Consider the following 288,358-nt stretch of genomic DNA (forward strand, 5'->3'; position numbering starts at 1 on the left):
TACACCTAAATCCTTTGAATGTGGAACTGATTCCCAATTCACACGCAGTTGTGCATGAACCTCCAAGTTATAGTAATTTCCATCATACTATAGAAAGGGAGTGGGGTGAAGATCTTTATGGTTCTCCCCGTCAACAGACCTCTACTGAGGTTATGACAACTGGTACAGAAGATAAAGGGTTGACCCTTCTTTCTTGGAACATTGCTGGTATAACCAATAAGTTGACATCTCCAGAATGGTGCTCATTCATCGATCAATTCGATATTCTATTGTTCCAAGAAACATGGTCAGTGTCCCCCAAACTGCGCCATGGGTATCTTAATTTTTATGTTCCAGCGATAAAAAACCCTAAGGGACGCCCATCAGGAGGACTAATAATCTGGGTCCGCCAAAACTTATGCTGCAGTATTTATCAAATGAGCTCCCCACTAGCAGATTTACTGCCAATCCATCTTACCTGGACTGATGGCCATGGAATGGTCATATTTAATATCTATGCCAGGGGAATTGCGGGTGGTAAAGCATCGGAAGTAATAACTGCCTTGGATTGTGAGCTTGAAGCTCTTCCAACACACTTACCCTATATCATAGGTGGCGATGTTAACACCACATTTGAACCCCTTGGTCAAGAAGACCAAACTTTATCCGATGAGGAAGACAGTAAATGGGGTATTTCACAGCTAGAACTCCCTGCAGTTAACAGATGGACAGAGGCAGCTATCCAATTGAAGGCCCTTTGCTTAGCAAGAGGAATTAGAGCAGCAAATGGAAGAACTCCGTCAGACCGGCAGGGTAAGAAAACATTTAACAATGGTAGGTCCTCCAGTCGAATAGACTACATTCTAGTGGATGTTAGATTATGGAACAGAATGATTGACATGGCGGTTAAAGATCGAATAGAAAGTGACCATAATCCCCTTTGTGTGGTTTTTAAAACAGACACAGGATTGAGGAAATTTATCCCAGGAGAAGGTAAAATTACCCTAGATGTAGTATCAACGAATAATCAGCGCCATATTAAATGGGGTAAACTCATCGAAAGTTCGGAGAGATTAGAGAACCTAAAAAAAGCTGTGCAGGAAGAAGTTGTTGAGATAAGTACACATGTTAGCAAGTTAAATTTCCCAGATTTTATGCTTAATGCCCATCTGATCTTTTTTTAAGAAGGAGTGCAAAGCAGGGTATGTTCAGAACAAAAAACCAGCAGCGGGATGGTATGATAAGACCTGCAGAGAAGCTCGTGAGAATCTCACTGTGGAACTCAAGAAGAAAAATATATTAGGGGTGAGAAAAGCAAGGGACACTTATAGGAAGGTGCAGAAAGAGGCTAAGAAAAAATGGGACGAGGACCATTGGCGTGAATTGAAATCAGCCTGTGGTGCAAGGAACCAGAGCCAATTTTGGGCTCTGGTTAAATGGGACAGAGGAGGGGTGGCTGAACCCCCTCAAAATAATGTAGCCCAAAACCAATGGGTAGAATTTTTTAAACCCCAATATGCCTCTGTACAAGCTAACAAGGAACAGGTCTTACCCCCCACAATTTTCTATCAAGATCAGCTATTTACTTTAAAAGAGGTTAGTGCAGCGTTAGATTGTGTGACCAGGGGTTGTGCCCCAGGAATGGATGCTATACCAGCGGATGTGTTTCTAAGTGATCGTCCATCCTGGTGCCAGTATTTTGCATGGCTAGCAAACTCTGTGGCTAGAGGTGCCCCCATACCTGCCTCTTGGAGGGGCGCGGAAATAATTCCAGTTTTTAAAAAGGGAAATAAATCATTACCCAGCAACTACAGACCCATCAGTCTCATAGACTCAGCACAAAAAATAATAGGTCGGCTAATACAAAATAAACTTCAAACCTGGATTGATGAAAACGATATTTTATCACCATATCAAGCTGGGTTTCGCCCATGCACAAGCTCGATTGACCAGGTGTTCTTTTTCATAGCCCTGTATTGGAGGAATGTGTTGCTTACCAATGGTACCCTGTATGCTGTGTTTGTAGACCTTAAATCAGCCTTTGATTTAGTACCCCGTTCCAAACTATGGGGAGTCCTTGCTGAAGCTGGCATGACACTGTAGCTATTGACGCTACTTGTCCGCTTGCATGAGAGCAACTACGCGAGAATCAGATGGGGTGCTCAGGGCGAGGTGACAGACACATTCCCTGTCGAGCGAGGGGTACGACAGGGTTGTGTGTTGGCACTAACATTGTTTTCCATCTACATTAATGGGATAGTAAAACATCTAAGCCGTTCCCCTACTGATGCACCGATATTGGCTGGGACTCGCGTGCCCGTTCTCATGTTTGCGGACGACACGCTCATAGTTTCCCGTACACCCAGTGGCCTCCAGAAGACAGTAAATGCCTTCTGTAAAGACCACGGACTCTAGATAAATACATCTAAGACGAAGTTCATGTGCCTAAATCAGAGAAACACCTTCAGGGGGTCTATAAACTTTGATGGTATCCCTTTAGAGCAGGTTGAAGCCTTCACATACCTGGGTATAAACCTCCAAAGTGATCTGGGTTGGAAAAAACACGTTGATATGGCTGTGTTAAAGCACCATCAAATGGCAGGCGTAGTCGGGCTTAAACATAAAACATCATTGACTAAGCCCATTAGCCCAGCACTAGAAATCTATAATATGAAGGCTGTTAGTGCTTCTCTATATGGGGCAGAGCTTTGGGGCTTCTCCAATCTGAGGCAACTAACATTGGCAGAAAATAGTTTTTTCCGTCGCCTGATTGGTGTCCCCCAAAGTACCCCCACTGTAGCAGTGGCTTATGACTTGGGCAGGAAAAGTATTAGGGATCTAACGCGACTCCGACCGTTGTTATACTGGAGGCGTCTAATGACTACTCCAGAACTTGTGCATTTCGCAGATGCCCTAAAGGATATTATACGGGCAGATCGTTTTCATTCGATCTTATGGTTAAAAGAGATAAGAGGTTTACTTAGCAAGCTGGAACTTAATCACTTGTGGAATTCTCCCAATATTGAAAGCTTCCCACCAAAGGCTACGTTAAAGAACATGTATTGGGAAATGGTATGGATGTCTATTCAAAGTTCAAGTATGAATGCAAATTTAACAGCACAATATCTGAACATCAAATCGATACCGTTGTGTGAGCTATTCTGGGACCTTATCGAAAAACCATTGGATAGAAAACTATACTTCCAATTTAGGATTGGAACGCTCCCTATAAAGGCGTTTACCAGTAAATGGTCGAAAAAAGTGTAGACGACAAATGTCCCCATTGTAAAGATTTGATAGAGGATGTAGCTCATATACTGTTTGTTTGCCCTTTGTATGCTAATCCACGGCGTAGCTGGATAAAACCAGTGTGCCTGAGTATAGGAACGCGTAGGTGCATAGAGGCACTAAGAATATTAGAGTCAGACTGTACACCTCATTTGGCAATTGCTATTGCAAAATTCCTAGGCTGGTCATGGATTATACGCACCCGCACTTTACAGCTGCTTGGCACAGTTTAATGTTTTTTTGTAGTAATGAGGATTTTTAAAGATTTGGTGTAGCTAATTTCGTAACAACAGTATCATGTTTAATCAGTTTTTTAAATGAAGTTTTTTAACCTTGTTCTAGTATTTATGATTATGTAAGTTAGGTTGTATAAATGCTTTTATGACTGTTGTCGAATAAAGCTTTGAAATTTGAATTTGTTGGTTCCAAGATGCGGCTGTTCTGAAGATGATGTGCCATTTTTCTCCATGCAGTAGAGGTGATGCATCAATTTTCTCCACACAGCAACGGCAAGGCGTTGGTTCCGAGATGTGGTAGTTCCAAATGTGAAGCAAGGTTTCCAAAGGTGATACGCTGGTTCTGTTCCCACAACAGCTGCGATGCGCCAATTCTGCTGCCGCAGCAGAGGATGCATTGGTTCAGGTGAAGCAAACTCCTTAGGTACACTTCCATGGGTCCAGGACTGGCGTGGCACCACTTGCAGAGCAGACTCACAGATTGCAGAATCCAGGTGCAGGGGCAGGGTGGTTGGAAGTCGTTTATGTCCCTGAGACTTCCGATCAGTAGGCCAGCCAGCTAGCAATTGGAGTCCCTTTGGGTTCAAGTGATGCAGGTCCAGTCTTCCTCCCTCAGGCAAAAGAGATCAGCAGATAGCAGGGCAACATAGCAAGGCAGGAGTCCAGCAAACAGAAGTCCAGCAGAGTGGCAGTCCTTTAAGCAGCACAGCAGTTATTTTTCCTGGCGATGTGATCACATGTCTAGAAGTGCACTGATGGCATGGTGTTAGAGGCCCAGTACTTATACCCGGTTTGGCCTTTGAACGTTGGGGAGACTTCAAAGGCAGGGCTTTGATGTGCACAGAGGTCCTCCCTTCCTGCCCTAGCTCCAGACTCACTACTGGGTGGTATGTAGCTCTTTGTGTGGGGACAGGACACAGCCTATTCAGGTGAAAGTGAGGTTGGGTCCAGATACTCCCTCCCATACTCCCAGGATGGCCCATCAAGTCACACCAAAGCTCCCAGTGTGTGTGGCTGTCTATTGTAAATACACAAAGCCCAACTGTCACCCACCCCAGACTGATCAGAGAAAGAGTCAGCAGGCACCAAATGGCTAAAGCAAAAAAAAAATAAACTTTCCGAAAGCTGCATTTTGAGAAGGGCAATTTAAAATCTGACTTCACCTGTGATTCCAGGTACACCAGACTTGGAGGTCTGATCACTTCCTAGTAGGAAATTATGCTTATAAAATGTAATGAGGGAATCCCAATGTTATCCTGTGGGCGAAATAGGCCTTGCAATAGTGAAAAAAGTAACAAAAAGTACATTTTCTTCCTTTTAAATACATTTTACCCTGCCCTCTGGGTTATACAGGGCCTACCTTAGGGGTGACTTTTATGTAAATAAATGGAAGGTTTGGGCCTCACAAAAGGCTTATTTTGCTAGGTTGACAGGACAGTGTAAACTGCACAGACAGACTCTACAATGGCAGGCCTGAGACATGGTTAAAGGGCTACTTAAAGTGGGTGGTACAATCGGGGCTGCAGATCCACTAGTAGTATTTAATTTACAGCCCCTGGGTACAGGAATTACCACTTTACTGGGGACTATAAGTAAATTAAATATGCCAATTTGGGATGAACCCATATTACCATGTTTAGGGGAGAGAGCACAAGCACTTTAGCACAGGTTAGCAGGGGTAAAGTACACAGAGTCTTAATACCAGGAAAAACTAGATCAGAGAAACGGAGGGAGACAGGCAAAACGTTTGAGGATATACCATCCTAAAGCTGTCAGGTCTAACAGCCAGTATTATGCTAGGGGTGAACATCATCATGCCACGCATGCTCACAATATGCCAGGAATTCTCAAGGTAATGTCCGGAGCAACAATAAACCTAGGGCAGGCATTACCATACCATTGACACTTACAATTTGTTAAGAACTAGCATCATTAAAAAAGGCCCAGTGTTAGAGCAAGGTTGGTTATTATAGTAGGATAACAACACGAGGAACAAGTAGCTGCATACCATGGAAGATCACATTTTGGCAATTAGTGCAATGAATATGACAAGGGTTGAAGCTTCATGGCATAATTGTGACAATGTGCATAGATTTGCCTTCATTATGCCAAGATCATAATTTTGCCTGTGCTTAGCTGTCAGATTCCACACAATTTTCAACACCAGCGGGGCCACTTTCCAGGTGGAGTAGGGTCCTATTCTTCTGACAGTGCTGTCGGCTTACCTGATGGGGCTGCCATGAAGAGTGTGTGTGGTTATTGTTCCAGGCTGCGGTAGGGCAGAACGGCCCTATATGGTCATTGTGGCTGTAAATAGTTCAAAGGAATCCCCTGAGAGGCAAGTGGCAGGTTGCAACCATGACAGAGATGTGAGAGTTCTTTAAAGAAAATGACATAAATGTCTTGCCCAGGGCTGTCTTAACATTGTGTCATGGCAGAAGCTCCTTAATATTACCTAACTTAGGGTGGCTCCTGTTGCTATGCCTTCAATTACCTCCTTACATGCTGTTCCATGTACTTCTTGTTTCTTTTTTACTATAAAAGGGGCCTTCTGACACAGTTCTCTGTGTTGCAAGAGTGTTTCCTCCTTAGTGGACCATTTCCCCCCCTGTAATTTCTGCATCTTTATGCATAGTTTTCTAATCGACTTAGACTCCATTCATATTCCTTTTACTTCTGTCTGTCAATCCAGTAGGGTATTGGTGTGATTAGTTGTTCTCCCGTCTACTGCTTTTATTTACTTGCATGTCATATTGGAGGGTTTTTTATGATGTTGGCTTTTTCCTCCACTCTAGTGGTTCCTTTCACTGGACACTCCTCAGTTCAGTGTTTAATTATCATTAACTAGGAAAGTAGCTACTGAAAGGGGTCACCCTAATCTCAGGACACAAGAAAATCTAGACTGAGAAGTGGATATTCCATCTACTCGTCAGCGGTCGCTCCCCCTCGCTCCCCCTCGCTCCCTGCCTGTCCTGAGACGCTTTGCTACTGAAGAAGTACCAACTCGAGCGCTTCGGCGATATCATAGCGCCTGGTATCGTTTATATATATTTATTTATTTATCGTTGCTCATTGGTCCTGCATTGCGGTAAATCAATTAGCGCTTTGTGCTGATTATTTGTATTTTTGATCAGCGACTGTGCCCCTGCTTTGTTTTGCGCTACCCTACTGCCATTTTGTTGTTGTGTTTACCTGGGACCCGTGTCTCCTCCCCGCTCCCGCCTCCCAGCTGCCCCTCCCACACACTAGTATCGTTCTGTAGCCCCGTCCTCCACTGCCTCTGTGACCGTCTGGATCTACTCATCAGCGGTCGCTCCCCCTCGCTCCCCCTCGCTCCCTGCCTGTCCCGAGACGCTTTGCTACTGAAGAAGTACCAACTTGAGCGCTTCAGCGATATCATAGCGCCTGATATCGTTTATATATATTTATCTATTTATCGTTGCTCATTGGTCCTGCATTGCGGTAAATCAATTAGCGCTTTATGCTGATTATTTGTATTTTTGATCGGCGACTGTGCCCCTGCTTTGTTTTGCGCTACCCTACTGCCATTTTGTTGTTGTGTTTACCTGGGACCCGTGTCTCCTCCCCGCTCCCGCCTCCCAGCTGCCCCTCCCACACACTAGTATCGTTCTGTAGCCCCGTCCTCCACTGCCTCTGTGACCGTCTGGATCTACTCGTCAGCTGTCGCTCCCCCTCGCTCCCTGCCTGTCCCGAGACACTTTGCTACTGAAGAAGTACCAACTCGAGCGCTTCGGCGATATCATAGCGCCTGGTATCGTTTATATATATTTATTTATTTATCGTTGCTCATTGGTCCTGCCTTGCGGTAAATCAATTAGCTCTTTGTGCTGATTATTTGTATTTTTGATCGGCGACTGTGCCCCTGCTTTGTTTTGCGCTACCCTACTGCCATTTTGTTGTTGTGTTTACCTGGGACCCGTGTCTCCTCCCCGCTCCCGCCTCCCAGCTGCCCCTCCCACACACTAGTATCGTTCTGTAGCCCCGTCCTCCACTGCCTCTGTGACCGTCTGGATCTACTCGTCAGCGGTCGCTCCCCCTCGCTCCCTGCCTGTCCCGAGACGCTTTGCTAATGAAGAAGTACCAACTCGAGCACTTCGGCGATATCATAGCGCTTGGTATCGTTTATATATATATATTTATTTATCATTGCTCATTGGTCCTGCATTGCGGTAAATCAATTAGCGCTTTGTGCTGATTATTTGTATTTTTGATCGGCGACTGTGCCCCTGCTTTGTTTTGCGCTACCCTACTGCCATTTTGTTGTTGTGTTTACCTGGGACCCGTGTCTCCTCCCCGCTCCCGCCTCCCAGCTGCCCCTCCCACGCTCCGCCCCCCTCCACTATCCATTTAAGGACAGATGGACCTACGCGCAGCGTCCACGTGTAGCGGCCGCGCCGAAGGTGCGCCAAAGGTAAGCCCGTCTACGCCCGTCCGCGCCTGGACCGCTCCAGACCCCCTGGCCCCCGCCGTACCCAGCCCACTAGATTCACATATGATGCCGCAACTCTCCTCGCCTTCAACCCCGGACGCACACCACAATGCTGCGAAGCCACCCCAGGACGTACCCACGGCCCATTTGCCTGTCACACCTGCAAGTTCACCTGCTTCAAGACCCTCACCAAATCCACTTCCTCCAAACATAGCTCAGACTCTAACCACCTGAGGTGCATCCTGCTGAACACCCGCTCGGTCCATAGACATGCAACTGAACTCTGGGACCTACTCGACACTGCGTCACCGGACATCGCCTTCCTTACAGAAACATGGATGAACACATCATCAGCACCCGACATCGCTATAGCCATACCGGACGCTTACAAGATCATCCGAAAAGACTGCACCAACCAAACAGGAGGAGGCATCGCCATCATCCACAGGAACACCATCAAAATCACGACTAGCTTCGACGATAATCTTGCAACCGCCGAACATCTCCACTTCCAAATCCACACCGACCCTAGGACCACACTTAGAACACCCTCATCTACAGGCCTCCAGGAACCCGCACTCAATTCAGTGATGACATCACTGACTTCGTCAGCCCACCTGCCCTCGCCTCAGAGAACTACATTCTATTAGGAGACCTCAACTTCCACCTTGAAAACAAACACGACAGCAACACCAACTCCCTTCTGGACAACCTGGCCAATCTCGGACTCAAACAACTTGTTGACACCCCCACCCATGTAGCCGGGCACACGCTCGACCCTATCTTCACCTCCAGCAAGCACATTTCCTTCGACCGCACCACAGCTCTCCATTGGACGGACCACAGCTGTGTTCACTTCAGCTACAAAACCACTTTGACCCATAACCACCCACAACCTATTCCTCGGAGAAACTGGAACAAAATCACCTCCGATCAACTCCTCACATCACTCAACCAAAACCCTCCCACCCTCTCATTGGACCCTAACCAAGCGGCCACCAAACTCAAGCAATGGATCACCCACAGCGCTGACGAATTAGCACCCCTGAAAAAGCACCAGATCATTTCAGGCAGCAAAAAGGCTCCCTGGTTCAATGATGACCTTAAAAAATCCAAGAAGCTATGCCGCACCCTAGAGAAAACATGGAGAAAAAACCCAACCACCGACAACATGGCCACCCTCAAGGCAGCCACCCGCAAACACCACCAACTGATTCGATCCACCAAGAAATCAGCATTCAAGGATCGTCTCGACAGCAAGGAACTTTTCAACATCGTTAAAGAATTCACCAACCCCGCCGCAGCATCTAACGATATCACTCCCTCCCAAGACCTCTGCGATGCGTTATCCTCCTTCTTCTACAACAAAATTGCCGACATTCACAACAGCTTTGAGAACACTCCCTGCGAACAACCCTCCCCACCCCCCTCAGATCCTACACCGCCAACTAACAACCTCAGCGCCTGGAACCCTATCACCACCGAAGACACCATCCGCCTAATGAACTCAATCCACTCTGGCTTGCCAACCGACCCCTGCCCCCACCACATCTTCAACAAAGCTGACTCCATCATCGCACCCCATCTCCGTGATGTCATCAACTGCTCGTTCAACTCTGCCACCTTCCCAGAAAGCTGGAAACACGCCGAACTCAGCGCCCTCTTGAAGAAACCCACAGCAGACCCCTCTGAACTTAAAAACTACCGACCCATATCCCTCCTCCCCTTCCCCGCCAAAGTCCTTGAGAAAGCCGTCAACAGCCAGCTCGCCGCCTTCCTTGAATCCAACAACTCCCTCGATCCCTCTCAGTCCGGATTTCGAGCCAAACACAGCACCGAAACCGCCCTCATAGCAGCGACAGACGACATCCGAACACTACTGGATAACGGAGAAACAGCGGCCCTCATTCTACTCGACCTCTCCGCCGCTTTCGACACAGTCTGCCACAGCACCCTTATACAACGCCTCAGCAATATCTGCATACAAGTAAAAGCCTCTGACTGGATCATCTCATTCCTCGCTGGGAGAACTCAAAGAGTCCGACTTCCCCCATTCAACTCAGAGGCCACTGAAGTCATCTGTGGAGTACCACAAGGATCATCACTCAGTCCCACCCTCTTCAACGTTTACATGAGTCCACTCGCCTCCATCGCGCATCAACACAACCTTAACATCATCTCTAACGCCGACGACACCCAGTTAATCCTTTCCCTCGCCAAAGACCCTAACACCGCCAACACCAATCTTCACGAAGGCATGAAAGAAGTAGCCGAATGGATGAAACATAGCCGCCTAAAACTCAACTCAGACAAAACGGAGGTGCTCATCCTAGGATCTTCCCCCTCTGCCTGGGACGACTCTTGGTGGCCTTCCGCTCTGGGCACAGTACCCACACCCACAGACCACGCACGCAACCTGGGCTTCATCCTAGACTCCTCTCTCTCGATGTCCAGACAAGTCAACGCAGTCTCATCCTCCTGCTTCAACGTACTTCGTATTCTCAAAAAGATCTTCCGCTGGATCCCCCTCGAAACAAGAAAGAATGTCACCCACGCACTGGTCACGAGTCGACTGGATTATGGTAACACACTATACGCCGGAATCACAGCAAAATTACAGAAAAAAACTCCAACGCATCCAAAACGCATCAGCGAGACTCATATTGGACATCCCTTGCCAAGATCACATCACTGGACACCAAAAAGACCTCCACCTGGAACTCACTCCCCACTCACCTCCGCCTTACTCAAAACCACATCTCCTTCAGAAAAGAACTTAAAACCTGGCTATTCGACAAAAATTGAAACCCCCTTCCCCAAGCACCTTGAGACCCTCTGGGTGAGTAGTGCGCTATATAAATCCCTGAACTTGAACTTGACATTAGTCCCATAATGATATGAGGGCTCACAATATGTCAATACTTGACACTATTAAATCAAGGCCAGCACTTTCTCAGGAGTGGGCACCCTCATGGCTCAGATGCCCAAAGCATGCAAAGAATGAATACCATTTTAGCAAGGTATCATAGGTGGCCATTCTTGCTAATGATGCTCACAATTTATCAGCCGCGACCCGTCCTAATGGGCTGAGGGGCCACTTGATTCACCTTTTATCCACTAAAATGAATGTCTGTTAGGCTGAGCAAAGATCAGCTTGACAGACACTCTTTATTTTCAGGTCAAGCAGCCAGAAGCTTGACATGCTCTAAATGAGCAGGCGCCAGGCTGCCTGGGGTAAACTGCTACCGGGCTAAAGAAGTCACAGCTCCTGTGGGCGTGACATTTTCAGTCTGGCAAAGCACCTCGAGGCCCTCACTCTCGTGATGAGGGGGAGCGTCACTGATTGCCTCAGATCTGGGCACTTCAGCTCTAAGCCCTGAAGTGCCCAGGGTCGAGTGTCAGTCACTGACCTCATCACAGAGTGGGATGTGGTCAGCAGTCTCACTGACAAGTGAGGGACTGCTGACTTCCCACATTGGCTGATTTAAGGTCAGCCAATGAGGGAAGGCAGCAGTCCCAACCCTCATAGGATCTCCGAGGCAGCGCTGCGCAGGTAAGTATGATTTTATTTTCAATGTTTGGTGCATGCGTGCATGAATGAATATATGAGAGTGGGTGCTGTGAATGGATATGGGTGTGTGTGTGCATGTGTGAATTCATGAGTGTGAGAGAGTGTTTATGTGTGCGTTTGTGCTCCAACCGCCCCCTCCCTGCTAATAGAACAGGCCAGAACTGCAATTTACCGACAAGTTATCATCATTAAAACAGAACCAGCATTATGCCAAGGATGGACAATGGACACTGTCTTGCCAGGAAGGGACACATATGTTAAGAAGTAACACCATTATACCAGGGACAGCAGCACTTAGGAGAGGCACCACCATCATGCCAGGACCAGCATTATCCAAACCTTGTTTCTAAGCTACCTAGCTGTTTTCTTTAATTATTGTTTGCTGGGTTATCATTTTTATAGTGTGCCCTCGTGTAGCCCCTCTTATTACAAGACCCACAAATACAATTATACAATTATTCCACGCCACACTAGCCTGTCAATGTTATTCTAAAGAAAAACTTTATTTTTTCAATTTCAATGTCATTCAAAAATCAATTCTTAGTGCTTGCACACAAACATGCACACACAAACTCACACACACACACACAGCACCTTTGGGCCTCTTTTATAATGTTTACTATCCACGAGCAGTATGCCTTGTCTATCTGAGGCTACTTCACCTTTCCTTGAACCTCCTCATTTCCATTGTACCCTGATTGCATTTCCTGCAGCTTGGCAGGCTCTGTGCCACACAGGAAGAGTTATGTACACCACATAACCTCAACTGTAAGAGAGATGCACATCGAACTACAATGTGGGCCTCGTTTACAGTTCTCACTTCTCATGCAGAGCACTGTGCAGCAGCTTTCTAAACTCACAAACTACGGTGGTGTGACAAACTATGTATTTTAAAGAAAGAATGGAGGCAGCACCAAGTATGAAGTAAAACAGGACCACGTTGTATCAAAAAAATATATTTTCTTTTATTTTCTCATTTTTAGGACAGCCAACGCGTTTCGCTCCCCAACCATGGGAGCTTCGTCAGGGCTGAAAACAACATGAAAATAATACACAAATATAAATGACATATACTCACGAAACGCGTTGGCTGTCCTAAAAATGAGAAAATAAAAGAAAATATATTTTTTTGATACAACGTGATCCTGTTTTACTTCATACTTGGTGCTGCCTCCATTCTTTCTTTAAAGTCTTCATCTGGATTTCCAGTGGGACCAAACCGCAGCAGGTCCTGGAGGTTGTCAGCACAACAAAGACTGAACATTTTGAGGGACGTTGGAAAATAGAGGTGCTGGTTGTTTGATCCGCTGTGGAAAATTCTTTTTTGACAAACTATGTATGTTTGATCAGCCAAGAATGAATGGCCGGCATATCAGAAGTGCAGTTTTTGTGTTTTTTTCCTCTAGGCATGGAGGTGTGCTGCAAAGGCAAAGTTACATATTTGTAAACCCTCAGATTTAGTGGGGGGGAAAGAGGTAGAGAAAAAAACTGAGGGGAAAAAAGAGGTAGTAAACAAACAAATGATGGGTGAAATGTCTGAAATAATCTCAGTCAGGGGTACTTACTTGGGCCGCCCTCCAGTCCTTAGTTTTGTTCCTACTATAAGAAAATGCCTCTTTTTGCATGGTTGTTTTGGACTGGTGCTGCTGTGCTGACTTTTTGACTCTGTGCACTGAGAACCTGCTAACTAAGGTCGCAGTGCACTTGCTCTGACCCCTAAAATATGTTGAAAATGGCTATACTCCAAATTGGCATATTTAACTTACCTAAATGTCTCCATGGTATATAGTACAAAGTGTACCCAGGGCCTGTAGGTTAAATGTAATTAGTAGACAGCAGCGCATATTGTGCCACCATTAAAGTGACATGGCAAAACATGACTGCAGGCCTGCCACAGGTAACCTGGCACTGCAGATGTATACTCTAAATTTGACCTGTCTAAATAAGCCCTTTTGACAGACTGAAAACCTCCTTGAAAATATTAATAAATCGCTTCTAAGTAGGTCTTAAATGCCGATAACGCAGGTTGCATCATATCTCGAAATAAGACATAGATGTTTAGTATTAAACTTCTCCTTAGAGTTACAATGTTCTAAAAACTATTTTTGCTGTAGCAGGGTAAACTGTTCCATAGGAAGCATACATTTTTAAAGTTAATATAGTTATCTCTGCTTAGGAACAATTAAAAAACGTAATTCTTGGATATTTAAAAATATTTATTACAAATCCAATTCATTGCTAAACTCGGATTTGAAACAACTATTTTACAAAAGGTACTTTTGAAAAGTCACCTTCAACCTGCCTAAAGCCTCTAGAAGCCCATTTGCATGCGCTTTCAGCTAGCACCCAGGAGCTGAATAGCTCCATAATGAGGAATGTGAACTGGCTCTCAGAGCTGAGAAAAAGGCAATGGGTGTGTGGGGACGTGTTTTGTTCTTCTGACAGGGCGACCATTCGGGCTGTGCCCAGGAACTTAAATATCTTCAAATGATTCCTACCCTGTTAGTGACAGGTGTATCTCACACCTGTCTTCCTAGCCAGTCAGCCACCGAGTGGGTGAGGATCAGTCCCCAAATCACATTCCAGTGACCATAAAGGAGGGTTGCTTGTTTCCCTGACCACAACTGTACAGTGGGCACAGCAGTTCTGCACATGGGCAGAAAGTTTCTGTCATTTTGGATTTAGGTAGAGAGGTGCCCTCTTGGATTGTTTGCAGTAGGGCGCACAAGAATTGCAACAAATATGGGCAGGGTTACCCCCGGCAACATTTCCCCTATTCGTTAGGGAGAGGCCAGGAATCACCCCTACCAACAGGCTAGTGCCAGGCATAAATATGGCACCCGGAGGTACCATCCTCAGAACAGTACTTGACCTATGGAAGTTCAGACGATGGACTGGACCTGTTGTTGAGCTCATTGATGAGAACCCTAACGGTGGAACCTTCTTTCACTTCTACCCTCGACAAACAAGTACACTCTAAGGGTCAGTTGGCTGACCTCCTCCTAAACTACAGGGACACAAAAGTGACAAGAAATTCATTTTCTTGGAAGACCACAGCTGACCAGTTTTAACTGGACCTGACCCGGACCCTGTTGGTGGCTTCTGTTTGAGGGAATCCTCACCCCAAAGTGCTCTTCCCAAGGTCCTGGAACCCTTGGTTGGTGTCAGCTTGCACTCTTTGTGAAATATTTACTGACCCTAACAAGAATAGTGTCATTATTAGTCTTAGTGGACTTCCATCCACCCCAACCAATAATCCACTTTCTCACACCCACCATGCAACCTCAGATTAGATCCCACCGTTTATAAATCAGCCTTGATCCAGCTCCAATAGGAACAGTCCAGCTTGAACTACCAAGCCAGGTCTTCTCCAAATCAGAACACAAGCAACCCAAGACGAGGTTCTCTCTAGTTGCGGTTCTTCTTTCGGGTACATCTTGGTTCCAGTGGTGCGGTGAGCACGGGATGCAGGTCTGGGCATACCCATCTCATTTAGGGTGTGCAGTGGTGCACCTAATAACCCTGATGAGTTATCTTTGAATACACTGCCCCTAAGGAGCCCAACAAAAGCCGCTTTCCACAATGCGTGGCCCTGCCTAGGAAGCTACGAACCTCCAAGGCATATGCGGGTGTGGGAGCCTGTTTGATGGCCTGTGACTTCCTGGGGTCGACATGCACCATGTCCTGGGTGAAAACATACCCAAAGAATTCTATGGATGTTTGAAAGATAGAACACTTCTCCTTGTGGAGGGTGATGCTGTGTTCCCACAGTCATGTCAGCATGGCTCTCAAGCACTTGTGGTGCTCCTCCACCGCTGCTGAATGAATCAGAATATTGTCGCTCACAATCATGATGCCTTGTACTTCTGACAGTGTCTCACTTATGACTTCCTGGAACACTTCAGCCACAGATGAAATGCCAAAGTTCAAACATTTGTACTTGTGCAGGCCTAGGTGGGTTGAAAATTAGTTATGGTTCTGCTTTCTTCTGACAGCTGAAGTGGGTGGTATCCTGCATTTACACCCAACTTCAAGAACCACCTGGCTCCATTTAGTCAGCTATATTATCATCCATTGTGGGTGTTATGTGTCTTTCTTGTTTAATGGCCTTGTTCGATAGGCGCATATCGATGCGTAAACGCACATTGCCAGGTTGTTTTGGCTTCTCGGCTATTACCATGGGAATAACCAGGGAGTTTAGCCCTGACACCTTTTTGATTACACCTAGGCTCTCGACCTTGTCCTACTCCTGTTCAACTAATGGCCTTTGATGGAATGGCATCCCCCGTTCACGAAGGGCTACTGGCTTGACGTATTTGTCAATGTGCAGCTTGATTGGTGGGGCTCGTAGACATCCCAAGCCAGTGAAAAGTTCTGGGAACTGGCTCAGTAACTTGTCTACCTGATTGCCTTGCATGTTCCGGGTGAACAACACTAAACCTAGGTCCTCCACAATGTGCTTCCTAGTAGGGTTTGACTTCCTTGTCAACCAAATGGATTGCTGCTTAGAGTTCTTGGCCATTTGAACGCACATGCACTTTCATGAGTCCTTGGGTCTTGCCCCCGAATGTGTGGATCTTGGTGTGTGTCAGGGATTACACGAGCCTCGGACAGAGGTGTCAATACTGTGGTATGTCCATCATGTTTACTGATGGCCTTGTATTGAAAAAGGCTTTGACGGGGCGTGGCTAGCAGCCGATCATGGCGGCAGCATAGAGGACGGGCTCCGTAGTTAGAGCGGCCTCTCCACAAATCCGTTCATTAATCCGAGCAACCCAAGATCTCTAGCGGAGGGGCCCGACGCCCAGGACCAGGTAGAAAGGACGGCAGCAATCCCAGAGAAAATCTGACACCGGGTGGGGAAATTATTGCTGAACGCCCCTGTGGCCTGCGTAGCGACAGAGATCCGGGGTCTGCCCTCTCCGAAGAGCCCGACCGGAAGTGGCATTGACATGGGCGAGACTCGCGGGAAGCGCTCGGCAATTACTGAGTGAGACTGCGGCGACCCTAAGGACGGCTGAGAAAGTAGACCGGAGCAGTTTGGAGGAGCGGAGCCGATTGTAAAGGGGAAGCGAAGGTACCGCCGCAGTACAGAACAGCCGGACTGCGGGCTGCAGTGCACGGGAGTGCAGCTACGGGGAAAAACAAGCCGCCATCTTAGTGCAACGCGGCCGACTCAGAGGACGAGCAGCACCTCGCAATAGTAGTGGATGGTGACGAGATAAGAGCGGACAGTGGGCCATGTGGCCGAGAAGGATGCCACCGGCTTAAAAAGTGCCCCCGGAGCCGGCTCTGGCCGCGAGACCGCGTCCCATAAATTCTCTGGCGCCGTGACCAACGAGTGCGAAGAGGGGCGCCGGCGGGTTGCTACCCGGCCGGGGTCCACGTGCATTGAACTGCTCTGGCCCATCCGGGCATCGTGGATACTTGACAGCGCTGGTGAGCGGCGGAGAAAGGTGCCGGTGAACAAGGGGTGGTACCGAGGCGCTCCAGAGACCTAACGCCCATCGGGATCCGCTGGCATTACAGCGCGTCGGCCCGACGCACAGCTCCGGAGAAGGCGCGGAGGAGTAACGGCCGCCTCAGGGACACACATGGCCATACCAGAAGTGCAAGCGGCTATGCCTCCATGAGTTACCCCTGGGACTGGTTCAAACTGGAAAGCTACCTGCATGCTGGGTTCCAGTCTGTCCCCTACGTAAATCGACAGGGGACTGCCTGCAGCGACCGGCTCGAATGAGTGGTACTGGTCTGGTGATCAAGCAGGTGCTGTGCGGGCGCCTGGGCAGCAGCGGATCCAGTTAGTCAGTAACATACACCGGCCTCACTCCTATGGGGCCAGCAGAGGTACAAGGCGCACTTAGAAGCCTCTATTAAGAGTGGTACGGAGAGGGAGGTCAGCGAGTAAGGTGGCGGAGCATACGGATCTGGGGGTATAGACTGCCAGTTGCAGATTGCCCTTGCGCCGGAGACCGCAGCAGCGGGACTCCCCGCAGGCCTGGACATAAGGCATAGAAGCACCACAGGGCCCCGAGTGAGACGCTACATCGCCTGCCTAACGACAGCTGAGTGCGCAGTGTGTACGATTTGATTGCAAGTGGCATAGGGGAGTGGTAGGCTACATCCCTGATAACGCAAAAGATTGATTGTGGTGCTTCCCATACCCTCTTCCACATTGCTACAAAGTGGGCCAAACACGAAGACGGGAAGAATAAGACACTGAGGCGGCAGCATGGCGGGCAAGGGCTCAAAAGGTGGCACTACGCAGACCTTCATTGATAAATATGCCTGTGACAAAGGCACCTCTTCCCAATGGAAGGGAGAACACCCGCCGATAAATCCACGGACGGAGCAGGTGGGAAAAAGGCGACACTGAATGACGTCATGCAGGCTTTGACACAAGTGCAAGCAACAGTGGGCTCGATTTCTACTGAAATCACTCTGATTAGAGCGGACTTCCACAAAATGTCCGAGAAAGTGAGCTCCATGGAGGTGGTTACAAAGTCGCTGGTGGAGGATGTGTCGGAGCTGCAGACGGCAATGGAGCAGATGTCGGCGGAGAACAAGACGCTGCGGGAGAAACTGGATGATCTGGAAGGGCGCTCCAGGAGAAACAACATCAGGAACCTTGGGGTTCCGGAGTCTGAAGGCACTAGAGCAACGTACCTTTACGTAGAAGAGCTGATCAAAACGGGGCTCCAGCCTAAGGGCCTTTCCACCTTCTTTTTGGTTGAGAGAGCACACCGAGTCCCGGGGGGCCGGCCGAAACCGGGCGCAGCACCACGACCTATCCTGGCCCGACTGTTCAATTTTTAGGACAGAGACGCAATTCTGCAGGCGGCTCGGGTGTCCCCCCCCTGTTAAGGTCCAAAACTCCACACTGGCCTTTTTTCCGGACTATACGGCGGAGGTCGCTCGCCGTAGAAGGACGTTCTTAGATGTGAAGAAGGAACTGAGGGCAAGGGAGATTCTGTAATCGATGCTGTTCCCGGCCAGATTACGAATAGAGGCTGACAACAGGACCTGGTTCTTTGACACTCCTGAGATAGCCCAGGACTGGCTAGAAGGGTGGAGACCGGCCACTCAGCCTCGCCGTTCGAATAGGACACACAGGGATCAAGAAACAGAGAATCATCTGAACTCTCAAGCTTCAGTGCGTGTGATGGAGGAATGCTCACCAGTGAGAGAAAGTGTGGACGACGATGTCGAAATGGAGCAGTAGCCGCCCAGTGAATGCACGACATTAAAATGACTATGTTATCTGCCTAACGAACTGCAGCTGGACACTGGGCTGAGGGCATCCGAGGAGGGTAAGAGAGGCCGCCGACTCCGGAGAGTCCTTCACCCCAAGGTGCAAGTATTCTGTGTGGGGGATGGGTTAAGCACTCTGTAAGTTGGGGGGGCGGGCGGATCCATGTCCGTATAGCAGGGGGGGCAGGGAGGGGGAGAGTTCAGGGAGGGGTTGTTTTCAGTTTTTCTAATTGATTGACTCGTAGTGGTTTGGTATGGCACGATGGCAATGGCACATTGGTCAGCACACGGCAGACACGAAGGTTCCAGTCCGTAACGCAAACATATATTCCACTCCAAGAAAGAAATGGCACACAACACACAGGCTGATACCCTAGATGGGGGACCTCGCACAGGGCCGGTGGCACCACTGCAGTTACTGTCCTGGAATGTAAGGGGGCTGGGGGACAAGATTAAGCGGGGCTGGTTCTGCAGGGTATTAGAAGATTGAGTCCTGCTTTAGTTCTTCTTCAGGAGACACACTTGGTGGGTACGGCTAGTCAGGCGCTAGACAGACGGGGATATTACATGATAGTGCATTCAGACTTCACCTCAGGATCACGCGGGATGGGCATACTGATACGAAAGTCATCTCCGTTTATACTACAGACCACTAAAACGGATGACCAAGGCCGCTTCGCGGCGGCGCATGGAAAATGGGAAGGCAAACCACTAACTATAGTGTCCGTCTACATTCCACCAGCACTTCATGCAATCGCCCTTCCTGACCTAGGGAAATTCCTCCTGGAACTCCCGGAGGGCGACCTTATTATAGGTGGAGACTTCAATGCAGTAGCACACAACACGCAGGATAGATTCCCGGTTCGGACGCAGACCCCTGGTCCCTCCCGATTCAGTGAATTCCTGGAAGCGCAGGGGCTGGTGGACATCTGGCGGCATATGCACCCTGAGGACCAGCAGTACACCTACTACTCCACTGCTCATAATAGTCTGTCCCGTATCGACTATTTTCTCACCCTTGGCGATGACCTCCTCACCATAGATGACATACAGATTAGACCTAGGGTCATATCAGACCACTCTCCGCTAACACTGACTTTGTCATGCCCAGAGAGAGACCGCAAAAGAATATACCCGATTTTTCCGGGATATCTTAACATACCGTCCATACGTAAGGAACTGAAAAAGGTGACCCGGTATTATTTCGCAGAAAACGCAGCCTCTGTAGAGTCTCCCATGATCTTATGGAAAGCCTATAAAACGGTTCTGAGAGGGCAGGCCATCACGACCATAGCAGGGCACAAGCGCACACAGAAAAGGGAACTACTAGAACTAGAATTAGAACTTAACACGGCGAATACAGCCCACATGGCGGACCCGATGGCGGACACACTGCACTCGCTTCAACTCTGCCAGCAGCTCCATGACGACCACCTTAGGCGACGAACAATTGAAAACATCGCGGCGACCGCGCATAGAGTCTACGACATTGGAGATAAAGCGAGGAAACTCCTGTCCTGGTTGGACAAAAAGAAGGGAGGTAGTAGAAATATACTGCAGCTGCGGGATCCCAACATGCGCCCATCATTGATTATAGAAGCCTTGGCCGACCACTTTCAGAAGGTATACGCCCCGGATGTCGAAATAACAGCGGGGGAGGCGATGGCGGCTCTCCACGATGTACCGACTCCGAACCTATCACAAGAAGCAGTAAATGAGCTAGAAGCTGAATTAACGCCGGAGGAGATACAGTTGGCGATCAACGCAATCCATTCCGGCAAAGCACTGGGCCCTTACGGGATCCCTATTGAATGGTATAAGGCAATGTCAGAAACACTAAGCAAACCCTTACTAGCCATGTACACGGAAAGCCTTGAGCGGGAGAACCTGCCTCTCGATCAACGTATGGCGACCATTGTGGCGATCCCGAAACCGGGCAAGCCGCCCACTGAGTGTGCGTCATATCGCCCGATATCTCTCCTCAATGCCGAGGCCAAAATTCTAGCGAAATTACTGGCCACCAGACTGATGCCTCACCTCGCACACCTGATCCACCCGGATCAATCGGGCTTTATGCCGCACAGAAGCATGGCGTTAAACCTCCGGAGAGTACACGGAGGAGTGGCGCGAGCCCCATTGTTGACGGAACCGGCGGCCATCCTGTTGTTGGATGCCAGGATGGCGTTCGACATGGTGGAATGGCAGTATCTCTTTGCGGTGATGGCCCACATGGGCTTCGGCCCCAAATTTATTTCCTGGATACGGCTCCTATAAGCGAGTCCGGTGGCGCACGTGGCGGCGAACGGCCACATCTCCCGCGAGATACCATTGGCTAGGGGGACGAGGCAGGGATGCCCGCTCTCACCTCTACTATTCGCCTTAGTCCTGGAACCACTGGCCACAGTTATTAGAACTTTCCCATTATAGAGAGGAATACGCTGGGGAGACAATTGGGAGGACAGAATCTCCCTTTATGCTGATGACATGATTATCTATTTATCGGACCCAGAGAGGGGTATTCCGGTGCTTCTGGCACTATGTGATACTCACGGACAGACCTCTGGATATACGATTGACTGGACGAAATCGGTTATCTACGAGCTGAGGGGTCCTCCTAGCGACTGCCCGTTGGCGGTGGCAAACACCTCCTTTAAATACCTAGGGATTCACATCACCCGCGACGACACAACCTTTTATGAGCTGAATCTGCTACCACCGCTCACTCGATTGAAGACTGACGTGAGACACTGGAAGGCCCTTCCTCTGACACTGCAGGGGCTGGCAGCGCTGTTTAAAATAATGGCGCTGCCACGTTTTCTTTATGCATTGGAAAATACACCGACCCTGGTGCCACCGTCTTACTTCCAAAAAGTCACCACTGTGGTAACTGGCTTGCTATGGGGAGACCGCCCAGCTCGTATAGCACATCTGAAGCTCATTCAAGGCTGGAACGACGGTGGGATAGCCCTGCCAAATGTACAGTTGTACTACTGGGCAGCGCACCTTAAAGTTCTTCACCAATGGCTACACGCCCCACAGGACGACCCGGCTTATCTCGTGGACAGAGCGCAGTTGGGTACGCACAGTCTGCTGGCCCCACTGTATCACAAGGGACTTGCAGCAAGACTAAAGGGCCCGACTAAACACACAGTGACACTGTGGCACAAAGCACAGGCGAGGCTCAGGTGGGGGGGTGTCATGACAAAACTTACACCTATGTGGGACACTAAGGCATTGGGTTACTTGAGACACAGCAAGGGATTCACTCTGTGGTACAACATAGGAATCTCCACGGTAGGAGACATGTGGACAAAAGACGGGGTGGTCCCTTTCTCACACTTACAACAACAGTACAACCTAGGACCTAACGAAACCTACCGTTATATCCAAATACGGCATGCACTGATGACGGCAATTGAGGCAGGTACAGAGGTTCCGGAGTCCTCTCCGCTGGAGGATCGCCTTCTCACTGACTACATACAGACTAGCGCCACTTCCCTCACATACTGAAAACTACTGAATAACCTGCCAGATCCCTTACATAAGCTGAGAGAGAAGTGGGAGGGTGAGTTAGGCGATATGGATGAGACGGACTGGAATGCTGCAATGGCATCCCCGAAGGAAGTGGGCATCTCGGCACGATTCCGGCTAGTGCAGTTTAAGAGGCAGTTTATTGGCGCATGAGGGACGCAGTAGACGAATCCCTGGCCCACCTTTGCTGGTCAGAAGTTGAAAAACAGGCCGGACTACCAGACTCAACATACAAGACCTTGAGGCAAGCTTTGGAGGCATTAAAACTGGAAGAATCTTGGCTTTTGCCCATGACTTATTCCGCTTTCAAGCTGATAACCAAGAAAGCAGTCAAACAAGCATCATTACTCATGGATACAGCAGCAGTGGCTGGCAAAGGCCATGCCTGGATCGTTTTGCCGTCATATACCTACCTAAAACCTCAGGAATATTTGAAACAATGCTTCAGGGACCACTACAAAAGGAAATTAAGCCTTTTAAGGCTGGGCTGCTTCTCGTCCAAAGACCTCACTCCTAAACGGCTACGGTTGTGGGCAACTCCCGACTGCCGCCTCTGTGGTAGCGGTGCAGAGTCTTTACTGCACCTTATATGCATATACCCGGCACTTCATAATCTAAGAAAAACGCTTCTTCAATCACTTTTAAGAGAAGCCCAGGTGAGAACTTGCAGGGCGGCGGTGATAAGATGCCTAAGTGGATCTTGGATAGAACTCTCATGTAAAACTATAAAAAAATGTAATCTTGCCGCCTTAGAGCTGGAAAAAAAGGGCAGCAACCAAAGAGGTCTCTGGACAATAGGCCAGGCTTTGGCCGGCCATGGACTTTTCCACTCTCTTCCCCTCGTCTTCAAACTGTCGTCTTTTTGTATCACGAGTTAAAAATAACGTGCCCCCTGTTTGAACCACCATTATTCTTCCACACCTTTTACTTCTTTCCCTTTTACCATGTGTCAAAAATAACGTGCACCCAGAACGAACTCACACCATTCCTTTCATTCTTTTTCTCTTAGACCTTTCCCCGCTAATTTTGTATATTTTATGATATTAATTTTTAACTTGACTTAAAGTTGATTTCGTGTTGTTTTTATGATGTAAATGTCGCTTGCATGGTGGTAAGTCCACCCTTTTATGATTTTTTTTTAATCAAATAAAGTATCTTGAAACAGTGCAGTTTAAGATACTACACCGGGTTTACTTCACGAGGACCACCTTACACAAATTGCACAGGGCTGAACACCCGTATTGTCTTAGGGGCTGTGGGGAGGAGGGTACATTATTGCATACACTCTGGGAGTGCCCGACCATTGATGACTATTGGCGGCAAGTATTACGCACAATTTCCCAGACTCTAGAGGTGTCCCTTACACCTGACCTGCGTGTGTGCCTGCTGAATGTATGGGGACCGAATGACCTGACACGCCAGGGACAGCAGTGGGCCATTGTGGGTATCATGGTCGCTAAACGAGATATAGCGCAGAGATGGGGGCGGCAGATGAACCGACTTTGGCGCAGTGGTGCAGGAACATGGATATGCTTCTGGTGACTGAGCGAGCAGTGTATAAAATGAGAGCTAACCCTCGCAAGTGGAACAAGATCTGGCTGCCCTGGAATAGCTACCGGGGAGACCTGTGCGAACCCCTACTAGAGGAAGACATTGACAGTTCAGAGGACGAGGAAGACGTAGACTGAATAACCCAGTCAATGAATATCAATACTGGCAATGAGGTGAATCGGGGGTTGACAGGTTGATCAGCCACTTACTTTAGGGAGCCCCAGGGATCGGGAGGGATACGGCGAGCGCTTGAGCTGACCTACCGATGTGAGAGACTAGATAAATGATTGCTAAAATGTATGTTGCACACCAAACCTGTTGAGTCACAAGTTGAGTTATGGTTATAAAACATAAAAGTAAGACGGACTCTGATTTTTAATTATTGTCATATTTTCTGCAGGAATGTCACTAACTGCTGCCGGACTGAAGGTTGTCGGCTGAATAGCTGTGTATTTATTGTTTCGAATTATCGATGTGTATGGCAGCCGGCCTCAGGGTTGTAGGCATAATGCTGTGTATAATTGGCAAATGTTAATAAAAGTCTTACGACCCAAAAAAAAAAAAGAAAAAGGGTTTGACTTCAGACCCAGTGATCTTAACATGTGGGCTGCAGTCTTCTGTGTCGCTTCAGGTCTCCTTCAAATGAGATGAGGACGACTTCTTCTTCTTCCTGCAATGGCGACACTTCTTCTTGCCATTGTTCGCCCAACCGTGAGTGTTTGACTGTATCATGATGCTCCCAGTTGTTCAGGGACAGCTGCTGCAAAGCCTTCGGTGTAGTCTGCCTCCCGCGGCTTCCCCATCCTCTCAGACTTCTGCAACACACTTTCACGAGTGGTTGATCTTTCCACAGTACGAGCTGGTACGCCCTTGTGCCAGGCAGTTATCCAGGGAGTGTTCCTACTGGCCACAATATTTACAGTGAGCCCCAGCCCTCAAGGATATTGGTCAAGGATATTGGTCTCTTGGGTTTGAACGCTTGTTTTCTTGCACACGGCATGTGCACGTTCTAGTCTTACGTATGGGGGGGTTTACTGGTGTTTGGGTGATCACAATGTCCATCTTTGTAGATCTTGCAGTGGACAAATCACGAGATCTGGCCATGATTAGGATATCATCCAAGCTAATGTTCAGTTGCTGTAACATGAGGCATCTGAGAGTCTTGTTCCAGTACACTTGAATGATCTGTGCACTTATTTATTTATGCTGATCATCTGCCCTGCATGTGCTGGCTAGCTCGTGGAGGTGTACACAGAAGGTGTCAATGGACTCACCCTCAACCTGGCAAGCCTGGCAGAGTTTGAATCTTTCAAAATCTGGACTTAGCTGTGTCATGCCCACTTGCGTGTTCTGTTGTGGGGTCCGTCTTTGCTGGGGCTCCTGCAGGGGTGCCGCATTTTGATATTTGATATTTGATATTTGATATTTATGAGTATTTATAGAGCGCAAACATTCGCTCCAAAGGAGCATCTTGGCGCTGAGCTGACGTGCAGGGGGTGGTTGAGTGAAACGTAATGAAAAAAGACTGAGACTAGATGGCTGCCAATACAGAGGTGTCTGGTTGTTGATACACCCATGTCTTTAGGAGTTTCCTAAAGAGGCTCTCTTGTCAGTTAGCCTAAGATTAATTGGAAGGTTGTTCCATGCCCTTGCTGCCAGTACGGTGAATGTTTTTCCACCCCGGGTTTTGTACTTGAATCGTGGAATGGTAATAAGATTTGTACCGGAGGATCTCAGGCAACGTGAGGGGTTGTAACGTGTAAAACGCTTTGCAAAATAATGAGGTCCTGTATTTTTCAGGGATTTAAAGACAGTAAGGAGAAGTTTAAAAAGAATCCTTTTATGTAGAGGTAACCAGTGGAGGGTATTCAGCGCCGCTGAAGCTGATGACCTTCTAGGAAGTCCCAGCACCAGTCTGGCAGCTGCATGTTGTATGCTTTGAAGTTTTTTTAGGGTGGATTTTTTCACTCCCGCCATTAGTCCGTTGCAGTAGTCAAGGCGGGAGAGTATCACAGCTACCGTGACTGATTTTCGAGCTGCGGTGGGGAGAAGAGTAAAGAATTTTTTTAGGGATTTTATAATTGCGAAACAACGTCCCGCAGTGATCCTGACGTGGTCATCGAAAGAAAGAGATGAGTCGAATTGCACGCCCAGGTTCCGTGCTGAAGGTACCGCACTGGGGGGGGGGGCCTCAGATCCTACGGGCCACCACTCTTTTGGATAGAAAGATAGGTTTCTACTCAGCGGGATGATTTCAGTCTTGGCACTGTTACATTTTAGGTGATTTTTGTTAAGCCACTGGAAAACGTCCGAGAGACAGTTTTGGAAACGCAACTCTGCGCCCGCATACTCTTTGTCAATTGTGACGACAAGTTGTGTGTCGTCAGCGTATGACGTGACAAGGATCCCATGAGATTCTATCACAGCGAGAAGGGGAGCCATATAGATGTTAAAGAAGAGAGGACTTAATATGGACCCCTGAGGAACACCTGATGTTATTGGTTTCTCGCTGGACAGAAAGGGACCCAAGGACACAGTTTGGCACCTGTTAGATAGGAAAGATTTAACCCATCCTAAAGCTGTGTCTGTCACACCGATCTCTCGCAGTCTATTGATCAAGATGACATGTGAGATAGTGTTGAATGCTGCTGTTAGGTCAAGCAGGATGAGGACGACCTGCTTGCCCCCATCCTGCAGGAACTTGATGGAGTCAGCTAGTTCAACTAAAGCTGTTTCGGTCGAATGACCGGAGCGAAATCCCGACTGTTGAGGATGCAAAATGTTACTTGCCTCTACAAAAGTTTTTAGCTCTTCGTGTACTAACTGTTCCGTGATCTTACCCAGAACAGGTAGTAACGAGGTGGGGCGCATGTTGGTAAGATCAGTGGGGGATTTGTTTTGCTTCTTCATCAGAGGCTTCACAATGGCCTTCTTCCAGTCATTGGGCACTATCCCAGATTCAAGAGATTCATTAATGATGGTGTTGATGAGGGGATTGACAGTATCAATCAAGTGATGGAGGATACTGGGAGGGGAAGAGTCAGTGGGGGCTCCTGATTTGCAGGCCAGAATTGCCTTACGTGTTTGTTGAAGGGAAACGGGTTTAAAACTAGAGAGCGGAGGATTTTCCATCATTTGCCGTGGTACCTAGCCACACTGCATGTCTTCTCGAGAACGTCCGGGCACTTCGTGGCCTACACGGCGTACTGTATAAACTATGCCAATAGTATCCCCAATGTCATTTGTCAAGTTCACAGTAGTAGTGTGGTCTACATAACTCACTGTTCCCCCTTGGGCCAATCCTGGTGCTTGTCGATCAAGTGGGGCAGTCACACATACCACTCAGGTCCAGTGGGACTCACCTCGTCAATCAGGGTGTGGTCAATGCTGTCGCAGGCCGCTTCACACCAGCCCTGCCTTTTGCGTGTCGCTTTTGTCAGCGGAGCGTGGCCGTCCCCACTGCAGGTCGCATGGATTGGCTGATAACCTCCTCCGCAGAGCGCTGCCTTCTGCTCCAACAAGTGCACTGCCAATCCCCCATCAGAGCACAGGTAAGCTTTGGGCTTTCCACATGGCACGAAACAACAGGTGCCTTACAAAGCGGTGCAGTAATCACGCTGTCTATGCACCTTGCTCCTGGGTGGAGCTGAGGGATCAGCGGTGTTTGACCGCGCAGTCAGCCACCATTATAGGAGCACCTCCTCCGCTCCTCGAGGCAGCCTCCGAGCTCTGGGCTGTGTGGGTAATTCCTCGTCGCCAATGTGGTGGAGGCCTAGTTAGTACTGTGCATTTGCCTTCCTGCAGACACTACCTCTGACACAGTGAACCATGCCTTGCATTTGCAGTCAGTCAAAGACCCCTTGCGGTCTAAGACCCATTTATTTATAACCTCTGGTCGCCCCCGCCCAGAGGATGCGGTGCGATGACATCCGGGCCGGGGGTCACCTATGAAGAGTCCAGGTGGCTCATTAAAGCAACTATGACCTCCAATTTGCTCTCTAATCTGGTGACAGACAACTCAATTTCAGTGGCCCTCTATACATGCAGGGCGAACGGGAAGCAGCATTAGGACTACAATTCAGCATAAGTGTGCATGTTACAAACTGTTTTTTTTAATGTAACCAAATACGAAATAAAATATATTCATATGCTTATGAAGACTCATTTTGTTTCTTCAGTTTCTACCCTCTGTTTCTACAATGTACATTACTCGTACTATGTGTGATTCATTGCTCCTGAATGTCATCTATTTGGAATGTTGGCTCAGACTTTACTTGAACAACTGGAATTGCATTTACAGTTACAGCACTATTGTATTTAAATTGACATCTGCAAAAAGCATCTGAAAACTGGCCAAATGCTGCTTGCAGTCATCAACGTAGTCATATTAGTTTAAATGATTTTTTGTCATTAGTTCAGAAATTATATACACTATCTTGCGTTGGAAAGGAATCTCAGTCAAAGGAAGGCACAAACATATGGTAAGCATTCACCAGGAGTTACTGCCGTCCTTCGCCAGATGTCGCTGTTCTTTGCATATGTTTTTCTGGGAAACCTTGCTCTGACAGATTCCCATCCTTGGTATTGCAGAGTCGGAATTCCCCACCCTTCAGGGTTTGTGAAAACCTGGGATGGATCCTCCTTCTCATGGCCCCGCCCTTTTAGGCTTCACATGCTTCCAACTCATAAGAGGGGTCTGCCAGGAGAAGGGCAACTTCCGCTGAGATCACCAGGCAATATGTCCCCGCCCTACGGTGCTTCTAACCGGCTCTGCTGAAGGGGGCGCTGCCCGGAGAAGGGCAACTTCCGCTCAGAGCTGCTTCCTGCAGGATTGGCATTTAAAAGCAACAGCTGGGGGTTGAGGTTCACCTCCACCGGGGCATCGTGCAGACAGTCAGCGGGAACAGTCGCATCCGTTCTATCAGGGCGCTCCAGACAGCCTCGCACGCCTGGAAAGAACAGACACTACTGTACGTTTATTTTGCGCATTGCATTTCGGAGGATTTAATTTTCTCAGCGGGCGCGGACTGGCCACATCGCATCCTAGATCCTGCAGAAGGGAGATCAGTAAATATTCCAACGCCTCTCTAGGTAAATAACGGATTCGTCTGGGACGTTTTCGAATACTTTCGATATACACAATATTTGTGCATTATTGTTAATGCCCGTTGCGTACCCAGCCTTGCCTAATTAACGGACAAACCTATTTCTGTTTGTAGTAATTAAACAAAATAGCCTCCCTTTGCATCCTGCAAGGAAATTACAGGCTGTCTACAGGACCGGAGCACTAACTCGAGATTCCTGCCAGATAATAACCCTTCGTCACCCTGCCGGCACACACCCGAGGCTCCGACATGTTCAGCTGGCTGGGAACAGATGACAAACGAAGGAAAGACCCCGAGGTCTTTCAGACTGTCAGCGATGGGCTCAAGAAACTCTACAAAACCAAGCTGCTCCCTCTGGAAGAGTATTACAAATTCCACGAGTTTCACTCTCCGGCGCTGGAAGATGCCGACTTTGATAACAAGCCAATGATTTTGCTAGTGGGACAGTACTCGACCGGAAAGACCACCTTCATAAGGTAATAAGCAGGTTCGCAGTTATGTTTTTATTTTCTGAATAAAGTCCCTTGATTTTAGCATAGGCCAACCCTTCTGAAGAAATCCAGTTTGGTCTCCTCTGACTTCATGTGCATTCATTCATTGCTAAAACTTAAGTTAGAAAAGCATCGTTGTTTGTGGGATAAAAGTACGCATTTTATTGTTTACGAAAACCCCTCTTTCACTTTTGTCAAGGTTCTGTCTATTTTTTTATGCATATATCTAGCTTAAAACGTATTTACTTCTTTCATTCCTGTTCTAGCTATCGGTACTTCTACACAGAGCAAATCAGTAGATGCTAAAATACCTGATTTTTGGTCCTAAACTACCACTAGTGCGCTGCTTTTGAATGTTAGTGTGAGTGTTTCTCCAGTCGTCTCTCAGTATTGAAATCTTTATATTGAGTTTGTACTTGTGTTTTTTAAATTATGGAAGGCTGAGTGGATAGTGGAGTAAATACTAATAGAATAAATGACGGAATATTATTAATTCTTAAAGTTTTATACAGGACCAACTAGTCCCAATTGGCATACTCGTACTGTACATGCTGTTGGGAGCGTTCTGACATAGTTTACAAGAGTACAAAATAAGCTGTGTTTATTTGTGCGGATTTGAGATAATAATGACCTACCATTATGTCTACAAGACAGCCACATGGTTTATACAGTTCCAGGTTTGCTCTTTCGTAGGTTGAATATTGTGCTGTAGATCCATGGACCGAAATTAATGAAATAGTAATTGAATATTGAGACACTTTCTTGCAAGTTTGACAGTTTTGGTCCATGTTTTTCGATGAGGTATGAAGTGAGGTGCTTTCTGCCTGAATATTTTCTGCTTGAAGTTCTTCTGCTCAGTGATAATTAGTTTAGTTGACCTCTAAATACCATACGAACAAATAGTTGTTTGCCCAATTATTTTGCCAGATTAGTTCGTTTGCAACAGTTTTGTACTGTCTTCAACATCCTTTCTTGGCACCAAGTGTCTCACCCCCTGTTTGAAGGCCGATGCACGAGACACTGGATTAGGGACGGATGGGCGAGGCTGGGCGACTATGAGCAGGGCCTGTGTTGGCACATTCATCGCTAGCCATGCTTGCAAAGGGAGGTATTCATATTTGAGGGTGCGGTACGGAGGTTTTAATTGTTCAGAGTGACAACTGAGTAGTGTTGAGGATCTCAGATACCGAAATAGGGTATATCCAGGCTTATCATTGGGGACTGTTTGTCTGTGACATATGGTTGCTACCAAGCCACTGTTTGTCTAACGTCACTGGTATTTCTATGACGAGGCTAGGCAATATTCCCACTTCGAAATATAAATCTCATACGCAAAATAAAAGAAATCAGTTCAGGACTATTTCAGAGCTGTCGAAACTATTCCTAAATTATCCTTAAACACGCTGTCAGAATTGCCATTTATGAGGCAGCATAGGTGTTTTTACACTTTTATTATTTTTTATTCAACAACTATCTCCTGAACCTTCCAGAACCTAAAACCTTGAACAGATCAGTATTCTTCCCTGAGAAAGGTTGTAACACTGCCTTGTTTGAATACTCTAAAGCCATTGCCCTGGAAGCCTGTTAGCCATGATGTAGTTCATGTAATGTGAAGGTGTTGGTTGGGTTAGTGAGGAAATAATAGTGTGACATGTCTCTGCAGGAGTCGGTTCAGACCAGACGATAGGCTCCAGATATTGCTTGCATCCATCCTTCAGGGAAGAGGAGGATGTGGTCTTGGTTGTGTTCATAGCCTGAAGTAACAAAACTCTGGTTTTTATGGCTTTTCATAGGCGTACATTCACTCATGGCCTTATGCTTATGCTCTGGAAGATTCCTTTGGAAAAACCTTACATAAGGGTGAAACTGCACCAAAAGGTGCCATGGACCACTTTTTGGGAGCATGTCTTGACAGTAGTACGTTTACAATGGTACAGTAATTGGGTGCAGGTTGTGTAAGGGAGATTCACAGACCTCTCCCTGTCAGTCAACCATCATCTCTACAGCTCTGTCCAGTGTTCACCGTCGACTGACCATAGTTTTGTGCAGACCACCCAAAATGATCAGGTTTAACTTTACCGCCACTATTTGTGGGGAAGGAATCCATGGCCAATGGTTAGGAAACCCACCAACTGCAGCATATTGTTTTTTAGGCCCAGGACTACATTGGGTGGGCAGAGAGAAGCAATGTAAGTTCTCCTTGTTAATAATGTGCCATCAAATCCATAAACTACAATGATTCAAATGTAATCTGATTCAAGCATTTCTGTATGTTTCCAAACCTCCACCCATAGGATCCAGCAGAAACCATTTGCTACTAGAATTGTTACCAGGGCCTATACCTCTGCCCTGAGGATTGCCACTTCTCTTCGTTTGACGTGAACAGTTCGTGTGTCTGCTGCTCTGCTAAGGTCAGGGGGCATGTGTGTACCAAAGGAGCCTTTGCTGTGCTCAAGGAGCAGGACTAAACTAGTCGGCCCAGCTTTCTGCTCTTCCAGCTTTCAAAGAAGGATGGGCTTCCTATGCCAAACTGCCCATGCAAGCCTCAGCTATTGGCCATGCTGATTAGCACTAAAAGTTAACATATTAAAGGAGTTCCCATAGGTGTGTTCTCCGCCCAGACCTCCCAACTTTGTGATTTAGGGAATTACGCTGTTGCCATGGCGATAAGGTCTGGACCGCCCCTTTACTGGGAAGGAATTTATTTGGAAGGTTTTCTACAGCGCGAACAAGACCCTTGCGGGTATCGGAGCGCTTTACAACTATAAGCAATCGATATATACCTACAAAATACTAATAGACATTTTAGTCCGACAGTGACTATTACAGCATAACAAATATTTACATGACTGCATCCAATAGTTCAAGTGAATTTGTCCAAGAGAATCAATTTCACTTCTTTTTTTGAAGCTGTGTTAGGGTTCTGTCTTGTTTTTTTGGGGCAAAGCATTCCAAATCTTAGGGGCCATTCCTGAGCAGGTGCGGTTATAAGTTTTCTTCTTGGAAAATCGTTGTGGTTTCAGTAGCCGGTTACAGGAACTCCTGGTGGTTCTGTTAATCAATGAATCAATAAATCGATCAAGGCACTTATAGAGTGCACTACATAACCGTTAGGGTCTCAAGGCGCTGGGGGCGGGGGAAGGGGGGGTTGTTGCTACTGTTCGAAGAGCCAGGTCTTGAGGAGTCTTCTAAAAGCAGATGCGTCTTGGGTCTGCCGTAGGTTGGCGGGGAGGGTGTTCCAGGTCTTGGCGGCGAGGTGGGAGAAGGATCTGCCGCCGGCGGTCGTTCTTCTGATGCGGGGGACTGTGGCAAGGCCGGTGGATCGGAGCTGGCGGGTGGGGGTGTAGAAGCTGAGTCGTCTGTTGAGATATGCTGGGCCGGTGTAATAATTTCTCCTTAAGGTATTGGGTTTTGTGATGAAGTGCCTTGTATGTCATACAGGCGATTTTCAAGTAGATTCTGGCATCAAAGGGTAGCCAGTTATGGGCACGCAGGTCCGGGGAGATGTGACACTTTCTTGTGAAGCCTGTGATTAATCTGGCAGCTGCGTTGCTTGTCGCTCTTAGAGGGGCTGTCGTTGATCTGGGAGTGCCACAGAGAGCGGCACTCCCATGTTCCACTCTGGGGATTACTAGAGCTTGGACTGCCTGTTTAAAGTCATTTGCGGGTATGAGGGTTTTAGTCTTCTTAAGGTGTTCAATTGGAAATGTGCTCCTTTAGTTGCTACGCTGATGTGCTTCTGCATATTTAGCTTATTATCCACATAATAGAACAACTTTCCTCACTCCTTCAAGTAAAAGCAAAGGTCCCTCAGTTCAGCAGCATCGAACCATTCGGCTAAACTTACCAGGGCACCCAAGATCTAGAAAACAGCAGGAATCCAGGCTTTACTCATATGTGCGAACACAAAAAAAATCATCTGTACTATGTCAGCCACATTATCAATGATCCTATCCTTTCCCTGAAAACTTTGTGAGTACTGCCAGAGCCAGGGTGGAGAACATTTTTCATGTGAGAAAGGGTCGAAACTAAATCCTGCCCGTAGATCACTTCTATCTTTCAACAGAAAGAAGAGCAGTGTGAATCCTTCATACATCCCTTCATCCACTGGCCTTTTGCCCTGAATATTTTAAACTACGAAGAAAAATGTAACCTTTTGAGGCAAGAATGTTTTCATGTAGACGGGCTTTGGGTGCAGCTCAGAATGCACTCAAATCCAGCTTTAGAAGCTCAGTTGCTTGATGATTAAAAAAATAAATAAAATTACAATATGTGACAATGAATTACAATCAAAGTAGGAACTGCCCACAAAGTATTTCATACACTCCTTCACTTCCTTCCTATGACCACTTAACTTGTAATGCTGCCCTGTAAAATGTGTTTGTGCTGAGGAAAGTCCAGAGCAGAAAGCTGGAGTGATGAACAGTGGTCAGATGTTCGGAACAGAGCAGGTTTATTCCAGGGCTGACTGAGACACACCTGTAAACGGAGACTTGTAGACACACTGCAGGCGGTGAGGCCAGGCACGAATGTACAGACAGCAGCATATGCTGAGTGGTGCAGATTACACACTGGGTTTCACAGACAGGTGTAGGAAAACAAGTGCTTGGCAGGTGCGGGTCAGTGCTGGTAGGCCGGTACAGACTGCTCAGCCCCCTGAGTTTGACAAGTACAAACTGGTAGAAGTTAGCAGGTACTAAAATAGATGAGCGGATACAGAGGTATGTTAACAAACAGCTATGTGAAGACACATGGTGGGAGGTGGGTACAGTTGGACATCTGCTGATTGGCCGAGCGGAGTCTAGACACACTGCGCAGGGTTTGTGTAAAAAAACAAGCAAGTACCGTGTAGCAGGTGCCGGCAAAGCGACACAGATGATACATGCACAAAGTAGGTGGTGATCAGCACTTATAGTCTAGTACATTTTATACATGCAGGTGCAAACAGGTACAGGCGGATACACGCCCTGACGCGCAGATACAGAAAGGTGCTTATGGCAGAATGCAGACCAGTCCGGGCGGTGGCAGCTAGTTGCTGATAGTGCAATATAGATGGGTACAGGCAGCCAGGAGTATGTAGTTAAGCAGTATGGGAGGGTACAGTCAGGTGCTGATGGTCGTGTGTAGATGGGTCCTGGCTGTCACTGAAGGTTGCTGATAGTAGGCAGGTATAGTATTGTACAGGCAAATCTAGGTAGGCGAGGACGGGTACTGCTAAGAAGGTACAGAACGAGGCAGTGCTGATAGGAAGATGCTACCATGCACAGACTGGGCTGGGTTTATGCACGAGCCTCTAGGCATGTGGATGGGCCCCGGGAAGGCAGAGGCAACCGGGGGCCCCAATGTTCTTCATCTCCAGCCTTCTTTCTGAGCAGTGGCTGCTGACAGGGGTACTGCATTCCCTGCTGAATACCCTTGAACTGCAGAGTGCAGACCCACTTTGTTCTAGCTAAATCCGCCTGCTGGCAATGGAAATATGGGCATTTTTGTCCCGTTTGTGCACGCTGAATCCGATAGACGCTGCTGCTCCTGTTGCACAGATGTTTGCTGTGAATGTTTACTGGTCACACATACGGTTAGCTACTGGTCATAAATATTGTTCCTGTGGACCGGGCCAAGTTTTCAGAACTGCTTGTACAGTCTGCGGTCATTAATCCATTCTACTTTTTCTATTTGAAAAATACCGCTTAAAATGCTCCAATTAACCTCGCCGCCTACCTCCTTTTTTTGGGGGGGGGGGGGGGGGGGGGATGAGCTCCCCCATACTGCTGAACTAACCCGCCTTTGGTGTCTTCCACCTGCTCACCCAGCCTGCCCATCGATATTTCTACAGCAAGTTGATTGTGAGTTTACATTTGGGAGAGCAGGGTGACGCACAACAGAGCCCATGAGTAAAATCAACACTGTTTAATAGGCCACGCACTTTAATCTGTGTTTATCCAGCGCGGTTGAAACAGATTGAAAGAGAGCGCTGCCTCGTAAGATACTGGTATACTTTTATTTATTTATTTATTTTTTAAACAAGACCTGGAAGTCTTCTGCTAAAATTGAGTCACACCCGCCAAGCAGCTACCAAAGTTTGAGAGGTATGAGCCACATCGGCGGCAGCTGAGTGAGATCCTTATCACGTAGTGGTCAGGAAACCCCACCACTGACCGAGTATATTCCCAGTTTGGTGTGGGAGGGACCGCACTGTTAATGCATTGCAGACTCCATGAGACTGCAGCAGTGTACTCGCTCTGAGAGCTGGCTCCGAATCCCAGCCCCCTTATGAAGGAGCCGCCACCCATCCCTCCCCACCCCACCCCGGGCCGGACACACTGTGGAAATGACGCCCTGGCTGGCCAGGTCCACAGTTCCAGCCTGGCTCGAAGGAGCGCCCACGTCAGGCTGACGAGGCGGAATGCCTGGTCACGTGGTCCACGCTGCTTCCCGGGACGGTCCAGACACGTTCTCTTTCCAGTGCTAAATGGCCCAGCAGGCACCTGTTGGATTTAGAGCCGTCCTTTCGAATGAACATGAACTATGTTTATAAAAAAAAAGCAGAAATATTCCGTGGTAAAAATGTCAGCCTTTAAACTGTCCCTAATATTCAACCACGTAGTCTCGAAATATTTTTGGGAAGGAATATTGGTTTTATTGGAAAAACAAGAGTTTAGCGGCTAAACATATCGTGCTCACTGTTGCACTTGGGCGTGGTGTGCATTCTGCCTTAGTGTGTCTTTGCAGTGCCTATTGCACATACCGATGGAAAAGGAGCGAAACTGCACGTGGAGTTATTTCTGCAGCAGCTGCATGCCACCCTGCACGAGTCTTCGTGTGAGTCCAGGAATGACCCGAATGATTGTTACACGATATTTTGGGCTGGAGAAGAAGAATGCTGGCCTGACACCACACTTTTAAACTCTGATTATCTCCATGATCTGTGCAGTGATTCGTTTACATCAGAACGCTGAAGGCACATTGGCTCTAACCACAACTTGTTTATTAAAAAACTTTTGTGTTTGTTGTAGGAATTTTTATGTGTAATAACTTTTTTTCCATGTGTTAAAAATTGAAAAGCATTATGCCAAAGAGGAGATTTTATTTAAACCAGTGCTGTCGCTTCAGATGTTTAAACCCCAAACAATGGCGCTGACCGCTTTATTGGCCGGAATAATCGGAACCGTGAAAGGATATTTAAAATTCGACCATTTTGCTTCCCAGGGTGGTCCTTATGCAATGACAAATGCCGGTTTTCAGGATCTTTTGTAGTCATTTGGTGGTACCGCAAGGTGGAGCTCTCCTTTCTTACCATGCCTAGTGGAGGTTCCAGGCCCAGGTATGCCCTCTGTGGTGACCCTGTGCCTTCGAAGGCTGTTCAGTCCACCCTCTCATGGTCCACGTGGTCATAGGAGGTTGTATGATCCAGTTGCACTCCAACCACCAAAGCCATGCTGGAAGTCTCAGTTAACATGGCGTCACTGTTGGACTTTCATAGTAAATGCCTTTTTTGTTGATGTGTTTATTGAAATCTATTTCGAGCTCTATAAAGAAATTAAAATAATATCCTCTAAGACAACTTAATGCTGATGAGGACTGGGAATAATATTGATCGTTTACCAGAATCTTGAAGATATCTGGTTTGGATACATTAGCTGATTGATGATGAGGTTACAGTGAACGACCTCTTAATTGCTTGGATGAGCCTGAATGGTAATCTCCTTGATGGACCACTGTTGATGCATTTCATAGAATGCACAGAGCGTGCCAGGGTGCCCTACTCCGCAGTTGGTGGCTTTAGAAGAGAGCTCGATTTTTACATATTTTGTTGGCTGCATCCCTGCGAATAGCAAAGAGGGCACCAGAGATACTACACCTTTTTATACACTATTGTGCATGTAGTAATTTCTCCCATGTGCTTAATCTGGTCGACAGTGGTTTAAATTAGCAGTATAGTCGACTCTAAAAGCCTTAATTCAAACTTTATGTACAGCTACCTGGTTGGTTTGGACGTTCGGGAGAGCCGCATGTTGGAAAAGTTGGGGCAATTATTGGGACAAACCAGGATCCCCCCTTTTTTTTTTTTTTTTTTTTTTTTTCTGACTTTGCCTCGACCTTTGTAGGCTGTGCCCTAAATTGAAAATGGAACCATTGTCAGGCTTGTCCTATGAAGATACTATTGTAACTAAGCGTGGCTGCAAAGCGCATAGATCAGTTGACTCGCTATTGTGAGCATTTGAAAATTCAGCTAAGCAATAGTTGGTTAAAGCCGCACTTCCCAACACCGAAGTGCGGTGGGAATTAATTGGATGGCAACTTAAGAGTTTGGTGACATGTTAGATTTAATTCAGGAACAGCTAATGTGATGGCTAAATATGGCGGACTACAGCCAATCCGTCCAATTGGAGACAATAGTATGGAAGTTATTTTGATTTTGCAATAAATTGCTTGTGTGGCTTTATAGCACAAGATGGAACCCAGTCGTCTTTAAGTAGCATCACTTAAAGATTCCCGTGAGTCGATTGTGGTTTAACTTGTTGGCCCAGCTTCTGCAATGTATAAAGCATTGCCACTTCTCTGGGCTGTGATTTGATGGTGCAAAGACCACTTCTGGTGCCTAGTAACTGTGCATTGGAAGATGACCTAGAGCATTACAGATGAAAACCAGGGCTCGTTCTCTCTGACCTCCATTAGAGAGGTCACGAACACTTGTTTGCCATCTAGTATTACTTGGTTTATAGCAAAACCAGTTCAAAAAGGAAATGAAAGTAGGTGCAATGACAGATTCTTTATGGCTGTGGATGTGAAAGTAAGTATGTGGTTGTACAGTGGTTAGCATGGTATTTTTATTTATAAAAAGGATTCGTGGTAATTCCAGTATGATTAGTTCAATGTATGAGAAAATATCTAGTGGGGGTTGAGCTGTTGTGCCTAAAGGGATGTTCATTAACAGTTTGGGTAACTGGGATACAATTACAGCTATTCTTTTTGTCCTGAGCCTCTATGTTGTAATCCTGAATGAGATACAGAGAGCGGATTTGATTTAAAATTGAAGTGATGGGAAAAAAGGCTGCATTTACTTGTATGTATGGCTGAAGGCGGAATTCTTTGAAGGGGTGCTTTATGCTTTGTTTCGACTCGCAGAATTCAAAGGTCGCTTCATACGTTATTGAGAGGGGAGCTTATTCAAGACTATATTTGCACTCATTTTTAAGACATTTAGCTCAATTATTCGGTATTAAATTGTTGTGTACAATGAATCTTAGGATTGAGCTTCTAGTATGCAGCATCTTCCCCTTGTATTTGTTTAACTTTTGAAGTGTGCAAAGTGAGTTTGGTTGAAATATTATAACCTGAATAAAAAAAAAAATGGCTGACTGACTTTCCCCCTGAGAGATCCTACAGTCGGGCGTTTTCGTTTGGAAGACCATTGCATTTTATATGTATTTCCTCCCTAGAAATAGTGCTTTACAAAAATGCTGTCCATGACCTCAAACTTGAAAAATTGCAATAACTCGTAGGGTCAATGTATATTTACTCTATAATTGTCTGTCTATGAATCTGACTATTCAAGAATGGTTACGTTTGTAAGCACTGTTACATTTTGTTTGGTTGTTCTATACTAGTGGGGGTTTTAGACTGACGTTAAAAATGAACACTATCTACTACTACCCCTAAGACTTTGAGCCCAGTTCTAAAGATTCATTGTGAAAAACGATCGAATTTATTGGGACATTCTATGCATACATTTGTGTGCATTGTCAAGAGTTTTAAAGGGACTTTGACGCGTGAAGTGTTTGTACAAGCTGTGACTGCCCTATACTGTGGCGTCAGCAATGCATTTGTCAGCGACAGTGGGTTTGGGAGGGTACAGAAGGTGTTGCTGGTGTCTGGCATGAATCCGCATGTGTGATGGTAGCTGGATGGTTTTCATCAAGGAATGGTTGCATTTTCCTAATCTAGGTGTCTGGTTCTCATAATTCAGCTGACTAGGCTTTTTACAGGCATTCAGTAGTCCAATGAGAGGTTTCCAACTTTTCTTTTATCTTGAAAGTGATGGGTGGAAATGATCAGACGGGTTGGGGGAACATTGGTTGCCTCTTTGTGTGACACTAATCTGCAGCAGCTCAGCCATTTGATTCTTCTGTCTTTGCCAGTTGTGTTATATCTGCCTCTGTTTCCTCATAGATGATGGTTGATTTCACCTGCAGCGTCTTTGTGTTCAGAAAGTTGTAAAGGAGTTGAGAATGAAATCCCCCCACCCCCACACAGTTGTACGAGTGTGCAACAAGTAGTTTTGTTTAAATGTTAACCCTTTCCATGCGGCTGCGATTCCCCTGGAGTGCTGTAAACAGCACGAACAGGGGCGGGCCGTGACGAACCCCAGCCGTCATCAGCACACTAGCACCGTAGTGCATGACGGCTGGGGTTCGTCATCAGCATGGAAGGGGTTAAACAGGTGATGAACCATAGACAAAAGATAATATGCAGCCATGGAGGGATGTTTTCAGGGTTCACCTGCACAGCACTTGTTCTGTGTTTGCACATCTCTGGTAAGTTAAAAAACAAACAATAGCTTTTAAAAGGCGTTTAGACCCCGCCTATTACTTACCATTGGTTGGCTCCGACATCAGTTGCGTTTCCTTGCTTCTTATGGTCAGTGTCTCCGGCTTCTCCCTGGGCCTTCCTGTGTGTCCCTGCCATGGAGCATGGACTAAGTACAGCTTCCTGCCAGTGTCCTTCCACTGACCAGGGACTTGCAAAGGTACTTTTTTTTTTTCTATTTTTACAGTAGCACTCCATATGAGTGCATGTGTGTGCAGCCCTCTCTACTCCTCTTTGCCCCTCCCACTGCCTCCCCATCCTTGTTGCTTTTTTCCTCTCTCTCCCACTTCTTTCTCGCTTGCCCCCCCCCTCCCACTCCTCCCATTTGCCACAAATAAAGGGAGTAGTACAAAACACTGCATTTGAAATAGGGCGTGGACTTGCCATTAACTTCACTGTGTGATGACTGTTTGAACGCCTGCATTAAATACCTTTTACACATGTGCCGTTCACTCACTCTGCCCCTGCCTTTGAACTAACATTACCCCCCTCACCCCCTTCTTTCAGTCGTACTTTCCCCTTGATTTCCCCCAGTAAGCAGACCGCTAACCACGAAGGGCACTGCTGCCTCGTTCCAGGTTCTTGCGACGGTGCAGTGTGCACTTAAGTCCAGTTACAGATTAAGACATTTGCAGTGCACTCTTCAGTTCATTTACAGAATTTGGATATATGCCCCCTCCCACCTTTGCAGTGTGGACTACAATCTGACAAAATGTATATATGTGTCCCCACTGTGGTCTGTGCAGTGCGCACGTGCTACCCCTGAAGTTGCAGCCAATGCTCTTGGAACTGAAATCAACCCGAAATGGTCTTGTTTTCTCCTCCTAAAATTTGAAGAAGTGTGTGCTCTGCTGCCAAAAACAGTCACTGCACACCTACGGAATGTCGCCCACCCACTGTCCTAGTAGTGCACACCGCAATCGACAGAACGATTGTAAAGGGGCATGTGCTGCCTCCCTCCTGTGACTGTAGAGCGCTTTGAAAACAAACTAGGGCTGCGTTGTGCCCCAGGGCAGTTGGTGCTGTCACACGCTAAAGCCTCATGAACCAGGATGCGGTATGTGCTCAATCCTGCCCTAGGGCTGTTAGTGCAGTGCACACCCTGCAGCCATGAACGAGCACGTTGTATATAAATACAAACCTTCTTCCCTCTTCTATCCCTCCACTATCCTTCTGAATCCAAAAAACTGACTAACATATATGCCACTCAAATTGCTTTCATATTACACTATACTAATTCACCACTAATCCTTTATGGGTTCCGGATTATAATTTCCAATTTCCAATTTAAAACATTTATAGAGCGCAACGTGCACCGTACGGTTTCTTGGCGCTAGTGGAGGGTTCGGCAACAGAGGCAAAATAAAACATGACGTAGAGAAGAAGGGGAAGTTACACGGAGAAGGCCTGTTTGAAAAGGAACGTTTTTAGGTCTTTGCGGAAAGAAACATAATGAGTGGCAGAACGAAGGTGGTCGGGGAGGGAGTTCCAAAAAGTGGGAGCTAGGGTGGAAAAATTGGTCCCACCCCACTTTTTACGTTTAAAACGTGGGATTTGAAGGAGAGGCTTGGAAGAAGAGCGAAGCTCTCTGGTGGGGACGTATTATTTTACTAGAGAAGAAATGAAGGCGGGGGCAGTGCCTTGGCGGGCCTGGAAAACCATGCAGCCGGTCTTAAAAAGGGAACGTTCCTTTACAGGAAGCCAGTGAAGCTCCCTGAGAAGGGGTGTGGAGTGGTGATAACGTGGGAGACCATAGACCAACCGGGCCGCCTGGTTCTGGACCATCTGGAGCCTCCGCAGGCTGTATGCTGGGATGCCGTTGTAAAGGGCATTGGCATAGTCCAGCCGCGATATCACCAGTGCGGCCATGATCAACTTAAGTGCCTGGGGGGAAAAGAAGCGGGAGACAGTGCGGATGGTTCGGAGGGTGAGGAAACAGGAGGAGACTACAGAGCTGATTTGTGAATGGAGGGTGAGCTGGTTGTTCATTTTAACACCGAGTGTTTTGACCGTGGTTGAAGGAGTGGGGGCGGAACCAAGGGAGGAGGGCCAGAAGAGAGAGTTCCAGGGACTGGAAGAACCACCGGTGAGAACCAACTCTGTTTTATCCGGGTTCAACTTGAGATGGTTGTGGTTCATCCAGTCCCTGATGAATATCATAGTGGACTGGAAGTTAGAGACAGAGAGGGGAGAGGAGGAAAGGTCAAAGATGAGCTGGAGGTCATCCGCGTAATTGAACACGGTGACCTCCAGCTGCTGAAGTGCGAAAATTAGAGGAAAGATATACAGGTTGAATAGTAAGGGGGAAAGAGAGGACCCCTGGGGAACACCACAAGTGATGGGGAGTGAGGTGGTCGTGAAGTCTCCTAGCCGGACTGCTTGGGTGCGGTCCCTCAGGCAGGAGGAAAGCCAGACCAGGGCTGATCCCTCAATTCCAGCCGCCTTGACACGGGACAGTAAGATGGTGTGGTCCACCGTGTCAAAGGCGGCGGAGAGATCGAGGAGTACCAGCGCCTGGTGTTTGTTATAATCCATACCCTTCCTGAGGTTGTCCAGGACCGAGACCACAACTAATTCCGTCGAGTGCCTAGGGCGGAAGCCGGCCTGGCGGGAAGCCAGTCCCCCATTAGCCTCTACGTGGGCGCTGAGTGCCGCGGTGACATGGCGCTCCAGCACCTTGCCCAAAAAGGGCAGCAGGGAAATGGGGCGGTAGTTGGCTGAGATGGACGGGTCAGCGCCAGGCTTTTTTAAAATGGGCACTATGGTGGCTGATTTAAGCGCAGGGGTCACTACACCCTGCGCTAGGGAGCTATTGAGGAAAGTAATGGGTGGTTCAGGACAAGAGGAGTAGATTTGTTGCAGGATTCGTGCCGGACAGATGTCTGCCGGAGAACCCGACTTTACTTTGGGAAGTATCTCCAGAAATATTTCTTCAGTGAGGAGGGGAATGGAGGTAAGATGACATTGAACGGTGGGGGGGGAGGGATCAACCAAGGCAGACGAGGGAGGGGGGATGTTGGCCTTGATGGTTGCGATCTTATCCAAAAAGTAGGTGTTAAGTTGGTCGCATAGAGGCTGGGATGGAGGGATTTGGGGTGAAGCTCTGTCGGAATAGGCCAGGCCATTCACTATACCGAAGATTTCCCTGGGTTTATTTTCAGCTGACCGTATTTTTGTTGAAAAATAGGTGGTTTTGGCGGCGAGGATTGCAGTTTTGTATTCGGCAAGTGATGTGAGATAAAGGGTTTTTAGTGAGGGGCAGTAATTTTTTCTCCACTGCCTCTCTCTGCCTGTCGAACGGTCAGTTTTAGCTCTTTTAGGTGGTCATTGAACCACCTGTTGGAGTCCTTGGGTCGCCGGATGGAAATGCGACGCAAGGGAGCCACCGAGTCACAACCTCCAGCCAGCCAGCCAGGTATTAATAGCGTTGGCTTGAGAGTCGGATGAAAGATCAGAGAGGGTCGGAGTGGAGTTCCGAAGCAGGGAGGTCAAGGAGGGAAGATCAACTCTGTTCCAATTCCGCGCCCAGGTATTTTTGGCGTGTGGGACTTTGGATACCGGGTTGAGAGAGATGGAGAAAGAGATAAGGGCATGGTCGGACCAGGGACAGGGAGATGCAGTCACCGGGGAAACTGGAAGGTTGAGGGACCAAACCTGGTCAAGTATGTGACCGTGAGAGTGAGTGGGGACAGTTATGTGCGGAACAAAGTTCAGCGAGAGAAAGGAATCTGAATTCTTTCGAAGCAGTACACTCAGAAGGGTCCGAGGGCCAGTAGTTAAAATCCCCTAGCACCAAGACCGAAGCGTAGTTGACCACCAAGTTGGCCAGCAGGTCTTGAAATGCCGGTAAGAACTGAGACGAAGACTGGGGTGGGCGATACATAAGGAGACAAGTAATAGGGGGGGAGAAGAAGAGGGAACGAACTACGAGGAACTCAGTGGGGGGGACGGGGGAAGAGGGAAGGGTTTGAAAGTTCAATTCAGACCGGGCGATTAGCGCCACACCACCGCCAACCCTGCCCGCCGGGCGATCGGCACGTAAGGCAACGTAGGAAGGGGGGAGGGTAGCCAAAAGAACGGGGAGTGAGGAATCGCAGAACCAGGTTTCGGTCAAGAGCAGTAAGTCAGGCTTCTCAGAATCGAGCAGGACAAACAGCTCGTGATGGTGCTTGACCGCTGACCTGGTGTTCCGGATTAGCGTGCTCTGCATCGAAAAAGTGTTTCGCCGCTTTGTCAGTGGTAGGAAGCGCTATGTAAATGCAATTACAATACAATATGCTCCCCATCCTGCCCCATGACTGTTAGTGCAGTGCACACGCTGCAGCCCATGAACAGGACCTGGTGTATGCTCCCCATCCATCCTATCCTAAGGGTGTCTGGGTAGAGCAGGTGGGGAAGTGTGGCTCGATGGTTAGAGCGGCAGACCCTGATGCAGAGGTCTAGCCCGGGACCAGGGTTCAATTCCCCGCCTCGGCGGGTCTTGGGATCAAAAATTCCATGGACCTGATAATTCTCGCCTCTGTGCCTATTCCAATCATGGAGTCCCACTCTGAAACTCTGGGCAATAGCTTGCTTAATCTCCACAACGGCCCCCACAACGCTAAGGATGCCTGGCTTCACCTTGGGGGTGCCCAGGAGTCGATGCCTCACAGGGAAAGCCAGGATGGGTTCCACAGCGGTATTTGTACAAGCGCCTTGAGACCCTTGCAGGTGAGTAGTACGCTATACAAGTATCAATTTACATATGCCTGTGTAATAAATGTGTACAATGATGTTTGCGTCACAATGTATGCCGTTGGTGCTTCTGTGCAAGTTTGTGTTGCCTGTGCATGAGCGTCTGTATTTGTTTATACCTGTGTGTTTGTGAAAGTAAATGGGTTTTTGCGAATGCTAGTGAGAGTGAAATGTGTGTGACTTCAATGTGCATGAATACAAAAGTTTGTTTTGCCTTTGTATAGTGTACTGCTTCAATGTAGGAATGATTGTATAATGCTATTTTCTTTACTTTAAGCCATGTTACACAGCAGCCCGCATAGCTGTTCGACCTCTTTAAAAAAACATTGACAATGCCAATCGGCTTTGCTTACGTGAAACTTATTGGCTTTGCCAAGGCTTGTTATATATTTGCCTAACCACACTTGCGGGTTATCTTGTACTTTGGTAATTTCTGTGAGTCTGTTAGACAACTATGGTTAAGAGTGGAGCAGAGAGGTCCGGCAACGCCCTACAGACTGGTTTTTATTCATTGGTTAGTTGTAGGGTGGCTTTGGCATCCATCATGGCGATGCGGTTTTGTGTTTTTTTTTTTTTGTCCGACTGCATAACCTACAAAAGGAGATTGGATTCCAAATATGTTGATCTTAGATGGGGACTATATTTCCCGGAGGTTTGTTCAGAGAATACTTTGTGTAGGAAGTGGGTACTGATGGTCCTTTTTTGGGGGTACTGAGTTTTATTTTCATCATCAGATTTAGAACCAGAGAGAGCAATGCAGAGAAGGAAGCAGGAGGAAGAGCGAGATGGGGAACACAGTAATGAAAAAAAGCTTGCAGTAGTGACAAAAAAAGGCAGGAAGTGTAGAATGTTGGAAGAAAGGGGCCTGGGACCCATTCCCCTTTGAGAATCTGGGTGGCAGCCTCTGGAAAGTAGACAGTAGTTCAGTGATTGGTCCAGGGCATATGTCAGTTTGCAAATTTCCAATTCCATTTGCAAAATGTCTGTGTGCAATTTGGGACTACTATTGGTGAATGGAATCTTTGCACATCTGAACTACAGTCTCTTCCAAGAGATTGATTAAAAGCGGGATCGGGATCTTCGTTGAGGGGCAGACCTGTGCTCACTAAGGGTCCTCATTTAAGTCCTGCGCTCTGGTTTTATCTGAGCTTGATGGCAACTCACTTGACTACTGATGTACAACTGTTTACTTACTGTTCTGAATGAAGATTTGTATTTACAATAAGTATTTCTACTGCTTTGCACTCTGTACTTTTGTGGTTGCGTTGAGCCGAAATAGTCGATTGAATGACGTCCTGCACATTGTAGTGACCTTCTAGGATCAACTTATGTTTGTGCTAGAGACCGTAAATGTAATAGAGTAGAAATGCTGTCCTTGAGTGTAATCTAATGGAGATTATCAAGGTAATCTATGTGTATTTATAAGAAATTTACACTCTACGTAATTTTGGCATCGAGAGCTCTAAGGGAAAGTGGCTGCAGTCTTAAAAAATCTAAACCCTCACAAGCGCACTCGCCAAAGGCCTCCAAAGGAAAACCTATTAAGGCTCTCAACATGGCGTGGTTTGAGTGACTTCTTCAGGTTGTCCATAAAAAACTGGGCTGGCTTGTCTCTGAAGCTGCTAGCGGAGAAGCCTCCCAAAGCGCAATCAAGCAGCTTTGCCTTTGTGTATGGCCCATATTATGACTCTTTAACTGGAAAAATATTTGAAGTTAATAGTAATAATCGTCTTTTGTGAGTTGGTTGTTACAAAGAATACTTATTTTCCCAAAAGGCTTCTGGTTAAACTGTGGACATTGACCGATTGGGGAGGGTACTCCCTTAAGGTCACTGTAGACAGCTGCCTTATGTGGAGAAGTGTGGCTCACTGGTTAGAGGAGGCAGACGTGGAAGCAGAGGTCAGCCCGGGACCAGGGTTCAATTCCCGGCTCTGCGGGGTCTTGAGTCCTAAAAAATGTCCATGGACTCGACAATTCTCGCTCCGGTGCCTACTCGATTCACGGGTTCACACTCTGCGACTCTGGGCAATAGCTTGCTTAATCTCCACAACGGCCCCTCGCAGCGGGATGCCTGGCTTTCACCTTGCGGATACCCTGCCGGGGTTATCTCACATGGGAATACCAGGACGGGTTCCCTAAGCAAGCGCTTAGAAACCGCTCGGTGATTTGCGCTATATAAATTCCTGTACATTTACATGTCACCACCACAAATGAAATTACAATACAAAATGTTACCAAGGAGAGGGGTCACACAAACATCAAACCCCAATTTTACATCGGACCCCGGAAGTTCTTCCACCAAAGCGGTCGTGGAAGGTGCTCTGACTGACCAGTGTCCATAAGTGCATGGGACCCCTGAAGTGCATGGGCACCACCTTAGGAAAGCCCGTTGTATAATCTGTTGCTGTAGTGCGTCTTGGCAAACCACACCATAGTAATAGCTTAAACACTTAAAGTTTGTCCTCTCCCTCCGCCTCCCTGGGTACCATTGATTTATGTGCTGGGATTCCTGGCTCTGCTGTGGGGCTGCCCCTGTTCCACCGCGCCCCCACTGGGCTCTGCAAGGGAATGTTACACCCGCTCCCTCGTGGCAGGCCGTTCCTTGCCTCCACTCCCAAGTTTTCCTACAGAAATTCCGACCCCAGTTGCATCCGTATCGGTGCTTTGAATGGGAGGTGAGTCATGCTTTTTCAGACCTCCCAGCCTGCTCCAGAAATCCATTCTGTTTAGTCCGTGTTTTAGACTTGGCACACTTGGGATTTCTCTTTTCACGGATTCATTCTGGAAGTAAAAGCAGATGTACAGAAACTCTAGTGTGGAAGGAAGTGAGTGAATATGCTGCGGGTGAGTAGTTACTCCACACCCCATCACCCCCACCCTTGCTATGGCGCCAGAAGGGGTTTAGTCATTCCTCTATAGCTTGGAATGGTTGTTCTGCATTAACAAAAATAGTTAACAAAACATTAAATATGGCACGAAAACTAAATAAAGTTACGTGTTTGGGACTTTTATATCATGATAGAGATAAAAAAATGTTTTTGGCATTGTATATAATTTTAAAAGCTGGCCCCATGCTTCCTAAGAGTTCACCGTGACCTAAAGTACTTGCCTGATAGGGGGTGAGTGATTATTTGTGTTGGAAGTTGAACAGTTAAGGTCGTCTGAAGTTCAGCTTCACTCCGAGCTCGGGCTGTGTTTCAGCATGTTATGAAATGCTTCCCCGGTGCAGCCAGCATCTTGTCTGAATCAACCAGTCAAACATCTTGAATCTGCTGTTGAATTAAAGATGCGTTTCTCCAATAGCAAATCAGAACGGCAGGGTTGGATTGGGATTAAAAATCAGCCCGGGAACGCAAAAAAACAGTGGTCCACATTTGCATATTGCCTTTAAGCAAACCACTGCTTCTGCGAAATTTTATTTTAAAAATTGGTAGGAGGGTGGGGGGCAATGGGGGGTGAGAGGGGTTAAAAAAAACTTCAGATTAGTTTACACTGGTGAAACACACCTGAAAAAGTCAGGCCACTTTTGCTCAGGCCCCCTGCCCCCGCTCAATATGCATATAATAACTTCTGCTAGGGGGAAAGCGCTGCGGTGCTCATGACGGAACCACGCCATCATGAGTCACGGGCGGCGTGTGCTCATTACGGCGTGGTTCGGTCATGGCCCCACCCGCTCGTTAATTCGCCCGCACCGGCGGGGAATTAATGCCGCGTGGGTGGAGCGGCAGCCGCATGACGGAACCACGCCGTCATGAGCATACGCTGCCTGTGTCATAAGCACGGAACAGGTTAATTGGTCGGCCCAGCCAGAGCAAGGGAGTGACACCTCTGCCATCGCTAAAAGGGAAGTAATATACGACCATCTTCCTCCAGACAGGCCACTCAGGCACCCACTGGGCCACTGGCGCTATCGAACCATGTGGAAACCGCCCAAAGCGGCCCTCCAGGCTGCTGAAAAAAGCAGGCCACAGCTAGAACTAGGACACCGGCCCCTCTGGCATTGCCAGAGTGCCCGCTTTTACCAATCCAACGCTGCAGAACGGTTCCTTCCGATCCTATTCCGAACCAATTAAAACCGCCACTTTGGATTCCACTCCTGATCGGACCTATGAACCAGCGGTCTTGCTCTCTACCACACCTGACCTTTATACCAGGATATTCATTCTTGTAATGTCACAGCAGCGAAAAAAAGTTACATTTTTCAGTGCTCCAACATCAGATCGGTGAAGCGCTGGAAATGAACCCCGTTCTGTGACTAAAAGCGATCCGCTTTCCCGTCTCCTGAGCTAGGAAAATGCAAGTGGCATTCCTACACCTCAGGCCACCCTCTCCCCTGTAATTGGAAGGTCTCCCCTGACCGCCACTTGTTGGGGCCCTCCTTAAGCTGGTGTCAGTGTGACAATATCTTTCCGGTCTCAGCGTGACAACAGAGAGCTACTTATAGGACGGCGGGATGGACGAGATGAAATAGGTGAATGTGGGTGTGGCAACACAAAGGGCCCCTTTTGTGTGTGTGGGGTGGGGGTGACAGGACATTAGTCTTATTCAAAAGACACTGAGGTGGGGAAGGTCAAAATGTGCATGGCTCCTCTAGACACTTCACCCATGCACTGCTGTTCTGAGCAGTGAAGCAAATTTGAGGGGCTTAAGCAACATAAAATTGTACATGAGTAGATGTCCACAATGGGGAGTCTGCCTCTGTTTGTTGTGGCATTGTGGAAGAGTATAGCCGAGAAATCTGAATACGATGTGGGGGTGGCAGTTCGGTCTGAAGACTAAAAATCTTGAGATTTTTTTTTCCAGGGAAGCACAGGAGATCATCAGGGTAGTTTTAGGCATCTGTAGAACAATATCAGATTTTTCGCTTCTCAAATTTCAAAACGATCAAGTGGCTCTCTTTTTGCTATTTTCCTGTGATGTGTATGCAAGTAAACTGTCTTCATCACATACATGCAAGCACCATAATGTTGTTAAGATGTTGTTCATTTTGAATTTTGGCAAGCTCACATATTCATTAATGAACGATTTTTTTAAATTTTTTTTTTGTTCAGTTCTGATTTTAAGTTTAACAAGCATTTACAATGCAATGGTCTCGGCATTATCCAAGGTAGAGCTATTGGCATTGCTCATGACATTTTTTTTTTTTTAAAAACATAAATAAATGGTATTGTCATTTACAATGGCAATAGGTGAGCATTAGAGAGTATTCGCAGACACAGAACCACACACACACACACACACAGAGCCGTGCACACACACACACACACACACAGACAGAGCCGCACACAGAGACAGAGCCGCACACGCACCACACCCACAGACACACACAGAGCTACACACACACAGAGCTACACACACACAGACAGAGCCACACACACACACACACACACACACAGACAGACAGAGCCACGCACACAGACAGAGCCACGCACACACACAGACAGAGCCACGCACACACACAGACAGAGCCACGCGCACACACAGACAGAGCCACGCGCACACACAGACAGAGCCACGCGCACACACAGACAGAGCCACGCGCACACACAGACAGAGCCACGCGCACACACAGACAGAGCCACGCGCACAGACAGAGCCACGCGCACACAGAGCCACCCATACAGTCATTCACATAGAGCCCTTTGTCTTACATGCCCTCGTGATGTATTACAATTACCAGATTCATACATCAGATCACGTCTCAAACTGTCTACCACTTTATTAAGTATGTACAGTACTTACAGGTGAAGGAAATAACAGGTTATACATAAAAATACAAAGACAATGTTCCGACCTACAACATCCTGAGCAAGTGCCAGATGTGACAATAGTAAGGTGCTCTTGAATCAAAGACTTCAGCTTATTTCACCTGTTTCACGAGTCACAGGAATACCTTGCACATGGTACATATTGTGTGTGTTTGTACCAAGCACATTTGTGAATGGGTCACTATTGAAAACCATGAAAGTAAGTTCATTATTCAAGGAATGATTTTGCAGCGTTGGTTCTTGTTGAAACATAACATTTTGGAAGAGAATACAGAATGTGGCACTGAAAATGCAGTTTTGAAACTGAATGTAGAGAAGTGTTGCTCAGCAGAGCATGCAGTATCTACTGGGGGCCAGGCCAGAAAAGAGTGAATCAATGATACACGCAAGTGCGAGTCTGCTGTGGAATATAAATTGGTTTCTACAAAGATCGAAGGCAGAAAAGGCTGATTTAGTGGCTGAAATCTCATATTTTACATTGCTCCAGTCAAAGATAAATGCCCTGGGGCCATTGCTGCCTGTCCCTGGTAACTACAATGATTCCAACTATTAATGCCCCATCAACAGAGCAGAAGAATGGGCGGGGACTTAAGGAAGCTGCCTCACACCAAGCACAGGGCAGGCGGCATTGAGGGGCAGATATTGAGGGCAGACTGGAGTGCAGTGTGCAGATATTGAGGGCAGGCAAATATAGCTTCTTCGTGGTTTGAGAATCCAGAATTCAAAACATTTTGGGTGCTATACGGTTTTACTGTGCAAATACTGTTAAGATGATAAATGAGTTATGTGAAATGGGAAGATTACATTTTTTAAAAAGTCGTTTTTATGTAGCTTTCAAACAATTTGTTTTGGTTATGAAGTGCAAAAGAACAACAGCAATATGGCCTTTTTTCATTATCATACACTGTTATATTTTGGCAACACCTGCTTATGCAGCTTTTACCACTGCAAGGTGTAGTTCAGAAGTGTTTCTTTTGCACAACACAATGATGCTTAATTTGTCCACATCAGAAGGAGGAAGGACACTGCCAGCACATCTGAGCCTCAAATGTGTATGTTGCAGAGGACTCAATATCTTGAGACTAGGCACTATGTTGCTGGTATTTTACCGGTCACATTAAGCATTATAGCACCCAACAACACCCTCTCCCCTCACCCAATTTCATCCCCCAACTTTGTTGGTGCATGAGTGTTCTTTCCGAATCACAGTTTCTTCACCAATCCACCCTATTCTGACTCGGGTTATAAGGTCATATAGTTCTTGCCTGGTTTGCATTGCACCTGGTTTGTCACTCTTTTGTTGTTTAAAAAAGTTTACTTAAGGGGTATATGAGTGACTGTCTGACCCTTTCTCTCTTGTTGTTTGACTATCCCCCAAAAGTAGACAGTATGTTGCGTTAAAGAAAAATATTTTACTGGAAAAAAACAAACAAACACAGATGTTCACTTGTGAGTGATTCGTGGCAGAAATTCTGCATTAGACAACCGATTCCTCCAAACATCCAGAGTGGGATCAGCCAAAACTGAAGATAGTGGCACTTTTTTCCAAAGTTGTGCATTTTTAATATATTTTGGGTGAAGGTTGTTTTTTTTCTTTCAGTTTATAATTTTCCGTAGACTGTAGTCCTTTATATGAAAAGGTTTTTCCTTACAAAGCACGCAGTTGACGTTATTATTGGGACTTTCAGTTACAATACAATTGCCCCTTTTTCACACCACAGACTATGAGAGAGTTACTGGAGTCTGTAAAAAAAATTGGTATCACATTTTTCCTAAAAAAAAATCCAAATAAGGAGTGAATTTTGGAGGGAAAGTGAAATACTGAGATGTGCAGGGACTGCTGTCAGCTCTGCTGCTGTTTTGGGGTTACAATAAGTCCAGTGTCACAGGGATGCGCCTTATCCAGCCTCAAGCATTCCTACACCATGTCACTGGGTCCAGCATTGTGTGATCTTGGTTGAGCACAACCCCCTGAGCTATCAGACACTAAAGGATGGTTTATAAAAAAGAACATCCAGGGATGGAAACTTAGTTAGACCTCGTGAGATGGGGTCGTACACTAGCATTACTTTAAGGGGCGCCTACCTCGGGGTGACAGGGTAGCGCGAGGAGCCTGTTAAAGCATGCATCCTACCAGCCTCGTGGGCTCCCGGGCTCCTGCAGTGACAGAGAGGGCGGAAACCCACTGGAGCCTGCAAGTGACCCTGGGGGGCTCTCTGGTGCCTGTGGTGCGAGGGCATGAACACATGTAGCCCATTCAATACACATTCCACTAAGAGCTCTGTCTGAGGGCTTGGGGTACCCCTGGGGAGAGAGCTCTACAGCCCCTGCTTATTAGAGGTTGTTCAACATTAATCCCGGACACAGACAAAGGCGATGAACAATGCTCACTTTATGTTAAAGTAAAGGTTACAGTCACTCTAAATCACTTCTATATTTAAAGTGCTCAGAGGCAAATCTGGCTGTGGTGTGCGCTACGTAAAAGGCCAATTCTACTACAGCCTTTATTAAAGGGTCGGTGCGGTGCCACTGAATGGCTGTGGTAAAGCAGTGTGAAGCCGCGATTAGTGTTAAACAGGGCACTATTTGGACTCCACAAATTTAAAATAATGGCTTGCGGGGGCGCACAGCTGAGGTAAATTAAGCACACCTCTGCTGACCGGAAAAGGAACATTGTAATTGCAGTGAAACTCTAAGGCTGTTTGGGGCCCTTCTGTTCGTGGCCTCTCTGTTGAGCAGGTAGAACTGGGTGGGGCTGAAAGGAGGGTACTCTGACTGCATACACAGAGGGCGAGGGAGGTTTTCTAGACTCCTCTACCCCAGAGGCTGTACCTGGACTTTTTTTTCATCTCTCGGAGTTTCCAAGCTTCACATAGTTACTCCATGTTTGCTTTTTCTCCAGTTATATTTCCTTCTGCACATTACCTGCATCTTTTCCGACAAAATGTACTCTGGTTTCACATGATCTTAATTACTTCCTTCCCCTGGGCTGAGGTTTGTCTTCCACCCTGTATAGCGCTCCGACACTCTTTTTCCTCTGCCCTGTCGGCGCTTTACAAAACTTAAACTAGTTAGCAGGACAGGAAGGAGTCAGAGACCTTGTGCAGACTTCATTTGGCTGCACCACCACAGCAAGGCTGCCGTGGGATAGTGTGAGCAGAGGGTCATGGCTCAGTCAAACAGAGTGCATTTGAAATGTGGATTACAGTGCTGTGGCACTAACAACGCACTGAGTACCGGGCTTAACTCTGTTATGTATGTCGGCAAGCCAGTGGGCCCATTGAGAAAGAGCCCGAGAAATTAGGTGCAGCGGCACTGATGCCCAGGAACCGGGGGGGGGGCAGAGGAAGAACTGATTAATGCTGTATATTATCCCCCTTCCAGGAGTTAGTAGGCTCCGTTTCTTTATTTGCTCTAGGGCCCTTATTTTTACACACTATGGTAAAGTAATTTAAAGAGGCACAGTACTTGTTAAAACTCGGAACGTATGTCCCATTAAACCAAACCCACCACACAGTATCCTGTCAGGCATACTGCTTGCTTATGCCCTGCTCCAGCCGGTGGTTGTATCTTATTTGAGAATAAATAATATTCGAAAGCCTAATTTGCTGTAGCATACTTCTTAACAATCAGGTTTACCCAAATGTAATGGGAGGCGCCAATCTCACATTCACCGTTTAATTTCTCTAAGACAACGTCCCAGAGGTAAAAGTTAATTGCTGCTCCCGATACGCAGACCGCTGGTTGGGAGCGGACAGCGTCCGACTGTAATTGTACATAGTGTTTAGAAAGTATGAAAAGGAATGGTGAGGGAGAGGCGGAAAGAATAAGAAGTTACTTACCTGAAACCGGTCCCCCGTCGGCTGCCTCTCATTGCCCGAAGCTCAAAGTCGAAAGAAGAGAGGGCCACAAACATTACAGAGAATGGATTTTTGTTTTTTAATAAAAGCAGGGTGGAGGAGAGTGAAAAGGCGGATGAGAGTGATTGACCTGACCAAGGAGTCAAAGGATAAATGCAAACTGTAGCGGGGACTCCTCTGCGGCGGCTCCCTTCACTGGCTGTGGGACCTCGTGGTTCTTGTGGCCGGACTCCTCTCTCTGGATGCGGAGTTCACGGGATCACGGAGGCGATGCAGCCTCTCAGTGCGCCTCCAGCGAACTCGGCGTCATCGAGGCACTTTGGAGACCCGGAGTGCGAGGTGAACTGGGCAGGCGATTGCAAGGGGGAACAAGTACACGACGGTCCCAGTCTCGAAAGGGATCGGACGCTTTAACAACAGAGCACGTTAGACAGAGCAGGTCACACCCACCATTCACAGCTCAGATACGCCACAGACTCAGCTGTCAGTCGTGGACATTTTAAATTCCAAGCTCATACTGTTCCTCCTCATCGGGCACTGGGCACATTACACACTGCACACGTCATGACAGCAATTTCAAACTCTGCTCTGCGAAGGAAACAACGTTATGGGGTGGTTGGCACCGAGTCAGCGCTACGAGGCATTAGCGAAGGCAGATTGGGCGCTATACAAACACTCAAAACATAAGATAACAAAATATGAAACAAGTAGGTCAGTGTGCTAACTGAAGCCCTTCACAAAAAATGATCTGAACAGGTATATGTGCTGTTTTTTGTTGTTTTTTTGTAGGGAAGATCAGCATATTGACTTTTATTAGTGAGCTCGAATTTGATGTAAAGTGGAATGGGAGCACAACAACGTCTCGTAGGGTGTACCGAGGCAAGTGCGGAACTCCTGCCCGATCCTTGACACCATGATACGGGTGTCATATCCAAACTATGAAAGCAAGAGCAGACTACCGGAGGGCTGCGGTCGGAGGGAGGGAGGGAGGGGGGGCGGGACTGAGAGCTGCGGGCGGGCGGAGGGAGGGGGGAGCGGGACTGAGAGCTGCGGAGGGAGGGGGGAGCGGGACTGAGAGCCGCGGGCAGCCGGAGTGAGAGCTGCGGGCGGGCGGAGGGAGGGGGGAGCGGGACTGAGAGCTGCGGAGGGAGGGGGGAGCGGGACTGAGAGCCGCGGGCGGCCGGAGTGAGAGCTGCGGGCGGGCGGAGGGAGGGGGGAGCAGGACTGAGAGCTGCGGGCGGGCGGAGGGAGGGGGGAGCGGGACTGAGAGCTGCGGGCGGGCGGAGGGAGGGGGAGCGGGACTGAGAGCTGCAGGCGGGCGGAGCGGGACTACACCTCCTGCGCACATCCATGAGGAGATTAATACCAAGCGGAGAGCAAGCTAAATCTGCTGGTGCTCCTGCAATTTCTCTGTAGCGGGCTCGCTCTTTACAGAACACCCTACCTCCGCGTTGTGTCCTTTCTTTTTGTCTATGCTCTGCTCCAGACTCAGCAAAGGCGGGCGAAACCATAACAGTCTGCGTGCCTCAAGCCAGCCTATGGTAAACAGAGCGCAAAGTGGGAGTCCAGGAGGGAGAGAGCAACGTGGGAACACGGGTACAAGGCCAGCACAGGCGAGGAGGAAGGGAGTCCTGCAGCTCGTCAAAGGAAAAAAAAAATGGCGCCCGCCTGCTTCAGTCTTTCTCGGATTTGGGGCGTGGTTTTGCTGTTCTGAGTGACGGATGACATCACTGTCTAAAGAACAGCAAAAATGACGCCCCCAAATCCGAGAAAGACGGGGCTAAATCGGAGTGACGGCTCTCCTCCAATGGCTGGCCTCCTTTTAGGAAGCCAGCCAATGGGGAGAGCCGAAATTAGAGGCGGGATCAAGAGCCCTTCTAAGAAACATAAGATCTCTCTACTTCCGGTTCTCACGAACCGGATAGTACCGAGACCTAAAAATGTGCTATGGGGTTTCCAGCATTTTACAATTGGGAACACAAATGATTTAAGTGCCAGCGTTTAGAATTGAAAACATGGGAGATATTTTTGTTTTCAAATTTTTTTTTTTTGTATTTTTTGCTTTTAAATTGCACATAGGTGTTTTTTTTTTCAGGGCTACAATGTGTTATGGCGTTGTCTGGTATGTGAACATGGGCTGTAGACTGGTGGAGGAGGATCTAGGAGATTCTACATTGAGCAAAGAGGCACAGCTTGAATGTCTTTCAGAAATAGAAGGTAGTGAGTAAAGACGAAAAAACATTTGTTCTTAGGTGGAAGGATATTGCTACATAGGTCTGTCTGCTCTTCCTGGATCTGTGCTTGCAGTAGTCTGCATCAGAACAACCTTAGTAGACAACTTGGAAACTTATGAGACACTGAGGTGTTTTTGGCCAGTACAATAATTAAATGCCTGGGTTATGGACTGTAAGTACCTTGAATATGTTTGCTTTTTCTGTCATAGAGAGGGACAGAAGAGAGGCAAATGGTGGCCTGATGTACTTCATGGTGGGATCTGCAGCAGTTGTGCTGTGACATTTGCTGCTGGTTAGTGCTATTCTCTAGGGCTCTGTGGCCACTGTCAAATTTAATGGCATAATATATACTTACTTGGATGGTTGGGGGAAGGTTCCCACACCCACCAATATGTTATATAAAATATATATTCAAGTCCACACTTTGTCCACACAAAAGCGCACTCATCACCAGGTCAAAAAATAAAGCACAGCATATCAAAGTCTGCATGTTCCCTCCATAAAACTCAATGTGCCCAACGCGTTTCAGAATCCTTTTCCTTGTTCACGAGCTAGCAGCATAGTTGGAAATCTCACGAGACTGCCACACACTGCTTATATATCTCTTTAATAATACTCAGGTGAGTGTCACATCCATAGCAGTGCATGATGGTAGACTATTTTTTGATATTTTAGCAGCATTGAAAAGTTATCTTGACTGATTCTCCCATCATGCACTGCTATGGATGTGACACTCACCTGAGTATTATTAAAGAGATATATAAGCAGTGTGTGGCAGTCTCGTGAGATTTCTAACTAAGCTGCTAGCCCGTGAACAAGGAAAAGGATTCTGAAGCGCGTTGGGCACATTGAGTTTTATGGAGGGAACATGCCGACTTTGATATGCTGTGCTGAGACAATGCGATAATGCGCAACTAAACATGATGAACAGCTGAACAGTGGCCCTCTGTCCAACACCTGTGAAGTCACTTTTTATGTAGCTGTCATTCTCACAAAAGGCTAAAGTCATTATGACTGCTATCTCGTCACATCTAGAAACATGTTATAATTTTAATATTTTATTACTTACCTAATTGCTTTACAATGCATCCATTACCTATTACATTGTAAATGCATGCATTGAAAATAAAAATGCGCTGGAAAAATGGTTTGTAACTGAATTTCATTGTTAAAGACGCGTCGCACTGGTAACATACTGCACTCTACAAGATAGTGGATTGATTCTTCCTCCCAGCACTCCTCACTGGTAAATTTGTTCAGCTTGCCCATAATTAATCTCGGAGTATGACTTGTATCTATCGTTGGTGATTTGATGCCTTGCGCTTTGCAAGCATGTGATTTCTGTTGTGTTATTAGATTAGCGTTCTCTGAGCAGTGCTTTGTCGCATTACGGCTCTTACAGCCTACGGCCTTGAGCCGTGGAGTTCACTGTTCATCAGGCTTCCTACAGGCGCAAGTCTTTCAGCTCTTGCCCGATTAATGTGATCTTCCCTTCTCCAAGCTCCAGTCCTGCATGGCGTCGTCCTGTCGCTTACACTGTAGTAACTTTAGTTTGACTAATGCAAGTTTTGTAATAGGGACTTTGCACCCAGAATATTCATTACTATATCACTGCCGTTGGCAGTATTTTCCCTATTACTAACCCGAGAAAGTGAGGCTTCTGAGTTCCTGATGCCTCGGATCCTTTTGGAAATATGTGGTGAATTGACCAATGCTTCCAGCCCATAGCAGCTTGTGGCGTTCAGCAGCTCTTGGTCTCCTGCAGCAGCTTCAGGCATTGAACATCATCCATGTTCTCAGAAACAAGGGGCCTGAATGATCATGGTGCTCAGACGGACAGTAACTGCTTTATCCGTCCGGATCCATCTTTGGTTCATCATGGACGCCTTGGAGTGATTGGGTGCCTCTTAACGTAAAGAGGGCTGAGGCTTATTGGCAAAGCAATTAGCTGCACAACTCAAAGGAAATTGTGTATCCGAATAGAATGAGTGAGCAATAGACCTTGAATACAGTGTCCTGGGGACAATGGGAAGACCAAGGGGACACAGCACACCGATGCAACAGCGAACTGCTGTATCCATAAGGGACGAGAGAATGGCAAAATGTTCATAGAAACTGCCTTTTATGTGAAAACATCAAAGCAATTATAAATTTAGTAATGAATAGGGCTCCCTGAACCCCAGGCCAAGCATTCATGTGGAGTCTTTTTTAAACTTGTACAGTAGGAGAAACACTAGACCTAACCAACTAAAGTTTAAACTGAAGAATGGAACAAAGCAAATGTGCAGGAGCGAGTCTTGTCATTGCGAAGGATGGCGAAAGAGCATCCCTAGAACACAACCAGCCTTCATGTTACCGTTGGGCCCCAACCCGGAAGTGTTTGTAACACACTTTTAATTATTCCAAAAACAGCCCTTCATATCATGGTGAGTCTGAATCGGTGGTGCTGTGCTGTGCCATCTCCAGGAGCCCATTCTTCAGAGATGCCTTGCCCCCTCAGTGCCTAGTGGAGCCACTGTTATGAAAGAGGAGCCACGCACGGTTGTGCTGATCTATTGCTTTATTCTTGACTTGAACCTGGTACACAGCGCAAGAGAAGAGAAATGCATTCACCTCCTCCTGTATTCTTGTGGTCAAGTGACCTCGTAGCATTCCAAGCTTGGAAGGGACACGAGCCATAGAAGCCTACCAGCTGACTTGCATCCACTCTCACACAACATAACAGTGCACCGGTCAAGCACTGCTGATGCCACCCCTGCCAGGAGTCTTCACAAAGAATTGCTGAATGCCTTCTACCAGTCATGCCACAGAGGCCTACCTCCTAATTAGCGTGCCTTGTCCTATACTACACAGCTCTTGTCTGTCAAATATTGGAGTCTGAATCCCAACATTGCTTTTTAGACTTCTTTTAAACTGAAGTTTGATAAACCTCTTGCTGAAACGTAGCAGAAGAGTTATGTGATGTCCAGCAAGGATCAAAGTATCAGTGGACTTTGTGCCAGCCCGTTGGTTCCCATTGGTCAGTTTCATTTGCGTTCTTGCCTATTCCATGGCCTTACTTCCTCTTTTAGTGTTTGTCCTTCCTCTGGAGAATAGATTCTTTACCATCCTTTTGACTGAATGACTTTACCCTTCCACTGCTCATTCAGAGAACTGCCTTTTTAGGTCTCTCCTGAGCCAGTGTGCATACGCTGCTATGCAAGACATTTAGTAGGGCTTTAAAGTTTGGAACACGCGCTCGTGCGTGTGCTTTTGTTTTCTTCACCCACTATTCGCCTTTGTATGCGTCTTTCAAAGAAAGACCGCACGCAATTGGCCAAAGGAGGGTGCATGTCCCGCCTTCTCTCTGCCCTGGCATACGGTCTGCGGGAGTGAGTGCGGCTTTCCTCCCTCGTCATGGCTCATTAAGCACAGCGGGCACTTTCAGCTCCAAACGCGGTTGCTTTCACATTCGTGTACCACGCTTGTTTTATTTTATTTATTTATTTATTTACTAGAGCATTAAAATGCCTTTCTGCCCAGAACACCCCTCCCACCTCCCAACCACCAACCAGAGCGAGGCCATGGCTTGTCTAGTGCTTGTGCCCTGTTCGTGAGATTCTGGTTATCCACATTATCCAGGAACTGTCTAAAGGGGAATACACGACGTAGAACTCCCTAGCGCCTTCAGCTTAACCCTTTTATAATACTAACAGCAATTTACTGCTGTGTGACATTGAAAGTAACTTTTCAGCCAACAGGAAAATTAAAGGTTCCGATCATAGAACAGTCGCGAAACACTTTGTGCACTGCTGATCGCAATCAAGCGTCCGATCTTTATAGAATTGCCATGAAAGAGTTATGGTCAAATAACTCTTTAAACAGAAAGCGGTGCCAACGCAAGGCCCTCATGCTTTGCAACTGCACAGAGACCTTAGTAACAGGGTGAAGAGGCCATGACAACGGGGCTTTGCCAGCTCAAGATAAGAGGAGCCAAGGCAGCTTGCACTGTCACAGGGCACAGCTGAAGATGTTGGCGCGACCATGCGGATTGGAACTGTGCACAGCCATGGCAACAGGACTTTGGCAGCGCAAGGTGTGAGGAGCCATGGCAGTGCGCATTGTCCACGTGTGCAGCTGAAGAAATCTGGATAGACACTCCTAAGGAGATGTACAAGAAGAAGCAGTGCACACATGCGGTTCCCTGCTGTGCATGGACGAAGGAGGAGAAACAAAACTAATTACAGTGTACATGTACCAGTTTTCAATGCTCGTCTTCTGCCAGTGGTAACCGGCATCCCTCTTAATGTAATTCTGTTACTGTTGGTTCCAGTGGTGTCTCCTGCCATTGGTTGGCTACTTCCTCTTCTGCCATTTGTTCGGTATTTACTCTTGCAGCAAGGCATCACATTACAGAACTGTGAAAGTGGCAGCTGTATTGCAGTGCACTAATCCTAATCTTTCTTGTAGATGTTCCCGGGTATCTGGGTCGAATACCAGCATTTTTGTAGTTGCAAAGTGTTATTTTCTTTATATTTTGTTTTTGTCTCCTCCATGGCAAATGAATTTTCTGAGTACTCAGGGGAATTTGAGTACTAGTAAGGAACAAGCATTGGCATAGCCAATAGGTCTCGCCTTTGGGACCTTATAAGTGTTTAATTATGCAGCACAATATCCTTGGGGCAACATCAACTGTTGCATGGCTAAACACTTATAATGTCCCAATGGCGAGACCTATTGGCTATGTCAATGCTTGTTCTTTTTCTGTCAGCACTCTGTGGGGAGGGCATGTACATCCTTGGTCTCTCGCTAGTGTGCTGCTTCCCACCATGCACTTCATGTTGCCTCTACTTTCCCCAATGCAGTTTGTCCAGTGTTTCCCCAGCAGTCCCCTTCATTTTTTTTTCTCATTTCCTCTAATATCTCAAACTCCTCGGTTGTCCTTGTTAATTTATGCAAATTCACCTATGTGTTTTTTTGTTTTTTTTTAATTGTTCCGCTTTTATTTATTTTCTTGTATCTCTAAGACAAGCTAAAGTTCTCAAAGCCAGGTTTAGCCGCAAGAAACGATGTATAAAAAACACGTTCAAAGTATTGCTCTAATTAATCTTTAACACTGTAGAGAAAACGTGCCTCTAGGCATGTTTAAAATGTACTTGCCACAGTTGTCCTGTTAATGTTTCAGTGTGACCCCAATAGAGTCAGGTTACAATGTGTTGTCATGAAAAAAATAAGCTAACGCTTTTAGGTGGCAGACTGTTCACAGGTTGTGCTTGTCGGCACAGGTTCACCCAGCCAAGCCAGTGTTTAGTGGACTGCGTTTGTCGGACTCCTTCGGAGAGCTCGCTCCCTTAGAAATCCCCAAGTGGGGGCAGCCTGTATTCTAGCCTCAGTTGGGATTAGTGGATAAAAGGAACAATTTACAGATATGCTCCTCCCTTCAGACACCTCCATTATTTGGGCGAACTCCAAAGCGATGCTAGATTCATTCATAAAGTGCAGGTGTCCATGGGATTTATTTCCAGGACCGGGCAGACCATGACTGGCATTAGCAATCTCTTTTCCCAGAAGGACATGTTTTGTCTGACATTCTAGATAATCTGGGTAATCCTTCTGGCATTTGCGTTCCCTGCCTCGCTGTGAAAGTAGTAGGGAGGGTCGTTTCAGGGGAAAAATCCAACAAATTAGGATTAGTAATTAGATGAGTTAATATCAGCCAACTGCTGCCTGCTTTGAACACTCTTTTCGGCCCACCCCCTCCCCCGGCGGTTGGGTGTCTCGTTGGCCAAATTTGGCTGCCTCCAGAATAAAAAAGAAATTGCAGCTCAAAAAAACAAATTTTACGTTTTTTTTTTTGTGACCGGCACTAAACGTGCCTGTCAGTAATTACTGTGGCTCTGATGTGGGGGCAGCAAATCAGCAGATCAGGGAAGCAAATGTTTGGTGAGAGACAGATTGCAGATTAAACTTTTTAAGCTGTGCTCTCTGTCACCACCTCACAGTCATGCTTCCCAGTATCAAATGCATGATGCTGGAGGGAGCGGTTTCTTTAACCTCCTCTGCTCCCCCCCCCCCCCCCACCTCCAAATTAAGGTGTGAGTAGGCTAAAGTAACTACCAGTCCACCCCCTCCCCCCCCCTATCCCCCCCCGGCTGCACAATGTATTTCACGCTAATTGTGGGTGCTGGGGAGGGAAGAGTTGAGGTATCAGGCTGGGGAAAATTAATTTCATATTCCCTTAAACTTATTTCCACATTGATTCTGCTTGGGTTCTGGAGTAGCGTGCTACTCGCTGAAAAGGGCTCCGACACCCCATCAGAACCAAAAAACATTAGCATTAGTATAAGGAAATAAGAAATTAATGTGTCTGGTATTTGGATTGAAAAGGATAGTGGAGATATATTTCCTTATACTAATTCACCGCTAATGCTTTTTGGGTTCTAGAGTAGCATGCTCCTTGCCAAAAAAGCGCTTCAACTCATCAGGGGATAGTAAGCGCTATATAAATGCAAATACAGTTATAAGTATGGAGCTTCAAGTTTGCTCCATCACGGATTGTTCTACGAACGCTTCAGGCAGAAACCTGAGCATATTCCTAAAATTGGTCCTAAGACGATCCATCAAAATATAACTTTGAGATGGCCAGAAAAATCATCCCCAATAAAGAAAGAGCAGTGATTGGGAAAACCCATTCGGTCCAATGTACAAAAGCGGGGGTACGCAGCAGAAATTAACTTCACATTTGTTTCAAACATATTAGGAGTGCTGGGTTTGTTTAAACCTAACCCAAAAAGCTGTGCATGAGTGTAGCTCCTGGGAACATGTCCCCCAATAGTTAAATTATTGTGAGGGCCAGCAACTTCTTTGTTCTTCCCCAATAGTTAAATGGCACTCTTTCATCTGGGGTATATTATTAATGAGTGTCTTGAAATGTTAAGTGACAGCCGATTGATCATTGTTAAGTCTGACATCAGGCAGAGGGTTTTGTTTGTCGACACCTTAAGTTTTTTTTTTTTTTTTGTTTTTTTTTATTAAATAGATTGAAAGAATCTTTGCCTGGGTTAGTCTCTGGAGAGTTTCCCGTGTTTTGCAATACTGCGGTGCCAGTTCTAAACTAGTCTATGTATTTTGAGGAAGTATGTTCCTAAATTTTGCACGTCCTCTTCAAAGAGATTCACAATGATTTGTAGAACTTTTGTCCAGATAATAGTTGGAAAGAATAATAAGATGTTAGCAGTTCAGTTGCCTGCCTCTGATTTAATAACCCACCATGGCTCTTTTCTTATGATCTTATAATACCTGTTGGAACATTCCTTAAGCCAACATACACAAGGCCCTAATGGTATACATTTTTTTTTCTTGCAGCTGGTCATATTTTTCAAACCACTTACAGAGAGCATGGGTTTTAGGTTTGGCTTTCATCCTTTTATATTCAGTGAAAGGTCTCATCTTGTTATCACTAGAATTGGTTTTATTTTACAAATTTCACCCCCTCCCCCAGATGGTTGGCAATTGTTTCAAGATGAAACCATTTTCAGAGGGGACTTAAGTTTTCTAAGTTGTGGTTGAGGTGTTCCAAATTCGAGATTGGTAAGAATAAGCACAACCCAGATCCTAGAACTTGTTGACCATTTCTTTACCCACAAACCACTTCTGGAATTAATTATACCTATAAGATAAATACTGTAAAATCTGAGGCGAGTAAAAAGATAAGTAGAATATTGTGAACGTAATGATCCTAGGAGGGTGCATGAGCTAAGTGGTTGGCTTTGGTCGGGGTGGGGGGGGAGGGGGTGGTGGCGGGTCTATAGTGACCTAATATTCAAGAAGGGGTACAGGAATTTAATGTGAAAACTGTTTTGTGGACCACAAGTATGATAGTTTCATTTATCTGAATTGATCACAGTGCGCAGTACTTTCTAGTCACTACAGACTAGATTTCACAAGGGTGCTTCAGGATTGAACAGTGCGCCATGTGGTGGTGTTAGCCCATAGGAGAGGGTTTCGGTGAACACCATTCTACCTCGACTTAATGATATTAATTAATATTATTTATGCACAGTTATGGGCTACGTTGGTGCCCTGGAGGTTACTAAACCTTTATTCAAATTCCTGCAAGCGTTGTCTTCAGACACTATAGTCACTAAAAGGTATGGAATGAAGTGTTAAGTTTCAAATCGTATAGCTACCGGTAGCTGCATAATGCAAGGCTCTGTGTTCGCAGGCCACTGTTTCAGTTGTATGCATCGAGTATGCCCAAATAGCTCTCTCTCGAGTATTTTGTTTTCTGTCAAAATTGGTTCTAATCCAGTCCATTGCCTAGTGACTTGTTGGGTGGATGGACAGGCGGTCACAATGTCTGCTTGCATATGTCCCTCCCAATGTCTCTTCCTACTGATCTGAGAGAGTGAAAGTAACATGACATTTAGAATGTGGCATAAGTGTGAGGCTGTGGTGGATGGCTACTGCTGATCTCAACATTGTGGTGTTCTGTGGTTCTTTGGGTTCTGGTGCCGGCTGCCCTGTTTATCTATCTGCTGGAGTACACTGTGTGTGGTGCCTGCAGACCCACTAGAATTGCTCTAGTTACGTGGCCAACTTGACACGATTTGACTGATCGGGGGTCTCCCAACCCTAGGCTCTTCTATCATTGAAGGTGTTGTTGGATGAAGGAGCCATGTGTCCCTTCCTGTTGCCCCCGCCCCCATTAATTAGTTACATCATATGTAGGTGGGGTGTTTAGAGGTGGTAGCAGCTTATGCTTCTTTTTCATTACACTTTGGGACCCACAAATGGCCTCTTTAGCCGCTGCCATTTGTGTTCCCTTACTGAGACACCAAGTGTACATGGACTGTGATAACAGGAAATGGATCCAACAGGCCTTAAGTTATTTGCTGCTACTAGCTGCCATCCACATTGACTTTTTACCCCTCTGATGTAGTATTTAGTAACCTTATCCTTCCCATCAAAGAAGATTTGAGAACTGTGGACTACTGTCTTCTTTTTTTAAAATATTATAGTGCAAGACCGTTCCATGTTTAAGGCTAAAAACATTTAACGTTTTTTTCTGATCTTTCCACCTGTGCTCTTCTCCTGGCCATAGTTTCTTATTTATTTTCTTCTGTGCTTTTATGTGCTAATGTGCACGCATTTATTGCAGAATTGTGTTCGTTTATTGTGAAGAACTTTCTTGAAAGCTTACATGAAATATCGAAAAATAATTAATATACCTACTTATTACTGATACCCTAATAGGCCTCCATTTGAGGTGCTGGTTTCCTACTGCAATTTGACTATTGATAAAATATGAAAACACATCTTGTTGGTTCTTTTTGGGGGAGGGCTCTTCTGTTTGTGTTTTTTGAAACTCTGTTGGTTTAACTAGTAAATTGGGGAGGTTTTGAATTGAGTCTGCCCCAAATTGAAATATTTCTGTATTCTGGGTGGAGAATTGATGTCGAGGTAAGCCTCAATATCTCCTTAAGATACATTAATTGAAGCTTAGTTTGTTCCAGGCTTAGTCTCCCCATCCGGGTCAATTTCAAATGGTGTTATTGGCCCTGCTTTATGGTGGGTCTTTGTTTCCCTCTAAAGCGATTTTTAAGGATTTGTAGTGGTAGAAGGCACTCGTTGGCGCGGATCACTGGTTTCAACCAATCTGCTGTGCTTTGCTCCAATGGAGCTAACTCTGAAGCTGAAATGGCGGGGGTCTAGGTCGGTCTTGTTCTAAGAGTACACTTTTCAGAGATACTGTGCAAGAGTTGTGAACTTTGATTTAAGTGTTTCAGGGAGGTGCAGAAGAAGCCTAATAAAATTCAGCATCATAGTGGAAGTAGGGGTGTTGTGCCTCATCAGATCCTGGAGAGCAGATTCTGTTGCCTTGTACTGCACTGTCAATTTCTAGAACCGTTCCCTTAATCCTGCCTTGGCTGGAAGAGGTCTATGGAGTTATTTCAACTAGATGAAACTTGAAGAGGATTTGTTTTAAATATGTGTGAATGTGGAAATACTTAGTGTGGTTTTACTTATGGAAACCATGTCTAAACCTGCACATTCTTGCACTTTGCACCTCCATGCCAGCAGTGCATGTTTTTTGCAGAAGGAGCCAAGAAGGACAGCTAAAGGTTTTGTAGAGACGGTGGCCGCAAGTAATCTGGTTCTGTTAACTTACGTGCTGCCTTGGTAAAGACCTAGTAAAGCTCCAATGAGGTCCTCGTTCTGCGCCATCTTTCCTTCTCTTTGTGTTCTGTTCTGTTCTAGGCTCTTATGAGTCTCTTGCCATTTTCAGACTAAATTATTCATGCTATGTGGATTACTAATTAGCCGGCCGTCCAGGCTGCGATGTTCTGCCCATACTCTGAGGTCCTGGATTGGCCAATCTGATGCCATGTCACCTCCGGCACACCGCGAACGGCCAGTCTTTCTGGGAGTAAGGAGGCTAAACACATCTCACGGCAATTAACAAATGATCTTGCACCATACCAGTCTCGCGCCTTCCAGGACAGTCGAAGGCAAACCGCAGCCACCATGTAGTTCTGCTTTGTGTTAGGAGAGCCAGGGTTTCACACCAGTCACCAGCCCCTTAAACTGTTTTTCCACCCCTTGCTTCCATGCTTGGCAAAAATGCATAAAGCTACTGTCCGTGATGAAGACACAATAATGGCACTCTCCAAAGTGGAAAAAAATAAAGTATTTGTTCGCTTTCACTAGCTCGTGATAATGGCACACCGTAGAAACTGCTCTACCCTAATTTGCTAAACAGAAGCCCCGGGTTTGAAGCGCATGGTCCTTGTGTCTGGTTCACTGCGAACAGGAGCTTTGGAAGGTAAATAAATTTCAGTGTTATGTTAACCCATGAACTATATTAACACTTCTAAAATTCTTGGTTTCTAGGATGCAAATTGCTGGTTGCGGGATTACTGTAATGCTACTTAAGCGCTACAACGTTTTTATATCAGTAGGCCCTTCCGGTGCAAAGTGAAACATGGTTGGGGGTTCTCTTCCGGTTTGGAATCAGGGGAGCAGTTATTAAAGGTTCCTTATGAAGTTCCAGTTCAATAGTTTTAAATAGTCCAGCAAATTGGGATCTCTATTACCCTGCTGGCTATGCATAGCATGCTACTGGTTTCTTGCTGCTACAAATGCTTTGAGTAGCAAAATAAAATGCCTGGTGTTGTCTTGCTTAACGTAAAAAAAACGTAACTCTCCATTAGCCTGCGTCACCTGATAATCGGGCATGAACTCACTTGGCCCTTCTCTACGTTTTGTAGCATCTCTAGATTTTCCCTGAGACAGACTGGGAGGGGGGGGCGGGAGAGGAGGGTGGTTGTGGTGGTTGTGGTTGTGGTGCTGGTTGTGGTGCTGGTTGTGGTGCTGGTTGTGGTGCTGGTTGTGGTGCTGGTTGTGGTGCTGGTTGTGGTGCTGGTTGTGGTGCTGGTTGTGGTGCTGGTTGTGGTTGTGCTGCTTGTGGTTGTGGTGCTGGTGCTGGTGCTGGTGCTGGTGCTGGTTGTGGTTGTGGTTGTGGTGCTGGTTGTGGTGCTGGTTGTGGTGCTGGTGCTGGTGCTGGTTGTGGTGCTGGTGCTGGTGCTGGTTGTGGTGCTGGTTGTGGTGCTGGTGCTGGTTGTGGTGCTGGTGCTGGTTGTGGTGCTGGTTGTGGTGCTGGTTGTGGTGCTGGTTGTGGTGCTGGTTGTGGTGCTGGTGCTGGTTGTGGTGCTGGTGCTGGTTGTGGTGCTGGTGCTGGTTGTGGTGCTGGTGCTGGTTGTGGTGCTGGTTGTGGTGCTGGTTGTGGTGCTGGTGCTGGTGCTGGTTGTGGTGGTGCTGGTGCTGGTTGTGGTGGTGCTGGTGCTGGTGCTGGCGCTGGTGCTGGCGCTGGTGCTGGTGGTGGTGGTGGTGGTGGTGGTGGTTGTGGTGGTGGTGGTTGTGGTTGTGGTTGTGGTTGTGGTGGTGGGCATAGATGTGTGTATTTTAATGTGAGGAGAGCCAATTCACACAAGGATTTAGGGCTAGTACTAAGGTAGTACTGTTTTATGTACTCTTTGACAAAGGAGTGTATTGGCGCCGAAACATTCAACACCCTTATCGGGGCGAAGCCTACCTGCTGTGCTGTCTGGTTTGCTAAGGACATCTTTGGAACATTCCGAAAGCTTCCCTGGGAACGCATTACACCTGTTGCTTGCCATTGGGTTTGTGATGTGTACATCAGTTTGTCTTTTTATTTGCTGGATTTTTTTGTTTTTGGCTGTCGAAAGAATTTTGTCCATCCCTAGGATTAAAGCCTTTTCACTGTTGCTACCTTTCCTTGTATTCTTCCAGGAGTGCTCCTTTCTGTAAACAGGCCTGTAAATCTTGCTCTTATATTATCACGTGCAAAGACAGGGGTCAAATGTCAGGCTCAGTCTTCCAAGAAGCTTGGTGTTTACCTTCTTTTTCTGACTTCAAAGTTAGAGGAACTATATGACAATCTTGCTGGAATCTGGAGGTAGGAAAGGATTTTTTTCCTAGCACACAACAACATTTAAATAAACTGCAATTATTTTAGAATATATTTGTATTAAAGCACAAATGAAACACGTTTTTTGTAAATTCTGAAGTTAAGTGGAAACTAATATTTTAATGTGGTCAAAACAAATCTATACACTAGGTGATGCCATTTCCATACTTTATCGTTTGTGTGTTGTACTGTTTTATCTGTAAAACTGTGTGTCTTTGTCTACTGGAATTTTGCAATGTGTTGCCTGTAATGGCAGTGTGCTACCACACCAGACATACTCTAAACTACTCCACTGTGCTCCACTCTGCACGACTCCACTCCGTCACTCTGCAATCTATGCTTCTACACTATACACCACTTCACTCTATGCCATTATTTTCGACACCACTTTACTCTGCCATTACATTATACACCACTTTACTCTGCCATTACATTCTACACCACTCTTCTCTAAGGCACTCCAATCTACTCGTAGAAAATCAAATCTTTGCCACTGCACTCTACGCCACTCTGCACCACTTTAAGCCAGTGCACTCTGCTTTTCACCACTCCTCTACCCCACTGCATTCTGTGACGCTGCATGTATGCTGCTGCACTCTGCTCAACTATACTCTGCAACACTCTACACCAATGCACTCTGAACCAGTCGACTCTACTCTGCGCCACTCCACACCACTGTACTGCTTTCTACTTTCCACCACTTTACTCTTAATCTATTATCCTCTGTGCCACTCTACTCTATGCCACTGTAGACATCACCACCCCATTCTACACCACTTCACTCTACTCTGAAACTATGTACTCTACCCTGCTGCACTTTATGATACTCTACTCCACTCCACCCTGTGCTCTACTCCACTGCACTCTGTGACACTCTACACGTCAATACCCGGCACTGAACTCTACTCTGCAGTACTGCGCTCTATGCTAATGCATTCACCCCACTGCATTCTGTCACTCTCACGAATGCACTCTACGCCACTGCAATCTATGCCAATCCACTCTGCATCACTCCACCCTACGCCACTACACTCTAATGTGCACCACTCTCGTCTACGCTAGTGTACTATACACCTGCCCACTGCGCTCTACTCTGCACCACTTTATGCCACTACACTTCACACCACTGTACACAACACCACTACACTCAACGCCACTCTACTTCACACCACTATACTCCACTGTACACCAATGCACTCTACAACGCTTTACAGTGCAACACTGAACTCTACTCCACGATGCACTGCTTCTTTCTACACCAATGCCCTCTGTCACTGCATTCTACGCTACCATACTCTGCACCACTGCACTGTTCGCTGCTCCACTCTGCAGGACTCAACTCTACATCACTGCACTCTATGGCACTATACTCTACTATGCACTCTATGCCACTATTCTCTAGTCTTAGCCACTGTAATCTAAGCATCTCTACTATGCAACACTCTAATCTATGCCACTGAATTCTATGCCGCTGCACTCTACACCACTGCAGTCTACACCACTGTTGTTGGAAAACGAGGCAGCATCTGTGAGGCCTGCACAAATAACATGACTACATTTGTCCTTCACAGGGAACCAAACACCCAATTGTAGCGCTTGACTCTCAGAGGGTCGCGTTGCAGAGCTGTCTGAGTCTTACTCAAGGGAGGTGGTGTGGGCTAGTAATCGCCATTTGCAGGTGCGCAAAAATAACACTCAATAATTGATTGTCCAGACTGTACTTTGCTTTATAAAAGTAAGAGTACGTTTATTAAACACACACACTAATCAAAACTATGCACCAATTTACAAATATACGTAAGCTGTTGGAATTACTTTGTGACATTGCATAACATCTCCACTAGACCCCACGCTCCCGCAAGGGGGAGTGGGGTTTGGTACCACTACTCCCATGTATACACATCTTGCCCCCAATGCAGTTAGTGGTTCATAAACTGGAGCAAGGGCCCTGCGCACTGGCACCATCCCAGTGGCGACCCACCCCAGTACTTCAACCAGCATTTAAAATGGGTAACCCTACCTTGGTGACACACAACCCTGACCGAGCTTTCCTACTGACCATAAGGTATGCACCTCTATATGTTAAGGGCTAACAGTCTGGGTTCTTCACCTAAGCGCAGCAGCAAGAATACATGTTTAAGCATCACTTTAGAGTGACAGTACTCATAGCATTTGGATATCATTAGAATGCATTGCAATTACAGCCCCTAAAGGCATCACAGATAAAATCACAGGTTTAAGTAAATGCAGTCGGACACCTTAGCAGGAATGTCTAGCCACTGAAATCCACTTTGCTTATGACTCCACCTTAATCGTTTAGTTCACATTAACCACATGAACTTCAGTCCCTCTATAAAGAATAACATTAGTAAAAGCATTTGTGGTGCAATTACACCTCTTCACCTCCAGGGATGCCTTCTTCCAGGCATCCACCACCTCCGCCCTTCACTTCAATTATACCTCTTCACCTCCAGGGATGCCTTCTTCCAGACATCCACCACCTCCGCCCTTCACTTCATGAAGCACTTTTCAATCACCCTCAGATGAAGAACAAAAGTTCCAGCCCAAAAGGTTTAAAATACATGCTGAGCTCTTGAGGGGTTATTCTCTCCAATCCCAAAGACACTTGGGGTGGGACTTTCCTCTTCGTGCAGGGGGGAGACTGCACTTCTCTAGCAGCTCCCCCAGCCCCTTTTCACCTCTGGAGGACAACCAAGCACAAAAACAGCATACTTCCAAATGCCTGGCAAGGTATTATGGGGCGATTGTGCTCCTCTTCATTAATATCAGATTAGCGACTTCCCTTCTGTGCTGGGGAGAGCCGCAATGCGGCCTCCTGCCACTTCTGCTGACCTCGGTGGGGGGGGCCCCCAGGGTAAGGGGAGACCATCCCCGGCCGTTCTGCTGGTGTTCGGGGGCCCGGTCCCATCCGGGCAGCACTTCGGCTTATTCTGATGGGGATCCCGGTCCCACCCGGGACCCCCGCATGCTCATACTTTGGAGGGCAACCCGTGAAGCTCACCCCTGGCTGCCCCCGCCGGCTCCCCGCCCGGCCAGCACCCTTACGTGCTGCCGCGGGAGCCAGCCACTCAGTTCTGGTATGACTGCTTCAGCGGGCAGACGCGCGAGACTTCGCTGCACCTTGGGGGGGGAGGGCGGCTGCACTCCCCCGGCCTTTTGTTTCGGGGCCTAGGGATGGGGTCCCAGGCCCCTGGACATCTTGGTGGGTGTGGGGGGGGGGGGGGGTGACTCCCATCCTGGTGACTTCAGGGCCTGGAGATGGGGTCCCGTGCCCCTCCTCCTTTCTTCTTCGTGGGGGGGCACGACGGTGCCTCCCGTCCCCGCCTCCTCACACTGGTACCGGAGTTGGGCTCCCAGGACCCTCCTCCCGCACCTCTTCACAAGGAGCGCAACAGCGCTCCCTGGCGCAGGTTTCAGCTGGCCAGGGTGGGCTCCTGGCACCCCACAGGGTCAGCTTCACTGGGTGCGTGGCGGTGCACCCCGGCTCTACTTCTCCTTGGGGGCAGACCCCAGGACCTGACCAACCCGGGGGCATCTCCGAGACCGGCGGCCGAGCCCCACACGTTTCGTCGTCTGTCTTCTTTGGGTCAAAGGTCCCTAACCTTCCGGGGGCCATATCTCAGCCCCTGGGGGTCTGATCTGCCCCATTTTCGCGTCTTCTTGCTCCGGGTGGCGTCCCCCAGCAACTGGTTGCACTCCTTCATTCTCTGGGTCTCCAAGAGGGTGCATTCTGCAGGGAGCGGTCTTCACTGGCTCCCTGTGCCTCTCTTCTCCCTGCGCAGGGACCTCTTCGTCTGCGCACCGGTCCTGGGCTCTTCTTCTGGCACTGTTAGGGTCCGCAGGGGCAGTCAGGTGGTCTCCCCTTCCTATTGCCCATTGCCAGGCTTCAGCACCTTTCCCCTCAGCAGACCACACCCCAGAGAGAGCTTCTCTTCTGTGCAAGTACTTTTTCAAAGTTGAGTAGGGGGCTGGCAGGAAGTCTCTGTGTGTCCTATCAAACAGCGACACATCACTTCCCTGCCCCTGCTCCCTCCTTCTTGTCCAGCCTCTGGGTTACCCAAAATGGAGTCGTCCAGTGTCTCTGACCACATGGCCCCCCTTCCCCCAGTGCTGCCTTCACTGTGGTTCAGCTTGGTGCCTGTCACCCAGCGACAGCAGTTGATGGATTGACTTGTAGCTCCACCTATTTTTTTTTTTTTTTCTCCTTGGAGGGAAGATCTTCACTCTGGGAAGAAAGGTCGTTCATCTAACCTGCCAGGGCCAGACCCCAGCCAGAGACTCTGAGAAATGACATTTCTGGACGACCCAAAAGCAGTAAAAATATGACTTTGGACTCAGCAGAATACTTATTTTCACCTCCACTGCAATGGACTTTAGTGTGTGTCTAGAATCTGTAGGCCTTGTAGAAGTCATTTTAGCCATGGGCCCCATATCCCCATAGGGGAATAATGAAGTGAAAACACAGTAAAACACACTGACTTTCCCTGGCATGTTTCTTTCCAGTGTATAAAGCCTATTCCATGTCACCACCCAATTCTGCATAAGTCCTGCCACACCATTCAATTTGTACCCGCTCCTGGACTGCACGTGCTAGGAATCTCCCCTGCGCAGCCCCTACATGTGTGCACACGCATGTACCCATGTGTCTGCATGTAACCAGCCCGTTGCCCCCATACTCCAGCTGCTGCGCAGCGTCCTAGTCAAGCCAGGGGGACACCAGTAAAATCTCCATGCAGTCGCCTTCATTAGGAGTTAACTGTGGATGAGTCCCAGATTATGAGGCTCCCCCACAGTAAAAGCTCAACACTTAGGTGCTCAAAAAGCGAAAAATCTGGGCGGCCCCTAGTGTCAGAACCACCTTCTAACAACTGTACTCTGCAACATTCTACGCCAGTTCACTCTAACCTACACCATTCCACTGTATGCCACTCTGCGTGACTCAACTCTAATGCACGACAGTCTACGCTGGTGTACAACATGGCTTAAACACATTGCCAAAGTCAATAGTTATTGTATAGGTGAGACCTATCGGCTTTGCCGATGCCTATTGTATAAGTGCCAAGAGGGTACGATCTTTCTTACTTATTTTAATCGTATATATGAATATTCCCACTGTAGATGTTTTACTGCCAATTCACAAAGGCTTTTTGCCACAGCTATTCCACTCTGGGGCTTGGTCTCTTTTTACCTTCCCTGGTAGAGGTGTAAAGATTCAAGCATTCCAAATGGTGGTGGCTCAAAACTCAGAGCTGACTCATGAAATGAGGCTTCTTACAGCTATTTTAGTGTGCACGTGTGCTTTTGTGTAACCTGTGCATAATGGTATGTGCACCAGTTGTGTGTGTGTGTGTGTGTTTTTGGCGCATGTTTTCCTGTAACTAAGCTATTATAAATCTGTTTTTTAGCTAAAAATAGGCACTGGCCGTCATTAAATTCTTGTAATGAATTGGAAGGAATACTTTAAAAGGCCATTTTATGACTCTTGGCACACGGGTGCTTCATAGCACTCGGAAATAAACTCTAAATTGCAGTAGCTTATTCTAATACACAGTCGTATCCTGAGGAGTGTTAAAAAAATAATTGACCGCATTTATCGGAGCACTAAAACTTGAGTACATAACATGAACCCCTGAGACATGATTAACATCATAAACAGTAGAGGAGCAGTTCTTTGCTTTGTAGCAGATCATGGAATTTACACACTAACTAAAACTACTGGTAGAGCTGCTCTAGATCACAAACTAGCAAATGAAGGAAGACACACAAGGTCATGGCCTCCTGTAGATCATCAATAACCCAAGGCAGCCCCAAACTCCTACCAAGGGTACTTTTACATGCATTTAAATACCCCCTAAGACTTCATATGGCTGCCATCTGGCTTAATTTCCAGAATTTCACAACTATTCATTCTTGGACTGCTAACTTGTAGAACCGGTGGCGGGAAAAGACTGCTCTATGCAGTGGTGGGAAGATGTGGAGGAGGGGGGGGGGAGCACTCCGTCTTATAAACCAGTGGCCTGCCTACAACCCTTCACATTAGTGTGTCCTCCCCCAGGCTCAAAACGGAGTCCTTTGCATAGGGGAGCAGTGTCTTTCCAGCAGTATGCTCGAGAGGGGGCACCACTGAGCCTTTGTGCATGCAGATTTCACTCCTGATGCTGTGATGGGATATCTTCAAAATGGTTGGGTCTGAGCAGTTTGTGCACTCCCAGTCTTTCCTAGTTTTCTAGTACTTGTAGCCGTGGCTTTATAATGGGGAGGGAGAGGCGGATGCTGCAGTTTGTAAAACGCAAAGTGAAAACAGGACTGGGAGAGCTGATGGCCACTGGCTGCCACAAATAGAAATGTCACTGCCATGACTCCCATACCCTTAAGGTTCCACACCAATATCCACCCTGTATTGGACTTCAGCATGGGCCCATATGATACACACAACCCAATGCTCATGAACTCTACATCCCCAGTGCTCCCCTCCTGTGCATCTCCTTGTGCCAACCTTTTGCGCATTAGCTTGTGCCTCTTGCTGCACATCCATCATACTGTGCCCCGGCGCACATCCCGCTAGCCTGGCTGTGATACAGAGCATCTCCTTAGGCCTCCTGCTGCGCTGCGTTGCGCTGCGCTGCGCTCTGAATCGTCGTCTCCTCCTCCTGCTGCACAGAGCCCAATAGCTCCTTCGGCCTCTTACTGCAGAGAGCTCTGTATGGCCCTAGGCCTCCAGCTACAAAGAGATCCGTACCAAGGCCTGCTGCACCGAGTTCTGTGTCACCTTAGGCCTCCGCTGCTCAGTGCTGTATCTAGCCCTCTTTACCATCCTTTTGATTCGCGGACTTGTATCCTTCCACTGCTCACATTTAGGAAACTACTTTTGTCTTTTTGATTCAGCACGCCATGATAACGCATGTCTTTTCCAGCTCTTTCCATCCTGTAGGGCACAAGTCGTAAAAAAAAAAAGAAGTGGGGGGTGTAGAGAGCCACTCGGGCTCTCCACTACAATGTTTCTTTTCCCCCATGCACGCACGCACGCACAACCCCGGGGCGGGCTCGCGCCGGGGTATAAATAAACTGGCGGAAGACCGCTCGTGGTCTTTCCGGCTAACTCTCACCTTGTGTCCGTGTGTCCTTATTGTCAGCATTATAGCAGCACGTGGTAGGCCTCACCTACCACATTACACTGGCGACGAGGCGGTCGTTTGCCACGCGTGCCCACCGCCTCCTGCACGTCCTGCTGTGAGTGCTCCAGCCGCTCCTGCACGCTGTGCCCGAGACCCGCCCACGCGTCACCCGTGAGGGTGCGCCTTCAGCTGGCGGGACTCGCGGTACCGGAGCTCGACCTTAGCTTCCTACGGGTGAGTGTTCACTCTGCCCCGCCTGCGCGCACTCACCGCGCCCCCTCATATCGCCGGCCGGCGAGAAGACGAGGCACCAGCAGGACCACGTGACTATGGCCTGGAGCAGGCCCGCCTCTCCTTCGCCCCAAGCAGCCTTCGAGAGACGCCTCTGCTGCGTGTGTGCGCGAGGCTCCGCGCTGCTCTTTCCTCTCGTCCCTCTGGCCCACGCCGCGCAATCAGCGCAAACAAGCATTGGCAGCTGCAATTCGGGCCACGCTCCTGCCTGTGTTACTTCTGGTAGTTCAGCGGCCAACAAGCATTGGCTAATGCAATTCGAGCCCCACTCCTACCTATATAGAGTAACACTTGAGAGGCCTGAAGCCCTGTGGACTCGGCGAAGCTTGAGGCAAGGGGAACACACAAAAGACAGTCGCTGCAGCAAGGGGTACCAGCAGGCAACAGACCCCTGGCGCCCTACTTTGAGCACAGCTACGACCCCGGAAAGCACCAATCCTCCTCACACAGTGCCTCACCATGAGTCTCGACGCCGGTGCGGCTCAAGACGGCGTTGTCCAGCCACCGCCACCTGCAGTCCTCCCACAGGCCAACGCCCAGGCAGGAAACCAGGCCCCTGCTGGGCCCACTACTCCTGCACAGCCTGCCCACCTGCATGCCGGCGCAGCGCCCATCCCGCCGTTCAGCGAAACGTCGGATCCAGCAACGGCCGCGCTCCGATGGAGGGCGTGGGTCGGACGCCTCAATCTGTACTTCAAGGGAACCAGAGAAACTGATGGAACGGTGAAGAGATCGCTGCTCATCCTCTACGGGGGACAAGAAATCTACGACCTGTTCGAATCGCTCCCAAACACCGGATCCGATGATGACTACGACGCCGCGGTCGCGGCCCTGAACGCCCACTTTGACCCACAGCTAAACAACGACTTCGAGAAATTCAAGTTCAAGGGCGCCTGGCAAACTGAATCTGAGTCCGTCGACATGTACTATGCTCGACTCCGTCGACTTGCGAGCACGTGCCCGTTCACAGACCCCAGGGAAGAAATCAGGGATCAAATAATTGTCAGATGCAAGTCGCAGCTGCTAAGAAAGTTAATCCTCAGGCAGCCAGGGATATCGCTCGACGAGATACTCGTCCTGGCCAGATCACATGAACTGTCGGATGCCAGGGCGGAAGAGATGGAGGTGGCGTTGCGCACTCCAGTCATCGCTCCAACGACGGCGCGAACCCCGACCATCAAGGAAGAGCGGGTGGACGCCATTCACAGGAGATTCCCGCCGGTAAGGCAGCGACAAGGCCCTCCACAGACCAACCGCTGTGGGTACTGCGGAGAAGATCACCCGGCTGCCGCCACGTGCAGCACCAGAGGCAAGACATGCCTCAAGTGTGGGCGCCTCAACCATTTTGCCGCCGTCTGCAGGGGAGGCAAATTAAAATCAGCAGGCCCACGTGCCCGCGCGGTGACGCAGCGGATCCACCAGCTATCACTCGATCAAGAACGACCCCCGCCGGACACTGAAGCACAAGACCGACGGCCCAGGTACGAGGACGATGAAGATGACGAGGTATACATCGTCTCCTATGTCAGCCGAGCATCTACGAAACGACGGCCGCCGCCCATGTGCTCCATCACCGTCGACGGGACGAACGTCAACGCGCTGATAGACACCGGAGCATCCGTCAACGTCATGGACTCGGAGCAGTACGACAGCATGTCCCCGAAGCCGATGCTGGCACCGTCCACGGCAAGAATATACACTTATGGAAGTACGGAACCGCTCCCACTCCGAGGGGTAATCCAAACCACAGTTGTCAACGGAGACTACTCCACAGAGACCAAGTTCCACTTCACAGAAGGCAAGAAAGGCACCCTCCTGAGCTGCCATACCGCGGAAGATCTTGGCCTGGTATTCTTTGCCAACCAGGTGCACCAGGCACATGCGGACTTTATGCTAAAAGACTTCCCCGAGTTGTTCAAAGGCCTCGGCAAACTCAAGGGGCGGAAGTTCAAACTTCACATAGACCCTACCGTGAGGCCCGTCGCACTCAGGCATAGGCGGGTACCTTTCAATCTCCGGCCACAAGTAGAAGAGGAGCTACTGAAGCTCGAGGAGCTGGGGGTAATTGAGAAGGTGTCGGGACCGACGCCCTGGGTCTCCCCGTTGGTCGTCGCCCCCAAACCGAAGCAGCCAGGAGCTATTCGCCTATGTGTGGATATGAGACTCCCAAACACCGCCGTCAAGCGCGAGAGGCATATCACCCCCACCATGGAGGACATCATAGCGGACCTCAACGGGGCGAAGTGGTTTTCGAAGCTGGACCTTAACTCAGGATACCACCAGCTAGAGTTAGAGCCAGCCAGCAGATACATTACCACCTTTTCGACGCACGTAGGGCTGCGTCGCTACACCCGGCTCAGCTTCGGCGTGTCATCGGCAGCCGAGGTTTTCCAAAACGCCATTCGTGAGGTGCTGTCAGGACTGACGGGTGTCATCAATCTGAGCGATGACATCCTTGTCTATTCTTCAACCCTAGAGGAGCATCACACCAACCTGAGAGCGACCCTACAGAGGCTTGCCGACAGCGGGCTGACCTTGCATCGGGCCAAATGTGCCTTCTACCAGGAAGCAGTGGACTTCTTCGGATACACATTCACCAGGGAAGGCCTCAAAGTGGACCCAAAGAAAGCGGAGGCGATCAAAGCGGCCAGCACGCCTCGGAACCCAACGGAAGTGCGCAGTTTCTTGGGCATGGCCACGTACTGCGGCCGGTTCATCCCGAACCTGGCTGCCATCGCGGAACCCCTCCGAGCTCTCACCCGCACAGATCAGAAGTGGGACTGGACCGCGGCCGCAAACAAAGCGTTCCAAAACGTCAAAGCCGGTCTTCTGGATAATACCACCATGGCCTACTTTCAGCCAAGAAGGAAAACCGAACTGATTGTGGATGCCAGTCCCGTGGGACTAGGAGCCGTTCTTTTGCAAGAGTATGGTCTGGAAGAATGGAGACCAGTCGCCTATGCCAGCAAGGCACTGACAGACACGGAAACCAGATACGCACAGATAGAGAGGGAGGCCCTGGCAATCAAATGGGCCTGCCAGCATTTTCATCTCTACCTCTGTGGACAGGAATTCACCGCGGTCACGGACCACAAGCCTCTCCTACCCCTCTTCGCTGGAACCTCAAGACTAGCTCCTCCACGGATCGAGCGGTGGGCCGTCCAGCTACAGGGCTATCGCTTCAAAGTGGTGTTCCGGCCTGGCGCTCATAATCCCGCCGACTACCTGTCACGGCACCCGGACGTCGCCTCACAACTGCCACCCACCGAGGACGGAGAGGAAGTGGAGGAGATCGTGCACATGGTCACGCAAGCCGCGTGTCCCGACAACATGACCCTCAAGGAGATTGGGGAAGCCACGGCGGAAGATGAAACCCTCACGAAAGTCCGCCGAGCCCTCGAGGAAAATCAATGGGCCCGCTTCCTCGATGGCGCCGCTAGTCTCCATCCAGAAGTCAGCCATGCGAGACAGCAGCTCTGGCACATTCGCAGTGAACTCAGTGTGTGAGAAGGAGTGATCCTGCGAGGACACCTCCTCGTCATGCCAGAAAGCCTTCAACAACGCGCGTTAAGCCTAGCACACGTGGGACACCAAGGCATGGCGAAGACGAAGGCGCGTCTACGAAGCAAGGTGTGGTTCCCAGCGATGGACAGCCAGGTGGAGGCAATGATACGGTCCTGCCATGCATGCACGATCACCGGGGGCAAACCCCTTCCAGCACCAGTGATCACGGAAGATGTGCCCCGGGCTCCCTGGACCCAACTCAGTATTGACTTTGGCAGCTTCCCGGACGGAAGGCAGATGTTGGTGCTGGTGGATTCCTTCTCGAAGTTCCCCATCGTGGAAGTCATTGCGTCCACCGCTTTCCCACACGTCAGAAAGGTGCTAAACCGAGTGTTCGCAACCATGGGACTTCCCGAGGAAATTAAGTCAGACAACGGACCTCCCTTTCAAGGGCGAGAGTTCCAATCATACCTGGAATCTCTCCGACTCAATCATAGAAAGATCACTCCGCTGTGGCCTCAAGCCAACGGAGAAGTGGAGAGGCTGATGCGGACAATAAACAGAGCCCTTCGGTTAGCGGTGGACAATAGGGAGGATCTGGAGGTAGCTCTGGATCAGTTTCTAGGAGCCTATCGGCAAACGCCGCACTCGACGACAAAGTGCGCCCCGGCTCACGTACTGTTCAAGCGGGCCCCCAGAGACGGCATACCCACGGTGAGCGCGTGGATGCCGGCAGAGAGAGATGCAGAGGCCACGCAGGCAAGGAGACTGGCCACCAATGCCAAAGCAAGCCTGCATCGCCACGCCAAAGAGCCGGGCATCCAAGAAGGGGACGCGGTGGTCGTCAAGGATCGCTACCCAGGATGGAAGTTTCGAACACCGTTTGAGCCAGAGGTGTGGAGAGTTGAAAGGGTTCAAGGGACAATGATCACGGCCAGGAGAAACGGGCAGACCGTCACACGAAACGTATCATGCTTCAGAAAGGCAACCGAAGCAGCCGTTGGACACCAGCGAGCGGAGGAAGCGGAAGAGGAAGAGCTGGTGCTGGAAGAGGCAAGCTGCCCCAGGTCCCCGAGTCCTCTGCCAGGACCGACACGCGGAGAGAGTCAACCGAGGCCAATGCCACCCGGCCTCGGCGCCGAGCGGAGTCAGCCAAGGGCCTCTGAATCGAGCGAAGATCCGAGAGCAACCCCGGCCGGGGCGGCCGAACCATCAGGGATCCGGAGTCGTCGCTACAGCCTGAGGCCCAATCCGGTGCCCAGCCAACGGCTGAGGGACTTTGCATGGACATCTCCGTGAACTGCCGTTCGAATGTCCGGGGGGCAGAAAGAACTAAAACAAAGGAGGGATGTAGAGAGCCACTCGGGCTCTCCACTACAATGTTTCTTTTCCCCCATGCACGCACGCACGCACAACCCCGGGGCGGGCTCGCGCCGGGGTATAAATAAACTGGCGGAAGACCGCTCGTGGTCTTTCCGGCTAACTCTCACCTTGTGTCCGTGTGTCCTTATTGTCAGCATTATAGCAGCACGTGGTAGGCCTCACCTACCACATTACAGGGGGGACGCTGACACCGGAAGTGACGTCACGACGGGAAGTGACGTCACGAAAGGTGCCGAGCTCCTTGTCCCAGAGAGGCCAAAGAGTGAAGTCCAGCTGTTTCGCAGGGGGATGGTGTCCCCCTGGTAAAATAAGTGGGGGAACGCCGTCAACCCGCGTGGTACCCCGACTCAGCCCTTCCCTCCTGTGATTATCCCCACACAGCCAAATACCCACTTCACGTTCTGTATTTCTCTCTTTCTCCCCCGCCTCATCCCCCAACCCCCCCCCACCGCGCCGCCACCCGGCAGATGTTTGAAGACTGCAACAGGAACACATGTGAAGTGTATTCCTTTAAGGTTGTGGCAGACCTGCCTTTGGCATCTAGGGGTGCAGTGGGTAGTCAACCAGCCAGTGGCAAAAGGTAAACCATACGAAGGCTTTAGGAAGCTGCCTAGCAAAGCTCCTTGTCTAACGGTTCATCTGCTTGTTGATGGTTCACCGCTTCTCGTCCTCCTGTATTTTCTTTTCCCTCTCAATGGTTCCTCTGTTATCTGACCTCATTGCCTGTGTCGCTGACCTTGCTCTGTGTTTTCATTGTCATATTGCTGTGTTTCCCCTTTCCCTTCCCAGAAGGCTCTGGTCCATTCCCGGATTCCCAGTCTTACTGGCTTTGTTCCCAGTTGAGTAGGTTCACTGTGGCCCTTTCTGAAGCTGGTGAGTGCAACCGTTTAGTCGTCAGTGGTAAAACACCTCTTTATGCCTGTGCTGCAGCCAGCGACTTCACTCCAGAGAGAGCCCTGCCTGGGTACGGGGGTGATTGGGGGGGGGGGGGGAGGGGTGTTTGGGGGGAGGAGGTGATTCTCAATGTCATTCCTCTAACCCTTCCCAGACGTGCGAGCACCCATCGTTCCCTCCCTGTTATCCACATGCACCCTCTCACCTTTTAGTGAACAGACAAGGGGGCCATTGTTGGGGCAAAACGACTGCAATTTATTCAAACATAAACACATGGGACATCACCCCTCTAAATGGTATTCGCATTCCATGGATTCCAATACTTCATCACATCTGTCATGTTTACTACACCAGTTCTGGATGTGCTGGTCCATATTAATCCCTGGCAGCACTTCTGGCTCATCCCTGCACGACTGCCCCTTTGCAGGTGTCTAGAGTTAGCAGCTTATAGGCTTCCTTTGCTACCAAGACATTTGTCGGCGGCCGTCCGGCCTATTCTGGGCTGCAAGTGCCGTGTCCGCCTGCAGTTGATCCTTGCTGTCCCATCTCCTGCTCCCAGTGCCCCTGCTGTAAGGCATCCCAAGGACCCTGTTTGAGCAGCTCTTCTTCCTGGGCTATTGTCAGGGCCACTGGAATTATGTGGCAGAAGAGGGCCAAATTAGGCGGCAAGGTAAATTGTGTGGTACGAACAAAAGCCCAATTATGCGGCATAATGCGGCACATTTCATAACCATATTACTTCATTATTTCATCATTTTTAAATTTGGTAACACTTTCTGGGCGCATTGGCTGCACCTCATTATTACCCGTTTAACAACCAAATATGGTAATGAGCAAACATGTGAGCAGTCCAGCTTTGCAAAGGGGCCTTCCCCCGCACTGCAACACATGCCGCTGCATTTTTAGTAAGTTTGAAACCGTTTGAGTTGGATACAAAACCTTTTTTGGGTTAAAATCTGCTGATTATGCATCAGATGATGGATTATGTGGCAAATGTGACAAATCTATAGTTGTGCGAAAATTGCAGTGACCTCATAATTCTAGTGGCTCTGGCTATTGTGCGTGCCTTCTCTACCACACTGTCTCTGGTTCCCCGACCGCCGGCAGCTCTCCCTTTCCTGCCTATGAGAAACCTAGTTGTTCTAGTACCCCATCTGTGCTTTGAAGGAACATATCCAGAACCCCCGTCGCCGGTTAAGTGGACTTCGTCCAGCATTATCCCGGGGTTTTGAGATTGAGCCAGTGCCTCACACACCCCCAGCCGTTCGCCCTGCACACTTTTGCTATGGAGATGTTTCACTTGCGCCTGGCGCGCTCTATTGCCCCATGGTATATGCCCCCTCCACTCTCAACGAGCTATGACCATTGACCATATCAGATCTGCTAGGTGAACCAGCCTCACTATCTGTGAGCCCTGACATCCTTGCACCCCAAAAAGTCTTTCCTCCCGAGACATGCCAGATCATTCCCCCCAGGTGTACTAGGAAGTCATCAGGCCTTTCTTCCTGCTGCAATGCGTCATGAACGGTGTGTAGCAATTGTGCCCATCTCATGCCTAGTTTTCCCAGCCAAGAGACTGCTGTGTTGCGCAGCCAGATTCCCTTGTAGTCTATATGCACCGACGCCCACTGATGTACAAGTGGCCCAGGGTCCACACTTTGCGCCAGCCTGCGGGATTTCTTTCTGCAAGAAAAACACAACTCCGATACCCGTGGGTCTAAGGTAAACTTTGAAGACCCAACCCTCTCAGTGCCGCGGTTGTGGCTGTGCCTATGCGAAAGGAGTGAGATGCTAACTTTTTGGAAGGCAGCCCAGCCTTATAGATGGCCATCCGAAGAATGGCGGTGAACTGGAAGCATCTTGGGCACAAGCCATCTTCATGCAGCCCTTGTGACCCCACTCCCACTACATGCACTCTAACAAGACTTCCAAAAACTTCCCAGCACTGACTATATTTTTCTGCCATCTTGGGTGTCGGCGCATTGGCTACCAACATCACTAGGATTGGTCCACCAGGGTCCACAGGCGCTCGGGAACTGGCGTCATGGTCTGCTCTGCATGTGGAGCCAGCTCTTTGAATCTCTGCTGCTAAAAACGTGAACGAATCCGCTATTGTGTTATCACAGCCTGAAATGTGTGTGGCTCTAATCGCTGTTGGCAGTCAGCTGGCACCTGGCTAGGTGGCAAAGTAAGCGCACCACTGCTGGGCACCGTGCCGTTCCTAAATTCAACGCTAGTACCTCTGCGTGATTGTCAGCCCATAGCGTGATCTGGTTATTGGTGAGCCGTTCTTCCCAAATGGTGAAGGCCACAACGATGGGGAAGAGCTCCAGCAGCATCATGGTTTTGCTGATCCCTTTTGCGTGCCAGTGAGAGGCCGTCCACGCTGTGAAACAAGAGAACTGGGTCCGGTCATTCACGTTGGTGTGTAAGACCTGCAACAATTGGGTATGGTGCTAACTGGGAAGGGGAGACCCTACAAACCCCTTAATTGGTGGAGGAAAATTCTACCACCTACACAAGTAGCAACAGTCCAGTGCACACATACAATATAAAGTCAACAATGTGGAAGTCATTTGGAAACCATTGGAACAAGATTCCACGTTGGTATCCTGGTTTCTTTAATAAGTTGTGATACAAAAACAGCCAGCCGACACGCGTTTCCCCAGAGAAACAATGGTCTCCGAATTTTCAGGGCTGGTTTGGTATGTTCCAAGGTCAGTCTTGTCCCTGTACCGGTGATCATTTCAAACCGGTAGTGCGCAAGTCCAATGCAAATTGCTGCCAGCCTCTCCACCTCAGCAAAAAAAGGTGCTTTTGATCTATTCCAACTTAATTTTATTCTTATTGGGTCAGCAAGATTTAAAAAGAAAAAAGACTTGCATTATTTTGTAGGCTTGCACACTCATGGCGATGCATATGTGCACGTCCACCATGACCCAGAAGGGCGCATATCTCATCACGCATGCACATGCATATATTTGGCTCTTCTCTGTCAAAAAATGCCCCCCCCCACGGACAATCACCCTGCTGGCATCAATTTGGACCTCGGTCACATCACAGACCTTACTTTGTGGCTCTTGGGAAAGTGTTTGCGAGTACCCATGCATTCAGGTGAGACCAATTGGCTTTTCCGTTGCTTGTTTGATTTCTGTACATGGCTGCCTGCCGTATGTATAGTAGTGTGAGATTTAGATTCCTTCGTCTGTGTGTGCACTACAGGCCAAAAGCATTGACTTTGAAAATGCTTGTTTGCTGGGAAGCCATTAGCTCTTATGGCGAAAATGTAGTCTGGAGTTGCAATTTATAAGTTAAAGATGTCATTCTGAACATTTTTTTTTCTATTCACATATTTTTGTGCAAGAAAAGAGCAACCTGAAGAGTATTTTCTTCCACAAGCAGCAGCACATAAATAACTGCTAACTACTCCTTACCGGAGATGGAGTAAGGCGACCTGCCAGGAACCTGTTTTGTTGCGTTTTTCTTTAAAAAAAAAAAGTTGCTTAAAATAGCTTCTTTGTACAACCCAAGGTCAGGCGGCTGATAATCTAGCCACTGGGCATTTCTTAAATTATACATTATGTAGCGTTGCTGCTGAAGAAATGTGTACCTCCTTTAAATACCTCATGATCTATTATTACTCGACACTACTTTGATCAGCCTTGGAAGAATGAACAGCTGAACGGCCCAGGCTGGATTAGAACCTGCTTGTTGTGTACTGAACACTGCAGCGGGCACTCTAACACGCTGAGCTATAACCAGTGCAGGACTCGTTTGTTTCTCGCAGCAAAGGAATTCATTGGTTATTTCCTTTGACCGAAAATAATAGTTCTGAAGACTTGCTTTGTGATGGTACTCTTAAGAAAATCAATCAACCAGACGGATTTGTGAAATGCGCTACTCGCCCATGAGGGGCTCAAGGCGCAGATTGAGCCATCTCCATTCTTCTTTCTTATCAACAAATAAGCCTGGAACAATGTTTGTTTAACAATTGTATACAACATATGAGTGCTATAAAGCTTGACCACAAAATACATATTTGAAACGCAAGTTGTGAGTTTTTTTTGTCACAGATTTGCAAAACTATATATATATATATATATATATATATATATGGGTCTCTGAAAAGCGCCCCTGGGTGGCGCTGAATTGATGCACACCAACCTTCTTCACAAGAAAAGAAGAGACAGATTCCCCAGGAGGACCAGGTAGGAGACGCCTGTTTATTGGTAACATAGCGAATGCATTTCGGCAGCTGTGCTGCCTTCCTCAGCGCCCAAAGCGTCCCGTAAATGAAGCACCACGCTGTGTGTAAGTTCCTCTCAAATAAGCTTGTTGGTGCATGTCAGCTCCGCCCTTCCGCTGAAGTCCCCGCACCTGTGAGCAGTTCCAAGTGTGGCGCGGAACTGCAGGTCCCAGAATGCAGCAGGATAGATGTTTGGAACCACGGTGCAGGGGAATGACTGGAATAATGAAAGTCATTGCGGGCTGGCAGGAGAGGAGCGCAATGTCTTTAGGAAAACAAATAGTCCGTCTTGCTTTGGAGTTTCCAACTCGTGGGTGCCTCCTCCGGTCCCCCTTGACCACCGCAAGGAGGAGGCACCCACGAGTTGGAAACTCCAAAAAAAATTGGAAACAACACAACTGGCAATTCCACACAGCATGCAAGAAAGCGTGCGTAATTCCTGACCTGCTCGTCTTTCCATACAAAAACTTGGTTTACACACCCAGGCCTAGAAGGGCGAGCCCACGTCTGTAGGAGAAGGGCGAATCTGTTTCGGGTGTTTTGACATCCAGAAGTTCCAGTCACTGTACAAAATGTTCCTGTTCAAATGAAGTGTCTCTTGTAAATATGCCACTTTTTGCCAGCTCCTTGCAGTGGCAGCCGGCATTCGCAAGTGTGAGGGTTGAGGCTGCGACCATTGAATGCATCCCCTCACGACGCTGGTGGTGCAAAAAGCCTGCCTGTTGCTGCTTTTGTGACCCCAATAGAGCAGAGTACTGAGTATTGGTGCCAGCGGTGGGGCCGAGTGCGCTCTTGCATGGTTTCCAGACACCCCCACTCCCACCTTCATTACTTTAAGCTGCCCCCTAGTCCAGAGCAGCACTGGACTCTATTGAGAACGAACATTCAGAAGATATAAATAAACAAGCATGCATTTATTTAAAGGTTAATTTTAAGTTTAAGAAATAAAATGACAAGGTTGTCCTTCACAGCTTAACTTTAGAAACGCCTTGATTTTGAAAGACGTCTTGCAGCAGAAGTTTAGAAATACGATCATGTCTGTTTAATATTCAAAAAGTTGATATCATTAACATGCAGAAGCGTTTCACATTAGTACATCAGATTATGTGTGTTTGTGCCCATCACCCTTATATAACTGTTCTTTCACATCTGTGACATTGCAGAGAGCTTTCTCTCTCTTTAGTTTCTCCATGCCATTCACTTCAAAACATCCATGAGCTCCCTTCTCAGTGTAAGAAGGTTGTTCTGGTTACACTAGTGTGTGACCAGGAGGAGACCCAGATGATGAAGCATGTCACCCCGGTGAGTGATGGGAATCTGTCCTTTTTAAAGGATTTACCTCTTTAAGGGCTCCATTATTTAGGTTGGTCCTTCCTCTGTCTCTAGCACCACTGAGTTGTAGGTCTTCAGCCATAGTATTAGTCTTCTTTGACTCAGTAGACACTCATGGTTTTGCATAGTTACATATATAACACAAACATACAATCATCTTTTTAAGTGGGAGAAGTTTAAAGTGCAGAAATATGTTCTGCAAAAAACGTTCATAATATGTAAAATTTTTCTGTTCTTTAAATTTCTCTCATTCTAAAAAATGGCTGTATTTTTTCTGTTCTGTGGCACAGAGCCTTCTAGCCCCTGCAAAGGGCTGGCAGTTTGTAAAGCGACACTTTGAAATGGGAGAAAATTAAAATGAAGAGTTGGCTTAATCATTGAGGCAATTAGGTTGACTTTTAATTTCACATTTTCTCCCATTTTAAAAGCATCATTTAGAAAACATTTTGTTCTCAGCTCCAAGATTGAGTTGACAAGGTCTTTTATGTACGAGTTAAATACCTCCCTGCTTAAATCATTCGTCTTGTGCCATGCCCAGCCTGGGTCATCCATCTGACTGAGCACTGTTGATTATCAGGCCCTGCTATCTGCACCCTGGTGATATGATGTACAATAAACACAGCCTTCCCTTAACTTTAAAAGAAAAATATGACCTTGTGCTTATTTAAAATAAATCCAATGCTGAAGCTACTCGGAAGAGGTTTGTACACGATCCACTGGTTGGAGACACCTGCTCTAGCATCAGCCTTTTCTTGCCTTACTGTGCCAGTCCTCGGATCCTCTCTGCCATCCTCTTTTATGATGTAGTATTAGGTTTGGTATCTGTTTTCTATTTATTGCCTAATTTGTGACTTTGTTTATATTCTAATCCGTGACCAGGTGACTCTAGTATGTCATTATCCTTCCCATTGCATCATCTTTTACCTCCACCAGGTCTGTGCAGTCACCCGAGGTGGAGACTTTGTTGTGGGCTTGCTTTGTGACGTGTTGGTCTTCATGTCCCTGCTCGGCCATCTGATTGTCCTCTGGAAAAGCTTAGAAACTGTGGCCAGACTCGTCCAAGGTGCGCCCCTGTAGACCTATCTGTTTAGTCCGCATTTTTAGGATACTATTGCATGTGTGGTCATTCAGAAGTTTGTGAGTGAGTCATTGTCCAAAAACCGAGGTTATGCACACATTGAATGCCCCGGTGACCTTCTTAAGCCACGTTTGTGTTTGTCCAAACTTCAGGAGACTTGGAATATACATGAACTGCTGTGGGGCAGGAGGGCAGCCAGTCAGCAGAAGGCCAGATTCAAGAGTAGGCTTAGTTGTGTGGCCCCTAAATGTAGTACTTAAGACTTCAATAAAGGAGACCGATTCCTTGAACATAGAGAATTGGTTAAAGTCCCATATTTTGCCATTCAATTAGCACTTCCTCCTCTTTAGAAGTTGATCTTAACAGGTCATAAACAGGGAGCACGTCATGCGATCTTCCCCTAGAGACTGTGCCACTGGAATCAAGCTATCCTGGCTGAAGAGGGGTGAAACTCTGAAACCGGTCCTAGGATGATTGTTTCCGGTCCAGAGGACCTGGCTTGGCAGTTCAGGCTGGACTGTTCCCATGAGGCACAATGTCAGGACTGATTTGCATATGGCCAGGTCTAAAATGGGGTGGCATGGTGAGCAAAAGAATGAGGGATTTATCCCAGATCTCTTGACTGGGGGTGAATGTTTTGATGTGTTTCACATTCCGTCCATCAATTGTGTTCCTTTTGCTTCCCTTGGAGACAACAGATTTTGTTCAGTTTGTGAAGAACTGCAGACCACCTTGGTCATCTGCAGATATTCCCTCAACTGAATTACTTAGATCTCTCCTGCATGTGCAGAAGATTTTTATCTTGGAAGCTTTCCCTGTTTCTGGAGTGCTTTCTAGAGATTTCAGGTCAGCCCCCATGATTCAGCTATTGAAACTCTTCTTTGGATCTAGACAATTTGTCCAACTGTTGTCCAGCCACACACTTTCCCTTTCTGAAAATGTAATCCTGTTGTGAACTATGATCTCCTGTGCAGGCAGGTTTGCTTTCCTGGGTGAATCGCAGAATTGGTTGTGGTAGCTGCCCTTCACGAAGTACATTGGTGGTTCAATGAGCATGTCTCCTCCTCTTTGATCTTATTGGATCTGTCAGCGGCTTTTGACACTGTAGACCACCAGGTTCCATTAGTCAGAATTCAGTTCCTCTATAACAAGGACTCTGCTCTTGCCTGATCTGGAGATTTCTTGGCCGTTAGATTCCAACAAGTGTTACTCTCTCCTTGTTTATCTATGGTCTAATCACTGAATGCTGCGTTCCCCAGTGATGCTTTTTGTCAACGCTACTTTTCAGTTTATTCCTGATTCCTCTAGCACATCTTGTCCAGTATTTTGGTTTCACTGTGTTTGTGGATGATGCACCAACCATCCTTAAAATCACCTGGTGATGAGTGTTTCTATAATGCCCGCCTAGAAAGGTTGAAAACTGAATTGATCTTTATCTGCTTAAGCAGTAGGCTGATAAGATACTGTTCCCTTTAGCCCACCCCCCCCATTCCAGGGAACAATTCCGGTGTGACAAACACTAAGCTGTCTGTGTAAAAAAATACTTTTTAAATTTGATTTATCTCCTTCTTAGATGAAATCCGTAGTTGGCTCCTGCATTTATAAACTCCGTGTTCCAAACTGAGGCACTCATAGCTTTTCCCTGGTAAGGTTAAAACACTGAATGCTTTTCTTGCATCTCACATTGATTACTATAATGTGCTTTACTTGTTTCTTCCTCACTTTTTTGCAAAAACTATAGTTGGTGCAGAACTCTGCGCCAGATTAGTGCTAGGGCTTTAGAGGTGATCGTGTTTTGCTGGCCTTAGTTCCCTTGCGCTGGATCCTTGTCCATTTGCGCCGCTGCTTCCTTTTCCAGAATAGGGCACTTTGTAGGTTTCGACTTTGACGGCGCAAGTGCTGTCGCTTGCAAGACATTTTGTTAGCTTAAAGAGGGGCTTGGAGCCAGCACATTGCTTACTATGGGTTGAATTATTCATCACTCTTGTATCTATGATTTTGTTTGGTTGGCACATGCTGGTTTTATTTCCTCTTCGTGTGTTTGTCCCTCCTGTGCAGTGTGGTCAAAGTACTACTTTTGTTCCCACTGAGTGACCTTCTGCTAATCTCGCTTTGACTGCTGCCCTATTTTTTTTTCTTTTGAAGGAAGCACCCCATAAAACAATCTTTTTGCAGGCCTATTTCTGTACTGCTCCCTCTCCTGCTTTAAACACACTTTACCATCGCAGAGAGATTATTTTCAGACTGCACAGGTTCATTATATTTTTCTGAATGTTTTATGATGGACATGGCCTTTCGTATTGCTTTTGTAATATTTCTGTCCGTGATGCCTTTGGCCTCCCCCTTCCCACCCCCCCAACCTCCGCCCCTGTGACGGTGACCCCGTCCTCTGTATTGGTCTTTGTTACTGCTTCAAACATTTTCCACAATAGTTGAGAAGTTCATTTTTGTTGTATTGCAGACCGCATATTCCTTCGTGTTGCCCTCTCTCTGTTGGTCCATGTTGCCTTTACCTGCTATCCATCTATGTCCCCTTTGCCCTGCTCCCGCTTACCTTCATACCCTGCGGCTTTTTAGTCCTCTCTGTTGCCATACAATGACATGCTTTACCACACAACATAATGGCAGACCATACCAATACCGTAGAAGAGGCCATACCATACTTTACAATGACCAGGTACACCATTCTTCATTATACACTGACCTACCATATATACGATGAAAGGCCATGCAATACTATACTATACAATGACTTGTTAGGCCATACCATACAGTGGCAGGCCGTACCATATTTTAGAATGCATAGCAGCTGCGCGGTTGTACAGTATGGCTAAAAACATTGACCATGCCAGTAGGTCTGACATAGGCGAGACTCTTGACTTTGCCAGTGTCTGATATTCAATCTCTCGCTTGGTACTCAAAGTTCAGTTTAACAACAGACAAAACTTCTCCATCACATCGTCATACCTGGTACGAATCAGACAAAGGACAGATTTCTTCTTCAGATCTCCAAAGTCAGATGATCCATAATCGGCAGTAGTGACTTTTTATATGGCGTCTTCCGCCATGTGGGCGCTGCATCCCTTGGCTATTCACTGTGAACTGTGTTTCCTGACGGTTAGGAAAGTTCTAAAAACCTTGTTGTTTCCCCCATCATTTGGACTGATAAAGTAGTATTGCTTCCTGTGATTTTTTTTTTTTAAATAAATGGCCACTTTTTGCGTGCTTTTGCTTTTATTTTTTAAAGTCTTTATTTTAACCCCGTCAAAGTTTTTCACACACCTTTGAGTTAGCATGATGGGTGTTCCTCCAATGCCCTTAGCCAAATTAGGGTTCCTTCCTGGTGAACTCTATTCTAATAGATTATTATCTGGTTCTTTGGTGTAATCCTTCCTTGTTCTTGGCCACTAGCACTGTAGTGTAGGGGGCACCTTGCTCATAGAAACAAGGACTTCATGGTTTTCATGTTTACATTGGATTGTTCTGTTGGGAAAGTAAGTTAGGAACCATCGTTGGAGAGCGGGGTTCCTACATTCACTATGATATTTCTAGGCTCGCTGTAACTTTGTTTCCTGAAAGTAGATGAGTCCTGCAGCTACCAGCCAGCAGTGTAGGCCTCTCGTCTTGAAAGCAGACTTCCTAGAAGGGTAGAGTTTGAAGGCCCAGTATGTGGAGCATAATAGTATCATGTGGGTAGAGTCTTAGGCTGTGTTGACACTTAACCCCTTCCCTGCGGGGCATATTCCCCCGCTGTGCTGGAGGGAGGGGGGGCGTGCACAGCGCCCCATGCTCATGACGAGGTCAGCTCGTCATGAGGCACAGTGCTCGTGTGCTCATGATGAGCTGAGCTCGTCATGACCACACCCGTTTGTGTGGAACGCTCGCACAGCAGGGGAATTAGCCCAGCATGCGAGCGTTCCAACCGTCATGATGAGCTCTGCTCGTCATGGGTACACGAGCTCCGTGGCTCATGACGAGCTGACCTTGTCATGAGCATGCAAGGTGTTAAACAAAACCACAAATAAGCAGCCTTCCCTTTTCAAGAGTGTTGTAACCTAGCAATGTATAGTGACATTGTAAACGTTATACTATTGAGACCTTAGTTTCCAAAGAAGTTAACATAAATAATTTAAAAATGTAAATTTCTTCCTCTTGTGCTTAGACTCCAACCACATATTTAGTGTCAAAATATTTCTTCCTTTGTGTCCTGCAAACTCGTAAAGTAATAAAGAAGTCAGGAATGAGATGATCAGTGAATGTATCGTTTACTGGACCCCTTTTGTTGAGCACATAAATTGTGAAGACCTGTATGTTAGATCTTTCATGCCCATGTTACTTGGATGCTTTGCAGTCTCTACCAGACGCTAGGGTGTGGTAACCTTGTGGTAATGTGTTTTTACCGTGGTTGTTTTGTATGGATTAGCTATGCTAAGGGTAAGGGTTGAGTTTGCATCAAGCAGGAAGTTTAGAGCATTTGGTGTTAGAAGTGAGTATTTCTATGCACCAGTATGTGATTTATTGTGTGCAGGCTCTGTGGTTTGTGGAGCACCCAAGTTTAAGTCTGAAGTTTGGAGGTTTGCACTTTTTATTGAGTCTGTTCTTGTATGTAGGTATGTATGTATGTTTTACTACATCCTGAAGACTATAGAAAAGCGTTGAATTTGTCTTCTAGGCACTAGCAGTAAAACTAAATAGGCACACGTGCTATGAACTCTTGTGTTAAACAGCATTGTGCAGAGCTGGTTGTCAGCTAACTCTCCTGTCCTGAAGTGGCGGCAAGCATGCAGGCTTTGTTCAAGATGGTCTCCCGTGGAAAATGTAAGAAATGTTCAAAACTGTACTTGCTTTATAATAATGTATATTTATCCTATTATGGTCTAGTCTAATATTTTTATTTTATTGTTAAAACATCATGGACAGCATTGTGTAAACTGGCATAGTGCACAGCCCTGCGGTAGGCAGCGCGGTCACTGAGTAGGGAAACACGGTCCAGTTAAGCAAAAATAGGGAGAGGCGGCTTGTGGGAATCCCTTGTAGTGGGAGTTAATTATTAACATTCACAGAAAGACCTGCAGGGCTTGAGTGGCAAGGAACTGTCAAATGGGTGAAGTCCCATGCCAATGAGGTTAGTATTCTCACAACTCCTAATACTGTATGGGTAGCAGAGGGAAACACACCATCAGGATTTATAGGAGCAATGTGGTGGTCTAAATATGGGCTTCCTGTGCCTTGAGTACTGTCTGATCTCCACTAGACTTGTTTGGGAGTGGGTAAGGTCCCGGGGAGGGCATGGGGCTTCTGTTCTCTCCACCAAGAGGAGCAATTTCTACTGAAGATCCTTTGGAGTGCCGGAAGGGAACGGATGGGACGAAGTGCTCTATGAACAATATAATTTTGCCTCCTAGCAAGCTCCTAATACCATGAAAAGGGGAGGTTTTAGGCCTTTTTAGAGTAATTCAGAGTCGCCCATAGGTGATGCTCTAAGGGCGCCCTCTAAACTCTGCTTATGGAAGTTCCAGCCACAGGAGTGGTCTGGGGAGTGAAGGAATAAATCCTATTCCCTATTTTACTGCTTTCCTAGCCAAGCAGTAATTAGACTAATCCTTTGAATTCCTTTTACCCTAGCTGCAAAAAAGTCTATATGAACATATGTAGCCCGGGACCACTACTTGGACATTACTCTGCTAACAATGGACGACTAAATGGAGGCATGCCTTCTTGAGCAAAGCATTGATAGAACCCTGATGTTCAAATTGTCAGTCATTGGCAGCACTCCAGATTTGCTTGGTTGCACTCAGTCCTGAATATGGTATGCAGAATATCTTATTTATATCTTTCTCTGTTGGGCAGGTACCTTCTAGAACAGGATTTTCCTGGCATGAGGATCGGTCCTGAGCCCACCACCGACTCGTTCATCGCGGTGATGCAGGGTGAAGTGGAAGGTGTCATCCCCGGGAATGCATTGGTGGTTGACCCAAAGAAGCCCTTCAGGAAACTGAATGCTTTCGGCAATGCCTTTTTGAACAGGTGAGTTGAATCCAGTTGTATCTGTAGACAAGAATGGTCATTGAAGATCAATCCTGTTTTTGATTGAGGTTTACTATACTAGATTTCCAGAAAGGCTGCTACTCAACAGCTCTGAAACCCACAGGGTCATTCATTGGACTATCAATGAAGAACAAGCTGCACTTCAACATGTTTCATTACTATGCACGCAAAAAGAAATCCTGGATTTTGTAGTCTTTTTATAATTTTGTCAGATTCTCCTGACCATCGATTTGAAGACATTTGGATGCATTATTAAGTATGGGTGTTAACCTCCAGTATCCCTTTGTAATGAAAAAATTATTCTTCAACTGTCCTTATAGATTTTATTGCATGTCTTGATATTTTACATAGGTGTATTTTTTCCTTCTATGTTTTAGAATGTCTAACACTTGTATATCATATGCTTGGTTCTTTCTTTGGAAATGTGTGACTTGAGGTTTTCCTTCTGCAGGCTGCAGTGTGTAAAGTGAAGGGCACTTTGATCATAATAGTCATACTCACAAAAGATTCACAAGAAATCCACATGAAATACATTTTACACACCTCGGCCCAATGACAGAAATGTGTAGGAGTATGCAATACTTTATCACATAGTCTTAAATAAAATCCTATATGTTTAGGTGGCAATCTCTGCCTATGGTGGGCTTTCTGGGTCTCTAATTGGCAGAAGTTTGCACCCTGTCCAAGTAGGGAGAACAGTCTTTTTCAGTTTAAGACAGATGAACACCCTAAATTAACGTGTTCGCCCTCTGGTAGCTTGGCACAGAGCAGTCCGGCTTAATTTATGAGGCAACGTGTAAAGTACTTGTGCAACACTTAAAGTGAAAACGCCAAAAATAATCCACACCAGGTTGGAAAAATATAGCTTAATTTAATGAACAAAACCAGACCAAAACGAAAAAAATCTAGTAAGTAGAACCAAAGGTATGACTTTTAAAAGAATATCTGTGAATACAGTGCTTACAAGCATGTAGCACCAACTGGGGCTATCTTGTCGCGCTTGACAGGGATAAATCCAAAAGTTCAGGCTGACTTTGCTGGAGCACAGGTCTGATACAGGAGCCAACCTTGTCTCGCCAAAAAAGTATCTTGTTGCGCCGTCGACTGGCCCAGTGCGTGAAGCAGACGAAGCGATGCGTTTGTGTCAATCCCTCTGGATGCAGGCGATGCATTGGTTCCGAGCTGCGTGAATCAAGATGTGATGTCCTCTAAGCAGGCGATGCATCTGTGCCTGAAGGAGATGCGTCTGTTCCAACTGGCGCAACAATGGTGATGCCTGGATTTTGAAGATGAAGCACAGAAAACCCACTTCAGAGGGCCCAGTGCTGGATTGGCACTTCTTGGAAGGATAGGACTCGCAAATGGCAGACTCCAGGTGCTGTTACAGGTATGCTGGACGTCTTTGATGTCCCTGAGACTTCAGAACAGGAGGCAAGCAGACCAGGCCTTGGAGTCACTCTGGGTTCAAGAGGTGCAGGTCCAGCCCTTCTCACCTAGGCAGAGGGGGCAGCAGGCAGGTCCGCTCAGCAGAAAAGCATTTCTTCAAGAGCCACAGACCTGCAGTGTGTCAGCCATTTGGCAGCACAGCAGTCCTTCTTCCTGGTAGTGTACCCACAGGTCCAGAAGTGCGCTGAACTGGTAGGGTCAGAAGTCCAATTCTTATCCCAGTGGTGACTTTGAAGTGGGGGTGACTTCAAAGAGGATCTTTGAAATGTACAGAGCTCCTCCCTTCCGGCTCTGGCTTCAGACACCCTCCAGGGGGTTAAGCAGTTGTTTGTGTGGTGACTGGATACAGACTATTCAGGTGTAAGTGTGATTCTGTGTCTAGCTCCTTCTTCCCATCCTTCCCAAGAACGCCCATCGGGATATTGAGGGCCTGTCGGTCACACCAAAGCTCCCTTTGTGTTGCTGTCTAGAGGGAATGCACAAAGCTCCACTGTCACCCAGACCGGACTTCTATTGAAGACAAGCAGAAGGCACACAGTGCTTAAGAGCAGAAAAGTGGCGATTTTTCTAAAAGTGGTCATTTTTAAAGTTCCATAGGTACCAAATATGACAGTTCTACTCCTTCTTTATTTGGATTTACACGTATTAAATGTAATAAGGAATCCCCAGTGTTAAAACCTATGAGAGGGGAATGGTTCACAGTAGTGAAAAACAAATTTTGCAGTTTTTCACTACCAGGACATCCCAATCTAAAAAAGTATATACCCTGCCTTTTACTTACACAGCACCCTGCCCTATGTCCTATCTTGGGCCGAACTTAAGGGTGAGTTATGTGTAATAAAAGGGGAGTTTATGGCTTGGCAAGGGGTTTTAAATGCCAAGTCTATGTGACAGTGAAACTGCACATACATGCTCTGTAGTGACAGGCCTGAGACCTGTTTAGAGGGATACCTAAGTTGGTGGCACAATCGTTGCTGTAGGCCAGCTAGTATTGAATTTACAGGCCTGGGTACATATAATGCATGTTACTAGGGACCAATAAGTTAATTAAATATGCCAATTGTGGATACACCAATGTTTCCATGTTTTAGAAGAGTGAGACCATGCCCTATAGCACTGGTTAGCAGTGGTATGAGTCCTAAGGCCAACAAAAACAGTTCAGCAAAAAGTGAGGCAAACCAGGCAGAAAGTTTTGGGGGAAAGGCCACCGTAAGGCTGAACGGTCTAACATGCAGTCCCTCTTGGAGATGAAAGCATCAAGTTGGTCTAGGCCCTCTTCATTAAGCTGTGACAGTACTGCCCCTACTCCATGCTCTGAGGCATTATTTGTACTATGAATTATTTGAAAAAGTCAGGGGCCTTGAGCACTGGGCTGTGCACCTGGTCTTCTTCGGGGAGTCAAATGCTTTTTGGCATGCTTCTATTGAATCACATTTCTGGGCAGCTTCCTCAAAGTCCACTCTTTTTCAATCTCGCCACAATGGCGCCATAGCCCTTGACAACCCTCCTTTAGTACCTTGTGAGCCCTAAGAAAGCTCACACCTAAGTTTGGTTGGGTTTTTGGGAGCTCCCAGGCCATGATCGTCTATCTTGGCCTGGAGAAGCTGCACCTTTCCCCTGCCCACCAGGTGTCCTGAGTAACCACGGACCCTTGCCCGATCTGGTACTTACTGGCCTTGATAGTCTGGCCTGCATTACGCAGGGCCTGACGCACTTCCTGGAGGTGAAAGAGGTGGTCCTTGCATGGAAAATCGGGCATGGGTCCAGCCCCATTCAATGGACAGGCCTGGCTCACCGTTCAACCAGCTATTTGTAAATCACAGGTTGACAGTCGTTTTATATTATACACACCTAGAAATCTTTTTGTGTCTTTTTTCCTAGCACAACAGTCGCTGCAAGGCACCGTCTGTATTTCCACGCTCTTGTCCAGTCGGGATCTCATCTGCCATGGGTTTAATAAACCAGCTTTGAAACCTGGGGATGAAGAGTACTATAGTGTTCACACGTTCGTTTGCCCGGAACACCTCACTTCTGTGCACATCGGCTAGCATTCTGACCAGTGGGCACCAATCTCTTCTCTGTTTTTGCCACGAAGCATGTCTGCGCAATACTTGAAGGACATGCGACTATATATATATTTTTTTGTACATAATAAGGTTTTCTAAGCATAATTTTAACCCAATGAAGTAGAATTTGATTCGTTGGGAAACAATGGGCGAAGTCATCGTAGTTCAAGCTGAAATGCTGATGTCATTTAATTTCTTTTAAACTGAATCTCACCAGCAGGAAAGGTAAAGATCTGATTTACATGGGATTTTTTTTTTATATCGCTGTATGTTGAGGTGACCCTGTCAGAACTAGATGTAGGGTGGGTGGTATTGATTTGCTAAAGGTGAGTTGTTAGTTGCTGAAATGAGAAGACAAATTGGATTGTTGGGCAGGCCTCGGTGACATTTTAATTACGCTAGTTTAACTTCTTGTTGCACTTGAGTCAAAATTCTGAAATGACACCAGGGCGCCACACGTAATTACACCCCCGTTTGTAGCAAAATTATAGCACATGAAGAACGTAAAAAATCAGTGACTGTTCATAGCAGTTAATCACTTTGCGCTTTTTTTTGCACAAAATGTGTCCTTCATTACTAAATTGACAAAAGGACACATTTAGCACTAAAATATAACGTGAAGTGATGGATTAACTTTTCGTGTAATTTACCATAATTTTCCAGCTATTTCACTAAAGCAAAGTGTTACCTGTATAATTTTTCATAGGCTAAGTGTGTAAAATTCATGCAAAGAATGCTTTATAAACGAGATTGTAAAATTGCTTTTGTTTTTGAATAAAAAATGATTTAATACGTTCCTTTTTATAGTTGTAGAACAATTAAGCATGCGAACTCCATTTATGGGCCGAGTTTCTGTAAAATACAAACGCCCTTTGATTCTCGGTGGAGCTCTGGCCTTGTTTACTGCTGAGGTTGCCACTCTACGGAAGGCTCCCATGACGCAATGGATCTGCCACGAACAAAAAGGAAGGTAGTTTCCTCTTGTGAAGGGGAAAGTCCGTTGCCCCAGGGCTTCCGGTCCACCGACTGGAAATGGCTCGCGCTGCAACAATGGGTCATTTCACTTCCATTCCATTACCAGGCCGCCGGAGAGGAAGCCCGCACAATCCGGCTCCTGGGCCTGGCAGGCCTGAAGCACACGATGTAATAGGTGCGAGGTGACGGCTGCCGTGCGCGTGCACGTGTCCCCGGGAAGTCCTAGGACGGTGTTTATGCAAAGAGCGTGAATTGAGTTGCAGATAATGGAAAACGGGAACGTGCTCGGTCTTCAACATGTGCCGATAAAAGTAGACAAGAAAAAATGGCCGAAATCACTTTTATTTTTCCGTTTTACTTTGGGGTGCTTCGCAATTACATGGGAAAATGTTGCCTCCGTTTTGATCACTTGAGGCACTGATTAGGTACTTCAATGTTTAACTCCACGCGCTCATGCGAAAAAAACTGCTAACTGAAGTTTTTTTTTGTACATGAGTAAACCGGAGTTCGGGCCTGGGAGGAGGTGCTCCAGGCCCGGCTCCAGGAATATTTATTTGGGTGGGCCAAAGGTACATTTGGGTGGGCCACAGCTGGCCCACTTTATCGCTTAAATATCTAGCCAGGCCTGTTTCTGGGCCCTCCTTTCTCTCCTTAGTCTTACAAGGCACAGTAAAACACACTCTTTTCAAAGTCTCTTTCTAAATGTTATCACTCTCAAAAGTGCTTTTCTTCCATGTAATGTCCCTTTGATGGGAAGAGGAGGTTTCTAAGGTGGGAGTATCAAGCAAGTGACACTACTCGGGCTCCCTCTGTGCGAGCCTTCAGGGAGAAACCCTCTTTATTACTACATCCACCTGGCCCCTGAATCTGCAGCGCACTCCCCTACAGGCTTGATTATCCACTTTTCTACCACCCCTCTCCATTACACCTTATTTCACAGCTGACCTTGGGCCCAAGCCCCATATCAGCCACCATTCAGTTCCACTTTCATTATTCCCAGTAAAAAAACAATAGTAAAATCACCTTCAAACTTGAAACATTGAATATAGCAGTAAATGTAATTAGCATGCGTGTTAAAGTATGCTCCACAGTTTCCTAATCGGCCGGCTTTAGTGCTGGTGTAAAAGTCTTTTTGACCTTTTTTTTTTTTACCTCTTTCTCTGTAGATAACTCAACTACCACCCTCTAACTGTGCCCTTCTTCTCTTTGTAGCCACTCCCCCTCATGGTCTCCGCCTCAGACTCCCCAACTACCACCCTTCACCAGTGCCCCTCATCTCTCCGTAGCTCCCCCACGCCCCATGACCTCCTCCTCAGATTCACTCACTGCCACATCCACAAGTGCCCCTCATCTCTCTGTAGTTCCCCCCCCACCCCATGACCCCCTCATCGGATTCCCTAACTGCCACCCTCCACAAGTGCCCCTCATTTCTCTGTAGCCCCCCACCTCATGACCTCCTCCTCAGTTTCCCTTACTGCTCCTTCCACCAGTGCCCCTCATCTCTCTGTAGTTCCCCCACCCCATGACCACCTCCTCAGCTTCCCTCACTGCTCCCTCCACCAGCGCCCCTCATCTCTCTATAGCCCCCCACCCCATGACCTCCTCCTCGGCTTCTCTCACTGCCACCTTCCACTAGTGCCCCTCATTTCTCCATAGCCCCCCACCCCATGACCTCCTCCTGAGATTCCCTCACTGCCACCCTTCACCAGCGCCTGTCATCCCTTCATAGTTCCCCAACCTGTGACCTCCTCCTCGGACTCACACTCTGCCACTGTCCACTAGTGCCCCTCATCTCCCTGTAGTTCCCCCCCACCCCATAACCTTCTCCTCGGCTTCCCTCACTGCCACCCTCCACTAGTGCCCCTCAACTCTCTGTAGTTCTCCTTCACCCCGTGACCTCCTACTCGGCTTCCCTCACTGCCACCCTCCACCAGCGCCCCTCATCTCTCCGTAGCCCCCCACCCCATGACCTCCTACATGGATTTCCTCACTGCCACCCTCCACTAGTGTCCCTCATCTCGCCGTTGCCCCTCACTCATATACATTCCATTTGTTGTATAGCGCTACTCATATCAGTGTAGGGTGTCACAGTACTTTACATAACAGCACACATTATACAGAGACAATAAATCAGTCTACGGAGAATGTCACATAAGCCAATGAGGATTTCAAGGTATAGAAATCACATCATCCACACTGGTGGGCAATATATTTTACAAGGGTTTGGTCTGGGGAAGCAAAAACTCAGGATTTAAATAGTACCCCAGTGGTTGGGGGTTGGCTTTACTGATAAAAAGGTACAACTGCCAAACAAACTCTTTTTAGTAACATTAGAATGCAGAAAGAATGTAGAAGCTCTAACTATATCACAACACAAAAAAGCAAAGTTTGTATTCAGCTCTTTGATGACATTTCATAGGTCATTGTCCTATGTTAGGATAGTAATTTCTGGACTGCAAGTTACACAAGGATCTCTGTAACAGAGGTAGTAACCCACTGAGCTATTCCCATAAAATTCAGTTTATCTGCATTTAAAAACTACTAAAAGACAAATGGTTACTCTGCAGCAGTATCGTAAATCACCAGTTATCTGAACAGTTGTTGTTGTTGTACGTCAGTGGCAGGTTCGCTGCGAGGGCCAAGTCTCATGTTTGGGTGGGCCAGGCTCATGTTTGGGTGGGCCTGGCCCACCCGGCCCACCCTCTAGAACCGGGCCTGAGGTGCTCAGGCGTGGAAGGGGTAAAGGATGACCACATCATCAAGCTAATACCCACCAACAAAGTTAAATGCAGTTGATACTCTCGGTGAGCGTTCCCGCTCTTAAGGGGCATGGAAAATTATTCTTGCAATAGGCTGGAGTTATTGTGTTTTTGAGATGGCAAAGGCCACCCCAACCCCCACCCCACCCCCCCCCCTATAATTCATAGTGGGGTCCTGAGATTTCTGCATTGGGTTTTTGTTAGTGTCTAGTTAAACAGAATTGGGCTTGCATATCATCTACTGTCAGACAGTAAGTACCTTTAAATTTATATTCTAGGGCAAATGTCTCTAAGCCCTTAGATTAACTCTTGACTTGCATTTTCAGAATTTCTTTTTTTCTCCAAAATTAACGAGGTTTAAAAGGGTTTTTTGTTTGTACAAACAGCATCATCCAGGCCTAGCCAGGTTATCCAGAAATATTTTAACATTTGCATTTTTAATGGGGTTTGGACTTTGTTTTTTATCATCAGTATGTACATCAAAGGCCCAGGAGGCCCAGATCCAGACCACACGTTAAAACTGGTGACACACTTTAAATGTGCACGCAGTTAATCTAAATGGAGCCTTTTAACATATTTGTTATTTTGAGCATCTGCTCTGGACCCGCGCCTCCCAGCTGTGCATTGAATACCCGTGTTGTGGTATATCTTCCAGGTTTGATATCTAGCATTCTCAAGGTGTATTCAGTCTGGCCAAAAATGCCTGCAAGAGGACGAATTTAAAACTTCAAACCATGGGAATAAGCGTTGATTTTTTCAGACTACCAGAAGTCCTGGAAGGTGTAAAATGGTTTGGAAAAACGGAAGGAACATTGGGAAGAGTTGCACCTTTTTAATTGCTCCTTTTATAGGACATTTTTCCCACTACCTATTTTTGTCCTTCTTGTTTTTGTAATTGTCTGTAGGCACCAGAGATTGTTTGAGAATTTTTCTAAAGTACCGTCACCCTGTTTTGCACAGTTTGGAAAATCCAAATGTAATTTCACTCTCCCTTGTAATTTCTAGGTCAGATTATCTTTGAATGTGCTGGTTTACCACCCAGTAATTTATGACCCACATTCAGAGAGTGCGAGCCCCACAACAAGATATATGGGTTAATCCCAGGTCTTGAATTTTGTCTTCATTGGACTCTTACAACATAGATTTCATAAGATATTTTGCCTTAAGCAAGATTGTGTGCTTGTCCTCCTTTTTATTTAAAAGAAAAACAATCACATTCCTTTGGGTTAAGTTACTACAGAATGAAACGAATTCACCCCTGCTGGACCTATGGATCACGCACTATCCACAGCAAGTTGCGTAAACAATGCTTAAGGAAGAGGTGAATCCTCAGCAAAGCGTACGTGTAAAGGAAACTGTTTTATCCAACAGGAAATATCTTGCAAACAATATGCAAATAGAAGGATGCTACAAAAGTAAAGTGATGTTGCAGTGCTTATGTCGTTCCGATGTGAAAAGCGTGGTAACAGCAAATTGGTGTGCGTAAACAATAGAGATGGGGCTGCCAGCTTATTGTTGGTAGAAAGAGGCTGCGGTAAGTCTTTTTAATTTGAAGCTTAACAATCATCTTGAAAGGTGTAAGGACGGTGCAAAGTCTTGAAAATGATCACCACCCCAATGAAAGGTATTTGTCCGGGATGACCTTCATGACGGTGTAAAGGACACCTGAGCTAGTCCCATCCCTTGGGCTAACAGTAAGCATGGAACCAACATGGTTCTTCTTAAAGACCTGCTCCAGTTTAAGAATGATGGATTCTTCAAGTGTCTCTACACTGTGGTGTGGTACTGGATTACTTGAATAATCGATTTGCTGCTGCTCTTAGCAATATTTATGCTAAGAGTTCCATTAATTCCAATCGTAGAAGTCAGGGTGGCTGGAAGAACGGCAGGCTGTCCGCTCTGTTCTTTTCCTGGACAAGCAAGTTAAGTAGTCAAGCTTGAAGAGAAAAACATTGGTAAACCATCTCAGCGCCTTCTTGCTGTCTGTTTGTTGCTCCTCTATCTGATTAGGAGAGGTGTACTCCGTTCAGTGAGCTGCTGTCATGTGTGCTTGCAGTGCAGAAGATGGGGAAGGGTTCAACTCTTCTCCTATCCCTCAGAATCTCTCAACTGTGACCAAGTAAGCCCTGTCATGATGAGGGTTAAGGGTGCTGACTTGACTAGCCCATTTAGAAATTCTTCTCTGAGGTTACAAGGTAGTAAACCTCACTTACCTTTCCATCCCACTTTAATAACCCTTCCATTAATCTTGCTGAGCCCTTAATTCTGCATGCTCTGCTACCTGGGCCCCTTGTCGAGAGTGACCTTTCTGTTGTGCCTCTGCTGTGCCTGTTCCTGACTGGCCTCCAGATTCTTGTTCATCTTGTGCGTGTTCTAAACCATTGTAAACGTTGGCTACTTAAGCCTGTGTGGGCATTTGGAGTTTTCCACATAAGATTTAGGTGTACTCCCAGGCATAGTGGCCAAGTAGAAACTCAAAGGGGCTGAACCCCACTCCCTTTCGTAATACCTACATAAATGCAAAAAGACGCAGGGTACCTGCGCTGTACTGAAGAGGAACAAAGACCTTCTACCATTGCCACAACTGTAGCTGTAAAAGTATTAAAGTGACCCACTCGGGGTCTCTGTCTATTGACTACAAAAATAAGAAACCACCCGTAGCTGAGGAGTTTTACAGTACAGATGTCCAAGACTAACTAACTAACACAACCTTTCCCCTGATTGGAATCTTGCCTGCACCCTGGTTGATCAGTGACATATTGAGTGATATATTACTATTCTAATGTGCAATGCCTCCATTTGACAATTGCTTAAAATTCCAGTGAGGCCGTTGCTGCTTTCGATGACTGTGGATGTATTTCATAAATGAAGCACAAAGCACACAGTGTGGTGGCTTATTTACACTTAGTCAGTGAAATGTGCCTAGCCTCGGTCTGTTTAGCCCCTCCCACATCCCCCCCTCCCCCCCCTGACTCCCGCCCCTCCCCTGGTTGGCAAGTTAGGCAAGATTCCTTCACCCTCTCCCACTCCAGAGTGACCAATGGTGTGATCTGTGTAGGGCCACGTTATGGGCATTGAGCCTTGGGAATTGTCTGTGTGTTTAACTTCTCCTACACCATGGGCTGACCGAAGTGTATCTTTGTGTAGTAGGCGCACAGGCGCCACTGTTGCTGTCTGTATCACAGACTTACTCAGGGCTTTAAGTGGGATGAATAAACTGAGGGGTCTCAAAGGGGTGTGGCCAGTGTAATTAGGGGCGTGGCTTTAAACACTTAAAGCTAAAAATCTGTGTTTAGCATAGTGTGCCGCCCGACTTGCATTTTTCTTTTTCTTTCATTGCATCGTCTTCTATGTTGTGCACATCATGTCCCATCATTGTGGTTTCTTGCCTAAGTCCGTATGCAGACCCTGAATTGAGCACATGAGCGCCTACTTCTCTCCAGTAATTGCAGTCCTTGTGGTGCCTGCCCTGCTGTATCTGTCTTAGTGTTTAATTTATTTTATTTATTTTATTTTATAAACTTGTAAGGCACAACAGCTACCCAAAAAGGGTTTCCCGGCGCCAAAAGACACAGCAAAGAAGTGAGAGTGACACGTCATAGGCCATTCAGAGTTATTGATCAAACAACCAGGTTTTTATTTCTTTCCTGAACTTAGAATAACTCTTCTTTGTGTATGTGGATAGGTAGTGTGTTCCACATGGATGGACCCTGATAGGCAAAAGATCTCCCTCCCATTGTGGAAAGCTTGAATCTGGGCACACAGTACGTTGCTGCTGAGAGTGACCGTAAGTTCCTTTTTAGGAATGTAGGGGTGCACTAATGCCTGAAGGTATTTTGGTGCAGTGCCTGCTTTTATTTTAAACATATAGTTTAAGGTCTTAAATTTGATGCGGTTTTCCATTCTGAGCCAGTGAAGTTTGCGCAAGTAAGGGGACACATGGGTATTTTTGGGTATTTGACAAAGAATCCGGGCAGCCGTATTTTGTATCATCTGAAGTCTCTTTATTGTTCCTTTGTTGGCACCTAGATATAAGATGTTCCCGTAGTCAAGCCGGGATGTAACTAAGGCATTGACTACTATTTTCTGCATAGAAATGGGCAGCATCCATAATATCTTTTTGAGCCATCTTAGGATGGTGAAGCAGAGTCCAACCACTTTGCTGACCTGTTGCTTCATGGACAATGAGTTGTCTAGGATTACCCCCGATTCCTCGCATGAGATACTGGTGTTGGAAGATTTCCTATCTAAGAAGGCCAATGTGAGGCATTCCATAGATCGGGCTGTTTACCCATTAAAAGAATCTCCGTTTAATTTTAGCTGGTTCATATTCATCCAGTTGGAGATGTTCTGGAGACCTTGTTTGAGCAGAGACGGAGATGCTGGGTGAGATTCTGATAGCCTGAAGATGATCTGAGAATCGTCTGCGTACGTCATGAAAGTCAGCCCAGATTTTTCGGCTAAATCCGCCAGGGGTCTTAAGTAAAGATTAAAGAAGAGAGGGCTCAGGATTGATCCCTGTGGTACTCCATGCGGGGAATTGAATGATTCAGAGCATGCCATAGATGAAGCTATCTGGAAGGTCCGTTGGTCCAGGAAGGATTTGATCCATTTCAAGGCATTGCCTTGAACTCCATTGTTTTCTAGCGCGATGAGCAGCTTTTTGTGTGACACAGTATCAAAGGCTGCGCTTAAGTCTAGTAGAATAAGCGCAACTGTTTGACCATCGTCAAGATGTTTCCGGATGGTTTCTGAGACTCCCAGCAGAGCGGTTTCTGTAGAGAAACCCGCTCGGAAGCTCGATTGGGTCGGATGGAGAAGGGAATTTTCTTCCGCAAATATGGTAAGGGCAGAATGTACATGTCTCTCCAGACATTTAGAGAAAGCTGGGAGAAGAGAGATGGGTCTATAGTTGGCTAATATATCTGGGTCTGCTGTTGTTTTTTTCAGGAGTTGGGTTACTATAGCATGTTTCCAGAGGCTGGGTACTTCAGCGAGCTCCAAAGATGAATTTAGGGTGTCAACAATAATTTCAAGAGAGGAGTCTAGCTCTTTCATGATATTCATAGGAATAGGATCCTGCAGAGAGCCGGATTTAATAGTCTTCATGATGGATTGAAGGGTATCAATTGTAATAGGTGGCCAGTGTTGTAAAGTTTGATTAACAGTGGGGGTGTTCTCCAGGTCTTGTTTTGTGGTAGTATCAACGTTGTTCCAATGATTAATTTCTCTATTTTATCAGAAAAGAATTGGGCGAGGTCCTGACATTGCTTTTTATTCAATGGGCGGGCCGGGGCTAGGGTTTGAGCCCCCGCTAAATCTTTCACTGTATTGAATAAAGTTTTGGGTTTATTCACAACTTCCGTGATGGTATTAGAAACATACACGGCGCATGCTTTCTTACATGCAGTATGATATAAATTTCGGACAATTTGATATCGTTTTTTCTTGTCGGGAGCAAAGTCTTTTCGCCACAATCTTTCTAGTACCTTGCATTTGGTTTTTTCCTCTTTAAGGGAGTCATTATATCAAGGGACCGGACGGCGGTGTCTGATTCTCTTAGTATTTGAGATAGGCAGACAAGACTCAGCCGCTTTGGTGAGCCATTGTTGAGTGGCAGTTGCAATGCCTTCCATGTCTTGGATTTTATTAGGTACATTCATCTGAGTGCCGTGTTGAGTTTAGAGATGTCAAGTTTTTTCCAATTTTTTCCTAATGAAACCTGGGGTATAGAATGAGAGAAGGAATTGGCAGGTGGTTTCAGATTAAATTTAATTAAATAATGGTCGGACCAGCAGACCGGGGTATTGTCCTGCCAAATAAGTTCAGGGAGATTTGAAAGTATTGGGTCGAGCAGATGGCCAGCCTTATGGGTGGGTCCAGAATTAATGAGATTAATACCCAGTGCTGACAGATCATCTAGCAAGTTCACACAGGCGGTATTAGATGGATCCTCTAAGTGTAAATTTAGATCACCAATAATAGAGAAGTTTTTACAGGCCAATAAAGGAGGGGTGATGTGGTCTGCTAATTCAGAAGCCCATTTGGTGCCATTCCCAGGAGGCCGGTAAATTAAGGAGCCTGAAAAAGTAAAATTAGGGTTCAAGCAGAGTTTAAAAAGTGTGGATTCACAGTGTGAGATCTGTAACGTCTTTTCTGTAACGGTTTTCCGGGTTCTGTCCTTTCTGAGAATCGCATATGTGGCAGGAAGGGTGGTGGCCACATCCAGACCGGAGCCCTCATGAAGCCAGGTCTCAGTGAGGAACAATGCGCTAGGTTTGTCCTCTAGCAGCAGGTTAAAAATGTCCAGTTTATGTTTGGGCAAAGATCAGCAATTTATATAGTAAAATGTAAATACTTCATCAGTGGGGGAGCACGGTTTTTGATCCTTCCTAACTCTGGATCTACGCGGAGGATATGGTTGAAAGGAAGATAGTGACAGATTGCAATTAGGGCAGACAGCCTTAGCAGTGTGTGGAATTTCCAGTAAGGTACAGCCGACATGCTTCCTAGGTCGTAATGCTTTAAGCTGAGCGGACGTCCAACTTTGTGGTGGCTTTAGGAGTGAGACATAGCCCTCTGCCCCGAGCCCCGTCCTGTCCCGGACGGGCCAAGACGGGCTAGTCTTTGGCGTGTCTTCGGCGCGGATACGGCGCTTTTGCTGCGCGTCTTAGGTGACATCAGTGTTTTGTAGGGGCCGTGCTATCGATCAGCACCGCCTCCCTACACTCTCGCCCAATCGCTGCCCGGCACCGGGAGGGAACCCGGAAGAAAGGTAGAGCCCTGCACCCTCCACAACAATCAAGCCGAGTGCTTGCGGTGGACCGGGGTGTCAGGGGCGGCAAGGATCGCCTCAGAGAGGTTTGCGAGAGGATTTAGGTACAATTTTAAAAATTAAAGTGCATTTGTGCAGTTAAAACACACTAATACACAAACAATGGGTAAAATCTCGTGGTCACGCTCTCTGTGCAAATCATCAATCACATACACAAAAGCGTTAGGTTTCAGCCAGGTTCGCGCAGCACACAGTCAATGCAGCCCTTATGAGATTTAAAACATTGTCTTTCTTTTTCTTCGCTGTCATGGTAGTCCTTGCTAAGGTATGTGGAAGTCACTAGTCGAATTGAACCAATAAGAGGTTAGCCCACAAGTGGGGCGAAGAATTACTATCTTTCCTTCATTCTGATCTGGGTAATCAACGGAGAGGTTTTTGTGACTCTCCAGTCTCTTGAATCTTAAACTGGGAAAGGGCCATTTAAAGAGCTTGGATTTGTGAAGGTTTCTCCAGGAGTGAGGGGTTATCTTGTCAACAGTGGCTTCAATGCAAGAGCGTACGTTTTCAAAAAGGAGATTGGTGCTGCAGGAGGTATGTCGATTTATAGGAGATGGAGGTGCTCCGACTGCCTCTGCCCAGCAGCACCAAGTGTATTCAAGGTGGAGAACCAGGAGGCGCAAGTGTGGAAAGTATAAAGAGACAGGGAAATGACCTTCTCATCCCACTCTTTGAAGATGTATGCTTTGGCAAATGCCGAATAAGGCTATTGAGTTGTTGGAAATATCTGTCCTTAGCCTAAGAAAGGGAATTGATCTGTTATTTTACCCTGGCTGAAAATGGCCCAACATATCCTGTGTTTCAAATGTTGAAAATTAAACTATGCGTTCAGACCTTTGATTCTCAGTTATCGTGGAAAGTTTTATCTTCTCATTACAATTTCCCAATGTGCTGTCACTACCACCAACCTCAAGATAATAAGTTAGGGTCAACATTGGCCATTCCCATGAGGGGGATGCTTGTAGCAGCCACTGTTGGATACCAAGCCAACATCTTGGGGCCCATGATCCGAGTTGGCCTAACGGCTAGGGCGGTCGACCACTAATCTGGGGAACTGGATTTGAGTCTCGACAATGACGCTCAACATCCTGAGATTCTGGGCAAATCACTTAATCTCCCCGTGCCTACCAAAAATTAATGTGTTCTCATGTAAATGCAACTGGTGCTATGTAAAGCGCTCTGATACCCGATTCGGATCAAGTTCGCGCTAAATAAGTCTGTAAAGGGGGAGGGGGGGGCGTTTATGGTGTGGGTTTACCCAGAACTACTCCATTACCTAAAAATTTGTAATTTAGTCGAGTCACCTGTTTACTACAGTTCAATGTTTTGGGGTGTTAAAATTTTCACCAGCACCAGTATTATCCTTGTGTGCTGACAGTCAAGGCGGTGGTGCAAGAGTCTTTGCTGCGAGTTCCAAACCACTTCGATTGAACTGAGCATCTGTGGTTGAGGCCTGTTTTGTAGCGCTCAAGCCACAACAAAGGTGCAAAAATCAACAAAACAAGGATAACCTACTAATTTTCAAAAAAATCTCTATTTCAAGTCTTCTAAATGTTTGCCTGCCATACTGTTTTCAGATTTCTGCTCCATAAGTCAGGTTAACTGCTGAGCATTCCCCTGAAAACCCAGCGTTGAGGTGGAGCCCGATAACACACAGCATTTTTGTGTCATTACTCACATGATTGATGAAAGGCACGGATTAAATCCAGGGGGGTGTACAGGGCTATGTGGAGCGGTTGACACACCCCTCGGTAAGCCCCAGTGCTCTGGACATTGGCTGCACCGCCTTTTCAGAGAATGCAGCGGGTGTGTTCATGGAACGCGTCTCCCATTAGATGGAAAAGAAAGGAAATCCGTACCTCAGGCCTTCATTTAACTTTTGCTCTTGTTTGTGATCACTGAAAGAAAAGAAAAAACAAGCATTGGCAAACTCAATTGGTCTGTTGGATTCTAGCCTTTTTATTTTGTTAACGCTAGTTTTGTTTTGACTTGTATTTTATGAAACGTTGTGGGAGCTGCCAGTCCCACATCCATATTAAAATGGAGAAAAAGCAAAAAAAATGTTGGGTCTGAAAAAGCACGCATTATCATAGTATTCCCTGGCACTGAAGATAACTGTTTTGTGCCCAGACCTGTTCCTTGGGAAATTAAAGCAGAGAATGCTGTCACTCACAGTGAAGTTAGCCAACGGCTGAAGTGGACTGACCCATTGCCCGTGCTGCATCGTGCAGTGCGCAGCAGAAAAATACAAATGACGCAACAATAGACCAGTGGATGAAGAGGGATGGTGGAAAACCCCATGAGCAAGTATGTTAAATGTATAATTTTATTACAATCGCAAGGTCCAGGTTAATGCTCTAGCAGAAAAGAAACAAATTCACACATGCAAAACGGTGAACCGACCAAGAGCGAACTGAGTAAAGAGCATTAGTATAACAAAAATCACTTGGGTCTGTCTGATGCTTCATGCAAAACTGAGCAACAATTTATTTATTTTGCAGATAGTTGGCATTTTGCTTTGTGCCCACCTTGAAGTACTGAAGTGCAAAGGAAATTGGTCCATTGGTATTTGAAAGCTGGAGTGATTGCACTGTCATGTAGTCTTCCTTCCAGTGCCTTGTGCTTTTAATAGGCTGTTTACAAAGAACAGCCGCCATGCGGATTGTGAACACTGCTCCTCTTGTATGTGTACCTTACAGAGGGACTGTTAAACGTTCATGATTCGCTGTTTAATCTTTTACTAATGTCCACAGTGTTAGCCAGGGAAGTCCAGAGTGAACCAAGACGAGGTCCCACAGCCTTGGCTCGTTCCTTGGAGGGCATATATCTAAAGAGATGCGTTGGATTTAAGAAGTCTTGGATGCTACAATGTCCTTTAAACAAAAACTATTTTTTTTAATTGTGTAATCACAACTGGATGTAATTAACAGTCAGCAAGCTGCTGGGCATGTATTGGTAGGAACAGGAGACAAAAAAAATGGCTGCATTTTTTTTTCTTTCTTAGTTACTGATCTAGGATGGATTGCTGATTAAAGAAAAGGTGCTAAAGTGCATTTTTTTTTTCTTTAGTTTTTAAGAAGGCGGAGCAGCAGCAACATGTAAGGCATCTGGGAAGGAACACAGTTGAGGGTGGGTGGGAGGGCATATGGCAAGCAACACCGTGGAGAGGAGGCAATACAGGGAACAGGGGCGTAACACCGGCCCAAACCACCTGCTGTGCAGGTGGGCCCCGAGCTGCTTGGGCCCCCTCAGCATGGTCCTCAGACCTGAGAGCTCCGGATTAAATCGGAGAGAGGGCCCCTCCATTTACCTTGTGGGGGGGGGGGGAGGCACGACTTTCTTCACATCACGGACGGGAGGCTGGGGACGAACGGCGGGAGTTTATACTAAAGCAACACAGGAGGGCATGCAACAGAAACGGGGAGCGGGCTGGAGGGGATATGAAAACAACTGGTTGGGAGGGCAGAAGTGAAAGTAAAACTGGGTTGGACGAAAGTAACATGGAGGGCGTGGTTCGGAAGAAGCATTTTGGACGGTGCAAGAGGGAGTGCGGGAAGAGCAGTCGAGCAACAGGGTGCAACACGGAGTGCTTTACAAAAAAAGGAAAAAGTAGTGCTTGAAAAGCAAACCGTGCAAGCTACAATGCCAGCTAACACAGATTGTCCCTCCCATGGGAGCATTTCCTCTTCACAAACACAAGACTGACAATCAGGACGCAGATAAATTGCAGGTAAATGAGTGACGAGGAAAGCCAACCATTGGTAAGCAAAGGTCGGGATACAAGTCCCACTATGTTCTTGGTAAGCCAGAATATGTCTTGCAGTAGACCGCACTTGTGCTGTTTACTGGGCTTGGCCTAATAAAATCACAACCGTAAAGGGTTCATGAATACATTATCTAACAGTATTAGTCATTATTTCACTTATCTTTCCCTATGCCAGTACTTTCTTTGACGTGTCTGGGTGGCAACACCTTAAAGGCCAAGTACTGTAACATGCTAGGCCTGAGCAGGTAATGGCTTGCTCCCTGCAAGAGGATGGCCCCCTCCCTCTACCCTGCTTCCTGATGCAGCCACCAAGCCCCTAGATGTTTGTCTTGGCTTTAGTCATCTCTCGCCTCGACTACGGCAATGGCCTGTACGTGGGCATCCCCTCCCACGAATCCCGACGTTTACAGGCCATTCAAAACCAAGCTGCCCGTCTCATTCTCTCCCTCCCCAAATCCTTTCACATCACCCCGGCTTTGAAATCCCTTCACTGGCTCCGCATTCGCTTCAGATCCCTTTTCAAACTAGCTTGCTTTGCCTTTCGTGCCCACTCTCGCTCTGCCCCTGCTTACATCACTTCCCTCATTTCTTCCTATGTTCCTAGTCGCACCCTCCGGTCTTCCTCTCTCTCCCTTCTTCACATTCCCCGCTTCCGCAAATCCAGATCCGGGGGCACTCGTCTTTCCGTCTTGGCTCCCCAGTTCTGGAATAGTCTCCCACTTCATCTTCGCTCCATTCCTATTCTTAGCCATTTCCGTAAAGCCTTAAAAACTTTTTCTTTTTTCTTTGGCTTTCCCTTCTTAGGTTCCCTTGTGTCCCCCTCTGTGAGTTCTGACCCAGGTCCCCCAGCGCCAGGAAGCCGCTTGGCAGCAGTGCGCTTTATTAAATATTGTTTTCATTCATTTCATTTCATTTGCAAGAGAGCACTATCCACGCAGGACTCGTGAAGAAATATACAGTTTCCAAACTTGAACGTGGCGCATTGGGGTCACACAGGTTCTCTGGCTAATGAACTGACGCAAGAGTATTTGCTAAGCTCTTTGCAACATAATGTGCGACTGTTTTTGAGCCATGGAGTAAACTTGGATTAGGATTACCACCATACACTTGGTAAAGACTGTATCCCCTCTAACCAACTTGTACTGGATTTCTTAACTTCTTTGTGGCAGCCTAGCGCGCAGATTGCCTAGAGACAACTGCTGATATAAATGCTATGTTTATATTTACAATTTTGAGGGAGATATTGACAGCCCGCCTACATTTATATTCCATTTAAGAGAAAGCTTCAAAATGGAGTGAAGGCGCGGTTGAGAAGAGGGAAGTTGATAAATCCTTGCGGGATCAGCTTAAGTTGTCTTGGACGACATCTAGGGCGAGGCAGGGGTAGCATCACCTACCCATGGCTTGGTTGTCCTTGGCTTCCATTGCTACCCCTGATTTCAAGGTCATGAAGGCAGCAGTGGGAACAGAAAATGAGCATGGCTGATACTCCTTGCTCTTTGTGATCTTTTCAGCAGAAAGCTGTGAGTCAAGGCATCAACCATGTGATGGAACACGAAGAAACCTGGCTGGGTTCCAACCAATGGCACTGTGCCGTTTGTTGGAACCCAGCCAGGTTTCTTCCTTTTGCGCGGAGCAAACTTGCACACCTTCAACATTTTGATGAAATCCAGCCGAATAAGCAATGAGTTCACCGTAGTGCATTTCATTATCTATTCAAACATCAACCATGTGATGCCACCTAGGAGAGGCGGGGCCAGAGAGGTTTGAGATCCGAGTGCCAGGCAAATGGCATTTTAGAGTTTTAGTGTACCCTTCTTCCTCTAGCACCAGGGCCATTTTTGAGACCTCCACTTGAAATCTGGCACCCCTTGTGGCTGTGCCTTAAGACCGCTGCATTTATTCGTGTCAGTGCAGCGATAGTCCCTCCATCTGTCTTTACGGCGTTTTGGTGGATGGATGTCGCTGCTCGCTGTAAGACCTTCTGAATGGGAAACTTCTGCAGCACTTCACTTCTTGATAACAGCAGGACCAGGGCTGTTTGCTTCTTAATGGGGCATCCTGGGTGCTCACAGAGCCAGGTTAATCAATAGTGGCCTCCCTGCTCCCCGTAGCATCCAAGCATGCGTCCATACGAGGTACAGAGGTCCGTGTGTGCTCACCCTGGAAAGCCTGACTGCAGCCATCTTATCTTCACTGCTCGTGTAACAGCTGATCCAAGAAGCTCGAAGGCAGATTTCCGGAGAGATCTTAGACTCAAAACTGCAGCTCTCTGTTGTGTAAACATCAAAAGAAAATTTTGATCTGTTTACACAATAGGAAAAGGAGCTAATGGAGTTTTCACCACATTTAAATGGGAAATGTGAAACCTAACATTGATGCATCACATATTTGCTCCAGTACTTTCTTTAGAAGAATTTGAAGAATCAGGTTGCTTCTTTTTAATCATGTTTTGTAATTTTATACAATCTTCAGCAATTGGGAGGCAATGTGGCTTAATGGTGAGAGCTGCCGACTGTGGCACTGAGGAACCAGGTTTGAGTCCGACGTTGGCGCAACATCATTTCATTCTGGGCAAAGCACTTCATTTCGTTGTGGCTTTAAAGAACAAAATCTGACCTTGTGGACTTCAATCTGGTGCTCATGTAAATTGCTCTAACGCCTTTGGGCCAAGGCCGCCCAATAGATATAAAAAACTGTGAAATCGTAAAATAGTGTCTTAACTAGCTTAGATACTGGGAACGGCCCAAGACTGAAAAAAGTCACTGGAGGCAGTGGGAAGAGGCAGTGCAGCCCTGCCAAGTACCACTCATCAAGGGTTAGATTAACGCAGTTTATTACTGGTGTCCGCATCACTGCACGAAGTGCCTTCGTCATGCATTCTATTGCCCCAAGGGACTTTCCTACGAGGCGCGCTGTAGGTGGAGCTGCATTTATGCAGTGAGCGCTCTGTGAGACCGCTGTGACAACAAAAGGAGAGCTGTGTGCTTTGTCTCACAGCTCTGGTCATCTCTCGTTTACTGGGGCTTCAAACATCAACAACTCTGCATCACAGCGGGCCATGGGACTATCGCCAATTCAGTCAAACAGAACTGCCCGCCCAGTTTAGCGCATCAAAGTGTGTACCACGTGGTCTTTTCGGGGAGCGAGGGAGGGAGGGAGGGGGAGAGAGGGAGAGGGAGGGGGAGAGAGGGAGGGGGAGAGAGGGAGGGAGAGAGGGAGGGAGGTAGAGAGGGAGTGAGAGGAAGGGTGAGGGAAATATATATACATATATACATATATATATATATATATATGTCCAGCTCCCAACGTGAGTAGCACAGCGCAATCAGCCACACCAACAAACAGGACCCAGCCAGACCCAAGATGGTGCAAATTGGTATTTTTATTTAGTTTTCAGCCCAGCACCAGTCCGCCATATTATATATATTAATTATCAGTATCTGGACCTGCCTGACGTGGATCCGGGCGGGGGGGGGGGGGGGGGGGAGGGGGGGTCAGCGACTTGCCTGTTGTCCAGCAAGGCCCATGCTCCGCTGTGACCATGCAGTGTCTGAATAGCTAATAGCTCGTGGCCCCTCAACTGGCCACACCCGTTTCCCAGGTTGCCTTATTAAGTAGCTGACGCGAAACATCAGAGCAAACCATTGACCGCATGCCTTGAGGGGAGTACCTAAAATCCCTGTCCCTCAGGCCTCTTATGGTGGTACTTACGTGGTGCTGCAACACTACAGCCCCCCGACAAAGCAGACACTGAGGCGGCATATAAAGCTCCATTAAAAAAATCCAGTCCAGGCCTTTGCAAACTGTTAAAACCGGAGATGGTGGCTGGTATGTTTTTCTCCAAAAAGTGACAATCTTAAGTCACTACCAATATTGAGGCCGCAGTTGGAGGACATCAGTTAAGTATAATGTATGCCAGTACTCTCTGCAGCACTGAGAGCCCTTGCAGATGACTGTACCATCATCTTAGAAGGGGGCAGTAAGTTAGTGAACTTCCTTTTCATGTATTTTGTAGGCGTTTCAATACTTTTAGAGTTCTTGTTGTGCTAAAGTGTGTAATTTCTGATATTTATTTCTGTCATTGCACTTCATTGCTTAGTTTGACGTGTGAGAAAGTGTCACTCTAAGTGTTACACATGTTGTCTCCTGTTGCAGTTAAGTGTCATTGATCAGTACACTGAAATCCTGAAATGTCAAGCATAAGAAATCTGAAAAATTGGCAGCATGAAGTGCCTGAGACTGAGTGTCGGTATAATCTCCTACTTGCACTTGCTATCCTATTAAAATTGCTCTCAGGCTACTGCACGGTCATGAATGCTTGGATCAATGATAATCTTCTCAGCAGCTGCAGTGCCTGCCTGCGCTCTGCTGCTGAGAACTGCAGTCACGCAGTCGGTCTCCAGTTAGTGCCCTTCCATTTCAGGTGCTTTGCAGCAGTTTTAAGCTCTTTTTAGAGTTTCTCGTTGCTCAAATGGGTGTAAGTTCTGATATGTGTTTTCCTTGTCTTCATTGCTAGATTTTGCATGCGAGAAAGTGTCACTCAGTCGTTAAAATGTCACTAATAATTACACTGAAATTATGATAATGTCTCACACAACAATCTGAAACCTTGGCAGCTATGGCTGTGCTCTCTCGTGCCGTGGGATGCAGGGAGAACTAGGACGGCTTCCTGTTGCAGAAGAGAGCCACACGGCACTGGGAGTGTTACTCCTCACTCTACTTCCGCTTACATTCTGGTTCCCTGAGCATGCTCTGACAAGAGCTGCTAGCTAATGCATATGCATAGTTATCAAAGCACACTGCAGACTAGTGCTGACGTCAGAGGGGATGGAGAGGTCAGGGTGGGGCGCTGCCAGCCTTCAGCTACTGTGGCAAATCTCAATTTATGGGTTCACTAGAATAATATTTTACTTATCACGTCTATAGGTCTCTAATAGAAAGCAGATCTGCTTCTGAAAATAACTTTTCTTGCTAGAGTATTAATCTGCACTGCTCTCCTGTGATCTGCTTTCTGCCTTACTACATGCAGCTCATTCATTTCATGTAGTAAGGGTGGTCTGAATATTTTTGTAAAATACAGATGAAAAGGATGTTAGAAAATGAGTATATGAGAACCCTTTGGCGATATCAACTGCACACCTACCTCCCTTTAACTCTTGCTAAGTAGGTCACGTTCTTCTGCCTCCACGCAATCATCACACTTGTAAAATTGCTGACGGATAGTGCATGGCATTGGCGCCACATTTCGAGGATGCTCGTAAAAATGCAAGAAATTACGGGCATCAGAATTGTTATTGCTAATCTCGTTGGCATAGATGCTGTACAGTAAGACTAAGAAACATTCCCAAAGCCAGTAGGTCTCAAAGGTGAGACCTGTTGTTCTATCCAATGCTTTTATTATTTTTTTAATCTGGTTGCAAAAGACCTATATTCAGTTTATCCGGAGGTCAACTCCTCCCATTGTTTACCATTGTTTGTCTTTGTTGTCATTCTTATTTACTTCTTATTTGAGGGGTTTGATTGTCCATCTTGTGTTTCTTAATTTCCTGGATCAAATCCTCTTTTCTTGTGTCCTTACTCTTCACACGTTTAGGTAACTATTTTTTTCTTCTTTTGCTTAAGTAATCCATGAGAGTGCATGTGTTTTTTAGCTGTCTCCCACATGTGCTTCTCTCCCGCCTCCCACTCTGGGTTGCTTTCTCCTCCTGCACGCTATTCTCCATTTCTTAGATTTTTTTTTTCTTGTTTTGTTTGTGCTCTAAAAAAAATGATTTCTTTTTTACTGCCATCTTGGATCAATACACAATGGTACCCACGTCATTCTGATGGTGCACATGCTATCTGAGGCATGCAGATGTCAGTGGGATTACACAGGCGCAATCGCCTTTTTTAAAATGAAATTTTATTTGAACAATGCTGCCCAGCCGCCCTAGCCTCTAAAGCAATGACTAAGCCATTCTGTCCCAAAGGGGTGACCTATTGGTTATGTCAATGCTTGTTAATGCTTTCTTGTGCTCCCTGGACATGTACACGCTCTGCACCATACATTACACTAGTTGTACAGTGATGTTGTGAGCTCATTAGTGATGCCATCCACGATATCGGTTGAGGCGTCATCCGTGGTGATGTGTGAGGTCATAAGCAGTGCATGGCAGGGGCATGAGTTGTTAATCATAAGTGGCCTATCTTAGGAACTTTTTAGGTTTTATTTTATAAACAGTGCTTAGCTTTTACTAAGTTTTAAAAAAAAATATTTTTATCTTTTAATAAAGCTTGAAAGACCATATCACATACAAACATTACCATTAGTACATCAGGTATCAAAGATTTTTTTCAAGTTAGATTTTTAGATATGGCTTTGGCTGGGTGAAAAATTACTTTTTCCACTTCAGACATCTGCATGCCATAGCAGGGAGTTTGCGCCGCAAGGAGACCGATCGGAAGAGCATCAGTGAGGCAGCAGGGTGCCGGCTGTTCAGAATACCAGGGTGACGGCACCTCACGATGGCACAGCCGTTAGGCAGCAGACGAAAAATGCTCCTTGGAATAACGGAGGCATCATAGCATGGTGGCGACCAGAGCACAAGTCGGGGGTACACGCGCGTAGATGGCGTCCACCCACTATTTTCACAGGGTGAACGCCGTCCACCCTGTCGAGGTTGGGCCCCACTAAATGTGCTGAACTCGTCCCGATGTAATTTCCAAACACCAGGACATTTTGAGCAGCGCCTGCACGTTGTCTGCTTTCCATCTGCAACAACGTGCCGGCTGGGACAGGGCTTTCTTATTTTAGACTCCTGCTGGGCCCATAAAGGCCGAATTTGAGTGGTCACCCGGCCTCCTTTTTTTGTGTGAGTCTGTTGGAATGCAGCAGTCAAGATCCTCACACCTAGAAGCAAACGCAGCAGAGGAGAAACAAAGGTTAGCACTTCACCCATACTTAAGAGAGGCAGCTTTGCACTTTGTTCAGGCTCTGTTTACTAGATACTAATGCACTGCAAGAATGTCGGGTGTGTTGGTCTTTCCTAATAGTTACACAAAATAAATATATTTTATATAGCAATTGCTACCCCTGAGAAGGCGTTGAAATAATTGAAGGACCACTATTTTTTCTTGTGTAGCGTTACTCATCCCAAAGCAGAGTGTCAGAGCGCTTTACATCACACGTACATATTAAAGTTGTGGCTTGTGATGCCACTTCCAATGATGTCAATTGCTGTGATGCCACATGTGATGCCATGCGCCGTGATATTACGGCGCATGGCATGACGCGTGATGCCACTTGCATACTGTTTAACTAGGTTAGTCCCCCTACTTTTTTTTTTTAGGACTTGTGCCCTGGTGGCGGCGTTGAATAACAACCGAGGAGTGATATAGTAGGGAGGGAACACAGCAGAACTTGGCAGCTGCCCATAATAACTGGGCGCAGCACAGCAGGTGGGAGTGTAAAACATCAGCATGGAAACAATGAGCCAGCAGAGAGTGACAGCAGTGAGGCAAACGGCCAGGAGCGGATCAGCGTTATAGGAAGGTGTTGTACAGTGCTTTGCTTCTTCTTAGGGCCAGCACTCTAGATCTCTCCCTAGGTTCTGGAGCTCTCCTTCGCCCTGTTGGCAGTTGGAGCTCTGGTTGGACAGGGGGGCTGACCTACCTATATCTGTGCTGCAATAAAGCTTCTACTTCACCTACCTGCTTGTGGAGTTATCATCATTGTACAACATTTGGCGACTTGGACTTGTGGAGTGTCCGACCATTTCTTCTCCGCGTGTGCTGCAGCCAAGGAAACCACTGCAGTGCGGTAGAGCTCAAGAGCCCCTCAAGAACCCCGTGTGGACAGCGAGGAACGAGGACGCTGACATCGTTTTCCACTTCAACGATGACCGCTTAGGAACAAGAGAAGTAGGAGCGGAATTAACCACAGAACCACTTTGATGTGCACATAAGAATGTAGAGGCATCGCCACCACCCACCTCCCCCCGTTCAGTTGGCAAGGGAATAGGCGGAGAAGGACCACCAGAGGACAGTAAATAACCATTACAACCATCACCATGAGTAGGAAGCAGGTCATCAGGAGAAGAATCTTTACGTTTCTGGTAGAGTGCCACCCTCCGGTAATTCCAACTTTCGCCATTGGCCAAAACAATGAAGTGAGGAAAAACCTTCTTGACCCTATAGGGACCCCTAAACTTGCTGAGACCTTTAGCAAGTCTACCCGGCTTAACCTTAACTAGGTCACCCACAGAGATGGGCATGGGGGTACTGTCATGAATTAAGGGAACATCACTACCCGAACCCATCAACCAAGCAGGGGTCAATTTGCTTACAGGCGTGCGACCACGCATAAGTTCAAAAGGAGATTTTTCACCACTCTTATGGGGTGTGGAGCGGTAAGCCCAGACCAGTTCCTGGACACGCTCTGTAGAAAAACAGCCAGTCTCAAGGAACATCTGAATCACACCCTTGACGAGGCGATTCACCCTTTCACAAAGGCCATTACCCTGTGGGTTGTAAAGACTAGTCTTCTGATGCCTGATGCCACACATTAACAAAAGAAGTCATCTTCAAGGACGTGAGTTGAGTCCCATTGTCTGAAATGAGAACAGAAGGATACCCCTCGTTGATAAAAGTACTCTTCAAAAACTTAATGGTGACATCAGTGGTGATTTCTTTTACAAATTGTACACACAGCCATTTAGAAAAACAATCGATTAAAACAATTGCGAAACGGTGATCAATAGGTAGTTCACTCTATGCAGACACTATGCCAGGGAGTATTCTCAAAGACAATTTTTTGTGTGGACTGAGAGCCCAAGACCTTGAGGCGTCATTGTACAACAGAAGGTTGCACAGTCTGAGGCAGCACTGAAAGGAGGCAGCGCTGCTTAAAAGGCAGGAGGCCAGGCAGAAAGTCCGCAGTGAGGCATGGCTTCAATCAGGCAGAAGTAAATAAGCGTTTGGAGTCAGGAGAAAATAGCAGTAGTTAAACAGCAGAGAATAACCAAGCAGGGAGGCAGCACGGATGGACAAGAGGCCGCGCAGAATAACAAAGGAGGGAGGCAGCACGGATGAACAAGAGGCCGTGCAGAATAACAAAGGAGGGAGGCAGCACGGATGAACAAGAGGCCGTGCAGAATAACAAAGGAGGGAGGCAGCACGGATGAACAAGAGGCCGCGCAGAATAACAAAGGAGGGAGGCAGAAAGGATGAACAAGAGGCAGCGCAGAATAACAAAGGAGGGAGGCAGCACGGATTAACAAGAGGCCGCGCAGAATAACAAAGGAGGGAGGCAGCACGGATTAACAATCGTCGGCACTGAATAACAAAGGAGGGAGGCAGCAAGGATTAACAAGTGTCAGCACTGAATAATATTCAGGAAAGAGGAGAGAATAGCAGTGGTGCAGCTCAGCAAGGAGGTGGCACAGAGTACCAGGAAAGAAAAACTGAGCAAGCAGCAAGGCCGGAATCCAGCACTGTAAACCGCAGTAAAACATTCTGCGAGGAAATCTGTAATGGGATTATTTCTGGGAGGTATATGTTACTTTGAAACATTCGAGTCAGAGTATTAATACAGTATGTTTTTAGCTGAAAGAGCTGAAGTGAGTTGTTTTTCCTTCACTCAATTGTATTATTTATTTCTAAATATGAATGCATTCTTACCCTGTCTGCCACACACAGACATCTGAAGTTGTTTGCTTTTTGTCTTGTCTAGGTTTGTTTGTGCCCAGTTGCCCAACCCTGTTCTGGAGAGCATCAGTATTATCGATACTCCGGGGATCCTGTCTGGAGAGAAGCAGCGGATCAGCAGAGGTAAGGGGCAGAGCGGCGATGGGGAAACGACCAACTCGAGCAGCCAAGGGGGGCGGGGCTAAAGGCAAAAAACACTAGAGGCTAGGAGGTGTGGGGTGAGGCTGGGATGAAGGACCCGACCAGCACTAGAGGCTAGGAGGTGTGGGGCGGGGCCATGCTGATGGAAAAGACCAAATCTACTAGCCAGGATGTCTGGGGTGGGCAGGGCTTGAAGGGAAATATGCTAGTGGCCTGGAGATGCTGTGTGGGCTACACTAGTGGTTCGGCGACATGGGGTGTGGCCGAGCTAAACTACCAGCAGTAGAGGAGAGTTGGGTGGTATGGGGTGGTGCAGGGCCGGGCTTGGCTGAAGGGAAACTAACTCGCGAGATGGAGTTGTGGAGCGGAGTTGAGGAGTACAGCCAACACTAGAAGCCAGGATATGCGAGGCTGGGATGGACTTAGACCAATGACCATCTCTAGATTCTAGGATGTGGCCTTTGGCCGAGGCATCGACCTACACTAGAGGCCAGGTGGGGCTTCCTAAAGTGCTGTCTCCAATTATCTTGTGCACAAGATTGCATAACGGTCCTTTCAACCCAGTTGGAGGTCAGTTGTTGATATGCGCTGCTTAGCCCTTTCATTAGCAAATAATTCATGGTGGAGAGTGTCCGTATACTGTATCCATTCTTCTAACCTGTATATGAGCGCAGAATACGGAGTACCAACTCTTGATCAGTCACCCATGCAGTGGAAGAAAAATCTGTTGCACGTCTTCTATGAACACCTTATCCATTCTGTAGGGCTTCCCTGCATCTTGGCCAACCTACATGATCTAGAAAGGTTTGACCTCCCTGGAACTGTCCTGCTTCGTCCTCTTGTCTAACACTCTGTTGCTCCCCAGCCTGGACTTTGGTATATAAATGCCGTACATACATACAGAGCTCTCTCATGCTTTCCTTGGTGGGGGTGGGGTGTCTATGATAACTCCAGTGATCTTGTTATTTTTATATATTTATGGCACAGGTCTAGGTTTGAATAGACCTGCACTGTGCAGAGAGCATGGCTTGCACAAGATCTGGCACTCTGTTTGTGGTGAGGAGCAAGAGATTGATGAAAAGTTGGTCCAAAGGAGGTGTAAGGGCTCTGTGTGAGTTCAGATGAGTCTCAGTTGAGATGGGAGCCCAGAGTTCATATATGTTCTGGAGTAAACCTTCATTGCAGACTTGCGCTCCTTGTAAAATTGGCAGAGGGAAATGGCTTAGTCTGCTTTGGAGGAGGGTGCCATGCCACTGTTTGGACACAGACCGTGAAGGTTGCCTTCTGTGTCTTGTACTTCAGCTTCAAGTTAAAAAATGGTGCATGATTGGCTCCTGGGGCTACCAATCAATGCAAGAGTTTACAAATATCCCTGCATGTCTGGCAGAAACATTCATAATCGGGGACTTGTGATGATGCAAAAGATTTAGGAGAGATTCTGAAGGACAGAAGTTAATATGTAGTGCAGTTTCATTTTGGGAGATGCAGTCCTACTTCTGTTGCCATATGAGTCAAGCTGCGGCATTTAGGATGGTTTTAAAGAGGATTCTGGGGTACCGCTTCCAGTGGAGGACCGCTGACCGTGCCATCCATGTACACTTTTCAGTCGCACAGTTCGCCCTCAACAACAGGTGTTTGGCATGGTGATCGCGAATAGATTGTGAAATGTTGTGTGATTAGTGATCGCGTCCAGGTGGTTGTATTTGCAGTGCCTTGACCCGTTTTCCATCGTAAGCCTTGTCTCTGTGGTACTTAATGTTATACAGAGTAGCATATATCAAAAGTCCAAGGCAGTGATTGCCTTCGACTGCATCGTCTAATGAAACGAATCATAGTGGTCGTGGAAGTCTATTGTCCCTAAAGGCTTCTTGCTTTTGGAGAGCTATTTTCTGCATCCTAAAAAATTCATGCACTTCCTCGCGAAGTGGCCGTCCATTCAACCAAATGCATGAAACCGCTCTCATAAATTGTTGATGCCAATCAATGTCTTCTTGACTAAAGTTTCCTCCAGTGGCTTCGCTCATGGACGAATTTCAATAAAGCATCACTTCGTTTTCGATATATTCTCGCATCATTTTATGGGGCACGTGCTTCCTCTGTGCACTAATAAAAATGGAGTCATGACAAATCATCAATACAAACTGAAGCCTCTCCAATCGAGGGGAAGGGTGTGGATATCTTAGATCCTGTATAGAAGGGTTACGCTGACTCTCCTTCAGAATGACAGGATCAGCCTGTGACCACATGTGTGGATTTTATTTAATGTCCCTCTCCACAAGTGTTGTCACCATGCGGCATGGCGTACCAGGACATAAAAAAGGTAAATTAAGAAAACGCGAGCTGTCGCCCCATATGCCCAAAACTTGTTGTCATGGCGTAGGGTTGGCACGGGAGCTGGTGAGCATGAGACGGCGCCACCAAGGAGAGCGTACAGGAAAACATATATCACTTTCTCCACAGTCTACTTCACTAACCTTATTCAGTGCTGAGTCAGGTAGGTTCATGGAAAAAGTCTGAAGTTCTACATGGAAAACAGATAAGGGATCCCTGAAGCCAGCTTCACATGCTGAGGTTTCATTCACTGTAAACTGGTTTGAACCCTGGGACATTAGTAGATTGCCTCTCTGTTTTTCTGTGCCTCCATACCTCTGACTTATTTTGGTAGGCAGGCCCTCGGATTTTATAACCACCTTTATAGGTATAGGTGGGACCAGTGACGTAGTGTGTGTGGGGCCTTAGGGGTGGTCGCCTGGAGTGCAACATTTTAGGGGCTTTCTTAGGGGTGAAACGTGTTAAAAGGAAAGTTGAAGGATACTTGCCTTACCCCGGGCGCTGGCAACCCAGGCTACGCTGCTCGGTGGCACCATGGGCCAAATGAACCTGTGCGGAAGCACACCTCAACTTGAGTGTAAACACCACCACCACTCCGCTGACCCCGCCCTTCCATTACAGGGGAGGCCGGGCTGTGCTTGGAGGATGCTGGGAGGTGGTCTATTGCCCCTTCCTGTGGAACAGTCGTGAGGGTGTTGTGTGTTAAAGAAAGTAATGAGGACGAACTGGCATATCCAACAACTCCTGGCATTCCCTTCACAGCACTGTGAATACACCTGGACACAGTTGTGAGACCAGGAGGAGGCCAGAGGTCTGGGGCTGGCCTCCTGACCGTAAACTGCAATACATGACTTTTCCTCTAGCAGCCTCTGATAAACACTTCGACTTGAGCCCTTGTTTTCTATCACAACATCTAGCAAAATATTAGCCAAGTGGACCTGTTTCACTGACTCAGATTCCAAAGAGCAGAGGTTAGAGGCATATTGAGAGCAGAGTTATTGAAAACCGCATGTTATCCACTTTGGTTTCGTTTCTATGCTCTCTTTCCAGACTCTGCACTTTGCACAGTGCAATTGAACGAGCACGTCACAAGTGCACTTTTAGCTCACAATGCTTGTGGCGTACTGGGCGTGCTGCAAATCGTTTTACAAGCAGAGACCAACCGGATTATTTTGGATTTCCTGAAAACAAATCCTGTAGGTGGCAAATGGCCCACGACCGCCCATTCCTTACTGTTCAGCCAACATTGCTTCTGGGACTTGTAGTTTCTATGTTCACACTAGGATAGGCCTACAAGTTCCAGCATGCTGGGTGCTGTTGGCGAAATAAGTTCATTATTGGATGAGAATGGCCCTTGTGGGACACATTAAAGCTATGAAAAGCCAAGTATTAGCATTGTGCTGGCTTTCTTAAACCATTGCAGGCATGATACCCATGTCCAAGCAGTGCTGTCCCCTGGCAGTTCTGTTTACGGGTTGAAAAACAATACTTCACCTAGTCTGCCCCTTGTACAATTATTTCTTCTTTTCATCTTCTCGAGCCATGCCACTTTTGGAAACTCCGAAACCATGCGTGCAAGAGTTCTGTTTTTTTACTTTATTGCTGTTGACTATATATCACTTTCTGTCACTGTTCCTCTTCACCCCCTTCTTTCCCATAACCTTGAGTGCTGTCCCTGCGGGGACTTCCTGTTAACCCGCTGCAAATGGTGTCTACCGCATCCAGTGGCGTAATGTGAGTTTTTCTACATTGCATCACATAGGTCAAATAGAAAAAACGAGAGCTATTCCTTTGGGTATTTATAAATTGCAATGGAAACCAATAGCTCACAATATCTTAATGATGGGGCTATTAAAAAAAAAAAATGATGTCCATAGGAAGAGTTTAACCTGTGAACTGAATCCCTAGATGAAGATTCACCCAATTGTGATCTGGTGAGCTTGCGGTGTGCAGATTGCGCTTACAACCATGGACACGTCCATCCATTGGATGGATTTTCCATGCTCCGCAATTCCCAAGGGTGGCAGGATGGCTGTCCCAAGAGCGTGTTAGGTGACATGGGGAGAAAACTGTTAGGAGCAGCTCTAGCTTTTTAAATGTGTGTGTTTTGGTTTTTGTGTGTTTTTTGTTTATTTGTTTTTTTAGACTGGGACCTAAGGGGCGCTTTCAGGGTATCTATACCATACAGAACTGGGCAAACTAGATGTTTTTCAAGATGAATACTATTGTCGCAAACCTGAAAGCTGTTTCCGGTGAGAGCTTCTGCAAGTTGGTACGTTAATCGAATAACCCTGTGGTAGTCTCAAACTATGTGACAAAAATTGAGCATGACCAGGTGGGTTTCAGCAGTGGGATTTCATCATTGTTTTGGGGTTTTTTTTTTGGTTTTTTTTCTGGGCCGTTATTCAGACATTTAATCTACCAGAGCAAGTTTCACTCCGGTACCCTGAAAGAGCTCCACGAGGTTGGATTGAGTTCCCTAAAGGTACCGCAATGCAGTGGTCATGTCTTAAGAGATGAAGTCCACATATTGAGCTCAGCCTTCTGAAGGGGAGATTGTTTTCATACTTTCAGTCTGTCCCTACAGCAATAATGCATTCTGTTTTCTTATCTTCATGACTGGATCTATTGCTACAAGACCCCTTTTCCTAGTTGTAAACTGGTCCTATCAAGCCAGTGTGCTGGTCAACCAAAATTCCAGTACTTGCTGGTTCAAATGGGATTCTTCCAATGAGGAGGCTCGTTCTTTTCTTCTGAACCCATCTGAAGACAAGTGGAAGTCTGTGGCATAACCATGGCTCCTCTCGTCCCTGTGGGGGTAGCAGTAGTCTAGGATAGGAGCAACACTTCTTGGAACAAGTCTTCAAGCAAGGTTTGAAATCAGAGACTAAAGTAGCTTCCCTGTTTTCCTCAGCAGGAAGATAGTGCTCCCCTCCCCCCCCCCCCCCCCCCCCCCCCCTCACTGGTTGTGCTTGCTCTCCTGCCCCCCCCTCGTTGCTTGTGCTTGTTGTCCTGCCACCTCGTTGCTTGTGCTTGCTGTCCTGCCACCTCATGCTTGCTGTCTTGCCCCCTCGTTGCTTGTTTCTTTTTACAAATAGATGTTGAAGATACGTCGACTCTGCGAACAGGGACATATCAAGTGAACTGGTCTCACGGTTATTCAGTAGAACACCTGAACCAATCCTTATCTAGTTCACACTCTTCCCACCGCCGCTCTCTCGCAGTGTGAGGAAACTCAGATCGTGAAGCTGATGGATATTTCCCAAGATGGTGAACATCTTCCTGGAGTGAGCAGATGCCCCTCGCTCCGCTAATTGCTCCATCCTGGCTCACAAGCCAGCCCAATGGAGAAAGGGATTTGAGAAACTCTTGACTGCTTTTCTTGTGAGGTATCTGTGTAGAATTGAAATCTGTAATATAAGAAATAATAAATTATAGAAATTATAACACAACCACAGTTCTTTGTCCGCTCAGAAGATGGTAGATTTATTAAGTCAACAAAACACCAAATACGTGTGACACAGAGACTATCGGCATAGAAGCCTGAATGTCCAAAGAGCTGATGTGTTTGGTATAATTTATAGACATCAACCACCAAACCACCCATATGACATGTAGCAAGAATTATTATTGATTGAGTATCTTTTTGTTTTCAGGATCTTTCCAAATAGTAAAAGATGGATTCTCACATGGTTGATTCCTTTCTAAAAAGGTCCAACAACTCCCCTTTTCAAGACGTGCCCAGGCGAGCAGGCCCTGGTGCGGGCTGGGCTGGCCTCTTATTTCATCGGCATTTACCTTGAAGCCCTTAGAGGCAGGTTTTACATACCACCGATAGTGCCCCTTTTGCTTTCCACATCTCACCAAGGTTACTTGCAGCAGGCATGGGAGGACTTTAAAGACAACAAAATGTAAAGAGGAAAGGGTGGTGAAAAGGAAGAGATCAAAGAGGTAGAAGAGAGAGGAGAGGCTGGCGGAAGTAGAGAAAATTAGCAGGGCTGTTTTTGCTTCCTCACTCCAGACCTGTTCTGGTGCAAATTCCTGCCACTAAGAATTGGATGGTGCGAGTGACTTCGTGTGCTGTCTGGACACTGGTTTCTTTCCTTTTCTCCACCTAGCCTGTTGCGTTTTCATCTCTCAATGTTTTGTTCCTAGTTCGGTCTCCCATCCTTCCGCCACTACCTTTCCTCTCTGCCTGCACACAAGTTCTCATCTTTCGTTGCTCCCTTTTCCTTCTACCTCTTGATAATCTTTTCTATACAGATTGCGTTTTTTGCCTAGATTACAGTTGTGTTTTCTGTAAAGGGCGCTAATCGTCTTTGTTGCAGCGGCACTATGGAAAAATTAGAAAGATTTTTATTTTTCAATTTCAAACTGGCATAGTTATATCTCCATCCAGCTCCAACCTGTAGTGATCAAGCTTTTAGAAGCTCAAATCCCATTTTATAAAACTATATGTGCAACCAGCACTAGAATACAGCTTCAACACCTGTGCATTCATGGAGCTGTAAAAGGAAATGCAGCCAAATAATTGCGGAAGAACGGCTTAAGAAAGACAAAACCAAGCAAGTACTCAATTTCTCTTTGGAGTGCAATTCCCTGAATAGAATGCAAAATATGTTAAGCAGTTGTAATAAGAGCCCACTTTTCTCCCGAGTGTCACAATTGCTGGGACATTATTTTTAACTGCAAGGTCCTGCTGCAAGGTCCTGAATATAAACATTGCTGTATTCAATGTTGTGTCCTGCATGTCATGGGTCCCATGTAAAACCCAGAATGCTGTATTTAAATGTGAACTCCCTCCTGCATTTGGAAAAACGAATGGGAAATGAAACTGCATATAACACGTTATGGCCCTGACGCTCAAACGAGGCTTGTCGCAGCGCAGTATTTGCACTGTGCTGCGAGCAGCCGCATCCCATTTCAGTGCACTCAGAGCCCTCCCACCACAGCAGGACTTTTCTTAGAGTCTTAAACTCTCTGCCTCATGGATACTGTTGAGGCTGGGATTGGCTTGCATATGCAAGGATAGACACCCCAGCATTCAGCTTCTCCGCATATAAGCATTCATTTATAGTTTTGATGAAAGCACCGGACCCTGTGGCCTAATGAAAACGGGCTGAAACATGTTGACTCGTTTAGAGAGGGCGTAGGATCATCATTTCCATATACACCTTTTAATGTCATCTTAATCGCACCTGAAACACCACCAATAAAAGGGATACCTTGGGTGTTTTTTTTAGGTATTTTTAGGTATTTTTAGCATAAGAACCCGTAGAGGAAATTCTATTAAGTTCTCCCTGAGATATGGTTGAGCCCAACCTGGATTTAGGGACCAAGATGAGACCCGATGATGAAGCAGGGCACCAATAGGGTGTGTGAGGGTCTTCTAAACAACACTGAGTGACGTCCTGTTTCAGGACAGTGCCGCTCTTTATACATAATTTCAAATCACCACTGAGGTGGGCCAATACGTGTAGGATACTCAAGAACAGGGCCGGACTGGCAGTAGCGGCCACTGGTCATTTCCCCGGTGGGCTACTTTTGGGCCCCCGTGGGGCCGTTTTTGTTACCGGCGGCCCCCTGTAACAAAATTGGACAAAAGCAGCCCTAGCAAACGGCCCTGCCGCACCCCACCTTCTCCCCTTCGGGTGTTGGCTGAGCAGTTTGCCAGGTCCTGTTTGGGTTCCCAGTCCGGCCCTGCTCAAGAGGATGGTGTTCTTGAAGGGAGGTTGCGTCCTCTACTTCCTCTCATCCCCTCTGGGTTTTGTTAGAACTGTGTTCCAAAAAACTCTGGGATACTTGTGATAGCACTATAGTTTCAAAAGAGATTTGCTTATTAAAGTCTTGAGTGTAATGTAGACATTCAGTGCTGTTCGTATCAGATATCCAAAATTAGCAATTTTTTATCTTTCAGACGAATAGCTGGGCAAGACAGTAAATTGTATGCCTTTTTCAACGCATTTCTAAATGTGTATGGTGTATTTAAAAAACTCCACTTTTGCAAGCCCAAATTCACTGAGTTGGAGAATGTATGCATTTGAAATATTTTTTAAACAGTTCATGGCTTGTACTTTGTTAATTTACAACCATCAGCCATGGAACAATAGGCACATTGCATACACAATTGCATACAGCATAGATATATTACTTAAAAATGTGCTGGATGGTGTAAATCGTTGGCATTTTGTTCTCCGGAGAGGTGTGCCAAGCACTAGAGAATTAAGTTTCAATGCCTCCCTTGGTCTCCTTTATATCCGTGAGATAAACATTTACACTTCAGATGTAAACGGCTCCGCACCTGCTTGGGTCCGGGGTGGGGGAGGCCGCCTGTGCAGTTAAGTCAAACCTTTATCCTCCATCACTTAGACAGGCTTGGAAGGGAAGTTCTACGTACCAATCCTATTGCGAATCCTGGGTTCTTGGACCCAGGTCTGCAGGGATGGGGCTCCTAACCCAGATGTGCAAGGACTTAATTCAGTGCACCATCCCTGAGTAAAGAAGGACATTGTAACTTCAACGCCACACAGCTCACTAAGCATTCCTCAAGCATGGTGTTTGTTTTTTGGGTTACGAAAGGTCTCGCAAAGGATTTAGGGGCACAATGGTCATTCAAACCCAATTTCGTTCAACTGTCATGTTGTTGCTTAGTACTTAATTAATAACCACACAGAATATAATCAGAACTGCACTTTATGTTACTAGCAGCGAGAACAGAAATAAACATGTCTAGGTTTTAGAATGTCCCGACCAGCCTACTATCCTAATGCTGTGTCTATGCGCTACCGTATGAGAGCGTGGAAATGCTAACTTGTCTCTAGAATGTCTCTGGGCCCTGTGCACTGCATTCCCCTTCAGAGGGTCAGCTGTATTATCAGACTTCAGTGGGGCAGAGAGCGTTCCTTCAGAAGGAAAACGCACAATCAGTGGGCTCGGCTCCTTTCGTCGCTGGATAGTCCCGCATAAGAGGGGATGCTCCAGCGGTCTGGCAGGACCTCTTGTGATCACCTGGTGCAAAGGGCTCTTCACCCTAATGGTCAATTCCTGGGGGTAAGATAGGATACTGACCACTGAAATCTAGTGGGATTTTCCAAGATCCAACTGGTCCAAACCAGCGAGATGATGATGCGTCACATTTGAGTACATGTTTACCTCGCACATCTAGTGTTGAAGAGTTTGTGTCAGACTTGTGTTGCCGATATAATTAAGAATCGGTGTTTAGATGAAAATGACCCGTTCACAAGTTCTGTGAAAAAAAAAAAAGGACATGGTAACTGTGGACCAAAGGCAGACAGGCTAAACTAACATATTAGAAAGGGAGTCTGAATTGAGACTTCACAACAAACCGATGAAGGGTTGGCAGCAATGAAACTCTTGATGACGCAAGTCTGTGGTAGGGTCCCTAGAGTGAGATTTGTGTCGCTGCTGCAGCCATGGCCTCTGGTACAGCAGCTTCCTTCCATGGCAGTGCTTGATGATAGTGGCGTCGCCTGTCGGTTTCCTTGTGCGTCCTCTCATTGCGTTGAAGGATATGCCTTGGGAGATGGTGTGTCTGTCAGACAGATCCGGCAGCTGAAAGAGAAGAGGGACAGACTTTTCTCTCATGACGCAAGCGCAGAAGGACCGATTATGCATGCTCCACAGGTTCCTTCAAGACATCATGACTAGAGTAGACCTCCTGGCTTCTGGTCTCTCTGCATCCTACCCTACTGCACTCCACCCGCTAACTGATACAATACCATGCACTAATGGGGCACTTTGGCACGTCCGCAGAACGCCTGTGTATTCCAACACCCAATGGTGTGGGGGGTTCATCCAAGTGACCCTTTGTGAAAGCTTAATAATGAGAGAGAGACCCACAAAATGAAATACACGATTACTTGTACAAATTGGGAATGTTATGTATGGTGATGGATACATACAGTCACATGAAGCTCAAGTCCTATGATGGGTTGTACCACAAATCCCACCAGGCTCCTTTCAGCCTCACCAACGGCCGTGCAGCGGCACCGTAACTTGGGTGTAAGCTCTGTCTCTAGAACCTGGTGTTTACGCCAGACCGAAAGCACCACACTCTGGGATGTGACTAATGTTATTTTGGCACCTGACCTTTTCCTTATTTTCTCTGACCCAGTAATACGAGGTGATTTTAATATAGTATGGTGCAGCGCTTGCCCTTTGCCACCAGTACCCTTGTCTATTTGCCCCTCAACTCTTTGCCCTCCATTCGTTTCACCTCCTCTTTGAATCTTGACTCTGGTTGATCCCTCTTCCTAACACAAATCTTGCCCTTTCCCCAAAAAATTTAGGTTTCGCCTACAACACGTGCGCCCTCCGTAAAAGCGAAAGCTATCAATCTTAAATTTTAAAAAAGTTTCAAATTGGGCTTCGCGCCACCCCCATTACTTACCATTGGTTAGCTTCCACGTCACTCTTATTTCCTTGTTTCTTACTGGACATGCCTCCTGTCTGCTTCTGATCTCCTGCATTCGTCTTGTTGCTTCTTTCCCTGACATTGAGCATGGACCTAGCACAGGCTTCCGGTTTGCAGACAGTGGCCATCCACTGGCCGGGGGCTGCCCAGGGACTTTTTCAAACTTTTGGACACCCACTCACTGTGTGGTCTCACCGCCCCCTGCTTGTTGTCCGTTGTTTCTTCTCCCCTAAGGTGGATAATCTTCATCCATAGGCCAGACCTAGCCAGATAATGAGCTTGAATTCCAGCAGGGGCAACTCCGCCTTTCCTCCTTCTGAGTCTGGTAAATTTCTTAACACTCAGTTGAGTAATAGTAACATCGGTTATTTATAGCACTTAGAAACCCATATACAAAACTCAAGTTCTTACTACCGTGTTTTATGTAAATAAGGTACAGTGCACGTTCTCAGTGAACTGATTGATAGTAGGTCAAGAAAGGCCCAAAAAAATAGTGATAAAGTGGAATATCTGATGCTACTTCACCACAACCAAAGAGTATGGTAACTATTTCAAACAAGTGGTGGAGCAATATTTACCAGATCAGATATTACAGAAAATACGAAAATCTGTGTGAACGAATATTTAAGCAAATGCATATGTTTTAACATTAAAGTACAAGACAAAAACATATTTTTAAATCTGTGTGTTATCGTATTAGATACGCTTTTACACATACTGTTCTATCAGTATTTTCATTATGATGTTTTCATTTTCAGAGGAGGGAAGATTCACCAATAATAAAGTTTCTTGGAATGTTGGGTAATTGCTCATATTTGACTTATGCATTATACACCTGGGTTTGTAGGTATGGACTCCTCCTTTCCTTATGTATCCTGGGTGAGAAAATCGCTGTAGGGTTTGCTGTGAGACCGTCCCACATAGGAGCTCTCACGAAGCCTGTACTCCGTACACCTCAACTGGTACCAAGTGTTCTCTTAAAGTGGGTCGTTTGTCCAAAGCCCGTGTTCTACTAGCTGTACGGTGGCCCAGCAAGGCCACTCTCTGAACTTTCTCAGTGATCGCCCATCAGTGCTGCCAGGCAAACATTGGTGTAACTTGCTGACTACTGCATCAAAGTGTGGGACCTGGGAGTCTTGATCACTGTAGAAAGACCACTCATTAGGAGAAGACAGTGGCGTAGGAAGGTGGGTGCGGGCTGCCATCACTGAGGGGAGTGAGGGGGGGGGGTGACAAAATGGCACAAATGTCAAAAATTTTCCGGTGCCACCTGACCTTGCTACGCCACCGGGAGAACGCCCGTTATCCATTTAAGTAAGGAGAGCACAGTGTTTCTGCAGACTCTCACAGTAAGATCAACATACTGACTGCCCATCTTGAAAGCCCTGTGCGAGACTTGGAGGCATTGACACCTCAGGGTGCTTGGCATGGGACCATCCCATAGACCGCACTCCAGAAATAACAAGCGCAGAGGACCACCTTAGCTATGTGCCCTGTCCCTTTACCGGAAGAGGCCATACATTGCACACACCTTCCCACCAAAAAGCCACCACAAAACCTCTTTATTGCCTACATCTGCCACAGTTTGACAAGCATAAACAAGCAGTTGTTATATAATGCACAAATAGACCTCGGTGCATAAGTCCGATAGTTCCATAGGTCATGGAAGGACACAGACGTCCTGGGTGCTGGCAAACACTCTGGAACAGGAACTGTGTCCTACCAGTTGAGTTATGCTGAACATACTGCACCTTTTCCTCCTGCGCCAGTCATTCATGGCTCCACCTCTCCTCCTGCCGGTGACGGTGGCTGCCCCTTAAAGACGTGGTTGATGACACTGAACCAGCACCTACATACCTGGCAGAAGTATATGATCAACAAGGATTCATGCACCTCCCTCAGGAACCTTATTGAGTAGTGTTCATTCCCTGAGGGCACTGGTCCTGCTGCTAGTCTGCCTGATGCTGCAGCCTCAACAAATGACCACCAATTTAGGAAGACGAAAGGCAATCCATACTTGTCCCAATGCCTGAAATAGGGAAATCGGGCAACAACAACCACTACAACAGCATTGCCAATAGGAGGACGAAATTGCGTTAGCGTAGGAGCCATCTTGCTCAAAGAGGCACCGAAAAAGACTACACCAATTCTGAAGATATCTTCGGCGAGCTCTCCCTTCCCTTCCCCTCCCCCCTTCAGTGTTTGCTTGTCCACCAACCCCTGTCCTCCTACTCCTACTCCTGCTGTCCGTTGTTTCACCACTGCTCACCTTCATTGTGCTGCTTGTCCTTCCGCCCTCCCCCCCCCCACCTGCGCTATTTAGATATATTGCGCACGCGCTTCTATGTAACATGGTTTAATGGGGGGGAAAGTGCTTTGACGCGGTGAATGTTGGCCTGTCAGCTTTTTTTCCTCCTTTTTTCCCTGTAAGCCGTGTGTAAAATAACATTAACAAAGCCAATAGATGTTAAATAGGTGAAACCTTTTGACTTTGCCAATGCTTGTTTCTCTTCACTGTCCAGTGTTGCCACTTTCTGTTGCTTCGGCTAGACCTTTGATTCTTGTTATCTTTCTCTTAACTCTGGGGTATGGCTAATCTGTTCTGCTCAGATCCAGTACTCTTTCGCCTCTTCAGACTTTATTGAACTGTGTGGTTTGTTTCATATCTTCCTCTAACACATTCTTCGAATTTTCTTCACTTTGTTCTTTTACACTCTTAAGACCAACACACATCTTTAAATGTCTTTGCATCTTCAAATATATGCACTTCCCTTTTTTCCTTCTCTAGCTCATTGTGCTTCTGAACAAGCCTTCCTTCTTTCCCTGCTCCTCCTTTCACCTTCTTTCACTGTTCTCCTGCTTGTGCCTCCTTTCGTTTCTGCTTCTTTGCTGCACATGCTCCTTTCTACCGTAGCTTTCTCTTTCGTGAGACGTTTTTCCTCCAGACCCCATATGAAAGTTTCAAAGGCGATGGTGCACTTTTAGTAACTCAGGCCCCCATAACTTAAAACAGCAGTATCTGACCATCCCTATATTCGCCCAAAAAATAACTTTTCCTAAGGGGTTAATTTTAACTCTAGTAGTGATTACCAATTGCCTCTACCCTCGTGTTTAACAAAAATGCAACAGGATATTGACACCCGCCATTCTGTATGTTTATATTTTATCAATATTTTTCTAATATCTGTACCTGAGCAGGATTGTGGCAAGGGTCGAATGAATGCATTGTATCACCCAAATAAGTAAAGGTTAATTTTGGTGCACCTGCATCCCCCCCAAGCCCCCACCACTCCCACTTTTCACTAGAGCACGGCTCAGGGCTGATGCAGAACACCACAGGGGCAGCTGAGGGTGGACCTTGTGTCTCCCCTCTTCAGGGGGCACCTTAGGGCGCATGTGCGGAATACCCTCATTAAAAAAATAGATTTATATTGTAGAACCTTGGCATGAACTTCGAAGCATTGCGTGGCAGGTGCATTCTGATTTTTAGGGCCCCTGTGGACAGGCACATTCCTGTGTTGAGTGTATTCATGACATATATCCAGGTGTGTTATGTTATTTACGACCATCGTTGAGTGGGGGAGGTACCAAGACTCCCTCGGGGCTGTGATAAATGGCATATTACGCTCTGTGCGTCTACAAGTATGGTTTATGTAATGCAGGTTTGTTTCGTGTAGTTATTATAAACAAAGATATTGAACAAGAACCAGAATTTTGAGACTCAACAGAGTTGTTTTCCTCCGTCAAGTCATTCTACATTCTGTGAAAAAATAAAGTGTTTCACTTGTCATTTCAACTGTACGATGCGAACAATGCAGCATTTGCCCTTTCTGCTGTAGTGATGGATGTGCATTAATTGGTATACTTGCTCTAAATAACATTCGTTATTCAGTGACCTTTAGTTCCACTGGCATAGCAAAAAGGTATACGTTAACTCAGCGGTCTCCAAACCGGTCCTGGAGGGCCGGATCCATGCCAGATTTTTGGCATATCCCCGTTGAGATACATGTAGTTATTTTAAAAATCTGGCATGGATCCGGCCCTCCAGGACCTGTTTGGGGACCCCTGCGTTAACTGATCAGTAATTTTATTGCATAAAATGCATGGGATAGAACCACATATTTCACCAAGGATTAGCGTAATTGGCTTTTGAGTAATTACGTGAAATTTTGGCGAAAGTGTGCGTAATTAGTTGAACTGCAGATCCATCTTTTTCCACTATATTTTAGAGCAAAGTGCGTCTTGTCTATTTCTGCCACAAGGATGCATTTAACTAAAGCACGACGAACAGCTTCTCGCCTTCTGTGATCCTGTGTGGTCAGAATGGTGCATTTTTGCACTAATTTTCACAGTGTATTTCCTGGCATTTCGCTCAACAAGGGTGAATGTGAAAGTACGTGAGTTACATAATCATAATTTACATTTCTCCCAGTCCTAACACATGTATTTGCATATGTCCCTTGTTGTGCCCCAGTTGGGTTTGTAGCAAACCCGCATGGTTGGAAGAGTCAATGTTTATTACGTGGCACATTGGTGTCACGCGGTTGTTAAATTGATACTTGTATAGCGCACTACTCACCCGCAAGGGTCTCAGCCCTCAGCCCTGTCCCTGCAGACTTGGTGCTTTTCTTATGCATGTCAGTGATGCAGAGCCGTATGGGACTGACCAGGGTGCATTTATTGGTCCCTGCAGACTTGGTGCTTTTCTTATGGTTGTCATTGATGCAGAGCAGTATTGGATTGACAGGGTGCGTGTGTTGGTCCCTGCAGACTTGGTGCTTTTCTTATGCATGTCAGTGATGCAGAGCAGTATGGGATTGAGCAGGGTGCGTTTATTGGTCCCTGCAGACTTGGTGCTTTTCTTATGGTTGTCAGTGATGCAGAGCAGTATTGGATTGACAGGGTGCGTGTGTTGGTCCCTGCAGACTTGGTGCTTTTCTTATGCATGTCAGTGATGCAGAGCAGTATGGGATTGAGCAGGGTGCGTTTATTGGTCCCTGCAGACTTGGTGCTTTTCTTATGGTTGTCAGTGATGCAGAGCAGTATTGGATTGACAGGGTGCGTGTGTTGGTCCCTGCAGACTTGGTGCTTTTCTTATGGTTGTCAGTGATGCAGAGCAGTATGGGATTGAGCAGGGTGCGTTTATTGGTCCCTGCAGACTTGGTGCTTTTCTTATGGTTGTCAGTGATGCAGAGCAGTATTGGATTGACAGGGTGCGTGTGTTGGTCCCTGCAGACTTGGTGCTTTTCTTATGCATGTCAGTGATGCAGAGCAGTATGGGATTGAGCAGGGTGCGTTTATTGGTCCCTGCAGACTTGGTGCTTTTCTTATGGTTGTCAGTGATGCAGAGCAGTATTGGATTGACAGGGTGCGTGTGTTGGTCCCTGCAGACTTGGTGCTTTTCTTATGCATGTCAGTGATGCAGAGCAGTATGGGATTGAGCAGGGTGCGTTTATTGGTCCCTGCAGACTTGGTGCTTTTCTTATGGTTGTCAGTGATGCAGAGCAGTATTGGATTGACAGGGTGCGTGTGTTGGTCCCTGCAGACTTGGTGCTTTTCTTATGCATGTCAGTGATGCAGAGCCGTATGGGACTGACCAGGGTGCATTTATTGGTCCCTGCAGACTTGGTGCTTTTCTTATGGTTGTCAGTGATGCAGAGCAGTATTGGATTGACAGGGTGCGTGTGTTGGTCCCTGCAGACTTGGTGCTTTTCTTATGCATGTCAGTGATGCAGAGCCGTATGGGACTGACCAGGGTGCATTTATTGGTCCCTGCAGACTTGGTGCTTTTCTTATGGTTGTCATTGATGCAGAGCAGTATTGGATTGACAGGGTGCGTGTGTTGGTCCCTGCAGACTTGGTGCTTTTCTTATGCATGTCAGTGATGCAGAGCAGTATGGGATTGACAGGGTGCGTTTGTTGGTCACTGTAGACTTGGTGCTTTTCTTATGCATGTCAGTGATGCAGAGCAGTATGGGATTGAGCAGGGTGCGTTTATTGGTCCCTGCAGACTTGGTGCTTTTCTTATGCATGTCAGTGATGCAGAGCCGTATGGGACTGACCAGGGTGCGTTTATTGGTCCCTGCAGACTTGGTGCTTTTCTTATGCATGTCAGTGATGCAGAGCCGTATGGGACTGACCAGGGTGCATTTATTGGTCCCTGCAGACTTGGTGCTTTTCTTATGGTTGTCATTGATGCAGAGCAGTATTGGATTGACAGGGTGCGTGTGTTGGTCCCTGCAGACTTGGTGCTTTTCTTATGGTTGTCATTGATGCAGAGCAGTATTGGATTGACAGGGTGCGTGTGTTGGTCCCTGCAGACTTGGTGCTTTTCTTATGCATGTTAGTGATGCAGAGCCGTATGGGACTGACCAGGGTGCATTTATTGGTCCCTGCAGACTTGGTGCTTTTCTTATGCATGTCAGTGATGCAGAGCCGTATGGGATTGAGCAGGGTGCGTTTATTGGTCCCTGCAGACTTGGTGCTTTTCTTATGCTTGTCATTGATGCAGAGCAGTATGGGATTGACAGGGTGCGTTTGTTGGTCCCTGCAGACTTGGTGCTTTTCTTATGCTTGTCATTGATGCAGAGCAGTATGGGATTGACAGGGTGCGTTTGTTGGTACCTCGCATCCCTGATGATGGAAGTTTGTTTATAAAGTGTGAGTGCTGGGTGTCCTGGGTTGGTGATGGAGGGTGGTACAGGCGAATCTCCAAACACCATCCTGGAATACTAGTGTGGTAATAAGGAACGTTGTTTCTTGTTTGCCAAGTTTTATTGACACGAATATTAACATTTCTTTCTGGCAGACATCACGGTGTCGATTTACATATAGTGGTGTCCAGTTTGCATTCGCCTGGCACGTGCAGGTACGGGTTTTCCGGCACCTTCCTTTGTGCAAGCCAACGAAATGAAAAAAAAACGCAATGGTTAAAGAAATGACTAAATTCAAGTCTTTATAAATTATTCATGATTCGTATCCTAGTGACTCGCTTGCAGCCCTTCAGTTGACTTTGCTTTAAATTTTAAAACTTCTATTTGTTTTCAGTTCGTTCCCAGTTTTAGACTTGTTGGAAACCCCCTGGGGGGTTTTGTGCTGTTTTTTAAATTGAAGTTGGTTTTAATCATTGTTTTTAAAGCTCGCTCGTGCTGCCGTTCGGACGATACAAAGCAGGGTACGTCCATCCACTGTGGAAACGAACAAGAGTGGATGAAGTATTGATACTCGTGAGAGTGTGATTGCAATGTTAATCGTGTCTTGCATCATTTATACAAACGTAAGTCTAGGCCGGAGTAATTCTAAACGGCGAGGTACAGTTCACAGACCGGATTAAAATAGGCCTGAATATTGGCATGGACTCCCGTGCTGCCAGGGCCTGCTCCAGAGCTGTCTGGGCCTCTGTACTGTGCAGCCTTCAGTGCGACGGCTGCTGGTCCTGGTGAGTGTCTGCGGAGCCGCGCCGTGCCTGCTGGGAAGTTGGGCTTCCGGTTGTGTGGAAGTGCTGCCATCTCCTGGTCGCTCGCACATTTACTTATATTTACTTATATTTTGTTCCTTGATTGGAAAAACAGTGGAAGTAGTAATTCTAGACTGGAAAGCCACCTGCAAGGAGTACATTAATACCTACAGTTGTAGGAGCGTGCAGTCAAATCCACTTAGGAAGGCCTGTGAACTTGCTCTCAATGGTAAATATGCAGTTAAAGAGCCAACTACGTTGGACTTTTTTTTGCATTCTCAACTGCACATTAAGGTGTAAAATCACAATCCTGAGTCACACTATCAGGAATGCTTAGTTTTAGTTGTACGAAGTGGACATAACGCACATAAGTTCTACTTGGGTACACAGAATGCTTTGTGAATTGGGCCCTTGGTGCTCATCCGTGTACACCTAATCTGTGTCAATAATGGACACGATAATCAGCCCTTCGTAGGTCTGACATACAGACCACTTTAGCTGCTTGTTGTCAAAAGACCTGTGTGTACTACACTAATATCTACAGTGGAATTGGGGTCAGTCCGTTGCTTACCATTAGTTGACTTTTTTCTCAAACACATTTGCTTGCCTCTTATTCAGGACTTTTCTTCCACTTTTTTCTTTTACCCACCCTTGGAGCATACCTTCTTTTCCATCCTTGTGATTGGATGAGTTGTACCTCAAATGTTTTGTTTTGCATTTAGCACTCCATGGGAGTGCATGTTTTCTTTCTTTTCAAATAGACCTTTCGTGGGCAAACTGATGGAAAGAGCCGCTTTTGCCCAGATGTCCCAATTCATTTAAGAGCATGCCATATTTTCTGATTTCCAAACGGGATTCCGTCCAGGAAGAGGCCGTGAATCTGTCCTCCTTGCCATCTGGGATGACCTGAAGGACACAGTTGACTACAACAGGGTTGCTGCGCTACTTCTCTCGGCTGCCTTTGACACAGTTGACCATGACACTCTGAAACAAAACCTCTACGAAACTGGCATAGAGGGGCCTGCTCTAGACTGGCTTACGGCCTACCTTTACAACAGAACTAATGTCATCCATACCCCACCTTTCTCGTCCAAACAGTACTTCACAAAAGCAGGGGTCCCTCAAAGCTCTATTATCTCACCCACGCTTTTCAACATCTACATGAAGTCATTACCGGGACCGATCAATCACCCTACGTGCTATAACTATGCAGATGGCACGCAAATACTCCTTCAACTGCAATGCCCCAAAGATATTGGAAACTCATCATTGTGGATCAGTGGTTGAGGTGGAGCCATCTCAAATCTAATGCTTCCAAAACGGAAATACCCATGTGTGGCGATTAGAAACCTTATGACCCACTCGCCATGTGGCCTGATGATCTGGGAACACAGCCTAAAATATTCAGGTAAGAAACCTCGGAATGATCGTGGACTCCGTGCTATTGATGAATGCAAAGTGGACAAAATAGCAAGATCAAGCTTTACTATAAAAACTCTGCGCCAAATCTTCCCCCATTTGGGATTTTCACACAAGATCCAGACTACCATCTCCCTTGTTTTGTCCAAACTCTATTACGCCAATTGCCTGTACCATGGATCCCCTTTAATTACCATTAAAAGACTGCAAGGGATTCAGAACTCTGGTGCCAGACTACTCTTATGTATAAAACCGCGAGACCATAGCTCACCTGAAAGCCCTGCCTTGGTTACCGTTTGCCAGAAGATCCGCATTCAAGCTGCTTTGTATCACTCACAAAGCGATACATGGAACAGGACCGTTCTTGTTCAGGAATAAAATCACTGCACACATTAAACAAAGGAACCTCCAGTCTAGAGTGGCACCTCGCCTCAAAATCCCAAGATACCAGAAAAAAACGATGAGTGGCACCTCATTCTCTATTCTAGCAGCTAAACTATGGAAATTCCCCCCCCCCCCCCCCCCCCCCACCCCCCCAACATAAGATCCACAGATAACGACCTTATCTTCAGAAAACTACTCAAGAATTGGTTCTTCCTCACATAACCACCATACTCAAACAGATAAATATACAACATATCTTTCTGTATATAAACATGTATTTGTACTATAGATATTTACCTATATATATATATATATATATATATATATATATATATATATATATATATGTATATGTATATATATATGTGTATATATATATATATATATATGTGTGTATATATATATATGTGTATTGCTTCGTATAAACGTGTAGAATACTTGTTTGAATAAAGTATTATGTATGGTCTTTAGTGCTGCTTAACAAATGCATACATTACTGATAGTTACATTAGTCAGTTTTTAAAATGTATAAAAGTGCCTGCATAAATAACTAAATCTTTTTATCATAACTATTTATCTACAATTGCTTCACTATTTATCTACAAAACAAATCTATATGTATATAAAAATAAATAAAACTAATTTGAAGTACAACACTTGAAAGCCAGAGTTTATTTAATTGATCTTTCATCTACATATACCACCTACCTTTATGCATCTATTTATCTTCCATGTACTTATGGATCTATATCTTTATTACTTTTGGATCTATACATTTCTTTTACTTATTTATTACTTTTCTTCAACTCAGCATATCCAATGCACTACCCTATTTTCACCCTTTACCACTCTCAATGTATCCTCCATTTCAACTCTGAATTATCTCAAAGCTACTACTCTTTCCAATGCAGTAGCCTATTTCTCACCCTATACCTCTATCAATATATCCTTTACCTCCTCTCTCATTCATCCCAAACCCCATACCACAACTATGATCCCCCAAATAACTATTCTGAGAATCTTCATTACTCCACCCCTCCTTGCATCATTTAATACCTCATTTTACTATTCTGATCCCCCAAATCAAGCCTTTCTAATCTGCCCCTCTGACTCTACCCCCCCACATCGCTTGTACTCATCCCCCTCCGCCTCCCTTTTACTCATCTCCCTCCACCTTCATTTTATTCATTACAAGCCTCCGCCTACTGCTATGAGCCCCCCCCCCCAAAAAAAAATATCTTAATCCTTCCTTTCTATCCCTACACTATCCTGTTCAATACAATTAAAAGACTAACATGTCGACCGCTCAAATTAATTTAGTATTTCACTATACTAATTCACCACTAAGCCTTAATGGATTCCGGAGTAGCGTGCTTCTCGACGAAAAACCCCCCAAAAAAACACTTCAATCCCCCCTTCAGGGGTTGGAAGCGCTATACAAATGCAAACTTTTTTTAATCTCTTCTACCCTTTTGCTATCCTTCTCAATCCAAATAACTGACTAACATATCCCCCACCACTCAAATTACTTTCATATTTCATTATGCTCATTTACCACTAACACTGTACGGGTTCCAGAGTAGCGTGCTATTCGCCAAAAAAAACAAAAAACCTTCAAACCCCCCCATCAGGGTTAGCAAGTGCTATATAAATGCAAACGCTTTTCCATTCTCTATCCCTCCACTATCCTTCTCAATCCAAATTACTGACTAACATACCCACCACTCAAATTACTTTGATATTTTCACTCTACTAATTCACAACTAATCCTTTATGGGTACTGGAGTGGTGTGTTACTCGCCGAAAAAGCACTTACATGACTTGTCAGGGGTAGTAAGCGCTATATAAATGCAATTACAATACAATACCTAATGTGCTGCTTCCCCCTTCAAACCCATGCCCTTACATGCTCTGTGTTGCTCTCCAACACCCCAGTCATCTTTCTTCCCACACCACTTGCCATCAAACACCTCCCCTCCATCATCCCTGCCCCCCTCAGTTGCTCCCGTCTCTTTAATGCTGTTGCTCCCCGCCACTCCCTTTTCACCACCACTGCACAGCATTGACTTCATATGTTTCCACCAACCCAATCTTCTGCTGCTCTGTAGCCCCTCCCAATACCTTTCTTACATTTATTTTTTAACTTCTTATAATTACCCGGCAGCTGCAATTTCCTGCCAGGATGATCCCTAGGTGTCCTGCATTTTAGAACATTGTTATTACATAAATAAATGATTTTAAAAAAGCAAGTGCTTTGTGACGCATGAGTGGTCATGACACATGCATGAATATCCTCACACCGGAGTGCTGTAGCGTAATGACTCATATGTATGCATACATGTGAATACTTCTTCGCACTTCTTTATTTCATATTCTGTTTAGTTTGTGTAAAAAATATATTTTTCTTTTTGCTGATGCTAAACAGCATCAACCAAATCAATTAAGCCGGTCTATAGGTCTGCATTGGCAAAGCCAAAAGGGAAGATGACCGTCTTTCCCAAAGTTTGTTTCTTTTGTTCTTGTCAATCTGGTGCAAAATTATTCCAAAATGTGTTTTTATTTTAATGCACTGATGATCAAGGAAGAATGGTTTTTCATATATAGGGTATATTTGTAGTTTGATTTGACCATTTCTTTCTTTAAAGACCATAGCTCTACACTGTTTCTCGCCAGCTGTTTATCTTGCCTCAATTTTCTACTCTCCTCATTCTCGATGGATTTATTATCACAGATATTGGTCATGCAGTCTTGAAGATTTGGAGTGAACAGGGATCTGTTCTTACCACCTACGCTACTCCGCACACTACCGCATAATCCTCCATGACCACACCGCACTCTCATGGAAGATCGTGAAAGACAACACACTGATTCTACAGTCTACCCCAGTGGCGGCTCCTCCACTGAGGCGGAGGAGTGTCGCCTCACTGCACCTTGAGCAGTGAAAAATAAAATGAGTATCAAGGAGTTACTATCATTTTACTTTTCTTTGCTCCAGCCAGGTCAGGCAGAGCTGTCTTGCCGCAGAGGGATCATGAGTGGTTTGCACTCCCACCCTATGTGTGCATGACTGCCCCTCAAGGCACCTCGGCCCACCACCTCTGTTCAGAGGCAGACACCACTGGTCTATCCTTTACACCTTCATTATTCCCACCTATCTGCACCCACTGCCCGTGCACTGCACTTCTTTACAAAAATATCTGAAAGAATCAAAAAATGTCATGACATAAAGAGAGTGAGAGTGGAGAGGAAACCGGGACAGTGCGACCGGTGCCACCGCATCGGTCACCGCACTCCAGGAGTGCTGTATTTTGAATTCTTTCATGAAATTGAAATCCCCTGCAAGAGTTTCCTGTGTGTACAGCAATTTTCAGGCAGTAATAATATCAAGACCACACTGATAATTAATAAAGCTGCTGGAGAGATCTGAGTTTAGGCCCGCTGCTGTTTTGAATCCTCATAAAGTAGCGCGGAGCGTTGATATGCCTGCTGCAAAGCACCTGTAACATGCAGATCACAATTTTATTTTATGTAGATTGCTCAGTGAGTTACTTCTTTTGGCCACAGATCATTTTGTTACATGCAGTTTATAAGCTACACGCCTTCTAAAATAGCACAGTGAGCTATACGAACTGGAATCAAAAAGCTGCATGCACACTACAGGGCATGGGTTTAGAACCTTACGTTTTTTTTCCCCAGGCTTTTGTTGCTAAAAAGGGGTTGCTTGGATAGAAATACATTTTTTATTAGTAAAGCCAACACCTAAGCACTGTGTTGCGTTTTTAAATCCAAAGTTAGTGCTTCTCCAAACCAAGCACTCTTGAAATACACTGCTTACCAGTATTGATGACATACGGCTACTACACCTTGTAGTCCTTGTTGTCTTATGTAACATTTCCTATACATTGAGTTACATTGAGTTACACACTTCTGCCCTGATTATGACTGGGATTGTGTTTTCGGATCACTGCCCTAACGGGGACGGTATTACGAGCTTGGTGTTATCTAAGGCTCCCAGTAATCACTGGCTGCGTTAAATATCTCACCCTTCATTACATTTTGGCATCTAAAGCATTCCAGAATGTCACTGAGGGAAAGTATACAGAATTTACCATATCATGCAGATTTTGGTAGGGCAAGCACCAACATCTGCATGTTATTCTCTAAGAAATTGTGATGGCTGTTATTTATTGTCTCTGATAAATAAAGAACACTCTGGTATCGTTATTTGAGGTGCAATATATAGTTCCCATGTGATCAAGGTAACTGGTGTTACCGAAACGCGTTATGGCTGCTGAAAACGCTTAAATAAATATATTGTTGGCGTACCTACAAGAGGAGTCTGTGCCCTTTTATTACAACCACTGTGAGGGAGAACTGAAGGAGGGGCGCTGCAAACTAGTTTTGATATATATATATATATATATATATATATATATATATATATATCAAATTTGTCACTGTTCCCTCGCGAAGGAACACATTGGGTCGCACTCCACGGGTTGATTTTGCAATTTTTTTTATTTTCTCATTACATTCCACAGACTTAGGCAGATGTTACGATCTACGCGTTTCGGTATTACAAATACCTTGCTCATGATCACAAATATATATACAGTGAGCAAGGGCGTTCACGCCCGAAACGCGTCTGTTTGGCAGTGTGTTGCACCTCTGCACTTCATGAAATAAAGGAAGAATATCCGAAGAAAGTCTGGCTTGGATTTATTCAGCTGTGTCTGCGCACTGGGTTTGGTGTAAAAGCCGTTGCACTAACCTTCCGGTTGGAATTCATATATATATATATATATATACGCTTTGATTCTAGCGAACGCAGAACCAGGGAGTTATGATTCAATTTCTCTGTGTAATATGTTTGTGATATTGCTCCTTCACACTACAGTGATATGAGTAGCTCTATAAAACATTAAATACACGTGAAAGGGGCTATAGGCAGATGAGGGACACCCTTTGAGGGTGGCAGGGAGGGAATCCGTGGAGAAGGTCATCAAACAATACACCTGCGGTGCCAGTGCTAAAGTCAACCCTGTAAGTCCACAGCTACCACATGGCCGTATGATTTGTAGCACATTTAGCAAGTACTTTTTTTTTTTTTGTTGCTAACAATAGTTTCCAATGGATGACCTATTCTTCTTGTTTTTCACACACCTGATTCTACGTTCCGCTTACAATTTGCTATTTTCTAAAAAGTCAGAACTGCTGAAAAGTCACTTGGAAAGGGATTTATAGGAACCTTAGTTCATCTTGCCAGTTTCGGGCTGAGATGTCAGGCCCCAGTGGGTCTGAACATTTAGTTGGAGAGTGCATCCCTCACACGAGCTGCTGTCAGACAGTGAGTCCGACTGAGACCGAAGGCTGCTGATCTTTTGTTACTCAGAGACCGGACCATGCACAACATGTGACGGCCAGGAACCAGGCGGTCAGACAGTTCCTGTGAACTGTTTCCAGTATGAGGGCAGTGAGGGAAGACCTGTCACACCTGGCCCCACTGTCTAACAGACAGGAAAACCTGCTGCCCAAAAACATCCTGCTTGTTGCATCCCACCCTGCCCCCAACTTGCATCGGGGCGGCCTCTGCTGTCGTGCACTGCAGCAGTGAGACGCATGCCAACTATAGGCCACACCCAGTCTTCCCGGTAAGTGACAAGTTGTCGCCGGCATGGCAGGTGGCGATGAGATAATGCAAATATTAACACAGTAGCTGAAGCCATTGTCCATTGGTATGCATTCACTCAGTGAACTGACAGTGCAGTGCACCCATTGGATGATGTGCTCTCCAGCCTTGATGAAATCACCAGAATTTTTGCAGCAATGAAACATGTTGTCTGTCCATTGTAATTGGTCAGTATAATGTAATGTATTTTTTAATCATGCGTCAGGGTCTGCATTATTAATGTGTTTGGCAGTTCCCTGGTCACATTTTCAGTTGTAGAGTCAAGTGACGGAAAGGGTGTAGTTCAGCTCTCCTGTTTAAGAGAGCCTGACACCCTGGTTAGTAAGGTAATGCACTTTAGATTCCCTTCCCATGTGGGTGTTATATGGGGAGGTGACTTCTCTGCAATTGAAGGAGGAATGCCTAGGATTATAAGTTACGTTTTTTTAATATAGCGCGAACTAGACCTGAGAAATCTGGTATCGGAGCGCTTTACATAAGCACCAGCTTCGTTACAGAAGAACACATTCATTTTTGTTAGGCACGGGGAGATTAAGAGATTTGCCCAGAATCACAGGATGTTTTAGCGTTGTTGCCGAGACTCGAACCCGGTCGCCCAGCTTCGAGGTCGACCGCTCTAGCCGTAAGGCTACATCCTCTTCCCAGGATGAAAGCAAAGCGAGTAGGGATTGCTATCAAACATGCTCACGGTGGTAGCTTATGTGAAGTGGTTCATATTTTAACCACCTGATGGCACAGCACCAAATGGTTTTTGGTTTTCAAAGAGTATACACCCCGTAAGAACCAGATTGTACTCGTCTTAACCTTCATAAAAGGTATTTTTGAAGGCTACCTTTTATGAATGACAGTAAGGGTGTAGGCTGTAGTTTTTGTTGTATAGTGTAATATTGAGTGGAGGGCCCCTCTTTGCTTTATTTACATCAAAGCTCATTTGGTGATGTCACACCCAGTCCCCTGCCAATGATTATTCCAGTGCTTAGTGGGCAGCAGGAAGGCCAATACCCTAGATTTCCTAAAAGGCCTACATAGCCCTGTCGGAGCACAGAGGGCGGGACCACCTGGATGCCATGTGAGGAGAATGGGCCAGAGGTGAAGTGGCTCTTCTGTTACAGTGAAACAACTGTGTGCTCAGGTTTGTTTAACCCCTTCGATGCTGATGACGAGCTCAGCTCGTCATCACCCACGGGTGTCGTGTGCTGATGACGAGCTGAGCTCGTCATGGTGCCACTAAAATGGCAATTTCCAGCACAGGGGGGGAAAAACGCCTAGCAGCCAAGTGGTTAATAAGCAAGCCGGGCCCATGCTTGCATGGTATCCATGGCAACACCATCTCCTGACGTCTGGGCCAGGCTTGCACTCGCAAACTGTCTGGGACACACAATGAGTACAGTGCTGTTGTACTGCTCCTCTGGGAGCGCTATGCTATAGCGCCTCGTCACGCAGTTAACATAGGACTTTAATTCTATGTTGCATAGTATTTTAATATGGTGATGCGGACACTAGCATTAAAATGTGCAACACAAGTCCTCAATGTGTGGCCCTGGCATGGCTGCTGATGGTGACCCGATAGATACAAGGCCACCTGCCATCTATTTTAGTGATTTCCCCCCTCCTTTCAACAGTGTGATCAGCATTGTATATTATAGGGCTCCACCTTTTACCATGGCAGGCAGTTCTTAAATAGAAAATTCTCAAAATGGTTATAAATATATATATATTTTTGTGAAGTTTTTTTAAATCTCAAATTATCATTTATTTGTTTTTTTCTTACTCAATAAAAACAAACACAGTAATAATAATAATGACTAATAATAACAAAGAAAAATTACAAAAGAAGAAAAGCGACATGTTCCACCCTCCACCTCTGCATTATCCACGGCTTCTACGGATGTTACCTATTCTTGCATTCCTGGGCATCCCCCAAGAGTTGAGACTGCGTGCCTTTTTGTATAATGTATCTACCTGTTTTAATTTTTATCCCACAGGTAGCCGGGACTTTAGACTGCGTGCTTTTCTTGTATAATGTATCCCCTATTTTACCCAAGTGGTCCCTCTCTTCCTAACGCTTTGTATACCACCCTTAATCCTGTAAAGCGCTCTGATACCCTCACGGGTCTGGTTCGCGCTCTATAAAACTATTAAATAAATAAAAGGAGGTTGGTTCAGTATTTTGCTTATACACTTGTATGTTTTGTCCCAATATGTTTGTAAGGTGGGGCATTGGAAGAGCATGTGGGCAAGGTCTCCAACATGTGTATTACAGTTCCAGCATGTAGGGCTCTGGCTAAGGTTAAGTTTAAAGATCCTTTCAAGGGTCCAGTATGTCCAGTTTATTAGCATAAGTTTTGTCTGGGATAATATTGGGAAATTTTATTTGAGAAAGAAGTTCTATGTATCTTGTCCCAGTCGATGGGAATTTCTTTGGTGGTGTTTTCAGATTCCTATTTTACCTCGCTCTTAAAGTGTGTTTTACGAGGTTTAGAGGATAATAGTTTGTATATTTTTGAGACAGTGTGTCCTGACTTATGTAGCTGTAGTATCCTTGTAAAGTTTTTAATGACCATAACCGCCAAGTGAAAATGTGCAGAAACACCTGGAAGCTTGAACCTTAAATGAACCTTGTGTTTTTAAGTAGGTGAGATCAGTTTGATGCAGTTTATGTTCAAAAATCCTGTGTACAGTTCAATCTGCTCCATGACCTGTGTATTTTTTTTAATACAATTTTCTCTTGGAGGCTGTATGGTTTTTGCAATTGAATGCATTGCCTGCCCATGTCTGTAAGCGTGCATCTAAATGATCAAAGGCGCATAGGCGAGCACGCTTTCGATGCCAGTCAAGGGCGGGGTGTTTTGATGCGCCTGCCTAACATGCCAGTCATAAAGCAGAGCCATTCAACCCTTGTTCCTGTTACTAGAAATTTAAATCTGTTATGCCAACTTCAGAGAACTCTTTTGAGGAGCTAGGAACAGAAAGGTTCTTCCGGTTTCATGAGTAAGGCCTCCTCAAGCATGACTAGGAGAAATGCACATTGCTGTGTGACTACCTTGTTGCACAAAGATCAGATGGTTAGCGAATTGAAAAAAAAACAAAAAATGTTTTTATTCCACTCATCTCTTTATTAGAATGTCTCCACAATTATCAGTGTTTATTAATAGTAATTTGTCTAAAATAGTTTTGCCAACGTTCGTTTATGGCAGAAGTAGCATTTTGTTTAGCATAGGATAGCCTTCTAATCAAACATGAGGACAGAAATGCCTCAATCGGATCATGTATATCAAACTGTACAAGAAGTTGTGTGGGACTCCTTTAAATCCAGAAACCTCGTCCAAAGATCTGAGGGTAGGTGATATTGTGAATCTACTAAATATCAGGGAATGCAAATGGATGGTCTTTTTGGACAGCATCAACAAGAGTCTTAATGATCTCAATGATATGCGCAGATTGTCCTTGGTTCAATTTTAAGCAGAACTAGGACTATCTACACAGGACTCGTGTTGCGCTACAGGAGAACAAGGGGCTGTTGATCCACATCTTGTACACTGTGATTTAATTGGCAATTGTTCGATTGAGTTTGTGTTATTGATTACGTTTGACTGATGTTCTTGAATTAGGAGCAATGTCGGGTTGGTGACTTTGCCTGCCCATTCCTCGCCTTCCCCGTGTTAGCTGTAATAAGTTCACAAACATTTTAAGTAGTGATCTAACATGATATTCTGTAGGAGAGGGCTGGAGTCGGCCCATGTGATATTGACAAAGATGTCTTTACCTGCCCTCGCCTTCCCCCGTCCGGTGTAGCTGGTTAACAAACATTTTAGTAGCGATCTAACGTTATTATGTAGGAGAGGGTTGGAGTCTGATAATATAAATTGACGGACCAGAGACATTCAGGGGCAGCATAGACACAGTAACACCCAAGATGACAGCCGATTGGTTAGCTCTCCAGCCTCTGTCTAGACAGTTATGATGAGAGGGGAGCGTCTGCTGCGTGTCCGTTATGCATCAGCAATGCTCGCGGATCGTTGGGGTGAGGAGCACGGAGGTCTCCCTCATTGAAGTAAGTGTGGAGTGGTTCTGGTGTCTTTCGGATAGATTATACTGTTGAGACTTGTAGTTCTCATAATGATTTGCATTATTTAGTTCCCAAGATACGGCGACTTTCACGTGCCAGTGAGGAACTGGATATTGTTTGACCAGTCCGAAACTTGTAAACATCCCACTTTGCAGCTTGGTATGCACAGCAACTTTACGGGACCAGTGAGGAGCCCTGATACTTCTAATTATTCCATTTTATGGCTTGGTTTGCAGGGGTATTTCACCAGGATGATTACTACTGACCACGGAATTTATGAATGATGATTTGTTCGAATTACTTCTGGGAATTTGTTGGCACACAAATTAATTTTAGTACGACACGATTGTGAGCGGCCGGGTTAGGGTACATGATTTTTCCTCCGCATTCCTTTCTTAGTGGTTTGTTGCACTTATGTACATTCCTCTTTGCAGCTTGTCTTTCACCGGTATTCTATCGGGGTGAATATTAATTGTAAGACACTGGGTTAAGCATGTTGATTTGTTCAGATGACCACAGGGAAGTTGGTTGACATGCTCGGTTAAATTGGAATGTCACGCGCTTCTGCACAACCGGACTAGGGTACAGGATTGATTCCTCAGTGCTCCTTTGAGAGCACAGTTGACACCAAATCCCGGCCTGTCTGGCAGCACATCCTAGGCACAACTTGACTAGCTGGAGTGCTGCACACTTAAGATAAATTGAGATTGGAGCACGTGTGGCATGAGTTTTGGTTAATGTTTGCCCATTTCTTGATTTTGTTCTAGAATAAGGAAAGGACTTATTGGCACCATGATGGTGAGTCTGCAAATCAGTGGTAGTCACCAAATTGCTGGTTATGTGTCGTTTAAATACAGTAATTGTGAATCGTGCTGGTGCTCAAGATTCTTCCATTCTCTATCTTCATTTATATAGGTGTGGTAGTCAGATGACGACGTACCGAGAAGACCCTCCAAGTTGTTTTGGGGTCGAAACGTCTACATAACTCCCAATTGGATGACTCCTGGAATAAATACAAAGGGTTTTCTAATTTTATGAAGCTTCCCCTTCTCTTTGAAAACTGTAGAGTGTACACAACCATTGGGATATGAGTGTTGTGTAATAATGGTCTCTTGAACCACTATGTGCACTGCATCGTCTGCACTACTGATTCACTTTGTCACATCTATTTTTTTTATTTTTTTTTATATTTATGAATCTAATACATGTATAATAGAAACTTCTGTTGTCCAGCGCACTATTTATTTCAGATTCAGCAGTTCATGCCCAGCACTGTTTACATATTTTATTAAGTTAACACTAATTGTAACTACGTGGATCACATAACCCGCATACCTTTGGACGAGGTTTCTGGATTTGAATGAGTCCCACGCAACTTCTTGTATAGTTTGATATACATGGCTACCCATGTCCCATGAGCGTTATTGGGTTGTCCTTGGGATTGATATCGATTGGATCAGGGCCCTCTTTCGAAGCGAATGATGGAAAAAGTCCTGGCCTTTTAGCGGGGTGCGGCCTGTACAGGTCTCCTCTTTTCTTAATCTCGTGGTTCCTTAAATTACGTTGTTAATGTTGATCGCATCCTTAGCCAGTTGTCAATCTCACTTTTTTTTAAATTTATTACCGAGATTTGTACAGTGCCACATATCACCACTAGCCACTTCAGAATACTTGGTTGGACAGCAGTGTATCCCTACAGGAAAAAAAAACGAGGCAGGAGTCTGAATTCAGCGGATGGATGAATAATCCACGGTCTACCATTCCTCAAACACTTCGATGTGGCAGACGCGCAGTCAATTATCAGTCTGAACAGCCCCTGCACTGATCCCTTTACACTTGTTCCTTGAAACCAAGATATTGTGGTTCTGAGCAGGGGAGTAGGTTCAGGCTGTTCGAAAGCCAGGCCATGTACTCCTCCTCATTCGTGGAGTTGTCTATAAAAGGCTCCTTGGTGGACCAGGTGGGAGGCAGATGGTCTTTAGTTGCTGTCTCGATTCAGTGAGGAGCCACTTCTTGGTTATAGCCAGTTCCTTTGCCACGGTAGGCTTTGGGCATGACACTGGGAGTTTTAAACTTGATACGTGCCTCTACCTGGAGTCAGTTGTGTATTTTTAGTGGATGAGTAGCCTTGGTTATGTTTTAGTTCTGCAGCCTTTGGCAATCTGTTGGTGACTCTTTGGGCAGGCTAGTCTAGGATACTTTGCAGTAGTCCAAATGAATCTTCATGAGCACTCGTTTCCAGCGGTACCATTCTTTGGTTCGAATGAGTTTCTTGTTCGATCAAGCCACAGATGAGATTTGATTGACGACTGATTCCCTGGACTGAAGCATTGATTTTTGGGTGCCAAATTGAGGTCTGAGTCAGATAAGTTTCACCTGTTTTTAGCCTTCTGCTTTGAGTCTTGAGGTTCTCCCCAGGCTTGAACGGCAGCAAATTGATGAGACAAGTGAGTGAGGCGTGTGCAGTATGAAAAAAAAAATGTATGGGGTCAAGTGCACAAAATCACTGTAGCGTTCAATATTCTCGTATCCTGCACATGGATTTCAAACAAGAGACCAAGGCACTAGTGATAAGATATCATCTCTCCTATTTTGGAGAACAGACTTGTTCTTAATTATCATAGAAGGAACTTGCTTCATGGTGGGTATGAAAGAGGGTTCACACGTGTTAGCCGGGCAAAAAAACATAGCTTGGTCCAAAGATCGCAATACATGCATCACTCCAGGATTAAAATCACACAGGAGAATATGATATTGTTTGCGACACTTGACAAATGCAATTCACCATAAGCAGGAACCTGCGTGACTCTTTCGAAGACCCCTATCGACGCATCGTGAAGATTACTAGGTGCTAAGCAGGAAGTCTGAAATTATCATATGGTTGCGGTTGTTGAGCAGTCGAGAATGTTGTATTCAATTTTATCTATCATAGATCTTATCACGCACTTTTGTTCTAGTCATTCAACATCGTGGCTGGTGAGTCACTGATGCTGGCTGGGAGCACATGTCAGTTGTAAAGTGTGGTAGGAAATCTCATTAGATGTGTGCTCTGTGCAGAATCTTAATTTCTTAACTCTTTGCCTTGTTGTTATGTCTATTCGAGAGCCATGCCTATCCATGGTCACCCGTGGATGGCTGTGCTCTTGACCATGCATTTAATCGGGGAGCTTTATCCTTGTAAGTGCCTTGCCAGGTAAAATGCATGGCCCCTGTCCATTCATGGGGTAGACTTTTGCCCCCGTCACTCAAAATTAAGGATATCACCTGTACCAGATTAGAAGCTCATGGTCGTAGTGGTAGCATTCTGGGCGGCTTCTTCTGCGGCATTGCCGGGGCAGTTATAGTGAAACTAGGCTCAGCCCTTTCCTATTTCCTCCACCAGAAGTAACTTTATGATTTTAGTTTATTGAAGTTCTACCTGATGTTGGTAAAGCTAATCCACTGACACATGTTTGTTTCGCAATGTTTACGTGCTTTAGGCTGTTGAGCCGGAGCGGACTGCTGGTGGTGGATTACACAACCACCCTCCACGGGTAATGGCCGCCTGCTGAATACACATTCAGCAACTTGTGAGCACTTGCGCTTTCTTCAAAGTTACTTCTCAATGTGTCACCCCAGCGGAGGAGCACCACGACACGTAACCATGGCTGCTCCCTGCATCCCTAAGGAGCATGGCATGTACTCGTCCAGAATGTACTGGACGGGCGCCAGCTGACCAGGGATGAGAAGAGCCGGCATGCTGTTCCTGTTTACTGTTCCAGATGCTATTTTAGGCCTTACGGACATGTGTTCTGTTATTCAATGGTTATTCAATGGTGCCTTGGTGTGTATGCGCAGCACTACATTTTACATAACTTGCTGGGGGTTTAATACAGAAGATGATCAAAGGGTTTTTATTACATAGATTTGGACTTTTTGTTAGGTCAGCTGTGGATATGATAAAATGACGCTGTTCTCAAAATATTTCAGTGGTTCTAAAGTCTAGCTACGTGGTATGTATAGATCCAGCCGTGTCCCGTGCATGTAAGGGCGGTGGGGCCAGGTTGCGGGGGAATTCGACAGAAGGCCTCTAGGGAAAATTAAATTATTAATTAATTTTCCCTCGTCGTCGGTGTCTGTCGACGTCCCTCCCCACCGCTCTTACCTGTACGGGCCGCGGTTGCATAGATCACTGTGCTTGAAGATTTAGAAGGTTAGGCGAAACATACTAGTCTTCTGTACACAAGGGTTTCCCTCTTGCATGTTGAGTGTTTGTGGATTTGGATAACGTCTAAGGCTTTTCAATTACACATCATTCGGTCTTTCATGTAGTGTGGGACAATGATACCTTGCATGTGAGTGCATGTTCCTGTGAACAGTTCTCTCTGGAGAACTTGTCTTCTGTAGGTTGAATTACTACATTCCGAATCAGGCGCTAAACTTCCAAATCCCAGCATCTTTTTTCGACTAGCATTGTGTTATTCCAGGCGAATAACCTTATCTCCCTGTGCATCATATCCTTTGTCAGGCAAAACCAGTAATGCTTTAGGAGTAATATTCGATTAAAAGCTCACTGCAAAAATAGTGAAAGTAAACCATTGAATCAAAAACTTCGATCAGGGGTTTGGTTGTCATCAAAACTCGCGGTTCTTTATGAATTCAATGGCTCTGCAGGCTTTTTTAAAAATGGCGGAAGAAGCGTAAAAACAAGCAGAACTCATTGCTCCACAGTTGTAGCGAGTATGAAGGGGCCAAAGGAAGGAGAGTTTAAGAAATGATTGAGCAGGCCCACCCTAGAATGTTTTCCCATTACTATTTAGCGGAGACCCACCAAAATCGGAACCCTAGCATTAAGCGCTGCATTAAAATAAACTGGACCCTTCTGTTTATCTCACTACCTCTTTAAGGTGAATCATTGTATGATACTGTGCCTTGCAGGGCTCTCTGAGCTCCAGCATTGTCATTGGGTGGGGGAGCTGCTGAGCGTGTGGGCAAGAAATAGTTTATGAATCATGTCTACGTTTAGAATAAGTGAAAAAAGTGTTATACTCGTAATCTTAAACAATGATCCTCAAAAGACCAATCAGAGATGCGGTTTCAATTGGGCTCGGCACTAGCAGAAGAAAGTATTAAGGGACAGAAAAAAAGAGCATGTTCGCTTAATATGCATCCAAAGCCCAAAATACACTTGGGGGCTTATTACGGAGTCGGGCGGATGCCCGACCTTAGGTAAGCGGTTCCAACCACAGTATTTGGATGCGGCCACCCATAGAGTGGTCAGAAACATCAATTTTTCAGTGGAAGCTTGTGGGGCGGGCAGAAATGGACTGCAACATAAGCTTCCTTTGGAAAATGGATGTTTGCGCCCGAGAGCGGATGGCCAGGAGGTATGGGTGCCCCCCCCCCCCCCCCCCCCCCATTGTCACTTCCTACAGCCTTTCCATGTTGGAAAGACAAATGTGGAATGGCTGTCTGAAACCGGCATCATCCCGACGGCGGGACGGCCATCATTAAGGGATTATGAAGGGTTTCTGATGCACCGACTGACTCCTTGGCTCTGTTGGAAAACGTCAGACGGTCCATCCGCACCAGCAGATGGTGGTTGGACCGCAACCGACAAGCTGTTGGTTGTGGTCTGACCACCATCGTAATCGGCCCTAAAATGTCCTTAATTTTTCTAAACTTAGTTTTAATAAATTCCCACATCTCCCTGTATGTTAGGTGATACAATCGTTTTATTAATATATCAGGTGAATAATTGGCTTGGTATTTGGTTTTCATTAAAGAGATGTATAGGGAAGTGTTTTAATATGCTTTATTTGGCGTCCTGTGCCACTTTTGAGTCCTCAGTAAAGGAGGATATATTATTTTTGGCCGGCATATGTGGCCTAAAGGCTAAGTTGCAGACTTCAGAATGAGGAGACCAGGGTTCGAGCCTCTACTCCTCCATTTTGCATGTGATCCTGGGAAAATAATTTCCAAGTGCCTCACACTCCCTTAAACAGGATGCTTCCGCACCCAGTGTACACTGAGCCTGCATGCTATTGTGAGATTTTGGATTTTAATGATTCTTTCTTAAGGCCTATATAATTTCCTTACTTTTTATGTAAAGTAAAGAGGCGTGTTTAAACAAAGAGCTCAAAAAGATCAATTACATTTTAGAGATATTAGTCTATTTTATCAAAGGGTAGTTTTATTATTTAAAAGTTATCCACATTCATTTTGCTCAGGCAGCAACTGTTACATCGATCTATGTTCCTTGACCACCTGGGAAAACAAGGCTGGGATGAAGGCCAGGAAATGGCACAGTCATTCTTTTAAGTGGAGCCAGCAACAGACCACTTGCTCCAGTCACAGTGTGTGGATTCCCAGCGATCCTGGCACTGACTGCTGGGCCTGTGTGTGACACGCTGGGAAAGAAGTCTTCCTGGCACTGGACTTTTTTTTGTTTTCTCAGAAACTGTGATGTGTGACCTTAGCAGACTCAAACTAAACGCCTTAGAAGCCTTTATTACACTGCTAAAAGAAATCTATTCTAGGTCAACTGAGCCTAGGGTGTGATTGATTTACCCTTGTCTTCCAAGATGCATAGTAAGGAGATCCATAGAACAATGCAGCCTGTGCCCACAAACCAAGTACCTATTTCAGGGATGAACAAAACCCTGGCTCATCAGAAAGGCAGACCCATCTTGTCTATCATAGCTGAGGAAGCCAGCTCTGGGTTTTTCTTTGGACACGGTCCGGCACTCCAAAGCGAGCGTGTGCACCCCAAAGCTCGCCAGCCTAACCGGCCCAGAAGGAGCTTTAACCGAGCACCTCTGAATTGTGGCTGGGATTTGACTCTTGAGGTACACACTGAGGCAGCAGACTCTTCTACTGATCAAAGCGCTTTATGATCACCTTTATTGATGTCCATCTATTTTGTAGATGTTAATTCTGAGAAAGCACCATCTTTGCTTTTTTATATTTGTGGCAATGATTCTTGGGCATTCGGGAAGAGGGCATAGACCCTATGGTATCTTTTGACCGCAATCTCGGCATCTGGCAAAAATGGACATTGCTGGGTAAGTAATGCCTGCCATTTTGTTATTAGTTCTTTCGAGCAGATTGTTAGTTGGATAACACTTTTATTTTAGCAATCTAGTTTTTCAAGATGATGTATGTGTTTGTATCCGGTGCTCTGGACGTACCCTAGGCTTGCGGCAGCAGTGTGTGTCTCAGATGCACATAGAATAAATTATGCATGCTGTAGGTGAACTGCTTGGTGTTAGCAAAATAATAAAATCATGGACAGTTTGTTTTTCACAAAGTGTAGTCTAAGACTGTGGTCTTAGGGACAAACTTTAGTACTGTTTAGGACCAATGTGATGAGCAGGCACATTATTGACTTTTTATAGGATGAGTCTCTCTGGCTTTGCATTTTATGGTTGCCTCCTACTCGTTCTATGTTTCTCTCCCCCTGATTTTCACTGTTTTTCTTCTCTGTCCAGAGCAAGAGGAAGGCAGCTTTAGCTTTCGCCGTAGATGCCAATATGGAGGTATGCAAAAGCAGCAATGGACCAAGAGCCCTTCTGCTGCTTTTTATGTTGCACCTTTCAGTAAAGACCATTGCTCAGCAATTTAATGCAAACCTTCTAATGAGCATAACCACAGCCTAACCTTGTGACAAGCCGCTCCGCTGTCCCACAGCAATGCAGGACTGCACCGTGCATGCTCTAACTGTGGGCTTTCCAGCTAAGCACAAACGCGCTTGAGCATAAACCAGTAACATCAGGAACAGAGCACTCACACTTGCTGACGGTGTGCAGAGGTTCAGCATCCTCTGATGAGAGTGAAAGTTTCTTTTTATCTGAGTCTAGGTTTTTCACGTTTTTGGCTTCTCTTTATTTTGATCCTATGGGAACCTTGAGCCCCCTGATAGCGGGATGGTAGGCTGTTTCTTCACTATTAAAAAAAAAAAAAATGTGAACTAGTTTAGCAATCCAGTTTGCTGTGAAAGGCAAAATTGCAGGTTATTGGGAAAAGAGTGGATGGCCACTGGAGCACATTCCTAGGGCGGGAGCCTCCAACTTAGTTTTCGGTGTAGAGGGAGGAATTGCAGTCTTGGCAAATTCTGTCTCTCTGCCATCCCCAGTTATCTTCGGTCCACATGAACCTCCAAATATATTGTGTTTTGAGGTCAAATAAATGGAAATCATCTAATCAAAGGTCTTATGTTCTCAATAAGAAACTTTGAGCTGCACCAGGCCATGGACCGAGGCCATGACCGATGTTTAAGCACTATGTGCGACAATTGCATCTCCTGGCATCTAACATGGCTGTAGCATAAATAAGTAGTTTCAAAGAAGTGTGAGCATTTTGGGTACACTGGCGAGAAGAGTGTCCTGTGGCTCACGCCAGTGATCTAACATGGCCAAATTGTGGAAGTCGAAGGCACCAGATGGAAGAAAAGTCTTGAAGGATGCAGAGCAAAACAGATAATTGACGACTACCATGGTGAGTAGAGGGTGCAGACCGCATTCCAAAGACTTGTTGGAGGGGGACAGAGGTCGAAAGCCCCTCCCTGGCTAGCCTTCCATATAAACATAGACCACAACCTTTTAGCTTTTCCTTATGATAAATCGGAATTGTATTTTGGAACCAATTAAGGTGCAGAAAATGGTCCTACATTCAGTGTTGACTACTCGGAAGAGACCCTTCGGGCACTGAAGATTGCCCCTGGGTGATACTTGCAGGTGTACCAGACGGTGATTCCCCCTTATTTAGCTTATATGGGTTCAGCTCTTACATTAGATCCACGTTCCATCAGCATAGTGAGCGTAAACCTGAAATTCAGTGCTGAACCCCGGGGCAGCCCGAAGGCCAAGGGGAACTTGCTGAATTCACAACCCCCCAGTTACATTATTTGAGTCAGCTAGAACCAGAAGTTCAATTCTCACGTGTTCATTCTTTATCCCGTACTTTGTTTCCATTGGCTCATGGAGCGCTCATGGACCAATGCTGGTCACACATGGTTTATACAGCGATCAGCTGGTAAACACACGAAGATGAAACGAGTATAGAGGCCACTGGGCACCATTTGTGATACCTTGGAGGTTAGCAGTGGGAATTCCACCTTTGTCGTGGTAGATGAGGCTTTTGTAGGAAAGAGCAGAGTGAGTCCATTCAATGCTCTTTGATAGTCAACTTGAAATAGAAATGGCACTTGAAATAGAAATGGCACATTAAATTCTTTGGCACCACGAGGTCTTGGCAGGTTGCATTTTTTCTGTTTAAACTATGAAGCAGAGGGTGGAGCTCTATGCTGCTCCTCTTCAAGTGTTACTGCTTGCTCAGATGTTTTTCCTTCGGTGAATGTTTGTTCCTGCCATTTTCTGTCTTGTGAAAGCTGGTCCTCGTTCCAAGATTGATACGGAGACAAAGCGACCGGACAACTTAATATCCTGTGCACATTGTTATGTGTAATGTTCTTTGTTTTTTATTTTTAGCACTTTTACTTGATACTTACTTGTTTCTTTTAATCTCTTCTAGAGCCACTAATTCCATCAATTCACATTCTAGTTTGGAAGATATTCTTCTTAGCTCCACAGTGGATGCTCTCGCCGAGAGAGCCAATAGCCACCACGATGCACGCAGTGCACTTTACACATTGTCTGCATATTTGCAAATGCATTCGCCTGCTAGATGGAAGCAAGGTTGACTAGAGGCAAGGAGATTCTTGTCCAAAATATGTTACCCCAATGCAAGACTGAACCATCTCTTTAACTATATGAACAGTAGTGCAAAGATGGGTGAGATTATGGATACATTTACGAAGCTGTAGGGAATACTTATTATCAATAGATCATTGACAGCCACAAACCCACCATGAAAGAAAAATGGGCCTCCACAAAAAAAGTTATATTATTTTGTAATTAAGTTTCAGGAATAAAGTTTGCAGTATTCTGCATGTTGTCCTACCACAAAAGATTAGGAACCTCTTGAATTCTGAAATGTTCAGCAGTGCAGCTAGCTGATGATGGAAGTCTTGGACAATCAGAGCAGGTCTTTCCTCTCACAGTATGGGAATATGCTCAGCAAAGGACTGAAACCTTGTCCTTTGGGAAAGCAATCCTATACAATTTAGTGACAAATGTTGCATCTTTTAGCAATTAATCTGATCAGTCAGTATCATCTGTTCCTCTGTCAGGGCTTAAGACATTCAGGTTCTCTTTGCTAAGGGAAGTTTACCCCAATTGTAGTAAAATTGATGGTATCGCCTTATATTCCTGAACAGTGTCGGTAAGAGTCGACAACCAACCAGTACGAAGGATAACCGTTGCCTTCTTCGGGCTATTGTATCCTTCCACACCAAAGCCATGGAGTCCACCAATGAATTAACTAGTCTCTAGTAACAAGAGTTTTATACAATAGTTCAGAGTCTGAAATGGCTCCTTATTGGTTCCTCCTATGTGCCACTTGGACCACAAAGACTGCCTGTTGCATATCTGCTGAAACAAAAGCGTCTCCCAGTTTAGGTCGCTTGTGTCTCTTGCTCTTTCTTTTTCTCACACTTTCTTCCAGTTTCTTCTTTGTTTTCCTGCTCTCCCACTTGGTCTGAGCTAAAATCCTGTGATCCATGGTCAACAAAACCCCATTGCCAAGAGTTCCTTTATAGGTAGGTTTTATCCGCAAGATTACATCAACCAGTCCTTTTAACAGGTGCTGCAAGGTTCCCACAAGCGTCTTTTATATCATATATGTAGGCCAAGTAACAGACTTATAAGGCTGGGTTCCTACATATAGGTACTGTACAGCATTTTGTAGCTATAGCGAAGCGCTGCATATTCATGTCAAGTTTGTATTAAACTGTAATTAATGATTGGTCTGTATCCCTGTGGCAACTTCTGGGTATTCCAGCATGCAAATGCTTGATCTCCCCTTTGTTAATATCAACTTTTCTGACTATTGTAAATTAAACTTTTATATATCACACTATTGTAAAACAAATGTGCCTATAGTGGGGATCCAAATGATACCCCGAGAAGGCAATAAAAATAACCAACATTTAATTTTCACAAATTTATAAAAGAGGAGTCCCCAAATAACAGATTAAATACTCTTGTTTTTATCCATTACGAATGTGGAAATAGAAACCTAGTTCCACCAGCAACAAGCTAGGAAGAACAGCTTAATTTTAAGCTATGTTTAGTTTATTATTATTTTTATTTTATAATAACTCAACATCTTGTCATGAATGTTAACTTCCCAAAATGCCAGCGGTGGCGAAAGTGACATCAAGCACCCTGTGACCTCTGACATTCCAGGGTTATCCTCTTATCCCTCCCTTGTCCTCTTAACTGCTTCCTGTTTCCTCCTGCTGGCTAAGACAAGGAGTGAAAACTTCAAGTGCACAGAGCTCTAGGAGTGACAGGATGTCAACCGGGATCCTGAACGCTGTTGACATTCTGATCCGGTCACTCCCTACAAGACCTTTGAGACCAGCGATAGCGGACCGTCCGGGTGCATCTTGAGACACGCCCCTAATTCGCTTAAACGAATCTTGATTGTCTATGTGTATGCTTTGGAAGGACATTCTTTAAAAGTGAAGAAACATGTTGTCTAGAACAAACTGAAGGTTGGCAGAGGAGGGTGTGGCTACCCTTCATGGTGATGGTTTCCGGTGACTGCTCAATAAGCCCCACTGATCTGAGTTTGAGATTCACATGTTTGTGTAAACGAGACCAAGATGTCAAATACATTCTGGATTCATCAAGTGGTCAGTGTTTATTTTTGCTTTTGATAGAAAGGTGTTGTAATCCATGCATTAATCTGATCCTCCAATGTGTATTTGATGTCCAGGATGACCCTACTTTCCCATATTTGGTCCCCTACTGTTGCACCAGGACTGTTCTCCTGCTGCAGACTCTAGTGGCTTCTCAGGATAGCCTATGAAAACTTTTTATACCAATCACATAACCTCGGGTCCTTAATATCTTCACATTCTATAAGAAGGCATAGATGTTGATTCATTTATACTTTGTACATCACAGTATATTTTGTCCAGCTATGTAACTCGGGCATATTTGTCCTTTGTCCTGCTAGACTATTCTCTCCCTTAGCTCATGAGCCTATACTGCACACCTGATCGAGTTCTTCCCACGTTCAATGCTCGTTCCCTGTAGACATTGGCACATGTCCAAGTCTGCTTCTACTGGTGCGTGCCATCATATTCTTAAAGCACCGTGAGACCTGGTGCTTTAAAGGATACATCCTACATGTCACAGTTTCACAAGATTTATTGCTCTTCTTTTAATAATGATGTACTGTCTCAGCTAGTTCTCCTGTGAGCTAGTTCGCTGTATTTATTATTGCATGTTTGTGCGTGCATGTTTGTGCGTGCATGTGTGTGTGTGCATGTGCGTGCTTGTGTCTGTGTGTGTGCGTGCTTGTCTGTGTATTCTCTGTAAAAAACAAAGGTTAAAGGGGCGTTATAGTTTAATGAAAATGTCCGTAAAATCCAGTGTCGCTGTGAACCCCCGATTTACCACCTACTATGGGGATTTACTTCTTTATGGGCCTCTTTTTTCTGCAACTCTGCAGACAAAAGCTCACAATTAAAGCTGAAGAAAGATGGGTTGACCTTAAAGGAAAGGATGTAATGGTGAAAGGAATAATGTATTAAAGGATGGATAAGTGAAAGGATGCGTGGATATGTGAACGGATACATGGGTGGCTGATAGATTGGATGTGTGAAAGGATCTGTGAGTGATGAACGGTTGTGCCGGTGGGTGAAAGGATCTGTGGGTGGGTGAAAGGGTGGGATAATGGATGCACGAGTGGGTGAAAGGATCGATGAGTGGGTGAAAGGGTGGATGAACAGGGGGATGGGTGAAAGAATGAGTGGGCAGTTGAAAGGATAGATTGATGAAAAGGCATGTGAAAAGATGGGCCGTGGAATGGTGAAAGAAAGATTCATGAAAGAATGAATGAATGTATGACTGAATGTAAAGATGAAATGGTGGATATCAGCGGTTGGATGGAAGGGTGAAAGGATGAAAGGATCGATGCTTGGAAACAAGCGACAAGGGAGGACTTCTGGGGAGGGTTGGTTCACCTGCTTTGCTTGCTTGGTGCCATTAAAACTTTGATTCAAAGTAGGGGGAGGGGGGTATTTTTCTGGCTACTAGCTTGCTTAAAGCAAACACAAGGTTATAATAGACGGAGCCCTGAAACTTTTTCAAACACTCACCCCTAGTCACAGATCTGGGTTGAATCCATCATCATTCTTTAGCTCACTTCGCCACCTCAGTTCAGACCCAGCTATATGCAAATCAGTCTGGACCCTGTGCCTCATGGGAATAGTCCAGGCCGAACTACCAAACCAGGTCTTCCCTGAACCGTAAACAAGCATCCTGGGACTGGTTTCTGGGTAACAACCCCAATCCGCCAGGCTAGCTTGAATCCAGTGGCAAAGTGAGGAAGGGACCCACGTCAGGGCATACCCATCCCACTTAGGGCGAACAAAGCAAACACAAGGAATTAATGGACGGAGCGCTGAAACTTGCTTAATACATACTATTTTAAATAAAACCACTCAAATTCACCAGTTAGTTATATCCTATAGCTATAGCTTGTGCCCTAAATTAACTATAACGCTTGTCCCCTCCATGCACAGTGTTGTCTTCAATTATATCATTTCAGATGTTGCAGTGATGTTAACAATGGTGCCATAGAACATTTTTGGTAATTAACAGTGCATAGAAGGGTGTGAGTTATTGTTACTTTACGGCATGAGTTATAGTTGTTTATAACTACTATACCTGGAGAATTTCAGTGTTTTTTGATTGGTCACAATCTCCCGGGCACAGAACCGTAGTGTTCAGGGGATGGTGTCCCCAGGACACAGCCTACATCTTGCTCTGGAGGACTCTTGGCTACGGGTGAAGGGGGGCCCCTTTCTCCCCTAAATTTTATTCACGGTCCATGAAATGAGGTACCAGGCCCTCATTAAGGTTCGAGTAGGGAGGGTGCACTCATTAACTAGGGTAACCAACCATCCGTAAATTTCACGGACAGTCCGTAAATTGGACCTCACGTCCGTTGTCCGTGAGAATCCTTTTTACGGACTGCTTTTGTCTGTAATTTTAGGCTTTTCAGGGAACAGAGCTATTCCCCTGCGAGAGGCCTGATGGGGCCGCCTCTCACTCCTCTGAAGTCCAGAGCAGCCCCACCCTGCCAATTGTCATTCTGTGTGGGGCCGATTGTCACATACAGAATGACAATGGATCAGTCTGGGCTGGCACAGCATGTTGTGGCCTCCTCCTGCCTCCGGTCCAGGCAGAGCATTCTGTCACATGGAAGTGCAAAAACGCCCATGCTGCTGCTACCTGAGAATCCAGTTAATCAAAGGAAGGCAGTGAAAGCAGTTCAAAGGAAAGGATTATGTTATGTTATGTTATCCGGATTTATTGAGCGCACAGATGCCCCAGCAAAGGGGCGTCCTGGCGCTAGACAGAACAGAAAGCCAGACAGGAGTTTAACAGAACCATAACACAACAACACTAAGGAGCTGGGGGGAAAAGAAAAGTTTTAACAGCCTTACTAAAGGAGAGGAGCCCATCCATAGCACGTATGTGGGCAGGAAGGGAGTTCCATAACTTGGCGGCAAGAACTCTAAAAGAGTGGCCGCCTATCCTGGATCTCTTAAAGCGAGGCACTGTGGCTAGATGGAGACCAGAAGACCGCAGAGAACGTACTGGAACATAAGGGGAGATGAGGTGCTCCAGAATCTGAGGGGATGAGTGTTTGAGGATTTTAAACGACATACAAAGAGATTTGAACATGATTCTTTGAGCAACCGGGAGCCAGTGGAGTTTATGAATGGTTTTTCTGGCTGAACAAAATTTAGGTAGGCCAACCAGAGCCCTGGCGGCAGCGTTCTGGACGCGTTGGAGACGTAGTAGTTCAGCCTGATTAACTCCAAGAAAGAGAGAACTGGCATAGTCTAACTTAGACAAAATCATGGCTTGTACAATGATTTGTCTTGTGGGAGCGTCAAAGAATTTAAAAGTAGAACGGAGTTGACGCAAAATCCCAAAACACGATGCAGCAATCTTTTTGGTGTGACAAGAGAAACTCAATTGGGAATCAAACCATACCCCAAGATTTTTGACCTCAGTGACTGGGGTAGGAGTAGGACCTAGCTCGTGCGGCCACCAATTATCGCCCCATAAGTGAGCTTGTTTCCCCAAAATGAGCACCTCGGTTTTCTTGGCGTTCAATTGCAGGAAATTGTCATTCATCCAGCGGGCCACGGATAGAAGTCCTTCACGGAACTTAGCAGCCTCAAGATCGGAAGCCCCACTAATGGCAACCGCCAGCTGAGTGTCGTCTGCGTAGGACACCATAGATAGGCTCCCACGCATGGCGATATCAGCTAGCGGTTGCACATAAAGGTTAAATAGAGTGGGGCTAAGAGCCGATCCCTGCGGGACTCCTTGGGCAATCGCATGAGGTTTGGATTCAAAAGGAGGGGTGGTGACCCTAAAAGAGCGATCAGATAAGAAAGATCTGAACCACTCAAGAGCCAGATTGTCCACCCCGGCCTCAACCAGACGTAGAAGTAAAATGTCATGGGAGACCGTGTCAAAAGCGGCACTGAGATCAAGAAGAACCAGTACCGCCGTATGACCAGAATCTACCATCATGCGAAGATGTTCAGCCATATACAGGAGCGCAGTCTCGGTGCTGTGACCGGGCCTAAAACCATTCTGTGAAGGATGTAAAATATTCGCAGAATGGAGATGGTTAACTAAGATGGTATTATAGATATAGTATAGCAGCCATGGTTGCTGCTTTTTAGGTATCGCCTGGGGCACGGAGCGTAAGCTCCGCCCCCAGAGAAATCTTTAGTTTTCAGTTAGGGGGACTTGAATACGCCCCTCTGTTCCATTGGCTAGCTCCATAAATGGAGGCTAGCCATTGGAACAGAGATCTGTCCGTCAAGGCCGGACCAGATTCGGGGGCGTTCCCGAGATTTTTTCCATGGGCGGAGTTTCGTTTTTTCCCTTCCCCTCCCCTTTCACTGAAAGTGATTTCAAATGCGCTGTCCATTCCCGTCCCCCTCAGTGTGCCTCCTCGCCCCCTCCCCCCTTGGACCCGTTTGTGCCGATCTGAAAGTCCCCTAGCAGGTGCCCACCCTGCAGGGGACATTGCTGCCCTAATATCGAGTGCCCACCTTGATTTTATTGTGATTTTAAATCAGCCGGTGCCCACCCGGCATTGCCCCTCGAAAATCACCGCCGCAGCCCAGGGGCATTGAATTCGTTGCCGGGCCGCTGCCTAGTGCGACCTGGAAGTGCCGCCTCTCCGTCCTCAGGGCCGCGCTGCTACTGGCTGCCCTCAGCAGCGCGACCCGGAAGTGCCCGCGGCTCGCATAGTTGAAGGCGGGTCCTCGGGACCGGAGTGCGAGGGAGCCTTGAAGGCTCCAGAAGAAGACCGCAGTCGCAGCCTCCGTCCCCGCCGCCAGCCTGAGAAGAGAGAAGCCGGTAAGAGGATGAATGATCAGCCGCCCCCTATGGCTGTGTTGTGAGTGGAAGCTATGAGGTTCGTTGTACGATTAGAGAGACTTCCCGTTTTTTTGGTAGGGTGAGCAAGCCTCAGACTTTGTTTAGTTGGGTGAGCAAGCCTCAGACTTTGCTGTTTCTGTAAATCCTGGATCATGGCAGTCGAAAGGGTGGATTGATGAATTGATAAGAAAGGGCGGATGTAAGGCTGGATGAGTGAGTGAAAGGGCGGGTAGATGGACAGAAGGATGGATAGATGAGTGAAGGAGTGAAAGGGTGGATGGATGAGTGAAATGATGGATGGATGGATGAATGATAGGTTCAATGGATGGATTCATGAGTGAATGAGTAGATAGATGGGTGGGTAGATGGAAGGATGGATGGCTAAGTGAAAGGGGAATTGAAAGAGAAGGGGGGATGGGTAAATGGATGACTGAACGGGTGAATGGATAGAAGGATGAGTGACTGGATGGATGGATCAATGAGTATGTGAAAGGTTGGCTGGATAGGTAAATGGCTGGATGGATGAGTGGATGGATGAGTGTACGGATGGATAGGGTGGATGCATGGATGATGGATGATGGATGAGTAAAAGGGTGGATTGAGGGATGGATGAGTGAAATGATAAATGGAAGGATACATGATGGATGTAAATGTTTGAATATGAACATGGATGGGAACACAGATGGAAGGACAGAATGAATGGTGAAAGACTGAATGATGGATGAAAGTATGATTACACATTGTAAGCCCCATTATCTTAAGCAACATTTCCTATAGATTGACTTTCCCATTTATATGAGTGATTGTCTCTATATATTATGTGTGTGTTGTAACGCACTCCAAAACTCCAGCCCACATACTTGGGATGAGTAGCACTATAGAAGAAATTAAATACACATGAGAGAGGGTCTATGTGAACAGGGCTCGAAAATTCCACTCGACCGCTCGCATAGTCGAGCTAAATTTAACAAGGTCGAGCTGTTTTTAGGTCCTACTCGCCCTTTCTGGCGAGTAGGAAAACAACCCAACTTTTGTCCTCCGTCTATGAAAACGGAGCAAATGTGACGAGATTTAAAGGCATTTTTATTGCTCAAAAAGTTAATGAGCAATAAAGATGCCTTTAAATCTTGTTATCTTGTCACATTTGCTCCGCTTTCAGAGACGGAGGTCAAGTAGGTTGCAGTTAGGTCGAGGACTTTTTTTAAGGTACTAGTCCTGCAGGACTAGTACCGTTTTTTTGATTTTTCGAGCCCTGTGTGTAGATGGGTGCCATTGGAGGGTGGTATCAAGGCCAGACTGGCCGGACCAGGCATCAGGCGTTTTCTCTGGGAGCTGGTAAGGTGGGGGCAGTTTTGTTACCACAAAAAGACCTGCATGTTTGCTTAAAGCTGCGCGCACACTGACAAACTATGAAGTGCACAATTGTCTCAAACTAATATAAACTTACTTTTACTTGTACTTTAGTTGTTGTCTATTTACTTACTTATATACTATTGCGCAACCTTCTCTGATGTGTCTGTAAAATGTACCTTTTGTCTTGAATTTTGACCTTCTGTCCTGAATTTTTGTCCTGAATTTTGACCCTTTGTCCTGCATTTTTACACTCACTGTCCTGAATTTGCACCCATGTCAGTTGGTCACCCTATCATTAACCCCCTAATTAACAGGTTTGGCCTCGGGGATGGGGTCTCTACAGCCTCATAAAGGCTCGTGCAGTAGGCCCACACGACCCACCCCACCCCCCAACCCCCAAATAAAATGTAATTTGCCAGCCCCACCACACGGCCCTGAGGTCATTTCTGTTACATTAGAGAGGCAACACACAAAGGAATGTACACAATCAGATTTACAAAGTTGATCCTAGAGATTTCTTATTGTTAATAATCTTTATTCATCTTCATACACGAACAAGAGCTCAGACAATGCTTTTCTTACAAAATAGAGCTCCTCGGGGCATTGATTTTAATAAAAGATCAGTATCGCGTGAAGTCCAACAGAATTGATACGATAATCGAGAAAGAAGCAGCAACCATCCATGCATTACACCAATAAAGTACATGAACCATATTATGTCAAATATTCGATGGTCACTCCATAGTACACGCCGCGCTTTCTTGTTTAGAAACAGGTACGATATACAACAAAGCATATAAAACAAGTAGCATTAGTTTAACAACTGAGTAAATAAATTGGTGGAATAAATATCGTAAAAATTATTATCATGAATTTAAAGATATGCCACAAAGAAAATGCGATAATAAAATTTGTACCTGAAAGAATAAATAGCATTTTAAATTTTTCTGAAAAAGGGAAATCTAAAGAAGAGGGAGGAAAAGACAGAGAAAGGAGAAAGGAACTGGAAAGGAAAGACGCAGTGCTTTCTTAAAGCAATCATTTCCAAAATCGGTTGTCCAAGCTGTGTTTGGTACAGCTGTAATTGTGTCAAGGCCAGACCTAAAAAGTGACAGACACGTCCCTGTGTTTAGCAATTTAGAACCCGTGGTCTTGCTCAATTTGCATTAACTGTAACATTTGAAATCCCAGGGCAATGAAGTATAGCAAACACTCGTTTCCCCTCCAGGGTTGTCAAATAAGTAATGAGATCCGACTTTAGGCGTCTTTGTAGTCGTTGCAGACTGGTAATAAAAGCTGGGTTCCTCCTCCCCCGGGAGCAGCAGGCAGTGCCCCCTCCACCTGCTCTCCTCTGTCGAAGCACGAGGACAACTGGCTCTGGAATCAAAGCCTGCGGTGCACGCGGCCTGCGGCTGAAAACTGGAGCGCGCGCGGTCGAGCAGCTGTAGAAACAACCCGGAAACCCCGTCTCTCGAGCCTCTCGTTTGCCAGCATCACGAACTAGAAGAAAGAATGCATGGGCCACAGTCAGCCATTGAGGTGCAAATATGTCACTATATTTTGATGAGTACGTTACCAGGCACTGTTGTCTAATATGGGCAGTTAACTATCCAATTATTAAGCAGTTTATATTCCCAGATGTTTTACCATCCTAAATATAGTGCTTGAAGTACTGCAGTGTTTGAAGTTCATCCAGGCTGACTGCAGTTTCACATCCACTCATTGCTTTTATCTTTGCATCCGCGTGTAGGGGGAAAAAAGTGGATTTTATTGTTCAAGCTGGCATTTTAGCTCCATATTTTCAACTTCAGGCAATTAGGCACTAGAGCAAACTTTTTAAGGCCACTTTATTGATTTTAATCGGTCAGCTTGGAGCACATTCATCGTGAGGAAGAGTCTAATCTGTCCACGAAAACAATGTCTTACTCTAGCCGGAAATAACCCGCCGGAGCCCCAGAATGGAATGTACATCCCTGCATCTCTGGGAGACGTGAGGACAGGGATGCACAGGCGGGAAGCGTGGCATGACTAGGGTGGGAGGCTTATGGGCTAGAACAGACTCTTGTATCACAGCTCACAATGGTACAGGTTAGGGTCCTTGTCAGGGCACAAGTCCTAAAAAAAGAAGTGGGGGGACTCTCCAAGTTAGGCGTGGTCACAGGAAGTGACATCACGACAGGAAGTGACATCACGGCAGGAAGTGACATCACGAAAGTGACATCACAACAGGAAGTGACATCACAACAGGAAGTGACATCATGACAGGTGTGAGCAGGACAAATGCAAGGCAGGGAGATCTGTTGAATAGGATGGCTCCCATCTCTCCCTCTGTCCGCACCATCTCTGCCTCCGCCTGCACCATCTCTCCCTCCGCCTGCACCATCTCTCCCTCTGCCTGCACCATCTCTCCCTCTGCCTGCACCATCTCTCCATCTGCCTGCACCATCTCCCCCTCCCACTCCGCCTGCACCAGCTCTCCCTCTGCCTGCACCAGCTCTCCCTCTGCCTGCACCAGCTCTCCCTCTGCCTGCACCAGCTCTCCCTCTGCCTGCACCAGCTCTCCCTCTGCCTGCACCATCTCTCCCTCTGCCTGCACCATCTCTCCCTCTGCCTGCACCATCTCTCCCTCTGCCTGCACCATTTCCACTCTACCTGCACCATTTCCACTCTGCCTGCACCATTTCCACTCTGCCTGCACCATCTCTCCCTCTGTCTGCACCATCTCTCCCTCTGTCTGCACCATCTCTCCCTCTGTCTGCACCATCTCTCCCTCTGTCTGCACCATCTCTCCCTCTGTCCGCACCATCTCCCCTCTGCCTGCACCATCTCTCCCTCTGCCTGCACCATCTCTCCCTCTGCCTGCACCATCTCTCCCTCTGCCTGCACCATCTCCCCCTCCCACTCCGCCTGCACCAGCTCTCCCTCTGCCTGCACCAGCTCTCCCTCTGCCTGCACCAGCTCTCCCTCTGCCTGCACCAGCTCTCCCTCTGCCTGCACCAGCTCTCCCTCTGCCTGCACCAGCTCTCCCTCTGCCTGCACCAGCTCTCCCTCTGCCTGCACCAGCTCTTCCTCTGCCTGCACCATCTCTCCCTCTGCCTGCACCATCTCTCCCTCTGCCTGCACCATTTCCACTCTGCCTGCACCATCTCTCCCTCTGTCTGCACCATCTCTCCCTCTGTCCACACCATCTCCCCTCTGCCTGCACCATCTCCCCTCTGCCTGCACCATCTCCCCTCTGCCTGCAACATCTGCCCTCTGCCTGCAACATCTGCCCTCTGCCTGTTCCGTCTCCCCTCCGCCTGCACCGTCTCACCCCCTGCCTGCACCATCTCATCCCATGCCTGCACCATCTCATCCCATGCCTGCACCATCTCTCCCTCTGCCTGCACCATCTCTCCCTCTGCCTGCACCATTTCCACTCTGCCTGCACCATCTCTCCCTCTGTCTGCACCATCTCTCCCTCTGTCCGCACCATCTCCCCTCTGCCTGCACCATCTCCCCTCTGCCTGCAACATCTCTGCCCTCTGCCTGCTCCGTCTCCCCTCTGCCTGCACTGTCTCACCCCCTGCCTGCACCATCTCATCCCATGCCTGCACCATCTCATCCCCTGCCTGCACCATCTCTCCCTCTGGCTGCACCGTCTCCCTCTCAGCCTGCATCATCTCCTTCTCTGCTTGCACCATCCACCCCCTTCGCCTGCACCTCCCTCCCCTGCCTGCTGCTCTTTTAACCCTTTCTTCGTCACCTTCTCCCCCGCCATGGTTTTTCCCAGTTTTTGGCTCTTCTCAAAGTGACTGAAATAAACTCATGAAATACGCTTTGAATTTGTGCACGCAAATTTGCGCCTACCCCGCTTCGATGTGCTGAGTATCGGAGCCTTTTTTTAATACTTTTGTATGATTCAACTGAACCTCCATTGTCTAGGGCAGGCGTGGCAAACAGGGTGAGGCCTTTTTTCGTTCCTCCTGCCATCCTGCACACTCTGTGACCTACCTGCGTTTGGCCCATCATAGCGCTGTCCAAAGAAATCAAATGGTCTTTTCAGTGCTTCTCATATTAACATCTGCAATAATGCAGGACAAGCCTCGCAACATATATACACGGATGATTCAAAAGGTTCCCAAAATTAACTGCAAAAGTGACTTTTTACGAAACTCTGAAAGTTCTTACCATTAGAGATTGGGCCAATCTTGACTTTGTGTTCACTGAATGTGGTGTTCCCCAAACGCCCACATGCACTCGGAACATGAACACGACCAAGATCGCATCTCCGAGCAAAAAGAATAGCGAGCAGAAGGCCAAGGGCGGAGCTCATTTTATACTCAAGCCCCTCCCGACAAAGCCGCTGCCCTCGCAGAACTGGGAAAAGGAAGATTCTGGCATCCGTCCATTTCCCTGCACTATAAACAGCATGGGACAATACGGACGGTGTTACATGAACAGTAAATAAATAGCGAGGAGTTCATTTTGGTGTCAGCCCTCTGCAGGTGACACCCGGTGCGGCCCGCACCTCCCGCACCCCCCTTGTGACGCCACTGATCACAACCATCCCCAGAAGAGCTCTCTTGTCCAATGATCTAACCATTCATCCTTCCATCAAACCCCTGATATCCACCATTCCAAATGTACATTGTCATCTATTAATTCTTTTATCCATCATGCAGTCTTTCAACATTCATTCTGTCCTTCCATCTGTGTGCCCATCCATATCCAAACCTTTTCAACTATTTGAAAACCTATCCATCGTCTATCTTTCCATCCATCCTTTCAGTCATCCATCCCTTCATCCATCCATTCACTCACTCATCCATCCAACCGTGTACCATTTCACCCAAGCATCCTTTCACTCATCCATCCACTCTTCCACCCACCCATCCATTCACTCATCCATCCAACCATTTACCCTTTCAGCCATCCAGCCTGTAAGACAATAAGAAATGTACATTTGTCAGGTGTCATACCTGATATGTATTGTTAGACAAATTAATTATCATAATGTTATCGATCTAGGGAAGATGGAAGGCTAATACAGCAGCATGAGATTAGGGAACCCAACCCTTTTACACTCGTTCACTGAAAAACGATTGCATCATATTATGGTGAATATTGTGTTGAATATACAGAAGTGCACAAACATGTTTAAAAAAGAAGTCACAAAAGAAACATTTCCGGGGTGTCTGTGGATTCTTGTGCAAGGGCTATGAATCCCAAAAGTTACAGTGGAGTGGTGCATGCTTCCTCGCCTTTCCAGTAATTAAGCGGGTGGTTCTTGCCTTTTATGCACAGCCAGTTGCGGGGAGTTCGCCTCTGATTTGAGCAAGCAGGCTGGAGGGAAGGGACTAACATACCTCTTGGGAACTCGACTCACCGATTAACAGCCCTGCAAGAGCGTTCGCTGCTCAGATTTTTTTTATTTTAGACAATACTGTGTGAAAAAACAGTCTTAAAATAATCGAACTTTTATTTGAAACACATTACACCCTCCGTTCATTTTCAAATGTTGCACATCGTGTTAGCTTTCAACATATGCCAAAAGAAGAGAGAGAGAGAGACTCCTGACCCTGTGGCAAGCAGCATACTTCTGGTGAGATTTTTGGGAATGCCCTTGACCAGCTGTTAATGTTGCCGGCGGCGCTACCCGCAGGAAGCGGCTCACCACATGCTGTAACACCCCAAACTGGCCCATTGACATTCTGTATGTGGCAATCAGCCCCATACAAAGTGACAATGGGCGGGGTGGGGCTGCTCTTGCGCTTCTAGCAGCATGTGATTGCAGGAAGGCAGGAGGCGGGCAGGCAGCAGGCGAGGCCGGGGACGAAGGAAAGTCTGGAGCGGGACGGCGTTTTGATTGAGCAGGGTGGACGGCGTCCACCCTGGAAAACCCTGGAAAATAAGTGGGGGGATGCCGTCCACCCGCGTGGTACCCCGACTCGTGCCCTGGTCCTTGTTGTTTAGGCATTCCCTTCACACCCCCGTGTCCTGAAGCTGATAGTATAATAGGGGCACCGTTTTGGGGAGTGTTGGACTGGTGATGCCCCCACTTTGCTAGATGTTCAATGGTTAATCTTTTTGGCGGAGATTCCATTTTTTCATGGACTCCTAGCTGGAGGTTCCATTTTTTCATGGACTCCTAGCTGGAGGTTCCATTTTTTCATGGACTCCTAGCTGGAGGTTCCATTTTGCCATGGACCCCTAGGTAAATGTTCCATTTTGCTAGGGCCACTTCAGTGGGTTTTCCGTTCCGTGATGCCCCTGTGGTATATTTTTCAGTTTGTGATGCCCTTCCGTTGGTGAAGCTCTAAGGTTTTACTTAGTGGGCGGTTACATTTTGCGATCCTCCTTTAAGTGGACATACAATCTCATAATCCCACTGCAGCTAGTGTTCTATTTTGTGAGAATTTTATTTTATGGTTATGTCTTCAATGAGTATTTTTCTTTTGTTATGCCCCTTAGTCGTCTCTTCGCTTTTATGTTGATTGCCACTGATTGATGTCCCATTTTGTATGCCCTTTCAGTTGAATATCCATTTTTTATGAACCTTTGCAAGAAGTCAACATTGGGGATGCCCCCTTCCATTGAGCGGGATCTGGGGTTTCACAAAGATCAGAAATAAAGACTACTAGTTAAATTCTTCTCTCCTTGCGAATATATTTAGGGAACTGCTAGGCATTTCTGTGCATAGTGACCAAATGCTAATGTCTGTCTCAAGTAGGTTTTGTAAACTCGCTATTTCAAAAGAACGCTGCAACTAAGATGAGTTTCTAAAAATGGAGATTGTATTTGGGAATGTTACATTCCTACACAAACATCCTTTAAGAACTCTCGGAAATACCAACCACACGCATGTTCTTCTGGAGTGACCAGATGTATGCATTTACCAGGGTCAGGACACGTTCTGGTCAAGCTGAAGCAAAGACCGGTCTACCTCAGTGAGCCGATAGGAGTACATACCTACTAGAGATGTACTGAGTAAGCACAAGCAGATAAAAATGATGATATTTCTAAATTGGAGAGAAGGTCTAGATTGTAAAGATGGACATTAGATGCAGTGGTAGTTATATTGAACGGCAGTTAAAATGCACCACAAATAGAAACACTGATGTACTCCGTACAGAGCAGGCCAGCTTAGGAATTTGTGGTAATGAAGAATATTTAAAGGAGAAATCCTCATCAACTAAAACTTTAAGATTGTAGCCATATTTTCTCAGCAGTAACAAACATTTTTGTTACTGCCAGTTAAAATTGTAACCATTTTAAGATGGGACAGGTGAGTAATAAGGTCAGGGAACGAGGAACAGATACGTTTAGAATTAAAGTTCGAATAAATGTAAGTTGTATGGTAGGTGAAATGGTGAACCACTTTGTGATTATGGTTGAGATTGGGGTAATGAGACGAGTAATGTTAAATATTGAATTCATATCCAGAAAAGGCTTATGATAAGGCTTAAGCTAACGGTATACTAAAGATTGGGTTAAAGTTAGAGGTTAGTGCACTATTAAGAGTTTTGTTTTCTGTTGAGGTGGTAGTTAGTTATGAAGAGGATTATGTGCAAGTTTATCTCGAGGGGTGCGATATGCATGTTCTCTTTTACATAATTCGCTTTAATACATTTATTATAGTTGACCATGTACTGTTGTTCAGTATTTTTAGTGTAGTGGTCCTTAAAGGGGGGTTTGCAGAAACCACATAAAAGCAGGTAGCAAGTTTCAGGTGAGATTTGGTGCCAAGAGAGTCAGGAATGCTCATAGCATGTCCTGTGTAAGCTACCTTTGCTGTTTTTGGGTAAACTGATGGCTGTTTCTGTTCCATTGCACAACCACAAACATGCATGCTTATAGTAAGTAGGCAGAGTAGCAGCTGCTGCTTGCAGAAAGGCATTAAACTAGAAGACTAAACTCAAATATACTTTCCTTATACAGCAGGTCAAATTACTGAATATTTTCATCAAATGTTCCTGGTTCTTTCAGAGTTTGTCAATTTAGGTTTTTTGGTGTCTTCTGGGTTTGCTGTTCTCTATCCCGTTGGACTGCTTTGAAATTGCTGTGTTTTAACCAGTGTGACTGACCTACCAGATCAAAGTTTTTGAAATGTCATTGCATGTGATGTCACTAGGAGCCCAAGGGCATACAGTCCTACTATCAGGCACCCCGTGGAGCCACTGATCATTTCATCTTACTAGTCTCATGGCTTGTGACGTTGTATACAGCTTCATTTTAAGTTAATTTGAAGTGGCTGATTCATGTGTTTTGTTAATTTTCTGAATTGAGCAGACTAACTTTTTTTACACAGGAAAGGAAAATACGCACTTAGTTGTAATTTTATTATCTGAAAAGAACCTAGGAAGTCAGAAGTGCATTTTCCGCATGGTGTACTTTAAGGGCAAGTTGTACAAAGCATTTTTGCGGTCACACTCAAGCCTTTTGCAACTGGGAATATTCTTTTTCACATATACTAAGTCTGATTCTGTAACTTGCTACCAAATCACAATTTGCATTTGGAAGATTTTGGGTGTCCCTTCCAAATACCAAATCAGTATGGTACTGTTTTGCGACCAAATTCTGGTCCCAAAACAGTAATAAGTTACCCCTGTTTAAAAAGTGGTGGTACCCATTTGTTAAAAAAATATTTTTAAGAGCAGGTACTGGTCCCACAGACTACTGCCTACTCTTAGAAAGAAAAAAATTAAACTTTGAAATGTCATTTATTTTTTATTTATTTTTTAACGCTTCCCTTTTCGTTTTAGGAAAAAGGCTGCATTAAAAAAAAAGCTTTATTAGAAAGCAATCACCGACCTGGTGGTCTGCTGGCCCAAGCAGGCCACCATCCCAGTGATGGCTCCGATTCCTAATGGGTTGCGCATATTCATGAGGTAGGTTGAATAGCGGCCTACAAGGAATCACTATTTTGGAGTAAAACATTTGATACATTAGGGAACCCGATTCCCTAATTGCGATTCGAATTTAATCACAGTTAGGAAATCGGTATTGCTAATGTTTTTACATCTAGCCCAAAGTCACTATTTCCCAGTGAGGAGTAGCTCATTAGAAAGACCACCACCATGGAAACTGGCATATCGGGCTTTCATGTGGACTTTTTCAGCGGAGAGACTAAGGGCTGGATGGACTTGAAGTTTGAACTGCCCTATTATACTCCTGGGCAGGCGGGCAGGATTCTCTCTCATTGGTGAGCAGTGTGCAAAAGCATTCCGTGCACTGGAGGACTTGTCCTGCCTCTTGGTTTTACAAAATGTAAATTCACATCTTGAATGAGTGGTTTTCTAAAACATTTTATTTAATGAATCTGTTCACTCCACCCTTAAGATAAATACTTTTGGTCGAACCCGCCCAAATGATGTAACTGCTGATATTGTCTTGGTGCCAGATATCACAAGCTAGTGGACACAGCTGCTACGCTAAAACTTTCTGGCAAGATTTGGGATGGGACCAGGAGACTGCTCCCACAAAGTATTTATAAATACACACATGTATATATGAGATTAAGCAGCCCCTGCCATACATCATAAAGGCATTCATTGTAAGTCACCGAGGAGTTCCATGACCATATAGAGGAAGAAGGCCAAAGGGGGATTTTCATTCCTTAGAAATCTCGGTCACACTATCACCCTTGCCGCACAATGCCTGCATCCTGGGTGATAAGTTCTTATCTATGAAAGATGCAGTATGGTTGCAATCAAAAACTAAATCTGTAGTGCGATTTTAAACACACTAAAAGGCATTTATTAACTTGCTGCAGGAAAGATATTTGCATCAGTTTCATGTCAGATTAGAAACCTGCTATAGCTCAATGTGTAGAAGCGCCCCTCGCGTAGCGCGTTGAAGACCACTGCTTTAAATACACAGAAGTCCTTGGAGGCAGTGACATTACACTGTGAGTTTTGTGCAAAGAACGCATGTGCTACTTTGAGAACTGAAGCACCCTAAAAAAATCTATTTATTTGCTAGAAAAATTACGATCACCCTAATGAAACCTATATAAAATACAATTGGAAGCAATTTATAATTTACAGTATAACACTCGTATTTCAGTTTTAATGTATATTTTGCATTTATGATGTTTAATATACTTCCTTTAAAATTTTCATATCCGATTCTTATGCATGATCCCGGCACCATTTTGTTGAAATGCTGAGTATAAAAATGTTACCCACGAGAGAAAGTTGTATTGTTGTGCAAGATCGATTTTTCATATTTTACAATGTATGGCTGTCTTCGCAAATACTACGATTCAGAGGTTTCACATGTAATGTACTTAATTTGACTTAAAGATACACACACATCCATTTTGGTTTAAATAAAGTTGGTGTGTTTAAATATGACAGTTTTTTTTGCTCATAAATGTAAAATACAATAAAAGTGATAATATGCGACTTTAAAAGGCCTGTAAATTCCTCATGTTAGAGATAAACTAACTGCACAGTGAGGGTATGCGACTGGAAAATACGTTAGCACAGATGTAAATATTTTGACACCTTACTAGAAGTAACAATGATGTGAAAGGAAAACCTAAATTAAATGTGGTCGGTGTTGGCTTCACATCCATACTTCACCCGTCACACTGCTACTTGCCAGCTTCGGTAGTTAGAAGTGGTTATTAGCAGCTCTGTGTCATATGTCACTAGTGATGCCTTGGTTGCTATCTCGCTATTCAGCATATGGCTGACAAAACTTTTAGAAACAGTGTGTGATAGTTCATAGAACCATGCAGTATGTTCGTCCTTTTAGCACAGTGAAATCACATTGCCACAGTATATTTTAGAATCTAGAAGCTGCTCCTCTCGATTGGTGCTGAAGGAAGGTAGTGCAGCCAGAACATAAGGAGAATGAAAGAAATTAAGACATTGACAGAAGAATCGGTGGGAGTATTAAGTGGATTAAATAAGAAATAAAGGAAGATGGCAAAGCCATGTAAAGACATCACAAAGGCAACAAACCCTTTGAGTCAAGAAGGAAAGTCAAGCCAGCGAAGAGGCTTAATAAAGACAATAGCAAGCACTGAAGGGGAAGAAAAGCAGATGGGCAGCCTAGTTGAACGTGGTCTGCAGAAAGACATTTTGGTGGATTGAAGTTTAAAAATGGCTGCTTTTGAGAATATTGAAATCTAATTTTTGATCACGTTTTTCGAATGAGAGCAAGACAGAAGAGGAAATGGAAGGATTTGATTAATAATAGGAAGCAAGTTAGCTATAGATCTCCAATCAAGACGTTCTTAAGTAAAGGAGAATTGTACAAAAGGTGACAGAGAAAAGAGCATTTTTTTAATGATCACCAAAAGATGCTTTTATAGAGTGCAGCAGTATAGGGGTGCCCTACCATAATATCCAGTTTTAAATATTGTCCTGCCAAATACAGCAAAATGTCATTAAACGCAAATATACTTTTCTTAACCCAACATATGTTCCTTGCAAACAAGGTTAATGGCAAAAAGAAGCCAATTTCAGGCATGAAATGGCTGGGGCCAGCAGGGAAAGGAAGCTGGGGTTTGTTGTTTGTGCTGAAAGCAAAGTCAAGTGTAGTGCGGGATTCACATATATGGTTAACATTAACCTAGAGTGTAAAAAGTCTTTAAAAGAAAGAATCTTATAACCCCCAAATTGTTCATAAGCAGCTCCAATTAGACAGAATGTCGAAATTTTATTGCATATTTCAACTTAATCCACCACCTATCATGGAAAGACAAGATACTATGCGAGACACATAAAAGCGTTCTCGCACGCTGACAATGAATTGTGTGGTGCTTGCTTTCATTTAAAAAGTGGCCCTATTATATGGAGTTCACCCAGTGGAGTTCTCAACTACTGTTGACTACAAACAGTAGTGGGGAAAAGGTGTTGCTTTTTAGCAACACGCCACTTAACTATCTTGAAAGCCCACTGCAAGGTCTGCATGATTACTGAATCTGGAAAATCATTTTAAAAAATAACAACTTTTTTAAAGAGTAAATCTTAAATTTCCAAACTGGGAAATGCTCTTAGCAAACAACACATGGCCAACTTCTGCTTTTGCTTCCAACAACCATTTTTCAACTCCATACCAATTTCAGAATGGAGTTTATTTACAATAGAGTGGCATCCCGCAGGCCACTACAGCGCAGTGATGAATATCAAAACTTGATTTAATGATGAGTGTAAACCTTTGGACTTCTTTGTATCTTTGGTCAAAGGATAACGAAATTCCTGTCTTTGTGGACAGAATGGATGTGTTCTAAGCAGTAACTAATCAGCACTGTGTATAGAACATATATTCCCTGAAAAGGACAGCTGTTGAGGAAGCATTGCAGTCAGGATCCAAACTTAAAATTGTTCCACTCATAAGCTTTGTGACATGATGAACTAAATAAATGGGCAGGAAGGGGACTCATCAGGTTTAGATAATGGGAAAGCATTGGGATAGTGACTGTGGGAGATATACAGGAAACAGAGGGCGTATTACAATTTCCACACTTGAAAGAAGAATTTGTATTGCTGACATCCTTGATGACTTTCTGTTTGAGCTCCTACTATTGGAGGACAAAATGTGCAGGAAAGCAATTGTGAATTCTTCTGTAACAAAATCACCTCCATAAATGGCAACTTTGACCCTCAACCAGACCCCCAGTCGCTGTCTCAACTTCCCATCCGGGTGACACCACTGTCAAAATCACAGTTACCATAAAGATCATCCATCCATCTGACCCTTGCCCCACTACATCTTCACCAAAGGACTCCTATGGATCAGCAATGTGCTAACACCCATCTTCAGTGCCTCCATCAACTCTGCCACTTTTCCGGAAACCTGCCACGTCGTACTCCTGCTCAAGAAGCCATCCGCCAACCTAGCCACGCTTTCAGACTTCAGACACATCACCCGGCAAAGGTCTTCGTGAAACATAGAGGCCCGATGGACCACTTCAGCAACCCCATGTTCTTTATGCTGAGCAGTCCAGGTTCAGGGCCAACCACGATACAGAAACTACACTAATTGCCACCACAGACATCTTCAAGGTCCTCCTTGACAGAGGGCACATGGCGGCCCCATTCTTGTATCCCTCTCTGCATGATTTGACCTGGTCTCACATGCCATCCTCTTCAGTCGCCTGCATGAGCTGCTCTGCTGGATCTGCTTCTTTATTCATGGACAGACCACACACACTGTCAGCCTGGCACTCAACTCCTCAGCCCACAAACTCGTATGCAGAGGGCCTCAAGGTCCATTACTGAGCCACAGCCTGTTCAAAGCATACATGATCCCTCTGGCCTGCATCATCTGTACAGAAGTCCTCCACATCCTCTCCTACGCTAATGACATGCAACTCGTACTCTCCCTCTCGGACAAGACCCCCAACACAGAAACCAGTTCACCGCCTCTGATGGAAGTCGCTAACTGGATGAAAGCAAACTGTCTCAAGCTCAAAGCCAACGAGACGGAAGCAGTGATCTTCTGCAAGAACACCTCACTATGAGACTCCAGCTGTTGTCTTGTGGAACTCGGACCCACACCTATGCCATGAACCTCTAAATAATCATCGACCACAAACTGATCACAACTGCACATGTCCACACCTTCACTGTAACCTGCCTCCAGGCACTGAAGATGCTGATGAAGCTATTCAGATGGCTCCCATGCAATGCTAGAAAAAATTGTCAATCAGGCTCTAGTCACCAGCGAGTTGACCTACAGAATACCGGGATCACCAAGCAGCACACTAGAAGACTACAAATCATCAAGAACTCAGCAGCCAGACTTGTCCTCCATGTCTCACACAGGACTCCGATCACACCACACCTCGGGAGCCCCACTGGCTCCCGACACACAAACGTGCTCTTTTCAAACTTCTCAGACACACCCATTCAGGTCACTATGCAATTGAGGCCCCACCTACTTGAACAGTTGTATCCCCTTCCACCAATCAGTCAGACTTATCCACAGGCCTCCTACTCACAAATCTCACGCGTAAACCAAACCAGATCACGAGAATCGTCGTTCTCCTACATCGCTCCTAAAGCGTGGATCTGCCTCCCAATCCAAATTAGAATTAATTTTCTTTCTTTCTTCCCAACCTATGATAGGCAAGGCTAGGCATACACCACTGCTCAGCATCAGGAGACCGTCTCGAATGATGGTGCGCTTTACAAATACATATAACCTAACATCATGAGTGGCCCGCTAAGGAGTCCTGTTACTGGTCTATGTAAGAACTGTGGAGGTCTGAAGAACCACACCATTACGAGTTTGACCATGAGGCTTCGCTAAGAAATTGGAAATTAATGGCGGAATCAGATATATTGCATCCAATTTCCCAAAGTAATTCCTCATTTTTGGCTGAATCTTCGACTACTTTGAGCAGTCAGAATTTACGGTTAAAACTGTGGGCCCGCTAGTGCACAGCATTGCTTATTTCAATGAACCCAGTAACTCCTGTCCCCAACCCCATCGGATATTACGAGCAACTCCTGATGGGGCCCTTTGTGAGCGAGGATTGAAGAATGAAGTTGTGCATTTTGAGGATCCTTTCTGCCAGTGTTGTGCCTGTGCCGTGTGTATGAGAGCATATTGCCCACTTTTATCCACTGTTGCAGTTTGTGATGTGCCTTACTTGTAAGGTGTGATGCTATTGACCTTAATCGAGGAACAGTAGGGTGCGTCTAGTTGCAGTTGTCCCTCGTAATTTTTCACACTGCCTGCTAATAAATTACGTTTGTGTATTTTGTATAGTGGGAAATGTAAGACTACAAATCCCAGAATGCAGTGTTACCCACGAAGTCGGGCTAATGGCCGTATTCCTTGTGCTGCATCTGTGCTGAATGTGTGCGGATAGATACTGTGTATGCTGTACTTGTTGTCTTTGTGTGAGGGAGGATTGGACTTCTACTCTGCTATATCTGTGCTGTTTGTGACGGTGTTCTCTTCCCTAATGCAGGGCGAAAGAAGTGCTGTCGCAATCCATACATTATATTGAGAAATAAGCACAATTGCTCTGCGTCATTTTGTAAGTCATTTTCTCGTCAAGCCGGATGTGTTTTGTTTTTTTTTTGTTTTTTTAATAAATTCCCAAAACGCACAATTATCTCACTGTGGAAAAAATACAATGCATGCCTCGTGAACTCAAACGAAGAAGGAAACTGGTCAACGTTCTCGGTGTGAGAAGGCTGTTTATCACCCTGTACTGCAAGAAGGAAGTCTGTCTGGTGCTACTTAGTACACATTTCCATTTTAGAAAAATATAGATTTCCTGTTTACCCAGAGAACTTCCTCTAATACTGCATCTAATGGATGCTTTTCTTCTATTAATTCTTTTTTTTATTATTTTTTTTAATATACGTGGTAGGCAAAATTACATTTCGGATGCTGTTTTCCACAGCAGTTTCTTTTACATTGATTACCATGGTTTATTTTTGTAATTATTTTTAATTTCCATTTTGGGCTTTTACTTCCTCTGTTTATTTGCCTTCCCACTGTTAGTCGTACGTTGTTACCTCTGCGTAACAGGAAATCACCCAGGGGAGCACCAGATACAAAGGTTATTTTATTTATTTATCCTGGAGTCCTAACTCTCCTTTCCCTTACACAGGGGCCTCCCCAGGCCTTATGTTTTTTAGACTTTAGAGGTCATCAAGAGGGCAGGGCTAACCTTTGAAATCCTACTTGTTTAAAGGAAGGAAAAGGTTCCATCTCCCCAATATTACATTTAATTTAATTGGGAGACGCAGATATCCGCTTTCAAGAAGTGCCTTTTTTCATTTTCCTCAGGAAGTCCAGCCCTAAATATGGTGTCTCCCATTAAGCTGTACCCAGGATAGTCTAACATAAGTTTTGCCCTTTATGAGGACTTGGAATGCTTAAAAAAAGAAAGGGATGGGGTTGAATGCTGTAGGGTGGCAGGGTAAGGTCTCTAGAAGCTTGTCTAGTAATAAAAAAGGAATATTTGTAGGAAATCCCCATTATGGACATCTTAGACCTCTGCTTTTCCACATTTTATTTTTTTCTTTCTATTGTGTGATAGTCATGTACAGGTTATGTAGGTTATTTGGCATGTATTCTGCGTGATCTCATAAGCTTTGTAAATAATATATTTTTGTTCTTCATGCTGTTTAACCCCTTCGATGCTATTGACGGAACGGTTCCGTCATGGGCGTCGGTTGGCCTGTGCTCATGACTGAACCGTTCTGTCATGAACCCGTTGGCTCATTAGAACGTTCAGCACAGCGCAGGAATCTGCGCCGCGCTGAAGGTGTTAATTCCTGTATAGGTTCTTGCGTGCTGAAGGCCATGAAGTGCGGCAGTGGCCTACAGTATAGAGGAAAGGCAAATCAAAATTGCCTCTGCTGTGTTAAAGAAGGTATAGATTCTATAGAGGTCCGAAAAATGTGTTCTCATTTCTTCATTAGTCACTTTTCAGAAAACCGAAAAAAATACTAAAGCAGTCGCGATCCCAGAGGAAGCGCTCTGAACATCGCCATCTGACTTTATAAACGATCAGTTCTGCCTAACAAGTCCTGCTATAACACTACTTTGCACTATGCCTTAGGGCTGTTAGGCCTACAGTAGGGGTGTCTTAACTTTACTGCATGCGGAGTCTTAAGGCATGGCGCACAGGGATGTGTGCCGTGGCGTCTTTGCATTTCATGGCAGTTTACGTGATCTTGGTGATAGGTACCTAGGATGGCAGAATTTGTGCTGCAGCACCCCTTTAGTCTCAATGCCCCAGATACCAGGGGTGACATTTACTAGGGACTTGCAAGGGTTGCTGAAGTTTTGCCAACTGTGGAACACTTTTAGGGAAAGAACACTGGTACTGGGAACCTGGTTGGCAGGGGCCCAGCACACTACAGTCAGTTTTATAATAAAACCAGTGAAAAATTAGGGAGTGGGGGGGGCACAACAGGTACCCGGTTCCATACAATTGGCAACTGTAGATAAGTACTACTCTGTATTGATCTTTTTAAAGAATGACTCTTTTGCGTTGTTGCCTAGAACAACTAAAGAATAGCCCGTCCTGTCCAGGAGCAGATTTGAAAAGACGACGCTATCAGGGCCATGATAAAATAATCATTGGTAAGACCTATGAGCATGACACTGACATTCCTTGAGACAAGAAAATGTGCTGGTCATTAGATGGGAATGATCAGTATCTATGAACTGGGTAAATATTTTCTTTTTTATACCTAGTTGGACTTTTGTTGTTCTATATAATCCTTGACATTCTGAGGGTTATGGGCAGCTCTTGAGGCTTCTGCTAAGTATGTCATCTAAGCGTCACTAACTGAACACCAATAACTTTTTACTGTACAAAAAAGGAAGCTATTTATGCAAGTGCTTGTCTGATTCATTTCCTCCCCCCCCCCCCCCAAGGAACCTTTGTACTAAGAGCGGCATTGTATATATCACCTGTCTGCACGCCTCTTGCACTATGGGTGGTTTTAGGATGAGTGCAATATCTGAACTGAAGAAAAGGCCTGGTGTAGTGGTGAAGTGTCTTTCCTGGGGACAGGTGTTGACAGGCCTGCTTGCCGCGGCGGGCGGGCTACCCCCTCCAGTTGACCGCAGCCCAACAACTTAGAGCTGAAAGTTTTGTTTACGTCAGGCAAAGTAACGTGTCCCAACTGCACCGTGTACACAGACCGGCACACGCGGCCCTCCCACTTACCGCCCAGGCTCGAGTGTGGGAAGTACCCCCCCCCCCCCCGGCGAGCTGTCTAAGAATGACGTCATGGAGTGTCTCTCGTGCCTGGTCACCTCCCTGCTTCCCCGCAGACAAGCCCTTGATCTTCGGCAGCTCGTGCTCTAAGGCGTCCTGAGCACCTCACCCCAGTTACAATGTGCGATGCGGTCCAAGCGCTTTGAAAGTGATTTCAGAGTAAGCTAACGCAACAGAGAGGAGGCAGTGGAATCTGACCCTGTGACCCCGGGGCTCAGAGGCAGCACGAGCCGCCAAGCGAGGAAGAATGTGTGCATTGTCAACCACACCCCAGGGGCATAGAATAGCATTACAATGACGCACGTCTGGGGGCTGCAAGTTAACAACTGCAATTGTAATTGTAAATATGTGCAATGGTGCATACTCATACATGCATGTGTGACGGAGCGTGCAAATTAAGTGGGAATATGTGCAATGTAAACTATTTTGATTGCAGTTAGTACTTTCAAAATACACGTTCCTTCCCATTGCTTCCTTCAGATTCCAGAAACCAGGAGGTGGTTACACGCAGGCCCGCCTGGCAAAAACGTGTATGAATGGTGCACAAACCACAATCACTTCTTAGCAATGCAAAAATGCCCATTCACTTGTTGTTGTTTCCCAGAATCCCTGCCAACCTGGATATACCAGTATCAGGAATTCCTTGGTGAGGCGGGTGATAATGGGGGAACCCACCAGTTTGTTCTGGGCTCTTCAGTGGGTTACACACACGCATTCAGTTTGTATTTCTGTTTCCTAATGGCAAAGAGGCGCATTTTAATAGTGGAATACGGTCCTCGTCAACGTGGGACCCCTGTTGGGAGCAGGCACAGCTCGTGCCAGTCAGCAGCAGTGTGTTTATGAAAGGAAGGCCAGCACGAGCCCAAAAAACTTGGACAACGGGTGTCGCTGGAGACGGCAGACTTCTTAGATGACTGCAGATTTTGGGCATTTTGCAAATTATCCACGGGTTCCTACAATTCTCGATATGACCCTCATCCACAGGCATTGATTGCATTGCTGCCTGAACTTCTAGGCAGAGGGAAAACGTGTAGAAATATTCGAGAGGGTGGGCGAATGACCGGGCCAGTGAGGTGGAGCTGAACTGAACTGACAGCTGTTCACGTTGACGAGCAGCTCCGCTGACGTAGGGACTCTTTCATTGAGTCTGGCTGTGCAGGGCAGCTGTTGCTGTACCTTATGTGATCGGCAGAAATAGAGCTTTCGGAAGCTGTACTGAGTGGGGGTTAAGGGAGATTTAGGCGCAGACACCTGTTCTTTTTCGCTACAAGTTTTGGTTGGGAAGATGGTGTTTGCTTTGTTCTTTTTTTGCACTGTGGGATGGCGTACGCTCAGTACAGTAGGTCTGAACTGCTTATGGTGAAAAACCAAAGTTCCAGTCTGATCTGTTTATTATGAAATGTTGGAGCGAGGCCTTGTATGCTTTTCAAAGTAAATGTTAAAGGACCTTAAAAGTGGGATCCTATACTTTGCTAGAACCCTCCAGAAGGGTTTTTTGCATGGAATATCACACATTCCTGTAGTAGGCAACATTTTTGCCGCTGGCCACCTCCTCTGACAGACCCTGGGAGTAAAGCAGTTTGCACTGTGCTCATTTGTATTGACATTTCATATTTTCGAGCCCATGTAATTGTGTTTTATAACAGGCCAAGGATAAAGTTTTTTCTGGTAATATGAAAGGTATACCAAAGGCAGTAGCCGTGACTCATTTATGTTGAAAACGTATTTTAAAGGCAATAGGCCTTTGGGAGTTTATTATTAAATGGACCTAGACTGATATTTTATCGCTTGGAATTCCACGGTATACTATAGGCGACCCTCTCAGACACACCCCGGGGGGGGGGGGGGGGGGGGGTTGTACTATGACTGTCCTTTTAGGGCCAGCTTGGAAGGGGTTGTATATTGTTTTGCCTAATGTTATTTTTTTGCAAGTTCATAGTTTTATAACTGTGTGCCTCATGGGAAAGCTTTTGTTCATTCTATCCGGCCTGAGTTTTTTAAGGTGAGAAGCCAATTCTAAGGATATATGCCTGATTGGTTCATTGGCCTAAGTTATGTCGGATGCCAAAAGTCTGATCTGCTTATTATGTTGCAACAAATGGATAAGAGAGAAGAATTTAACCCCTTCGATGCTGATGACGAGCTCAGCTCGTCATGTAACGCAGGTTTTCGAAAAACCCAGCACACAGCGGGAAAACCGCTAGCGCGCAAGGGGTTAGTTAACTATTGTGAAAAGCATATGTTGAAGCCAAAAGCCTTTGAGGGTGGAATGTTCTAGCACTATGTTAAAGGCTTTAGACTGGTATTTTGTTACAATGAATTTGACCAATAACCATACCAGTCAAGGGTTTTGGTTACCCCCTTTTTAGTAACCAATGGGGTGGACTATATACACTGCCATAATCCCGGTTAGGCCTACTTAGCGGGGTTTGTATTTTCCCAACTATAATTGTAAATATTTTTATTTTTGGGACTATAACCCTGATAATTGCCTTGTATGAAATTATTCTAAAGAAAATGATAGGGGCAGTAGAGCGGATATATTTATTGAGAAAAGCATGTTAAACCTAATGGGTCTTTTTGGATGACATTTTATTACACTATCTGTACGTTTTGCGCAATACCGTACTAGGATGTGTGTGTTGCACTTTGTTTTGATTTTTTTTTCCTTATTTGTTTTTGTAAATACATGCAGCTTTAGGCCATTGCGTTTTTTTTCTTCTTTTTTTCTACTTGTATTACTTTAATTTATCTTTCGAATCCTTCATGCGTTTGTGTTTAATTGATGATGAGTTAGAATAAATAAATGTGAAGTATGTGTTCAGGCAACCGCGACTCAGCACTCATAAATTTTAACAAATTGGTGCGCGAGCGGAACAGTGATTCCGTCCATATTTGAAATTGCTTATTTTCATAATATTTAGGATTATTGAAAATTAATATTGAGTGCAGTCAGAGCTCCTTTTCTCATTTTGGGGGTGATTTATGGAAAATGAATTCTACTTTATAACATTTTTGTTTTAAACAAACGGTTTAAATATTTCTCCAGATTTTTACATTCCTGCAGATTTGCACCGCCCCTAAACTTGGTTCCTACTGCACGCGCGAGTCTCTGGATTCCAAGGCACTCCTTGTATCCTTCTGATGCAGACGCCAATCGGCTCCAGTTCGCAGTGCAAGGGAAATGGGAGTTATGTGACTCACTGCACTGTGGAGCCCTTTCTGGTGATGAGTCAATTAGGGCTGGTGCCAAAGCGCATGCATTTTATCTGTACTGGGAGCAAGAGCTTTTACTGTTCTTGCACAGCATGGAGGCGGGGCAAATTATGACATTTGGAGATAGAAAGTCCTGCAAATTTCAAAGTATTCAAGATAAGATAAGTGATTTGCATGTGACTGTTGCTTGCCACAAAAATGCAGTTTTCTCTATTTAAGTAATGAAGCAGAGGTCGATATGATGGAGCTAGATCTCAGGAGTGAGCAGGGTGGGGTAGGTGTGGGCTAAGTAGTTCCAGATGTTCAGTATTGGAGGAGCGTGTTTGTGCCAGATGCACAGTACAGGTCAGACCTTCTTACAGAGGTACAGCATGTGAGAAGACTGTGTCCTAAGTACAGTATCTTGAGGGGAAGATAAAGCCAGAAGCATAATACATGATGCACTATTGCATATATGTTCCGGTACAACAAGATATATTATATTATATATATATATATATATATATATATATATATATATATATATATATATATTCTCATTCAAGGTACACAGATGTGGAGTTTAGAATAGTAAATCTATGCTTATCTATATGCACTTCTCGATATTTTGGTTCCACAATGTTTTTGTCTTCGATGTTCTGTCATATAGCCATGTGAGGCAAAGTTGATGCCAGATTTAAAGTGCTTGGTGGGGAGTTAATTGCAAATGTACAGTGTGTGATGTGAAGTTGTTTGCATATGTACAGTTGGTAATCAGGAGTTGAGGCTGGATGCACATTGTATGTGAAGAAATAAGCGCCTCATTTAGAGTTGGGTAGACTGGATGCCTAGTCACAAACCTATTCCGTCCGCCATATTAAAAGTTGATTTTAACCTATGGTGCTTGTAATATGGCAGACCGAATATCCACCATGTTCTAATGGAGTATCATGTCTAAATAAGGCCCTAAGTTACAAATATATCATATGTGGAAGTTGTTGTCCTATATAGTGTTAGACCTGGTACCAGCTCTAGGTTCTCCTTGACTAACTGGTTTCATTGTAATTTTTGCAAGAACTGGTGTCAACGTGCTGTACCATTTAAAGATCTCCTCCCTTACTCTTTTCACCACTTGGAATCCTCTCCATTTGCACCAGACTTCTGGAACACTCTATCCTCGCAAACCCCAACTCGGTTATGACCATATTTCCCCCTCACCCAAAGTAAGTAACCAGGACTTAATAACTGTGCTGAGATGGCATGTCGCCGATACTGCCACCGTCTTCACCAGCATCGCACTGTGGTCTGCAACGGAATACTCCGACACATACTTTGAAGGCACCCAAATCTGCAATAGCGCTATAAGGCTTTTCCATCGACGGTATGTGCAATAATCAAATGCCTCCAACATGGCATAACTCAGTGCATGCCACTGTAGTAAAGAAGCATCTAAGGGAATTAATCTTTATCCCCATGGCGAGCTTACCTCACTTCCTGCAAGAAATCCAACTAGTGTATTGTTGCAAAGCTGGAGAGGGTTAACTATGCAAATAGTCCAGGTGGAGTTTAACAGCCTCCTAAAGACTGTAGCACTGTACCCAGCCTAGCTGGCCTGAAATGCCATGATCCTGGGTCGGTCTTCAAATACTTCCAGGGAGAGGCTGCCCTTGTTTAGTGACTTGGCCATTCGAACTAATGCTGCAGAGAAGCTGGCCGTCCGTGTCCTAACTGGTTCCAAAAGCAAAAAGGCAGACTTGTAGGTCATAATTACCACTAGGAGTGGGCAAAATTAAAACATGCTTAATGCATGCAAATTTCCCCAAACATATGCAGTTACTCCTATTCTTAAAATGGCACTTGGCCAGTATCTTCATTCTTCACTAACCCTTCAACTCAGGACATAGCTCACGTAAAAAAGGTATGCAAGATGCTGCTGGGAGACTCGTTTGAGCAGGAAATGCTCCTCAATTCCTAGACACATTTCTACTCGAGCATATCTTGAAGGAGAAAATTACTTGACCGAAGTGGAACTAGTCCAAAAAAAATATATATACAAATCTCTATAACCCAGAATTATGCAAGGAGACTCTTATATAATAAAGCATTTCGCCTGGCCTAATTACCACATCTACTACCCATATCTGTGAGGGCACAAACGTTAAGCTAACAGAAAACGAAGAATAGTTCAGCTTGAGAACCGTTATCAGGTCTTGATAGGAATTCAGCGAAAGTCATTTGAAGGTTGAGATGTGACCTATTTTAAGTAATTCGCCCAAGGTGATGCTATCAAAGTGTTTGAACCAGCATAAGTTGCTTAAAAGTAGCGTTGCACACCACAGCCACCTCCCCACCAGATTCTGGTAAGGAGTCGAAGCAAAAATGGAGATAGGAATTGGAGTTGATGGCTGTGGGAAGGCATGGATATTTCTGGAAGCCTGCTTGCAGACCTTGATGGAAGGGATAGTTGATATTTGTATTTTGGATGGAAGAGCATTTGGGAGGAGTGGATGCTTTTGTTTAAACAGTAAATATTCAATATCTCATATGCTCATCTCTTTTAGTTAATGACCCATGATAGCTGGTTCTTTACAAAATTTTCTAACCTGCTCATATCATCGTCTTTCTCACGAGACCTGAGAAAGTAGTCTTGAGGGGAGGATGAGAAAGTGGTGAGAAGGCAACTGAGCAGAAATAAAACAAAGTACTTTGTAACTGTCTAAAACAAGGTTGAAATGGGACGTTGGAGTAGAAGGCTTATCTAGAAAAAAGGAATCATTTCAGGATCATGAGTAGGTGTTGTGCTTACAAAGTGTGACTTCTTAAATGTAGGGATGTGGTCCATACAGTTGCCTTTAAAACTAAAATGTAATCTGACTGTATTTTAATAAAAATGCTTCTAAATGTCTTATCCATAAGGCAGAATACAATGAGGGTGATTCACAAAAAACGTTTGTAACAAAAAGTATTTGGACGTGCTAAAATGCGTAATCCACAGAAGAGTAACATTAGATTTAGAAACAAAAATAATTAACTTAATAAAGGTAAACTAAATTAATAAAAGGAATTGTCAATTTTTTTATAAAAAAAATAAACTAACCTAGGAAGTCTTGCACCCTTTGAAAACTCAGATGTTGTGATTGCAGAGAAAATTTACTTTTTCACTTACCGCTGACAAAGTGGCAAGTTGTAATTTTTCCTTGAATTACAAGGCAGGGAGAAGAGGTCCTGTGTTTAGAGGAAATCTGTCAGGGCAAACTCCTGGGACCTGTGGCCATGTTGCTTTTGTTTGTGAATCGTACAGAATGTGAACATTCCATACTATTCCTACTTGTATCTGTAAGTCAAGACGGTGCACACTAATAGTCTGTTTAAATTACACATAGGAGGTGTAGGTTACAAAAGTAGTTAATTACACTCCGTTTCCTGAAAGTTTGTAAATCTGTGCATGCCCCCCCCTATTTTGTGTGGAGCAGTTTGACATTTTGCAGTATTGTCCATGTATAACTCTAACGCTTCTGTTTTTGCAATCATTAATGCAAAAGAGATGAACTTGAAAAGCAGCTGTAACAATCGTCTTTGTTTTTCCTCACCAGGTTATGACTTTGCTGCCATCTTAGAATGGTTTGCTGAGCGGGTGGATCGCATCATACTGCTCTTCGATGCCCACAAGCTGGACATTTCAGATGAGTTTTCCGAGGTCATCAAAGCCCTCAAGAACCATGAGGACAAGATGCGAGTGGTCCTCAACAAAGCTGACCAGATTGAGACCCAACAGCTGATGAGAGTGTATGGTGCCCTAATGTGGTCCCTCGGGAAAATCGTCAACACCCCTGAAGTGATACGGGTTTATATTGGCTCCTTCTGGTCGCACCCTCTACTCATCCCGGATAACCGTAAACTGTTTGAGGCGGAAGAACAGGATCTATTTAGGGACATCCAGAGCCTACCACGCAATGCGGCTTTGAGGAAACTAAATGATCTGATCAAGAGGGCAAGACTGGCAAAGGTATTTTGTGCATTTATTGCATGTTCACTTTGTTTGTGTAGTGCATATGTTGCCATGTGGGAAGCAGCGGGGGAGGCATGTCTTTTTCCAGGGTTGGGGATAAGAATGAAAGGGAAAAGGCTCCTGATATTCATCCTGCTCAGTTGTGGCTGGTAAATATTCATGCTTTTGGGTCCCAAATGGGTGCCTAAGCAATGATGGTTGGTGAACTTTGACGATGGTATAACACAATTAATTGTGTGCTTATATAGCGCAGGAATCACTCCCGAAGGAGTACCTCCGCGCTTCGACCGCTGCGAAACCCTTCCTGGCTTCCCTGAGAGATGGTCCCTTAATGGGTATCTCCAGGGTGAGACCAGGCATCCCCGGCGGTCTGGTGGGGCCGTTAGTGAAGATGAGGCAAGCTAGTGCCCAGAGTTGCCGAGTGTGATCGCTGATCAGAGTGGGCACCGAGGCGAGAGAATTATCGAGTCCGCTGACCCTGGTCCAGAAACCTGCCGCGCCGGGAATCGAACCCTGGTCCCGGGCCGTCCTCTGCTCTCGGGTCTGCCGCCTCTAACCAGTGAGCCACACTACTTCACAATGGCCTGTCTTGATTGTGCTGAGCAAGTTAGCCAGAGTTCCCCCAGGGCCGACAGGTAATTCGCTCCCATCTGTGACAGCGCATGAAATCTCTTTCAAGATATATTGTATACTGCAATGGGCTTGCGGCCTGCCTATTGCTTAACATGTGTTGGCTTCAGTGTCGCTCTTATTTGCTGCCTTCTAATTAGCCATTGCGTGCCGGCTTCACTTCCTCTATTTTTGGATGGAGCATGGACCAAGTACCGATTGCTTTAGTTTGAGTGCTGTCCTTTCACTGATCGGCTGTGATTGAGGTCAGCTCTGGAGATGGGCTCGGATTCTAATGCAGAGGGCGTTTCTATATTCAAGTCTACTTATGATTGAAGCCTGGATGACCATTTGTCTGGGGTTCAATCCTCTTGCAAATATTGCATAGCATTCACAGGATGTGGAATCATGATTGAGACAGCAGTGATCTGTGTGCTCATGGAGACATTGGTGTCCAGAATGATCCCAATGGTCTTGGCATGGTCCACAGGTGTGGGGCAAAGTTTGGAGGGCCAGATAGAGGCATCCCCGGGGGTGGGGTGGGGGGGGGGGTTGTTTCTGAATATTAGGTTTTTGTCTGTGTTGAGCTGGAGGCAATTGTTTTTCATCAAAGCAGCAATGTTCCTTTTGCAGTTGGCTTAGTTTGCTTTTGTGGTGCTGGTTGATTCGGTATGTGAGAGGATGATCTGTGTGTCGTCAGTGTAGGATACTATACTAGTGCCGTGGGCTCAATGTCCACGAGAGGCGTCATGTAGACGTTGGAGAGTTGGGTTGAGCAACAATCCTTGAGCTGCTCCGCAGCTGAGTTTCTTGGGTTCCTAGTTGTAGTCGAAGTCTAACTCATTGAGTTCTGTCCGTGAAGTAGTCATGGGCGCAATTCTTTCTTTCAGATGGGCCTTTTCGCCTAATTTTCTTTTGCATGCATGGAGATATTAACCTCTTCCGTGCGGCCCCGATTTCCCCCCCCGGTGCTGAGCCCTAATGAAAACGGGCGTGGTCATGACGGAACGGTTCCGTCATAAGCACAGCTCGACCGATGCTCATGACGGAACCGTTCCGTCATGAGCATGGAAGGGGTTAACTGATTTGCTCACAATCAAAGGAGTGTTGTGCTTAGACCTAACAAGCATTGGCAAAGCCAATAGGTCTCACCTTTGTGAACTTTGGCTTTGCCATTGCCATTTGTTCTATCCTCTACAGCGTAGCCAATGACCTTGATTTGTAGCCATGATGTACAGCAGCGTGACTGCTGTGCTACATGGCTAAAAATAATAATAATAACAACAACGAGAGAGAGAGGGAAGGGGCACTCTCGGTCCCCCAAGAAGTAGTTACAAACAACAGAAGAGTGCCCACTTAAGGGTACAAATGTCCAGCACAGAGACAAGGAAAGTCAAATCTACCTGAATAGGAATTTCCCAGGGATTCTTTTTAAGCCCTCACTCGCCACCCTGGGTGGTGACATGCTTCATCATTGGGCCCACCAGGAGAAACCGAGTGCCTCCCTGGTGTGCTGCGACGCCAGGTTACTGCGGAGCAGGGTTTTTTGTGACAAAATGTGCAAAAAAGTGAGTTTTAAAAAATACCAGCAGCTTTTACCACACAAAAACTTTATTCCGTGGTTAGCTGGGTATTGGTTAAAAATATGTGTAGGGAAATATACCAACTAATGTGTTGGGTGTTTTCCCCTTTTGAATTACAACGTTGTAACTAAAAATAATAATAATAAAAAGACTATGATGCCTCCAGCGCAAATGCTCCTAAAACAAGCATTGGCAAAGCCAATAGGTTGGGTGTAATTTTGTCTACCTTTTGGCAATTCTTGTTATGTATTGTCACGGGTTTTACAAAACTTTGTTTGAAAAGTAACCGTGCGTTTGTCAGTCAAAAAAAAAAATGACTTGAGTATTAAGAAAAAAAAGCACACTCCCTAGCCCTGAAGGGTGCGTGTACACTCCTTGTGAATGGACAGCATGCCATAATTCATAGTGAAATCAGCGAATGGCTGAAATGGGGAGACACATTGCCCCTTGATGCATGGTCAAATGGGTTGGAGAAAATTGTGAATGATACAACCACAGACGTATGGATGACGTGGATGAAAGCCCTTATTAAGTAACTAAGTCAAGCACTTCGCTTTAGTAAAATCAAAAGGTCTTAGCTAACACAGACCTAAAAAAGGCACTTGTTGTGCGATATGCTGCCAGCCTCTTGACTTTGAAGGCTAGAAAGACACAGATGGAAGGTCTGGAAGAAATGATAGACCGCAAGAAGGAAGCAAAGGTGGAATGAAAGCAAGATCTAAAGAATGAAAGCAGGAAAGAGGTAAAAAAACTAAAACTAGAAAGTAAGAAGAAATAAGAAAAAGAGAGAAGGAAGACTAAAAAGAAAGCAAGGTAGAAAGAACGAAGGGTAGAAAGACAGAAGGAATGAATGAAAGAAAGGATAGTAAAACAGAAAACAAGACAGCAGGAAAGAAGGAAGCAAAAACATAGGCACAGAAGGGAACTAGCTTGTGTGTGGATGTGCTACTTGTGAAAGAGGAAAATGTAGTAATTTATCCAATGGCTGAAGTTGACAGACTTGCTGCCCCATGCTGTTGTGGGCAAAAGCAAAATGTGTATGACACACAAATGGACCAATGGGTGAAGAAAGTTTAATGAAAGCCTCTTTTTAATAAATAAGTAAATTGTACATTTTGATTAAAAAACATATATATATTAAGGTCTTGGCTAACCCCAGACCTTAAAAAAAAAAAAAGCTCATTAGCCCTGGCTCAGTCATAGCGCTTTCTTTAATTAATTTTAGCCACACTAGAAATGCTTTGAAGTCATGTTGTATAGTTGCATGGATGCATTGCAAAGTCAGTAGCTCTCAGAGGTGAAACCTATTGGCTTTGTAAATGCTTGTTTTTCTCCTGTGATAACTTTGTATGAGGTTAAGTGGTGTATTTTAGTGCGCCTCACGTGGCTTGGGGAGGGAGGCAGCCATAGCTCATGAAGAGACACTAAAAAAATATTTAAATACTTTCATAATGTGCCAAGCTAGCCTAGCCCAACCCACAACATGCGAGAGGGGGCGGAGGGGGAGTTTAAGGGGTTCACCCTTCCTATGATGATTTGTCATCTGCCACTAGTACTCTAGTTAACTGCAGTGGAAAGTTGGCCTCCTTAATCTTCCAGGTAGACCTATATCTGCAGACAAGGCCTAGCTCAGGTACATCACAATACAGTTATAACTGGTGGCAGTAAAGATGTGTGTTTTTTCAATTGAGGGCGTATCATGGCCGTGTTCTCTTAATTTGATAAGAATCACCCATTATGCCCGTGCCGGTAGACTCTGCAAGAGATGCGTTTCATAATGACAAGGATCCTGACAATATACAAGTCTGACCAGCAGAGTTTTTCAGTGAATTTACTGTGTGTACTAATGTTCTACAGCTGCCTGTACTCCTGTGCATTGCATGTGTCTGTACCCTGACCCGAGGACCCCAAACCCAGTGTTCTCTGGGCAGGACCCGCAGCTATTTCTAGCATATTGTGGATTACGTAAAGATCTAGTTGTGTGTCACTCCCTTTTTCCAAATACTGCTTGCTACAGTCTGACCACGCTTAGGAGACTCTAGGTACCAAGTCTAGCCTTAAGCTTCTCTCCTCTGATCCAATCACAGACAATTCAAAGACCATATAGTCTCTCACCTAAAGTCTTGCTAGGATTCAAACCCATGGTCTGCAGGTCACCCCACAATCTTGGTCGAAGTCTTTAACTGACCTGAGCTACTTTGTAAAGCTCAACTTTTCTCAAACAATTTTTTTAGGGTAGTGAGATCTAATTTCCTGCTCCTCCTCCTTTATCGGTTACTTTTTCCCCTTTTTTTATTTAATCATGGAGCTCCAGCTCCCATACGATACACTCCCCTGTAACCTTCCTTCCTCATCGGTAAAAGAGACCTTGCATTGATATTTCCTATTGTGTTCCTGATCAATGCTGGTTGCTGACCTGAGTGTTTTCATGAAGATTAAATGAAAGTTGGAGCGAGGGACCCAAGACCTCTGGCTCCTGAAGTATTGAGTGTTTTTGATGTCTCCTGTCGAAGCACAGAGACCATGTTATGGCTGCTACGCTCCTGCTTCCTTCACTCTGGGAAAGGCAGTCATTGGGAAGGACATTTGCATTGCGACATCACTACTCACCTGTAATAAACTATTACTAGCAACCTGGTGTGTCATTTTATTATAGATTTGCTTTCTGGAACAAGAATGTTTCTGAAATAAGAAAATAAAATACAAAAGCAATATTTGATCAAGTGCAAAGGCAATATTGGATCTATTTCAGGAAATCTGTATCAGTCGCTTCATACTTCTAAAATGCGGAGTCGGATTTCTTGTGAAGCTGGCCTGCTCTACAGAGGGAGCACAGGGCACACAATAGTGCATTTTATACTCCTGAGTCATTTAGTGTACTAGAAGACCCATGCTGAGCGCTTTCTAGCTACAGCATCCAACTATTGACTGGCCACCAATCACAGTCTTGCAGCAAGTAAATCTGAAAGGATTATCTGCCTCAGTGGGAAATCCTTTTACCTAATTCATTGAGACAAACATAAATATTTCAATGCAAATCACAGGAAGACCAGAGCCTGTTTGTTGAGTCGGCATCAATGTATACAGTGAATTAAAGTGACCCCAATCTATTCAGACCTCATACTGGAGGCTATAGATAGGAGACACTGTGCTGATATCAGAATTTTTGTCTGCAATGTAAGTATTTGTTTCGATTACACCTATATAAGCGAAAATGTCTTCAGTCATTGGTGAAATGCTACTATGTCAAAAGAAAACAATATAAAGTGGTTCTGTAATGTGGATTACGCAGTTCAGTGCTGTAACAAACTATTGTGATTCACCACAGGGTAGGCACATTTTTCTCAAAATGGGATGCGGTGGAAAATCAGAAATAAAGCAATCTGCTTTGCTATACGGTAAACAAAGTGATTGTTTTCCTTGCAGATCCAGATTCATAAATCGCAAACATTTTTTATCTATTTGTTTTAGTAGAAAGTTGTTTTTCAAGAATAAATGTATCTTTTTCAGGAGAGGATTCCTTCTTTTTAAAACATTTTTAAAGAAGTTTTTTTTTTTTAACAAGTTGTCTAGCCTGTTTTTTCAGGGCATTCTTTCAGAAGGCGATGGGGGAGGTTTTCACGCTGTGCTGGGAAAGATCTCAAAAATGTTTCCCATCCGTTTGTTACAAGTGTTTCTTTCTGTTGTCCTCACCGATTGACTTCTTGGTTTTGTGTGCTTGCTTCCAGGTCCATGCCTACATCATAAGTGCCCTGAAGAAGGAGATGCCATCCGTGTTTGGTAAAGACAACAAGAAGAAAGAGCTGGTGGGAAGTTTGGGAGAGATTTATGCCAGGATTGAACGAGAGCACCAGATTTCACCCGGCGATTTTCCCAACTTGAAGAAGATGCAGGTACAAATACAACCTAAGTGTGTCTAGACTGTAATTCGGAAGGGGCTCACAGTATCACAATAGTTCAACCTCCCCAATGAGATTGTTATGGCAAGTTGACTAAGCGAGTAGGTTGTATTTAAAAAAAAATGTGATAGCTTGTTGATGGGTAACTATGCGCGTGGAGTGCGTGCGTTGCGAGTGAATGAGTAAATGGATTGGTGGATGGGTGCACTGTTGTAAAGTTAAGTGGTTGAGAGTATTCAAAAGTGATGAATGGATGGTTAGAGGAGTGTGCAGGTTGTTTAGTGAGTGTGTGCATGTGGATGGATGGGTTAATGAGTAGGTAAGTAACTAAGATGATGGATGGTAGCAGAGAGGATTGATGAGTGAATTTGTCGATGGGTGGGTGGGAGACCAGATGGATGGATTTATCTGTTTGGGCATGAATAGGTTGTTATGTGTTTGAATGAATAGGGTGGGTGGGTGGTGCATGAGTAAGTTGCTAGAGTAAATAGGTGGCTTAGGACATTGGTGGTTGGGGGGTGTGTGTAACAACAGTGCATTCAGGGATGGGATGGCTTCTGTTTATCCTGGAAGAGGGAAATTAAGTATTTGCAGCAACCATGAATAATCAAGGCTCCCGGACATGATAGCCCATGTTCACTCTGTTTAGTTTCTGTGCATGGCCTTCTTAATCTTTTTCTACTTTCATTGTTAAAGTAAATGCTGGGAGGCACACAGCTCCAGTAAGAATTGCCCCCTCCCCCCCCCATCCCCCCACGTTAGGCTACTGAGGCCACTGGTGCATATTCAGCCAGAAGCTCTTTGTCGAAGAGCAACTTCAGGAAACTGGATGGATCTTCTCGCTGAGCTTAAAGCTAGTCGCCTGCATTAGGAGCAACTGAAAAACTCCCCACATTTTCCATGGTTGATCATTCCACCTTTCTGGGGAAGGGGGTTCTCTCAATTGAAGGGTCCTCTGAATAAAAGGATAAAAGAGGCTACTGCTTCGCTTTCCTGGCTCGGGCTCTCCATGTTTTTTCAACCAGCTCGGTGAGATGTTGCAATGGAGGCGGTGGGGCTGCATCTGGCAGGGAACATGAGGTGCCATGATATTTACATGCCATAAGTTAATACCAATAAAAACCTAGAGAACTCACTCTACCTGCGAAAGGCCTATGCCTTTGTACAGATCTCATTCTATATACATGTTATAGATGTGCAAGCCAGACTACCTGTATGCTAGACATGCAAATATGGAAACCCCCTTGTAAGGTTCTGCACAAAATAATCTGTTAATTTATCTCTCTCAATTTGTCAAGCAGCTAGCTTTAGCTATTTTTTATCCCATTTAGATTTTCTGTTTCACATGATACTATATTTATTTCGCATTAGCCACCCCTGGATCTTCATTGTTTCAAATGTCTGACATCTGCATCCTATGGGTGAGATTGAGACAAAGAAAGGGGTACCTGCGATTGGGCCGTGTCACCTTTAACTTGGCTTTTTGTCAAAGGCCTGTGTGTCCCCTGGATAATAAATAATCCTATGACAGAGGCCGGCGCTTGTGCCAGGAACAATTGGAGCTAAAAAGTGGACATTGTCCCATAAACCATAAATACAGTGTCCTGGTTTTAGGGCGAAGCTTTTTCCTGAGGGTTTACAGGGGCTGGCATCTGTTGATTACCATGTGTAGTTCTTTTCTGGACTCGCATAAGTATGAAAACGTATTATTTCCTTATTATTGTTTACACCGTGCTACCTTGAAAGTGTTCAGTTAGTTATTGGTTCCCACAAATGTCCAGACAGGCAGAGTTAGTTTATATGGGTGCTTTACTACATTGTGCACCACATTAGACAGAGGTAGGCCAGCACAAAAGGTATTCAGGGGCCCTTGAAGCGACCCTTGCTCATGGTGTATTAGGCGTAGGGGTGGGCGGAACTCATGGAATTTTCTTCGGAATCCAGTGGAGTTAAATGAAAACTCAGCGAGATTCCACGGAGTTCTGTGAACAGAAGGAAATCAACATGTTGCGCTGTTCGTGCTGATTTTTAGTGCTGGGAGCTTGTTCAACGCTGAAAAATCATCACGAACGGCACCATGCGGCGTGTCAGATGGCGCTGCTTCTCGGGTTGGTTTTGTTGCAGCGCGAGTAGATTTTCTGCTCGGGCAGCAGTTTTCTCATTGCAACTGCCTGCATTGGGAAAATCTCGCCCGGTGACCACCTTGCACCCAAATATGGCAGTATGGGAAGCCAGTTCTCGCTCGCCAACTGAACGTTGGCGAGCAGTGTGAAAAAAATCCACCACAGGGCAGTTTGGCATAATTTGAGTGGATCTCTGCATTACATGTGTAACACGGAGTGGCCAAAACTCTGCAAACTGTCATCGGAGCGGAATTTATTGCCCACCCCCTATTAGGATTCATAAAAACTACCTTCAGGGTGGGATGCACACTTCAACCCGCACTTTGTATTTGTCCAGACAAGTATGATCAATAACTCACAAGGAAATCCCAATGAGAACATGTAGTGCTTTGCAAGCCATATCAGAAACATTTTACCTTAGAAGTAGGATGTGAACAGGACTTTGTCTTGAATGGAATCCAGCAATTCTCGTCTCAGAAATAGAATTTCTGATTATAATGTGGAGAACCGGACTGACTTGTGTTTTTCAGGGTTAGTCTATGTCCAATATGGGTAGGTTGAGAGGCTTTTCTCGATTTAGATTTGCCTATTGTTGATTAGTAGCCTAGAGGGGATGAGCTCCACAGCACCGGCTTCCTTGGAGACGCCTTCAGAGTTTGCTTTACATGGTCAATTTCTTTCAGTAAAACATTTTTTGTGCTAAAGACTAGGTGTTGCTGCTCTGTTCTTCATCGTTCTTTTTGCTACAGAATATGATAGTTGTGTAATATTGGCGATATAGTCCAAGACCCCTTTGTTTTTATGACGTTGTGAAGCACCTGACACCTTTATCTGCACGCATTTATGTCATTAATATAGTTTTATGGATTTTATATTGTATAGTTTTATTATATTATCAAAACATTTTACCTGGGATGTTAAATCTGTTATGGCTTTTTAGCCGAATATACAATTTTGACTGACTGACCTGCACATATTTTTGCAGGCTTTTCAACAATCAATTTTGTCTTGTATTGATAGAGAGCTGGAAACGATTCCAGGGATAACAGTCCTTAGACTCAGCAGGTGCTGCTCTCTAAGATTACCAGAGCTGGTTGGTCTTTCTGAACTCCTAATAGAAAATACCAACCAGGAATTCCTTTGACCATCGGGTCAAAGGACTTGGTGAGCAACTCTGGGATTTCTGAAACAGAAGCACAGTGAGGCAAAGTCCCAAATAGTCTAGTCTGATGTACCATTCACATCACATCATGGCCCTGAACCAAGGACCTCATTAAAGCGCGAGACCCTCCCTCTTAGTTCTGATCGTCCTCCACCTGATAAAGCTCTTAGTTTAGTGGAACAGGTAGTTGGTGTGAGGAAGTGCATTAGCAGCTGCACTGGTGAGTGGAGTTGAGAGCACCCAGTCAGCGTGCATACCGCAGAACGAACAAGGGTGTGCTGTGTGAACCACGTTGCATAGCTGGAGCCATTGTCACCTTCAAAAAAATGCATTAAAGATGACCAGCCTTCAGAGACTGGCACCTTGTATTTTCTATAAAATGAAATCATTGTTATCTTCTCCTGCCAAATTGCTTAATTTTGAAAATCCTTCACACTTGGCCTAGGCAGCCAACTAAGGGCATAAGTAAGGACACCCTCCAGCCATTCATTCAGTTTTTTTCCTGTAAGGCCAGTGCCTTGTGGTTTCCACCTGCCTTGGATCCGAGTAATTACAAAGTAATTACCTTTCCAATGTTCCATGTACCCTCCAATGAAGATGGACAGTAAAGCTACAGCTTGGGAGGCGTAGTGAGCCTCATCCTCGGCTAGTCTCACCTGTATTTTGAAACTAGACTGTGGTAGCCCGGATGAGACATGAAGAACTTTCAGTGCATGCGTAGCAAGGTTCACGGAGTCATTGCCACGGGTTTCTCCTTCTTTCTTCCCCTACTTCAGGTGGACCAGTGTACTTATTTGTGAAAGCATTAATGTGGTGGCCACAGGAACAGTGGTACATTCAGGGATGATTTAATGGACCCTGCGGGTCTCTGCCTGGTAAAGGGCAATGAGCCAACAACATCAATTCTAATAGAGCCAGACCGTTCCTCCCTGGAATCCGATGACCTGCCCCAGGTCCACCACCAGTTTCTAGATCAAGCCAGTAGGAACACGTGTGGATGAGCTCGAAACCTCTGAATCGGATATAATGTGTATTTGTCTGCACTCCAGTGGACAGGAGTACCAGTTATTCCTTTGCAGTTTCCACTGATAAGTAAAATGTTGAGTATCTAGATATTTCTGTGGTCTCTCTGATGGTGTTTGTTATTGCTGTTGAGCTGCACTTGGTGGATTACCTCCTGAAGGTATCCAACAATCACATGTATCCAAATAGTTTTTGCCACCATCTGTATCCCTCTTCTTAAGAATATCCTGCTTCTTTAATAAGACGAGTCATTCAGCATATCACAAGAGAGGGATTTAATCTTCTTCATGGGGTTGTAGCTGACTTCACTGTTACCTTGCCAGGGGCACCTACGTCCCGCTATCCCAGGCTCGATTCGGGCAAGCTACTTCTTGTCCATGTACACTTGACCAATAGGCACCTCTGGTTCCTGGTGCATTTAGACTCATTGCCACAAGTTTCAAAATGTTTTCAGGGCATTGTTTTTGGCTGTTTTATAAATGGTGCATTATTCACATTTGAGCAGATTCAATTAATTCTCGCTTTCTTTTTACCCTTAAAGGACCAGTTGCAATCCCAAGATTTCACCAAGTTCCAACCAATCAAGAGCAAACTGCTAGAAACTGTTGATGACATGCTGGCGCATGACATTGCCCATCTCATGGTGATGGTGCGACAAGAAGAGACCCAGAAACCAGTTCAGATGGTGAAAGGCGGGGCCTTCGAGGGCACACAGAATGGTCCGTTTGGCCATGGATATGGCGAAGGAGCTGGAGAAGGCATTGATGATGCAGACTGGGTGGTATCTAAAGACAAACCAGTGTATGATGAAATCTTTTACACCCTCTCCCCGGTCAATGGTAAAGTAACTGGTGCCAACGCCAAGAAAGAGATGGTGCGATCGAAGCTGCCCAACACTGTACTTGGTAAAATTTGGAAGTTGGCAGATGTTGACAAGGATGGAATGTTAGATGACGAGGAGTTTGCGTTGGCCAATCATCTAATAAAGGTCAAGTTGGAAGGGCACGAGCTTCCGAACGAGCTTCCTATCCACCTTCTACCACCATCCAAGAGAAAGCTTGCAGATTAAAAGGAAAGAATGTTCTGGAGAAGAAAGTGAAAGGAAGGAGAGATGCAAAGACACACACTTTACCTAAATTATAAATGTGATGTGAGGTCACCCTGTTGTGACATTTTGAACTGTAGGAATTGTTATTTACCAAAAAACAAGAGTGGGCAAGGCCTGGTAATATCTTAACACCATAGTAGGCAATTAACCTTAATAGATTGTTTTTGCTTCTTAACACAGTATTTTAAAGAAGAAATGCAATGGGAGGACATAACGAACTAAATCCATTTGGAAATCTGCATGAGTCACACACTGTTTAGTGCCATGTCATTATTTTAGTTTGAGCTGCTGAAAAAATGCTCTTTTCCTTAAGACCTTGTCCTTCTAAGGCTATGAGAACGTGATCCTATGCAAACCCGAATTTAAAATAGCCCGCACTTGCGCCACTGAGCTGCACTCCCCTTGCAAAATAGCCTGCAAACTTTTCAGACCGAGAATGTGCTTGCTGTATGTGTAAAATTCTAAGCAATCAGGAAGAAGGCCCTTGCAGTTTTTCTGTTTCCTGTTTTCAGTAGCCTTGTAGTAACCATCCCCCCAGGCAGTTATCTATTAGAGAGCAAGTGAACCCACTGGTATTCCTCTCTGGTTGTGTCTGCTGTGTGACCTTACTTACACCGCCTCCTTAAGCTATTTCAGTAATACCACCAGTCCAGTGATTATTTGAGACCACGCGGAGTCCTTAAGGGACCAGTGAACTTTCTCACTGCCGGAGAGAACGTAGTCAGTTCCTGTTGAGATTAGGACTGCATTGTCAAGCTATAATAGGTGAACTAACAAAAGTCTTCCTGTACTCCTGGAATGTTCTGATGAGGATCAGTAAAGCATGGGTTCCCTGCTCCTGGCTTGGCCAAGAGATGTGACATTTGTTTTTGTAAGATGATTAAAGAAAGCAGACACTTCCCTTTGGCAAGAAAGTCCACCATTGGGTGTGCAGTGTGATGTTTATCAGACTATACTCTATGCCTGTTTCCATAGGGTGGAGTCCTTCAGATTTAAGCTGGCTGTCCTCGGCTGTCTTCGTAGCTTCCTCTGGATATGAGGTGCATGTGTGCGCGCGTGTGTGAGAAGTTGGCACACGGTGTTATGTAATTGGATATATTGAGGCACCTGCTATTTTTTCACATCATTTGTCAAAATTACTTGAAGACCTTTGCTTTCACCACCATTCCTCGTCGTGCCTTGCCCGCCTGGTCCACTCTGTGCAACCCCACTCAACAGAACTGGTGGCTTAGGGGCTTATAATCCTGATTTCCCCTTCAACATGTTTCTGTTGCCACCAGTCATTAAAATAAAACTTGGTGGTGGGGGGGGGGTATGGGGAGTTGAGGGAGAGGGTCCCCTCACTCAGCCTCACAAACATGCACTTGCACACATACATCTCTCTCGCTCTCTGTCTGTCTCTCTCTGTCTCTCTCTCTGTCTCTCTCTCTGTCTCTCTCTCTCTGTCTCTCTCTGTCTCTCTCTCTCTGTCTCTCTCTGTCTCTCTCTCTCTCTCCGTCTCTCTCTATCTCTCTGTCTCTCTCTTTCTCTGTCTCTTTCTCTCTCTCTGTCTCTTTCTCTCTCTCTGTCTTTCTCTCTCTCTCGTCTCTTTCTCTCTCTCTGTCTCTCTCTCTGTCTCGCTCTGTCTCTCTCTGTCTGTCTCTCTCTCTCTCTCTTCAAAACAAGTGAGAAACACCCTATTCGCTCCTCCTTATCCCACGACATTTCAAATTGCTTAAGTTATTAGTAATGTGAATTAAAAAACGGATTGCTAATGGAAACAAAAAGAAATGAGAATTAAAAACCACTGTCTGCACTTATAAAGAAGACTGCATTGGTAATGCTCTTGCGCAATAGCCATGGCACTCTCTGGTTTGGCCAATACCAAAGACAGTGCCCTAAAGGTATCGAGGAGTTGAGTGCATTAGAGCCAAAGGTGGTACACCACCTAATGTGAGCACTTTATATGCTGACAGGGTCATTGTGGGCATGACTTGTAATGCACACAGTTCACCTGCAGTGTGCATTCCCAGGTTTGTTGCAAGTGAGACAAAGTGCTAGGATCCGTTCACTTATAAGCCAGCAGATCTTCTACACGCCAACATTTACATTGATCCCATGGGACAGGTGCATTGATCGGTGGACGTGTGCCAGCAATGTCCCCTCTTTTGATCGGTATATCATTTATATATTTTTGGGGTGAACATGGCTCTATTGACATAATATTGCCCCTTCCCTTTCTAGAAAAGAGGTGATCTCAAGTAGTAAGCTAAAGACCTTGTTCATCCACATGACATTTTTTATTCAATATGAATTTTGGAAAATGTGCCATGTAGTAGCATTTTTCTGTTCCAACTTCAAAATATAGTTAGTTATTAATGTGAAGAGTATAAAATCAAGAAGGCGGATAAAAATTGAGCAGCCATCCAATGACCGAGAGGCGGTGGCCATCCTTGAAGCAGGTCCACCACCGATTTTAATATTTCTCAACCTAATTCAGTCTTACTAAGACCATGTAAACTGGAGACCATCCTACAACTACCACCTCTCAGATGGAGTCTGGCTGCTTTCCTTGTACAGTAACAAATATTTTATATATCTGTTGCTTATATCATATGCTGCATGCACTTGGTTAACCATGTGTTAGTTACTCCGTGCAGACGTCTGCAGTATCTAAGTACCATTACAAGAGTGCATTGTTCCATTTGTCTAACGTTTGTGTCTAACACTTACTTGATTGTGACTCTTAGGCGTGTGCCGTGAATAGTGATTTATATAGGCTAGTTCTTGGGTGACTCAAGTTTGTGGCTCATCTCGATCCATTTCGATCAGCCTCATTTAAAATAGGTGCATCTTTTTTCCACCACGTTGGTGTCAGGTGAGTCCAGGGTACTCAATTGGGGAGTACTGGTTGTGGAATGGAAGGCCAGATCCCTGCAGTGTTTCATATTCGCGAGCAAAGGCCATCAGTGCTGCTTATTCAGTCTTCCTGGGGTCCTCCCCACTTTTGGCCTCTTTGGAAGTTGGCTTTGCGTTTTGCTACCTGTTTTATGGTGCTGTTGATCCTCAGTTTTAAAGTGGCACTGTAGAGCCAACAGATTGGACCATATGAAACCAAATAAACAGATAATCGCCTTTGAATGGTATCGACCGCCTGCCAATACGACCGATTAATTAGGTAGAAATAAAACTGCAGCTTTAAGTGCATGTCCAGTGTGGGATGGAGAGCCAAGACTCTCCTGTGGGCAATCTGGCATCTATTTGTAGGGACTACTGACGTAAAGGTGATCAAAGTCGGTCCCTTAGAGACACTGGGTATGCTGTCCCACAGAAGGGGTGATAAGTTTGATACCCTTTCTAGTGAGTCTGGTGAGCAATGCAGATGGCATTAAGAAAAAAAAACTTCATAACACTAAGAAAGTTAAGCAGTAGTTCTTTGATATATTTGTTATTACAGGATGCAGTGGTACCTGCTTCACTCTTGTCCTGTTTCATTGTCGTTGTCTTCCTCGCTTATGTCCCTCTTCATGAAACCTTAAGGGGGGGAGGGAGTATCTCATGAAGTTGAAAGTTTTATTTGTAATAAAATAAGTCAAAATCAATCGCCGGTGGAGTAGTAGGACAAACATGTCAACATACAAAGCATGTGGAAGAGGATCAAACATTCAAATACAATCAAAGCGAACACATTCCTAGCAGTTTTTATTTGAGAGGTTTCATTCCAACTCCATACTGCTCTCAACCTCAGTATTCTTAATATGTATTTAATGGTACATGACCTTGACTTGAAAAGTATTTTTATGCTACAGATTCAGGGTTTTGCTATGTAAAATGTCAGCATTTCCCCTAAATACCTACATTTGTAAGGAGCCCAGAAGAGTGACGATGGGACCCACCCATGTGACGATGGGACGACTGTTCACCTGGGCAAGTGTCAGTGCTCAAACTTCATGTGAGCACAGAAGCATTTGCTCAGCTGTAGAAATGTGTGCAAATGAAGGAGAAATAGAAAACTCTGGGTGCAAGCCCTCGGGCTTAGCAAAGCTCCACAAAGATTGGCCTGTAGACCTGTTGACTAGTGCACCTCAGTGAATCCATGAAATAGCCATTGTTATAAATAAAAAAGGATAAAATCATCTGTCGTGTTTGAATGACAAAAAGTGGAATGGATTGAGTGAGATCAAAAACTGAGAAAATCAGATTGAATGTTTTAGCAAAATCGTGGAGCAGATGCGGTTTGTCACGTTTAAGCAAAGTACCTATATAGTCCAGCATCATGTGTTTTTGAATTCTTCTAGGTACATGATCTCTGCCAAGTATGCCCGCTGTTCACCCAGAGACCATGAAAAATGTACGACTTGAACCAGCAACCTGTTGTAAAAATGTGGGTGAATTTTAGCATGTTAGTCTACCACAAGGAGAGGAAGTGGAGGCCCCAAAGGAGATAATTTCGAACACCTCCATATCTCTAAATATTCTTATTTCCACTCACAAGATCATGATGTGAAGCAGATCACACAACTCTGGTAGGCAGTTGTATAATACAGCAAATCCGTTCTGAAATTGTTTTATCTGTTGTCCTATTGTAGTATGAGTAGGATTAATAGTTTGCATCTCCTGGTTGAGTTTTGCTTTAGATTCAGATTTCATAGATTGGATTTTTTGGTTGTGATTTGGGGAAACAAAACTGCATTGATACAAGATTTGCTCCATTCTTAGGTTTCCCTGAATAGCGATTTGCTCAAGAATTTGTAATGTTCATAGGTCATTTACTGCATATATCTCTTAAGACCTGTCCACATTGTCAATCCCCTCCAATGTGGTATTTCTGGAACATTGTGCCATAATTAATTCAGATTGATCCTGGAGAGCTGGATCCGTGCCAGATTTTGAGCATAGTCACGTGGGAAACCTTTACATACCATGGATCTAAGGGGGATTCATTTACATAGCCAGTGATCATTGTAAAGATCTGGGTGGATCCAGCTCCTTTTAGGAAAACATTTGACACATTTGGTATAAATAAACTTAAATCAATAGCTACTCCAATATCTATTGTGTTGTAACATGGAGTGCTTTATGAATACATTAGCATCAAAGCTTGCAATATAAGCAACAAAACAAACCATGCCAAGAAACAATTAACAATAAATGGAGCCGATATGTGGATCAAACATAGCTCTTCAGAGCTCGGTGCCGGAACAACGCCCTTGATTTGCCCCGGAGCAAAGTGTAGCGCACCTCTTTGACGATGTGTGATCGTCTCACCTTTTCAAGCTGCTAAAACTTTCCACGTTCGCATTGTTATTCAATGTATAGTCTGAAAAGTTTGCCATAATAAATATGTATTGTTAAAGAAAGTGCATTAGTCCGCGTCAAACTCTTGCTATACTCGTAGAAAGCTCTCTGTGCTGTTTTTAGTGAGTATCTGTATTGCATGCGTCTGTGTTGCAGTGTCCTGTTAAGTGAGTGCAAAGACGCTAAGTTTAGATCTTCTTTCTTATTCTGATTTTGTGGCTCCTGCAGTGAGCCCCATGGAGTTCTCATAAATCTGTTCCTAGTAACCAGCTGCCCCAAATAATCTTGTCCATCAATGGATTTGGTACCGGTGTTGACGGTTGTATTTATGGATACATGTCCCAATGTCTTATTTGTTTACCAGAATGCCTTGCTCTGCACAGCAAAGTGAAGCCATTTAATTGCAAAATAGTCAACCAAAATAAAACTAAAATGAGAAGAATAAGCAAAAATGAGGATCTAGGGATAGGATAGGTCTACAGTTTGGTCAGGGTCATGTTGAGAGCTATGGTCAAAGTTAGACATGGGGCCAGATTTAGACCTATGTTCGGATCAGATTGGTCCAAGAAAAGTTTAGAGAAATATCCATTGGCCATTTCAGTGTAACATAAAACAGCTTCTCACTTAGTAATTGGGACAGTTTATAATTTCAATTACATTGAATTTAAGTGACATACTGAAGTGCAGGGGCGTAGAAGCTATCTTTAGTGTAGAAGGAGCAGTGGCACCTTGGCGCAGAGATGTGAGGGGCAACTAGTAGTCTAAAATGAGTGGTTTACTGTAGAAGAGGAGTTAAGGAAGGGCACATGTCATACTTGTTGCATAACTCCTAAGCGAAATTGACTTTGTTCCTTTTCAGTGTGGAATTGCAAAAAAAAAACCACCCGTTTTATATAAGGGATTTTAAGTGTATGCCCTCTCAAATATTATGTGGGCTTTCCCTTTATGAAAGAAATAGTCTCCCACCAGTACAAGGAAAGCGGCCAATGGTGCAGTTACAAGACATCATGGAATCCTGAATGTGGTGCCGTAAAGAGACGAGCATTGGTTTAGCCGATAGGTCCAACCTTCAAGCATACAATTGTTTTTCTGCCCATTTATGTAGTAAATGATAAAATAAAGGAGTGGGCCAGCATCCAAGGCACATTTTATCATTGAAATTTCACTCGGATTGAAAGACAGCCATTGAATAAAGAGGGCTGACCCATTGCCCCCAGCTGCATGCTGTGATAGGTGGAAGCAACATGTAAATGGCAAATGAACATGCCAATGGATGAAGAGGGCTGACCCATGGCCCCAGCTGCATGCTGTGATAGGTGGAAGCAACATGTAAATGGCAAATGAACATGCCAATGGATGAAGAGGGCTGACCCAACACCCCCATGCATAAATATGTTTATATACTTTTATAAATTTTTTTTTTTTGCAAGACATGAAGCTGGCAAGACAGCTAAAGCTGCCTCTAGTCTAAGCCAATCCTAATAAAAGGACTCCAGGAATTTCTGCTTGGAACAGAGAAGCTGGGACCAGGATCAGACACTCAAACTGAGCAGAAGCCACCGGAGGGGGGGGGCATACTTTTCGCTGTTGTGATAAAATGACAACGGCATGGCAAATGTGAGGTGTTTTTTTAAACTGACACAGCTGCTTTGCACACCCTCGTGGCTTGGCTGTAGGGGTCTACAGGAAGATGTGATTCTGTTCTAAGAATGCTAAGTCTGTGTGTCTGCGTGGCAGTGAGCTGTGGTTGGGGTCTGTCTGGTCCGGCGCCACATGTGACAACTGTGTCCAGCCCTGGCTTTGAAGCCAACAGCATGTGGCAGAATGCCACCTTTGATGTTATCGTGTAGGGTCTGGCAAGCCAGGAGTGGGTTTAGATGTCACACATCATGGGACCAATATTCAGCTCAGGAAGAAAACATTTTGAAAATGGTTTGCTGCAGTACAGCCGATCCTGGTCTGGTCAAGAGGTCCAACGAAGGAGAATCCAGTAAAACAAAGTGGACATTGATACTGCAGCTGTTCTGGGAGGGATAGGCCTAGACTTAGCCTGTTTGACGGGTTAAAAGTGATGCAACAGGAACAGATGTTACCCTAATCTACCATAAGAATTAACATTTTGAACTGGTTTAAGAGTGCCAGTGCGGCTCTGTTTTATTTTCACTTTCATTAATTACTTTTGCATTTCCGTCATAGGTTACATTCATTCTGGCCACATAACCAATTTATTGCTCTTTTTGTGTTTAAATATTGATTTCCCACAGCGGTGGAAAAAAGTGATTTGTTTGTTTGTTCCTGCATGCTTAGCGGTGCTGTACACCCCTTCCCCAGTACTTCTTTAGGTCTCCCCACAGACAACACCAGCTGTCTGGGTGTGAAAGGCCTTTTCAGGGCTTACCAAGACCTTGCGTTGGGCTTACATCCCACCCATCACTTACTGCTGGTTGGCTTTATTGTCACTCATTTATTGCTTCTTTTTCATTGGCTTGCCATTTTTTAAATATTTATCACTCCTCTGGAGCATAGCCTCTTTACCATCATTTTGACTGGCTGACTTGTATCCTTCCACTACTCAAATTAACTCGTGGGCTTCTGCCCCACCACCCTGAGTTGCTGTTTGACTCGTGTGCTGCTTTTGCACTCCATCTATTCAGCTTTATTTTGACCCGCTCCTGATTTCTTTCTTCCGCCAGCTATTACTACCCGCTCCTCCTTTGCTCTCCTCACCCTAGTAGTCCTTTTCTCTGTAAAGAAAAAAAAATTATATATATATATATATATCTATATATATATATATATACTAGCAGCCCGTCCCGACGTTGTCCGGGTATGAATTGCTGCTGGCTAGTAGTATATTGTTTTGCAGGATTTCGTTTTGATAGCATTTCTTATCTGTAACAGGCCTGTGAAACGCTCCAATTCACAGTGCACTGCTGATGCACTTAATAGTGCGTGTTCAGTAGTGTGTGAACTCGAGTTTCCCTACTTTATTTCTCCTTGCAATATTATATAGCGCAAACTCGACAACATGGCATGAGCACAATTTACATTACAGAAGAACACATTCATTTGTGGTAGGCACAGTGAGACAAAGCGGTTTGCCTGGAATCACTGGATGTTGAGCTGATACCGAGATTCGAACGTAGCTCCCCAGCTCTAAAGTTCGCAATTCTAAAACTTGTGGCGGGAGGTGTGTCTAAAAGTGTATGTTGGTGCTGGCCATCAATGAGAGAGACCTGTGCGTTTTTCAAATGGGTGGTGAAAAAATAGGAGTATGTTGCTGGAGATGTGGACCGCCGTGCCACCAATGTACTTACCGGGGGGAGGGTAAACGCCCATTATTCCGCAACTTTCTTTCCGCATACCATCACTCCGCATACTTTCATTATGAAAGTACCATAAGTCCGCAATGCCATTATAACGCATGGCATTACATTTTATATGCTTTAACCACGCATACATTTACAACGAAATTCGTTGTAAATGCATGCATGGTAAAAGCATGTTTTTTTAATGTTTGGATAAGGTAAGTATGGGGATAGGGGTATTTGTTTTGGGGTGTTTGGGTATGTTAAGAGTTCAGATAGTTTTGGGTTATGGGGTACAGGGATAGTTTTAGGGTTCAGGGCTAGGTTTGGGTTTTGGGGTATAGGGGAATTTTTAGGGTTCAGTGGTAGGTTTGGGATGTGGGGTTCTGGGGTATTTTAAGGGTTCAGAGCTAGGTTTGGGTTTTGGGGTACAGGGGTATTTTTAGGGTTCTGGGGTAGGTTCGGGTTTTGAGGTACAGGGGTATTTATAGGGTTCAGGGCTAGGTTTGGGTTTTGGGGTACAGGGGTATTTTTAGGGTTTAGGGATAGGTTTGGGTTTTGGTTACAGTGTATATTTATAGGGTTAAGATGGGTTAGTGTTTAAGGGTGTTTGGTATTTTAAGGAGTAAGGGTGGGTTATGATTATGGGGTGCAGGGGTATTTAAAGGGAGCAGAGTGGGATTAGCACACGATGAGACATGGCATGAAGGGCGGAACGTACCACACGCCCCCAGAGTTTGTCACGCCCCCAGCACACGCCCACAGCACAACGCAGACACACCCACAAGGGACTACTTTGCTGGCACGGTTCTTTTACCTTTTAAATGTATATGGTGGGCGTCTGCATAGCCTGTGTCCTTCTGCTGCAACTGCCCTTTCCAACGCTGTATTGGGTGTTGTGATTGGTGCTGTGGTTCCTGAGATTACCCGCCTCAAAGGTTAGGGCTCTCTCTTTATTTTATATATATATTTATATATATATATATATATATATATATATATATATATATATATATATATATATATATTTGCACACACCTCCGTAATCCTCGCAGAGGTCAAAAAGGACGGCACTCCAAGTTGTTGTTTTAACAAAAATGGTTTATTGGCAGACCCCCCTGCCCCCTTGACAAAAAATAAATAAAAAATAAATATATATATATATATATATATATATATATATATATATATATATTCAGCTGCTTTGAAGGAGGATTCGATTCCGGGATCCATATCCCATTGTCAGGTGGCGTGTTGTACTCTGCCAAACCCACCGCCGAGTTCAGTCAATTTTAAAGTTTTCTGCTACGATAAGCAAAAACACGCACTCAGAAAGGTGCAGCTAGTGGGAGTTTATTCACAAGGTAACGCTACGTGTTTCAGCACAAAAGTGCCTCGATCAAGGCACAAAAAAAAAAATATATATATACGCTCCAAATCCTCCCAGAACTCCAACGAAAGGATGAGACAGCACTCGGAGGGTGAAATGTTTCAAACACGCTAGATTTTATTCAGCGGAGGGGCACACATAGACGCGTTTCGGCGTGCTGCCTTCGTCAGTGTGTGTTACACTGCGTTTAGTGTCAACATGTTTTTTAAACATCATTATGCCAAACCCACATCATTTAGGACATCAACAAAGAAAAAGGACTTACACCACAAACGAAATAGGGGCGGCCATCTTACAGTGTTGACTGTGTTATTAAGGCGAATCATCACTATACATTTAATAGACACTTAGCCCATAGATGGGCAGTTGCCCCGTCCAAATTGTGGTATATTTGATATACATGTTCCAAAAATGAAAAAGATAACTTAGCCGTGGATCGGCTAATGTCCCTTATCAAATGAATCGATGCAGTCCATCATATTATAAGACTTCAAGTTCGATAAGTTATTTTGAAGTTAATTTTAAATAAAACTGGAAAGTTCATAAGGCTAGATGCTGCTTGTATGGCGGCAGGTAATACATATCTTTCAAAATCAATATAATAAATCATCTATAATCTTAGATATAACAATTAATCTCTGTAGAATAATCATCCAACAATCACCTAAAAAATAAATCATGTTTCTGTTAATGAGGTTCGATGGTTCCAATTCATGATAGCTTTCTTTCAGATAATTCAGATATACTCAAATCACAGTATTCTCAATTAAATTACCATATCTTCAAAGACACATTATCAATAAAGGGAATTTCATATATCATTTGATCCCAATACAAATTCCCGATCTAAAAGTGTCATCATGGAATGAAGGAAAGACATATCTCACACTGAAAACTGAGCAATGTATATACATGACAGTGTCCTTCACCTGACAAATTTCAACTGTTCTGTTATAAATAGAGAACCATCTCATGTGCTAGTCTAGGGCCTCTTTAATGAAGATGCAATGTCATTCAGATAGATCTTATCACAGCTATATAAAACTGATCTGACATATTGGATCTTCTCATTCTTATTGATGTATGGGGGTTGATCTACTTTATTTCCCCAGATGAAAAGCCGTCTCCTCCCCACTGTTAAGACCTTTCGGGTGTTTTGTTGAAAGATCTATGATGTATCTGGATTCCAGTCTCCTTAACCTTCGTAGTCGGTTACCACCTTGTATATTAGGAGGCACAATGTCCAGACCGAAGTATTGGAGTTTACTGCTGTCCCGCTTATGAGCCTCCGCGAAGTGGCGAGCCACCGGATAAGCCTGATCCACTTTATCAATGGCTCTTAGGTGCTCAAGTATTCTTAACTTGAGCTCCTTAATAGTGCTCCCAATGTAGCGTAAGCCACAGGGGCACTGTAAGCAATAGACGGCATACTGCGTACTACAGGTGATAAATTTGTTAATACTCATTCTTCTCCCTGTATCAGCTATTGTGTACGAAAGGACCCGTTTACTGCCTGCGCACGCTTTGCAGCGGCAAAAGCCTTTTTGATCCCTTAAGGTGTTAATTCTCTGGGGCAATTTCTCAAAGTGGCTGGTCACTAGCATATCGCCTATTGATCTGGCTTTGCTAAAAGTTAGGAGAGGATGGGTCGGTAGGTCTTCCTTAAGCACATTATCAGTCAGGAGAATGTGCCAGTTCTTCTTTAGCATCATTCTCAGATTTTCTGCCCCTGACGAATATGGAGTTATTACTCTGAATTTTCCCTTATTGTCACCCGTTTGCCCCCTACGTCTACTCCGTTCAGGATTAGTAGTCAAAAGGGTATGTCTTTCAATTTTCCTTACTCTGTTTAGGGTATTACTCAACAGTTTTTCGCCGTGTCCCCTGATCTTAAAACGGGATACGCACTCCGAAGCAGCCGCTTCGAAGTCAGACTCTCTTGAACAGTTTCTGCGAAGCCTAAGTAGTTCCCCATAGGGGATACTATTGATCAGTTGGGGAGGGTGGCTACTGCTGGCAAAGAGTGTAGAATTGCCAGCAGTTTCCTTTTTGAATAAGTGTGTGTGGAGATGTCCTTCTTCTACAGATATCTTCAAGTCCAGGTAGTCCGCTGCCACCGGACTAACTGTTCCCGAAAAATGAAGGTTGACGTTATTTTTGTTCAGTACATTGATATATTCATGTGCTATGTCACATTCACCACTCCATACAAGGAACAGGTCATCGATATAACGATGCCAACATATGACCTTCCCCTCTTTTCCTCCAACTGTGCAGCTCCTGGGCACCTGCCCCTCCCACCCATTATTCCGCAACTTTCTTTCTGCATACCATTATTCCGCATACTTTCATTATGAAAGTACCATGAGTCCGCAATGCCATTATAACGCATGGCATTACATTTTATATGCTTTCACCACGCATACATTTTATAACTAAATTCGTTGTAAGTGCATGCATGGTAAAAGCATGTTTTTTTAATGTTTGGATAAGGTAAGTATGGGTATAGGGGTATATGTTTTGGGGTGTTTGGGTATGTTAAGAGTTCAGATAGTTTTGGGTTATGGGGTACAGGGGTAGTTTTGGGCTCAGAGCGAGGTTTGGGTTTTGGGGTATAGGGGAATTTTTAGGGTTCAGGGGTAGGTTTGGGTTTTGGGGTACAGGGGTATTTTTAGGGTTCAGTGGTAGGTTTGGGATTTGGGGTTCAGGGGTATTTTAAGGGTTCAGAGCTAGGTTTGGGTTTTGGGGTATGTAGGAAGGTGGATACCTGACTATGGTTGCCCCCAACTTTTTTGCCTGGTGTTTTGCTGGTTTTCCGACTTAGTTGACCTGGGGCCCTACCAATCAGGACCCCAGGCCTACTGCTCTCTCTCTAAAATGGTACTGGGCCACCTTATCAGACCCTGTAACACAGGTCATAGGTGTACCCAGGGCCTACCAGGGGCTTAAGCATGTATTATGCCACTCCTGGCTGGCCATCTAAATCTGACACAACTGGCTGCACGACAGCTGGGGCAAGGTGGTGTAATCACCCTTTGTTTTAGATGTAGTATACCTATATCTAACCCTAAAATGGACACACAGATTCCTATCAGTCACTCCTATGGCAGGCCTTGACAATCCTGAAGGCAGAGTGCTTGGAATCGTGTGAGATGGTGCTCTGGCATGAGCTGAGCCTGTTTGCAGCTTGCGGAACCAAGTCCTAATAGCTGTTCCATGATAACGCATACCGTATACTCTTAAGTGCATTATAATCCTCGCGGTTAAATGCTATCTCTGGTATCGCTTTATCAAAACATGTCGAGTAAGGTGTCATACGAATTGGAATACTAACCCCTCGCCAATTCTGGCGACGGGGTTAGCATTCCACTCTTCTAGAGGGACACGACATGTATGTAACTGTGAGCCCCGGTTAAAGTTAACTCAAGCCTCAGCATCACAAAATGGATGCTGCCACCACAGACACGAGTCTGACCCCCTGCAGCTGGGAGTCCTTCCAGCGAGGGGAGCTTGGACAAAGGGTTTCCTGACAGGGGCCATGCTAGCACCATCCCAGACAGGGTTTTGTGTATCCTGGGTAGGCAGGGCTTTACAGGAAGGTGACTGCAAGTGGCACCCCGGTGCTCACTACGCATCTGCCGGCTAGAACCAGTTCCAGGGGCACACCAGCCCCTGGCCTGGGGAAAGTCCGGCATGGGAGAGGGGTGTAACCACCCCCCCTTCCTGGTCCCACCCCAGGGCAGGACCTAGTCGCGTACCCACCCCTTTCTTTAGGATAAAGGCAGGAGCGGGGACCCTTCCAAATTAGATCATCTTTGAATCGAGAAACTACTTTCTACGAAAGGAACTCTCGACTCTTCTCAAGATTTCTCCCTTGTGACTAAGGAGTAGTCACCCTCCACCCGCAGGCACCATCTAAGAACTCTGCGGTTTGCTGCACGTCCTTCCTCCGGAATCCGACTGACCAGCTCGACGAGACCCGGCTTCCCTGGCACCTCTGACCTCTACCTACCTCTACAGCTAAGCTGAGAACCGTAGGTGCGACGAGACCTCGAGGGGCCGGCCATCATCAGAACTGCACGACTTCTATCCAGCACGACTGCCGAGGGATCTTCTGGTGAGTGCTTTGGGGTCCGAGAAGCCCCGACCCTGAGCAGCTCCAGCACCGAAGTCCAGCCTCCCAGCATCCACGAGATCTGCGTGGGGCCCTTCTGCTTTTTGCTGCTCACCGCGTTGTCTGGCTACTAGCCCGCTGGCTTGTGACCTTCCCGACGACGCCCCCGACAACGACAACACTGCTAGTCTGGTTGCTCCAGACTGGCCCGTGTTCCCTTCCAAAAGAGGAGCACCCCGGACCCTCCTGGTCCACTCCAGACGCCATTTTAGGTCCACCGCGTGGGCTTGAATTTGCCAAGACTTGTTGCCCCAATCCTGGGTCCAGCGACGTCGACAGCATCAACCATCGTGGGACAGCTCGCACCTCCATCTTGGTCGCCGACAACGCCTCCTGGTCCGTGAGACTGCAGAGCCCAGCGTCGCCCACTCACCTGGTCGAGGTGACTACCATCCGGTGCCCTCCTGGTGCCATCTGATCACTGGCTAGTGGTCAAGAACTTGGTCCCCTCTGCTTTCAGGTGTCATCCATCTTTGATCCAGGCTTGGATCACTCCGAACAATCTTCACTGGTCGCCTGCCAGCAACTCTTTCTTCAGGCTCCTGGTTCGTCAACGAGGATTCCCGACGTCTTTTCAGACCTATGCAGCCGCAGCCCCTGGGCTAGGTAACTTCGGCATTTCGGTGCCCCAGCATAGCCTCACTATCCAAGGGTCCAGATCCACTGTCGTTTTCGACCTACCTTATCGGGCTCGCCCGAGAACACTAACTTTGCTTTTACTAGCTCCCATAGACTTTGTCCCGCATCCCGCGTGAGAGTGCACACTCTGCACCCGAGTCCCCTAGGCCTCCTACTAGTAATCTGAAGGTTCAGTAACGTAGTCCTAGCGATTCCAAAGCCTATTAGTCCAGTACTTACCTGCTAGTGATTTCGCATTCCACTTCCATAGTATATGGTTTTCCGTGCCCCTCGGGCATTTGTGTAAATTGTGCAACTTAAAGTATTTTCGTAAGAGTTTTGTTGTGTGCTTAGTACCCTGTCCTCATAAAGAGTACAGGGCTGTTGTGATCTTAATAAATACACTGTTTATTTTCATAACACTTGTGTGGTGTCCTTTCACTTGGTGTTCAAGGGATATATGTGATGGTATAACAGCTGGCTTAACACGCCCTCTAGAGTTTAGCCCAAAGACTGCTCTTGTCCATGCTACTAGGATAGCTGGTCTATCGGTTGACTTACAACCAATCACCATAGGGGTTGTTTGGACTGATACATAGTGATCACTAGAATAGTGAACACTGAATATCAGGCCAACTTCTCACATTGGTGAGCAGCGGTTGGGATTTGAGCTTGGTGTTGTTTTACCACACGTATCCTAAGAATATCTTTGTGAAAGATCACATAAGGTAAGGTACATATAACTTAGCTTAGAATACTCTGAGTTCTACTGAACCAGCTGTTGTAGTTTAACAAGGCTTAGCACACCTTGACTACAACTCTTAGCAAGGGATCAGTAGGCAAACAAATAGTGTAGGTAGGTGCATCACATACACCACACAGGAAGCATGTCTAACCACGGAGAATCTTCAGAGACCCCTCTTGTGGTTGTGGACCCTCCACAGGTCCCTTCCAGATATGCTGCACTTAGCTTCCAGGAGATCAGACAAGTGTGTACCTCCAGGAAACTAAGACTGGGTTCAAACCCTACCATTCCTTTCCTTTGCTAGGAGGGCTGCTAACACAGATCCTTCTCATCCAGAAGGGAATATGCCCACCTTACAGGGTCCCTTTGATAACCATGACCATCCCCTCCAGGAGGCAGATGATGCTGAGGATGAGTATGAAGATGAGTTATCAGGGGAGGAGGCAGACAAGGGACAGGTAGAAGTCAGGAGACTCACCAGGTCCAACTTAAGTAGGCATGAGATTGGATTTGGGGGACCCCCAGGGCCACTCTCAGGCAGACTTAACATTGGGGATAGACGAGTTAGGTCTCGCTCCAGAGGCTCTAACAGATCTATTCATACCAATGGCTCTCAGACCTCTTCTCATAGAGGGATGTCATCCCCTAAGAGGAGGGAGCATGAAGCTAAGATGAGGGAAGCCACTCTGAGGATTGAAAGGGAAGAACTTGCCCTGGCCAAAGAGAGGCTTGCCTTTGCTAGAGAGCAAAAATTGTGTGGGGCAGACCCCACTGGTGGCAGAATTCTCCCAAGAGAAAAAGACAGGAGTTTAGACACTAGACACCTGAGTAAGATAGTGCCCCCCTTTAAACAAGGGGATGATATCCACAAATGGATGACTGCTTTGGAGAGGGCCTGCACTGTACAGTGTGTCCCCCAGAGTCCGTGGGCAGCTATCTTGTGGCTCTCCTTTGAAGGCAAAGGTAGAGATAAGTTCCTCACTACTAGAGCTGAGGATGCTAACAATTACCAAGTCCTGAAGAATACACTGGTTGATGGGGTTGGTTTAACCACTGAACAGTACAGGTTGATGTTCAGAGATACCCAGAAAACTCAGTCTCAGGATTGGACTGACTTTGTTGATTGTGCCACTAAGGCTTTTGAAGGCTGGCTACTGGGAAGTAAGGTTACTGATTTCAAAGGATTGTACAATCTAATTATGAGAGAGCAAATCTTAAGTAATTGTCAGAACCAGTTATTACACCAACACCTGGTAGACTCTGATCTGACCTCTCCACAAGAATTGGGTAAGAGGGCAGACAAATGGGTCAGAACCAGGGTCAGGCCTAAGAACCAGGGTGGTGACCAAAAGAAGGAATCAACCAAGCCTCAAGAGAAGGGTGGGAATAAATCTTCTGATCAAACCACAGGGCCCCAAAATTCCGCTGAAAAGGGTGGGTCCCAAACTTCTCCCAAAACCCAAAAGAAACCTTATTGTCATACCTGCAAACAGGTAGGCCATTACAAAACTGACAGCAGTTGTCCCAAGGCCAACAACAATAAGGAGAACATACCCCCAGGTAATACTCCCAGACCTCCTGTTACCACTAGTGGTAATCCCCCAGGTGGTGGGAGTGCCCCCAAGAATGTGGTGGGCATTACTTTGGGAAACCAGGTGGACTATGGCCTAGCCAGGTCCCCTAACAACACTCTTGTCTGTGAGACTGGCATGGGGTTTGCCAACTTCACTACTGGTTCCCACATTTTGGGAAAGTATAGACAAGATCCCTTTATCAATGGTCAGAAGGTTGAGGCATACAGAGACAAAGGGGCCAGCATCACCATGGTGATTGACCATCTGGTCCCCTCTGCTCAACTGAATCCTGGTTTTCTTTATCAGGTGACAGATGTTTATGGAGTGAAAAGAAGGCATCCCATGGCAGTAGTCGAGCTCAGTTGGGGTAATGTCACAGGGCCCATGAGAGTGGCAGTGACAGATAACCTACCTGTAGATTGCTTACTGGGGAATGACCTGGAACTCTCAGCATGGGCTGAGGTGGAGCAAGAAACTCACTCCAGGATGATAGGCCTACCCAGAAAGGTTAGTGGGGCAGTAATAGCTACAGCCCCAGTCCAAGCACCATTCCTCCCTGAAAAGGTTGGAAGAGCAGTGGTAGCCACTGCCCAGGCTCAGACAGACTTCCCTGAACAGGATAGGAGGGCTGTGACAGTCACAGCCCAAACACAGACTGAGTGCCCTCCTGAAAAGGTTGGCAAGGTTGAAATGGTCTCAGCCTCTACTCAGACAGATAGTGGGGTTGTGAAGCCTGAAACAATGGATCACTCCACCCAAACAGAGAGCATTGAGGAGGAAGAAAAGTCTTCCCCCTCCCAGACACTAGGTGAGAGCCAGCCTCCTCAGGGAACTGACTCTACTCCTGGTGAAGGAACTGCCCCAGAGGTAGTCAGGCCTAGCCTGGCAGAGCCCCTGATGACAGTGGACCCTTCCCAGGTGGGACCCAGTCTGGAGCAGGTAACCTGCCCCTCTCTACCCTGCCTCCATCAGCCCAGGGCTGTAGAGGTCAGGAAGGCCAGAGGTGGACCCCAACGGGCCCCCTGTCCAAAAATCCCCAATCAGCAGATTAGGATCACTGAAGCTAGTAGTCTAGCCAAGTGAAAATAAAACAAACTCCTGAGGGATCCCCCTTAAACTTAGTTAGGGAACTCCCACAGCTGGACACTGCTGGGCACAGCCAAACCTGGGGCCTAAAAACCCCAAACCTGACCTGTCCCTCCAGTAAGCCAAAAAGAGGGACTTCCCCTCCAGCTTTAGGTAGCCAGAGGTTGACCCTGAGAGCTCATAACAACTCGGTACTGGAAAGAAAGGCACATATGGTGGATAGTGATTGGAGGAAGTTGAGCCCAACAGTAGTGGAGTCTCACTTCAGTACTCCATTCCCACACCAGCCTTTTACTTTGCCAAAGCACACCACAGGTAGTGATTCCCTATGGTGGAGACCCTCAGATACCCTTAGGGCACAGCTTTCCAAACTGTGTGGCGCGACACGTTACTGTGTCGCGACCCACACATAGGTGTGTCGCGCGATGCGATGACGTCGGCCGGGGAAGGCGTCTTGAGCCCCCTCACTCAAGGATTACGATTTACGACGTGCACGCAGGCGGAAGGCGGAAGGCAGAGCAGCTGGAGCTCGATCCCGGACTGTAAGCCTGAAAGTAGTGTAATAGGAGTTCCCATTGTTTACAAAAATCTTTCGTTTTCCCCTAGCTCCCTTAAAAAGCTTTTCTATGTATGAGGGTAAAGATAGATGGACATGGCTGGATGGAAATCCGCGAACTCTTTTTCCACCATCACGTCTTTTATAGCACTGTGCCGGAACTTTGGATTCTCAACAGTTGCCACAATTGGAGTTTTATTTTGAAAATTACACGAAATGGGGCTCTGCAAAAACAAATAATTAGGGTATGTCGATGGCCATTTGGAGTGCGCCACATATTAGAAATGCTCTTTTGTACAGCATTATGCAAATGTTGTTTCCGCGATAACCACCGGGTGAAAAGCACACACTGTCAGTCTCACCGTGATTGCGTCGCCCTGTGTGTCCGTAATCGGCGAGAGTTCAGCAAGTGACCCCACAAGACTAGTGACAACTAAAAACAAAGAAAATAACAAAAAAGAAAGTACATAATATAAAAATAGGCAAGATATTGTTCTATATAACTCACTTTCCTACGGAGCCTTTTGTAATGAGATTTAACATTGAAATGTCTGCCATCCAGAGGGGTGCAGCACAACATAATCACATGTCATACGTGCTTGGCTAGGAGTAAAATGCCATGCACCCACGAGGTCAGGCTCTCTCTGTGACCCCCCCAGCTTGTTACTGCCCGTGTCGTTGGTGGTGGACTTACAAGCTCCCTAGAATCCAATATGTTGCTCTCTGCCTTTGAAAGCTGAAGATGCCAAATATTTTGTATTCCTCGGAGCTATTGTGCGAAAGGGTCACTGTGATTTGTGATGTAGTGTTAGAAGAATCTTGTGAGACTTCCTACCTGTAATTGCCCATATGGAAGGTCATTAGGCGTAAAGTAAAACAGTACACCTCATATGAAAAAAAATGAACTAAAGGCACACTATCATAATGTATAAATCACGCAATACATTAAGTTATACAACACACCAAGCAGCATGCACAGTGAATTATTTCAGGTCGAAGGCCAAAAGAAGTTTTGGGCCGGTGCCCAATGTGACTTTAGCACCAATGTGTAAACACAATACACATGGTAAAAAACGGGCCTTTGCCCATTGCACTGCAGGAATCATCCACTCATATTTCATAGGCCAGGACAACTATTTCACTGCATAAATTCAGTCGAAAGTTGTTCACAGATTCACCCGGGACAGAACTGCAACAGCACAGGGGCCTCTCGCTCGGGTCATCAATCAATCAATCCAGATTTGATAGGATGGGGCTCCAATTGGTGAAGGTGTCAGCGCTCCTGATTGCTTGTGCATTATTCATGACGCAGGTATGCACTTATAAGAACGTATTTTTGCTAAAGCCACAGAGTAGTAATGCGAAAAGGGCTTGGCGCAGGAGGACTGCACCCCCTTAGTGCCCCCAATTCAGTCTATAGCCGATGTATATGTGTGAGAGTTTCAAAGGGTCCTCGTCGCACTCTGCAGACAGCTTACATCATTTTGCGTTAAGCGATGGGAATATGCTATTTGTAGCAGTTTATAGTGCTTTATTTGTAAAATAATGAGTGCCGATGCTCCTTCTCAGAAGCTAGTGGTCGGCACTATTAAACCTCAGTGGGCCGAATAATACCAGGGCCGCAGTCCTGAGCCCACCCAATGTCCCACTTCCATCCATTGCCACACAGGGCCAACCCCTTCATCTCGCTCTTACAGCTTTCTGCTTCCTTCCTTGTAGACTGGGTTTCAGCCTTTCTCTTCTTCGGCCTCCTTTCCTGTTTATATTCCACTCGCCTGCTCTCAGCAAATGTTTGATAAGGAAAAATAAGTGCCAGTTCTCAAACATGAGTGGCGGTGGCCACCACCGGCTTAGATTAAACACTGGACACTGCCTTTCAAATCCTATGCAGCCAACCATGCACTTTTAGTGCTCAAGTCTGCGCAAATTTCATTCCTTTCTCACACTCTGGCAGGCAAAATACGGGCCTCCTGTGCTTGATTGCAGCCGGATACTGCTGGCCGAATTTCAGGTGGTGCTTTTGAAGCTCGAGGATGGCCAAACTCTACTTCCCGAGCAACACTTCCGGTTTTATTCAGCGAGTTCTGTTCGCACTCTGTAACAGTAGCTAGCAAGGAAGCCATTGTGGACCACTTTTTAAAAATCATTTAAAAAATCGTAATAACAGAGAGCAAATTCTTTTTTTAAAACAAATGCTTTGCAAGATGCTCTTGTGAATGTTGTTTAAAAATATATATTACAAATCAATATTTTTTTTAAAAATCAATGAACTGTTTACGTGCGATCTGTTGTGTCCCCATACATTTTGATATTTACAGTTTCTGTGACCTATGTATTTGTCCTCTCTTATATGCAGTTAATTTTAGCTACAAGTGCTGAATGTAAAACATATGACTCGTCTTATTTTCTGTTGCTTTTTGGCGCGCTGCGTGGAGGAAAGCGGTCCCATCTGAGTTCAATGCGCAGAGACCGGTTGATAAGTTGCATGATTGTTTTATCACTCACAATTCCCCCTTCCTGAATGGATTTTTGTATAACTCATATTCAGCAAGGCAGCAGGTGGACTTTGTGCGTAGTTGAAAGGGTTGGCAGGGCGTGCACCTGCCCTTTTTTTGCCGTAAATCACTGAGGCATGTGTCAATGTGTGCATGATTATATTCTTGTTTCATGCACAAATCTAACCTTGCTTACACTCAGTTTTACCAGTCACTGGCTTTGTTAGACCAGATTAACAATTGCTTTATTAACCTTCCTGCTTTCTCAAATTTGCTTGGAAATGCACCATTTGCCCACTACTTTTTCTTTTTTTTAAAATTTTTGAAAACCTTTATTAGTGCATCCACAAAAGTACAAATACGGGCCCACAACCCTCAGGCCGGCCACGAAGACTGTTTAGGCACAAGTGCATGCAATACGGTGACGCAATAGCACATCAATATCAATAAGCAAGTATTCAGCAGTTACACTGGAGATCACGTGCTATCACGCCACAGGAGCAATTAAGGTTAATTAAAAACATTTTTTTTTATATAGCAGCTATTAAAGTCCAGACTGTTCCGTTTTAATTGCAAATAGAAACTATAAAGTAAAAGAGCAGGGTCCATGTAGGCGTGACATAACAGTAGCGACCGAGTCACACACAGCCCAGCAACCCAAATGTCAAATCCCCCCAGGCGGCATGGCGGCCCATAAAGTGTGCAGCAAGGGTATCAGAGCCAAGATCATAACAAATGTCTACCGCCACCCGCCCACCAGCAACATCGACACGGACCCAAGGTAGAAAAGAAAAGAAGAAATAAATAAAGAAGAAAAAACAAGGCACCATAGAAACAGAAAAGAAACTAAAAACCCATCCCCCAACCCCCACCCTACACGCATGCAAAGGCTACGGCCTACCCCCCCCCCCCCCCAGCAGTGTGTCTGTCGCCCAATAAACCCGAAATATAGAATAAGAAAGTAAGAGAAGGAAAAAAGAGAAATACATAACACATAAGATATAGGGAGCAAGAAAAGAGTAGCCTAATCTAAAACTCCCATGAAACCCCTAAACCGGAGGAGGGCCAACCCTAAACAACCAAAATAACCAACAGGAGTGTAAACGGCCACCACTTCCCCGACCCCTAAGTCGACCATATCCAACGTCCAACTACCCCGCCAGTCCATCACAGTCCCAGGAATGTAAATACCGGTAGTTAAGGCAAGAAAAGGGTGGACTCAGCCCTGACCCCTACGATCCATTGAGCCAGCAAAGTGCAGTAGTGGCGCGGCCCCGTAGAGTAGGAAAAGCAGCTGGCATGACCGCCTCGAGAGAGAGCAACGTCCATGAAGTGCCATCCAAAGCAGGACAGTGTGATCCACCAGAGTAGAGTCTGGGCAGGCATACAGTAACAGTCCGCCGAGATTAGACGAGGCAATACCAGGTAACATACCCAAGGTAAACGGAGCCATCTCGTCGTCAGTACCCGCTGGCGTTGATAGACCTGGCGTTGAACGGCGAACCTCGGGTGTCCGCACAAGTATAGAAAGCACGGTGTCCTCCATAGCTGCAGCAGGGAGTGCAGCGGCGATGTGAAGCTTAATCACATTTAACCCCTCATTGAGTCCCCGAAAAGGCTGCAAATGGCTGCCGAGCCCCGGACTCGGCGATATGCTACGCTCACAGCCGCCCGCCCGGTCAGCCGAGGAGAGTAGGGGCACAACAGCGTCCAGTCGGTGCTCCAGGGCACGGGCGCTGTAGCACCAAGCAGCTCGCAGATCAGCCAGAGCTTCCAGGACGTCGCCGATACTCAAGGGCATTGCAAGGCAGGATGAAATGCCAGTCCCCTGCCCACGAAAATCACAGGCATGTGGCAATCCTCAATCCCAGCCTTCGGTATCCATTGTTAGGCGCCGTGTAGCAGAGCAGCTCTCAGATAGGCAGGGCAAGGACGCAGGGATCAGGGCAGCAAACTCCAATTCAGCGCCTCGCACGGGCACAACACAATGACGGTCCAGCCAGGCGCCGTGTGCGATCGCCAGTCACTCAGCCCAAATGGCCCCCTCTATTCCACTAAACAGCGAAAAAACGCACAGAAGCATCTGAAGAGGGAGATACAATTGTCGCATCGACGGGTGCGAAGCCACGGAACAGAGAGACTCCAAAAAGAAACTGTTGCGCTGTAACTGAGGATCTTTATAAAAATGGGGTAACCCAAAACGGTTGTTGGACCTGGGTAATCGATATTATTAGAAAAAACAATGGCCCAAACCGGGATTAATCATTAGCTCAATAAATCATATGCTCACAGTTGATCATTTTTCATGTCATGAAAAATGATCAACTGTGAGCATATGATTTATTGAGCTAATGATTAATCCCGGTTTGGGCCATTGTTTTTTCTAATAGTAACTGAGGATCTTGGCAGTCTGCCGCGTCTCTCCGGCGGTTTCAGTATCCCCCGTAATGGCCGACGTTGTTGTCTTCCAGCCAGACGCCGCCGAGAACAAAGGACCGGACCCATGCAGCAGTCGACGGCAGGAGTTCAGGGCATTCCGTCACTCCCGGTGTAGGAGGGACGACGGGGAGCACATCATCGAAATCAGCGTCGCTTCCCAAACCCGTTACCGCACAGCAGGCACGATTCAGCAATCAGGAGAAGAAGCGGTACGGGAGGGAAGCGGACGGGTCGGCGGAGCCGCAGGCTCAGGCGGCCATCGCTGTTGCTGGCTAGGCTCCTCCCCGCCCACTACTTTTTCAAAAATTTCCCCCCTTATGTGGTTCGTGCTCGCTCGCTCGCGTTACCGTGTCCCTGAATTTTTTTTCACAAAAAGGTGTGTCACCAGCATGGAAAGTTTGGAAAGCTATGCCTTAGGGTGAGGGGTTGCTTAGTGGACCATGATACAGGGGGCAACCATGCCAGTGCATGTACCACCTCATATGGCCACTCAGGCAATATAGGCTTACCTGGTCAAGGATAGCCTTATCTCCTTTCGTTGGGGGGGGGGGGGGGGGGAGGTTGTGTAGGATGGTGGACACCTGACTATGGTTGCCCCCAACTTTTTTGCCTGGTGTTTTGCTGGTTTTCCGACTTAGTTGACCTGGGGCCCTACCAATCAGGACCCCAGGCCTACTGCTCTCTCTCTAAAATGGATTCCATGTACCTTAGGTACATTTCCAATTGGTACTGGGCCACCTTATCAGACCCTGTAACTCAGGGCATAGGTGTACCCAGGGCCTACCAGGTGCTGAAGCATGTACTATGCCACCCCTGGCTGGCCATCTAAATCTGACACAACTGGCTGCACGACAGCTGGGGCAAGGTGGTGTAATCACCCTTTGTTTTAGATGTTGTATACCTATATCTAACCCTAAAATGGACACACTGATTCCTATCAGTCACTCCTATGGCAGGCCTTGACAATCCTGAAGGCAGAGTGCTTGGAATCGTGTGAGATGGTGCTCTGGCATGAGCTGAGCCCGTTTGCAGCTTGCGGAACCAAGTCCTAATAGCTGTTCCATGATAACGCATACCATATACTCTTAAGTGCATTATAATCCTTGCGGTTAAATGCTATCTCTGGTATCGCTTTATCAAAACATGTCGAGTAAGGTGTCATACGAATTGGAATACTAACCCCTCGCCAATTCTGGCGACGGGGTTAGCATTCCACCCTTCTAGAGGGACACGACATGTATGTAACTGTGAACCCCGGTTAAAGTTAACTCAAGCCTCAGCATCACAAAATGGATGCTGCCACCACAGACACGAGTCTGACCCCCTGCAGCTGGGAGTCCTTCCAGCGAGGGGAGCTTGGACAAAGGGTTTCCTGTCAGAGGCCGTGCTAGCACCATCCCAGACAGGGTTTTGTGTATCCTGGGTAGGCAGGGCTTTACAGGAAGGTGACTGCAAGTGGCACCCCGGTGCTCACTACGCATCTGCCGGCTAGAACCAGTTCCAGGGGCACACCAGCCCCTGGCCTGGGGAAAGTCCGGCATGGGAGAGGGGTGTAACCACCCCCATTCCTGGCCCCACCCCTAGGGCAGGACCTAGTCGCGTACCCACCCCTTTCTTTAGGATAAAGGCAGGAGCGGGGACCCTTCCAAATTAGATCATCATTTTTTGGGGGGGGGGGGAAACTTTATTGATAATTCAAAGCACACAGCTATTCAGCCTTACATCCCTGAGGCTAGGCAGCAATAGAAAAGCGGAGGAAAAGTGTGCACAAAACAATTAGAGGAGCAATCAGGTTTAATTTTATAATATAAATATGAACCTAAGGAACATTACAGAAACCTAAAAGGGAAAGAAGAAGGGGGGGGGAGGGGAAAAGGAATGGGTGGCAAGGTAAAACATAGGAGCAGTGAAGCACATATCCAGGGGGCGAGTGGGACCTGTCGGCATTTTGAACTAAACATATCGAGAAGAGCATACAAGTGTGGGGGGAAGAAAGGACAGGAGTACGTTAAAATGGAACATTGAGTGGAGGGAATGGCTAGGGTGAAAGACGAGCCTCCAGCGGACCTACATCAGGGGGCACACAAATATCGCCCCTGTAAGCATTCCACGCCCCCCAGACCCTACCCCACATCCTAGGCTTGCCCCTAGCTAGGTACACAGTTTTCTCACGGAGCATGCACCATTCCATATTAGTTTTTCAGAGACTCACGGAGGGAGGGGTCAGGGTGCCCCACTTTTGAGCAATGTCTCGCTTGGCCACCATGTTCCCTAGCGTGACCCAACGAGTTTGTGCATTATTGTAGTCAGTCGGACCCCACACGTTCAACAAACAACGTCGAGCTTCCGCAGACACGTCGACGCCAGTCACTTCACTCATAACCGCATGCACCCGCTCCCAATAGGGGGCAATGGCCTGGCATTCCCAAATGGTATGCATAAAGGTGGCCAGTGCACCGCATCCTCGTCTACAAAGGCCATCCTGGGAAAGCCCCATGTGAATCAACCTGGGGCCAGTAACGTAAACCCTGTGGAGAATTTTAAGCTGTACTAAGCGCAGCCTAGCCTAAATCACTACTTCCTTTGGGGAGGACACCGCACACTGCCAATCCTCGTCATCCAACTCAATCCCATCACGCACCCACTGATCACGCACTTTCAGCAACATGTCCGTCCGAACGTTTATTAGCTTTTTATAAGTCAAGGAAATGGCGCTGTCTGGCATATGGCCGTCCAGCACCCTGTCCTCCAACGGGGATGACTCGGGGACCTTCTCACCAACAGGCAGGGTAGACGTAAGGGCATGTCTCAACTGTGCATATCTAAAATATTCCGTGGTGCCCAGTTGGAATTCAGTCTGCAGAGTCTCAAAAGATTTAATTTCTCCTCTGGCCATCACATCAGCCACCTTGGAAATACCAAAATTAGATCATCTTTGAATCAAGAAACTACTTTCTACGAAAGGAACTCTCGACTCTTCTCAAGATTTCTCCCTTGTGACTAAGGAGTAGTCACCCTGCACCGGCAGGCACCATCTAAGAACTCTGCGGTTTGCTGCACGTCCTTCCTCCGGAATCCGACTGACCAGCTCGACGAGACCCGGCTTCCCTGGCACCTCTGACCTCTACCTACCTCTACAGCTAAGCTGAGAACCGTAGGTTCGACGAGACCTCGAGGGACCGGCCATCATCAGAACTGCACGACTTCTATCCAGCACGACCGCCAAGGGATCCTCTGGTGAGTGCTTTGGGGTCCGAGAAGCCCCGACCCTGAGCAGCTCCAGCACCGAAGTCCAGCCTCCCAGCATCCACGAGATCTGCGTGGGGCCCTTCTGCTTTTTGCTGCTCACCGCGTTGTCTGGCTACTAGCCCGCTGCCTTGTGGCCTTCACGACGATGCCCGACAACGACAACACTGCTAGTCTGGTTGCTCCAGACTGGCCCGTGTTCCCTTCCAAAAGAGGAGCACCCCGGACCCTCCTGGTCCACTCCAGACGCCATTTTAGGTCCACTGCGTGGGCTTGAATTTGCCAAGACTTGTTGCCCCAATCCTGGGTCCAGCGACGTCGACCGCATCAACCATCGTGGGACAGCTCGCACCTCCATCTTGGTCGCCGACAATGCCTTCTGGTCCGTGAGACTGCAGAGCCCAGCGTCGCCCACTCACCTGGTCGAGGTGACTACCATCCGGTGCCCTCCTGGTGCCATCTGATCACTGGCTAGTGGTCAAGAACTTGGTCCCCTCTGCTTTCAGGTGTCATCCATCTTCGATCCAGGCTTGGATCACTCCGAACAATCTTCACTGGTCGCCTGCCAGCAACTCTTTCTTCAGGCTCCTGGTTCGCCAACGAGGATTCCCGACGTCTTTTCAGACCTATGCAGCCGCAGCCCCTGGGCTAGGTAACTTCGGCATTTCGGTGCCCCAGCATAGCCTCACTATCCAAGGGTCCAGATCCACTGTCGTTTTCGACCTACCTTATCGGGCTCGCCCGAGAACACTAACTTTGCTTTTACTAGCTCCCATAGACTTTGTCCCGCATCCCGCGTGAGAGTGCACACTCTGCACCCGAGTCCCCTAGGCCTTCTACTAGTAATCTGAAGGTTCAGTAACGTAGTCCTAGCGATTCCAAAGCCTATTAGTCCAGTACTTACCTGCTAGTAATTTCGCATTCCACTTCCATAGTATATGGTTTTCCGTGCCCCTCGGGCATTTGTGTAAATTGTGCAACTTAAAGTATTTTCGTAAGAGTTTTGTTGTGTGCTTAGTACCCTGTCCTCATAAAGAGTACAGGGCTGTTGTGATCTAAATAAATACGCTGTTTATTTTCATAACACTTGTGTGGTGTCCTTTCACTTGGTGTTCAAGGGGTATATGTGATGGTATAACAGCTGGCTTAACACGCCCTCTAGAGTTTAGCCCGAAGACTGCTCTTGTCCATGCTACTAGGATAGCTGGTCTATCGGTTGACTTACAACCAATCACCATAAGGGTTGTTTGGACTGATACATAGTGATCACTAGAATAGTGAACACTGAATATCAGGCTAACTTCTCACAGGGTACAGGGGTATTTTTAGGGTTCTGGGGTAGGTTCGGGTTTTGAGGTACAGGGGTATTTATAGGGTTCAGGGCTAGGTTTGGGTTTTGGGGTACAGGGGAATTTTTGGGTTTAGGGATAGGTTTGGGTTTTGGTTACAGTGTATAGTTATAGGGTTAAGATGGGTTAGTGTTTAAGGGTGTTGGGTATTTTAAGGAGTAAGGGTGGGTTATGATTATGGGGTGCAGGGGTATTTAAAGGGAGCAGAGTGGGATTAGCACACGATGAGACATGGCATGAAGGGCGGAACGTACCACACGCCCCCAGAGTTTGTCACGCCCCCAGCACACGCCCACAGCACAACGCAGACACACCCACAAGGGACTACTTTGCTGGCTCGGTTCTTTTACCTTTTAAATGTATATGGTGGGCGTCTGCATAGCCTGTGTCCTTCTGCTGCAACTGCCCTTTCCAACGCTGTATTGGGTGTTGTGATTGGTACTGTGGTTCCTGAGATTACCCGCCTCAAAGGATTGGGCTCTCTCTTTATTATATTAGTATGTATATATATATATATATATATATATACATACACATACGCTCCAAATCCTGCCAGAACTCCAACGAAAGGATGAGACAGCACTCGGAGGGTGAAATGTTTCAAACACGCTAGATTTTATTCAGCGGAGGGGCACACACAGACGCGTTTCGGCGTGCTGCGTTCGTCAGTGTGTGTTACACTGCGTTTAGTGTCAACATGTTTTTTAAACATCATTATGCCAAACCCACATCATTTAGGACATCAACAAAGAAAAGGGACTTACACCACAAACAAAATAGGGGCGGCCATCTTACAGTGTTGACTGTGTTATTAAGTCGAATCATCACTATACATTTAATAGACATTTAGCCCATAGATGGGCAGTTGCCCCGTCCAAATTGTGGTATATTTGATATACATGTTCAAAAAATGGAAAAGATAATTAAGCCGTGGATCGGCTAATGTCCCTTATCAAATGAATCGATGCAGTCCATCATATTATAAGACTTCAAGTTCGATAACAGTTATTTTGAAGTTACTTATAAATAAAACTGGAAGGTTCTTAAGGCTAGATGCTGCTTGTATGGCGGCAGGTAATACATATCTTTCAAAATAAATATAATAAATCATCTATAATCTTAGATATAACAATTAATCTCTGTAGAATAATTATCCAACAATCACCTAAAAAATAAATCATATTTCAGTTTCTGTTAATGAGGTTCGATGGTTCCAATTCATGATAGCTTTCTTTCAGATAATTCAGATATACTCAAATCACAGTATTCTCAATTAAATTACCATATCTTCAAAGACACATTATCAATAAAGGGAATTTCATATATCATTTGATCCCAGTACAAATTCCCGATCTAAAAGTGTCATCATGGAATGAAGGAAAGACATATCTCACACTGAAAACTGAGCAATGTATATACATGACCGTGTCCTTCGCCTGACAAATTTCAACTGTTCTGTTATAAATAGAAAACCTTCTCATGTGCTAGTCTAGGGCCTCTTTAATGAAGATGCAATGTCATTCAGATAGATCTTATCACATCTATATAAAACTGATCTGACATATTGGATCTTCTCATTCTTATTGATGTATGGGGGTTGATCTGCTTTATTTCCCCAGATGAAAAGCCATCTCCTCTCCACTGTTAAGACCTTTCGGGTGTTTTGTTGAAAGATCTATGATGTATCTGGATTCCAGTCTCCTTAACCTTCGTAGTCGGTCACCACCTCGTATATTAGGAGGAACAATGTCCAGACTGAAGTATTGGAGTTTACTGCGGTCCTGCTTATGAGCCTCCGCGAAGTGGCGAGCCACCGGATAAGCCTGATCCACTTTATCAATGGCTCTTAGGTGCTCAAGTATTCTTAACTTGAGCTCCTTAATAGTGCTCCCAATGTAGCGTAAGCCACATGGGACTGTAAGCAATAGACGGCATACTGCGTACTACAGGTGATAAATTTGTTAATACTCATTCTTCTCCCTGTATCAGCTATTGTGTACGAAAGGACCCGTTTACTGCCTGCGCACGCTTTGCAGCGGCCGCAGGGGTAAAAGCCTTTTTGATCCCTTAAGGTGTTAATTCTCTGGGGCAATTTCGCAAAGTGGCTGGTCACTAGCATATCGCCTATTGATCTGGCTTTGCTAAAATTAGGAGAGGATGGGTCGGTAGGTCTTCCTTAAGCACATTATCAGTCAGGAGAATGTGCCAGTTCTTCTTTAGCATCATTCTCAGATTTTCTGCCCCTGACAAATATGGAGTTATTACTCAGAATTTTCCCTTATTGTCACCCGTTTGCCCCCTACGTCTACTCCGTTCAGGATTAGTAGTCAAAAGGGTATGTCTTTCAATTTTCCTTACTCTGTTTAGGGTATTACTCAACAGTTTTTCGCCGTGTCCCCTGATCTTAAAACGGGATACGCACTCCGAAGCAGCCGCTTCAAAGTCAGACTCTCTTGAACAGTTTCTGCGAAGCCTAAGTAGTTCCCCATAGGGGATACTATTGATCAGTTGGGGAGGGTGGCTACTGCTGGCAAAGAGTGTAGAATTGCCAGCAGTTTCCTTTTTGAATAAGTGTGTGTGGAGATGTCCTTCTTCTACAAATATCTTCAAGTCCAGGTAGTCCGCTGCCACCGGACTAACTGTTCCCGAAAAATGAAGGTTGACGTTATTTTTGTTCGGTACATTGATATATTCATGTGCTGTGTCACATTCACCACTCCATACAAGGAACAGGTCATCGATATAACGATGCCAACATATGACCGTCCCCTCTTTTCCTCCAACTGTGCAGCTCCTGGGCACCTGCTCCTCCCACCCATTATTCCGCAACTTTCTTTCCGCATACCATCATTCTGCATACTTTCATTATGAAAGTACCATGAGTCCGCAATGCCATTATAACGCATGGCATTACATTTTATATGCTTTCACCACGCATACATTTTATAACTAAATTCGTTGTAAATGCATGCATGGTAAAAGCATGTTTTTTTAATGTTTGGATAAGGTAAGTATGGGTATAGGGGTATATGTTTTGGGGTGTTTGGGTATGTTAAGAGTTCAGATAGTTTTGGGTTATGGGGTACAGGGGTAGTTTTAGGGTTCAGAGCTAGGTTTGGGTTTTGGGGTATAGGGGAATTTTTAGGGTTCAGGGGTAGGTTTGGGGGTACAGGGGTATTTTAAGGGTTCAGGGCTAGGTTTGGGTTTTGGGGTACAGGGGTATTTTTAGGGGTCAGGGCTAGGTTTGGGGTACAGGGGTATTTTTAGGGTTCAGTGGTAGATTTGGGGTTCAGGGGTATTTTAAGGGTTCAGAGCTAGGTTTGGGTTTTGGGGTACAGGGGTATTTTTAGGGTTCTGGGGTAGGTTTGGGTTTTCAGGTACAGGGGTATTTATAGGGTTCAGGGCTAGGTTTGGGTTTTGGGGTACAGGGGTATTTTTAGGGTTTAGGGATAGGTTTGGGTTTTGGTTACAGTGTATATTATCTGAAAGAGACACGTTAGTGATAGATTCCTTACCTTAGAATATCCCCAGGCGTCAGACTGGATCCGGAAAGTTTTGCGTAGCAGTACCCTTGCGCGTCGGTAGGCGTCGTCTGCCGCTCCGCGTCCGTTGTGGGCGCCGTAATGACGTCGTCGGAGTACTTAGACGCCGCCTCCGCGTGCTGACGTCAGTTCTTCTTTTTTCCGCACCAGCCAGCGCAGATCTGGAAAGAGCAGTTCCCTAGTCACTTTTTGACTAACTTTTGGTGATCTTTTGATCCAATTCGAAGTCTGTCCGACTCCGACGGTGCCTTTAGGGATGCCCGGATTCAAGCATTGCGACGAGTGCGACCGTACCATGTTGGTCACGGATCGCCACCGCCTGTGCCTGACGTGTTTGGGCATCGACCATGACGACGAGGCCTGCTCCGACTGTCTGGCCCTTTCGAGGAAGGCCAGGCGGGAGCGGTCCCGCAGGCGACTCGAACTCCGCCAGTCGGCCCCGCGCCGTGTGAGGTCCCGGTCCCGGGGACGGAGCCGTCACAGCTCCGGGAGTCGGCACCACTCCTCCGGGTCCAAGTCGTCCGGTAAGAAGCATAAGAAGTCGAAGAGACATCATTGCTCTTCTGACTCCCCCCGACGCTCGCACGATGCGGCCGGGGGTTTGGGTGACACCGCCCACGCGGCTCCTCGGGAGTCGCGGGCGCCGCGTTCGGCCCCATACCCCCCGGTCTGAACGCGACGCCGGAGGAGATCGAGCGTTTCCTCATGGCCATGAGGTCCCTTTCTCCTCCGACAGGTTCCACGGCGCCTTCGGGCCCAGCGAACCCGTCTGGGGGCCCTAGTGGGTCGTGGGCTCCCACGATCCCGACACCGCCGGTGCCCTCGGGCCCGGCGCCGCAGGGTACAGCGGCCCCGGCGTCTTCGGGCCCGGCGCCGCAGGGCGCCGCTGGACCTTCCTCGGGTGATGGATCGTCACCGGTGGACCTTACGACCCCCCCCGGCGTCGGTCCGTGTGGTGTCCCCCTCCGGCGTCGTCCTCGGGCGGCGCTGTCCCCCGATGCCTCCTTTCAATCGTTCCGACGTCGGGACGATGCCTATCGGCGCCGATCCCGACGCCGTTTTGAGATTTTAGTTTCTATGAACCGACCTCATTCAATTACGACCCTGAATCTCAGGAGATGAGGGATGAGGAGTATTGGGAGGGGTCTGAGGACCCTCTGGCCAGAGTGCCAGTTTAACATGGACTGGACAGGAGACCTTGGGGAGGCCAGTGGCCTTGACACCTCTCCAGACACTGGATTGGTCTCTCCTCCTACCGTGGCTTCGAAGGAGGGAGCTACCTATGGTGTGGTGTTGATGAGGGCTGCCAAGGCCTTGGGCCTTGAGCTCCCTGTCGCGGCCGTGAGGACTAACCTCCTCACTGAGGTCCTTAAGCCGCAGTCATGCTCCATGGAGCCTCTGCTGCCGTTTAATGAGGCCTTGACGGACGTTCTTTTGGGCACTTGGTCCAGGCCTGCTACAGGTTCGCCTGTAGATAGGAACGTGGCCAGACGCCATGTTTCCTGTCCTCCCACCCCACCCCACCCCACCCCGAGAGTCTGGTCATCCAGGCCTCTAACTCCCAGACCGCCTTCCCGGCCGGACAGGGAGTCCAAGAGGTACGAGAACTATGGTAAGAAGATCTTCTCGGGGCGTGGCCAAGATGGCGGCGGAGTAGGACGCCTTTTCGTGCCGCTCCGGCGCTGATCCAACAAAGCATCTAATAGCACGGTTTTGGGGGTGCCCACGAGCCCCTACGGTGGCGGAGACGTTCGCCTAGCGGAGCGGCAGAAGTTGGTGGGGTCGCCGAGGCGGTGTGACCTTGGAAGCACCTGCGAGAGCGACCGCAATCCGCGGCCTGTGAGACCCCGGGCTTTCCAGTCATCGCGGCCCGGCGTGGTCGAAGGGCGGGGCCCTAGATCCGCCTGCAGACACTGGAGCAACCGGAAGGCTGTTCGGAGCGGAGCTTGGACGAGGGAGGTCCTAACGACGAGACCCAGCTCATGCCCCACCACACCTGGGGGAGTTGGAGCACTGACCCCTGGCCAAGCAGTGACACTTGGACGACCAGTAGCACCTTACTATCTCCATCGACCGGCCCTCCCCTCGCGGGTGGCGCCAGCGGCCCGCTTGAACTTTCGAGGACCCGGGCCGGGTTGCTGCCTAGAGCCGGACGGGGGTGGGACTCAGGAGTGATTCTATCGCTTATTGGAGAGCGGAGGCTCGGAGGGCCGAGGCAGAAGGACACCGGCTCCCTGGGGTTCCCGCCTGGGATACAGGAGACGCTCACGGGTCGAGGGCCTGTGTGGAAACGCTTGGAGGCGACGGTGGGGGCCGAGCACTTGGTCCGCCTGCAGGCCCCGCTACTTTTGGCCACGTGGAGCCGGCACAGGGCGCGGTAAGCCGCAATGTCTACCGTGCAGCGCAAGCGAAACCAGGGGAAGGACAAGGCCTCCCAACAACCGGCCTCCCCTGGGGCGAGTGGGTCGTCAAAGCACTCTGATGAGGACGCCCCAGCGACGAAGGCCTTTATGTCGGAGCTGTTCGCATCCATCAAGGAGGACATATCGGAACTCAGGGCGCAACTCGCCTCCGACTTACGGGAAGTGCGGAGGGACGTGGACGGCATAGGAGAGAGGGTGGCGACCCTGGAGGACAGGGACCTGAGCGTGGCCACCGATGTTCATATGCTCCAGCAAGATATCATCCGCCTCACCGAGCAGAATTTGGACCTTCAACTGCACACGGAAGACCTTGAAAACCGCTCCCGTAGAAATAACATCCGTATACGGGCGGTGCTATGGGACGGTGAGGCGGGGGATCTCCGGGGGTACGTTCAGGAGCTGTTTCTCCAGGTCCTAGATGAGGCGGACACGACGGAGATACGGATGGACAGAGTGCACCGGGTGGGATTGCCACGGCGAGGGGGGGGCCCTCCCCCTGACATATTGGTGTGCGTCCACGATTTTCAACTTAAGGAGAGGATACTTCGGAAAGCCAGGGTCATCGACTCACTGCAATTCCGGGGCCATCGGCCACAACTATTCCAGGACTTGGCCGCATCTACCCTGCAAAAGCGGAGGGACTTCCGACCTGTCACTGCGTTCCTGAGAGAGAGGGGGATCGCCTATTCCTGGGGGCACCCTTTCAGGATTATTTTCAGATGGCAGAACCGCCTGGCCCAACTCCGCACACTTCAGGCGGCAAAAGAGCTCTTGGGATTGGAGGATGTACCGTCCTCGCAGGCCACGGCGGCCTCTCAGTCTCGACGGCGCCGCCGTTCGAACTCATGGCACAGGGTGGGGCGCTCCCCCGCCGGATCCCCTACTAGACAGCGTCCGGACCTTTCTACCAGCCTGCAGGAACGAGGGGCAGCAGTCGCTTCGGTGGCCTCGGCCACATTGGCCGACTCACAGCTCAGCTCTGAGGCGGCGTAATCCCCGAAGACTGGCGGATCGGCGCCGGGGAGGCTCGGGCCTTCTGATCGAGGGTTTCGTAAGTACTCTGGTGGGAGACGACCTCGATTACGGCCAAGGGGAATAGTGGTTTCATTCCTCTGGCCTGCCACTGGATTGGGGGCTTCCTACGGACTTCGGCCTGCTGATCTTGTTGAGTATGGTTATTGTACCTTTTTTTCCATTTCTGTACATTGTTCTGTGTTGGTTCGGGGGGGTTTTGGTTGAGGGACTGTGGGGTTGGGGGGTGGGGGGGGGCCGTGACGGCAGGCCTTTGGGGTTGAATGCAGAGTGTGAGTGGTGGAATGCGCGCCATGCTGTAGAGGGGCTGATCCAACGACTATTCTGGAAACGTCTGGGAGCACGTGGCTGGGGGGAGGGGAGGAATGCAGGCTGGGCGCCAATTGTTTTACTGTTAGCAAGCTCTCTGTGTGGGGTCTATCATGCCGATTAGTATAGGCACTTGGAACGTCAAGGGTTTGAACTCCCCTCAGAAGAGACAGAAGGTCCTGAAATATGTTGTAGACCATCATCTTGATGTTGTGGGGCTGCAGGAAACCCATTTAGCACGCAAGGATGAACTGCGGCTCCGCCACAGGGCGTACCCCATTGTGTACAGGTCCTCAGCAGTCACGAAGCACCGGGGAGTAGCTTTAATGTTTAAGGCGGCGTTGCATTTTCAGCCTTTGGGGGTCCGCAACGATAGAGAGGGGCGGTGGTTGATGGTCAAAGGGCACGTTCAGGGCAGGCTATGTACATTTGTGGTGCTCTACTTGCCTAATACGGGCCAGAATAAGTACTTGCAGGAGCTGCTACGGAAGGTGGGGGACTTTGCGGAAGGTCTTGTGTTCATGATGGGTGATTATAACTTGGTTTGGGACGGAGAGGTGGATAGCTCGGGGGGGCGGCGGGCGGACACAGGGGTCTTCTCGGGGGCTACGCAGCGGGGGGTGGAAGAGATGGGTCTGGTTGATGGCTGGAGGTTTTTTCACCCTGATGTGAAGGACTATACGTTCTTTTCCCATGTGCACCACTCCTACTCCCGTCTGGATTACATCTTCCTTAGTCAATCACTTAGAGGGAACATTTTAGATGCCGCCATTCTCCCGATATCTGTGTCGGACCACAGTCTTCTGGTGCTCACGCTTCGGTGGTCGCCTCCGGACACCGCGAACCGGAAGTGGTACTTCCCAGCCTCGGTGGTCAGGAATGAGGTGTCCCATCAGGCCTTACGTCTGGCCATCCGGGACTTTTTTGAAAGCAACCCCCCCTCGGACACGTCCCTGATGACCACCTGGGACGCCTTCAAGGCGACGATCAGGGGGACGTGCCTGGGCCTCAACTCGCAATTGAACGCTCTACGTAGGAAGGAGAGGGAGGCGCTGGAGGCAGAGGTGCTCACGCTTGAGAGGGAGCACAAAGCTAACCCCTCGAGGGTGACCATGCGTCCCCTGACGGCGGTGAGCGGCAAGTTGAAGGCGCACTATACGAATAGGGCTGAACTCACCCTATTGCGGCTGGGCCGACACTCCTACTCTGGGGGTAACAGGATTGGCAGACACCTGGCCCGGCAATTGAAAGACAAGAGGGAGCGTGAATACTTAGGTGGGATTAGAGATGCGGCGGGAGTGCTCCATCACAATGACGGGGCGAAGGCGGATGTCTTTGGCCGCTTCTACGCCGCGTTGTACAAAGGGGAAGAGCTGGAAACTGCTAAGCAGCGTGAATTCCTGCAGCGCTTATCGCTTCCGCAGGTATCAGGGGCATGGAACGATTTACTTGATGCTCCGATCACGAGGGAGGAGGTCCTCTCTGCCATCAAAAACTTGAAATTGCACAAAGCCCCCGGACCCGATGGGTTCACCGCTGTCTTTTATCAGACCTATGCGATTGAGGTGGGTGACTTCCTGGTCGCCCTCTTTAACGACATGGTTGGACCTGGGGTGAATTCTGGAACCCTTGCGGAGGCAGTGATCACGGTCCTGCCGAAGCCGGGGAAGGACCCGGAGCAGTGTGCCTCGTACCGCCCCATAGCCTTGCTCAATATCGACGCAAAGCTCTACTCGGCTATTTTAGCGAGTCGCCTACAGGACCTGCTGCCGTCGATTATCCATGCAGACCAATCTGGTTTCATCAAAGGCCGCCAGACGCATGATAACACCAGGAGGGTAATCCACCTCATTGAGAAGGCGGACAGGTTCCGCATCCCGGCGGTCTTGGTGGGGCTGGATGCGGAGAAGGCCTTCGACCGAGTGGACTGGGGCTTCCTATTCCACACGTTACAGGCGTTTGGTTTTTCCGATCGCTTCATCGCGATGGTGAGAGCCAACTTTTGCAACCCACGATCAAGGGTGGCGGTGAACGGCCACTTGTCGGCCTTCTTCCGGCACTCACGAGGCACTAGGCAGGGGTGCCCCCTCTCGCCCTTGTTGTTTGCACTCAGCATTGAACCTCTGGCGCTGGCGGTCCGGGAGCATGAGGGGGTGAAGGGCATCCCTTTCACTGGGGAACAGCACAAGATCACCCTTTTTGCAGATGATGTCCTCCTGTCGGTGGCCGACCCCGCTAACTCTCTCCCATGTGTACGTGATATATTGCTGGAATTTGAAGCGGTGGCCGGCTTCAAGGTTAACTATGGCAAGTCGCATGTCCTGAACCTGACCCTATCTCAGGCCGAGGTGGCTCGGGTGGAGGCGACGACACCTCTGGCCTGGGCCTCGGGCTCCCTTCTATACCTAGGGGTTCATCTCACCCCTACAGTGGGCGGCCTCTTCGCGGCCAACTTCCCACCCCTCTTGGCCAAGTCGCGTGCGGAACTGGAGAAATGGAAACCGAAATTCCTATCCTGGTTAGGACGGGTACATGCTATCAAGATGGTCCTTCTCCCTAAGTATCTATACCTGTTCCAGGCCCTACCGATCCCACTGCCCTCCACTTTTTTTAGCCACCTGAAATCGATGATGTTGAAATTTGTCTGGCAGGGTGGCCGGGCGCGGCTTTCGTTTACACTCCTGCGACGCCTGCGGAATGAAGGGGGGGTAGGCCTTCCGGACTTCCACCTCTACTACAAGGCGGCCCAACTTAGAGTTGTGGTGGAGTGGTCACAGCAGTTTTCTGACAAACACTGGCTGCATATGGACCGGAGTGTGGCAGGCCGGTCCATCTGGGACCTGGCATGGAAGCCAAAGCGGGACCGCCCAGTAAACGCGTATATTAGTACCCCCACGGGGACTACGCTGAAAGTTTGGGACACACTGGCGGGCGATGAGAGGTGGACGACCTTTCCATCCCCATTCACTCCATTGCATTTTAATCCGGAGTTCCCCCCGGTGCTCGCCGAGGGCCCCTTCGACGGCTGGAGGGAGGGGGGATGCCGGGCGTTACTTCACTTGTTCCATGGCCCCGATCCCCTGACGTTTGAGAACTGCATGCGGGACTACCAAGTGCTGCCAGGGGAGCGGTATCGGCATCTGCAACTGCTTCATTGGGCCACTTCGCCGGGGGTGCGGGAGGCGGCGACGAGACCTCTGTCCGACTTTGAGACCTTTCTCCTGAAGACCTCCGCCATGAAGGGGGCCATCTCTTTTCTATATCAGCTGCTGCTCCGCTCGGCCCTTTCCCCCAGACCGCGCTACATGGAGCAATGGGAGGAGATGGTGGGGAGAGATATCACTGACGGAGAATGGTCGGCGCTTTGGAAGGACATGACGCAGTTTAATCACTCCATACTCCTGAGGGAGGCGCATTTCAAAACTCTTTCGCAATGGTACATGGTCCCGGCTCGACTACATCGCATTTTCCCGGCGGTCACGGACAGGTGTTGGAGGGGTTGTGGCCTCCTGGGGGACTTCCGCCACATTTGGTGGGACTGCCCGATCATTAAGCCCTTTTGGGTCGAGATCTTGTCCCATATTAAGGACATTCAGCAGTACCCTGTCGATGCCTCCCCTGAGTTCGTGCTGCTGGGTTTGAGAGACCCCGGCCTTGAACACCAAACGCGAGCCGACAAAAAGATCCTGTGGCTGTGTCTCGGCGCGGCTAAACTCACGTTGGCTTCGGCCTGGAAACGGAAGGAGGCCCCGGCGGTTTCCCTTTGGCACTCTAGATTGTGGAGACTTTTGAGTCTCGAGAGAATGGCGGATATATTTATAGGCAAATACAAAAACTTCAGGCACGAGTGGGGTCCCTTGGTGTCCTTTCTTTCTGCTGGCTTGCCTTCGGCTGTTTGCCCGGCATCTTTGAGGAATTTACACTTATTTCAGCTCTAGAGTATGCTAGTTGGGTGAATGGGGAATGCGAGCGGCGCCGTCACGGGGGGGGCGGGGGAGTTCTTGGGGGGAAGGGTTGGGCGCTACATTGGGACAGTTGCATCGCCGAGATGAGGCTTACTTGAACACTGGGGCATTCCTGGACTATTTGCCGGCTGCACTAATTGAGCTACCCCATGCTGGGGGATTGATACAGGACTGCCGACATTATCAGCAACTGAAGACTCTACCCGCTGGCTTTCTGTTTTGCTGCTCTGCCTCATCTTCCTTTACGCTTTCCCACTGTGTGGGACCGTCTATGCACCCAATGTGGTACCTTTTGTTTACTGTTATTTTTCTTTGTCTGCAAAATAAAAATTTTACAAAAAAAAAAAAAGAAGATCTTCTCGTCCCTTAGCTTGGGACTGCGGTCTTCTAACACCGCATGCCTCTTGGGCCGTTACACCCACTCCCTGTGGGAAACGGTGGCGGAAGTGCTGCCAGAGTGTCCGTTGGAGGTAAGGGCCAAACTCGGCCAAGCCCTTGTGGAGGGCCGGGACGCAGCCAAGTGTTCAATCAGGTGTGGACTGGATACTACTGACTCGCTGGGTAGAGCGATAGCTACGACGGTGGCGGTATGACGCCACGCCTGGCTGAGATACGCCAACTTCTCGGCAGACGTCCAAAACACACTCATGGACATGCCGTTCGATGGCCGTCGCCTCTTTGGCGACAAGGCAGACCACGCGCTTGAGCGCTTTAAGGACTCCAGGGCTACGGCCAAGTCCTTGGGCATCTCGGCCCCGCGCCAGCAAATGGGTGCCTTTCGCTCCTTTCGTGGCCAAGGAAGGGGCGTCCCCACACGTGCCGCCAGCCACTCGCCGCAATGTGTCGTCCAGGGCGGCGGTGGCGGTGGGAACCGCCGTGGAGGCGGTCGGGGGAACAAGCGGAGTCAGTCCACATCTGCCCCGTGGCATCCACCTCTAAGCCCTCCTAGTCCGTGCTTTTCGGCCCTTGTGACGCCAGTGGGAGGCAGGGTTCGCCATCACCACTCTCACTGGCGCACAGTCACTTCGGGCAGGTGGGTGCTGCAGATCGTCCGAAGGGGCTACTCCCTCCCCTTCGAGACGACCCCTCAAGCCATGCCACCGCAACACCACCGCGTATCGGGGGATCATTTGCGGCTCCTGCAGGAGGAAGTTTCGGCCCTCTTGGCCAAGGGGGCCATTGAGCGCGTTCCTGGGCCAGAAGTAGGACGTGGTTGCTACTCTCACTACTTCCTGGTACCCAAGAAAGGCAAAGGGGGCCTACGCCCTATCTTGGATCTGAGGAACGTCAACGGCTTCCTCCGGAAGGAGAAGTTCAAAATGCTGACACTGGCTCAGGTCTTGGCTGTCCTAGACCCAGGAGACTGGATGGTAGCGTTGGACTTGCAGGACGCGTATTCCCACATCCCCGTCCTGCCGGCCCACCGGCGTTACCTACGGTTCACGGTAGGCCTCGAGCACTTTCAGTTTACCGTGCTCCCCTTCGGCCTTACCAGCGCCCCACGGGTGTTCATGAAAGTGATGGCGGTGGTCGCAGCTCATCTGTGCAGGTTAGGGGTCTCAGTCTTCCCCTACCTAGATGACTGGTTGTTGAAAGCGGGCTCGCCCCAGACAGTCGTCAGCCACCTCCAGACTACGGCGGATCTCCTGCACCAGTTGGGATTTTCCATCAATGTGCCGAAGTCACACCTGTGTCCCTCTCAGAAGCTCCTTTTCTTCGGAGCGGTTCTCTACTCGGCGCAGTTTCGGGTTTATCCGCCCGAACAGCGGGTTCGGGATATTCAGGCTCTGATTCCGATCTTCGGGCCATTATCCCGAGTTTCGGTCAGGTTGACGCTGCGGCTTCTGGGGCTGATGGCCTCCTGCATCCTTCTGGTGCATCACGCACGGTGGCGGATGCGGGCTCTGCAGTGGGACCTGAAGTTTCAGTGGGCCCAGCACCGGGGCAACCTGTCCGACCATGTCCTGATCTCGGAGGGCACTCCGAGACAGCTGCAGTGGTGGCTCACGGACCGCGATTGGGTCAACGGCAGGTCCCTCTCCCTTCCCCAACCGGAGCACATAGTCGTGACGGACGCGTCCCTCCAGGGCTGGGGAGGCCACTTGGGAGAGGCGGAGATCAGAGGACTCTGGTCTCGGGCGGAGTCCCGGCTCCATATCAATCTGTTGGAGCTGCGGGCGATTCGTCTGGCACTGAAAGCAATCCTCCCGTCTGTCCGAGGGAGCGCAGTGCAGGTGTTCACGGACAACACCACCGCCATGTGGTACTGCAACAAACAGGGCGGAGTGGGGTCGTGGACCCTTTGCCAGGAGGCTCTGCGTCTCTGGCAATGGCTGGAACATCAGGACGTGACTCTGGTGGCTCAACACCTGGCAGGTTCTCTGAACGCCAGGGCGGACGAACTCAGCCGTCGTTGCTCGATGAATCACGAATGGCGTCTGAACTCGGACGTGGCGCAAGGCCTCTTTCTGCGATGGGGAGAGCCTTGGTTAGATCTATTTGCCACAGAAGAGAACGCGCAATGTCATCAGTTCTGCGCGTTGGACTTTCCAAGGCGGCACTCGCTCGGAGACGCTTTTCGTCGCGAGTGGGGTTGTGGTCTGTTGTACGCCTTTCCGCCTATATCACTTCTGCCCAGAGTGCTGAAGAAGATCAAGCGCGACCGGGCCCAAGTCGTCCTTGTGGCTCCGGACTGGGCACGAAGGTACTGGTATCCCGAGCTACTCAGTTTGTCAGTCGATCCCCCGGTTCGTCTGCCTCTTCAGGAGGACCTTCTGTCGCAGCAGCAGGGGACGGTCCTCCACCCAAACCTGTCCAGTCTCCACCTCCATGCTTGGAGATTGAGCGGCGACAGTTCAGGGCCATTTGACTTGCCTCCTGAAGTTTGCTAGTAGTAGGGGTGGGTAACCCAATATACCCTTGCGGGCTTGGGCAATCAAAGTATTTAAAGAAGAAAGTTGCCAGCAAGGGATTTGTTTGGTGGTTTGAATTTAACACTGTTATACAGTCTATATTAGTTAGACTTAGCAGCTGAATAGAACAGCCACTGTTCAACGTGTTATGAATCTGTTAACCGAATTCTATAGAAACTACCACACTAGCCCCATTGAAATACAATAACTAAGACAGATTCTGTAAAAATCTTGTGGTTTCAAACAGTGAATGAATTCTTGAACCCAAGAATGAAGGTGAAGCAACACGAAAAGGTTTGTTCTTAGAAAAAATTATTATTTTTTATATTCATACAGAAATAAATCATCAAAGGAAATCAAGGGTGTACAGTTATTGACAATTGCATGTATTTCTTGTGTAAATGGAGCTGATAAAACAATCCATAGATACAGAAGAAAACAATCCAGTCTATGACAAAATAAGTGAAGTTGACTTCTTTAAAAGATGATGAATAGAAAGCCAAAGGTAGGGAAAAAGACTTGGATTGGATTGTCGACGTTTCGGTCTCAGTGGTGTAATCCAGAGACCATCATCAGGACAAGGAGATAATGCAATGAGGATGACCCCTACGAAAAACATATTTAATAAAATTAACAATTAATCCTAAAACGTGTTGCAAACATATACAGATAGTTTAAACATATATTTACATTATTCACATTGTGAAAATTCAGAGTTGTACATTATTCACAAAAACTAAAGTCTAACAGATTGGTCAGTGTGGTGACCAGACAGTTGACTAGCTGGATGTACTAGGAATGTAAGGAACAAAGACACTTACTTATACAATGTATAAGACCAAGTTATTGGTGAACTCGCACAGAATTTAAAAGTTCATTGCCTGTAAAAGGTGGAAAAGAGCCACGTGTGAACTAACGGATAACAATGTGTATTGTGACAAGTATCCACATTGGTGAGGAGACCTATTTACCTTGGGGGAGCTTCAAGTCTGCCCTTTGGTTATATCCAAATGTTCAGGCCAGAAAAAGATGTGAATCTTTTATGTTGAGGGAACCTGTGGTGTGAGTCTCAGGATCCAAGATAGCTGTAGAAAGTATAACATCAGACTTGTAATTGCTATCAAGTGGGGTCGAATGATGTAGAACATAGGTAAAATTTAGACACCTAACGCAGAACAAATGAGTGTTTAGGCTAAGCACTGTTGCTGCTTACATGTGAGAGGCAATGCCTCAAATGTGTTCTCACATGGACTTAGATGTACTCAAGACAGTCTAAAGCACGGAGTATATTTGAGATCTATGTTTGCGTGATACTGGTAGAACTTATGACAGAGTGAGACACTGTATTTAGAGCGGCTATCTGTAAGTTTATATTAAATAGCCTTTACGTGTCCACGTAGTGTGGCTGAATGAAGAGTTAATACAGCGTTAAAGCACATGGAGTAAATACAGCGTGAAAGCACACGGAATTGACATTGACTCGCCGGTGTGTGGTGTTACAGAGCGCGCTCTTAGTTAATAGATCATGGAAGCGTCTCGCTTATGGGGTGTTGCAGCGTAGTGCTCGAAGCGGCTGAACAGCATTAGGCGTTCAGGGTGTTGAAGCACGTAGAGTTGATACAGCATGAAAGCATATGGAGTTGATATCGATTTGCCGGTGTGTAATGTTACAAAACGCGCTCATATTTAATAAATCATGGAAGCGTCTCGCTTATAGGGTGTTACAGCGTTATGCTCAAAAGCGGCTGAACAGTATTAGGCGTTCAGGGTGTAGCGTTATACTAAAAGCGGCTGAACAGCATTAGACGTTTGGGGTATTTAAGATGAAAAATTGTGTCGCTGTGTCTAAAAGGTCACAGCGGTATATATTAAAACTAAAGCGGCAACGTCTGAGAGCTTTGGATCACGGATAGTTACTTACTTCAAAGACGAGTAAATCACACGAAGCATCAACTCTGTATCCAATGAGGGATGAACAGAGGAATGAGACCAGAACGGCCAATATATAGCGCTGTTAGATTGGGCGGCTTAGTCACATGGTGTGGGACCGCCAGGTAACTCGGAATGTTAACCGGCATGGCCGCCATCTTATAGTGGCTATGTAGTCTCATAGTGTAACCACAAACCGATTCATTTTAAGGTATGGAATAGGGAAATATGGAAAAAGTCGTATGGACAAATATTTCTATAATTCCTGATAACTGGATAATTTGTTAATCAATTAATTAGATAAATGGGCAAAGTGTGTAAATAAATTGAATTAAATGACACTACATTGGCTACTGTCGCATAATTTGCGCGCACATTCTTGGAAAGTTAGTAAAATTACAGTCTCATGAAAATTGCGAAACACAAATGATCAGTTTTTTAAAATATATATAATACCTGGTTCAAAGTTCATATTTATGACATTTCATTATTATGACATAGAGTAAGTCAAACCATGGAATGCATAGAAGCAGAAGGGTGAGATATCGATTATTGATCTTTACAGAGGTCTGTCGCGTAACAGGCGCTCACATTCTTTATGAAGTTTCATGTTGACATATAGAGGCCTATCAGGTTAAGCAGGCTAGCGTGTGCCATTCAGTAGATGAATTCAAACCATTTTTCACACTGTTTGCAAGCTCTATCCACTTGTTTTCTTTTAAGGTCAGCAGTCTGTCAACATTAATTTGCCTTATAGTGGGTTTGACTACTTCTATGACCCACCATTTGATATCTTTCTCACTATGTTTGAGTTGAACAAAGTGATCAACTAGCGGGGCATTCTCAGTTTTGCACCTGATTCTAGATTGATGTTGTAGGACACTTTGTTTTATCATTTGCGTGGTTTTTCCAATGTATATCATGCCACAAGGGCACTCTATACAGTAAACCACGTTTTTCGTACGGCAGTTGGAAAAATTATTTATTTGGAATGTCTTGCCATTCAAGATGAATGTTTTAATGTTGTCAGTCGTGTCACAAGCGATACATTTGTTGCATTTATAGTGACCTGTCAGAGGGGCCAGTTGTCTCATGTTTTCAACCAGATGTTGGTTATCGTACTCATATGCGTGCACCAATCTATCACGTAGGTTACGACCACGTTTGAATGAAAATAAAGGTTTCTCAGTAAGTTCTGGTAACTCTGATATTAATGGCCAGTGTTTTAATATGACCTTTTTTAGTTGATTGCTGAGAGTACCGAAGGTCGTGACACAAACTAGAGGGTTGTTGTCATTTCGTGTGCAGTTGGTGAGTAGCGCATCACGGTTGTTATACCACGCTCTTTTTAGCGATTGTTTAAGGAGTTTGTTTGGATAACCCCTAGCTAGGAGTTTGTTTTTCAAAATCTTTGCTTCCTGAAAGTAATCTGTTTTTTTAGTACAATTTCTTCTTAAACGAAGAAATTGCCCAAACGGTAAACCGTCTCTCAAGGCCTTCGGATGGTGACTGTTGTACTTGAGGAGGGTGTTCCTGGACGTGGGTTTAGTATAAAGTGTGGTGAACAGCATGTTATCATTACCCACTTTAACAGAAATGTCAAGGAAGTTCATCTGGGAGTTATTACTTTCAAGAGTAAATGAGAGGTTGGGATTTCTCTCATTGAGCCAGGTATGGAAGCTAGACAAAAGGTCTTTGCTACCTCTCCAAATCAAAAAGACATTGTCTATGTACCGGAGCCAACAAGAAATGTTGGCCAGGTACGGGTTCATAGAGTGATAGATGAATTTCTTTTCAAAATGAGCGACGTAGATATTGGCAATGTCTGGAGCAAAAATTGCCCCCATGGCCACCCCCTTAAGTTGTTGATAGTAGGTTTTCTCAAACAGGAAGAAGTTTTCGCATAGGGGAATTTTGATACATTCTAGAATGAAACTGGTTGGTACCTCATGGGGTCTACTACGACTGTCTAGAAGGTCTTCAAGAATAGCCAGTACCTCGAGTTGGGGGATGTTGGTATAAAGGCTTTCTATGTCCATGGTTACCAACAGCTCTTCATCAGGGTTGAAATGATGGTTTTCTAGTTTGTTGATGACAGATGTTGTGTCTTTGATGTAGGTATCAGAGCCTATGGCAAAAGGTCGTATGAAGTGATCCGAGTATTCGGCGAGAGGTTTTAGTATCGAGTTACAGCCCGACACTATAGGTCTCCCTGGTGGTTCAGTGGTGCTTTTGTGTACCTTTGGGAGGATATATAGTGCCGGTACTGTGGGTGTTTTGTTTACTAGGAACATTGCTTCTTTCTCACAAAGCCAACCTCCTTGTAGGCCTTGTTGACTTAGAGATAAGATTTCTTTTTGAAGTCTGGTGGTGGGGTTACAGGGGAGTCGTTTGTAGTTCTCACTAACAGACAGTTGTTTCAGAACTTCCGTTTTGTAGGCAATTTTATCCCAAAGGACAATGCCTCCATCTTTGTCCGCTGGCTTTATCAAGGTATCTGGTAATGATTCGAGAGCTTTGAGAGCTGTCAGTTCACTTTTGCTGAGATTATTTTTCGCAAAAGGCATTTGTTTGAACAAATTCTCAGTTTCAATCAAAACTGCTTGTTCAAAGGTCAAAATTTCTTAACCACCATGTTGTTGAGGGGAAAGAAAGATGAAGGTGGATGTAGACCTGTGACATTTCTTTCTGCTGTAGATGTTTTATCAAAGAAGTAGTTCTTAAGTCTAACAGTTCTGAAGAATCTATATAGCTCAAGTTTTGTTTGAAACAAATTGTTTCTGTTGGTAGGAACGAAAGAAAGACCAGCAGAAAGGACTTTGATCTCTGGTTCTGTCAATGTATGTTGAGAGATGTTGAATATAGGAATGGAGTTGTTATCTTCTACCATTCGTAATATTGGTTTCGTGTTCGGCGTTGGCCCGGGGTGTACTGATTCCGAAACCATCCCCTTCTCCCGCCCCTGTTGCTCCGAGGTCGTCCTGATCTCCTCCTGTCCTGTCCTAAAAAAAACAGATTGTCTGGAGGTGGAGGGTTGTTGGTCAAAGTTGGATCTAGACTGACCACCCTGTTCGGAATCTGTCTCAGATCCTGTATCTGAAAAGGTCACTCTTTTCTGCTGGAAATGTTGGGACCCCCTCTGATTGTTTTGGGGTTCGTAAAAATCTTTTTGGAGATAGGGGTACGTCTTATCTTTGTTATAGCTGCGTATATCCTTTTGCAGTTTATCAGTCTTCTTTTGTGCATTAAAAGTTTCAAACTCTTTGATGGTTTGTGAGACTTTGTCTAGAAGTGACTTAGCATTTGGAATGTTACTATCCGAGTTGATCTTATTTTCAATGGTTTCAATTTCCTTAAGTAGGAGGATAATCTGTTTGGATGCGGTCTCAATACTCCGGACCATCCAGGTCCTTGAGCATTTGTTGGCAGCAAAACTGAAATTGACTTTAAATTCGTTATCATCTATAAAGATCATAGGAATGTTCCTAATCTGGAGTCCAGTTGGAATGATGTTGTTGTTAAGACAGTCTGTGAGAAATTTGGCGTGTAATTCTGTTCTCACCAGTTTTTTCTTTAATCTTTCCAGTTGGGTAAGACCAGTTTCATACGGCAGCTGTGCAGCTGTGTTTTTATTACCCAACAGGGATGGTCCAGCTGCTATCTTTTGGACATACTCCTCCGTGTACGAAAGAGTTTCTAATTCAGACATTAAGGACAAGGTATACAGTTGATGACCTGTTTAACCACTTGGATGTGGCCCACAGCAGAGCAAGTCTGCGCTAAATAACTAGTAGTAGGGGTGGGTAACCCAATATACCCTTGCGGGCTTGGGCAACCAAAGTATTTAAAGAAGAAAGTTGCCAGCAAGGGATTTGTTTGGTGATTTGAATTTAACAGTGTTATACAGTCTATATTAGTTAGACTTAGCAGCTGAATAGAACAGCAACTGTTCAACGTGTTATGAATCTGTTAACCGAATTCTATAGAAACTACCACACTAGCCCCATAGAAATACAATAACTAAGACAGATTCTGTAAAAATCTTGTGGTTTCAAACAGTGAATGAATTATTGAACCCAAGAATGAAGGTGAAGCAACACGAAAAGGCTTGTTCTTAGAAAAAATTATTATTTTTTATATTCATACAGAAATAAATCATCAAAGGAAATCAAGGGTGTACAGTTATTGACAATTGCATGTATTTCTTGTGTAAATGGAGCTGATAAAACAATCCATAGATACAGAAGAAAACAATCCAGTCTATGACAAAATAAGTGAAGTTGACTTCTTTAAAAGATGATGAATAGAGAGCCAAAGGTAGGGAAAAAGACTTGGATTGGATTGTCGACGTTTCGGTCTCAGTGGTGTAATCCAGAGACTATCATCAGGACAAGGAGATAATGCAATGAAGATGACCCCTACGAAAAACATATTTAATAAAATTAACAATTAATCCTAAAACGTGTTGCAAACATATACAGATAGTTTAAACATATATTTACATTATTCACATTGTGAAAATTCAGAGAGTTGTACATTATTCACAAAAACTAAAGTCTAACAGATTGGTCAGTGTGGTGACCAGACAGTTGACTAGCTGGATGTACTAGGAAAGTAAGGAACAAAGACACTTACTTATACAATGTATAAGACCAAGTTATTGGTGAACTCGCACAGAATTTAAAAGTTCATTGCCTGTAAAAGGTGGAAAAGAGCCACGTGTGAACTAACGGATAACAATGTGTATTGTGACAAGTATCCACATTGGTGAGGAGACCTATTTACCTTGGGGGAGCTTCAAGTCTGCCCTTTGGTTATATCCAAATGTCCAGGCCAGAAAAAGATGTGAATCTTTTATGTTGAGGGAACCTGTGGTGTGAGTCTCAGGATCCAAGATAGCTGTAGAAAGTATAACATCAGACTTGTAATTGCTATCAAGTGGGGTCGAATGATGTAGAACATAGGTAAAATTTAGACACCTAACGCAGAACAAATGAGTGTTTAGGCTAAGCGCTGTTGCTGCTTACATGTGAGAGGCAATGCCTCAAATGTGTTCTCACATGGACTTAGATGTACTCAAGACAGTCTAAAGCACAGAGTATATTTGAGATCTATGTTTGCGTGATACTGGTAGAACTTATGACAGAGTGAGACACTGTATTTAGAGCGGCTATCTGTAAGTTTATATTAAATAGCGAATGGTAGAAGATAACAACTCCATTCCTATATTCAACATCTCTCAACATACATTGACAGAACCAGAGATCAAAGTCCTTTCTGCTGGTCTTTCTTTCGTTCCTACCAACAGAAACAATTTGTTTCAAACAAAACTTGAGCTATATAGATTCTTCAGAACTGTTAGACTTAAGAACTACTTCTTTGATAAAACATCTACAGCAGAAAGAAATGTCACAGGTCTACATCCACCTTCATCTTTTTTCCCCTCAACAACATGGTGCCTAAAGAAATGTTGACCTTTGAACAAGCAGTTTTGATTGAAACGGAGAATTTGTTCAAACAAATGCCTTTTGCGAAAAATAATCTCAGCAAAAGTGAACGGACAGCTCTCAAAGCTCTCGAATCATTACCAGATACCTTGATAAAGCCAGCGGACAAAGGTGGAGGTGATAGAGCGCGCGGGTCACCCGGCTCACCAAACTTTTCCACGCACTGGGCCCTGGCGTGATTATTTTCAATGTTAACGTTTTACTGAGGGGAACCAGGTGATTTCACGCACGCTCCTATGAGTAATCGGTTGGGTGACTCTTACACCACTCACTATTCATGTACCTGACTTACCACAGGCACATTACTCCTGACAGATCAGGAGCTAGCAGTGGACAGGTGATAAGGGTTTTCCTAAAAAGGAGAAAATTCTACTTTACACATTTAATACCTTTTATATCACTTTACTGTATAATGACCACAGACACCTTGTTGGTTTTAAGGGTTTTATATAGTATAAGTTTAGGACGAAAATGCCATTACAAGCAGGCAAATGCACAGTAATACATCAATGATAAGTATTAGAACCAGAATATAACTTTGGAGTAGAGTGAGTATCATGGAATAAAAGGGAATACTATAGGGCATGAATCATAATGAATATTTATCTAATACAGTTTAATCTAGGGTAAGGACGTGAGGAAAACCTAAATGTGTGACCTAATAAATTTATACTACTTCCTAAACCTGATGCTATCTTTCTAACTTCACGGCGACCATACTAAGGGAAAGGGAATAAGTGGAACAATCTAGATAAACAGTCGGGTTTAGCAATGTTCTATAGGAAGGGTAAAAGTGGAACATTTACTAATAATCAATTGCATGATTTTACATTCAATAGGAGATATGGAGAATATCACAGGCAAGATTGCTTTAATCAGAGGAGGAAAAGTTGAGAGTAAGTACAGACAGACACCTATGTCAATAGTTACCTAGGTGAGAATGAGGACTAACCCTGGCCACGGGTCAGTTGGGAAAGAACGGGACAAGGACCCTCAAGGATTCAGGGAATACCAGAAGGCGAGCAGGTACAGCTCATGGACAGTCAGGACAGGATACCCCTCAGGTCTGGGTCAGGACTGGGTTCACCAAGGCACGACCAACCCCTTACAGCATCGGATGCAACGCCAGCGTTACCCCCTCTTCTGCACGGAATCCGCCAATAACCCCGATTGGGTTTTCGAATCTCCCAGCAAAGTGCTTCGCTTAGCACTTAGGACTAGTTTCCACCCCTTGGAGTTTGTGGAAAGTTTCAGGCAGAATGCTCCGCAGCACTCTGTATCAGGCACCTATAGAGTTCGTAGGGTCAGTGACAGGTCTGCTAGTCGGACAAGTCGGACAATTTCTCTAAGCTAAGCTAGGCTATATATACAGTTTTAAGTCCCCAAGACCACCCATAAATGTTGCAAAATGACAAAGTCCCATCTTCTGATTGGTCAAGGGAGGTGGTTTGGTCATAGGTACCACCTATACTGCACGTGACATTACCCCTCCCCCTAACACCTGGTTCCCAGGCCTACGTGTGGGAAAGTACAATAGTGAAGAAAAGGTTCGCAACATTGTTGCGCATTTCAGAATAGAAATAGCACATCTTCAAGGGCAAAGGTGTGCCTGGAAAGGACAGTCCCCTTTTCAATGGCCAATCTGGTCAGGTTCCATTGCTGCACGTCCCAGATCTTTGATCACGTGATGAGGGATACGTCAGTTGCAAAATGGATTCCATTCCCAATTCAAGGCCCTCATTTACGCGGGTACATGAAAAGTAAGCGAAAACAAATTAATAACACAGAATAAAATGAATACACTGTACACCATGACCAACTACTCTTAATCCCTTATTTTAAAATACTTATAGCATTAAGAGTTAGTGCAGAAAAGATGCATAGACAAAAGCGGCTTAAGATAGCATGAAGCATGATTAGTGACAAGCGGCCATTTTAGCAACAATGCGCATGTGCGAACTTTTCCCTCCAGATTGCGAGTGCGTCACATCACATGGGTATGACCGACGCATGCGCAGACTGGATTTCTGCAAAGCGGCCATTTTATTAATGTGCAAGCTTGATTACGATGAAAAACACATAGGCAAGCCTCCTAGGGACACCCGTGTGTTGGGGAAATACAAATAAATGACAAACAATCGGAGTTAGTACAGTTATGATTTAAAGCAAGGTTCATGAAGAGAGCAAGTCGCGTTACGTGCGAATCCTTGCTCCATCAATCCCCTCTTTGATGATATTTACTATCATCACTACACATGAAAACAGATGCCAACTTCATTCATCCAATTCATCCATCTCAACCTCAATGAACTTATTGTTGAGCTTTCTCTCCGCCTCTCTGTGTGTATGATTGTTCTTTATTTTCTTATATATCTGGTTTCTTAATTCTTCTAATTCTAAGTCTTCAGCCTTTCGCTTTCCTCTTTTATTCACTACATATTTTCTGCATTTCTGGCATTTGCAACAGGTGAATATGATCAGAACAATCACACCTATTCCAACTATTGGCATCAGTATTTTCCATAAAAGACTTTTACCTAAGTTAGAGAACCAACTACCTACAGAGGAGAGACCATCAGTCAGTCTCTTCCAGGCACTGTCAACCTCTAATGGTTTGAGCTCTTTTTCCAAATTAGTAATGTTTCTTATATACTTCTTAATTTCGACACTTTTATCAGGAATGTAAGTGCAACAATGTTGTGCCTTCAGCATCCTGCAGACTCCGCCCTCTTTTGCCAATAAGGTATCAAGAGCAAGACGATTCTGTAAAACCATCGATCTGATCGCAACCAGTTCGGTATTGATCATCAGAAATCCAGCAGCAGTGTCAGTTGATAACCGATCCACTACTGTAGATAATTTGCAGATTCTATGAGTATTCAGAGCTACCCCCATTCCAGGTATCAGTGCGCTAAAAATATCACCTATAATTTCTCCTACACTTTCACGTTTTCTACGCACTAAGCCATTAGTAATCTCATTGCTTCCAGCTGCATTGTTCACATGGTATATTTTCGGAAAAACAATGCCAAAGTAGCAGCTTCCATACCAGTGATCCGGCAATTTGAAATAAGCCTTGTTTCCACATATATAATAAATTCCTGGAAACACAGGTTCTGACCCATTTTTGAAACCCCAACCTCCAATAACCTGTAATTATGTTCACACTCGCTGGAACCAATGAATACATTGTTATAATAACTAGTCTTTTCTCTATGAAGACAGAGTTTCCCTTTCCGTTCAAAATCCAGCAACAGAGCAGGAGTAACTTCGCTTTGTGAGGTGTTATCCATGTTTTCTGCCCATCTAGGGGTTCTGTTCTGTTCTGTTCGTCATTTGCCTTTTTCTGAAACTTTTCCCTTCTCTTCTCTGCCATTTTCAAGAACATTTTCTCTTGTGCATGTAAGGAACATGTCAAGTTGTCTCTACGAGCTTCATTCAGATCTATGTCACCTATAGTCAGGAAATATTCCCCCATGTAGCGAGTCACTCCACCAAGGGTATGTACAAGGTTCAGATTCCCTCTAATAGGAAGTTCTGAAAAAATAACGTCAGTGTTTGAGTAATAATACTGTAAAGTGCTTCTATAAAATAAACTAGCTAAAATACTACAGGAAATTCCATAGGTCAGGGGTAAATGGTGGTATGTCACGCCTTCAGCTACTGAAGTAGGTAGCATCATGCAGACATAGCAATCTTCTATTTCCATAGCTTCTACATAGTGCACTAAAAGGTTTGCGAAAACATTTAAGTGTGTCCGGTTCTTCATTTGGGGATAATGTAGTTCTCCCTCATCTGATGCTTCTAAGTCGGGTCGTGTATGTCTCAGACTCATTGCATTGTCATGTCTTTCTACACTTTGTGGTGTTTCTTCAGTATGTACAACTTCTGCGTCTTGTGTCGTCAAGTCTATAGGATACATGTTAGGGTCTTTGCTTATCATAAAAGGTATAAACACTGTTAATCCTATCCATATTATTACTAGTACCACTACACTACAGATGCATATTTTACAGCATGTCTTGCAACAGCTAAATCTGGACCTTCCAGTGACACTTGAATCAGACATTTTATCTTACAGGTGGCTTTCTCAACCCCTCTTCGTTTCTTCTCAGCTGAGGTTTTTACTTCGCTTCACCTCAAGGAGGGTCTTCGTCAGAACTCCGATCAGCAATGGACCCTTCGTCGCTCTTGCCACAAGCTTCGGGCTCATCAATTTCTTCCAACACCAGATAGGTCCACTCAGGGCTCCGATACAGTTTGTTCTGTTTCTTTTCTCTGCCGCCCTTTCGGATGGACTTTCCTTGGGCCTCTTTCCTTTCACTTTCAGCCCTTTTTCGGTCCTTTAGTTTTTCTTCGACTGTTTTTATTCTTATTCTTAGTCTTTTTACATATCGGGGTTCATCCTTCTTTTCGATCCGGTTTGAAGTCGAGGAAACTTGCTCTTCCTCGTGAACCCTTTTGCTTTTTCTTCTTTGTCGCACTATTGCTTCAGCAGTGTCCTTTTCCCTACCTGTCTGACTAGTTCCAGGTCTTTTATCTATTTCTTCTGCCTGGTCCTTAATCTGACCTAGTTCAGGGGTAGACTGTATTTGATCTTCGTTTGTCAGTGATTCACTGGACTCTTCTTCCTGAACACGTTCATCTATTACTAACTGGTCTGGTTCATGCTCTTCGATCTCTTGATTTTCTTCCGCATGAACTTCTGCTTTGACTACTATCTGTCCCTTTCCAGTCTCCTCTGGCTCAGGAGGAGGAGTGTCGATGACTTGTTCTGTCCCTACTTGCCCTATTCCCTGATCAGATGTTATGATGGCTTTGATGATCTGACCTTCTCCTTCTTGTTCTGACTCACCTGCACTGTCCCACTCACTACCTAGGTAAGAGTATTTTCTGGTTCTTATTGGATCAAGAACCTGATCATCAGCAGGAAACCATTCAACTTCTTTACTTGTGCCTGGTAGTTCGATGTCAGCGGGATCCGGACCCTCTTCTGGAGTCTCCTCAGCTGGACCACCTTCGGCTTCAGTCGCGTTTTCTCCAGTCACCTTCTTCGTGTGACTTGCATGTATCCACTTTGGTACACCAGCACACTTCACGGCAGTTGTGGTGACAAGGATCACTTGTCGAGGCTTGCCCCACTTCGGTTTAAGACAACTCTTCCGGGTATGTTTCTTCAACACCACCCAATCACCTGGTTTCAGCTTGTGTGCTGGGGTTGTAGGCCATTCGACAGCAGTCTCTCCAATCTGGTGAGAGATAGAACGCACTTGGTCACCCAACTGCCTGCAGTATTCTAGCACCATATCATCAGAAATACTTAGCAGTTTGTGTCCAGGTACCCATGCTTGTCGCATCATTCTTCCCATCAGCACTTCATGGGGGCTCAAGCCTGTCTTTCTGTTTGGAATACTTCTCAAGCTCATCAGCACCATGGGCAAAGCTTCTATCCAGTTCATTTTTGTGGAGTCACACAGTTTTGCCAGCCTGGACTTGAGAGTACCGTTTATCTGCTCGACTATTCCAGAAGCCTCTGGATGATAGGCACAGTGCAGCCTTTGCTCCATTTTGAATGCTTTGCAGAGTTCTTTTAGGACTTCGTTTGAAAAATGTCCACCTTGGTCTGTTTCAATTGTCTCTGGAATTCCAAAGCGTGGTATCAGTTCCCTAAGTAATAATTTAGCTACAGTCAGGGCATCATTCTTCTTTGTTGGATAAGCCTCCACCCACCGGGAAAACAAACAAACTATGACCAGGACATATTGATATCCTTTGCACAGGGGCAGTTTTATGAAGTCTGCCTGCATCCTTATGAAGGGACCTTCTGCTCTCCCAATGGTACTTTGTTCCACTACTGTCTTCTTTCCTGCATTGAACTGTTGACACACTAAACACCTCTGGCAAAGTTTGTCTGCTGTGCTCCTGAATTTTGGACTGTAGAACACCTTTTCAAACATACGGCACATGGCATCCCTCCCAATTTGTGTTGGTTCATGTATTATCCGTGCCATTGCGGTAACCAGTCGTTCAGGTAGTACAGGCATACCAGTCACGTGGACCACAACACCATCTCCTTCCCTTGGTCGACATTCATCCTGCCTCCACATGTCCCTTTCTTTCTTGTCTGTTGTCTGTTGTAGTTCTCTCAATTCATCCCATGTTCCCAATCTTTCAAACAACATCAGTTGGCAGCTGCTTTCACCTCCCCATAATTTAATTAGGAGGGACATTTTGTGTCGGGTGCAGTACTGGGCAATTTGGTCAGCGTATCTGTTTCCGGCTGTCACCTCGTCATTTCCAGATCGGTGAGCCGCACACTTGACCACAGCCAATTCTTTGGGCAATTGGATGGCTTCTAGTAAGTTTTGTACTGGTTTTCCATTTCGGATAGGGGAACCTGAGGAAGTCATGAATTCTCTTTGCAACCAAAGCTGGCCGAAGTCATGAACAACCCCGTAACAGTACTGACTGTCAGTATAAACAGTTATTCTTTTGTTTTTCCCAATTTTACAAGCTCTTGTTAGAGCAATGAGCTCCGCTACTTGAGCAGATTTAACTTCGCAAAGATAGGAAGCTTCCAGGGTCTTTTCCAATGTGACTACAGCATAGGCAGCACTCAAACCTCCATTCTCATGTCTCAAGCATGAACCATCCACAAACATTTTGAGGTCTTCATCAACTAAGGCCACTTCTCTGATATCAGGACGGGGTTTTGTGCTAAATTCAGTCAAGTCTATGCAGTTATGGTCAATTTCACCTCCTGCCTCTACATCAATGGGGAGGGGCAATAGAGTGGCGGGGTTTAGGATATTACATCGGGAGATTATTACATTTTCTGCACCAATGAGAATCCTCTCATACTTAGTCAGCCGACTAGGGGTGAGATACTGTGTCTTGGTTCGGGTGAGCAAGATCACAACTGAATGTGGAACAAATACAGTGACAGGATGTCCCATCACAATGTTCTCACTCTGCTCTAGGCTTGTACAGGTAGCAGCTACTGCTTTCAGGCACCCAGGTAATCCAGCAGCCACTGGATCTAGGGCGGCCGAAAAGTAGGCCACGGGACGTCTAATCAGACCATGTTCCTGGGTTAAGACCGAGAGCGCACAATTGTCTCTCGTGTCACAGAACAATTCAAAGTTCTTGGAATAGTCAGGCATTCCTAATGCAGGAGCTGTGCACAGACAATTTCGCAATGTTACCCAAGCAGTCATGCATTCATCATTCCAACAAACTGGGTCTTCCGCTCCTTTCTTTGTCATGTTAATCAAGGGTTTAGCTATGGCTGCGAAACCCACGATCCATTGTCTGCAGTACCCAACAACTCCTAGGAACATTCTTACTTCTTTCTGAGTTACTGGTAGTGACATTTCTCGAATTATTTTAATTCTTTCTGTAGTGACTTTCCTGATCCCTTTCTCTATCTGGTGCCCCAGATATTTTACTGAAGTTTTGCAGAACTGTAATTTGTCTGGTGAGACCTTATGTCCTCCCTTTCCTAGGTGATTCAGCAAGGCAATGGTATCAGTTACACAGTCGTCTTGACTTCTGGAGGCTACCAGCAGGTCATCTATGTATTGTACCAGGACAGACTCTTTAGGCAGTACTAAGGATTCAAGACATTTCTTTAGAATCTGGTTGAAAATCGATGGACTTTCGGTGTACCCCTGGGGGACACGATTCCAGACATAGACCTGGCTGTTGAATTCAAAACTGAAAAGGAATTTGCTTTCTGGATGCAATGGGATGGAAAAGAACGCATGACACAAGTCTATGACAGTGAACCATTCCGCCTCCCAAGGAATTTGATACAGTATTACTGCGGGGTTAGGCACTATGGGACAGCAAGGTACTACAATTTGGTTTACCTTGCGCAGGTCCTGCACTACCCTATACTTTCCGCTAGGCTTCTTAATTCCAAGTATGGGTGAATTACAGGGACTACTCATCACTTCCTGAATGATGTTTGCTTTGAGCAATCTGTTTAATTCCTTTGCGACTCCTTCTTTCACTTCTGCACTCATTTTATACTGTTTGGTATTTGGATATACAGCATTTGCTTTTATAGTTATTTTAATTGGGTCTACATTTGCCATTAAGCCTACATCTTTTCCAGTAAAATCCCAAACTTCAGGTATTACGCTTGATTGCAGTTCTTCAGGTAGACTTTCAATGGACATGGGCTTAATGTCTGTGTCGGGCCTTAGTAACATCAATTTATATAGGCCATCTTCATCTGGGGTCTGAATTTCAACACCATTTGGTGAGCAAAAGATGGTGCAACGCATTTTGCACAGCAAATCTCGTCCTAATAGGTTTACAGGACTGGAATCACAGACCACAAATCTGTGCATTTCCTTGAAATTTCCTATGGATATTTCCATAGGTTCTGTTACCGGAGTACTGATTATCTGATTTGAAACTCCCACTACTTGGATAGCTTCTCCCGAGAGGGGTAGGTTAGGAACGTCCGCTGTTCTCACAGTGGAACGGGTAGCACCAGTGTCCAACAGAAAGGTGACATCTGTCCCTTCAACCTTTCCTTCAATGTATGGTCCAGTCTGGTCTACCGGTAAGGAGGCACCAAGCACGCACTCCTTGTCCTCCCCTCTCAGGCCCCGTCAGTATTGATCATCGCAGAGAAAAGTATCATTTAACAGGTACTGTGGAATGGGTGCATTTCTTTCATTCTCTCCTTCCCACACTTCGACCCTTTCATTCTGTTGACCCTGATTCCTAAAATTCTGTCTAGGTGCGCGTGGCACCGGGGGTTGAGATTGATTTACCTGCTGTTGGGTCTTTCGGATCCCCTCTTTCTGCACCTGTGGATTTAAACCATTTACGGGGGCATTACCAGCCTGCAATTGCGGACATTTATCTCTCCAATGTCCCATGTGACCACAACCGTGACAGGGGAATTTTTCCATAGCCTCTTCCCTACTCATCTTTACCCGGGGCCTGCCTCCACCCCCAGCATTCGGATTTGGAGCATTATTACTGTTAGTCATTTTACTTAACTGTTTTTCTTGTTGTTCAGCTAATTTCACCTGAGCCCACATAACTTTCTCCTTTAGGGCTTTCTTTTTGTTCTCGATTTCATCTTCGCAGTATTTGGCATATTTGAGAACATCATCAATGGGTTTCCCTTGCCAACTGATTTTGTTATCCCTAATCCACTGGGATATTTCAGGTCTCAATCCTAACACGAATCGATAACAGAAATGTGTCATGTCCTTCAGGTCCACATTATCGATTCCACTGTAAGTTTTGAAGACCTGTAGTAACCTTTCATAATAAGAGTGAACTGATTCATCACGCTCTTGGGTAGTTCTATCTATGCGGGTCCAATCAGTTTCTTTTGCGGGCACCTTCTTCTTGAGGTACTGTATGACTTGCTCATACTTCCTCATTACTTCAGGTGCGGGAGCTCCTGTTATCTCGTCTCTCGCATATTCTTCGCTAGGCCAATCAATTTCAATTTTGCAGTCGGTCCACAAATCTACAGGGACCACAATGTCGAAAAAACCATCCAGGTCTTTCAGAAGACATTTCTGAACTTTTATGAAGCGTTCGACCTGTCGGTACCAATCGACTGGTTTCTCCCGTAATTTTGGAAAGTCATTGGTAAATTATACTATATCTTGTCTGGACCAAGGGACATGGACATATTTTCCCCCTGGGACTTCTCTCATGGGACATAATTTTTCTGGTTTGTCAGCTTCTTGTAAGACGTACTCAGCAGTCCGTGGTCTCTCCTTGCTATCCTCCTTTTTCTTTGCCCACCTGGCTTTCCACTTGTCTAGATCTCCCCATTTCTGTGCTAAGTTTATCAGTTCTTTAATCTGCGTCTTCTTCCCTGCGGTATTCAGGTTTTCTAGATCTTTGTCTGAAAATTCTACTCTGTAGGATTTCTGTAGTACTTTGGATCTGCTGATATCTATTCCCATACATACTGCCGTGTCCATTAATTTGTCATAGTATAATTTTGCGTTCTTAGTAAGATGTTTGCACATGAACAACAACTCATCTTCCTCCCGGACATTCAGTCGATCTAAACCCACATTCCCTGCGCTCAGTTCCTCTAGCTCTATTCTTAGCTTATAAATATCTAGTGGTTTCGGATGAGGGGTTCCCTTTTCTAATTCTCGGGTCCATCTTTCTATTTCCTCGGGAGTTACCACTGTCGCACTCTGAGTTCCTGATGAGGACTCTATTAGTACCTCTTTGTTCCCAGTCTGAGTTCTCATTCGAGACATACTAGGTCCCTGCTCCCTGTTAGGCAGATCCATCAGGGAAGCCATGGACTCACATTCACTTGCTTGGTCATCAATAATGAGTGGTTCCCTTCTGGGCGGGGGCATCATCGGGGTTATGACTGGAGTTTTAGGAGTATTCATTCTGTCCCCATATAGAGGAAAAACTGGACCAATGGTTACTGGAATGGTCAGGGCTTCAGGATTTGGATTTATCTGAGCTATGGCATGTATGAGATCATTCCGCTGTCCTCTCAGGGCATCCCTTTCCTGCTCGTGTAATACTCGATTCATGGGGGGATCCTGTATCATTTGGGGTACTAGAGAAGGATATAAATTCGGAGCAGATGGAGTGGATAAAACTGATCTTTCCTCGCCAAAGGGGTTGTAATTCGGAACCACGGGGTCGGGTCTACCAAATCCCTCTCCTCCCGCTCTTTTCTGTTCTATCCCTGTGGAATCGGCTTCACTAGTGCTTCTTCTTCCTGAAGGTCTCAATGGAGTAGTTAAGCTTTGAGATCTGGTTTCTTCATTATAAGGCGGGGGACCTTTCATAAATAAGTCCTCTAAGAACTCATCTTCCGATTCACCCAGGGGCATCATGTGTCTGGTTTTCTCAGTACATTTCTTCCCTCCCGCCATTTCATTAGCTCCGAACATGGGGAATAACCCTTCTACCATCATATTTTGTCTCCACTGTTTCAATTTCTGCTCCTTGGTTTCTTTTACCATTTTTGGATACCATCGGGTCACTCCTTTGTCCATCCGGGGTCTGTCTCGCTCTAGAGCCTCAATTTCCCATTCCTCTAAAGCTTCATACTGGGTTAATCTAGGTCTGGGATGTAATTCATTCATTCGGGTCCTTAGGTTAAATAGGACTCTCCCGTTAAAAGTACCATCAATGGGAAAGGCTAAAACTCCATCCTCCGCAGTGTACTTTACCCAGTTCTCTAACCATACACAGGTATGATACCCTTTTTCTAACATCATGAAAGAGGCTGGAGTATTTGGCGGAGGAATGATCACGCCCTCCCTAGTTCGTACGGGTTTGTCAGTTTTGAAGAAATTCTTTATCTTGCTGGCAAATGACATTTTTCTCTTTCCTCCGTACATGTTGTGAGGTCTGCCTTTGCTCATCAACTCTTTATGACACCCTAGATTTCGTGGATCAGGCAGAAAATCAGGGTACCACATACACCGCTCGTAACAATCTATAAGCTCGGTGCGGAAAATGTTTACTTCGTTTGTGCTTCCAATGCTAGCGCGACTCCAATTTCTCAACAACCAATCAGTGCAGAGGTTGCGCAGGTTCTTGACCAATGGGTGTGCGGCCTTTTCGCGAGACGCGTTCTCACGCTCAGGCACTCACCCCTCCCTTACAATTTCGGCTTCACTACACACCCGCTGGTTTAACCAATACCAGCGCGGCACGGAGTGACGTCAGAGCAGCCCTTCGGCTGTCTCCCTCCTTTACAAGGTAACGGAAACTTTGTATTTTCTCTAAGGTGCTATTGTTAATTTTAGTCAACAACGTATAGCATTCGCCATTGTGTAGGAGTGTTCTAAAGAGATAGAAAGTTCTTCTTTTACTGCAAGTAAACCACTTCTGTCTACTTTTCATACACTTCGGATAGACTTCTCTTGCCTACCCTCACGCAAGCATTAGAAAACCTGCTATTACCCAGTCTCATCCACTTCTTTCCGGGATATATACTAAGCCTGGGGTTCGTCAGCGTTTCCCTTTGCTATCATGCAAGCTCCGATGACTCTATTACTCCCTTAGTGTGACCCTTACTAGGTGATATCAGACCAAGGTTTCTATCAGCAGTCCCGTTACTGTCATTCATACAGTTTTCCGAAAAAGGCCTAATTAGCGCTTCCAGTTCCACTTGAACCATGCACTAACCTTTCCTCCCTACAAATGACCTCAGAACGCGATGGATTCTACTCACCATCCGTTATACAATTCCCCGGGGATTTCAGACAACACTCAACAAGCACACACAATTGGTTAATAAAACATATAATTTTTAGCAGGAATACATATATAAAAAATGTTCTCAAAACAATTAAAATATTTTAAAAACAGTTGCGCAATAAAACATTAAGTAACATAATCAATATTAAAATTTTAGCAGCACATTTATTTTTCACGGTTTATTTTCTAACTATCTTATCTACCTATCTTACTAGTCCTAACCATCCTCTGCTTACCAGAAATTACTGATAGAGCGCGCGGGTCACCCGGCTCACCAAACTTTTCCACGCACTGGGCCCTGGCGTGATTATTTTCAATGTTAACGTTTTACTGAGGGGAACCAGGTGATTTCACGCACGCTCCTATGAGTAATCGGTTGGGTGACTCTTACACCACTCACTATTCATGTACCTGACTTACCACAGGCACATTACTCCTGACAGATCAGGAGCTAGCAGTGGACAGGTGATAAGGGTTTTCCTAAAAAGGAGAAAATTCTACTTTACACATTTAATACCTTTTATATCACTTTACTGTATAATAACCACAGACACCTTGTTGGTTTTAAGGGTTTTATATAGTATAAGTTTAGGACGAAAATGCCATTACAAGCAGGCAAATGCACAGTAATACATCAATGATAAGTATTAGAACCAGAATATAACTTTGGAGTAGAGTGAGTATCATGGAATAAAAGGGAATACTATAGGGCATGAATCATAATGAATATTTATCTAATACAGTTTAATCTAGGGTAAGGACGTGAGGAAAACCTAAATGTGTGACCTAATAAATTTATACTACTTCCTAAACCTGATGCTATCTTTCTAACTTCACGGCGACCATACTAAGGGAAAGGGAATAAGTGGAACAATCTAGATAAACAGTCGGGTTTAGCAATGTTCTATAGGAAGGGTAAAAGTGGAACATTTACTAATAATCAATTGCATGATTTTACATTCAATAGGAGATATGGAGAATATCACAGGCAAGATTGCTTTAATCAGAGGAGGAAAAGTTGAGAGTAAGTACAGACAGACACCTATGTCAATAGTTACCTAGGTGAGAATGAGGACTAACCCTGGCCACGGGTCAGTTGGGAAAGAACGGGACAAGGACCCTCAAGGATTCAGGGAATACCAGAAGGCGAGCAGGTACAGCTCATGGACAGTCAGGACAGGATACCCCTCAGGTCTGGGTCAGGACTGGGTTCACCAAGGCACGACCAACCCCTTACAGCATCGGATGCAACGCCAGCGTTACCCCCTCTTCTGCACGGAATCCGCCAATAACCCCGATTGGGTTTTCGAATCTCCCAGCAAAGTGCTTCGCTTAGCACTTAGGACTAGTTTCCACCCCTTGGAGTTTGTGGAAAGTTTCAGGCAGAATGCTCCGCAGCACTCTGTATCAGGCACCTATAGAGTTCGTAGGGTCAGTGACAGGTCTGCTAGTCGGACAAGTCGGACAATTTCTCTAAGCTAAGCTAGGCTATATATACAGTTTTAAGTCCCCAAGACCACCCATAAATGTTGCAAAATGACAAAGTCCCATCTTCTGATTGGTCAAGGGAGGTGGTTTGGTCATAGGTACCACCTATACTGCACGTGACATTACCCCTCCCCCTAACACCTGGTTCCCAGGCCTACGTGTGGGAAAGTACAATAGTGAAGAAAAGGTTCGCAACATTGTTGCGCATTTCAGAATAGAAATAGCACATCTTCAAGGGCAAAGGTGCGCCTGGAAAGGACAGTCCCCTTTTCAATGGCCAATCTGGTCAGGTTCCATTGCTGCACGTCCCAGATCTTTGATCACGTGATGAGGGATACGTCAGTTGCAAAATGGATTCCATTCCCAATTCAAGGCCCTCATTTACGCGGGTACATGAAAAGTAAGCGAAAACAAATTAATAACACAGAATAAAATGAATACACTGTACACCATGACCAACTACTCTTAATCCCTTATTTTAAAATACTTATAGCATTAAGAGTTAGTGCAGAAAAGATGCATAGACAAAAGCGGCTTAAGATAGCATGAAGCATGATTAGTGACAAGCGGCCATTTTAGCAACAATGCGCATGTGCGAACTTTTCCCTCCAGATTGCGAGTGCGTCACATCACATGGGTATGACCGACGCATGCGCAGACTGGATTTCTGCAAAGCGGCCATTTTATTAATGTGCAAGCTTGATTACGATGAAAAACACATAGGCAAGCCTCCTAGGGACACCCGTGTGTTGGGGAAATACAAATAAATGACAAACAATCGGAGTTAGTACAGTTATGATTTAAAGCAAGGTTCATGAAGAGAGCAAGTCGCGTTACGTGCGAATCCTTGCTCCATCAGAGGCATTGTCCTTTGGGATAAAATTGCCTACAAAATGGAAGTTCTGAAACAACTGTCTGTTAGTGAGAACTACAAACGACTCCCCTGTAACCCCACCACCAGACTTCAAAAAGAAATCTTATCTCTAAGTCAACAAGGCCTACAAGGAGGTTGGCTTTGTGAGAAAGAAGCAATGTTCCTAGTAAACAAAACACCCACAGTACCGGCACTATATATCCTCCCAAAGGTACACAAAAGCACCACTGAACCACCAGGGAGACCTATAGTGTCGGGCTGTAACTCGATACTAAAACCTCTCGCCGAATACTCGGATCACTTCATACGACCTTTTGCCATAGGCTCTGATACCTACATCAAAGACACAACATCTGTCATCAACAAACTAGAAAACCATCATTTCAACCCTGATGAAGAGCTGTTGGTAACCATGGACATAGAAAGCCTTTATACCAACATCCCCCAACTCGAGGTACTGGCTATTCTTGAAGACCTTCTAGACAGTCGTAGTAGACCCCATGAGGTACCAACCAGTTTCATTCTAGAATGTATCAAAATTCCCCTATGCGAAAACTTCTTCCTGTTTGAGAAAACCTACTATCAACAACTTAAGGGGGTGGCCATGGAGGCAATTTTCGCTCCAGACATTGCCAATATCTACGTCGCTCATTTTGAAAAGAAATTCATCTATCACTCTATGAACCCGTACCTGGCCAACATTTCTTGTTGGCTCCGGTACATAGACGATGTCTTTTTGATTTGGAGAGGTAGCAAAGACCTTTTGTCTAGCTTCCATACCTGGCTCAATGAGAGAAATCCCAACCTCTCATTTACTCTTGAAAGTAATAACTCCCAGATGAACTTCCTTGACATTTCTGTTAAAGTGGGTAATGATAACATGCTGTTCACCACACTTTATACTAAACCCACGTCCAGGAACACCCTCCTCAAGTACAACAGTCACCATCCGAAGGCCTTGAGAGACGGTTTACCGTTTGGGCAATTTCTTCGTTTAAGAAGAAATTGTACTAAAAAAACAGATTACTTTCAGGAAGCAAAGATTTTGAAAAACAAACTCCTAGCTAGGGGTTATCCAAACAAACTCCTTAAACAATCGCTAAAAAGAGCGTGGTATAACAACCGTGATGCGCTACTCACCAACTGCACACGAAATGACAACAACCCTCTAGTTTGTGTCACGACCTTCGGTACTCTCAGCAATCAACTAAAAAAGGTCATTTTAAAACACTGGCCATTAATATCAGAGTTACCAGAACTTACTGAGAAACCTTTATTTTCATTCAAACGTGGTCGTAACCTACGTGATAGATTGGTGCACGCATATGAGTACGATAACCAACATCTGGTTGAAAACATGAGACAACTGGCCCCTCTGACAGGTCACTATAAATGCAACAAATGTATCGCTTGTGACACGACTGACAACATTAAAACATTCATCTTGAATGGCAAGACATTCCAAATAAATAATTTTTCCAACTGCCGTACGAAAAACGTGGTTTACTGTATAGAGTGCCCTTGTGGCATGATATACATTGGAAAAACCACGCAAATGATAAAACAAAGGGTCCTACAACATCAATCTAGAATCGGGTGCAAAACTGAGAATGCCCCGCTAGTTGATCACTTTGTTCAACTCAAACATAGTGAGAAAGATATAAAATGGTGGGTCATAGAAGTAGTCAAACCCACTATAAGGCAAAATAATGTTGACAGACTGCTGACCTTAAAAGAAAACAAGTGGATAGAGCTTGCAAACAGTGTGAAAAATGGTTTGAAATCATCTACTGAATGGCACACGCTAGCCTGCTTAACCTGATAGGCCTCTATATGTCAACATGAGACTTCATAAAGAATGTGAGCGCCTGTTACGCGACAGACATCTGTAAAGATCAATAATCGATATCTCACTATCTGTACCCTTCTGCTTCTATGCATTCCATGGTTTGACTTACTCTATGTCATAATAATGAAATGTCATAAATATGAACTTTGAACCAGGTATTATATATATTTTAAAAAACTGATCATTTGTGTTTCGCAATTTTCATGAGACTGTAATTTTACTAACTTTCCAAGAATGTGCGCGCAAATTATGCGACAGTAGCCAATGTAGTGTCATTTAATTCAATTTATTTACACACTTTGCCCATTTATCTAATTAATTGATTAACAAATTATCCAATTATCAGGAATTATAGAAATATTTGTCCATACGACTTTTTCCACATTTCCCTATTCCATACCTTAAAATGAATCGGTTTGTGGTTACACTATGAGACTACATAGCCACTATAAGATGGCGGCCATGCCGGTTAACATTCCGAGCTACCTGGCGGTCCCACACCATGTGACTAAGCCGCCCAATCTAACAGCGCTATATATTGGCCGTTCTGGTCTCATTCCTCTGTTCATCCCTCATTGGATACAGAGTTGATGCTTCGTGTGATTTACTCGTCTTTGAAGTAAGTAACTATCCATGATCCAAAGCTCTCAGACGTTGCCGCTTTAGTTTTAATATATACCGCTGTGACCTTTTAGACACAGCGACGCAATTTTTCATCTTAAATACCCCAAATGTCTAATGCTGTTCAGCCGCTTTTAGTATAACGATACACCCTGAACGCCTAATACTGTTCAGCCGCTTTTGAGCATAACGCTGTAACACCCTATAAGCGAGACGCTTCCATGATTTATTAAATATGAGCGCGTTTTGTAACATTACACACTGGCAAATCGATATCAACTCCATATGCTTTCATGCTGTATCAACTCTACGTGCTTCAACACCCTGAACGCCTAATGCTGTTCAGCCGCTTCGAGCACTACGCTGTAACACCCCATAAGCGAGACGCTTCCATGATCTATTAACTAAGAGCGCGCTCTGTAACACCACACACCGGCGAGTCAATGTCAATTCCGTGTGCTTTCACGCTGTATTTACTCCATGTGCTTTAACGCTGTGTTAACTCTTCATTCAGCCACACTACGTGGACACGTAAAGGCTATTTAATATAAACTTACAGATAGCCGCTCTAAATACAGTGTCTCACTCTGTCATAAGTTCTACCAGTATCACGCAAACATAGATCTCAAATATACTCCGTGCTTTAGACTGTCTTGAGTACATCTAAGTCCATGTGAGAACACATTTGAGGCATTGCCTCTCACATGTAAGCAGCAACAGCGCTTAGCCTAAACACTCATTTGTTCTGCGTTAGGTGTCTAAATTGTACGTATGTTCTACATCATTCGACCCCACTTGATAGCAATTACAAGTCTGATGTTATACTTTCTACAGCTATCTTGGATCCTGAGACTCACACCACAGGTTCCCTCAACATAAAAGATTCACATCTTTTTCTGGCCTGGACATTTGGATATAACCAAAGGGCAGACTTGAAGCTCCCCCAAGGTAAATAGGTCTCCTCACCAATGTGGATACTTGTCACAATACACGTTGTTATCCGTTAGTTCACACGTGGCTCTTTTCCACCTTTTACAAGCAATGAACTTTTAAATTCTGTGCGAGTTCACCAATAACTTGGTCTTATACATTGTATAAGTAAGTGTCTTTGTTCCTTATCTTCCTAGTACATCCAGCTAGTCAACTGTCTGGTCACCACACTGACCAATCTGTTAGACTTTAGTTTTTGTGAATAATGTACAACTCTCTGAATTTTCACAATGTGAATAATGTAAATATATGTTTAAACTATCTGTATATGTTTGCAACACGTTTAGGATTAATTGTTAATTTTATTAAATATGTTTTTCGTAGGGGTCATCCTCATTGCATTATCTCCTTGTCCTGATGATGGTCTCTGGATTACACCACTGAGACCGAAACGTCGACAATCCAATCCAAGTCTTTTTCCCTACCTTTGGCTTTCTATTCATCATCTTTTAAAGAAGTTAACTTCACTTATTTTGTCATAGACTGGATTGTTTTCTTCTGTATCTATGGATTGTTTTATCAGCTCCATTTACACAAGAAATACATGCAATTGTCAATAACTGTACACCCTTGATTTCCTTTGATGATTTATTTCTGTATGAATATAAAAAATAATAATTTTTTCTAAGAACAAACCTTTTCGTGTTGCTTCACCTTCATTCTTGGGTTCAAGAATTCATTCACTGTTTGAAACCACAAGATTTTTACAGAATCTGTCTTAGTTATTGTATTTCTATGGGGCTAGTGTGGTAGTTTCTATAGAATTCGGTTAACAGATTCATAACACGTTGAACAGTTGCTGTTCTATTCAGCTGCTAAGTCTAACTAATATAGACTGTATAACACTGTTAAATTCAAATCACCAAACAAATCCCTTGCTGGCAACTTTCTTCTTTAAATATCCTGAAGTTTGGGGGGCGTGGCTAGCAGCCGGCGATGGCGGCAGCCTAGAGGGAGAGCTCCGTGCTTGAGGCGGCTCCCGGACCAATCCGTACATCTATCCGTCGTTTAAACTTCCCAGGCGGGAAGGCACGGAAGCCTAGGACCAGGCGGCAACGAACCGGACAAGCGTGACCTCAATCCGAGGTCGGGAAGTATGGTTCTGACAGTGCCCCGTGGGGGCCTGTACGCAACATCCGGACCGGGGACCACAGTACGCGGCAAGCCTGGGAGGAAGTGGCCCGTCTCGGGCAGCGAACAACCGGAAGTGCCCGGCCACGGAGAGCGGCAGCACTAAACAAGACCGGGGCACCCAGTCACCATAACCGGCCATCGGGAGCCCGGGATTCCTGGCGAGGGGCCCATCGGAGGTGAGGGGGATACAATCCTGAACGCCCGGCGAGGGCGAAGGCCGGCGCACAAAGCGGCGACATCCAGACCGGCAACTGCCATCTTGAACGGCGGCGGCCAGAGCGCTGGGGCTGGCGACGGAGGATCCGCGCTGCCTAATAGACCGCACTGCAACCCCCCCCGCCGACCGGGGGCGCATTGACCGACGAGGAGCCCGCACACTAAATAGACCTCAAGACACCCCCGCCCGGCTTGGGCTCTGAAACCTGGCGGGCACTCACACGGGGCACTCATCATACATCCAGTAGGATCTGCCTGGCATCAACTCGGGGCCCCCCACCAACTTCAAGGGTCCCGAGCAGTAGTTCCGACGGCCACGAGAAGGGGGCGGCACACGTGGAACTGAAGAGGGGCAGTGGAAGTTCCCTCAGGGCGGCATCGATCGGTTGCCTACCCCACAAATCAGCCCAAGACTCGACTGGCAGCCCCACGCCACCAAACAACGGAGACCCTGTCCGGCCTGGTTTCGTTACTGGCCGCAGCAACTAAAACACCCCTCAAGGGTTGCACCTCGCTCCTGTACACAGCGTGGGCCCCGGGACAACCCCCTGGTGGCTGTCTGAGAAGGTTGGGGAGGCACGACCCCCAGTGGAACTTGGGGTGAAGCGACTACACAAAGTCAGGTCGGCCCAAGAGACGCCGAAATGGCCGGTAAGGGGCCTAAAAACGTGGCGGCGCAGTCGCGCCTGGACCGGTTTGCGTACGAAAAGCCCGGCTCTCCCTCGCAGGAAGCCAAACCGCAATCGAGCAAGACGGCCGAAGTGACCAGTGGCAAGAAGGCGACCATTGACGACGTCATGCGGGCCCTCACGCAAGTACAAGCCACGGTGGGGTCGATCTCAGCCGAGATCACGCTTATAAGGGCGGACTTTCATAAGATGACGGAGAAGGTGAATAATATGGAGGTGGTGACCAAATCCTTGGTTGAAGACGTGTCGGAACTGCAAATTAGCATGGAACGCATCTCAAAAGAGAATAAAGAACTGCGCGACAAGCTCGATGACCAGGAAGGGCGCTCGAGGCGGAACAACATCCGTATAATAGGTGTGCCAGAATCGGAAGACACGAGGGCGATGGACCTATATGTGGAGAACTTAATTAAAGAGACTCTGAAGCCCAAAGGCCTCTCCGCCTTCTTCACAGTGGAAAGGGCGCACCGGGTGCCGGGAGGACGCCATAAGACGGGCACTAACCCTAGACCGATAATAGCGAGACTCTTCAATTTCAGGGATCGGGATGCCATCCTACAGGCGGCGAGGACCTCGCCCCCCATTAAGATCCAGAACGCGACACTGGCATTCTTTCCTGATTACACGGCCGAGGTTGCGCGGAGGAGGAGAACTTTCTTTGAAGTCAAAAAAGAACTGAGAGCCAGAGAAATCCCGTACTCAATGCTCTTCCCGGCCAAGCTCCGGGTCGTGGCTGACAACAAGACTTGGTTTTTTGACTCCCCGGAGGTGGCGCAGGATTGGCTAGAAGGATGGAGGACGACGGGCCTCCCTCGTCGCTCCAACAGACAGAACAAACACCGTACTGCTGGTTCCCGACAGGGCTCGCAAGCCAACGACGAAGATGCAGAGATACATTCCCCTTTGGCCGACCATCATGAGGACAGTGCAGACGGAGGGCTATGAAGCACTGCTATTGTGTGGATGAACCGCTGGGTACGAAGAATGGCAAGGCCGCTTTGGACACTGGGCGGAAGGGCCTCCGCAGCTGAGGAAGGGGGCCGCCGACCACGGAGGAGCCTTCACCCCAGCGAGCAAGTACTATGTTATGGGTTGGGATCAAGCACTCTGCTGAGTTTGGGGGGCGGGCAGTTTTGAGTCCGTTGAGCAGGGGGGCAGGGAGGGGGGGAGTTGGGGGTAGGATGGGGTTCTGGTTCTTAGTTTATACATGGGGTCAAGATAGCTACGATGGGGCACACGAACACAGAATGGTAATGTCACGATACTACACGCAGAATCACTACGCAGACCTCCAGGTCCTCCACGAGCGCACGTTTTCAGTCTGTATACCCGAACATGATGGGGGAGGGCACTGATGCAGGGCAGGCGCCCCCGTTAAGCCTCATGTCCTGGAATGTGAGGGGTCTGGGAGACAAAATTAAACGAGGGCTGGTCCTGCAAAGTATAAAAAGACTGAACCCCGCCCTGGTCCTGCTACAAGAAACACACCTCACCGGCACGGCCACAAAGGCCCTAGACAGGAAAGGCTACAACATGGTGGTCCACTCTGAGTTCACGAAGGGGTCCCGGGGCACCAGGATATTAATTCATCGCTCATCCAGGTTTATAACCCAATCAGTGGCAGTAGACACACAGGGGCGCTTCGCAGCGGTGCATGGACAGTGGGAGGGAAAGCCGCTTAACGTGGTATCGGTGTACATCCCGCCGGCACTACACACCATAGCTTTCCCGGAACTAGGAAAATTTCTATTAGACCTTCCAGAGGGGGCTCTTGTAATGGGTGGGGATTTCATTGCAGTGGCGCAAGACTCCCTAGATCGACACCCAATGCGTACACAAACACCGGCGCACTCCAAATTACATGACTTCATGGAAGCGCAGGGCTTAGTAGACATATGGAGGCGGTTCCACCCAGAAGACCGGCAATACACGTACTACTCGGCAGTTCACGACAGCCTGTCGCGGATTGACTATTTCCTGACGTTGGGAGGGGGTCACCTCACTTTCACTGACTCTCAGATTAGACCGCGAGGGATCTCTGATCACTCCCCGCTAACGCTGACTCTCTCCAGTCAGGAGCGGACCCTTAGACGAGTCTTCCCTATCTACCCGGGTTACCTTAGGGAGCCGGCCATAGCCAAGGCCTTGAAAAGAAGTACACGATCTTACCTCACCGAAAATGCGGGATCAGTGGCGTCGCCTACGATCCTGTGGGAGGCCTACAAAACGGTGCTCCGCGGACAGGCGATTTCAGTGATAGCACAGCATAAGCACACACAGCGTCAGGAACTGGTAGGTCTAGAGGAACAGCTTGACAAGGCAACACAGGACCACGAGGGGAACCCAACTGGGGACACCCAGCACGCGCTCCGGATGGCCCAGCAACGCCATACCGACTTTCTGCGCCGCAGAGTGAGGGAACATATGTCAGCAACTACGAGCAGGGTATATGACATAGGCGACAAAGCAGGGAAGCTCCTGGCATGGTTGGAGAAGGCACGGGGAGGTCAGAGGGCCATACTCCAACTGAAGGACCCTAGTGATGAGACACAAACTAGTCCGGCACGGATAGTGGAACTCCTGGCAGACCACTTTCACTCCGTATACGCCCCTGAGTATGAGGTCACACGGGAAATGGCAGAGAGCTCTCTCATCGGAGTGCCGACCCGCTCTCTCACCCCAGACCAACGGGATGAGCTTGACTCCGATCTGACGGCGGACGAAATACAGATAGCCATAACAGCACTACACCCAGGGAAAGCGCTAGGCCCCAATGGTGTACCGATAGAATGGTACAAACTCATGTCCGAAACGCTATCCACACCGTTGCTTGATATGTTCCAGGAGTGTCGGGAACAGGGGCGACTGCCTCCTGACCAGCGCACGGCCACAATTGTCGCGATACCTAAGCCCGGCAAACCCCCGGAGGAGTGCGGATCATACCGCCCGATCTCCCTCCTTAATGCCGAGAGTAAAATTCTGGCGAAACTGTTGGCCACTAGGCTACTGCCCCACCTGACGCATCTGATACACCCGGACCAGTCGGGCTTCATGCCACACCGGAGTACGGCGCTGAACTTGAGACGGCTGCACGGGGTGCTGGCCCGAGCCCCGCAGTTGGAGGAACCAGCGGCGGTACTGTCACTAGATGCCAAAATGGCGTTTGACATGGTGGAGTGGCGCTATCTCTTTGCGGTCCTGGAACACATGGGTATTGGCCCGACGTTCATATCATGGGTCAGACTATTGTACACCGAACCCGTGGCGCGGGTAACCGCAAACTGACACATATCAAGGGAGTTCCCACTGGCAAGGGGCACGAGACAAGGATGCCCACTCTCGCCACTACTGTTCGCCCTAGTGCTAGAACCCCTGGCCACGATTATCAGGACCACCCGGCTGCTGAAAGGCATACAGTGGGGAGGTGGATGGGAAGATAGGGTATCCCTGTACGCCGACGACATGCTCGTCTACCTCATGGACCTCACGAACAGCATCCCGGTCCTACTGGCCCTGTGCGAAAGCCACGGTACGGCTTCAGGCTACAAACTTAACTGGTCTAAATCCATAATCTATATGGTACAGGGTGACCTTCCAGCTTTGCCTGAGGATTGCCAATTGCTCGTTGAACACATCTCCTTTAAGTACCTAGGGATACGGATCACGAAGGACCACTCAACCTTCCTTGATCTGAATCTTAAGCCCCAGCTGGACAGGCTGAAGGCGGACGTGCGCCTCTGGAAAAATCTCCCCTTAACACTTCTAGGTAGAGCAGCGCTCTTTAAGATGATGGCGCTGCCTCGCTTCCTCTATGTTCTGGAAAACACGCCGGCGATGGTCCCCGTATCATTCTTCCGCCACGTGTCGGCACAATTGTCCGGCCTTCTGTGGGGAGACAAACCGGCCAGGGTTGCATAGTTGAAGTTAACTAGGGACTGGTATAGTGGGGGGATAGCCCTCCCCAACCTCGAACTGTACTACTGGGCCGCACACCTCATGGTGATCAACCAGTGGGTCCACGCGGCACATGACGACCCGGCATATGAGGCGGATAGGCACCAACTGGGCACATCCACCCTTCTGGCCCCACTCTACAACAAAAGCATGGTAAGAAACTTGGCGGGACCTACCAAACACACAGTAGCCATCTGGCACAAAGCGCAAAGACGGCTAGCATGGGAAGGAGTGATCACTAAACTCACGTCACTATGGGATACCAAAGCCCTCGGTAACCTGCGCAGTTCAAAAGGATTTGATCAGTGGGATACCATTGGGATCTCCACGGTGGGCGACCTATGGACAAGGGAAGGCGTGCTCTCCTTTGCGACCCTGAGGGAGCAATACAACCTTGAGGTGACCGAAACATACAGATACATACAAATTAGGCACGCACTCTTGTCAGTGTTGGAACCAGGTGTGACGCTTCCGGAATCGGCTCCGTTAGAGGACCGATTGCTTACGGACTACATGGAGTCCAGTGCAACCTCCCTCACTTACCGCAAACTAATGAACAACCTACCGGATCCCCTTGGAAAACTGAAGGAATATTGGGAGGACGAGATAGGAGACCTGGATGAGGCAGAATGGAACGCAGCCCTGGCATCGCCCAGGGAGGCAGGTATTTCCACCCGATTCAGGCTGGTACAATTCAAAGTACTACATAGGGTCTACTACACCCGCACGACACTATATAAAATACACAGAGCAGACCACCCATATTGCCTGAGAAATTGTGGGGAGGAGGGTACACTGTTCCACACTATATGGACCTGTCCAAATATACAGGATTACTGGAGGCGCGTCACACGCACGATCAGTCAGACCCTCCAGAACCCGTTCACGCCTGACCCCAGAGTCTGTCTCTTAAATGTGTGGGGCCCAACAGATTTGTCACTGCATGCGAAAGGGTGGGTGGTCATTGGAGTGATGATGGCAAAGCGTGATATCGCGAAAAATTGGGGGGCACTGGAGACACCGACACTGGCGCAATGGTGCAGGAATATGGACGTACTCATGGTGACAGAGAGGGCAGTGTATCAACAGAGACATAATCCACGAAAATGGAATAGAATTTGGACACCCTGGAATACCTATAGGGGGGACATTTGTGAGCCTCTGCCTGAGGAGGAGGATGGAGACAGCTCAGGGGATGATGAGGATATGGATTAGTGGGACGGAGGGAGGAGTGAGACCCAGATGCAGCGCAAGTCACAAGGACCTGGGAACTGTGAATGAAGACGAGAGTGTAATTACCAGAGACTGTTTTCGGGGCTGCTGAATGCCTATATATACACCAATATTGCAATAGCCTACTGTTTAGGATCGTGAACTTTGGCCCTTGAAGTAGCAAGTTTTAAGTTGGGGGGGGGGTAAAACATAAAAAGTTGCTCTATTGATTGTAGGCAGCTGAATGTTGACGCTGCTCTGCAGAACGAATAACTGTCATTTTATACCATGTGATAGCAACAACAAAAATAAAATAAAATAAAAAAAAATATCCTGAAGTTTGCAACATCATTCTGGCAGCCAGGCGTCCCTCCACAAAGTCGGTATACGCCTGCAGGTGGAACAGATTTGTGGCATGGTGCAGCAAAGGCTGTGGATCCCCTCAATGCCCCTCTTTCTGAGGTTCTCCTCTTTCTTCTCTCTCTTGCCCAGCAGGGCTCTGCTCTGGGCACTATCAAGGGCTATCTTTCAGCTCTTTCAGCCTTTCTAAGGCTGCCTGACCAACCTTCTTTGTTCAAGTCCCCTATCGTTAATCGTTTCCTGAAGGGCATCACTCATACCTTTCCTCCTGTTCCCTTCGTGATGCCTCAGTGGGACTTGAACCTTGTTCTAACGTTTCTGATGTGCGCTCCCTTTGAGCCACTTCACAACTGTCCTCTTCGCCTTCTTTCTCTGAAGACTGCCTTCCTGGTAGCCATCACCTCTGCCAGGAGAGTGAGTGAGCTCCAGGCTCTCTCTTGTAAGCCTCCTTTCCTTTCAGTCCATCCGGACAAGGTTGTTTTAAGGATTAGGCCCTCCTTCTTGCCTAAGGTAGTCACGGCCTTCCACATTGGGCAATCCATCACATTGCCCACCTTCTTTCCGCCTCCGCACCCCTCGAGAGAGGAGGAGAGGCTCCACCGTCTGGACCCAAAACGTGCACTCTCATTTTATCTGAATCGCACACAACAGTTCCGGGTGGATGATCAACTCTTTGTTGGGTACACGGGCGCTAAGAAAGGGAAAGCGGTGTACAAGCGGACCATCTCTCGGTGGATTATCTTGTGCATCCAGGCGTGTTACTCCTTGGCTAAGAAGGAACCCCCTGTTGGGCTGAGGGCTCATTCCACTCGAGCCACGGCCACTACTACTGCCTTGGGCCGAGGTGTGCCCTTGCAGGACATTTGCCAGGCAGCTACGTGGGCCTCGCTGCACACGTTTGCAAGGCACTACTGCCTGGACAGTCAAGTCCGGAGGGACGGCTACTTCGGCCGTTCCGTCCTCCAGGACTTTCTGGTGTGATTATTGGTTCCCAAACCCACCACCACGGGGATGGTATTGCTGGGGTATCTATTCTAAGGTAAGGAATCTATCACTAACGTGTCTCTTTCAGATGCACAAGTTACTACTTGTGTAACAATATATCTGTAAGAGACATTAGTTAGTGATAGATTCCTTACCGACCCACTCATCCTCCCCGTTCTGCGAACCGGTATCTAGGGTTAAGGTCATCCCCTTTCAGGGCCCTAGTTTCTTGGCACCAGTGTCGGTTTTTGTCATGGCTCTGCGCTTCCGGCGCGGAAAAGCTGTGGCTAAGAACTGACGTCAGCACGCGGAGGCGGCGTCTAAGTACTCCGACGACGTCATCACGGCGCCGACAACTGATGCGGAGCCGCAGACGACGCCTACCGGCGCGCAAGGGTACTGCTACGCAAAACTTTCCGGATCCAGTCTGACGCCTGGGGATATTCTAAGGTCAGGAATCTATCACTAACTAATGTCTCTTACAGATATATCGTTACACAAGTAGTAACTTGTGCTATAGGGTTAAGATGGGTTAGTGTTTAAGGGTGTTGGGTATTTTAAGGAGTAAGGGTGGGTTATGATTATGGGGTGCAGGGGTATTTAAAGGGAGCAGAGTGGGATTAGCACACGATGAGACATGGCATGAAGGGCGGAACGTACCACACGCCCCCAGCGTTTGTCACGCCCCCAGCACATGCCCACAGCACAACGCAGACACGCCCACAAGGGACTACTTTGCTGGCACGGTTCTTTTACCTTTTAAATGTATATGGTGGGCGTCTGCATAGCCTGTGTCCTTCTGCTGCAACTGCCCTTTCCAACGCTGTATTGGGTGTTGTGATTGGTGCTGTGGTTCCTGAGATTACCCGCCTCAAAGGTTAGGGCTCTCTCTTTATTATATTAGTATGTATGTATGTATATATATATATATATATATATATATATATATATAACTTTTTATGGGAGGCCAGGCAACCTTTTGGTGCAGGCCACATTGCCTTGCAAAAACTTCACACTAGCTACATTTCATTTAAAAAAAAAAAAAACTGATCCACCTAAGAAATGACATGGCCAGCCACCACGTATGTCATCACTTTTTTTTCTCTCTCTTCTTTTTCTTTCTATTGGCTGATGGTGCAGCATCATCAAAAACATTTTTTCGGGTTGCTGCACAGTATCTGCAAACAGCATTGGCAAATCTAGGAGGTCTAAAACTGAGACCTATTTGCTTTGACAATGCTTTTATTTGTGTTAGAAAAAGATTGCCTTCACTGTCATTTTTTAGGTCTAGACTAGTCAGACAGTCTTAAATTGTATGCATCTGTACTTTAATAACCTTATATTATAAGTATCGAATAAAGTAATTTGACTGACTGACTGGTCTAGGCTAGCTATTATCCTGAACTTGTGTGCTGAAACACACATTAGTGCCATCCCCCTCCAGCCATTATTTTAGTAAGTGTTTTTGATATTGTAGATGAAACCACTATTGTATTTCTGTCTTTGCAGTCCTGCTATTGGGTGCATTAGTCCACTCAAACAGTACTTCTGTTGCAATGAATGGACTTGAAGCATCCATCCATCCATGCATGCAGTGGAGATGCATAAATTTGGAAACTTTAATTCTGCTCTTATCCCACACTAATGCATATCACTTCAAGCAACAGCCACAGTCCCTGTCCAGATGAACCACACATGTTGCTAAATTAACATGTGGTTAACCCTTAGTATCTTGGCACAAAAAGCAGTCAGACTTAATTTATGGAAAACGTGCAAATTATTTATACAGCACACGAACATTAATAAAGTGAAAACACAACAAAAATGGCAAACATATTTAGAGAAATATACATTATTTGACACCAAAATGGCAAAATTCCAATCAGTAGTGCTGGAGTAATGAAGTTTTAAAGTTTTCTGTAAAAAATAGGGACTAAAAGATAAAAGTGCTAACAAGAAAAACTAGTCACACAAGGCTGGATACAAAAAGTTAATTGGGCCCGATCAGTATTTACCTTCGAACTAAGAAGAAAGTTTTAAGAAAATGGTCTGAGAAGATAAAGATTAGCAGGGCAAGGCTACAGATGGTCTTCGAGGAAGGAGTGCTGTTCTCGGGGAGCTTCTAGACCAAGTTGTGGTGAAGAAGGCAGGAGGCTGTTGCCGACAAGAGTTCTAAGAGGCCAGATAACCCCTTGGCAAAGGACTGCTGAATAGAATTTGCTGCTGCAGAGAAGAACATAGTGGGAGTGGCTGTGAAGTCGGGCTGACCAGCGATGCACCTTGGGCAGATTGACAAGTAGATTAGTCCTGGTCGTCCCATAGTTCTCAGAGCAGTTTTTAGAAAAATAAATTCTAAGTCCCAAGTTTTGCATGTTTGCTATTTTGGGCGTCTTTAATACCACAACCACGAGTCGAGGACAAAAAGGGCACCACCTGAAGATTCCGGATTCACTCCGGCTGGGTACAGCTGCAGGTTCGAGATGGTGGGAGCCTGTTATGACCCTGTGGTTCTAAGCAGCAGGGCAGCAAACTAGCCCTTTGAGTCACTCTGGTGAAGCGAACCCTAAGAAGCATGCCCTGCTACTCGAGCCCTAAAGGCAAGCTCCAGGTAGCAAAGCTTGTTAAGTACACAGCCGGCCACATCCGCAGGCAGTTCACTGAGAGAACTTCCAGAGGCCTAGAAAGTGAACTGAAGAGTGGGTCTAAGGGTCCTATTTTGTGTATCTGGCCCCTTCTTTGAAGGTAGGATATATTTCTATAAGTTGTCCTTTTGAAGTGCTTGGAATTTCCTGACTCCCCTGCACTGGCTGCAAACTCTCTGCAGGGGCAATGCGGTGGTGAGGCAGAGCATAGCCTATTCAGTTACAAGGTGGGCTCTGCCCAACTCCACCCCCATCCTGCCAATTGATGGCCCTCTTTTGTGTGACCAGGAGGAATTTAGAAAGGCAATCTGCCAACTGCTCCCAGTCATGTGACCTAGGAAGGCTGAAAGCACAAAACTAGCAAAGGGCAGGAAAATGCCAACTTTCTAAATGCTATTTAACCCAATCAAAAGTTAGCACTTATTAAATATAATAAAGCAGCCCAATGTAATCCTGTTGGACAGGTAGGCCTCACTGTAGTGAAACACTAATTTAGCAGTTCTTCACTACCAGAACATGTAAAACTTAAAAGTGCATGTCCAAACTTTTAATTAGAATGGACTCTTCCCCATGGGCTACTTAGGTCTTACTTAAGAAGTGGTTTATTTGCAACAAAAGGGGTGTTTAAGGCTTTGCAAAGGGGTGATATTGCCATGTCGAATTGTCAGTTAAAAACTGCATTCAGGCTGCAATGGCAGGCCTGGTGAATGTTTTATGAGGCTATTTAAGTGGGAGAATTTACAGGCCCTTGCTGTATGATATACAACTACACTGTAGTGAACTTTTTTTAAATTTTTTATTCACAACACGAGAGGGAGAAACAAAAATTCACATAACAGAAGTAAACAATGGGGAGAATAGACAAAATAGCAGAATGACAGTTGATGCAGTTTAAAAATATATCTTAATCCAATAAACACTGTAGTGAACTTCTAAGTAAATTAAATATGCCAATACTGTCTAAGCCAATTTTACAAAGTTTAAGGGAGTGAGCTCAAACACTTAAGCACTAGTTAGCACAGGTAAAGTGCACAGACTCCTAAGATCAACAAAAACTAAATTCAGAAAAGAAATTGAGAGAAAAGAGCAAAAAGTTAGGGAGAAGAGTACTCACAGGTCCAACAAGTATATATTCATAAAAGAATAAAAACTGAAAATCTTAAAACGCTCTGTAAATGTGAAGGAATTTTAAATTGAAGGCTAAAAATTATGTTGATATTAGCTTGATTTGTAGGAGCAGAGTAAGTATAGCAAACTGAATCTAATATGGATGTTTGGTGACCTCCATTATGGCACTAGTATACACCAACAAACAGAGCATGCATTAAGTGCTAGAAACACTGTGATATGCTAGATACCACATCGCTTCATCTTTTAGAAATTAAGTCACATTTTGGAAGGCTCCAACCTTACCATTAATATTTCAGTTTTCGTATATATCTTTTATGAAGTAAATAGCAAATACAGAAGCAAGTATACATCGAACACATACAAATTATTCAATATTTTATGTATTGTTTTCATGTTCAAATTGTAGAAATTGCTTAGACTGGGGAAGCCAGCTACCAGTAATTATTCAGTAGGAGTCACAGAAGTCAAAAGGCTAAGAACTACGAGACTATAGAACTCCGGAATTTATACCAGCAGTCCTAACAGCCTACATACTACAAATGCAACATTTGTAATCTCCTGCATTATCAAATGTTTCCTCCATAACCCAGTTGATTGGTCTGACCACTTCCATTCTTTTTCATATACTTCGCCCAATAAGAAAACCATCAACTACCATACGAAAAAACATTATTTCTCCTGCAATAAAGCAGTTGAACCCATTTGCAGACATCAGTAACACTCAAGAAATATAATAGTGTCATGCATACGATATTCCACTTAATAGCACCAATCCAAGTAACAAAAGCTTGAAAAAGGCAAAGCTTAGTTTTCTACATTCCAAAGCAATAAAAGATGACTTTTCAGAAAGATGGAAAGTACTCCACGCTAACAATTATAAGAAAATATTACAAACATGTCATCCTATCAGGTCAATACAAGTGTTTATCCAAGAGTAAATCAACTGTTCACCTAACGTTTCTCTATCGCACTTTTGGACATTCGATCCAATACTACCTCTCGCTACAGACCATATTCGCACTTTGTCTCAATATGAGGAATTCCGCTGCTGCTTTCCCAACAAGATCTATTCCATCGAAAACAACTTGTTATGACACCTCATCGAGCGACGTGCCCCCACCAAACACTCGTCCAATCCCACTAGAAATTACATGCCCTGGCTATATGATAAACAACTACATGGGACTGAAATTGTAAGTAAATTAAATATGTCACCAGTAGCTATGATCTTTCCTTTATTATTAGGTTTCTCGGTCCAGCAAATTGGTCCATTTCTCTGCAAATAACCTCAAAGGTAACTTTCACATCTTAAAATCCCGCTGGTTGGCGCAAACATATAAATGCA

General features: G+C 46.1%; 1 protein-coding gene across 1 annotated transcript; it reads left to right on the forward strand.

Annotated features, from left to right (window-relative positions):
* The first annotated feature begins 28,585 nt into the window (after positions 1 to 28,585).
* Positions 28,586 to 212,098, forward strand: EHD3 (EH domain containing 3). Its single transcript, XM_086927982.1, has 6 exons — positions 28,586 to 29,438; positions 94,820 to 94,996; positions 122,574 to 122,671; positions 194,837 to 195,249; positions 201,173 to 201,337; positions 206,193 to 212,098. The coding sequence occupies exons 1-6, from the start codon at positions 29,212 to 29,214 to the stop codon at positions 206,718 to 206,720; spliced, it is 1,608 nt and encodes a 535-aa protein (XP_086784108.1). The 5' UTR covers positions 28,586 to 29,211; the 3' UTR covers positions 206,721 to 212,098.
* The last annotated feature ends 76,260 nt before the right edge of the window (positions 212,099 to 288,358 follow it).

This window comes from Lissotriton vulgaris, chromosome 6 (genome assembly GCF_964263255.1).
Source record: "Lissotriton vulgaris chromosome 6, aLisVul1.2, whole genome shotgun sequence".
Classification (NCBI taxonomy): Eukaryota; Metazoa; Chordata; class Amphibia; order Caudata; family Salamandridae; genus Lissotriton; species Lissotriton vulgaris.

Excerpts from the sequence above, each read along its gene's own strand:
- EHD3 (XM_086927982.1), top strand. The coding sequence starts at position 29,212 with ATGTTCAGCTGGCTGGGAACAGATGACAAACGAAGGAAAGACCCCGAG. Across the intron at positions 29,439-94,819 it reads GGAAAGACCACCTTCATAAG|GTACCTTCTAGAACAGGATT; the intron begins GTAATAAGCAGG and ends TCTGTTGGGCAG. Across the intron at positions 122,672-194,836 it reads GAAGCAGCGGATCAGCAGAG|GTTATGACTTTGCTGCCATC; the intron begins GTAAGGGGCAGA and ends TTTCCTCACCAG.